Source organism: Cheilinus undulatus, linkage group 2, assembly GCF_018320785.1.
Source record: "Cheilinus undulatus linkage group 2, ASM1832078v1, whole genome shotgun sequence".
Lineage (NCBI taxonomy): Eukaryota > Metazoa > Chordata > Actinopteri > Labriformes > Labridae > Cheilinus > Cheilinus undulatus.
The window spans coordinates 14,990,053-15,228,883 of record NC_054866.1 but is presented as its reverse complement, the minus strand read 5'-3'; the positions used below and the strand labels follow the sequence as shown (position 1 = coordinate 15,228,883).

At 37.9% G+C, this 238,831-nt stretch overlaps 4 protein-coding genes across 5 annotated transcripts; 3 read left to right on the top strand and 1 right to left on the bottom strand.

The window, feature by feature from the left end:
• Window positions 1-6,640: 6,640 nt before the first annotated feature.
• igsf11 (immunoglobulin superfamily member 11) lies at window positions 6,641-148,788 on the top strand. Its single transcript, XM_041810805.1, has 9 exons — window positions 6,641-6,658; window positions 6,791-6,952; window positions 60,544-60,573; window positions 125,887-126,050; window positions 141,867-142,074; window positions 142,557-142,712; window positions 145,385-145,507; window positions 146,304-146,451; window positions 147,804-148,788. The coding sequence occupies exons 2-9, from the start codon at window positions 6,892-6,894 to the stop codon at window positions 148,345-148,347; spliced, it is 1,434 nt and encodes a 477-aa protein (XP_041666739.1). The 5' UTR covers window positions 6,641-6,658; window positions 6,791-6,891; the 3' UTR covers window positions 148,348-148,788.
• Window positions 148,789-163,697: 14,909 nt separating this feature from the next.
• On the bottom strand, window positions 163,698-169,325 carry foxg1c (forkhead box G1c). The gene is made up of 2 exons (XM_041796780.1): window positions 169,278-169,325; window positions 163,698-165,138 (listed from the first exon to the last, which is right to left on the bottom strand). Exons 1-2 carry the CDS (start codon window positions 169,288-169,290, stop codon window positions 163,814-163,816), a joined length of 1,338 nt encoding a protein of 445 aa, XP_041652714.1. The 5' UTR covers window positions 169,291-169,325; the 3' UTR covers window positions 163,698-163,813.
• Window positions 168,848-174,492, top strand: snrpd2 (small nuclear ribonucleoprotein D2 polypeptide). The gene is made up of 3 exons (XM_041796781.1): window positions 168,848-168,989; window positions 170,988-171,167; window positions 174,195-174,492. Coding segments are annotated over exons 1-3 (357 nt in total). The 5' UTR covers window positions 168,848-168,987; the 3' UTR covers window positions 174,370-174,492.
• Window positions 174,493-184,942: 10,450 nt separating this feature from the next.
• Window positions 184,943-238,490, top strand: acsl3a (acyl-CoA synthetase long chain family member 3a). Of its 2 annotated transcripts, none has more exons than XM_041796989.1 (15): window positions 184,943-185,073; window positions 195,072-195,579; window positions 198,799-198,976; window positions 208,423-208,532; window positions 210,661-210,799; window positions 214,768-214,918; window positions 218,706-218,829; window positions 219,718-219,789; window positions 227,418-227,557; window positions 227,679-227,851; window positions 228,342-228,416; window positions 231,687-231,878; window positions 232,263-232,377; window positions 236,097-236,254; window positions 236,609-238,490. In XM_041796989.1, the coding sequence occupies exons 2-15, from the start codon at window positions 195,205-195,207 to the stop codon at window positions 236,764-236,766; spliced, it is 2,160 nt and encodes a 719-aa protein (XP_041652923.1). In that variant the 5' UTR covers window positions 184,943-185,073; window positions 195,072-195,204; the 3' UTR covers window positions 236,767-238,490. The 2 variants fall into 2 exon arrangements, with proteins under 2 accessions (XP_041652923.1, XP_041652931.1); XM_041796997.1 differs by lacking the exon at window positions 184,943-185,073 and adding an exon at window positions 185,074-185,173.
• Window positions 238,491-238,831: the final 341 nt, after the last annotated feature.

Here is a 238,831-nt window from a genome sequence, read left to right as displayed (position 1 = left end):
AATATAAACATCAACATGAAAAATAGCATATATAAAGATAAATACCTGCTTGTGAAATAAAGAGCAATGATATGAAATATAAATGTACTTTAATTATACATAGAGAGAATATTATCTATTTGAAATATTTAGACCAGTGTTACTCAACCCTGCTCGACCAAAGAGCCAAATTATTGAAAAATACCCTTGCAAGGGCCACAAGCTGTGGTGAAAAGTGTCAAAAACAGCTTGAAGTAGCAATAAATATAAATCAAAGGTGGCAAAAATAGTCCAAAAGTGGCTTAAACATGGCAAAAAATGAGAGAAAAGTGACTAAAATGGACAAAAAGCAGTCAAGAATGGCAAAAAAGGGCAAAAAAAAAAAGAAATGGAAACAAGTGGTCATTAATGGCTAAACGTAGCTTACATGGGCAAAAAATGGTGAAAAAAGGCAAAAATTGGATAAAAGTGCCTGGAAGAAGTTGCAAAAATGGGCAAAAAAGAGGAAACAAGTGTTATTTAATATCAAAAGGCAGCTTAAATGGGCAAGAAGTGGTGAAAAAACAGTGAAATGGGGCAAAAATAGGATAAAAGTGGCAAAAAGAAGTGGCAAAAATGGAAAGAAACAGGAAGAAAGGGACACTTAATGGCAAAAGGCAGCTTAAATGGGTGAAAAGTGACAAAAATGGTGAAAAGGGGCAAAAATGAGATAAATGTGGCAAAAATAGGACAATGAAGTTTTAATTTTAAGCCTTCGGTATTAATCTGGGAAACTAATTAATGATCACAAAATAGTCACATGTGGCTCAAGAGCCACACGTTGAGTATCACTGGTTTAGACTAAACATTTCAAATAGAATAATTGATTGTCAATAGGCATATTATGGATAGGAGTCACTGCTTGTTTAGTTTTTAACATTAAAATACAATAACTGAGATGATTATACATTTTGCGAAAGACATCTGCAAATACTCCAATATGTCCTTAGGTCTTAGAAATGTAATACTGGAAAAGTTTAAATCAAAAGAAATGGTAAATACTCCTGTACACTGAACTTGAGAACTTCATCATCTAAAAATGATCCCTGCAAAGACAGCACAACCACTTGTGACTTGGTTCAGTCTCCCCTGGTCTCTACCTTGAGACACTGATTTATTGTATTTTAAATTGATATATATTAAACAGTTTGCAGGACACTATAGCTGTGTTTTCACCAAGCAATCCAGCTCAGTTTGTTTCAGTACATACCACAATGAGTTGTGGTTACACCGTCAAAAGTCAGGAAAGGTACCAAAATAACAAATCTACACCGACCTACTTTACAGCAACTGTCTGCTGGGGTGCTAAGCATACCTAAAGGTTGGAGCTGGACACACTGCAGTTTACTGATTGGTTAAAAGAATTACCATACAAAGCTTTATGTTGTCATCATACTGAAGTGCAATACAACAATGATAAACTACAAATATCAAGAATCATTAAAGGCTTAAAAGGAGTTAAGTTAAAAACTGTGTAAAGACAGATCAGTAACAGGTCAATCAATATGCAAACAAGCATGAGGCAGCAGTTTGACAAACAGATCTGTAATGGCTCAAATGTAATAGACTTGAGAATGAACAGAAGACAGCAGCAGTGCAATATGAAAATGGTTATTTAATGTCTGTCTGACTGTGGTAATAATAAATACAAAACACACAAATTCTGTTTTTTTCAATTGTGAATGATGTAAGCATGTAGCACTGCCTTGTGGATGGTACAGACTTTCTCCGGGATCACTGGCTTGGAGGCCAATGATCCTACATCATTAGGAACCCCTTCCTACCAAGTAATGGTTCTATAGGCTGTGGAAACACAAGCAGGAACAGGGTTTACCATACCAAATTCAGTGAGCCAAACCAGACTGCTTGGTGAAAATGCAGCATACAGTACATTGTGCATTAAAGCTCTGCATAAAGAGGAAAGCTTTCTAGAGTCCAGCTGGTATTGGGGTGAAATGAGGCCAGTATGCTAACCAATATTAATTTCATAGAAAACGAAACATTACTTTTGACATAAAAATAAGCATTAGATTTATTGTTGCTTCAGTAGCATTTTTAAGAATGCCATTTTTTCCTGAAAATGTAATAATTTATCTTGTTGATTCACAATATAAAATGAGGAGGTGACCCTGTGCTCAGCACATCTCTCCTTGCTTACAGCTTTATTAGGTTAAATAAAATCTCTTGTTGCTGGGCTCCTTCTCATTTGAAACACATGAAAATATCCTACTATTTGACTTTTATGTATATGTAATTGATTTGATCATTTTCTTAACTTGGCTTCAGTAGAAGAACAAAGACAATGACACTGTAGGAGTGTGTTTATGTCAAAATTTATGTCAATTGGATGCTAACATTACAGAATAGCATATTAATAGAATATAATAATGAATACAAAGAAGGTATTTTAATGATAATTTTTTTTTAAATTTCTAATGTGTTTTTTTTTGTTGTTTATTCTTTATATATTCCACAAAGTCTGTAGATTACTGATATCAGAGTATCTCTTCAAAAAGTGTCATTAAAAGCCAGGAGAACAGTTAGAAATCCAACTCATAGAAGCAATAGATCAAATCTATTTCAAAATGCAGTTATTCTCCGAAAATGTTCACGAGACAGCTTACCAGACACCTCAGGAACACCTTTTAACCATGTTGACTTAATGAAACTGAGGTCACAATTTCTCCACAACACACTGAAATTGTTCTAGTGCAGCTTTTCCCAACTGGAAGTAGCCCAGTTGTGCTTGCTTTGGGGGAGTCGGGGGGTGGGGGGACTCGTTGACTGATGGATCAACAGCAACACACGAACTCAAATATCAGACTAGTCATTACATGGAATTAATCCTTGCCCTGACATGACTCCATAATGTGATGACTAACATTTTTTCAGTGAACTCAGAAACCTGCTTTGAGCCAGCCTAAAGAGATGAATGAAAGATGGTGTTTAACTGTTACACTATTTAGAAACAGAAGAAGGCTTTGGCTGGTGAAGGTAACACCACTACACCTATAAGTGGAAGGATAAAGCAGTACGTATGAATAATGTGCAAGATTTTTCATAAACTCAACACAAACTTTAAAATCATAAAACTTTCATTGCTAATAATTTAGTGCAATGTAACCAGAATCAAAGCACAGGCTAGTAGACCTGAACATAAGAAAACGGGGACTGGCTGCAATTGATTTGGTGTTGATATTTGGCTGCGTCAATTCAGCACTGACAACTGAATACATTTGTCATGTATTTTAGTGGTGCATGATTTGTAAATAATGTTGATTAATGTTAATGATTGTGATTATACTGGATAATGTTGCAATTGCAATTACATGATACATAAGTGGTATCATGAGTCTACTTGCTTGATTAAGGAAAATGCTGATAATAATGATAGTTTCGAGGTGTGTATTTCTCACCATATAACATGCAACTATTAAGTAGCATTAAAATACAAAACCTGAAATTTTCACAGTACTCCTTTCAAGATAACAAAAATAAATATTTTCCTCTTTTGAAAATAAAGGGGCCTCTACAAAGTGTAATAGTGGCACTATTTTAAACTTAAAGGCTTTTCTGCAGGCATTTTTCTAAACCATATGAGAACTACTAAATACAAAAATAATTGCAGCCTTTCATGCAATTATGTAAATGTCCATCCTGACATTGCAATTGCAATTAGATTCAGAGTACGGCTCTAATGTATTTTTTTAAAGCAGAGCAGAAAAAGATGCACCCACCACCAATGGTTGACCAAAGCTGTTTGAGGGACAGGGTGAAAATAATAAAAAAGGGCAGCTGCTTCATGCAGCGGGGCAGCAGCGCACAAATGTTCCATTGCATTTATAAAAAAATGAAATGAATTTTGTTGATTTTTTTCAACTTGTAGGGTGCAAAGGAGAGCATTTTGCAAATTTTGTTCTCTAAGAGGGAACAAAGGAGGGCATTTTGTCAAATATTGCTAACTTAATGTCTTGAACACATAAAATCTTTGAATCTTCTTATTGGTAGATTGAAGGCATTGGAGGAAGATACATCAGAGGTATGTACATCAGAGATACATGCTTACCACCACCTCCTTAATTGGAAGTCACAATCCAAATTTCCCTAAATTTTCAACCCTTAGCAATATTAACTGATAAAGATTGATTTTATATTTGGGATAGAACCAACCATCTAAGTATTATATTTGATAGTTAAATCTCAGAGGCATTTTGCTATCATTCTTTTGCTGACTGAAAATGTGCACCCTAAGGAAAACTACTGTAGGGCTCATCAAGTCTTAACTGTTGGTGAGATCACCTAATCAACAGTAACGTACTCCATGGCATTGTCTTCAAAAGAATAGTCAATCAGCAGCACTTTTGCCACACAGCTTTGTTTCCAGGCAGATATCCATGACCCACTGAAGACTGCCTAGTGGGTCATGTTTTCAGATTTCCCCATTCACTGGGCCTTCAAAGGTTTGGAGCCATCTTTGTGTGTGGGTCTTGCACATTGCAAATTCACAATGTGTAAATTCTGCCTAAAGGGCTCTCTTATTTAAAACAATGACTAACGATAATGACCCCCCAACCCCCCCAAACTTGCCAATGAAGAAAAGAAGATTCATGCACAGAACATGAATGAGATACAGCAAAAGAGCAGCAGCTTCCAATAGTAGTTAAATCTTTCTAATATAGCAGTCTTTGATAAGTGATACACAGAATATGGAACCCAATGTTTATGTTAGGGTGGAAAAAACACACCCCATTAAGACAGTTTGGCTGCAGACCGTTCATCTTTGACAGCCACTCTCACAGACCGTTCATCTAAGACACTGTGTATCTCAGAAGAGAAGTGCTATAATTTGCCGGTACAACATATTTTCAGTTTAATCATCTTCTAATTCAACTTTCATCATAAACAAAGTCTAGCAGTTACATTCATGTTATAACCACATTTCAAACATTACAGACAAATCTGGGTCTAATCCGAGATTAAATGTGTAGCCTATAGACCCGTTTTAAAAGTAGTAATAGGAATGGTGGTGCGCTTTAGCTTTGTTAGCTTTTGCTTAAGCTAATAACGCTGGTAGCTACATAATTAGCATACTACATGAGTCAGTGTAGCTTTAGCAACCTTAGCTTCATCAACATTAGCTTTGGCAAACATAGCTAAAACTTAGCTACGTAGATACGTAGCTGCTTAATGAGCTTAGCTTTAGTCGCATAAGCTATGGCTACCTTAGCTACGTAGTTCTGTTACCTATGTGTCTTACACAGCTAACGGAGCTATAAGCTATGCTTGCTGCATTGGAATGTTTTAATGGTGGCCAAGTATTTTTCTTGTAAGCAGACTGTTTACTTGGCTTTATTAAAGTTTTGTAATCAGGTTTTGCAGGTTAGGTTTTTAACTTGTAACTTTTCCTAACCCTAAACAGAAGTTTAATCATTTTTGTATCAAAAGTTTTAGCATGTATTTTTGAGATACACAGCATCTCAGATAAACGGTATGCAACCAGACCCCTCTCCTCCCCATTACACCTATAAAAACTGAGGATTTCTCTGGCTTTGAAACAGTTTGAAGTATTTGAAGTAGTATGGGCTACTCAAATGGAAAAAAAAGGAATACATTTTGACAATTATTATTTTTTATTTATTTTTGAGTAAATTCAGACATGTCAGTGCAACTTTAAGCATCCAAAAATATTGAGTTTAAATATCACCTGAAGAAGATTCCTGGCAAACACTGGGATTTAATAAACTTTAAGCAAGTGGCTTATGTGGGCAAACCTCTCACAATATGCCATTGTCTTTGAATTACCCAGCACTAACCTTATTCGTGGCGTGTATTTTACCACCTTCCTTATTCCTATTCACTGCACATGGTATGAGAAGCAAAGCTACTCTACTGTGTTTTATTGTATTATCTCACAATCAGTCACTGTGTCTTTGCACCGCAGGAGGCCACGTCTCTCTCTCTCTCTCTCCCCCTCTCTCTCTCTCCTCTCTCGCTCACTCTCAGTTGGCGTCAGCGGTCTCCAAGCAACAGCCAGGCTCGAGCTCACCTCAATCATTCGCTCCTGAGCGCCGTCAATACGCAAAACGCACCGAGACTAAAGGAACAGGCAGATATCACCTAAAAAATAAGAGCACGTTTAACCTGAACGACTCCCCTGCTGTTTAAATTACCTGAGATCTGAAGCTTACACGAACTAATCCTGTCCATTCAGTATTAGACCTGTAATTGTTCACGTGAAGGGACGTGTGGAAAGCACACACAATGTTAACTTAATCAATTGAAAGCCTCTTACTATGGCTTGTGTTTTATTTTGAAAAATATCAATCGGAAGTGGTACACCTCCAACGTTGCTTTATTTGCCCTCAGGTCAGCTCATCTGCAGCAGAACGGAGAAGAAACCATGGAGCGCAACAAGACGCGTTAGTCAATCCCACCACGCGGACGGGAAAGATGCCAGTTTTTATTCAGCTTCGAGGGCACTTTTAGATACCCTGGCTGTTTTTTTTTTCTGAATATTAAGTTAATGCCTGCTCGTTTATTGACTGGAGCGGTCGAGGAAAAAAAAAGAAGTGACAAGCAGCTACCGAAGGACGGAGCGTAAAGAGGAGTGTAAAAGCGCCCGGAGAAGAAAGGAACGCAGGTTTGATACAAATGGTACCGCTGTATGATTTCTCCACCTCATGTTTAAAAATTTAAGGCTGTATTGGAGAAATGTCGTTGGCGTACGCTGCGTAACACCCGGACTGCTTTCATGTGTGTCACATGCCTTTAGAGGGAACAGTTACTTTTCTTCAAGGGAACTGTGAGCTGAGCGGAGGTTGCACTTAGAGAGGAGGCACTCGGTAAAACGCAGTGCATGAACATTTACGAACGATGGTGAAGTTTCACAACTCAGACCTCTGGATAGCCTGGGTGGTCATTTTCTTCATGAAGGGTGAGTAGTACTTGGAAACTTGTGTAATGTACCTGTCCCTTAGGCTGCCACAAGCACAGTGTACCTCGTATAGATTACTACCACCAATATTACTCCTAATGCAACTACTACTATCACTGCTCGGCTGCTACTTCTACTGCTAATAACAATACTTAAAATAACACTAAAATTAGTTACAAGCTAGTTCTTTGTTTGCAAGGAAAATAGTTCTTAGTCTTTACTGGGCAATGACCAAAGCTACTCCTATTATTCTATGCGTGTTTTTGTAATGGTAAGTTTTCCCCAAACCAGAGAGTTAGATGTTAAGAGCGATGTCATTGTGTTTCCTACACATAAATGGAGATTTTACTGAGAGTAAAGGGCAAAATGTGTAAGGGAAACAGACAAGAAGTGCCCCCCCCCCATCAGACATGGCATAACAAGAATTCCATCCATTTTTGCAACTGCAGTAACCCTTCTGATTTCCACTACAGTATCCACATTATAAATAAGTAAAGCATCACCATTTCCCCAGCAAACCAAGGTCTCTTTTAAGAGGTAGAAACCTCAATCAGAATGACACTTATGTGGAAACCAATCTGCTGAATATGAACTTGGCCAGAAAGCAGAAAACAGAAGACTACGGAAAGATGGAGACAGGGGAATACATAAAAACAAATACAAAAACAGATCATACTGAATAATGGCAACAATTCCTGTACAAATTTCAATCATGAAGCTGTTATTAAATACAAACAATGTAATCTAGAACATTTACTGAGTTAAAGTTGTCAAGTTTTACAGTGATCAACAGTATCAAAAGTACTTTAGCTTCAGATTCCCTCTCATATTTGTAGCCAAAAGCTGCTGTGAGTGAAAGACAGAAACACTGTCATAGGTTAACTAATACATCTAGCATAGAAATGCATGACTGTGCAGGAGTTTTCTTCTAATTTTGCTAAGTGAATACAAGAAATGACACCATATTGGAGGCTGTGGACTACAGCTGAATGATATGGTAAAGTAATTGAAATGCAGTTTTTTCCTCCAGTATTGAAGTCGCAATTTAGTATGCAATAATAATAATAATAATAATTATTATTATTATTATATTTTAAAGATATATTTTTGGACATTTTATGCCTTTATTCATAGAGTAGGATGGTGGATAGAGCTGGAAACAGGGATCACATAGTGGGGGAGAGACATGCAGGAAAGGAGCCACGTGCTGGACTTAAACCTGGGTTGCCCACGTACATGAAGCGTACCTTAACCACAAGACCGTCTACGCCCCTTAATTAAATTTTAGGTTCTTGTTCATATGTTTTATTTTATACAAACACAAGCAATAAATAACTATAGGTATTCACAAACACCATATTCAGTAAACTGATTATTTTGTTTCGTATTGCAAATTGAATATGACTTGTTGTATTGAAGGAAATTATAACTTTATGTCCTTCTCGCTTTTAATGAAAACATACAAAAAGTGACTCTTCAATGTTTGCATGGTGTGCAGAACATATCATCTCCGCTACAAAAAACAGTGTTTAACACATTTTGACAAACATTTCAGGTCAAAGAAATATTGCAGCCTCTGCAATTTGATCATTGCAGTAGGCAATATTGCAATTTCATCTAAATTTCCCAGGCTGACTGAGGATGTCTGTTTTGTATCAAACAGCATGGATTTTTTATAGTATGGCATAAAATTAATTACAGTTTAATAAAAAATGAATGAACACAGAAGTAGGTTGTATGGATAATTTAGTGACAGTATCACTTTTGATAGTGAGGACTGTTTGGAGTTCAAAGGTTAAAGCTGCTATGACTAAACTCTGTTCGGAACTTTTGAATGCTAAATGCATAACAGTGAAAGTTTCTGTATTGAAAAGTTGTGCTTTTCATAAAATGCTGTTATAAGATGGAGTGATAAGGGAAATTGTGGCAATAAAAAAGCAAAGTAAGTGGAAAGAGTAAGACAGCTTTCAACACATCATGTAGAAAATAGCACAAGATAAGCTCAGAGGACAAATTCAGTGTTTCGCAAAATAAACAGAAAATGTAGTGAAGTTATGAAGACCATGCCTGTCTTTGATTAATAAAAAGATAATCAAAGAATAATTTTACAAAGTGAAATGCTCTATGTAAAAACAAATTATGATGAATATTTTTGACAAAATGAGTCGAATAAGACAAGTAAGTTTATAAAGGCAAAGACTGTTATGAGTTGGCAGATTTTTATAGACAAAATATTGGTTGTAAATATTATAAAATGAAATAAATTTTTTGGAGCATTTCTTCTCAGGAAACAAACAGGACACTACAGGACCTACCCAATCTGATGGCCAACCTGCACATTAGCTCTTAGAAGAGCACCATAACTCAAACTCACCACATCCTGATATTTTATCATGTTTCTAGGTCAGGTGTCACTGAAAATGAAAAAAATAAGATACATAAAATAAAATAAAAATATATGCTCATTATTAGGGCAGTATTCATCCTTCCACCACTAATGACAAATTTTCATATATTGCATACCATTTTCTTACACAGTAGTCCTTTAATTCACTTTTTCACTTTGTCTCAAAGGATCTACCTGAATTTGGTTTTCTTGGTATGTAGACTAAGGGTGGTTTGTACCTCACTAGTGGGGGCAGGAGCCCTCCCTTGGGACTGTTTTTGACAACCTTACTCTATTTTATTCACGCTTTGCCACCTATTTAGATTCAAACTACACACCTCAATCATTAAAAGCATTGTTAGAGGTTTACCTCATATATGATGCATTATCTCGAGGCCCCCTGGGGCAAGAGGCCCGGGCAATTGCCTACCTTTGCCTAATGGTGAACCGCCTATGGTGAACATGATTCACATTATATGCACAAAAAGGTTCATGTCACATTGTTTGAAGTCAAGTTGAGTCAGCTTTAGTGCTTTACAGAGTAAAAGGTAAAACATGAAAAAGGCCTTGATCAGCTGAAGATGATGTTAAAAGTAACAGTGAAATCAATTAAAATAGAACATCTTGAAGTTACTAATAGAATCTGTAATATATGACCATATGAAAAATTCAGGCAGTCGGTTTGCAAGTCAGTGAATAAATTCAAAAGTCCTTCAAAAATTTGAAAACTGTATATGGAAATTAAGACACAGTGAAACACAGAAAGGGAATTTCTTTTCCCAAGTTTTGACGTCAATAACAAAAAAAAAACAAACAAAAAAAAAAACAATCAATATTTTAGGCTTAAACAGCACCCGCCCACAAATCATTTACAATCCATCTGCATCAATTCCACAAAAACAGATGTATCTGGAATTAAATTGTGCTATGGGTTCAGTCTCTCCTCCCCCCAAGTAGGCCTACTTCATGTTTGGAGCCGACAAGCTGGTAAATCCCAGATTTGACCAGAAAAACTAAAGCTCTGATTTAGGATGACTTTTCCACACAAGTTGCCATGTCAGCCCACCCTAACAGCATGTTCGATTGTTTCTGTCTTTACGCTGTTGCTCTGCCATGCCCTGTTGTGATTCGTATACAGTTTTACAATTTTTACCATATTTTCAATAAACTGCTCTGAATAAAAAAGGAATCTCCGTTTACATGTATGAAGTTAGTGCTCTGAAACGGATACAGATAAGGAAGGATTATCTTTTCACCAGCCTGGTAAAAATCACAGATACCAGGCACTAAAGGAGATCATGCAATATGCAAGAAAAATCATGATATATTCCTTTAGATATCACGGGGAGAAATGTGTGTGTGGCAATTCATAAAAAGTACTGTCGTAGTATTTAGATCACTTTTGATACCAGTAATCTGCAGGGTTTCTGCCGAGCATTAGAAAGTCTTGAATGAGATTTTTATAATCTGAGGTCATAAAATGTCTTAAAAAGTCCTTTTTGCATGTGAAAGGTCTTCAATTTTAAAAGGCATGCCTGAATGCTTCCCTACTTTTCATTATGCTAGTATTACATGTTCATTCTTATTCTTTTTTGTTGACTAGCTTGTTTACATGACAATTAACAAAAATATTAATATCAACTTCTTATGTATGAATTCGCTACTGAAGAGGGAAAGAGAAGAAGGGAAATAAAAAAGGTTGAAGAAATTTACTTCTACAATAAAAAGACCAGGAATGGTTGGCAGAGCACACACAATGATTTTGAGGTGACTTATATGACATAGAATATTAACTTAAAAACTTTTAACAGTGGCAGTTGTAGCTGTGATGCAAAAATAGTCCTTTATAAGGCCAAAATAGTATTAAACTTGATTTTTAAAAGGGTGCAGCTACCCTGAATCTAACAGAAATGTTTGTGGGTATGCATAAAGGTTTAGTGCATTTTTTGACATTTGTTTTGAATATTGGAAATAAAAATCTTGCCTATGATTTTACTGAGCTACTATCTTGTGATTTTCCACAAGATGTCTCCCATTATTCACAGTAAAATACAAACATAGGATTCAGGATTGACAAAAAACATGTAAATAAAGGTTAATAGCACCTATCAATAACTGAACATCATATGAAATGTGTTACTGATACTAGTGACTCAACAAAGATGGAGAAAACCACGATTCAATAATGAACAGGCTCACAATGTGTCAAAATCTTTATCAGAGAGAAAACACAAAGCAGAGCAGATGAAATGTTTGGAAATTCCAAGCATCAGAGTCCCATTGGGGCGCTGTGCCAGAACACTAAAAGCATTTCTCTTTTTATTTGTGTCTACACGCACATGTGAGCAGAAACACATAAACAAGTCTAATTCTTTATTTCTCCCTCTCAAAGTCCACCCAACACATAAAAACATCAGCCTCTGGAATGAGTGAAGGTTCAAGGCTGCTATCTAAACATGAAGACCAGCCAGTCAAAACTCAGCTGTTTTATTAGATGGCCAACTTGTTCAGAGAAACCCACATTTACTGGAGTTACTTTTTTTCCTGCTTCTCTTTGCATCTTGGTGGTAGAGCTTAGAGATATGACCTAAAATTTTTATCACAGTTTTTTTTTTTTATCTTTGCAGTAACAGTATTGCATGGCTGTGGTATTACAAAATGAAAAGGGATTGGACGTTTCAATTTATGCCCATGACCCCCTTCTCCTCCTGTGTTGGCACACTCAGATGAGACATGAAATCACTGAGAGAAGTCTTAAAAAGTCTCAGTGTGTTCAGTTATCAGTACTTGTTGTCTGTGGTTTGGGGTTTGTTTCTCTCCTGCTGAGGTGCATAAGCTGCTCCTGAACACATCACATTATATATGCCCCTTTCATAATAAAAGCATTCAATTAACAATATAAATGGGGGCTTGTATTGGGTAGAACTTCTCAGAAACATGTTTATCATTGAGTTGACTTTGTAGATTGTAGGGAAACTACATTTGCAGTGAAACCTCAGTCATGTAAAAATAAAACATACAGTTATTTACTAATCATTGACAACAAAAATCAACCACTTCATGCCTGAAGCTCACATTGTTGGAAAATCTGATTTGTTATTTTTGACATAGTTATTTTGAAAATGAGGGATTTAATTTAAAAGACATGAAAAGAATGTGTCAACACTTTAAATGCTTAAAATCAGGAGTTTTGGATTTCAAAATTTATGTCACAATACTTGCATAATAGAAAAACATAATCATTGATTTCTTTACAAGAAAGTTGGTACACTGTTGCAATGAATCTAAGGTCCGGCCAGGTGTGGGAGCATATACTGATTCGACACTCTGCTGCGTCCACTTTGGCCCTGCACTGCTCCAGCCTCTTGATGGCCTTTGACCACGCCTATCCAAGTATCTCCATCCCTCCAAGTATCTCTTCATGAGAGAGTCCTCCTGAAGAGAAGACTTGTTCCAGGTGACTCTTGGATTGGGATGAATCAGTTGAGAAGTGATCGTTGACACCTCAGCACCACCAGCAATGTTCAATTTATATATGCTGTGCAGAGGTTAATGAGTACTACCCTATGCAAGTCTTGCGAGTCAATCATAGGTGTCTACCTGCAATGCAATGTAAGTAGAGGTAGAAAAAGTATGACTATTGTACTCAAGTAAAGTATAGTTACTCTGGTTAAAATGTACTTAAGTCCAAGTAAAAGTACTGGTCTGTAAATCTACTCAAGTAAAAGTAAAAAGCATTTAATAAAAAGTTTACTTTAAGTACTGAGTACTTAGTAGCTACTGAGGAGTTGTACAATTAATACGATCTTTCCTTATTGGCAAGAACAACAAGAGAATAGATGTCCACCATGTTGTTCACATTAATTCAAACCTCTATAATAACGTAAAATATCTTGAAAATTGACAGTTTTAATTAAACTCATATAGAGCTAAATTTAACATTTTAAGTGTTGATATTAGTCCACACTAAATATAATTAAACTACACTTTTGAAAATGTTTGGTATGTTACATCTTGACAGAGCTACTGTAACTGTTGAAAATCTGTGGTAAGATGGGTCTCCTCTGGTAGGAGCAACACAGAGAGTCAACCTCAGAGCAAGGCAATGCATACTGATGAAGAACACGCATTATGTGTCCTTTAGGAGCATCCAGAGTCACAAGCAGGAATTCTGTCTCTGTGGATAACTTCACTCATGGTGTAAATGTGTCTCACATCAAAAATAACAACAATTGAAACTTGAGAAAAAAACACATCCAAACACAACTAAACAATCTGCCCAAGGGCATAATTGGGAAACTCAACCCACATATCCCCCACATTGGAAGTAGCAAAAGTCCAGGAATAGTTCTCAAGTAAAAGTACAGTTACTCTTGTTAAAACTGGCTTAAGTAGAAGTAAAGGTACCTATTTAAAAATCTACTTCAACAAGTAAAAGTACATGAAAGTTACTACTCAATTACAGTAATTTGAGTAAATGTAATTAATTGTTTTCCATCCCTGAGTGTAAGGGTGTGGAGGTGTAAACAAAAAGAATCGGGAAAAAGGGATTCATAACACAACAGACTATTTGTTAAATCAACATAAGCAGAAAAAAAGTAACCGGCAGTAATTATGTGAGTAGTTGGCTGTTTTGCTGACAGTTGATGCTCTTGGAAAGCCCTGCTTGAGCTGTCAGTGGCTTTAGTTTTGCCTTGTGTGTGCACCATAACCAAGTGTGTTTAACATGAGATCCATCATTGGGTGAAATTTACCTGAGGCTGTTTTTCAATATGTCTGATTTGCACTAATAAAATTTCAAAGTCTGTCCTTTTCCTGAAACTTTGTTCTGAAGCACCTGTTAATGCCGGGGTGGCAAACTCAAGGCCTGGAAGCAAAATCTGGCCCATTTTGCAGTTCACAATTCTGGCTTAAATTTAGTTTTTTTTTTTTTTTTCATATTTTGACTATTTAAATTCCCACTTTTAAATTCTGAGTCATATTTGACCTTTAAAGCTCATGATTTTAATTTTTCCCTTAATTCATTACTTGTTAAAATGTGGCTGACAGTTTATAATTAAATGGTGACCCTCAAATTTGACCTAAATTCAGACTCTGGTCTTTGCTGTGATTTTTGACATCCCTGTGCTGATGTTAAGTGTTGTTTGCATACATCCAGATTTTGAAATTGGCCATTAATACTTAGAACTACAATTTAGGTCAAGTTCCCCCCACAAGTAAGCATTGATTTAACGTCTGTTTTATTTAATGCCAGTAGATAAACAATAGATGTTACAATGGAAACATCTTCTGTCTGTATCTGCTTTGCCTAATCACCACTGACAGGTAAATTCTACCTGCTGGCTGTTTTAGGAATGTTGAGGCCCTGGACAGTTCTAGTGTGAGACCATGATGATGGTGTTGGTGTTGGATATACCGATACCACATTTTCCAGACAACGTATGAGTACAAGTACTTGAGTGTTCACCAATACTGAGTACAAATATGAGTACTTAATAACACCATAGCTGTTCTTAAAATTATTTTGAAAGTTTTTTTAGTTTCATCAGATGTTCTTTATCCCTCAACAATTTATTGGTGCATAGTTTTCATTCTCCTCTACTTTTTCATCCTCATTTATCTTGAAATATTACCAAACTGCAGACATGGCTCCAACTTTAACTATGTAATCACATAATGAGAGGTTAACATGCTTTGATATGATACTCAGAACAGTATCTGCAATATTTTATGAGTACGAGTCCTTAGGCTTGGTATCAGCACTGATAACCAACACTGGTATCAGTATTTATGCATCCCTACTCTTGATACTGCTTTATTGCCCCCCACTACTAGGTAGGGAGCTGCCAGTGTTTCTACAGATACATTTAAATAATATAAAGTCAGTATCTTCTGTATTGTGGCTGCCCATTGCGTCCTTGTGAACTGACCTCCACTTGTTCATGTCAGATTGGTCACTGGATCAATTGTTACTGTTGTAATAGACACTGAATTGCTTTGTTATTATGTAATGAGATCTTAGTACTTGAATTTTATCTTGTGTGTGCTTTTTCTTTACAAAAGTATGTGTTTTGAGGCTGTGGACTTACATTAACCAGAAGTAAAAGGAAGCGAATTTTGCATGTCTGAAAAACAGTAAGCAATAAGCAACTATGAAAGGAGGAAGTAAAATCCATGAGGGGCTGGCTCAGGCATCAGTCGCCTACCCATAAATGTTGTATCTGCTCCACTCAAATAAGAAAAACCCTCTCACAGAAGCTGTGAAGAGAAACAGGGATGTTGAAATCTGCAGAGCCCAAAAGCTGAAGAGAAAGTTTGTTAAAGTTAGAGGAACAGTAGAGGTTTTATTCTCAAAAAGTAATTAGTTCAGCTCTCGTCACAACACAACCCCCCTGGCAATACCAACACAGAGATGCTCTGTCCACGATCCTCCAACGTAACGATTCACCCAGAACAACCCGCAGGGATGTTGCAGGGACCGATCAATGCAACAAATTACATTCAAGTGGTGGTGACTCTGAAACTTTCCACTGCTTTTGGCTGTTTAGCTTTTCAACACAATGGATATTATGAGGATGCATGATTCTAACATATTAAAATGTTACAGTTAACCTCCAGACTTCCGTTATTTAGCCAGGAAGACTCCAGAAGATCTTAAATTAAGGGTACATGAGCTGTAATTGCTACAACTTTTTTTTTTGTTTATTTACTGCCTGAGCACACGTTTATCTACACTATCTGGTACAATAGACACCATCTCTTCAAGCGCACGGTTAGCATGTCTGTGCTGACACTGATTAAATTGAACAGACTTTTTGGTCAAGTGTGATCAAAAAGAGATCCAGATTCTGAAAGCAAAACCCCCCTAAAGGTCCAGCTTAGACAAGGAACAATTGAGCATCAATAAAAACACAAACATAAAAGTAAAAAAAGAACATTTCTGGAGCTCATAATATTCACAGCATCATGTTTGCATGCAAGCTGCAAGTAGACCAGTTCTTCTTCCTCTGTGGTCTTGCTGCTCTGCTCAAACTAATGTAATTACACAGCAAGCCAGGTCTGTTTGTTGTTTACATTGTATCCTTGCTCAGTTTGATGATTGTATTTGAGTCCAAATTAATTCAAATATGACTCATGCCATTCAGTGAAGTTACCATTCTTATTTCTCATTCATGTTTAAATGAGAAGTAAGAACAGCTTTGGAAATGTACAGAAAGAAAAAAAACATCTAAGGCTGCATTTGCAAACAAATCTATGAATCATAAAACCTTGATTTATAATATCATTAAAGCTTTTTTCTTCCTTTTTCTAAACCTTACAGCTAGAAGGGCTAATGATGTAAAACCAAAAAAATCATATTTTGATTTGCTTTCTTTTTTTAAAGGTTTATTTGTAATTTTTATACCTTTATTCACAGAGGAAGTCACTGGATAAAGTCTTAAACAGCGATGAAAGAGAGGAGAATGATCCGTGGAGAAAGAGTCACAGGCTGGATTTGAACGTAGGCTGCCTGCATATATGGGGCGCAACCTAACAGCTTGGCCATCTAAGCCCCATATCTTCACATTTTTAGCCAACTTCTGATACACAAAATAAATCTGAACTTTGTGTCTGTAAATAAGAGAAATAAGAGATGTCTGTCACAATACCAGAAGTATAAACTTTGATGTGGTTCTATTAAAATGAAATGGTATCAAAAACATTCCATACCACAGAGACAACTAAAGAAGTTCTGGACACCCATTATTGGACTGTTTAAATAATAAAAACTCTCAAACAAATTCCTACTTGCTGTCTTAAGTGAACATAAAGACTGGTTACATTGTTCCTTAAACATAATGTGTTTCAAAATAATAAAATCTTCATTATTTTAATGATCAGTGGTATCAAAAAATACAGAAACTTCAGTCATATTTTTGACCAAAAGAGAAAAAAAAAAAAACTAGAGAATTATTTATTGCTTGTGTTTGGTGAAAAATAGATGAGGCACTTAAGAAATAATCCAATATTGAATTGCTATTTGATTTTTTCCCCAAATAGTTCAGCCCTCCTTCGTTTGCCATTGTTTCAACATTTTTCTGCAGCTTCTTGCTGTCAATAAAATCCTGTACAAATCTGGTTACACCTTTATCCTTTAAGACTGCATTTATTTATGCTTCTATTTCTTATTTTATCAACTTGTTTTGTGATGTTTTTAATGTTATTAGATTTTTTGTAAAGCACTTTAGTCACCTGTGGGGTGTTGTAGAGGGCTATATAAAAAAAAAAATGTACATTTACATTCACAATACTGTCAAAAGACAAAACATTACCACAAAAAATTAAGCAAGGCAGGATTTTAATCGTCACCACTCAAGTAAGGTGTTGCATTGTGGGAAAAGCTGCCTTAATATTTCATTTAAATGTAAAAAAAATCAGACAGCTCTTTGGACAGGTCAAAAGTCATCTGTACCTTGTTTTATCAAACATTTTCCTTTTTACAATTCCCATTTTTTATCTTTTCAATCCATAACAAGTTCTTTTTACCATTGCCAAAATTATGTCATTATCTTCAATCTGCCCAAACTCCCTTATTTTCTTTCAAAAGTAAAGTAAATTAAAATAAGGGAGTTATTTATTTATTATTTATTTACATCCAATGTGACAGAAAAATGTATGAATAAGTTTGTTCAGTTTTTGGCCCTACCTTTGTACCCCCCTCATTCCTTAAAATTTAAAGTGCGGAAAGTCTGTACATTAGCTAGTTTGAATTTTTACACTTGAAAAGAAATAGATTTTTGTGCTTTTTCAGGTAATTTGTCGGTATTATCAGGCAGAAACAACGTACAAACCTGCTGTTTTATTGGGATAAATTATGCTAACAAAAGGCCAATGATTGTACTGGAGAGACTTGATGTTCTTTACAGTGAAATTATTATATATATATATATATATATATATATATATATATATATATATATATATATATATATACACACACACACACTGGAGATCAAAATTAGAGAACAATCCACAATTTCCTACATTTCAAGTTCTCTGAATTGCCCTGTTTTAAAATGATCCAGACACGAGTAAAAGAGCAGAATTTTAAGCATATTGCATGTGTTACATATAATGTGAAGCACAGTATAAAAAACTTAAATGAAATATTTAAAAAGAATACTGATTAAAATTAGAGAACATTTTCAGATACCTCCCAGTAATCAGTGATAGCCTGGCACCTGGTGCTAATTTCCTTTCTTATCTGACAAACCCTATTTAACTTGCAGTCTAACTTCCAGTTTTCACTGACTTCACAAGATAGTGAGCCATTCTAAAGTGACCAAAACCCTCCGGCAGCAGGTTGTCCAGATGAAGGCCAAAGGGATGACCCTGTCAACCATAGCAAGAGAAGTTGGCTGTTCTAAATCTGTGATTTCAAGAATATTACATCTTTAGAAAGTCACAAACTCATTCAAGTCCACCAAGAAGGATGGTCATCCACAAAAGACAACTAAAAGAGAGGACAGAATAATATGGAGAACCTCAGTGGACAATTGGTTTAACACTGCAGCTGGAATTGCTCGCCAGTTCATCACTGAACAGGGACTCTGTCTCATCATACAGTGTCTTGACGTTTAAGAACATTTGGACTGAAAGCCCACTCAGCAGTGACCAAACCTCTCATTAGCAGAAAGAATCAAACAGCTAGACTAACCTTTGCTGAGGGACATGTTGTGTGGACAGAGTAAAACTGGTCCAAAGTTTACATCAGTGATGAAAGCAAGTTTAATTTATTTGGATCCAATCAAAAACATTATGTAAATCGTCAAATTGGGGAAAGACTGAACCCAAAGTGAATAAAGAAGTCAGTGAAAAGTTGAGGAGGAAGTGTCATGGTTTGGGGAATGTTTTCTGCAGCAGGAGTTGGGCCTCTTGTACAGCTACACGGCTGAGTGAATGCAAATGTTTATCAGAACCTTCTTTGACAACATATGATTCCTTCCCTGTGTTCATAACCTAATCAGACAGTAATTTTCATGCAGGACAATGCCCAATGTCAACCGGCAAAATGTGTAAAACAGTTCTTTGAAACTGAAAACATTGAAATATTGAAATGGCCAGCCCAGAGTCCTAATCTAAACGCAAGAGAAAACCTCTGGAAAATCCTTGGCGACAAAGTTATGGCCAATAAACCCACTACAGTCACTGAACTGTGGAAGAGACTGGAAGAAGAGAGGACCAAAATCACACCAAAAAAGTGTGAGAGACTGGTGACGTCCTGTGGCTGTAGATGTGCTCAAGTCATTCAAAGCAAAGGCCTGTACACTTCCTACTAGTTTTTAACTGCTGTAACCTTCAGAAAATTTTGCTATAATCTTTCTTTGTGCTACAGGCATTGCTGTTCTTTAAATTTGATCACTGTGTTTTCCATTCTCTGTTTTAAAACAATGTTCCAGTAGCGTGGTATTGCCACAACAAAAAATCCTTCAAATGTTGAGCAATGAAGATTACATTATTTCGGAATAAATCAAGTGTTCATAAATTGTTCTCTAATTTATATATATATAGATATATATATATATATATATATATATATGTATCAGAAGATCAGATATTAGCAAAAATCCTTTATTATGCATCACTAAATTACAAATAATTGCTCAGGTAGACTACACATTTCAATAAGATGATTTTGTGGTCAATAAATACTACTGTTCTGGTTTATGCATGTTTTTTTTTTTATCAAGCATGATGCTGGACATCTTTTTAGTTTTTTAAATAAACATCAACATGAACCATATTGTATGAATACATTTAACCCTTTATCTCATTTGAAAGTATCAGTATATCTTAAAAACCTGATATATTGCCCAGCTTTATTGGAGGATAATATATCAGGAGAGCAGGGTGACGAAAGCTTTGAAAGCATGACTGAATCTAGCCTGTATTAAATAGGAAAAAATCCCCTGTCTTAGGTTGAACATGTCCCTCAGGTTTAAAACCCTATTGATGCAGAATGCTAATGATAAAAAGTCCTGTCTGTGTCAGTTGTATCTGATAGGTTGTGCCCCACCCCCCTTTTCCGCCTGCTGCTAAAAAGGAGCAGCTGGAACAAGAGTGTTGGACAGATGGAACTTTCCACCTCGATTATTTTTCTCTCTAAAAATAGCCTCTCAAAAATTAAAAGACCTCTGGGACCATTTGGAAAGTGCATGTGTGAGCATGAGTATGCTTATGTATGGATGATAGACAGAGGCGGCAGAGAGGCACAACTTCAGATGATGGGGTCCTCAGATGATGGCAGTAGCGACCATCCTGGGAGTGTAAATGAATAAATGATAGGCAGATATTTGGAGAAGAGCGAGCACAGCATTCCCCCAGTCCCACGGTCTCTTAAGCACACACTGAACCAGACCCTAAAGAGTCCGCGGTCTGCTCTACTGAACAGCAGTTGGCTAAGCATCTGGGCAAACATCTGATGTGGTCAGTTTCACAGACATTTGGGGGTTTGGGGCCCTGGTTGTACCTTATATCAAATTGTGAATGAGGGAATCATTAGTAAATCATGAACCTCTTTGAAGCAGGATGATATTGAAGCCAAAATTTAATCAAATATGTTTTCAAAGCTCCTGTGAGGAAATTTTATTTGTGTTGATTTTGGCATCCCCTGCGGACAAAGACATACCTTTCATGTCTACTGATCTCTTCCTGTATATGAGTAAGTGGTGTTGTTTGATGTAAAATCCCATCCTGATCTCTTTTAACTGTCGAAAATGTAAAATGTTAGACATCATCGTCTTTGCTGTGCAGTCTTCTAGTTTGATACTCATGTACATTACAAATTATCATTCAAATGATGAAAACAGTTGATTAGAGTCTTGTTTACTGTATTAGTCTTATGATGACATCACTATAGCTGAAAACTCTTTATACAAAATTGAAGCTCATTTTAATTTCATGACAAAGAGGCACTTTGGGAAAGAGGGTGTTGTGTCCTAAAGGAGATAATAAGGCAGGCAATACACCTGTTACCAACAGGTCTAGATACTTAGAGTGCTTTCATACAAGGCAATCCTTGTCATACCCAAGCATATTTGACCATTCAAATCCAGTTTATATGACTATCGTGGGTGCCTTGTGCACTTTCTTGTTCACTGCACAGATGGAAGGGTGGGCTTTGGCATGGTGTGGATGCTCACGCATGAACATAATGGACAGATATGCAGTGTGGACATATCATATTATTGATGTGAATTTTTGCACAGTCTTGCAGAATCTAGAAATTTAGCGTTAGAGGGGCATTTCCAATCAAAACTTCTCAACGTAAACAATGAAGTCATTAAAGTTGCAGTGGCCTACTATGTATTGTTCTCCAGTGTTCTGACTCTTGAACAAGACTTTGTTAAACAAAGCCACATCCCTCATTGCTTTAAAACATGATGATGTGAATGAGAGGTTATCATGCCCAGGCCTGGTTCGGCCTGTTGTTCTGTGTGTGCAGGCAAGCAGGAAACTGAGAATGAGGGACAGCTGCACTTCAGTGAGGGCAACTGAGATGAGTGTGAATGCACCCTAAGACCTAATGTTAACCATTACAAACAGTCTAAAATGCGGCCACAACAACAGTCTATCTCAAAGCAATGTCTTCTCAGTTGATTTGCTTTTGGTTGCTTTTGTGACACCATGTACTAACTACACACAACACACTTGAGCTTCAGTGACAAAATCAGCTTGATCACATTGACTCTTGTTGTATTATCATGACAGCAGGTGAGCAATGCAGCACAAAGCAATGCTATGCAGCAGCATGACATTCTAGCCCTGTCACCTCGCTCCTATTTTCCTCTCTGTTGCTTGCATTGAGATGTTTAAGGAACAAGAAAATAGGTAGATGACAAGGCATCAGGAATGTTTGATAGGAAGGTTTCCTTGAGGGTGACTGACGTAGAGTCGGTTGTCTTGTAATTGGTAGGTTGTGGGTTTGATCCCCAGTCACGTGTATGTGTCCTGGGCAAGACACTTAACCCCAAATTGCTCCCACTGCTTCCCACTGTTTCGTCAGTGGTGTGTAAATGGGTGTAGATGGATTTGAATGGGTTACCTTATACTGATAGCACCCTTGACCACCATTGTGTGAATGGGTATGTGTTGCCTGTGGTATTAAAGTGCTTTGAGCAATCAGACGACTAGAAAAAGCGCCATAAAAGCTCAAGTCCATTTCCCATTTGATTTTCTTTATTTTTTCTTGGTTTAAATGTCCTCTGACTTGTATCAACACAAAGACAAAACTGTTTAGCCTATAGCTGTTGAAGGCTCATCAATGGATAGGGCTAGACTCTGCCCACATTCAAAATAAAAGGACTGGATGTCATAATTTTACAAGGAAAATACTGACATTTACAGAATTACATGTCTAAGAGATCCAGTGTGATTTAACCCAAAGAGTGATGTGTCTATCATTAAACAGAAATCCAGACCTGGTTCAACAGTTAACATCCTTTTCAATGTCTATTTAAAATCTTTGTTCTAAGTCTACTAATTTGTTTTGTCATTTTGACCATTTGTCAACTTAAGTGATGAACATAATGTTGATTTTGATATTTTGTCAGTCATATTTACAGCAGTGGGTGAAATCCTGTCTACTTGGAAACATTTTCTGCATATTTTATTTTTTAAACAGAACCACAAATTCAGCGCTTTATCAGCTGTGTGAAGTTAAAGTAATAAGGTCGACAGGCACCAAATTGAGCAGGTTTACACATATTTAACAGGAGATGAGAAACAAGACATGACACCCTGACTATATAGGTCTGACTGGTGCTGACACAGTAGATAGGATCCTGACAGACCTGGATTATTTTCAGAAGTTGGTGGCTGGGCAGTAGTCCCATGAGTTTCAATGAGGCCAGCTCTGCTCATACTGCTCTTTTTTACTGTGCTGCTCAGCTCAGTAATGTTTTAATTCTAGCCTTAACAAATATAAGACAAGATTTTAAATTTGCATGAATATGTGGTGACCATTTTGATTGAAGCAGATCTCCTGGTTAAGTCTGGTCTAAACAAAGATGCAGTGTCTACAATCAGATGCCAGAAACTAACTCTTGAACCAGTTTTGATGTGTTCAGTGTTGGCCATGCACGCCTTTTTCTAACAGAAAACAGCTCTCTGCACTTAAGCACTTTAAATTTCAGCACTTTCCAGCTATACATTTTAAGTAAAAGGCTTTTAATTCTGCATAATTATGTGCACTTTAGTCTTTTTAAGTGAGACAGCCATAAAATATTAACAAATCCAGGTCTACAATGGTGATTCATGGTTGGTGAAGATGGAAAGGTATAATTTAGGTATCCTAAAATGACATAGTGACATGACAAAACGCATTAATCTGTATTCATTATGTGTACAGCAGTATCTTGTGAGTAACATACTGTGACAGATTGTACCATTCGGATGAAACCATCATTCCTTTTGAATGTGTGTGCAAAAAGCCCCGGGCTTATGCATATTTGAAGCGGATGTCTTCCTCATGTCAGGGCACCCTTAAGATCATCTCCTTGAAATGAGTGTTTTTTTCCCCCCCTGCTCTTGAATTTTTACTAGACCTTTGCGAACAGTCCTGCCTCAGTTATCCCAGGGATATTTGTCCCACAGGTGATCTGACAGGTGTGTGTCTGTGTATGTTTGTGTACCACAGGCACTAGTATTCCCTTGGCAGATGTGGGCACACAACTCTGTTAATCTTTACTTATTGTTATGCTTTTAGTACACTTTTAATGTGGATCTGAAGAATGGCTATCGAAACCTTTTACTTCCATTAAATTCAGTTTCTGTTAACATCATTTTCTAAGTAAGAGCATACAGCCTCTTTAGAGAGCTTATTAAATAATCAGCCAAAATGCTCTGGGTGATTTTATTTTGAAATGCGACATGAAGTTGCGTGCATCCAGAGCTCTGCTAAAGTAAAACTGGTAAAAATGTCCAAAAATATCTGTACATTGAAGCAATCTGTGGAGCTTAACTGATGTAGTGTTTGAAGTAAATATTTCACCAGAAATGGATTGTGAGGACCATTTTTGTTGAAACCTGTTATCAGGAGTAGGTTTCAGTAGAGCTTCAAAATGATCTGTTTTATTGTCAAATCCATGTTTGTCGGTTGGATGCGTAGATTGTGGCGTCTGTGTTGGTGCAATCTTGAAATGTTTTTTCATGGTTGGAATCACAGGAATCTTAACTGGAATGTATGGCATGAGTGATATTTACAGTCTTTTTGTATATAATGGTGATAATTAGGGCAAAACACACAGATGACTCAGGGGGAAGACTGCCAGACTTTCAACAGATTTTAATGGTAATGATATCTTATTCTATTTTAGCAGATTTAACAGATAAACTGTTTCTGATGTTAACGTCTTTATATATTAATTAACATGTAAAATAACAATTTTGATGTTCCCATCTCTGTTCCATGGCAAACAAGCAACCCCGAGCTAAAAAATTTGATCAACCCATCACAAATTCCAGACAAGTGGATTGTCCTTCTGGTTAGTTTGCTGTACTGTATACCAGCCAGCTCAGTCTCACCACGTCCTAAACGCATTCATGTGCCAGTCATCCTGTCACATCAAACAGTGTTGCATGCTTGCTGTCCACACTGCATCCACGAAAGGCCAGTTCAGAACAAAGATTAGTGATGAGACGAGTCAAAACGCACAACTGCTTGCAACAAGCCACTCTGTGACGTTCTAAACACTGCTGTAACTAAAGGAGATGATGCATCGTTTCAGAAATGACCCTCACAATAACTCTGTTTAAAGTGACTGCACGATAAAGCTGTCACTAAAAGAAGGACAGCAGGGCATGTGAAAATGTTTTTTTCATGTGTTTTTGTTGTAACATATATGGAGGTGCATGAGAGTGATTGATCACTAAATCCTCCTTGGCATCACCATTGTAGGATGGCAGTGCAATTTCACAGCACGTATAAACTCAACATGCTTTGCTAGCTCACTAGTATTATAACCAAGGTGTCCGCTTAAGTAGACAAATTTAGCTCCTAAGGCCTGGAATTTCTCATGTATTCTCTTGTATAGTGCCACACACAAATTGAAGTTTTGAGCTTTGTATTGACAAGCTTTTTACTGCTTTGTTGTGTTGGCACAAGTCAAAGCATTATAGATTTCAAACATGGAGATGAATGTTGCCAATGCTCAGTTATCTCAACTTTGTAAAGCAAGCTAACGTGCTCCGTTGAGTGAGTAAAGTGAAACAAAATAAAGTAAATAATCATGTCAGACAATCCTGATGTCTTGTCATCTTCCTCTTTCCTTGTTCCTCTCTTGTTCGTTTAACTTGATGAGAGCAGCTGAAAGGAAAATAGGAACAAGGCAGCAGGAAAAATATCATGCATTGTATGCATGGCATATTGCTTACTTCTCAGAATACTACAATGGGAATCAAGCTGATTTTGTACCTGATACTCTCTTATGTCATGTGCAGTTAGGGCACGGTGCCAGGCAGACGATATAATCGCTCTTAACAATACGTCGACGTGTGCATGATGGCCTCCCTGGATACATTTGGGATGCAAGCAGAAGTGAAGAGGCAGAGGGAATGTGACAAGGTCAACACAGAACCAGCGATAACAATGACAGAAGTTTTGAAGACAAGCAAAGAGGCCAAGTTGGGAATTATCCACACCTGTCAACATAGTCCATGCACAGGGATAAACATGCCTGTTGAAATATGCAAATAAAAAAGTCAGAAGTCAGTTTGAAAATCTGAACACCACATGGAAAGCAGATTTTAAAGTTGATGTGTTTTGTCTCACTGCAGAAAACAGACAAGACAAACACTGTTCAATATTCATACACTACTGAACTACACAGATATCACAATGTGATGCATTAATAATAACCAACTTAAAAAAATGTGAATGAAAACTTAAGAGGTTACACAAAGTCATTTACTGAGCAAATTTTCTCTTTAGATAATTCCATGTAAAAGGTTAGCAAGGAATTCAGACTGCACCCTTTTGTATATTTAAAGACATTTTATCTAATTTGTGCCATCAATTTAAATTTTGGATTATCCCATTACACCCTTTGTTTATTTTAAAGGAGCAGTATGATTAAGGATTATTTGATTAAATTCACTTTTTAAGGAGAAAAAATATGTCTTTTCCTGGTAAGAATCTGTCTTTTTTTTCTTGGAAGTGAAATTAAAGAATCAAATGTATTCATAGTCTGACCTCAGTTAATAGAAAAGTATTGTAATACATATATTACTAAGATTTGAGTGTCTCATTACATTGATTTATTTATTTATAGTTAAATGTGATGGTGGCTGCTGCATTGACACCAGGCATACAGGAGAAAGATGCCAATCAAGCTCAGTTTTTTTTAGGTCAGAATTTCCTGACACAAGTGTTGGAGAGAGGACTATATATGGGTATTTTCAACGGCTCTCCCTGGAGTCCTGTGGCTTTGCATCACTAATTTGAAATTGATTGCGAATTGATCCGCACAAGAACTAAATGACCTTACAGCTCTTAATGAACCCAGCGGCTGAACTAACTGGTGCTACGCTGTGGGATGTTACACATTCTTTGACCTGCTTTGAGTGCATGTTGGTCCTATCGCTTGTCTTTACCACATAACTGTGCTCTCAGGGCATTTTAACACTTATGCATTTGTTCATTTGCTCTGGTCCTAATTATGGACTGATTTGTTACATTATTGCATAATTACTTTCAGTTTTCTCTGTGTTCAAATGTGGGCATATACAAGTGGACCAAAATTTTAACAACATTAAGAAAATGCTTTCCTATGGGTCAGATTTTCTTGTGGCAAATTTCATAAGTAAACAAATACTCATTGTCTCCTGCCAAGCTGCTTAAAAGTCACTCTGACTGGACTGATGCTGGCTCTGATCATTCATTTCTATACGTTTTGCATTAATCAGTGTAGTAAAAGGAAACTGCTTGTGAATGAGGTCTTGGACACACTAAACTGTGTTCTTCAAAATCAGTGCACTACCAGGTAATTTTTAAAAAGTGCACTAAAAAGCACACATGCATGCAACTTTGTTTCTATGATCTGAGATAAACAAAAAAGAAACAAATGATTTTGAGTTATAAATAAATAATCTGTCATCGTATAATCAGTCTTCTGCTGAGCCTTTTGTCTTTCTAACTTTGACTAGAAATAAACAATCAAAAAATTCAGAGAAACAAATATGAATTTATTTTTGCACATATATGCTGAATATTTGAAATTCAAAAAAATGTATCACTATAGCATTTTCTACCAAAATCTTTATCAAACCATGAATTCTCTTTATTTTTGTGTTATTCTTAAAAGAGCTGATCCTTTTTCATCCATAATTTGATTTCACAGCAGCTGAGTCGCGTGAGGATGAACCTTTATTTTTATAACATCTTGAATTAAAATAATCTAAGCCAATGAGATTGCATTATCAAAGGACATCTTGTACAAACAGGCTGTACTTACTAAAAAACAGCAGAAGATGACGTGTAACAGGAGAGACCCAAAGACAACCAGTTTGTTTACTAGAGGGAGTGTGTCATAGTAAACATGAGCAGAAGGGGCAGAGCGAGCTGAGAGTGTACATTTATTAATTGATAGTGGATTGCATCATTTCTCCAAAAATAAATAAATAAATTGACAATTAATATATGCCCTGGTAGAGTGTATGTGTGGATGTTCATTAACTCTGTACTATCTATCATGGCCTCTCAGAGATGATGGGGCCCTATACACTGTAGAGTTTCGTTACACCAGTAATTTGAAGTGGATCTGATGTCAGTTAAAATCAAACAACGCTGATACCTGTTTCAGTGTTACAGCAACAAAAAAGATCTCCTAAACACCCAAACATGGTGGATTTAGTTATCTTTTAATTCCAACCTGCATATAAGAAAGGTGTGCGAAACAATGACCCTATACAAAAATGTGACTTACTCTTTATAAAAAATGGCAAAATAGGTCAGATTTGAATAAAAAATGTATAGGGCCTACCTGAAGTAAATTATTTCCTCTGAATTATTATTTCTTAATCTGATGGAGTGCATGCAGTGATTCTGCTCTCTGTCTGTAATTTCTGTTTTCCTCTTATTTAGGTCATTTTATGGATGTCAGTGTTTGTGCAGGGCTGTGAAGCTGTCATCATTCTGCAGGGAACTTTCAGGGACCAGGAGACATCCCTGTGGCTCTCCTCTGCTCTCTATCTGTCTGTAACAGACACTGACATTACAACACATCAAGATACGGAGGTCAAGATATGTATCCATATTCATGGTGATTTTGGATAATAAAGTTTCCTACACAGAATTCCCTACAGTTAGCTGCACATTATTGTAGAGAATATTCTGTTTGTAATCACTAAGCTATTAATAAATACAGAAACAGTACAAGAAAAAGGAGGGTGAGTGTCACATGGAGTCCAAAATGTCCAAAACTTTGTAACCAGGATCAGAAGCTGCATCACATGCAAAAGGTCTCTTTTTTGCTCTTTTTGTTAAGTTATAAGCTGTTACAATTGTCTTTTTGAGAGTATCATAATTTGTAACAATATGACCTTACGGCAGTGAGACTCCAGTTCATGTGGCCTTTTTGGTAACAAAAACTGACCATCCCAGTAAATTGGTCTGAGGAAAAAATGGGGAAAATGTCATCAAATATGATAAAATGTATTTTTAAAAAGACCATTTTCAATTATAAAATCTGCTGTAATAAATATAAGGCCTTAATGGCACTGAAGTTGCAGGCAAGTCTTTAAAACTTAAGTAGAAATGGGACGCTTTGCTCCCAGATATTCTTCTTCACTTAATAAAAGTGATTCAGAGTGATAGACATTCAAGTCTTGAAACATGGGACATCTTTACTTTTTCTGGCTCAGTGGACAGGTTTGCTCCATCATCTGTGATGAGAGCAGAGAAACAAAAAGTAAATCATGATAAAAAGACAGTTCTCTGCTGAAAATCTGTTACACTGGCCTGAAGTTCCTCCTGGAGTGTGTCATCCTCTATCAGATGTAAAAGGTCAGTAGTCATCCAGATAACCCAGGTTAAGTCTTCTTATCCTACATGTCATTCCCCACTCTCCCTTCCCCTATTTCTGACTTTATTTATTATCTTTTATAAACAAATGGAAAAATGAGCATAAGACAAGGAAATAAGTCTTTAAAAACCTCTCTGTTTAGGGTAGTCATTAAAAAGACTTTTAAAAATCGTATCTAAAGCTACTTGATGCTGTGTATGTGGACTTCTTTCCTTTGTGTTAGTGGAAACCCCTTAATCAAACTTCATCCCTATGACAGAAGCACACTCAAAGTGGATGTGACTGTGACAGCGCTGAAGTGACAATGTTTAAAGTGTAATGTGTAATGACAGCCGCACATTACCCAACACGTTTCAACATTTTAGACTCAAAACCTTTATCCCTCAAAAATATGGCCGGGGTTAACCGTCAAATCTTGAAACAGTCTGCTTGAAATCCTGACACCCACTCTAGCTAATGGAGTTTAAATGCAGAATACTGCAAAAAGAGGAGAAAAGAGGGGAACAAAGTGAAAATGGGGACAGATTCTCCTGCATAAAACATGCCCAGGGCTTTTCACAGCCATAGGTAATTCATAAACTGGCTGTTCGGATAAAACACTGTAATACTGTGCTTATGCCTCTTTAATCTTGTTCGATTTCTTTGCTCTCAAAAACTATTAACCAGAATCACATTGCAAAAGGAAGCAGGGTGGCACAGAAAGCTTAAGGTAAGGTTTGGCTTCAGAACCATAGATCTCATTAGTGACGTTATGTATGCAAAAAGTGCCTGAAATGTGGAGAGTGCTACTTCCTGTGCTGAAATTTGTCATCTATATTTACAAAACTAAAGGAAATCAGTGTATTAATAAGCTTACTGAGTCATGTGTGCTCATTCAGGAGGCATGGGGCAACACAGTAATAGAGAGTGGGATGGTTTGTGTCCCAAACAGATCTAGTTCACTAATTAACTGGCAGCGTCCCACCAATGTTTCAAGAACGCTTGGAGGGATTTTCTTCAAACTTTACATATGTAGCAAGACTCGATTCAGAATCAAGTTTTGATTTAAGTGATTGCTGATTCGATACACAATCCCTGTTTTTTGTAAAACAGGAGCTTGTTTCAGCATATTCTTCAGTCTGCTGTGCATTAAGGAGCTTTAAATGATTATTTTGCATTAAGAAGCATAGTAAAATGTGTTCAAGAAGACGCATAATTAGTATTTATTTGTCGTGTCTGCATCAGCTGATTACAATTACGTAAACACACAGAGGAAACCCTGAAACAAGAAGTATATTAACCTCGGCTTAAACTGCAAAATACTTAATCTGAATAAAATGTGTGAGCTATTTAGTTATTTTCTTTTTTCTTCAATATATATTTATATTTTATTTTTCCTTTTTTGCTGTTTATTCAAAGTGTTAAAGAGTGTCTCAGTTTATTAGATATAACATATGATGCAGATGTTGTAAAATTATTGAGTAACTGTGTTTCATATTTATGATGTGAATACCAATAGAAATTGCAATGATTATGATTTTTACCATAATTGAGCGGCCCTAGAAACTTGTCAGTTGAAAAAATAGTAGAGCAGGTGTCAGCAGGGCCGCTCCTGGCTGAAGTGAGGCCCTAAGCAGACTCTGGTGTGAGGCCCCCCTACACTGTTTGGGCAAAACTTTATAAACATTACCTTGATCATATTCATCATAAAAACATCAACCTGATATGCAGAGAGAGAAGAAGAAAAAATACTCAGAGCAGTGGTGCATGATGTGAACTTTCACTTTTGAGTTGTTTAGAAGGCTCCATTGCTGTCGTTAAGCACACTTGGCATACACATCAGGCTTTCTTTTACTGTAAAGGTTGTGGAATCCACAGTGAGTATTTCCTTTTGGAAAAATGGAATGAGTTACTAAGTGCTCTGACAATGTTGGCAATCCTTGTTAACATTAGAAACACTGAGAGCTAGAGCTGCTAATGCTAACAGTACGAACAATGAGCCTCACATCCAGTGTTAATTTTGACAGCTATTTTTAATTTTAGTCTTAGTCTTTAGACGAAATGTCTTTTAGTTTTAGTCACATTTTAGTCACGTCTATCTTTTTAAGTTTTAGTCTAAGTTTTTGTGACAACGCAAAAACATTTTAGTCTAGTTTTAGTCATCTTGACAAAAACTAAGTTTACTTGTTGTCAGTTTTAGTCACCACTGATCTACTTTTGTTAGTCTTAGTCTAGTTTTTGTCATGGAAAAAAAGCTGTTAACGAACATTTTAAGTCATAGTTTTAGTTGATGTAATTAACACTGCTCGAACCTTGTGCTGCATTTGTGCACCAGAGATGGCACGTGAAGGAAAATAATAATAATTAAATATAGAGTGCACCGTAGACACCACTTCTCTGCCTTCTAGGGATGGGTTTATTTATTCTGCAACAAAAAGGTCCAATATTATTGGAAAGGTTATCACCTATCATAACTGCCTTCCCTTTACTCTGCACATTGTAGCACTATGCTGCGACACTTCTGCGTGCAACAAAGAACGGTGGATTCACAGGCATGAATGCCACTGCAATTTGGTGTCACTCTGATTTTTCTTTTGTTTGTGACCCTCCTGCTGTGTCAAACAAACAATACAAGCCCTCCAACCTCTGCTTGATTCGCCAACACTTTCCACTGTGTGCTAGAATGTTAATTTTCTTTATCTTTCTCTTTACTGTTGGCGTGATTCACCATTAGCTACCTTTGATCTGCCGGGTCATTTGTATGCATTTTCACTCATGAAGTGCTCCACATTGAGCTTTTAAGGCTGAACGTGGGCGTGTAGAAGATGGAGTCTGAGGCTTATCTGCACATGCATATATTTCAAGGTAGATCTTGATGTGCAGAGGGGCTGGGTAATTTATTAAGTTCCAGTTTTATTTACCTATGTTGATATAATTTCAAATGAACTACAGATGTAGGAAATTATTAAAATGATCGCTTACACCAAAGGTGTCAAACTCAAGGCCCGGGGGCCAAATCCAGCCTGTGGAACAGTTCAATCCGGCCCCCAGGATGATCTCACATTTCTGTTATAACTGGCCAATCTGTATGAGGTCAGGAATGTGGGAAAATAAATTAATTTTTCTGTTTTAATCTCATATTTTCAATTTAGCATGTCACAATTAGGACTCAAACTTAGGATTTTGACTTTCAATTTCATACTTTGAGCATTACAACTTATAATTCTGAGTTCTCATAATATGTTGAGCTTTAAAATTCATAATTATAATTTTTTATAGATATTTTGACCTTTTTAACCAATTATTTGGTATTTTATCTCATATTTTAAACTCCAGAGTTTAACTTCATAATCCCATAGTTTGACCTTTTAGACTCAAATAAAAATTTGAATCATATTTTGACTTTTTAAATCATGATTACAAATTTTATTTCATATTATGATGTTTTAAACTCATGAATTTGACTTTCTACTATATTTGTCATTAAAACATTATTTTAAAATTTACATTTCACATTTTGACCTTTTTGAACCAATAAATTAACTTTTCTAAAATTCTGAGCCTTTAAACTTATCTTTTTAACTTTTTAAATGCCCAAATCATTTATCAGTATAATTTTTTTTTTCATATTTCATTACTGGGGAAATGAGGTTGACAGTTTATGGTTAAAAAGGAGACCCTGTTAGGCCCTCAGGTTAGACCTGAATCCAGAATCCGGCCCCTGCTGTGATTGAGTTTCACACCCCTGGTTTACACTGAGAGTCTCTTACAGTAATTTGTTTGTTGACCACATCAAAAACTAATTGAACTTTTTGGTCTAAAAAAAAAATGAACGATATCGATACCTGTATGATCCCAGGCCAAAAAAAAAAAAGAAAAAAAAAGAAAAAGAAATTATAGACACCCAGTATTGGGTGATATTTTTTGATAATCAAAAATTCCATGTAAAGTTATGCATATCATCTGAATTGCAAAAAAATTGCAATTAGATGTATTTGAAGATAAAAAGTTGCGTACTAATTTTCAACATCATACAGGTAATAAGTAGAGTAATATGGACAAAAACTTCTCCCTCAATACTTTTAAGCTGAATGGGAAACCCCTGCTAGTGGCACATTCTGCCAACTTTTCCAAATGTTGCCAACATATTGGTGTTATTTGGATCACGCTCTCTCTGTATCAGTTAAGAATATAAATGAAAGTCATGGCATTGTTTTTGATACCACCAGTCATTGAAATCACTCAACTGGTGGGTCAGGAGGACCCAAAACTGGGTAGCAAGGCTGTTTCCGGAGTATACAGGAAAAAAATATGTGGCAAAAAGTTTCTGATTTATAAAAGCCAAGATGATGGCATGTAAATTCTCAAGATTTCAGCTTATATTTCTCATTTTCCTGGATAATAAAGCTGGTATTCCCAAGACGATAAGGAAAAATGGAGAGGAATAAATTGTATGCAAAATTGTCCTTCTGTTATGATGTGCTTTTTGAAACATAACTCTTTTGTCCTTTTTGTTCTATTTATGGTCCAAACTGTAACATTTTCTCTAAATACGTTCAACTGGTTGAACATTTTAAAGAATCTGGGTTGCGATTTCTTGTAAGGAGGTGGAGGTGGGTCCTCATGGTCTTCATGTGAGAACCCCTGATTTAAGTAACAGACATTTGATCATATTGATCACATGGTGTTTTGAAAATTATGACAACCTTAACATACAGGTGTGTTAGCAATGTTTTTGTACAAAAAAATGAAAAGTTGCACTATTTTAAGTGTGAGGGACTTCTTGTTGTATTCAACATGTTTCAATACCATTTTCAAAGTTCATAATTCTACTATTATGAAAACCATTTTTTGATATTTTCAGAAAAAAAAAAAAAAAATAAATATATATATATATATATATATATATATATATATATATATATATATATATATATAATGCCTATCCGTTTTACAAAAAAAAAAAAAAATAGACATGATTTTTGGCTGGTATCACCCAGCCCTCGAGTGCAGTATTAGAGTTACTTGTGTTGTAATAAACTGTCTTCTACTCAGTAGTCAGCCGTCCGTGGAGCATTGGTTTGGATCAGCTGGTAGAGTATACAGACACTGCAGTGTTTGTTGCACTGATTGAAGGTTCAACTCGTGATCCTGACGCTGTTTGATGCATGTCATACCCCTACTTTCTTTCCCCACACTTCCTGTCACTTGATATGCTCTATCAAAATAAAAGCACAAGCTTCAGTAGATATGTAATTGACTCAGTGGGAAACATTGTGCCGTGATTTATTTGGTTTTGTTGAAAGCAGAGGTGAAAAAAGTTCATAAAAATGTCAGCAAAGATATTTATTTCAATATCAGATCTAAGAAGCATAAACAGCTCTAAAACTCAGAATGTCCATAAGGTAAGGAGAGTGCTTCGAGCAAAAAGTACTAAAGTATAAGATAAAAAACATATATATATATAAATACTGGTACAAGTCTGTAACATGTAAAGGGCCTATGAAATATCAACAGAATTACTATCTTAAATAAAAAACAAATGTATATGAACAGAATATGAAGAGTGAATTACAATAAATTACAAGCAATGTGACATTTATAAAAAAATATTAAAACCTACAGCGAGGGAATTATGAATAAGTTTGAACAATAAAGATGAATCTAAATAAATACAAAGAATCTTAAAAGGTGCGTGGTGCATTTGGTTGTAATCATTATTGAGATGGGATTTCAGAGTATTAATGTCCTTGTTTGCTGCTGGTGCCGTTGTGTTTACCTCCTTGACCATTTCATGATCCAAGCAATGCAGCTGCAGACGACTCATCTGTCAAAACCACAGGCATGCAGCGATTTATAAAATATGCTAAACAGCATAAAGGCTCCTGCTGCATCATCCAAATCCACTTAAAGATTAAATCCTAACTAGGGCTGCCAAAAGAGTCATTGCAATTGATCACACTCTTTTTTACCACATTTTAAAATTCCACAATTTTTCATTGAAAACAGTTTTTGTGTCAGTTTGTATTTTTCTACTGTCTAAAACTAAGAGTAACTTACTTCCTGTTTGGATGTAGACCTGCTTTTAGAGGTAGATCAAAGATGACATCATTAATTTAGCTGTGGAAAAATTAAATTGTGATGGATCTTAAAGGAAAGGAACAGGGAAAAGATAAATGTTTAATAACACAAAGTTCAGATGGCTTCTGACTTGTCTACTGAGCTGTCTGTGAGTTTTTAAAGTGAAATGAGACGTTAAGGAGCAGTGGTGGACTTATTTTCCATCATCGTGGTTGCAGGGAGATGCTGCAGCGGCTTAACCAAAGTGTGTTGAAAGGGACAATAAAGCATGTGATTAATCATGATTTCAAAATGACTACACTAATTGTGGATCTAGATGAATCTTAATTAATGCAATTAATCTTGACAGCCCTTATCCAACACATTACATAAAATTTGGATTGCTCATATCTCATAAGAAACATTTTTTTGGCACAAAGTTGTTGCTTTGGCCGAGCAGAGCTCTGGAAATATGTAACTTTACATGGGTACAGTTCAATGTTTCATTGGCTCACTAAAATGCAGGAGGTGTTACGCTCTTGCTTTAAAAATGCGGATGAGCAGGGCCAAATTTATAGAGAGTCAAATGTTTTTGTAATCAAATTATTGTCCACATCCATTACGTTCAAAAATAACAAGAACTTTGGGCTATTAATGAATGATTGAGATTTGGTTGTCAGAGCTATTAATTGGTTTTAGAAGTTGTTTTTTTTTTAGAACAGGACCCAAGAAAAACTGTCTTTGATAACTGGTGCCTTTCCTCTTCCCATCTCTCTCCCATGGTTTATTCTTCACAGAAAGGCTCTCTTCATTCTCCTTATAGCTCAGTATTTGTTTCTTGGATTTGTTTCATTTCACTATTTCCATAGCATCCCTGACTTTGCAGTTTCCCTTTCCTGACTCTTTTTTCTCTTGCTGTCTCTTTTTTACACACTGTTTATTTTTCTCCCTCTGTGCTTCTTTTTCTGTTCCATCCCACACACTCAGCACACAAATTACTTTCCAGGGATGAAACTTAAAAGCGGTCGCCACTTGCTCTATCCTTGCATACAACAAATGAGCATGTCAAATCTGATGCATTTGAACAGCCAGGAGGAATTGCGTGTTAAGGCACAAAGAGAGAGGGAAAGATAGATGGAAAGAGGGATTAAAGAGACAAGAAAGAGGGGGAGAGAGAGTGACAAGCAGCAGAGATCCCATCTGTGCATTTTTACAGCAGACTTCACCTTCACATTGTGGCTGTTGTATCCTACAACTTGAGGGGGCACAGGTGGGACTTTAAAAACTTGGGAAAAAACATTATTTATGCACATAGCCATATTCAGATGCTCTTGAAAACTTTATTTTACATACATTTGTTATACATTAGGGCTGCTCAGTGAATGTCATTTTATAGCCAAACAGCTCGTCACAAAAGATGAAAAGGATTACTTATTTTGCTGTATTTGCTGTGCACATTCAACCAGCAAACATCTGTCTGACGGCATACAATGAGCCGTCAGGATCACAGTTAAAGTGTGTCCAGGCCAAGACTGGATATGCTTTTGTTGCATGGTCTGACATGGTGCTGTTGCAAAAGACTAAAACAATCATGTAGTCAGAGCCGGCCATACGCCCTTGTCCTGACCACACAACATGAGCAAACACCAAAATCAGCCCAGTTACACTGATACCTGCTGTCATCTGCTAACAGATTGCAAGTGATACAGCACAATACTGTGCAACAATTTCCCTCTTTCGCCCTGTTGCTATTTTCGTCTGTGTTGCTTCTGTTGAGATAGAGATTTAGGAAGGAGGTAGATGACAAGGCATCAGGACTGTCTGACAAGGATATTTCCTTGATTTTCTCACTCACAGAGCTTGTTAGCTTGTTTTACAAAATAGAGATGCTTGTGCAGAAATAATATCCCTATCCATGATTAAAATGTGAAGCGTCTGTGTCAACTTGGAGGGTAAGTTGTCATGCTCAAAGGCGCCAAAGGCTTATCAAGTGAAGTGTCATACATCCATTTGTTGCATCCAGAATAAAAGCAGTAGCTGTCATACTTTATACATGGAGAGACTGAATTTGAGAGGACAGAGAACTGCATATTTAACAGATACAGTGAGGACAGCATGCATGCAATGCTGTTAGGACAGCTTATGGCCTTTTCACATCAGGTACAATTGTTTCATACAGTTCACGGGCTCTATTGCTCCCCCCTCTCATCTCTCATGCTTTCTGGCTTTACATTAGTAACATCGTGCCATGCCCAAGCACACACAGTCCAACAGAGGGGGTCATAGAATGTGTGTAGTTTGTTGAAAATGTCCCAAAAAGAACAAAAATAAAGGAAGAATATTGGTTACCATTTGTTTATGCTCGGTGTGGACAATGGAGTCCATCCTGCAGACTACTCTGGATGTTTTCATTATTTTTAAAGATGCAAACATCACGTCTAATGTGCAGCTCAGAGGATGAAATGGGTCCATGCTGTGTTGATGTGACAGAAGATGTTTAGAATTGCCTTTACAGCTCACCTCTCTGATGAGTAGTACTCAGGAACAGTTGCATTCACTTCTCCCATACACCATGCCCAAGTCTGCAATTATTGTTCCTTTGACCACCTCTTCAACTGGACCTGGGCACTGTGCCTGAGTACTGTACGCTTGTGTTCACATCAATCAAATGAGCCTTTTGGGTCAAGTGTACTCAGATCAAGGCCGAGTCCCAAATTAAAACCACACTTGGTTCATGTCCTTTTAGTGGCAACTGGGAGCTTTACTAACATAGTTGAGGAAGAAGAGAAGGGAGAGGGAGTCGTGGTTAATGAAGACCTTCAGCCCTATTGTGTAGTGCAAAGCCGTCTGGCATGCAGCACTTGTGTCACCTCTGTCTCCCACCTGACACAGTTGTCATTTTCCTGTCCATCACCCTTTTTGTGTAGAAATCAATCCAACAGCTCTGGCATGTTGGTCTTAAACAAGGTTTTGTGCTCTAATGACATCTACTGTGTAAAACATGTTGCACAGCAGATGGAGGAACCTTAATTCTTTGTCAAAGCACAGGGGTAAATATACTTACTGCACAAATATATTCATCGCACAGCACAGGTTCTCCCTGTATGGTGGATGGAAAGGTAGTAAACCCCTGCTAAATATGGCATATGCAACACAAATATACCGCGTGTATTAATATCATAAGGATATTAACAGACTCGGCTGATGTTGCCAGATAGTAGTATCGTCACAAACCCACTGCTGCACTCTGTGTGTGTGTGAGAGAGAGTGTGTTGTTGTTGTTCCATTTGTGTATAATCCCACCAAAAGCCTTTTAAGTACATCCCAGCTACTGATGCAGTGGAAATATTTTCACCAAACTAATATGTAAACTAAATGTTGCGTTGTGAATGTTTGTCCGCCGTGACATTAGCTGCTGCAGAGCATTAGGAATCTTTTTAGGTGACCAACTTTGAGAAAAGCAATGACTGTGTTTATCTTGGAAAAAAAGTTTAACATTTGACGACTGAGGGCACACACGTCAGAATAAACCTGCTTTTTCAGGATTGAGAACTTCTCAGCAAAGATGCTCAATGTAACGACTTTGAATCATTGAATACAGCTTTTGTTTACAGTCACTCAGGACTAGAGCCAGGCAGCATATTTGCTTTTAAGATACACTGATATACTGTATTTTCAAATGAGGTGTATGGCAAGAAGATATCATTTATGCTGATTCAGTTTGTTTTGATATTGACTTTGAAATCAATGCTAGGTTTAATGCTTTTTTAAAAATTGTTGACGTAAAAACTGCAAGCAGTAAAGTGTTCATAAGTTACCATAAAATAGATAATCTATTTGAAATCTTTAGTCTCAATGGGGAATATAATAATAGTAATAACTTTATTTATACAGCAGCTTTGAAAACAAATATTTACAAAGTGCTTTAACAGACAGCAAAGACATAACTCAATGAAAAATAGACAACAATCAGACCAAATAGAGGAGGTATGTGAGTTTGAATAAGAGGGAAAGAACAGAATGTGAACAAATTAACAAGAAATATCACAGATGAAAGATCTAAAAATGACATAAGCAGCTTTCGAATGGCAGTTAAAGTAGTGGATGTCACAAAATTACTAAGTACAAGGGAAGCAGTGAAAGATGATTTTATATTTTTAAGGGAGCTAAATGTATCATCTGTCCAGGGACTGCAGATGGAAACAAGCTTTCTGGCTAACTTTAGCATATTGTTTTTAATTTTAGTCTTAGTCTTAATCTTTTGATCACTTGTAGTTTTAGTCACATCTTAGTCATTTCTACCCTTTTCAGTTTTGGTCTAGCTTTAAACTCAAAAACATTTTAGTCTATGAAAAGTCGTCACATTTTAGTGTTTACTTTTAGTCCAAACATTTATTTTCTTGCCTTAATCTGGTACCAAATCATGGTAGTGTGTTCTCTGCAGCCTGCCAAACCTGGGGTCCCTGCTTTCTACCGCTGAGAAGTAGAAGAGATACAAATGTATGGTTTTTTGACAGATTTACCCACAGTGCTGAAATATCATGGATTTTGAATGTCCGACAAAAACTAAATTACATTTTAATCTAGTTTTTGTAATCTTGTTGAAAACTAAATTTACTTTTTGTTAGTTTTAGTCATCACAGATCTATTTTTGTCAGTCTTAGTCTCGTTTTGTCATGGAAAAAAAGGCTGTTGACAAATAGTTTAAGTCATAGTTTTTGTCGGCAAAATTAACACTGGTGTGTAGAAACTCTTGAGTAAATCAAACCAATCAAAACTTGACTAAAGCTAAACCAATGTCAGTGAAGATGGAGTCTTTAGTAACTTTATCGTAAGCTTACTCTCATTTACTAAAGCTTGGTCCACATTAACATCATGGTGAAAACTGCAAACCAAGATATTCTCACAGTCTTATGCTTCTCAGTGGATGGTTATAGGTTGTCCTCTGCCATCTAGCTGAAGTGGCTGGAACTAGTGATGTAAGTATCACTATAACCATATTTACAAGGTAATCTTATCAATCACCCCAACAAAGTATAGATAACAAATGAGTCCTTTAAAATACATCTTCCCATCACTTTGTGGATTATTCGGCACAGGTGTGTGGACAATAACGTGCAAAGAGGATTTTGCACTGTTACCTTGTGAAGTTTGGCAACAGAATGAGTTTATCTGATTTTAGACTAGTCAGCAAAATGCAATAATCATTTGGAGTAATTGCATGTGAAACTTCATCCCTACTGGAGACCAAACATTTGGTAATGTATCTTTTTTAACCCTTTTGTGTTCATTATCTGGGCTATGTGTCTGTTGTCTTTCTGAGTCAAATGAGAGTATCATTGTTTTTGAAGCATGATAGCATAAAGAAGCACCAGTTTCTGTAATGAATTCTTTTCGCCAGCTTCTCTCCTTCATACAAGTTTTGCACTTTAAATATTACATTTATGCTCAACATGCCTTATCAACATGAGAGCAATCCTTGTTTTTTGAATTAAACATTTTTTTTAATCATTTTGACTATAGTTATGATAAGAGTAGCATTTTATGGTAAATGATCTCAACCAAACATATCATTTTTCAACGGCAGCTGTCATACAGGTTGTCCTTGCTTCTCCTCTCCTCTTGTCACCAGTGCTGATCCATGCAGCTTGTCTCCTCTTAGAGGTGATTTGTGAATATGGAACAATGTGTAAAATATTGAGCCAAAGCCCAAATCATCTGCTAAGACAGGCTTTGGTACAGATTATGTCTGTCATTTGGTCTGTGACCCTGGTTTATAGATTTTAGATAGCTTTGGCTTTATTTGATCAGTTCACTGTCACACCAGGAAGGCCTCACGTGGAAACACACACACTAAGGTTTCACACAGACAAAGACAGAGACAAACACATGTTTATCATTATCACAGCACAAGCTTTGTAATGATTGTATCCCTGCAGCTAATACAGATTTTTGTATTAATTTATCACACTAAATATCATTATCACAATACTTCAAGATTACTGTGCATCAGAATTTTACTCATATATCCCAGGTGTAAAACAGAATTAGGCTTTAAGACTAAAAGAATGAAATCATGATTTTACATTCAAATTTGTATTGCCCATATTAAGCATAATAGAATGTGCTGCATGTGTTTGGAAGGAAGTCCTGTATTTTTTCATATCCCAATGTTATCAGCAGAAATCAAAGACCAGGTAAAGTAGCTGTTAAGTTGTATTAATAATGAAACCCCTACAATACTCTTTATTGAGCTAGGTGCCTATTAAAACTACGTTTTGAATGGTTGGACAAAACGGCATTACATTTGTAACAGGAGTGATGAGTGGAGCTTGATAAAGAAAGGTCATGATTTCGTGTGTTATATCTAATGTGAACTGATGAAAAACACATTCAGTCCTCATCCACTCATCTGTCTTTTTTTACAAGCCCCCATGACCACATCTTAAGATAAAATCTGTACTCTCACTCAGCTGCTCATTAACCCTGATTCTGCTGACTTCAGCATAGACTTCAACATTTGATTGAGTGTTTTTGGTTGTAGTCTTGGAGCACTTTTCACAGCTGATCTGAGCAGAAGAGGAGGACAACTGTTCCACAGGCTGTCCTGTTTTCATCAAGGAATAGTGTTTAGACTAACTGTGGATTCTACTGTCCTGGAAGAGGAAGCCTGACCAAACCTGCATGCCAAGTGTGCTTAACTATGGCACTGTTTCCTTATTAGGGACGATAATATCTGGAACAGTATACCACCTGCAATTCAGGAATGCCCTACAAACACCACCCTCAAAAACACCATCTCAAAAACTGGCTAAAACAAATCAAACCTGCACTCACTGCTACTGATCTGCTGCAATATGTACATACACAGACGCATGTATGTACATTCATGATGCACCAATCTGCCAGGAATTGCACTTTATGTTTATATATTTCTGCTTTTGTCAAATGCATGCCACATATAAATATGCCTGTCCCTTTGAAATATATAAATAAATAAGTAGTCCATGAACAAGAACTACAACCTATCTGAAAGTCATGGTCTCTTGTTAAACCACAACACCTGACCTGCTCCTCGACAGCATCGTTAACAGTGAAGGCATCATTTTTATGATTATTTTCTCAGTAACATATTTCTGATAAGAACTTTTTCTGCCATTTCATGTTTATTGGATTATTTTGCAGTTTAAATTTAAATCAAGGTTTGCTCTGATTAAGGGTTTCCTATGTGTAATCATATTATCATAATCAGCTGATTAAAATGCATCAAATCTTGGACACATTTTATTAAGATTTTTAATGTCAAACAGTGATTTATAGATCCTCAGTGCACAGCAGATAGGAGTAGATGCTTAAACAAGCACCTCTTCATAAATAGTAGAACATGTGTTGTTATTTGGGAATCAGTTTGAATCAAAAATCAATGACCATTGGAATCAAATCAGGTTGTATGATACTGAAAGATTCACATCATCTGAGAGGAGATGGGGGAAACGCATAGCAATAGAGTATGATTTCTTTACCAGACCCTTCCAGCCCTGTTAGTCTTGCAGTAATAGAGAGAGCTTGTGTTACAATTTGTAGACAGGTAATATACTTTGGTCTGAAAATGTTGATTCAGAAGATTGTTTTTTTGCCTTAAAACTTGGGAGCTGAGTAAGCAAATCAATCATACTGATTTCTCACCTCGTTTATAAGTCTGGGAAGAGGTTAGAGGGTCCAGGACAGTGCAGGGCCACTAGACACCATCACACTTCCCTGTTCAATGCTTGTTTTCTTCATGCATTTTCATCATCTTCTCATTTCACCACCCAGATGCTTGGCTTTTTCCTTGTTGCATTTCCTTTCCTTCTTCCCAGTCAGGGAGTTGTGAAAGAGGAGAAAAATAAATGCCTATTTTTTACGGTTCATTTACACTGCATATTTTGTCCTTAGCATGGTGGAGACTCAGGTGGGCATGGGTATTAATAGCTTCTCTCATTTGTTACGTCAACTGAAATCACACATGTTCCTCTTAATACTCAGAGGTGTTTGAAGTTGGTTAATAACATCACTCTTCTCATTATTAATTTTTCAGAGCTGTGAAGCGTCCCAAACAAAAGAAACAATCCAGTTTCAATCAGGAGGGACTTGTAAATGAATCAAAGACAAACATTTATTTTACATGAGTATTATATTAAATTATTGTCGGAGAATTTTCGTGGTTTGAGCTCCACGGGGAGACGAGATGATCAAAGGGTGTCTACCCTGAGCAACAGCATGCTCTGTCTCCCTGTGGAGTCCAGACACTGGAGGTGGAGGTGTTGGCTGGTGGTGTCATCTGAGGAGGATGAGGTGAAAAAGCTGATCTAGCTGTGAAGACAGGGGGTTGACCAGATGATGGCTGAAGATGATATCCATGGCTGATGGGATGGAAAAGCAAATGAAACTGTGAAGACTTGGCAGTCATGGAGAGATGGTGGTTGGCACGCAATGATGGCATGAATAAACTGGTGGAGGAGAAAGCAATTTTTAATTCATATAATGGAACCTACTACAAATCTACTGTGTACTGTTGAATTTTAAACATAAAGCTGCTGAGAGAAAATAGAGAGGGAGATGGAATAGTGGTGGTCTGTTGGCGTAGAAAAAAGAGAGAAAATGAGCATCACTAATGATAAATTAGATAATTAAGATGTTTCCTATTGTTTCACTGCAGTGATTCTCTAAAGGCATGAAGAATCACTCAGGTATTATTTATCTAATCACATGCATACCTTTCAATTAATGCAACATTGTTTTTTTCTTTCTTATGCAAACTTATGAACTTTTACTAAAAATTAAGTGTCACACGTACTGGGAATATCAGATATGGACATGAACCTAGTACATGCTTTAAAATCTGGGTCAGGTGATCATCTGGTCTTTTCTTTTTCCTGTTGATCTGTGAAGTGATGGCACAGTGAGGAAGCATAGAGAAGATGAGGTGTAGTGTAATATGATCAAATGCTGGTGTATGTACGGCAGTGAGCTGATCACAGTGTTAATTTTGGCAGCTTTGAATTTAGTCTTTGTTTTAGTCATTTTTACTCTCTAAAATTGTAGTTGATGAAAATGAATCATTTAATCTGGTTTTAGTCAGTTAAAGTTCTTACTCTTTAGTTAGTACAGTTGTGTTCTTTGAACTTATTTTATTGGCCACATTGTAAAATAAATACAAACGTAAAACACCCATATACATGCACTATTAATACTTAATATATATTGAGAAATACTGGCATTCCTTAAATACTTTCTCAACTTATCTCTGCTTGTGTTTTGTTGATTATACACACAATAGAGAAATTTCACAGATTTTAAGTAAACAAAAGTCCTGCACTAATATCTAATCTCTTTTAAGTCTCTTTGACAAAAAGTAAACTTAGTTTTTGGCAGAGTTTTTACTATTAAAGATATATTTCTAGCTAGTCTTAATGGTGTCTTCCTCATGGAGAAAAGGTAGTTGACTAACATGTTTAGTCATAGTTCTAGTCGATGAAATCAACACTGCTAACTTGGGAAAGCGTGCCAGGTGGCTGTAGAAGCATAGCTGCCGCTCCCATATCCAACAGCTGACCCTCCCCATCCCATTAGACACACAGTCTTGCCAATGATACCCAAAAATGCACCAAAGGGAGGTCGCCACAAAGGAGTCTGGCCAGTGTTTTTGGAGATGCTGGTTTCTTGCAACCTTTTAAATATAAAAATGCCAAACATGGGAAACACTAGAACTTTATATGCATTTTTAATTTCTTTGGTTCAGTGATGATGCCGTTAGGAAGTTAAGGGCAAGAAATGATTTTCCAACAAAGTTTATGAGAGCTAATTAGCTAAGGGTAGCTAGGCAGTGATGGGGCTCACAAGAAAAATTAAAAACTGATTTATGCCATTTCAGTTTAATAAACTGTCATACTGTTGTAAAATGACTAAAATCACACATATATATTATGATTTATACTACTCAATGTTCTTTATAATTCCAGCAGAAAATGTGAAAAAAATCAAAATATTACATGTCTAGATTAAGCAAAACTAAGGCTCACAGTAAAAATAAAAACTGAAACAAACTGCATAGGCATGATAAAATTGTTGTAAGGTTTAAAACTGAGCAAAAGTCTCACCATTTTACTATTTATACCTTGAAAATTCTGTAAATGAATCAAATTTACCTCTGGATCACTCACCTTTTTTTCAAACTTGGGGCAACATCCAACAGCACTATAGCGCACTATTATACTACATTATAATGAGTTACCTGTCAAGAAAATACCCTTAGTTTGGCTAGATGAAATAGCCATATTTCTTTGTATAGACACAATTTTCTACCCTTAAACGGCCCATGTCCATATACGGTTCCTCCATTATTCATGCTGAAATTCCAGAAATCGCTAGAAATCCTGCACAAACTATACCTATCGTGACATGAATCTCTACTATTCACCATTATCATGTGTAGGTTTCATCAACTTATCACAGTTAGTGATGATTTAGGGCCATTTGTGTGGGACCAAAAGAGACCAAAAAATGTATTTTCGAGTTCTGGAGGAAACAGGAAGTTTGAGAAGCTCTGGGCCACTGCTGATTGGTCGGATGGTGTGACATCACATTCCTTGATGTTAACTGATCTCCATTGATTGGCTGAGAAAGTAATTCTGGTTCCACTGCACAGAGTTTGGTGGGAGCTACGAAGGAGAATTCCTTGCCCCTGCACTTATGTGAGTAAGCAGTCATTTTGATCAAGCTGATCCCATGTTAATGCCAGTATTAGGAGAAGCCTGTTCTCTGCTTCTCTCTATTGTAACCTACAGGGACAGTGGATCATCTAACAGCATTTATCCACTTCTTGCCCACTCTGGGTTTTCTTTCTCAGATGGAGAAAAAAATCTCAGATCTCCGCATCAGTTGAAAAACAACTGACTTTTATTTAAAAATGAAAATGAGCTGGTTCACACATGTAGGTGGCTACTGAGACCATCAGCTTGTACAACAGTTGGACATCTGTCTTGCCCTCTAAGGGTCGGTTCTGTGAGTGCATGACGTCATGTGAAACCTATGAATATAAAATGTGATTCTGAATTTATTTATCACCTCTCAGCCGTCCTTTGTGATGAGTTCATCGCACATTTTCATATCGTGATGACTGTGAAAATGCAGTTAATAATTCAGCCCTAGGTTTTTACCATTTACATCCTATGCTACCTCTTCTCTTCTCTGATCTTTCCCTGTAAGGGTCTTTCTTCCTCCTCCTCATCACTGTTTTCACTCTGAGCTTCAAACAGTTTTCCAAACTGCTTCTTTCATCCATTTCTCTTTCACTTTTATGAGTCCATGTGACCACTCTTCTTTTCTCAGCCCCCCTCTTACCATTAAAAAAGGCCTGTATGCTCAGGCTGAAAGCTTTGTTGGTTCCTAAATGCTAAATGCCAGTCTATCTCTGCCAGGCGCCTGCTTGGTGCCGGTCTCCTTGGTGATGAGACCAACAATCAGGCCGTTCTGTACCAGACACTGAAGGGTCTGTGATTGAGCCTGCATGTTGCTGTGACCATGTGTGTGTTTGTGTGAGGTTATACTAGATTTGTGATTTTTGTTCCCCTGCCCCCATGTGAAAACGATGCGCACAGATGTGTAACGACGTGTAAAGGAGAGAAAGTGAGGCAGTGCTAGGGACAAGTATTTCCTCGCTCATTATCATGTGAATGTATTGTGTTTCCTCTCAGCGTGCTACAGCCAAACAAGGGGGCTCTGTTCTCTCTGCCAGGGCTCCACAAGGTCCTAACGTGCTGCAGCTCTGCACTGGCACAAATCACCAAGAGTTTAGCTCTATTGACACGGCTGCTAGCCTCATTCTGATTATGCTTTCCCGGCATCTCAGCAGCCAGTTCACAGAAGTGTGACTGCAAGACTTCTTTCAGGGTAATTTGATATGAATTGAATTAACAATTGCATGTATCCTAAAAAAAGACCAATCTATAAAAAGTACAGTGGCCCTTACAGTGACATAAACAGGTTACAGGCCTGCATTTATTCCTATTGGGGCAGCATGATATTATCAACATAACATCAGTATTGGTAGAAGCGCATCAGTATTCAGAGTAGTTTCCAGAGTTAATCCTAAAAGAGTGCTTGAAATACCATCCACAAAAAATCTTTAGTGTAAAATGTTATAGACAATTTCAAAAAAATGTAAATATTTTTTGGCTCGGCTCAGTGGGGCTGTTTGTTTGGCCTCCCAACAGCTCTTCATTTGTTGACAGTTTTACTTCTAAAAGTGGATGTGTAAAAACAACAACGAAAAATGCAGGAAAGGAAACTGGCACTCAAATGGGAGCTAGCTGCTGTGGCTCACATTAAAGAGCCATTTTGTGGAACAGGCTCATTTATGAATTGCACATATTTACTTGATCACTTACACCAAAAGGTTTATTAGGTTTATAGTACATCACTGTTTCAATTAAAAGCATGTTTATGACAAAATTAGGATTTTTTTTATACGTTAAAGGGGTTTAGCTAGCATCTTAGTGTTTTACAGGAGTCCTCCAGACTCTTGTCTCCCAGCATTGGTAAGACAGCACTATGGGGTCTACAGGACTGAGGAATTTGTGATACTGATTGCATTCATGACAGTTTTTTTTGTAGAGTTAAAGCTGAGCATACACTGTGGGAAGTTCACCTGATTAAACCACACATTTTGAGTCACACAACTAATTTCTGACATGTTGATATTTTGTCCGTACACCTCCAGACACTCCCACAGTGAGAGCAGAACCATAAGCAGAATCCTCAACTTGGGGTATTTTTTCCTCTGTAAACTGTAAGACAACATCTTAAACCATCATAACAACAGCAGGAAGGACTTTCTAATGCCCCCCACACCCCACTTTGATAAAGGAAATAAACAAGCAGGAAATATTTCACCTGCAAACCTCCAGCTGGCACGTATGATAGAGAGCGAGAGAGAGGATTTGACTGGATACGACTTCAACCTCAGTGTGTGAGACTTTTTAAAAGGAAACTGCTGAGTTTTGTCATAGACCGTCCAGCCTTCACTCTTACAGTGTGAGCGCTCAGGTCGTGTATGACCATCTGATCATATAGTGTGAGCAAATAAATTGTGCCCAATGGTCATGCGCTGTAAGCGATTCAGTTGCACAGTATGAGCTGACATTCCACCACAACTGTGGGCGAGTGTATGCCCGGCTTTAGGGGTTGCGCTGTCTGTAGAAATTTCCTGATGATGATTGCAGCATAGAGAGAGGGCCACTTAGAGCTTTAAAGTGCAAACTTTCCTCCATTCTCCTTCATTCCTAATGGCTGTCTCCCACTTCCTGCCCCCCAATGGACATTAAGGAAACTAATTTTTGGTTCTGTTAAAATTTCCACAAAAATGTTCTCGTTCTACCCATATGTACAGGCAATATATTGCCTGTTAATAATGGCAGAGATTTTTCACAGCTATTGATAATGAAACTTTTTAAGCTAATATCTCCTGACACTGATATGCATCCCTAGAAACTAGTGGGCTGGCACCCTTAAGTGGGTTGCTGAGTGAAAATACCCTGACCTCCAGCTGACGTAATATTTGTTATTGTGTAGCTGCTTTTTGTATTTGCTGGTGATGCTGTTTGTGTGTGTATGAGAGAGAAATGGCGACAGTGGTTTCCTCTGCATTTGAAGCATGAGAAGAGACGAAAGATGTTACTTCAACCTCCACGTGTGAGACTTTTCAAAGGAAACTTCATTGACAGTTGTTATAGTCCGTTTTGACTTAATTCGTGCAGTGTGAGCACTAAAATTGTGCAGGATGGTTGTGTGTGTCATAAAGGATTCAGTCCCAAAGAGTGAGCTGACTGGCAAAGAGAAATTCACACAGTGTACACCTGGCTTTAAAAGCAGGCATGTCCTCCTAGGACTTTTGTAATGATGATCTTTCTATACATGTTTGTTCTGATGTGTCAAAATCTATCTATGCATGACCAAATATTGGAATCATTTACTACATGAAAATCACAGACAAGAAACTGCAAAGATGCATTCAACACAGCATTTAAAACAACAAACCAAGATTGATCCAGGATTGAACTCCATATTAAATGTTAGTGTTTACTGTTGTAAAAAAGTAGTTCAGTGTGATGTGATTAAACGCAGCGTCTCATTTCGGATGGTAATCGTTTTTACTCACTGTAAGAGTCAGTAAATATACTGTTAGCTAGGCCACTCATTAAGAAACCAAATTCCCTTTTTCCTTAACAAATCCCCAGATTATGTAACATATTGGAGGAAATTGTTGCTAAAATCAAACTCTCACTTAGAGGACAAGAGGAAAGCAGATGGCCTCTGTGATCATCCTTTCAGGTCTTATATACTCATCAATGGTCCCTTTACTGTGACGCTGGGGTTTCTAGCTGCTGGAGGTATTGATCAGACTGACAAAGACTAATTCTTTGATGCAGGCAGTGTGGTGTTAGAGGTTAGCCTGGTGGTCTGACCTATCATTTCTCACAGGGACCAATTTAATAGCCATACTAGCTGTGGAGCTGCGTGTGATTATAATGTGTGCTCTGGGAGGGATGTCCTGTATACAGATGTGTTCATGCATGTGTACTCGACTCCAGAGCCCTTGTGGAAGCAACATTTAATGATCTGTCATTAAAATACATACATCTCTGGTCTGCTCGGACACAGGGGCAGTGAGGCTGAAACCCTTTTGGGATGGCTTTATGAAGTGGGGGGAATAAGCGCAAAGAACAAACCGGGAATATAAGAGTAACTGAGGCTGAAGTGCTGCTTTTGTGGATTTAATTATCAGCCAATATGTCTCAGACTTACCAAGAGCTACCTGTGTGTGGTTTATGCTATTGCAGTGCAGCACTAAAATGTAAGAATGTAATACCTTTTCTGTCTTTGCTTAATATTGGGACATGAAAAATTACAGGAAGTTTCAGTAGGCTCAAGTACGGGAAATTAACATTGGAATCTTACAATACTCATTTAAATATTATATATTTTATTTCATTGCACATGATACGGACTAATATTTTAGATCATAAGTCTATTTTGAATCATATTAAGTTTTATGTATATAAGAAAAGTGTCTCAAAACTTTTTTCATTATTATGATACTTACATGAAGAAGGGGTCGACTGATTATGGGCTGGCTCGATTATCAGGGCCGATATTTAGTGTTTGGCTGATTATTTGTAACACCATTTCATTTTACATTTCACAGATCTGCTTTACTGCAAGGTGTGTCTCACTCTCTGACTGGCTAGTACAGTTGCAATTAAAAATTATTCACCTCCCATAGCAAATCAGGTTTATCATGAAACTGTACAGACTTTCTGCTGTTTGCAATGACCAAATAAAACAAAAGCAATTGAAATAGCTCAGCACAACTAATGCCTTAAGAGGTTTCCCCAAATTCAACTTTAACTGACTTCTTCAGTCTCAGAATTATTCAACCCCCTAATGACAAGCATCTTTAGTACTTATTAGAGCACCTGAGGAATCTTAGCCCATTGTTCATGTGCAATGGCTTCCAGTTCACTAATATTCTTGGTCTGCATGCTGCAACCGCCATCCTCAAATCACACCAGAGATTTTCTACGGGGTTCAAGTCAGGCAACTGTGAATGCCATTGTAGAATCTTCCAGGATTTCCTCTGCAATCAAGCCTTGGTGAAATTTGAGGTATGCTTTGGATCATTGTCCTGTTGACGGGTCTAGTGATGCCCAAGCTTCAGTTTCCTCACAGATGGCATGACGTTTCCTCCTAGGATTTCCTGATACTTCAGTGAATCCTTTTTGCCTTCCACACGCTGCAGGTTTCCAGTGCCAGAGGATGCAAAAAAAAAAAAAAAAGCCCGGAGCATCACCGAGTCACTACCATGCTTAACTGTCGGCACAGTGCCAAAACGTTCGAGATCCCAAACCTCTGCTTCTTTTTTTTTTGTGATTTTGAGCATATTGGAGCTCACTTTCCTTGTGCTTTGGGTCAGTAGTGGTGTACGTCTCAGAGTTCTGGCATGGAAACCATCTACGTTAAATATGCACCTTACTGTACTCACTGAAACCTCAGTCCCTGTTGTCACCAAGGTCTTTAGCAGTCACTCGAGAGTTTTTCCCCAACCTTCCTTCTCAGATATCTGGTTGCAGCCATTGATGGCTTCCTCTTCTGCCTTGTCCAGGTAGTGGAACCACTGTTCCTGTATCTTTGAACTTATGAACTCTGCTTCCAATGGTGTCTCTCGGAACATTCAGTACATATCTTTTTATATCCTGTTCCTTGTTTGTGAGGGGCAGTGATCTCTTCTCTAAACTTTTTGGACCATTCTTTTGACTTTGCCATATTTCTAACATCAGCCAAACATGACACTCAACAAACCCCCTCACAGTTCAGGTATTTCATGTTCCAGCTCAGACAAACCTGTGGATCAGGTGTGCTTGAATAAACACTGGCTTTACATATTTGAGCTCTTGTGAGGGCTTCTGGTCAGAGGTTGAATAACTTTGAGACTGGAGAAGTCATAATAAGTTGCATTTTTAGTTGGATTTTGGGAAACCACTTGAAGTATTCTTTGTGTTGAGACATTTCAATTCCTTTTGTTTGATTTGCTTTTTGCAAACAGCGGAAAGTCTGTAAATTTTCATGGTAAACCTGATTTGCAATGGGGGTTGAATAATTTTGATTGCGGCTTTACTTGTGTGAAAATTAATAGGCCTGGGAGCCACTGACACGGTGAGCAAAAAGCAGTGCCTCCAGTTTTCCTGCTGCTACTGTGTTGCTTTGAGCTGTTTCTTATGTCCATAGAGGCAGTGCTGAATTTTTTTTTCATGCAGTTTTAAATTTGTGACAACTGGTACAATTTGCCTGTCATAATTTATGCATATCAACTCCAAATATTGTTTAGCAATCTCATATTTTTACTAATAATCAGTATCAGTATTGGTCCTGAAATAACAGTATCAGTCAACCCCAACTATTCAGTGTGATATATACATTTATATTCAAGAATATATTTTCACTTTAGCTGTCATTGTTTGCAACATATTTATCCTGAATCCAATTTAAATAACACTTTTCTTACCCTTAGTTTGCAATGATTACTCTTGGGGTAGCTGATAGGCTGATTCTTTTCTTTTTACTGCATTGCAGTAATGTGACTGTGAGACAAACATGCTCTTCATTGTTTATTTGGATCCCCATTAACCTAGGCACATGTTAGCAGCTACTCTTCTTGAGATCCGCAACATAACTGAACAGATTAAATACAAATATTCTATACATGATAAAAAAAAAAAAATGAACTGCTGAGTGAGAAAGCAGTGCTTCTTTACATTGAATATTTTTTTCTTGTGTGGTGCAATATGATCACTGCAAAAGCCAGTACTCAAAAAACAATAAAATCAGAATTGACTCTGCAACCCTAACAAGATCTTATGTTTTCAACCTTGTTTTAAGGAAAACATGATCTATTTAAGATGTTTTTGAAATAACTACACTTCCCATTATGGCTGAGCGTGTGCAAAAATAATCTAATTGCGATTATTTTTCCCAATATTGTGATTGTGATGTAAAGTGCGATTATTTGTAGGTTCCCCAATCTAATATGTTGTTAAAGAAACACAAGCAATAAGTCATTCTTCATTATAACGAGCACCATATTAGATAAATTAAACTAGGAATATATAATTAAAAAAAAAAAAGAATTTCTAATCACGATTTTGATTTATATGTCAAATTTGATATCACTTGCTATATTGAAGGGGATGATCATTTCTTTGCTATTCTTGTTTTGAATAATAAAAACACATACGTGAACAAGAAACTTAGTATCTAGAAAAGAAACTTGAATGTTTGCATATGGTGTAGAGCAGTGATTCTCAAATGGTTGAGTCACAGGACCCACCATCGAAGAAGAGTTGCAACCCGAATTTAGGAGATTTTTTATGTCAGTCAGATGTATGTAATAAAAAAAAAGATAGAGCTTGGGGCCTAAGACAATAAAAAGGGTGTAACAAAACAATTAAACAGGACAAAATATGCATGTTTTAAAGAGTCCCATAGACAATTTGGCACAATTTTTCTCCAGGCACACATTTGCAACCCACTGAAAAGGGCTGAGCGCCTTTGCCTTTCTCTCAATTTTTGAATGCAATTTTTGCACTAAATCAAATTATTTCTATTAACAAAAAAATCAAGTAATTGGTGCTTCTAGTTGCTGGATTGAAGTCATTGTAAAAAGGGTTTTGTGAAACCTCAGTGGAGGATTTGAATGGTCAAATTAAATTCTGCAGCCAGTGACATTGAAAAAGTGGGCAAGCACTGCTGATCACTCCTTTAGCTGTTACTATGGACTTTAACAGTCATCTTTTTTAATACAGATGTTTTGAATGGGCAAATCTACTTCCTGGAAAAAGGGCAGTCACTTTGGATAATTCCATAACAAAATGTAGAATATAATATTTTGTCCTTAGATGTTGAGATTTGGACAGGGCTTCTAAATACCCATGTCTATAGGTTTTCAGCCACAAAATGAAAACTCTGGGCATTAAATTACTCATTTTTTTAAAAAATATGTCAGTCTTAACAGGACAATAAAGGTAAATGTTAAACTGTCTGCATTTAACTCTGTCTCGTCTTCCACCCATTGCAGGCACCTTTAAATGTATGTCATTATTCACCTTTTCAAACACATGCATGCATTAATCAAGGGCCATTCAGAAACACTGTGCATCTAATTATTCACTCTATGAGGGCCAAGCCTCAGGGAACAACTGAGGGTCAGTACCCAGCCCGTGGATACTCTGAAATGTAAAGAATTGGAGCCAGAAATTGGTGTGACCTGCTCTACCTCTCAGTCAGAGTGGACACTAATTACAGTGCAGTCAGAATTATTCATGGTTTGTGAGTCAGGGCTAATCAGGAGAAGCTGGCAAAAAAACACACAGAATGATGATAACTCTTACAGCTTGTACACAGATAGACTTTCTGTCAAATACTATTTTTTCCTGATAGTAATACTACGGGAAGAGGCCTAACCACCCTCAAAGTCTTTTCTCTTGCAGAAGTATGAAATGTTGTATCAAGCATGGCCAAGATTAGACAAAAAGACCAGAATCTGTTTTGATTACTGGGAACCTACAGGAGGGAAAAGACTCTGAGGAGGATGGTCAAAAGGCTGATTTTACTTTAATGACGCTAGGACTAGACAGTACAATATAAAATAAAACATTTTTCCCTCACTCCACCGTCGCATGTATTCAGGGGCAACAATATTAAGGTAGGAAATAAAAATATGTGAATAAACTTTTTTTGTGTTAGTATTTTAAACGTGTCTTCAACAATATAACTCTTTTGGGCCCTTAAAAAATAAGACTAAGACGATATTAATGTTGCCTCTCTGCTGCTTTACTTAAACCTTACAAAGCTGGCTAGATTCTCTGTCTGTCATCAAGCAGATCCACCTTGCAAACCTTCAATCTCAAATGTTTGTGTCTAGTCTGAGAATGAATGGACCAATTAGAGTCATTTGAAGAAAATGAGGCTGTAGCCAGGGGGGTTTAGGTTTTAGTGCAAGCTAGTAAACAATGGTGACAGATGAAGTGATAAGCTCAGATGTAGCTTTTATCAGAATTGGACAATGTCATGTTTTAAAGAAGAGCAAAGAAAAGCTCTGAAGCTTTTCTAGGAAAAGAGTTTTTTCTGCAGCCTGCTTCTGCATGAGGTTGATTTACCAACTAATAGTGAACAATGAGAACAGCTGCCTGTCAGATCACATCATTTAATTTACTCCCTGGGACAGGGTATCCCCATGACATCATATAATTGGTTTCTTCACTGAAATAAATCAACTTTTTGATGATATTGTAATTCATGGAGATGCACCTGTATTTGATACTTAAATGTTAGAAGTATCAAAAGTTGTACTTCCCTTTTTATGATGTATTGTATGCACCATTTTTTATGAAATATCCATAATCTTGTAAAAGAAAATGTAGAAAAAAAAATACTAGCAAGCCTCTTGCAAGGTATTGTGGGGTTGCTTAGAGCAAAAATCTAGAACAGCCACTTTAAACAGCTTTTTCCCCTAAACATGTAAATCAGGGCTGTGTACATTAAGTCAGCTAAATGGTTCAGTGCCCAGTCCCTTGGTAGTCTGCACCAGAATTAAGGCCTTTGCACACGGAGTCTTTTTTTTTTTTTTTTTTTTGGAACAGGTTCAATGTTATGCAGGTTTTCGCATCTGTCCAAGTAATTTAAATGCGTGATTGATGATTCAGATTAGTGCCTGCTGCTTCATACTCTCTTCCTCACTCACCCTCGCCCAACCCCTCTCTCTCTCTCTCTCTCACTGAAACCTCAATTTAGACACTGTAGTTTGCCCGTGTACTATGTGGATATAAACCATGGAAATTTAACAGGTAAAGGCATACGTTAGTAGCCCACTCACAGGTCATAACAGAGACAGAATAAAAAAGTTGTTCTCATCATGAAATTATCATGGAACATTACTAGACGAAGATGTTTTCAAGCTAAATGCAAAGCCGGAACTACACTCCAGACAAGGCTGCTGCACTGTGTCACTCTGCCCAGTGGTTTACTCAAGAAATAGTTCTATTTGCTGCATGTTTCATAATGTTACATAAGTATAAGTTATTATTTGATAGCATGGTGAATGTACAGGTCACAACTTGTCCACGAGAGCATTTTGGAGTTATTGGATTGTGTATTTGATGAGTTTGATGAGGGAAAGCCGGAATACCGTCTGCTTACATTGAGTTGGCACAACAGGTCCGAACTCGGCAGCGGCTGATCAAAAAATAGCTTGCACCGACAACTGAAGGTCACGAACCTATTACTAAGACTATAGGGATTATGACAATGGGCGAATTTGCCAAAATGTTGAAGTATCCCTTTAAAAGATTCCCGGATCCATCCCCATGTGCCCTCCACCACGGCATTCGCCGATTACTCCGTCCCTGGTGGGGTGGAAACAGGATGAGGCAAAGCATTGGCTTCACTACGTGTGGACTGTCATGGCGGAAGCATTGCCTGCCGGTGCCAACAGATGCACTGACAGTCTCACCCATGGTCTCACTGAACGACTGGAAGTCATGGCAGAGGATGAATATTCCTCTATTCCTCCCAGCATTGTGAGTATTCTCGCTACAATTCGCTGTCTTTCTCTCTGTTATGCTCCGACTTGTCTCCTTGACCATGCGTGTATCTGTCAAACTCTATAAACTCCAGAACTTTGAATAGAAACACACCCAAAAATGATGCTGGGATTGAAGTTACTTATATCTGCCACATCCTGGTGTAAAGTGGTAACAGCGCAGACCTCCACCATTAGCCCTATCTCCCAATAGTAAAGAGTCCTTAAAAAAATTCCCGTATCCAGACGGTGATCCGGATCAGTCCCAAAATCTAATCAGTTCTTCCTTATGCCATTTCTGACATTTCCTGAAAATATCATCAAAATCCGTCCCTAACTTTGAGTTATGTTGCTAACGAACAAACAAACAAACAAACAAACAAAGAAACAAACAAACCCACCCGATCACATAACCTCCTTGGCGGAGGTAATGACCACATTGTCGGGATTTCAGTCAGAATGGATAGTGTGTGTTTAAAAACAGAAGCCCTCATCTGTTTTATTAACCAACATATTTTTTCCATGACTAATTTTTTAAAGGTCTCATCATCAATGATTAATAATCTTTGTGCTGTAATGTAGGTTAAGGCACTGGAGGCCAAAGAGCTGGAACATAAAACAAACAAATTACTCTCTATAAAGGGCAACATCTATATACACAGGTATCACTGATTTCCAAAATGAGAGCTGATTCAAAAAAGTCATCAGTAGGAAGAAGTCAAGCAGGGTTTTTGTTGCTTTGTTTAGCAGTTCTCACAGGGACAGTGTGCTTATTTTTATACATCCACGTGAGACAGCGCACAACCTCACTCAGAGGCATTTACACCTACTATCAAAGCACTAAACTAATGAAGCCGTACAGAAACAAACAACTTAATGATGTCTCAGAAGGATAGAGAATCAGGTGTGATCACCGAGGGTCATGAAATCATCTGTGAACGTATGCCAATGCTGTGTTTTTAATTTTGCTGTTTGTGAGGTTTACAGCGATGCGCCGTATCCTGAGGGGGTTTGTTTGGGCATGTTATCTCATACATTGTTCCTCACTTATGATCATCTTTTAAGTGAAAGCACGAGCCAAGGATGGCCAAGTTTAGGTTTGCCTTTTGAAAAAAAAGTTTTTGTCTGAAGTTACACGTAACCTGAGGAGATCTCTTTCTGGTCTTAACAAGAAGCTACGAGTCTTTAAACTCAAATCATTCACAAACGTTTAGTTTCACATTATCTTTGAGTACGTTCATGTTTTTGTAAAGACAGTAAGTATATGAAGCCTTAAGTTGATGGACTTTAGACACTTGAAAAGAAAAAAAAAATTCTATGCCAGAGTTTAGACCTTGTCACACTGCAGAAACTCAAATCTGAGCAAGTGTGTATTTTCTAATTGCTTGTCAGAAATGTTTTATTGGACTTATTATAAGCCATATTCTCCTGGCACATCCAGATTAACATCTCAATCAAAGATAATAAAGGGCCAAAATAAGGCCTGAATTTCTAAGTATCCCAATGGGATGCTGCAGTGGTTTGCATTGTCACCTCACAGCAAGGTTCCTGGTTCAAATCCTGGTCAGACGGCGTGTTTCTGTGTGTAGTTACATGGTCTCCACATACATGTGTGGGTTCTCTCTGAGTACCCCAGCTTCCTCCCACAGTCCAGACATGCTTGTTTAATACACTGGTGACTCTAAATTGTCTGTAGGTGTGAGTGTGAGAGTGGCTGCTCATTTGTCTCTATATGTCAGCCCTGTGATTGACTGGCGACCAGTCCAGAGGGTACCCCACCTCTCACCCAATGAGAGCTTGGATTGGCTCCAGCCCCCAACAACCCATAACAGGATAAGCAGTATTGCAGCATACGAACAAACAACTGGACAGTCTTCCACTGAGAAGACATGAGCCAGATTGTTTGTATCTCCTTTTCTCTCCCTCTTTATGTCATTAAATGGGCGTGGAATGGTTTGGGAAATTACAGGGAAAGTCTTTTGGGATAAAGGAACTGATTCTTATGGTTATCAATTTCCATCAATTATTTAACAAAATAACGATGCAAACGTGGTCAATTAAAGAAAATTGGTGACATGCATTTTGAACATGGATGGTATGTTTCTATTGACAGCAATGACTTCGTTCTCAGGGCCAGGGCTCGATTTAATTAACTGTCACTTGTCAGAGTAGATAACTAGTCAATAATACAAATGCATGCACTCAGATTCCCCCTCTCTTTCTCTATGTCCCCCTCCCTTTCCCTCTCCATATCCTTTTCTTTTTCTCTCTCCTCTCTCCTGTCACTCTCTCTTTCATATGCACATTAATTTAGTATAAGTACTATCCTTACACCGTGCTCCGACTAAAATATGCTAATAATATCAGCCTGTTACAGTAGAATGGAGTGAATGGCAGAGTGAAGTAGCCTTTGTCAGGCCCTGCCTGCCTTGATTGCTGTTGCTAGGTTCAACAAAATCTCTGAGAGAAGGAATAAAGACAAAGATACAGTATGGGGTTAATTTTGCTACTGATTAGCTAATTTTACAGAATAGCAGTCTTACTATGCACTTTAAATTATTTAACATGTCCGTAAATACAAAATCACTTTTCAATTAGGGGTGTTACGGTTCACAGTTTGATTCGTACCTCTGTTTTAGGGTCATCAAATATTTTTAAACTAACATTAGTGCAGCTTTTCGCTTGTGCCATCTAGAGTTTTTTAGAACAATCAGTAATCGTTGGTACAGCCTGTGGTGAGACAAAAAGCAGGAAAACAACAAAAAAAAAAAAAATGCAGAGGAGAAGTCAACAGTCTTATACCTCCTGAACTGAAAGAATAAAAATAAATACAACGTAAAATTCAAATTAAAATACGCACATTTTATAGCACTGCATCATATTCATGTTTTATGAAAAGTGCTGTGACACTGTTGTTGGTTAAAAAGCCAGAGCAGTGTATACTTGTGCAAAAGTCTCATGTTTGTCAGTGTTGGCCCCTAGACTAGCTCAGGCATAGGATATGACGCTGCAGTATTTTCAACCCTCTCTGCTTTTGACTTGAGCCTTTTAAAAGCTGTGTGGAGATGTAGATAAAGAAAAGAAGCCACCAGGTATCTTTTCTCTGCTTCTCTTGCAGCGGGAGCTAACTTTTCTTCTTCGTTTGTCTTGTTTCTGGCATCTTCCTCTCCTTCGTTGGCTGTTTAAAAGTGGTTAACAAACACGAACCCTACTGCCTTCTGGATTGGCAGGACAAATACTTGTCACATTTTTCAGATGTATGCATCATGTGACTACACAACCGTTCACATACAGATGCTGTTACACCCTTACTTGCATTATAACAATAATAAGGTTGCTATAAAAGTCATACCTATTGAAGAGTACCAGGACAATGCATGCTGTCAGTTTTACAGATGTTTTCTCTTATCTTCCAGTATATACAAGTATTTTTTGTGATTGTTGATCCTTTGCATCATCAGTGTGGGTGTCCAAAGAGTCAAATTCAATGAAAGAACTTTTCATGATTAACTTTTGGTGTACGAAACAGAATAAAAAATAATCCAGGGTAACGATGTAGATGTCTTAAATCTCTCCCTTCAAGTAGACCCTCTAACCATGCTGAAGTAACAAAATAAAGGTCATAATTTCACTGTGTTTCCCTGAAAAGATTTGGCTCAGGCAAAAGTTTGGCTAACTAAAAGTAGCCCGTCAGTGATATTAGAGATTGCTCTGTAATTGGTGGGCCAGAGAAGTGTCAACTGTAAGAGGTTATTAAGAAGCAGCAGAAGATGGAAAAGACCATGGTCTGGGTTCTGTCTGCTTGCAGACAAAATCTATTGTGTTTTTTTTTATTTAATTGCTTCATCACTTTGTAAGGTCTCTGTATAATCTGCTCAGCCTTGCTTGTGTTCACTGTGGACAAGCAGTAATCATGTTTTTGTTTTCTTTTCAGGTTTACTGTTGGATCTACAGGCTGGAAAAGGTAAAGAAAAAATCTTTCATCTACCTACAGATCTCTCTTTTTTTCTATTCTCTTTCCCCGGGCACAGACGGAGATCTTTTTTTCTGGATAACAACCAAACCTTCAAATATATGTTAAAATGTGTGTGGATGGCTGTAGAGGCATAGTTGGTGAGATATATGAATTGTTTTTTTCACTAGTCAAGGATGAAGATGAGGCCCAGTGACTTTGAATTTTTAAGCTGACATACCAGATAGTCTATGTCATTTACCCACTGCACAGAATATATTTCACATTCAACCAGGACACCTCCCATAGCAAGTACTTGGAAATGGCAGGACTTTACAAAAGATTCTCAGAAGGTGATAGGATGCACATGCAGATCTGGCAGTAACCTCAGCCTGGTAGATAGGTGCTGCCACAGGCAACGAAAAGATGCCAAGCTTGTAGTTGGATAAAAACCATGCCAAGGCCGATCAGTAGAAATGCAAGAACATCTGCTCTTGTTTAATAAAAAAAAATGTGGCCCAGTTCTGATAAAGCTGCTGCTTTACTGAAGCTAGCCATTGTATGAACCAGCTGGATGTGCAGGGTTGAGTACAACTAAACCCTGCACATAACCCTTGCAAACTCATGCCAAAGTGGGTTGGGATGAGAGCAAAACACATTCCATCATGACAATTTCAATACTGTTTTTTGCTCTTTATTTATTGAATAAATGTGGTGCAGATTTGATTAAATTGCTGCCAGACTATAGCTACATCCAGGCTAATGGCTTCACCAGTGGCAGCCATTGACAGCTTTCAGTCCAACTAAACCACGGTCATAGCAACTGCCCTTTTCTCTGCAAGGACACTGATTGGTCTGGTCCATATCAGACTTGGCACTCATATTTCAGACTGTAGCTTCGCTAAATGGAATTGCCAGACATGACAGACATGGAATCTGGCAAGGTTATTTAACTTTCACCTATGACCTCAGAAATGTTAACCAATGAGCAAAGGGATGAAAATAACTCCCAGTGATGTTGTCCTTTGGTGTACACATCCAAATTCTTATCACTTATCATTAAGTCAAAGTGGACATTACTGCAAGGTTGGAAGGAAATCCCTGAAATCAGTCTGGATAAATCATGTTCACAGGCATGTTCTGAACATAAAGCCCAGTGACCCTTACATTCAGGCCATAACACCTGAAATCTATTTGAATTTTCTTGGATCAGATTCATTTGTGCAATGGCTGTAAGAAATCCTTCAAAGCATTCTCAATAAATATCACCTGGCGACCTTGATGTTTTGACTATGACCTCCAAACTCTACCAAGTTCCTACCTTTGTCAGAGTGGACATTATTGTAAATTTTGGAAAAAAAATTTACAGCAATCTTGAGATATGCTTACAAGGAAGTGATCAATGCCCAATGACTTTAACCTTTCACCTATTATTTAAAAAAAATCAATTTATCTTATAGAGTCAGAGTGGATATTTATGATAGAGTTGAAGAAAGTCCCTCAAAGAATTCTTGAGATACCCAGTTCATGAGCAAGGGATGAACATGGGGCCCAATAGCCTTGACCTTTGAGACATGACTTTGAAAATTATATCAGTTCATCGTTGAGCCAGAATGGACATTTGTGCTAAGTTTGATGAAATTCCTCCAAGCACTCTTGGGATATTGTGTTTATAAAAATGATACACTTGGGTTGATGTACAGACACAATGCCTCTGCTCCTGTCTTTTGCAGATGGAAGCATAAAAATATGTTTAGGATGTTTTATGATATGAATCCTAAGACAAAATATTAGTACATAGAAATTGCATGCAATTGCTGCTAAAAATATAGCAGTTAATGCATATATTATCTTGGCTAAAATGCCATGTCTGCGTGAAAGCTTATCTATGTATTTTACTGCCAAAGTGTGGGTAGCACTGCTTCCACTGTGTTTTGTTACTGGAACGGATGTTATCTCAGCTGATTTAATAAAAACATTAGACAAATCATCATGCTGTCACTCTTGAGACAGTGTATCCATTATGTTGTTGAGATGATAGTTATAGCTGTTTTGGGTTTACCAGGATTTTACCATTATTGCTATTGTGGGCTCTTTTGGTGCTATTTCAGGCAGATGGAGTCTGTAAAGGTTTATGTCTGTGGCCTTCCCTCTGTAGATCCCAGAGTATTTTAGTACAGAATAATCCCCGCCATCTGCTGTCTCCTCTACTACGTTTTAGTCCCCAGTATCTATCTCTCTTTCTATCTGTCATTCTTGTGTGTTCCTTCATGGATATCCTTTTCTGGCTTTCTCTGATTTTATAGGAACCAGTTTTATATTGAAAACCAAAGAAGAAACCAAAGCAGACAATTTTACAACAAGGATTAAAGTTCTGAATATTAATTTTCTTCTTTTATAGACTTTTTCATCCTAGCATTTATTTTGTAAGATCTTAATCTGTTTGTGAGTATGATGATGTGAAAACCATAAAAGATTAACAGAAGAGCAATAGTTTAAAGGTAAGACTTGGGGCAATATCACTGAAATAACAGACTTAAGGAAAAAAACGACGTGTTCGGGAAATCTTTTTCAAACTATTTCAATCTCTTATCTTCCTTTAAAATTACCACTAAGCTGTCCTGGCAGGGCTTTTCCTTTTGAGCTGTTCTGAGGGAATTGTTCTCTAGCAAATGTTACATGGATAATACAGAAATCCTCACGTTCACAAGATTGTATTTCCCCTGCTCTGCCCTCATCTCTTAGAATGAATCCTCCTGCTGAGGCTGAGCTCTCGAAATAAAAGCTACTGAGGCTTTGACACTGTCACTTAACTCAGCACAAAGACAGTTTAAAGGGAAGAGTAAGGCTGGGAATTACAGACTTAAAGTCTTATTTCAACATTTTTAGCTGACATGACACAACAGAACAAATAAATGTTTGTCATAATACCACAATTATAAACTTTAACATGCTTCTTGTAAAAATCTACCAAAATTTAAATCTGTTTGATTTCATGGCAAAAACAAAAGACACCCAATATTGGACAATTGTGTTTTTTATTTAACCCTTTTACTCCCAGCGCGTCGTCGACGATGTGCTGTTGAAGCACACTTTACATGACCATAATTGCATGACCGTTTGTGCTATCGGAAAAATTCAAACAGTTTCTGAAAGCTAAGAAACTGTGCTTTACAGCCAGCATGCAGTTATTTCTGTAATTTCCCCTTTTCCCACTAAGATTCTAGCATAAAGTTCCCCCGTTTTTTGTGTTTCTTCATTTTAAACTGTTAAAACACTTAACATGCAGTAATATGTAAATAACTGCCATATAAAAGTTCTAAGTATTGTGGAAAAATGGGCAAAAGCACGTACTCACAGGACATTTTCTGGGCCTTTTATGATTAAAATAAGAAAAGAGCCCAGAAACTCAGTTTTAAAAACAGTTTTTAAAAAAAAAACACTTTTTAAACATGCAGTACATTGTAAACAACTTCCAGATATTAAAGTACTCTAGAATAATGGGCAAAAGCACTTACAAGACATCTTCTGTACCATTTATAGTTAAAATAAGATTGTGTCCAGAGGCTCAGGAGTTAAAGGGTTAACAAAAGTTGCAGACCATTGCCTGCACACTGTCTGCACTATACAAAAACATTGCCAACATTTCTGTATCTTAAGGCTACCAGTTTTCTTCACTTTTAAATGCCATGTGTATCAATGTGATCAAATCTCCATTATTTAATGACTTCTGCCATAAAAAGTAGAGGCAGAGACAGATTTATGTTTTTTCCTACATCAGACATTGGACTGATGGTACTGATCCGCGTCACCATTCCAGATGCAGACATTTTGGCTGGGCCATGCATGAACTACACAGCATGCATGTTGTTGTAAACAATGTCGCCATAGCATAGCAGTGTGACAAACAGCTCAGTCTGAGTCCAGTCATCATTTATTTCACTGCGACTCTAAAGAACAGTCAGATAACCCAAATGTCACCCATTTGTGTTCGTGTGATTAATGTGAAGCACATTAATGAGGTAGAGTGTCCTCTCCTATTTGAGTCTCTGTTTCTTTAATATGAACTGCAGCGACTTGTATTACAACGCCTTAAACTACTGTTTAAAGGTAGCCTATGTTTTAACTCTTGTTCTAGGATGATTCAAAGAAGCAACCTGTGGCATTTAGTGAGGTCAGAGAAGCTGCTATAGAGAGTGACAGTGAGGCTGACTGTAAACAGTGTCCCCTGCTAAAGCTGAGTTAAATTAATGATAAACATAGTATTTCCGATAAAACTTTCACAATTAAAGTCTGTAGTTGTTGTTTTACTCAAGTGCTTTTCTCGTGAACAGCTTGCTCTTTTAATGTCAATTTTAGTTTGAAAACTTCACGTTTGTTGCTTCCTGCTGCAATATTCCCAAGACATATACTGTTTTATTGAATTATTTATTACTATATATTTACTGTTTATACAGTGTTAGACTTTTATTTTAAATATTCACTTTGCTGCAGTAGTTCTGTGCTGCTGTTCGTTGTCTACAATTGTTGCTGGTGTTTTTACATTGCAATGCAGGTTCTAATATTTGATTTGCAAACTTTACACTTGTTGCTGCTGCTTCCTTTTATGTGAAATCAGCACAAAGCCAGATCACTGAAAAGAGACGGAATTCCCATCACCAGAGGTGTCAAGTAACTAAGTACAAATACTTCGTTACCTTACTTAAGTAGAAATTTTGGGTATCTCTACTTTACTGGAGTAATCATTTTTCAGCCTACTTTTTGCTTCTACTCCTTACATTTTCATGCAATTATCTGTACTTTCTACTCCTTACATTTTAAAAATACCCTCGTTACTCCTATTTCATTTCAGCTTGTTTTCATTCCGGCTTGTCATCGTTCAAAAAAACACCAAAAAAACACCAAAAACCTATCCAGATAAATCACGCCATCCGGATAGAGTGAATTTGATTGTGGTTGGATGAGAAGTATAAACATAATACCATTCTGACACCCTATTGGTTTCCATCGCACCTGCACACGACACAAATCACGTCACACTCCAGCAAGGAAATAGCAGACGTATGTAGCCTAGTACGAAGATGTCCATGGCAGAGACTCAAGAGAACTTGAGTGAATTTTCCTGACCAAGCATCAGCGAGGAGGTTGGTAGCCAGGAAGACAATTACTTATAGGCAACTAGTCATCATATCTTCCATGAAACACATGTTAATGCTCAGTAGTACACATATATGGTTCTTGAATGTATTTGCATTGTACCAACATGCGTTCATTTTCAATGGGCATAAATGCGGCTGAAACAGGTGCATCCCAAATTTTTCAACATTAACATTTTAATATAACATTACAGTCATTATGGCCTTTAGAAAAATGTTTTTTGGGGAGGTGAGGTAGTGCACTATAGGCCTAAGCTTTTGTCCTTAATGGCATTTTTCCCCCTTACATTACTTTTACTTTCATACTTTAAGTAGTTCTGAAACCAGTACTTTTATACTTTTACATGAGTAAAAAGCTTGAGTTGATACTTCAACTTCTACAGAAGTCTTTTTAAACCCTAGTATCTATACTTCTACCTGAGTGATGAATGTCAATACTTTTGACACCTCTGCCCATCACTAGTGTCAACACCGGCAGACAACTTTTCTTCTTCATGTGTTTTAAACATGCCGGCTACTTCCTCTTCTTCGTTGGTGGTTTAATAGCAGTTAGTAAACACTTATCAGCATTACTGCCACTAAGAATAGCGGGTAGATAATGTTGCTTTTCTTCTCTTTTCTTGTTTTTAATAGTTCAGGCATATTCATTGTAGGAGTAAATACACCGAACCATCATTGTTCGGGACAAAAATAAAAACGGTTACACCCCAAGTATCAACATAATTGTTTTTTTTACTACTAATATAAATGCTTCTAAATTAAATGAAATAAATTAAATTCTAATTCCTCCTTTAGACTAAACATCATAAACAGATTACATTGTGATCAATTAACATACAGCTGTTAGGCATTACTACTGCAGTTTTTTTTTTTTTTTTTACTGAACATTAGGTGCAGTGTCTTTTTTTTTTCAAATAAGCATAAATTATATCAATATAGAAGATAATGTCTGAACCTTAATCTAATTTGAAAATGTATAGATATCTCCTCTGAGCTTGGTATGTTGTCCAGCCCTAGGCTGAGTACAAGTTTTATTGTTTTGATCTAATGGGATTTTCTGTGTGCGTCCCTAGGTGACTCTAAATATCAGCAATGACATAAGCAATCAAAATACAGACCCATATGACGCCAGTATCTCAGTGGCATGTATGTCGGCCATCAGCACATGTACAGGCAAACAGCTGGATTAACAATGACTGAATGGATTAGTTTGTGTGTGTGCGTGTGTGTGTGTGTGTGTGTGAAAGTGAAAGAAAGATAAAGACAAAATGATACAAAAACATCATTGACTTCTATGTCAAGTGGGTTAAATCTGGGTATCAGAGAGCGGTTATATTCCGGAGGGACTGATTCTGTTTCAGCTGCTTATAACATGACAACGTATGCCACATGTAAGTGACAGCCCTCTCGCACATACACCCACCCACAGCACTGAGCAGATAATATCCTCATCATCTGACCCAAATCCATTAGCAGTACAAGTCACAACCTCATCCATCCGCTACGCTCCCTCAATTTCCTCTTGTTCTGCTTCCTCCTCTCTGTCTCCCTCTGACACCATGTCCTTGTGTGGGACGTTTCCTCTGTGAGCGCGTCTGAAGACAAACAGACACGAACAAACAAAGGTTTATACACATCATTTATACACAACAACGCCATGCTGACTCAGACCTTATTTCAAATTCAATAATTACAGGCAATAAAGGTTTGATGAATTTATGTCTGTCTCTCTTTGTGTGTTACTGACAGGAAATTAATCAAGTCACAGTTTCAATTATGATTCTGGCCTCCAACAATCATGAAAGCAAGGTGATCGTAATTAGATGATTGCTGTGACTCATGCCCTGTGGCTTTTTTGTAATTATGTTTTGGAAATATTTATTTCCAAGTTTTGGAATAAGAAATGCAACAGTGTGTTATAAAACATAAACAGTTTCTAAAAGCATGACATATTATCAAATGTCACATATTAAATAGAGTATAACTTGATTAAACAATTTCAGAAAAGAAATAAAGTAAATTCACACAAAAAATTTGATGTTACAAAATTATTGAAAAACAAATTTTAATTGATACAACAAAATATTGATTTAAATGCAAAAACATTTGATGAAATATATAAAATAATAATGCTAAAAATATAACAAAAATATATATTGCTAACAATAATAACAAAAATAATAAAATATTTTATTATTATTATTATTATTATTATTATTATTATTATTATAAAGAGAATGAGCCGGGTGTAATTACCCATGAATTATTGTTTAGTTTAAATGTTTAACATATATTATCAAATTGATTGTTACTATGATTTTTGTAATAATTGACCTAGTGTGATAGTTTGGCTTTTACTTGCTTTGCTATCCAAAATACCTCTAATTATTGATAAGAGACAGTTCTGGTTATATGTAGGACTGGGCAATATGGGCAAAAAAAATCCTAGTGTGATTTTTTTAAGCTATAAATCAATATAGTGTCTAATTTTTTCTAATGAAATAAGAAATGGTTGTTAGATTGTGAAATTTAAACCTTGATATAAGTCTTGTACAACTGATATTGATTGCCCAAAATTTGTGTGTTTGTCTTAATTGTTCAGGTCACATTTTTCCCAAAAGAGAGCAGCGTTTAAATTGCAAAAATGTGTTGACAACATTTGTAAAAGTGGGTGGAACTGGCAAGAACTGGATTTTTTTAAAGAGATTCAGAAATTCTGCTTTTTTATCCTTTTCTTCGTCTGTAAATATTTTTCATTTGTCACTCCAGGATATCATAGCTGTCAGAAAATGTTCAACATTAAAATAAAAAATAAAGCTGAAGCTTGGTTTCCTAAGTAGCAACTTTAGTAGCAGTAGACTTTGGAGATGTCCATTGATGCTTCACTCTGGAATTTGGGGGTTGATGCCAGTTTTAGCTTGAACTTGAGGCTGGAAGTAGCTGATCTTTTACTGATTACTTCAAGGTATCCCTGGAGTAGTGTGCTGATTTGATTAATTGGTGTCCCCTCTAATAAGCAGGGCATCCAAAACTACACCGTTGTAACTTAGCAGTAGTTTGCAACTTCCTAATTGTCATGGCTTCCCCTTTTGGGTTCTACACAGTGGATTTTACTATGCATTTAAAAACCAGCTCCTGGCTGTTGAATTAGACATCACAATCATCCATCCTGATTAGATCTGCAGCAGCTCAGTTCACACAGCTGCATCTGTAGCCATCACTGTTCTAAAACGGTCTTGTTGTGATGTGAATCTTTGGTCTGAACTGTCTAGGCTTAACAGTGCTAAGTGTCAGGTGGCTTTTTAAAAAAGTGTCGTGTCAGAGTAATTGGAGCTAAGAGGACACTCCTTGTATGTGTCACACCCATGCACAAACACACTCACACACATATACACACTGCCTCTCTGCATGACAATCTACTGACATTATCCACGCTTGACCCATTTCCTTTAGTGAAACAAATCTTTATTAAAAGTAAATGACAAAAAAAAAAGATATAGATTTGTAGATGAGTGTAGAGAAAGACAGTTGTATAAAGACAGACAACAGATGGAGAGAAAATATGGCAAGTTTGGAGACACAGGGCTAGAAGAAGGGAGTCCAATGGTTGTCTGTGAGAAAGGACGGCAGGGGGAGAAGAGGGGGCAGGGATGGAAGAGGAAGGACAGCTGTCCTTAGATGTCTGCCTTTGGGGGTCAACCCAGAGACAGACGTCTTAAAAGTTCCTCAAACTTTTTTTTAGTAGGCCACCAAGAGATGTAGACCACCAAAAGTTAAAATACAGTATCTGTTTGTCTATCCATCTTACTCACCGATCACTTCATCAGGTATACCTGCTCACTTTGTCAATAATTCAAGAATCCAATAAGCCAATCATATGGTAGCAACTGGAGCATTAAGGCTTGTAGACATGGTCAAGACAGTCCACTGAAGTTTAAACTGAGCATCAGATTAGGGAAGATAAGCAATTTGCAGGACTTTGACTGTGCTGTTGTTGGTGGTTTTGGTTGACTTTCATGTTCTTTACACAGATATTGAACCTACCGTTCCCATGTTGCAGTTGAAATCGAGTGAGTAGAGCCCTGTGTCATTTCAGAGCTGTTTTCCAGTTTGCTGTTTTGCATGGCGGTCCTGTACATGATGGTTTCACATTAATGATTTATACCAGGGGAGTAAAGTGGCCCAGACAGTGAGCAGGTTTCATTCAGTACACAAGACATTTTGGAAGACATAAAATTCAGGAAAGGTCAGAACATTGCTAAATTTAGCTGATTTAACACTGGAACTACCAGTGATCTCTATATCTGAAACAGGCAGCAGGTAAAATTTACCCATCATGAAAGGGTAATGATTGTCATGAAGAGCACTGATCAGAGCAATGTTATAACTACAAACAGTGAACAGCTGATTAAGCACAGAAGGAAAACTGGATCACCGTTATATACTGATCCACCCAAAGCCAACCCAGGACTTATCGCTCAGATTCTTCTTCACTCAAGGCTTACTTCTTCACTTGACCATGTCTAAATTCCTAAATGCAATGGCTGCTTCCATGGCATTGGCTGATATTTATGAGACAGTTGTAGCTAAACAGGTAAGGTGATCAGAGAGTGTTAACATGCATTTTTGATATTCATATAGTTTCTTGTCTTAAGTCCTGAAAAGTACTGCATTATTTCAACATGCCCTGTACATTTGAAAGCCATCATTATTCGTTGTTCTTCTGTGTTTGCTTAGGAAGTTTACAGAGTCCCATGATACCCATTAAAGCTATAAATCATTTCCAAGATAAGCAGTTTTTTCATGTGACATTTAGGAACAAAAAAAGTCTCCTGCCTACGAGAAGCAGTGCCTTGTGCTGCAGAAGAGCACATGATCCAGAAAAATGCCACACAGGTGATTACTACAATTAAATGAACACTGTGGAGGCCAGAGACCTGCTACCTAGCCATCTTCTTCTGACTGCATATTATCTTTTGAATGCATGTTTTTTAGGTGTCAAACCTAAGAAAAACATATTCAAGGAAATGATTAATGAAATGATCAATAGATTGGTTGTTGGGGTTTATTTTTAATAGCTCATCTTTTTTGTAAGGGTTTGTAAATGACAATATCTTAATCCTCTGAGCAATGATATCCATAAACTGTAAACATTATCAACAAGTGAACATATTAAGTATAAAATAATTTCTGCTGCTTGTCTCGAAGCCTCTTGTATTCAACGATGTTGATGGTCTGCAGGCTTTGGGGACCTCCTTAGGGAGAGCATTAGCAAGCTGTGTTATTGTCATTTTGTTGACAAATCCAGGTCTACTGCACTCTGCCAGTGTAGCCTGATGACCACAGCTTCATCCCTTTTAGGTTGGCACTTTTGCTAACACACAATTTTGGTTTTATCTTCACTTCCACCTTTTAAAATCAAAATTTGCTGTTAAGCAGACCTGGGTCTGTCTCCTCACTTATCACTTTCAGCTCTTCACCCACAGGCTCATAAACATCAGCGTTTGAGGACTACTGGAGGAAGATGTGGTCAAAATTGGTCATAATATGATTACTTTGCTGTGTGTGTGTTTTTTTTTTTTTTTTAACACGCTAAGATTTCCAGATTAATCATAATGTTAACAGCCTTAATTTAAACACAACAAAACTTCAGGTCATTGTTTTGTCTTAATTCAAGTATGTACTGTGTAATTTGTGAGCATATACCAGACAGCATGCAGTTTTTGTTATGAAATAGCTCTCTTCTCTCAATCATTATGCAACGAACAGTAAGAGAACACATGCATTTTAATGAGATGATAAAGAGACTTAATACATAACACTGACCATTATATTAGACAGGCAACAGGGGTAGATGCTGTGACATTCACAGCAACACTTCAGTAAGTCCTGCAACTAGCGATGCATGCATAATTGCATAATCAGAATCGTGTCTGTAATCATAGCAGGTGAGCTGTGTGTGTAAAGCCTTTTTGTTGATGAGGTTGCCTATTGTAACCATGCAGGAGTGCAGGATCATATTGGTAGCAAGAAGCTTATGGAAAAAGACTAAAATGACTGCAACACAAAGCTTTATTTTTAACATGAGATGTAAATTAGTGCATTTACAGGAGGAACACACTAGTTGATGTCCCTCTTGTATGAAGGGCATAAAAAAATTAAAATGGTCAGATGATATACTTGGGTGGCTGCAAATATACTTGGGCAACTGCCTGTTTTATCTGTGTATGAAACACTGAATGCTGTGAATTTTCTTTGATAATTCAAGGATGGTAATGCACCCTCAAAAAGGTTAAGATGTTTCTGTTCTCTTATGAAATAATAACTGGGGGAGCAGGTGGCCTAGTGGTCCAAGGCGCTCCCCATGTTCGCGGGCGGCCTGGGTTTAAATCCAGCCTGAGGCCCTTTACTGCATGTCTCTCCCCCACTCCTGACCCTGTTTCTGACACTATCCACTGTTTCAAAAATAAATCTAAAAAAAATAGTAATAATAATAATTACTGGACATCAATTCAAACTCTACTGTTCAAATTGTCTTGGTGATATTATATTTTTGTATCATTAAAAGTTGTTGGCATTTTTGTTTTTCTGGTACTTTCACTTACATGTCATATCTGAACCAAAGTGTTAGTAAAAGTCATTACTCAGCATGGCAGTTATCTTGTTTCTAATTTTTTTCAGGTGAAGGCCACTGGATATCTTTTATTTACAGCTCTGTAAATTATTCAGGGAAAGTGTTTCTGCATGGAGTATGCTAGCTGTCTACCACCTACGTGTGGTTGAGTTATTCTAATGCTCCTGCTCTCTCCTTTATGTATTAGTGCATGCCTCCAGGCTTTAACATAGCTCCTCATCAGAGATTTTCTGGACTGAGAACAGGGGAATTTTTTTTCCAGCAAAAGTTATTGCTTTTGATGTACTGAAGGGGGAAGACTGCACCTCACAAACCTCTTGTCAGTGCTCCATCTCCATGGATGTATGACATGATCTTTGCATAAGCAACAACTACTTTGCATGTACAACTTGTGTTTGTGGGTTCACTGTGTAAATCATGGACTTCATACTAATGTGTTTCCAGCTTTTACACTTTTCTTTTCTTTTTTGCAGATCAACCCCCTTTTGTGTGCGTGCGTTTGTACGTGGGGGAAGGCTGGGGAACAAGGCATCCTTTTGTTAAACGGATCTCTTTGACGAGGAAAACCATCCGTCAGATTTGACAGGATGTTCAAACAGCACCCAGTTTAGAAACACCTGACTGAGGCAGCAGTGTTTTGATTCAGCGGAAATCTTTCTAAACTAAAAAGTGTTAGATGGATACTTTCCCTTTATACTTTTTTGACACTTTAATAGTTGATGTTTTCAGCTGCAGTGGACAGCTTGGTCTCCTGATACAGCAGCCCTCAACTGGTGGGTCAGGACCCAAAAATGGGGCGTGGAGTTTTGTCTGCGTCGTGTATGTGTGACTAAAACTGAGTATGTAACTAATGATTGGATAGTCTACTAACAGTTAAACACTTGATGAACCCTACAGTAGTGCCACTTAGACTGAGCAAATTTGGCTTATTTCAGCCCACCAAAGCTGGTACAATGCCTGCAAAAAGTATTCACTCTAGCAAGAACATCAGCAACTTCACAGCACTTTAAATTTTGTACCCACTGTCCACACTGCATATGGTATGAATATGATGCATGCATCCCTTTATCTTTTGGTGATATCTAAAAGCAGATGTCAACACAATGCTCTGCTGTGGTTAGCATTTCTGCTGCTCTACTTCCAGGTCAAAGACTGGTGTGGACACATCTCTTTTAGGGGGTCTTAAGTAAGGATAAGAAAGTAGGGAATGACTTGATTTAAACCCACGGCCACTGACATACATGGGGCTTGACCTAACCACTAGGCACTTTGCGCCCTGGGTGTGTAGTGTACACTCTTGAGCCTGGACCAATTTGGATCAGACTGATACATGTGAGAGCAGATCGGTGTCCAACCACATTATAGAGGATGATTTCAGTCCGACTTACATGTTTACACACATCTTAGAAGTCCAGTTACACAATAAATAAACTTATTCTAATTGCCTGTGAATGTACCGAGTATCAATGACCCACCAGTGGCTGACTTAAATTACCATCATGCCCTTCTTCTCACATCCACTCAGAAATTTAACATGTGGTGAGGTTTCCTGTCAGCTCTGCCATAAATAAGAAAACTACAAACAGTGACTACAGACACAGACTGGGCCAACAAGACAGCTACCACCTTAACTGGCAAATTCACTGCAGGAAATACTGCACACACGCCAACAGATATACACACCATGCATGCACACACACACTCTTTGCCTACATGTTCTCCTTTTGAAAAAGCCCAGAGATTCCCTCCCTACTTTCTCTGATCTTCTAAACATCAATCCCTCATTCCTTAAAGCAAAAAACAAGACGAAGAGAGATGACACAAATGAGATGACAGATTACCTGCTATATATAGTACCAGTCAGCTTCCCTTATTCATCTCCTCCCCGCCCCCAGGACATTTGATACACCTTTTGCTTTGAGACTGGAGATGCAAATAGACCATTCCCCTCATCACAGGGCTTTCAGATTGCAATAGCTCTAGCTGCTTGATTTTCTTAGGGGCATAGAGTAGAGCTTGGCATCATATTGAGTTATCAAGATAAATTGATAAATATTCAAATGAGATATATGGTAAGACAATAGTGTTCATATTGGCGTGGTTTATAATGATGTGGATGCAGGGAAAAAAGATTGAAATAAATGCTATGCTCTTTAACCACAAGAAACTGTTGAGGGTAACCCTCATTCCTTGCCAGTTCCACGCATATTTTTGAATTGTGTCAACACATTTGTGGAATTTAGATAGCACTCTTTCTCTTTTGGTTGTATAAGGCAGAAGTCAATTAAATGTATGTAGCTTTTGATACCAAAAATTATTGAAATAATGAATCTGATCATTTCAAAATGCATGATATAAGTGTAAAGCAAAATGATAACCTCAGTATACAGAAATGCTGACAATGTTGTTTTGTGCAATATAGATCATGTTTAGGAGTTTGCATTTGTGGAAAATTCAACACTAAAAACTGCTAAATATTGGATGTCAAACCTCTGTTTTTTGCCATGGTGTCGAACTGGTTTCAGTTTTGGTCTGGGTGATAGTGGCTTAGTGGAGGAAGGATAATGGTATGGGGCTGTTTTTCAGGTGTGGGCTAGGCCCCTTATCTCCAGTGAAGGCCAATCTTAATGCTTCACCGTACCAAGACATTTTGGACAATGCTACACTTCCAACTTTGTGGCAACAGTTTGGGGAGGGGCCCTTTCTATTACAACATGACTGCACCCCATGCAGTGCAAAAAGCAAGGACTATAAAGACATGGTTTAATGAGTGGTGTGGAAGAACTTGACTGGCCTGTCAACCCCGTCAAGCACCAATGGGATGAACTGGAATGGAGATTGCAAGCTGGGTCTTCTCATCCAACATCAGCATCTAACCTGATAAATTCTCTACAGAATGAATGGGCACAAATTCCCACAAAAGCACTCCAAAATCTTGTGGAAAGCCTTCCAAGAAGAATTTAGGCTGTTATAGCTGCAAAAGAAGGACCAACTCCATATTACATGTACTGTACATGTAATACGGAGTTATATAAATATATAAATATTTAAATACGGTGCCATTACAGTCCCCGTTGGTGCAATGGTCGGGTAGCTGAATGATTTTGTCCATATAGTGTATATGTCCTGTATCACCATTCATCTAAGGATACTGAGATATTACTTTTAGTCCTTATTGCTGAGTGCTAGTCAAAAGCATCATAAACACCAAAAGTTTGTTCATGAAAACACTCACAGATTGGCTTCCAGCTTTGTCTTTCAATAGAAATCGTTGTTCTGCTGTTCCTTGTGAACAAAGAACTACTATTCCTCAAACTGGTAATTGAGCTTTTAGCATGTCTGTCCCGCTGATTGCCTACAGGCTACTGTTAACATACTTATCCATCTTTAGAGGTTCAGATTATGATGGTCAACACAGTAATGTAACATCTATTCCCTTGTGCTCATCCATCTGCCAAGTTTACTTTAGACTTTTTCATATGAATAATTTCTTCTATCCTGGCTGTCTGTGATTATGCTGCACAAAAAGGGATTTGCAGAGAGAAAGACAAATATTTTTCTGGGTTCCTGACTTATTTTCTGCTATTCTCTTCCACTTTTGTTCTCTTCCTGCAACCAGAAGATTTAAAAAAATATTTTTTTTTACCATAAGATTTTTTTTCTATCAGATAATCCCCATATATGAAGACCCACCAAGATTCACCATGCAAATAAATAAAGGTAAAAATGCAGGACTTAATGTCCCTTTCCAGTTGAATCTTTGACAGGCTTGTAGCTTATTTATTTTCACTTTTTTAGGTTGAGCAGTTGTGTCTGCAAGAACAAGAATAAAAAATGCAGTGGTAGCATCATTCCTCTTCATGGTGAGAGATGTTTGGATAGTTTAGCTTAACTGACATCCCACTTAACTTGATAAATTACTGCATGATGACTCTGTTGTTGTTGCATGCAAGGAAATGGGCCAGTTGAAATATCTTGATAGAGGAAAGCAAAGACAGCATACTATAAAAAGTGACTGAAACCCAACTGGTTTGACTTTTTTCTGACCCCAATCTCTGATCTGTCAGCATATTTTTTTAACCAATTATGTAAAAACTCAGTCAACAGTGAGAGCTAGTGCTTTGACTTAAATTATAAATGTAGTGAGTGCGATGATTGAATCCCAGGGCCTGAAAATTAAAGTGCCTGATATAGTTGGACCACAATGTTTACGTTATTCAAATGTTATTGAATATTCACCTTTTTTCATGGGTAGGAAGGACATTGAGGGGGTTTTCCCTGTGCATTTCTGTGATAGCAGAGCACTGAAGCTCCATTGAAACATCTTTAACAATCATATGGATACATCAGTGTTGTGATATTATGTGTCCTTGTCTGTTGATTCACATCGCCTTACATCAGTACAGGAACATGAGAGAGCATGGCACAGTGGGAGCTCCTTACCCAGCTGGTCCTGTTTTCACCTCTATCATGCCTATGTTAACGCCCCCAAAGATGGCACAGAGGGGGGTATGCCTTCTCGTCCCATTACGCCTCTGCATCGTTCACAGTGATGGTTAAAAATGTCACAGTGATGTAAATGTCACAGCTTTAAACGACACTGTCACTCTCAAACAGTAGATCATGGACAAATGGATGCGTAGATGGATCCATGGAGATGTAATGAGAAATATATAAGTAGCACAAAAAGTAAGGAAATTTGTGTTTGGTAGATTATTTCTTTGTGGTAGCCTTTTAGTTTCCCTTTTAAATGGAGCCACATTAGCAAGGAACATGCATTTGTGAGATGAGCAGCAGAGCTGAGTTTGCGGGTTGCCCATGAAAAATTTGCAAGATCTCGCTAAACAGCCTAATATACCACTGACTCTTGTTTAGTGTTGTTTGGTGGATTGGATGATTGAAGAAACAAGACGTATTGGTGATTTAACAATTAATTCACTTCACAAATAGGAGCCTCACTTGCGTGTCACAGCCACAACAGCCTGCCAGCTACTCTTCATGCTGGTCACCAGCCTGGTCACACACTGCTGTGGGATGGCATCCTATTCTTCAACCAGCATTTGTCACAAGTCAGCCAATGTGGTTGCGTTGGTGACTCTCACACATCTGTGGAGATGACGGATTGCCACTGGTTGCAGAATCTCATCTCAATATATCTCAGCATTGAGATTGCCTCCAATGATGACAAACCTCGTTTTTCATGTGAGGGGGATGCCACCCCACTGCCCTGACATGTCGTCCTGCAAACCTTGACTGCAAATCTGTAGAAGACGGCCTATGATTCTTAAGTGCAGACAATTTGTCCTTCAGTTTGGAGGTGGTACAAGGGCTTACTCCAAACAAAGATGCAACCTTCTGTTGCGTTTTGCTGAACAACAGCTTGCAGCACCTAGGGGTACCAGAAGCTCAAAACAAGAGTAAATAGCCACAGCAAAATAAGCTGTTTGGCACTGTCAGAGAAGATTTTGCAATTTTTTTATGGGCACCACCCACATACTCAGCTCTGCTGCTCATCCCACAAATGCATGTTCTTTCCAAATATGGAATCATTTGAAATGGTATAAATTGCTGGGGGGGGGGGGGGGGGGGGTCAACAATGCTGGAAACTTTCTAAGGAACTTAAATGATATTTTAAGACTTCTTAGCTGGAACTTAGCTCCAATGCTACTGAACCAACACAGGGGTAGCTGACATTAATAAATCACACCTGAGAAGGGCCGGTTTACTTGGTTGTTCAAGGGCCAAGTCATACCCATGGGCATCCTTGAATACTAGTTCAAGTTAGGGTACCTCATTCAGGCTCTGCTTTCCCTGTCTTCTCTCTTAGCTCTCTCTTCAGACATTTTTCAGTCTTTTTATTTTCTTTCTTGTGTTATCTTTTCAGTTCTTTTTTCATATGTGATATTGGCACAGGACTAGTAGTCTTGTTTCTTGTGGTAATTATGGGCCATTAGCTATGGTAGGTCGTATCAGCATTGTCACTGCCTGGAGCTTGCATGTTCGGAGCCTGGCTCTGCTAAAGGTGGCAGTGCTGTTTGAGCTGTGATGGCAGTGTGGGAGAGAAGGTAAGATAAAGAACGTCTGTGTGTGAGCATGGTGGGCGGTGAGCGCTAGTATGGAGGGGGGATGACTCTGGGATGCAGGATCTCACTGTTCAGCCCTCTGGAGGTGAATGAAACACTGGCGACGGGGTGTTCCCACATGACAACCCTTTTGAAGTGCTGGCTTTTTACTGCCCATCGGTCTGCATGGTTGACTCGTGGGGGCCTATATTAAGGGCATAAGTGGGTTTAGGGATTTATCTTCTTATCCTTCCAGTAGGGCACAGGTATTTTATTTTAAATGAGTATTTTATTGAGTATTAATTATGAAAACATGCTTAAAATTCAAACTGTGCTAATGATATTTGGTACATCGGTGCTACGGTGCTGTTTGAGGTTAATGTTTGTCACATGACAGGCTTCTCATAGAGAGACTGAACTCTCATACAACTCGTAAAGAGAGCAGTGTGTGGTCCGCTGTGGTGTCAGTGGGCCAACACACATACACAGTAGTCTATCTTGCTCCAGGGCTTTTCTTCTGCTTGACTTGCAGTACTTGTCCTCTTGTTGGCTAAATGACTCTGGGTAGCCTCTCAAATTCACAGCAACAGTTAAATATCCCTCTAGCTGGGCTGGCACTGTCTATTGTTCTGCTGTGAGCATGCTGATGTTTAGCAGGGCTCCTTTTTTAATCATTCAGAGGCAATGAGTGGCGTCAAAGCCCATATCTCATGCTCTTTGCATTGCAGATAAATCACACTCAACCCCCACTTGATCACACCCACTGTACTGCTGTTATCAAATTGCTATAGGGGCCTTATTATAAAGCTTAAAATTTCCCTCAGTAGCAAGAGCTATAGGGTTATTTAGATATTATACTATATGATATTTCACATTGATACATGCTGAGCATAGGGATGTCTCTGACTGAGGATTTACAAAGTCAAGTCTGATTGGTTAGATTTTGCCAGTGGTACATTGTCTTCTTTTTTATTTTTTTTTTTAGCTCATTGATCCATATTCTCATTAGCAACATCAGACTCTTGAAAAAGACAATTTATTCTTTGATAGCATCCTTTTTCTCACTCGTTAAGTCTGCTTTATAGTGACCTTATAAGCAGTGGCAGTGGTGCCTGCAAAAGTGGGCATACTCATAATTTATGCACCACATTTTTGAGCAGCCCATCCAACAAAGGATAAATGGCCTATGTTATATTGTACAAATTTAGTTTGCCAAAGAGTAGATACACATTAACATTGAACTTCTTGACTTCAAGTGAAGGATCCATATAGATTATAATAAGGGAAGCAAGCTTATAGAAAGTAGCACCACCAGCTTTATTCATGGTGCTAGATTTCCCAGAAAACTGCAGAGCATGACCCACCCTATACGGCCTCTGGTAAGCTTAGCCTGATATTCCCACTCAACCAACCACTGAAGGCAATGACAAGTGCTAGTCAATTAAAAGCAGAGTAAGGTAGGACTAAGTATTTTCCACAGCCTTTTGATATGATAGTTATCATGATACAGAGGCCACAATTCAACATCCGAATAAACATCTACACAGAATTTACTGCAGATAACTTTGTTGAACTTTTTTTTTTTTTTTTTTCTTTTTTACTTGAAATGGCCCTCTTTGTGGTCTTATTTACTGCTGTTTTTGATACAGCAATAGTATTCTGGTTTCACATGTAAGAATGCCGATTTGTTTTGCATCTGCACAAAACGTAGGCATTTCAGTTTCTGTAATAAACCTACATATGATGATTAAACAGCGTGACTCATTTTCTTCAAACAGCTGCCTGAAGGCTTCATTGTTAGTTTCGCTGTATGGCTCAGGGCTTTACAAATAAATCATATAGTACTGCTTATGATCTTCTGATCCTGTTTAGAAGTTTAGGGAAATTTTTAATTTATAGTGTCATTCAGCACTTCGTGTGAAAGCTCATACTGGCCTGGTGTAGCTAGCCCACTGTTGTTGCTGACTGCTATTAGCCTGTGTGTTGTCCAAAGAATTGGATATACTATATGGAGACTTAAAAAATAAATGATTTGAAGGCCGGCTGAGATGCAGCTTTCTCCACTGGCTCTGCAAAGTGGGGTAGTCCAACCTACATTTGTTCATGCAAACACTAAGGAGCTATTGAAAGTACAAATTATTTTTAGAATTGTAATGAATTGATATTTCTACCAAGAAGGGCTTTGACATAATTTATTTCAAGAAAAAGGCAAATCTATGTAAAATTAATTATTTAACGCCCCCATATAGCTGGAATAGGATCCTTGTTTCATAAGCAGGTGTTCAACTGTGAGATTGGCAGACAGAAGAAGCTCTTTTGAAAGAATTGTTGAATATTTGACTGTTTGTGTTCACACCTACCCAACAGTATTACCAGTTGCATAATAACCAGAGAAGGAGAACAACACTGCAGTATTGAAAGTTTTCAGTTTTTTATTTATGCTTCAAGTTTTGTGAAGATATTGTGGTCTGAAGGCCCTTTCCCAAAACAGCAGAGATGATGCATGAATTCTCCTCTCTAAGTTATCAGAATTTGTGATGGGAAAAAACATCAACATACTCAAAAGCAAAGGTGTGTGGAGATTGATATGAAGGACCAAATGGTAAAAGTAGGGTGGATGTGTAGAGAAATAGCACTCTGCTCCTCCACAGATGTTACTGTTGTTGTTTGGGTTGGTGGTTTGACTGCCTGGAGTAAGGGAGGGGATCCAATACAAACACACCATTTAATGTGCTTCATGTTCTAAATAGAGCTACTGTGATGCAAGACAAAGCTCAGACAATAAAGCTCTAGCAGTCAATTAATCAATAAAGTGCTGGTGGAAGCACAAGACAACTCTCAGCCGCTTGTCTTGAGTAGTGGGTTAAATAATTAGGTAGGACTGTCATCTAATTTTAAATGTGGAACATGTTTTCAGAAGATGTGGTATCAGTTTTTTATTAACACACTCATGCCTTTAATCCACTTTTGTGTTTAAGGCATTAAATGAATGTAAATTAACGTAAAAATGTAACATAAGTTTATTTAGGTGGATGATGCCCATGGTGAGGCAAGCTGTCATCAGCATTAATCCACTGTTTGGTTATCCCTCACCCTGCTGGACACTTTATTATGTTGTGTCAGTATAATATACAAAATACAATATACAGGCAGTCTTAGTTTATGTAAGCAAATCTACGAGTAGAATTTGATCCCAACCTCTCCTTTGCAATGTACAAAAAAAAAATCTTAGAGTCATTATTGCTAAAATATAAACAATTCACCCCAACCTGATATTAAAAAAGTGTTTCACACCCACATTTTTTTCAGTTTGACTATTATGACTCTCTTCTATCTGGTATTAGTCAGTTTTAAGATTTTATTCATGACTTGTAATACACATATGGGTCTGGTCAGGACTTAACTAAGCAAGACCTTTTCCATAGGGACCCTTCAAATTAGGAATAACCTAAGTGAGGCGTTCAGGCAGGCAGAATCAGTCACTTCTTGAAAATCACTGTGATAAATTTGCTTTTATGTGATGTCTTCCCATTTCCTTTTTTGTCTCACTGCCTTTTTATATCCTCTTTAATTTTTTAGTATCTTAAATCCTTTTACTCTTCTAATTGCTTTAAATCCTTATTGACTTTGATTTTTCACTTCCCTTTAGACTGTCCTTATTTGTTACAACTGTCTTCTTTTTAAAGCTTATTACATTTATGATATTTATTTCTCTGCTTATGTCTTTAATTTACTGCCTATTCTAGTGCTTTTACCTTTCTTCTTTGACATTCCCATTGTTCAGCTTTTTTTGTTTGTGTAGCTTGGTTACTAATTTGACTGGGCTCTAAGGTTCCTATGCTGTTATTTGATATTAGGTTCTTATTATGTCTTATGATGTATGGATATTTACACTATATGGACAAAAGTATCGGGCAACCTGTCCACTACACCAACAGGGACTGTGATGACATTAGATTAGAGCTATACAAATGATAGATAGATTGCAGCTATAACAGCCTCCACATTTTGGGGGAATTTGTGTCCATTCATTCTGTAGCGCATTTATGAGGTCAGGTGCTGATGCTGGATGAGAAAGCCTGGCTCCATATCTTCATTCCGTTTCATCCCAAAAATGCTTGATGAGGTTGAGGTCAGGGATTAGTGTGGGTTAGTCAAGTTCATCCACAGCAAACTCATCAAACCCTGTCCGTATAGTCCTTCTTTTGTTCCCTGGTTCACAGTCAGGCTGGGATAGAAAAGGGCCTTCACCAAACTGTTGCCACAAAGTTAGCATAGCATTGCCCAAATTGTCTTGGCATGCTAAAGCAATAAGATGGGCACTTCACTGGAGGTAAGGGATAAGGGATAAGATAGCCCAAAACCCCGAAGAACAGCCCCATACCATTATCCCTCCTCCACCAAACTTCACAGTTGACTCAGTACAGTCAGGCAGGTAACTTTCTCCAAGCATGTGCCAAACACACTCAGCCTTCTGACTGCCAAACAGAGAAGCAATTTGTCTCTCCACAGCAAACGTTTCCATGCTCCACAGTCCAGTGTCAGTGTGCTTTGCACCACTCCATCCAATGCTTGGCATTGGACTTGGTGATGTGAGTTGTGCATGCAGCTGCTCAGCCATGGAAACCACTTCCATGAAGCTCCTGCCACATTGTTTTTGTGTTTACATTAATGCAAGTGGAAGTTCAGAAATCTTCAGCTACGGAATTACCATGCTCTGCTGTTTTTGTGTTCTTGCACTTTGTGGCTGAGTTGTTGATGTTCCTAAATGCTTCTACTTTCTGATAATATTCTTTTTGCAACATCTTTCTTACGTAATTATTATTATTATTATTATTATTATTATTATTGCTATTATTATTATTGCTATTATTATTATTATTATTATTATTATTATTATCATCATTATTATTTTTGTTGTTGTTGTTAGTTTTATTATTATTATTATATGAAAATCAAGTCAGACTTTATTTATTGGGCATTTCATACTCAGGCCAACAAAATGTGCTTCCATTTGGTCCGTCAACAGGTTTTATTCTTGATAAATGTTATTTCAAGACATAAGAGCAGGTCATTATCAGAAAAATATAGGTATCAACAGATTAAAGCCTGATAAAGTTCAATGTCATTATCAGCAGAATAAAAAATTCTTTGGATACCTGTCGCTGATTTATCAGCAGTACACATTAATAGATTGGATAAATGAACCTCATTCTCTTCTTACACAAGAAGCATTACATTTGTTGAGTTTTAAACAGGTATCAGGAAATATGAGTTTGGAAATATCTTCATATCCGATATAGGCAAATATCCACTACTGCATCTGTACAAAACAAACAAATCAATCCCCTATCTGCCCAGTGACAGCTGTCTGGTCTCCCTCTGGTCTTTATGTGATTTGAATGCCCCCATGGTGTGGCTGGGATTCCTGCTCCAGTATTTTGTCTTTTCCTGTTGGATGCTGGCGCTATGTTTACAGCTTGTGACCTAGCCCAGCTGTTCACCACCTCTACCAGCTCTGCTGTGCTATTTGTGTGTGCGTCTGTGTGTGCGTCTAGCACAGGCTCAGCAACCTCCTGCCCCAGTTTGTGCCAGACACAGAAGCATATTGAGTGTGTGGAGGGTCATCCAGCCAATCAATCAGCTCACATCACACCTGTCAGACCTGCCGTAGTCTTCTGTCTCTTCCCTTTACATTCTGTGTCTAACAGTAGACCAGCTGGCAATGCAATAAATACATTTCACTTTTTCAGTTTGCTTTCTCATGGATGGACAGAGCTGGGGATTTTTTATGTTTGTTTAGTAATGTTGCTTGCATCCTTTATTCACGTGCAAACAGTATGCCAGTATAATATGATGGGACATGTGATGTCATGACAACAAGTGCAACCAACATCACACATTGCACAAGATCTGTTGAAAATTTTCTTCCATTCATTTTCTATTGCTAGCAGCTGCTTAACTGCTCAAACATGCTGGGATATAAAGTGACACAAACCAAGCAGTCCAGGATTAGTGCCCCTTATTACCACCTTCCTCCCTCATCAGGTCATGATGTTGTTTTTGAAGAAAATAATAAAATATATACTGCTAACTAAATAAACCTTGTTGATTGCTGGTTTGATTCAAAGAGCCCTTAATTTAAAAAAGTGACCAGCAGAGATTGAGAGTGTGACTGGAGGATTTAAGTCTAACCCTCACAACTGTCAGGCTGACAGCTCAACTATTGTATCATCCTCCCGAGACTTCAGCTTTTTGTTTAGAAAGCAGTTTTCGTTTCTCCCACTAATTGGTGATAAGGAGCCCTGCTAAGTTTAAAACCTCAGCATTGTCTTTGAACAGGAATTAGTCTTGACCAAAAATAAAAAGTTCAGCAAATCTCCTAAAGGTCTTGTTTCTGCAGAAAATACAGCAGTGGATTGGATTTTGAGCACATGTTTTGGCTGTGTGTTGACTAGTTGGTCAGTTGTTGGGGGTCTTTAGTTGGTAAGAAATCGTGTCAGTCATTGAGAAAGGGATGGAGGAGTAATTTTGTTATTCTGATGATCATTGATAGACCATAAGATCCACCACTTGCAATGGAGCACCACTGCAACTAAATAATTTTGAAAGATTTATACTGGCTGATACGGCGCTAAATGACATCTAGTGCCATCCATAATCACCACAGAGCTCAACAGTAAGCACCCATTTTTCCACAACCATTAACTTCACTCATATCAGCCAACAGTCAAAATTCACAGCTCAACCAGTCACGGTGTTTCTCTAGGATTTTGGGCAATGTAGTGCTGTTGCCTGAGATCCTCCTCCATCTCCTGTTCAAAACAGTGCTATAAAATCTCATCTCATAAGATTCTTCTGAGCCCAGATCAAAACACACCTTGTGTTAAGAGCCCCGCCACGCCCTGAGTTAAAAGTGACAAAAATGGATTAAAAGTGGCAACAAGCAGTTGAAGTGGCAAAAGTGGGAAACATGGAAAAAAGGGGCAAAAATGGGTGAAATGTGGCATTAAAAGGGGGGGGCGGGGAATTGGCAAAATTTATTAAAAGTGATAATAAGGGTAAAAAGCACAAAAAGATAGGTTATAGTGACAAAAAGAAATTGAAAAAATGGGTTAAACATGACAGAAAAAGTGGCAATATGGGCACAGATTGGCAAAAATGGGTTTAGAGTTACAAAATAAGTGGTTGAAAGTAGTCAAAAAGTGGCAATAATGGGCAAAAAGTTGCTCAAAAAAGGAGTAACATAAGGCTGAAAGAAACAAAAAAGGGACAAAAATGGGCTGCAAAAGTGATTAAAAAAATAAGCTTAAATAAGCCAAAAAAGTGGCAGATATTTGCTATAAGTGGCAAATATTGGCTCAAACTAGGAAAATGTGGCAAAAATAGGCTAAAGTAGTCAAAATAAAGTTGCAAAAATTGGCTGAAAGTATCCAAGAAAAATTGCAAAAATGGGCTGACAGTAGCCAAAAGAAGTGGCAATAATGGGATAAAAGTTGCTCAAAAAAGGGGTAAAATTATTTTGAAAGATGCCAAAAAAGTGGCAAAAAGGGGCTACAAAAGTGGTAAAAATAGGCTAAAATATTTGCCAAAAAAGTGGTAAAAACGGGCTACAGAAGTGGTAAAAATAGGCTTAAATATTTGCCAAAAAGGTGGTAAAAATGGCTAAAGGTGGCTTTTAGAAAGTGGAAAATGCGCTAGAAATAGCCAAAATAAGTGGTAAAGACAGGCTAAAAGTAGCCAAAAGGCATGCAACAAAATGACTGAAAATTGTGGTGAAAATGTGCTCACAGTAGCCAAAAATGTGGAAAGAATGGGTTAAAGTTGGCTGAAAAAAAGTGGTAAAATTAGGCTGAAAGAACCCAAAAAGTGGAAGAGATTGACTAAAAAAGTGGTGAAAATAGGCTAAAATTGGGGGGGGGGGTCACAGGCTGTGAACTCAGGCCCTTAACAGTTTGTTCGATAATTGTTGTTGTTGTTGTTTTAAAGAGAAGGGTGTAATGTTAATGTGGATGCTATGTTTTGTTCAATAGAAAAACTTCTATTAAAGGAGAACTGAATGGGCTAACTCAAGTAAACACTGTGTTTTGGGTGGAAACATGACACTTGTGGTTTTCAGCCAAATGAGATGTTAAAAACAGAGTTCTCATAAATGCCTTTTTGTGTAGTTTTCCATTAACACATGTCTGATAAATATGTTTTGGCATCTTGATTACAAACTAAACAAAGAAGTATTGATGTGGACCTTTGCTTAAAGCAGCACTGTTCTCTGTGTAATGATATAAATCATGTGGAGTGAAATTTGGTTGGCTTTGGGCTTTAATTCATCCAAGGAGAAATATTAGGTACAGGTCTTCTTTTAGTCCAGATCTTAGTAGGTTCTGCTTGTTCTCTGCAACCATGAGCCTTGAGGTGGCTAATTTGACAGAGTGTCTGAATTTGTGTTAAGCTTTCTAATTTTGTTGCGTTGCTTAAATGCATAGAAGTCATGGATGTCTTATAACCACTCCACTTTCAACACAGATTTAAATTGTCAGGTAAATTGTCCTCAAGTTTTTTGAGAGTGTCTTGTAGCAGGCTGGGTCATTTAATCCAATTCATCTGTGTATGAGAGGGTGAGAGACGAGTCAAAGAAAAGGAGAAGGTGAGAAAGACTTTCTTGACCCCAGTGAAAGTGAGAAGGGAATCCAGTTGCTGGTGCCACTGAGTGAGCTGACTATTCTAAGAAGCAGTGTACAGTTTCATCTTTGTTGAGTTGAAATACCAAGCTCGGGGCTGGTCTCGAGGGTGTCTGTCTTTGAGAGGCGTTCTATTAATACTGATCTGGCTCCCATACAGACAAATTCACAAGTTAATAACTTTGAGTGTCTCTGGCTGAGCAGATGTGTAGAGGAACAGTGAGCGTGGGAGGATCTTTTAGATGGAATAATGGCACACATAGACCTGAGCAGGAGATCAAGCTTGTGTATCATCCAAGCATCAAGGGTGTGTGTGTGTGTGTTATGATTACTGAAGATACGCGTTATATTTAGCTGCCCTGGAGGTCCAGTGATAACAAGCTTCCAATTGCTTAAGCCATGTCCCTATATCTGAGGACTTACAGCACCACCATGAGTCTGTTATCAATTTCTCCCCTGAATGTCATTGATAATGCCAAAGTATGTCTCTGACATATCCTACACAATGATTATATCCTAAATACGGTGTCTTCAGACGAAAAGGTCTCAGAAAGGAAGGAAGGTGGTCTGTAGATGACTTGTCCTTTCTTTAACAGAAGTGGAAGAAGCTGAGTAGAGCTTGAGTTCAAGAGATTTTTAAAAGTTAGGATTCTTTCTGTTTTATATATCGCTAAAATATCACATTCCTCTTCTTCAGAATTGTAATTATTTAAGTGTCTTGTCAGAAACAGTGCTGTTGTTTTGTTGATGAATAGTTGAACATATGATTTTTATATACGTTCTCTTAATGGCCATTTTACTGAGCTGGCCGTTGACAAATTTAAGCATTGGATCAATACTCTAAACCAACAAGACCTGCTACGAAGTCTGAGCACATTCAGCTGTAGGATCTAAGTTGATGAGGAAGACATTCGTCCTGTAGCGGTATAAAGCCAGTGTTATTGCAGCTGCAGTCTTTCTGTTTTTAAGCCGTCAGGCTACAGGTACAGCATTTTTTATTAATTTGATAAATGATGCTGATGTGCTTTGAGTTGATGTTCCCCCTCTTTCATGGGCTTATGTTTTAGCATTATAATATAGTGTTGTGTCACAGAAGCTGTGAGACTTGGCAGTAGGGCTCAACAATTTGGGAAAATAATCTAATTGCGATTTTTTTCCCCAATATTGCAATTGCAATTTGATTTGTGATTATTCCTTAAGTTACTCATCATATGTATTCTGCAACAAACACAAGCAAAAAATCATTCTGTATTATAACCAACACAATATTAGATAAAAATAGGGCTTAACAATTTTGAAAAAATATCTAATTGTGATGATATTGACTCATATTGCAAGTTGGATATGAATTATTGTATTAAATGGAACGATCATTTTTATGTCATTCTCATATTTAATCAGAAAAATGAATACATAAATGAAGAAGAAAGTAGGATTTTTGGAGACTACTCTAAAAAAAGGGTCTTGAATGATTGCATGATATGTAATGCATGACATTTTTGCAGCAAAAAAAGTTTTAAACTGATATTCTGACTCAAATTTCAGGTTAAAGAAATATTGCAACTTCTGCAATTTGAAAATTACAGGCCATATTGCGATTTAATCTAATATTTATTAATTGACCAGCCCTACTTGGTAGCAGTGTAAATAAGCCAACACCTAACCCTAAGCCTAACATTACAGATTTTTAGATAATGAAAAATACAAAACCAGGTCCTCAGAGGACCATGTTTCATTCTCCATCCCTACTTTTTGCCACTATTATTTTCCCAATCACAAATTTCTGACCCACTGAAAACCAGTGTTGAATCAGGACCTACTTTTGGATCCTGATTCCATGTGTTTGGAGTGTTTTTTTTTTTTTTTCATTGAAAATATCTTTTCATCTTATAAAGTGTTACAGGCAGTACTAAGAGAATAATATCCTTGATTATGTGGAGCAAACATATTTACTAGTGCTACATGTTCAAAGTGATTAATAACAAAATGTAAACAGCTAATTAGTGCATTCTTTCTTCTGGCTTCAAACACATTTTTTTCCTGCATTTCTTGTTTCAAGGCTTGGAAAGGTGTGAGTTGCTTGATCTGCATGGCTTTCAGAAGCCTCACTGCTCCAACTTAGGACTGGAAAATACATCAGGTTTTATACTGGTGACACCTTATTTCAAAAAGCACTTATTACCTAGAGTTTTACAGTCATAAGTGGTAATCATTTAGTAATTTCTCAGTAATAAGGTGGTAATTACCTTTGGAGCAGCTGGCATTTTACCAAGTAATAACTGTAAAATATGGTAATATTAAACAAGTATTTACCTAGTAATAATGTATTAACCATGAAGTCATTGTAATGTAATACTGTGGCAATTCTCTGGTAATTAGGCGGCGCACTTATCAGAGTGCTGCACTTTTACTGTAACCTAACCTTAGCCCAACCCTTACCCCCTAACCCAGGCCTATTCAATTAGCTGCCCAGGGGCCACATGCGGCCCAGAACCCAAGTGGCCCAGCCTGTGGTCATGCCAGAGATGCAGAGGGCAACCTGTTTCACAAGTTTTCATGAATTCCCACATTATTTTAGACTGTGAATGCAACACTCCACGTGCCACAATGCACTGCGTTGTTTTGAAGCGTGGCTAGCTATGCTGACAGAAAAAGCCCCAAGATACCAAGTATGAAACGTGTTCTTTTCAACTGTAGCTACAGCTGTGCTAATTTAGTTTGTGTGCACTTTAAGATATACCTGGGTAAGATGTGACCAAAATCATTATTTACAGAATTTCATTTTATTTTTTTCATTCCATTTATTTATTTTTTTTATTTAAAAGTGCTTTCAGTATGTTAAATAAATTGAAATTAATGGCTAGAAATGGCACATACAGTAAGACAATATGTTTTAAATGATATAGTTTATATGGATTTTGATACCAGAATCAAAAAGTTGCATGGCCTAATGCACAGCCAAAAGAAAGAGCAATTAATGGTGTTATGCTAACTGAGCAGGGATGTTCTGTTTTCTTTTTTAGTTTAATTGAAGCGTCATCATTTCATTCATGGTTTTGTTTTTTCTATGAAGGCAAATATTAAGATAATGTACAGTGCCCGCCTTCTGGCAGTACTTCTTCTTTTTTTATAAGAAGGAAAATAAAATACATGAATATATTTTTAAGTATTTATCGCCCAGCCCTACTCCATACACCACTTTATTTGTCTGAGTATTTACTCTTGAAAGGGTGTTAATAAGAGAAGAAAAGCACAAAACATCTTGTTATTCTCCATGTGTTAGGCTGAAGCTCTTAACAGGCTTTTTAGTGCTTTTATGCCTTTTTGTGATGAATAATATTTGTTATTTAGGGTGTCAGTGATAGCTTATGTTGTGTTTTCTTATGACCATGTGATATCAGTCATGTTTTTATGTGTTATTTTTTTAATAGCCCGTATTTTATCATTTTTTACCAGAATAATCTTACCCTTGTCATTTTTTCTCACTATCTGCCATCACCTCTGCACCGTGGTCACACAATCACAAATAAAAAAGCAGATCTAGTGCAGTTTTTTTTACACATCCGTGTACATGGAAATCTGGTATAATCAGTATGCATGTGTGTAGAGAGTTTGCTGATGTTATGCATGTCACGTCAAGGCCAATTAAGCCCCCTGCTTGCTGGAGCTCCTTTAAGTGCGATTTTTCACAGGAGCTAGTGAGAAATCTTGAGGACTGGATGAAAATTACACCAAACTCTTTATTCAGAGACTGGATCCCTCTTCTTATTCCTTTCATCTGAACCAGTCTCTGTTAATCTTAATAGATGTAGAGCTGGGCAATATATTAGGTTCTTTAAATGTATTATATGTTTTCAAACAAGATATAGGGTAAGACAATGTTATTTGTGTAGATCTCATCTTTTTTGGTGTTGATTTAAAAAAAAAAAATGCCAGGCTCAACGCTCAGTAAAAAGGCTGTTTACAGTAAGAACTACCATCAGTAATTTGCTTATTGACCACAAGATAACATTTATTACGATTGGTCAAAATGGGGAATCCACATTTTATGTATTATGTTTTATTTTGGAACATTCATCTATCCAACCGTCCATTATATTTACTGCTTATCCCTTTTGGGGTCACAGGGGGCTGGAGCCAATCCCAGCTGTCATTGGATGAGAGGCAGGGTACATCCTGGACTGGTTGCCAGTTAGCTTAAGGATCATGTCCTTGGGCTGTGGGAGGATGCCGAAAGACCCGGAGAAAATCCACATGTGCACTAGGAGAACATAGAAACCCCAAACAGAAAGGCCCTTTCTGAAAAGGTTTCCAACCAGGAACTTCTAACCACTGCTCCACCATGCAGCTCAGGAGCATTTCTTTGGTTAAAGTCTAATGACATTGATACCTGTGTGATACCACAGCCGCTAAAATTAGAAGTCTGAGACACCTTATGTTAGATAATTTATTCATTTTAATTGTAGAAAATTACTAGTAACCCACAGCACACTGACTAAAATACAGAAATAAGATGACAACATTTTCAAAGAGGGTTGAAGTGGTGAGAAGTGAGGGAAACAGGCCAGGTCAGAGGGGAGTCAAAGACGTCAGATCATCCTGTCTGGACAGCTCTATCTTCCCCTCAAAGGAAAACTAACAGATGCTTGAACGCTTTGATTTCTTCAGCTATCAGGCTGCTGAAGGCTTTCATTGATTGCGCACACACACATAAAGTCTAGCATGTTTGATTTTTGTCCTGCTTTCTGTGATTAGGTCCACGATGTCTGACGTCACCCAATGAGAGTGCTGTGCATGCAGCAGTCACAAATGTAAACAAACTAAATGGAAAAGTGAGTGAAGAGTGATGAGAGTGGTGCTGAGATGGAACTATGAGATGGAGAAAAAGGCTGAGTCCCTTTCTGATGTGCCTTAGAGAGATTGACAGAACAAAACAAAAGAAACAAAAGATACAGTAGATGTTGGTGATAAATAAAAGACACACACCAGCAACCCAGGGAGTAGCTGCTGTCAGCTCGGAGTGGAGATCAAAACCCGATTCTGTTTTTTTCAGATACCCTGAAAATCAATAACATTTTGGCTTATCAATTCTGCTAAATTTAATTTAATTTTCTATCACTGGTGTGAAACACACATAAGTACATCAGCATTGTACATCAAATTAAACCAAAATGTGCTACCTTCAACTGTCAGCTTGAAGAAGCATGCACTCATATCCACCTGTGTTGGGATTAACATGCATTTATAAGACTTGCCTCAGCTGCTTAGGGACATTTTTCTTCCTCATCTGCTCAGATAAATGCTGAAAAATGTTCCTAAACTTTCTAGTCAGTCCCATTAGTTAAAAATAATAATCCTGTGTAAAAATCTGTGGTGGAACTGAAAGTAATTAGCGAACTTAACAAGCTGAAAGATGGTTATATATGATGTGTTCAAGTATCCTCAGTAAATAAGACGACTGCATCCTGTATGTCATGATTTAATAGATGGTGTTTCAAAAAACGGATAGTGAAGTTTTTGACATAAAACCTTAATAAATAAAGTTGTGAATATGAGGAATGTGTTTCTATCTGAGGGATTAAAATACATGTAACAGACTGAATCATAACTTAACTCAAGCACTTTTCAGTTTAGACCACTTCTATTGTAAATACTTCTCATTAGTTTTTTCTTTCCACCAAACAATAAAAATGTATCCATGGTGGTACTGGTAAGGACTCAGATCGATGAGGAGTATCGAAAATGGTGTAAGTAACTATTAACAATCTCCATCCCTTTGTCATTCATCCTAATGTTTGAATAGACAAATACAATATAGTAATGTAGACAATTTTTAAAGATTATCTTTTGGGGCTTTATGCCTTTTATTTGATAGAACAGCTGGTGAGGGACAGGAAATGTAAGGAGAGTGGGGGGAGGCATGCACCAAATAGCAGGAATCGATCACACGACCAGCAGGTTGAGGACTGTAGCCTCTGCATATGAGCACCTGCTCTGTAACTGAGCCAAACTGGTGCACTACAGTATGTTTGTTTACAGTCTTCTTTAAGTAAGTCAAGCCCGGGTCCTCTTTCTTCCAACATCACATCAGTTTCACTGACCTCTCTGTCGTCTGTCAAGTCTGTCTGTTCAGTCACGGCACAAATTTATGGCTCTGATCACCTGATCTGACATAGTGACGATCGTAACAGACAAAAACAATCCCAGGCTGACCTCAGTTTACAGTGTGCTGCTCGGATAAACTTGTCACTTCTTAAATAAAAGAAAACTGCTCTCCAACAAGAGATACCAAATGCATCTTGCTCTATTAAACAAAACAGGATAATCAATAAACCTACTCTTTTTTTTCATTGATTGAGATTATTGAAAATATTTTAACCATCATGAAGATCAAAAAAGACCTGAAGGAAGGACTCAAGAACTTTCTATTATTTCTTTCACTTTTAGATGAAATATAACAGAATTACAACCCTGGAGATTTAAACTGAAACCTGTTGTTTTTATATTATTTTACATTTATTTAGACTAATGCTGTTGCTAATGAATTTGTACAGTAAGAGACTCATTCCTCCCCTCTTCTCTGTGCTGACTGCTCACTGAGTTAGTTTTCTCACTCTAGATCTCATCTTCAGACACTTCTCTGAGCTGCAACAGACCGTGATGAGTACTGACAGTCTGATAAACCAGCTGTGCTTCTGCTTGAAACTGACAGCTACATACCGCAATCCTTTAACATTTAACACAAGGAGGAGTAGAAATATTTGCCCGCTCACATTGAGCACTCTCCCTTCCTCCCTCTTGGCAACATCCAAAGCTTACACCATCTTTCTAGGACTATCTCCAAGACAGAATGTGGTACAAGTGCTAGCCTAGGTCACTCATTCATATTCCAGCTTGTGGTACAGATGTGGGCCATATTGTATTCATTGCGGTTTCTTCTGAGATGTCTCAGAGGAATACTAACCTAAATTTAGACTCTCCTCATCCCACCAACATCCCATGCTTAGAGGAATCCACAATTATCTTTTATTGATTTTGTGGCTCTATATGGAAACCCATTAAATTGATTGTGGCGGCTGCAACAGCTGGAACACAGCGCTCTTTAAGGCGTCCTCTTTGTCTTCTGGTACCTCTCACAAGACTGTATTTTACAAGTGAAGCGTGTCTTTAAGTACCATTATGATGTGTGTTCTCATGTGTTAATTGTCTCGCACACAAACAGCCACATTATCACTTTGTCAATAGTTGCTGTCTCCACATGGGACCAGTGTGAATAAAGTGAATGAACAGGGGTTTAGACATGCACCGTCTGTGACATACTGAAGGCATACAGATGTAACAACACACTTAACTCAATACAATGCCTTTTTTACACTGAAAATAGAGACATATCAGCAATTTTTTGTCGGTTTTCTTTTTTAGATTCAATTTTAAAGTTGGATGGCTACTGGAAAAAGATGAGGCATAATTATGTCTGCTGTTCACTGATTAATCACATCATACTATAACAACAATTAGAATTTATAAAGAAACCCCCCATTGTCATTGTCCTTTAGTCGTTAATACACTTAAAACTGACACTTTCAATGCACAGTATGTAATCTTTAAAATAAACCTGATGGTAAGATGAACGCACTGATAAATGACTGACCCATGCATATGAACATCTGAGAGGGAGGGGAGACTTTGCAACACAGACAGTGAGGTGGTGAATTGAATCCAGATTGCTTGCTGATGTCTCATTTAATTTCATTATATCAAACTTTATTGACAGATCTATGCCAACATCACATGAGTTAGAAGTAGTCCTCCAACACTGAAGTCTGTGTTGAAATCATCAGGATTTAAACTAATTAACAAATTCAACATAACATGACATACACTAACATTATGATGTGTTCATGACCGGCTACCATGGCCATTAGACAAAGCTGATTTAAACATCATGTGTTCAAAAGTTACCTGCAGAAATAGAAAATTACAAGAAAATCTGGCAGCAGACTGTTCATCTCTGACACCATCTATATCTGAGCAGAAGTGTGGTAATTTGCAGGTACAATGTTTTTCCAGTTTTATATTTTTCCTCTTTATATATTAACAAAGTCTGGCAGCTAGATTCATGAAATAACCACATTACAAACATTTACAGACTAAACAAGTGTCATGAATAAAACAGAAAAAGACTAGAGGTCTTATCTGGGATTAAATTATGGATAGACCTTATTTAGGAGTACATACATGAATGGTGGCTCACTTTAGCTTCATTAGCTTTAGCTGAAGCTAACATAGCTACACTATTGATGTAATAAATGTTACTACAAAAGCTAGTGTAGCTAAGGTAGTTTTAGCAATTTGAGCCAGCTAAAGCTAATGTAACAATGTAGATAAAGTAGCTATATAGTTTACATAGCTGCTTGTGAGCCTAGCTTTAGCTACGTAGCTCTGTTAGCTACGTAGCTTTGTTAGCTATGTCTCTACCCTTTGGTATCCCAACCGTCACCTTAACCCTTACTTTAAACTTCAGTGGAAGTTTAATCCAATTTATTTTGAAAGTTTAAGCACGTATTTCAGTTTTTTTAAATGTATGGCGTCTTAGATAAATGGTCTGTGAGAGTGGTCGTCAGAGATCTACGGTCTGCAGCTAAACCCCTCATGAAAATTCCGTTTGGGTAAGAAACCTCCATAAATAGTTGTTTGGAGATTAAATATGTTTATTTTATCATAAACAGGTATCAATACCTATAAAATTAATGATCCCATCCCTGCTGTTAAAGTTTGGCACTATACATAAAAGTCTTTCAATCAAAGTATGTTTTTGTCATGTTGTTATTTTACTTTCATTTGAGTATTGACACCACATTAGTTCAAGTGTTTTACATTGAAAAATTAAAATGTATCTTATGTAGTTTATTTGATTAAATAAAACATTGTTGACGTTAAGTGATGACTCAAATATGAAGACTTTTTATTGACTAAACTAAGCTGAAAGGTTTTTTAGTGATTACTGACAAAATTTAGACTTCAACTATAAAGGTTTATAATGACTAAAATGTGACTAAAACTGTTGAACATTTTAATCTAACAATCAAGACCAAATCTGAAAAATGCTGCCAAAGTTAAATCTGGTGTGTTGATTTTTTTTTTCCTATATTTTTATGTGTTTGATAATGTGTGTCTGTTGGTGTGTGTGTGTGTGGGTGAGAGAGAGACAGAGAAGAGAGAGAGAGAGAACTGTTAAAAGAAAAAAAAAACACTTGTTGAAACATCCTCTACAGCAGATGACAAAGACAAACGATAAAGAGAGAAAAAATGGTGTCATCTGACTGAAACAGAATTTGAAAATTTGCTGGTGGTTTTAGAACAAAGGGAAGCTCTTACTCGAGAAGGGCTGTGAAATCTTTCTTTTTATAAATATACTGCCTCTATTAGGATGCCTTAAAAGATGTTCACACTCAGCATCCCAACACCCATATTCTTTGACATGACAAAGTCGTAACTTTTAGTCATGAGTCCAGGTTTTAGGGCCGTCATGACAGCGTGATGCTGTCGAAGTCCATAACTAGTGCATTATTTTTTCTCCTGGCACCCAAAGTGATTTTAAATAACCCACCTGTTCCTTAAAGTCTCATTTCAGTAACAAAAAAGAAAAAAAAGAAGACAGCTCACTAGACAATTTAAAAAAAAATGTTGAATGTGATTATTGTGACTGACACTTTAGGTCAGTAGGTTTTTGTGGTATTATGAGAGAAGATATTTTTCACCATTATTCTGTTTTTAATTGAAAATATGTTAAATGATTAACAAATATGATTGCAATTTCTGCACAAAACAAACTTTATCTTTAAGTCTATGTATGATATGATATGATGCAAAATATTTAAACTGAATCTGTACTTGAATGTTACTTTACAAACATTTTACCTTAAAGAGACATTGCACCTCCTGCAATTTGAAAATTACAAAAGGTCGTATTGCAATTCCAATAAAATTTTGATTAATTGTTTAGCCCTATGGACAAGTCAATAGTCAGCTTGTGATATCAAGCATCCACCTTTTTATTGTTGGTATTGTTTGATCTGTAACAAGTTACTTTTCAGTGGTATGCCCTTAATAGCCGACTGTGTCATATTCGATACACAATTCTGTGAGACCTCTGTCCAATCAGCATGATTTGATTTAAAGATTTGCATAATGCAGCAAATATGATACAAAAACATGAATTTTTATGTCAGTGATTCATTATTGAGGGGGTTTCAGTAGAAGGTTAAAGAAAACATCTCAATTCATTTGCAGGAGAATTTACATTTTTTTTAATGAGAATTTAAATTTAAAGAATAAATCAATAAAATAAAAGTCGGTCTGTATACAGACAAGAAGTCAGTTACCCTTAGTTTAAGACTGTACAAAAATCCTGAATATGGGGCAGAGATGGCCCAGTGCTTTAAGGCACACAAACATTGGCACCCCAGGTTCAAGACCGGCCTGTGGTGCTTTCCCGCAAGTCCCTCCCTAACTCTCTCATCCCTATTTCCTCTTCCCTCCTGTATCGATAAAGGCACAAAAGCCAAAAAATAAATCTTTTTTAAAAATCCAAAATTAAACATTTTGTAATTTGTCATTTTAAAAATGGCGGATTTATCCGTGACTTACTTCTGAAATTCTGAGATTAATCATGATTAAAACTTGTAATCTTTTTACAGCCCTAATAAAAATAGTTGTGATTATGAATTTGGCCAAAATTGTGCTGCCCTAGTTGTGGTATCAAATAGGTATCAATATCATTTGACTTTTACTAAAGCTATCAATATTTCCTTAAAAAATTAAATGATAATTCCCCACTCTACTCTCAACAGTTGAAATAGATGTCCTGTGGTCAGTGAGTAAATAACTGTCAGTGGTTCTAACTGTAAACGGTCTTTTTTGGAACATTTGGTCTTGTGTCTTTTCCTTTAAAACAGTTAACCCCTCTTTGAAATGTATTTATTCAGTTATTTTAATGCGCCATAAACTAAGTCAGTATAAACAATATTGTCTTAGACATTATCCTATTAGAAAATATACTGGTATATCTTAGAAACTCATAGGCCTGTATAATCCAGCCCTAGTGTGTGTGTGGTTGTGTATGTGTGTCTGTGTGTGGCTTTCCCACATGTTCCAGGTTGCACGAGGGGGTATCTCTTCCGGCTGCTACCTCAAACACACATACACAAAAAAAATTTGGTCTGGTGGATGACTGCACGTTTCTACGGATGATTAGATTACATAAGAAAACACTGCACAGCCCTAATAGTTGGTAAACCCAGATTACACAGGATTAACGTCCCTTTTGCTCCGCCTCTGCTCTCCCCCACTGCATGTTTGTGTGTGTCAGTGTGCAGGGAGAGTGGATGACTGGGGATAAAACAGGAGGAGGAGGATAGGGTAAAGGGGCGGTATGTGTGGGGTGGGGCAGTGAATGATGCCACAAACACCAGAGCCAGATGGGACAGAACCTCTAAGCAGCTTAGAGCCACAGTAATCACGTACACTAAGTTGCCATCAATCGTGTATGTGCATGTTTGTGTGTGTTGCATGCATGTAGATGTGCATTTATAGTATCTCACACATTAAACTTGAGGAGTGCAGATGCGTGCTCCATACAAAAGCTGACGTCAGAAAATGTGAGAAAGAGAGGGAAAAGATGGATCAAACATTCACACGCAATCAAGATATTTGAGTGGACGAGCAAAAGGAAGTGAGACGGGCAGTGATAAAGATGGTTTCATTTTTTTCTTGTTCTGTTCAGATGTCACAGAAAAAAATTAAAGTTGGAAACGGCCCTGTTCAACCAACAGCAATGTTCACAGCTGGTCTAGCCTCAGGACCCACCACCCCCTCCTTAATGAGAAAGCATGACACGAATTTCTGGAAATTTCCAACCAAATCAAATTGATTTAATAAGAATTGTTGCAGTTGTAGTGTTAGATGGAACAAAATGTGACTGAACAAAGAGACAGGACAAAACAAACTGGATGAATAAGTGCATTACTGCAACAACCCTGGCAGGACATGAATGAAGGCATCTTATTTACTCCCTTTTTTATGATTACATGTTAATTTTGATTGCTTTCTTGAGATCTGAAGAAATTAACCTATTATGGGAAAAGCAGCTTTGCGATCCCAAGATATCAAGTTTAGATAAGTTGAGTTCTTCAACAACAACAACAACAAAAAAACACTTATTCCAGCAGTACTGAGTAAAATAAATGGATATTTGTCAGTTTAGGGCTTCTGTACATAAACAACTTTTTGCTACAATTGTTTTTATCCCTTGCAAACTTTCATGACCCACTGAAAACAACTCCATGACCCTTTTGGGTCCCAGCCCACCAGTTGAAAACCATTTCTGTACCAGCACACAGAGTTCACACTACTCAAGCCATAGGTAGATAATGAGGGTGGAAAATGTCTTATCTTTAGTTTCTGTAAAGGAGATAAGATCCGGAAAAAAGGTAAATGTGGTGGATAGATAAAACAGAGTCACCTGGCCTGGTGTAGCATATGTCCAAATATTTCTATGCTGGATGTGCAATATTGGATTTTTGAAGATTTCCAGTATGCCAGTATTTATATGCTGATACTTACAAATTAATTTTAGCCAATACCGATATTTAAATGTAGTTAAGACCTAATACTTTGGACCTAGAAACACAAATTTAAAGTTGAAGAATGAACATATGAACACATTTCGGTCCTTCACACTTCAAAGGGTAAGGAATGATTATCAACAAAGAAAAAGACCTAAGCTGATATAGGTCTGTCGTCCCAGCCTGAAACTCAACAAACTTATTTTTTGCGTGGCAAATATTTACAGTTAATACAGACAGGTTTTATACCCAAAATCAGTTTCAAATATCATCAGATATTTTCATATCTGCCAGTACTGATGATTCACTTTTTGAGCTAATATCTGCAAATACTGATGTTGTGTTGATAATATCATACCTCTCTACTAGTATCAATGGCAGTATATAAATTAGGGCTGAATGATTTGCAAAAAGAATCTAATTGCGATATTTTTCCCCCAACATTGCGATTGAATATGCGATTATTCTTGGGTTAATCATATGTATTTTTTTAGACAAATTTAAGCAATAAATAATTCCATAAATAAGACCATGTGTATTGAAAACAATGAAATTATTTCAGAAGCAATGAATCCATAGTAGCATGAATCTGAATATGGGGGTGCAACAAGCTTTAAGCTATAAAGGAGGCAGCTGGGGTGGGGCTGGCTACCAGCTGGGGTATGACTTTTTCCAAGTAATGCTAGGCTTCATCAGTTTTAGATGAAATCAGCTTACTATTTTTGCTCGTACTGCAAATGTGACGTCATTTGCTTTATTTAAGGGCATTATCATTTTTATGTCACTCATTTTGATTGAGAAAAACATACATAAAACACTAAAAGGAGGATTTTTTGTAAACCATTATGAAAAGGTGACACTTTAATGTTTGCATAATGTGCATAAAATCTCTGCAAAAAAACTGATTTATTAAACTGGTATTTTGACACATTTCAAGTTAAAGAACTATTGCAACTTCTGCGATTTGTAAATTGCAGCAGGCCATATTGCGATTTAATCTCATTTGTTATTAATTGCCCCACCCTAATATAAATGCATTTTAGACTTTAATCTTGAGTCCTTATAACACACTTTAAAGTTGTTAATCTAATAGCAATCGTGATGTCAGGCTGCACCATTACATAAATGCATAAAAGGTTGCAATTGTTTTTATATTAGGTAGTCGATTACGGTTTACAAAAATGCCTGCTGAGGCCATTAAGTTCACAGTAGTTCACTTCACTGCATTTTGTAGACACACCTTTATTTTTTAGAAAGGGAAAGCAAAGTTAGATAAATAAATAAAGTTATTTTGAAAGCAGTACTGTCATTTTTATGCTACCTAATATTTATGATGTTTGAGTTGAGAAATGCACACTTCAAAACAATAGTTATTTCTTGGGTTTTCCTTGATAACTAAGCAAATAGACATATAATACTATTAATGTATCATAATCACAATGGCAATATTGTCCAAAATAATCACCACTGCTCATTATTACAAAATCCTGCTTCACTAAATTCAGTAAATGATTTTGATTGATTTTCTTTACTTCTTTAAGATGAAAAAATTAAATAATCTGAAAAAAATATTTGTCTGCCATTTACTCAATGAAATTTGATAAAAGTGAAACTAATTTCCCCTTTTTGTGGCAAAAGTGTGAGCTGTAAACGTGTCTTTACAAAGTGCTCTGTGTAGTTTCAAGATGAGAGAGTTATTCACATTAACACTCGGGGTCTGTAAGTTTAGATCTGTTAAATGAATGCAAATGTCTCACAACAGCATTTGCTGTGGGATACAGTACTTTAAATACACATCCACATTGCTGCTGTGGCTTGAATTGTTTTTTCTACATTGCTCAGCAACGCCTACACAACAGGTATTGCAACATTTGGTGCAACCTCTTGTTTGTGCTGAAGAACAGTCAGTAATTTGCCCTGGACTTATTACTTAACAAATAACAGACAAGGTCGATTCACACAGCAATAAAAATACAAACATCCCCTGTGATTATTACAAATTACCTGTGGTCCCCAGGTAATACTAACCATATACTAACAGGGCTATAGATGTTTAAAGATAGAGTTGCTGAAACTCTGTTTTAATGAGGGTGGGGGGTCGGGGTGGGATGGTGGACTGCCACTCCAAAATAATGGTAGGGTAATCACTGCCCTACATGGATATCAGCCTCTGGGGATCAGTAATCAATAGACCTCTGTCAGTAGTAATTTATCTTGAATGTTGGTATGATCCAATCAATGAGCATCACCAACACAGAATAATATCCACATATTTGTCGGAAATGTGACAACTTATGTGATAATAATGTATAGATCTCTGTGCTATGAACACTGTAGTTGCGACTTTGCCTTTAAAATCAAAGCTGTTATCCTCATCACACACAGCGAGGAAGTAGATGGCTTTTAAACTTCAACACAGCAAACTGTAAAACCCAGGAGAGCAGCTTGCATAAATGTATTTACCTACATGAATATTCAATAATGGGGCTGCAGCACTTCACAAAGAGAAGGCATCGCTGATTTATTTATCAGTGTTTTTGACATACTATGCAATTATGCTACTGCAGGCAAGCTGTCGGACTCTGCCCTGCCTTAAAGCTTAATGTATGTGTGCATGTATGGTCCATGTGGCTGTTGTGACTTTCAGTTTGAGGTTGAAGCTGCAGTATTGATTTCAAACGATCAATAGTGATGATTGTTTCAGTGTTGGCATAATAGAGGAAAAAAGTCATTTTTGCATAAATGATATTCCCCTTTCCATTGTGTGCAAACTGCACATTGTTTCATTTGTATAGCCTCCCATTTTTATGGTTTTATCCGTCATTAATTCATTAATGATTTCAATCAAGTTATTCAAAGGCTAATGTCACGTGTTGCTGTCACTTTCTTACACTCACATCCTCCTTTGATTGTATTCCATTCATCTCTGGCCTCCTCTCTTTTTCACTCACATTCCCTTTGAAAAAGGGGGGTAGCGCTTTCCTGATGCTGTGCCCACTGAACATTCAACTTTGCTTTTGATGGAATTAATTTAAATGTAAATTATGGTATGATAGGAAAGCATTCACTGGCCCCAGCTCTAAATTTCACACGCAATACCGCCAGTGTTACTCCCTGATGTGTGAGTCAGTCCACTGAGGGGAAATAAAAAAATAGTGAAGCACAACAAAGTAATAGAGTTGTGTCTTCAGCCATTAGGAGCTGTGGCATGTGGAAATACACTGTCACTCATGTGGTGTTATCAATGAGTAAATCAGCTAATGTCTTAATAATTCTTTCTTGATCATAGATTGACATCAATGACCTATTAGAGGCCTTTTATGACGTTGGAGTTTGCATAACGCAGCGCCTCTGAAATGTCAGTTTACAACTCTAAATGTAAATGCAAAGTTTGGTATAATGATAGAAGTGCTGATGTTTTTGAAACATACTTTCTGCCATCCTTTGTTTTTCTCTTGTGCTCCCCCTCCACCTCTCCACACATGGTGCATTGAGTTGATATAAGAGGAACAACAGGCAACAACTGCACTTTAGAGATCAGCCAGCCAATTCTGAACAGTCACTTAATGTAATAAGAAGTGTCACTGTCAACCCAATTCCAAAAAAGTTGGGGCTTAAATGTAAATAATAACCAAATGAAATGATTGTCCAATCTCATAAACCCATATTTTATTTACAATAGAACATAAACATTATATCAGATGTTGAAACTAAGATATTTCTCCATTTCATGAAAAATATAAGCTCATTTTGAATTTGATGGCAGCAACACATCTCAAAAAAGTATGAACAGGTCCATGCTTACCATTGTGTAGCATCCCCTCTTCTTGTAACAACAGTCTAGGAAGTGAGGAGACCAGTTCCAGGAGTTTTGGGAGAGGGATGTTGTCCAATTCTTGTCTGATGCAGCATTCTGGCTTCTCAACAATCCAGTCTTCTTTGCAGGATTTCTAATTTAATGATGCAACAAATGTTTTCCACTGGTGAAAAGTCTGAACTACAGGCACAGCCAGTTCAGCACCTGGTCTCTTCTTCTGTGAAGCCATGCTGTTGTGATGGCTGCATTATGTGATTTAACATTGTCTTGCTGAAATATGCAAGGCATATTGCTCTTAAACCTCTCTCTACTTTTAGCTGGATGGTCCCTCTCCTCTTTAGCCCACAGGACACAGTGTGAGTGGTTTCCAGAAAAGAAATCTAGATTTTGACTAATCTGGCCACAGAACAGTTTTCCATTTTGCCTCAGTCCATTTTAAATGAGCTTAGGCCTAGAGAAGACAGCAGAGTTTCTGGATGATGTTCACAAATGGCAGGGGTCATCAAGTACATTTACACAAGGGCCAGATTTAGTCTTGGCAGAAACTCTGAGGGCCAGATTTTCAAATAAACAAAAATTAAATTTTTTATTTTTGCCACTTCGAAACCAATTGTTGCCATTTTTCTTTCATTTGCCACTCTTTCACCCCTTTTTGCAGCTGTCTTGCTAATTATTGCCCCTGTGTGCTACTCATCAACACCTTCACACTACTGTGCTAGGCTATTTTTGCTATATATTTGACCCTTTTTGCCCCTTTTTCATAACTTCAACCAGATTTTTTTCCACTCTTTAACCCCTTTTCTTCCCCTTTGTGCCACTATTTCATCCACTTTCTTGTGTTTTTGCCACTTTTTAACCCATTTTCATTACTTTTTTGCACTTTTTGCTAATCTTAACCCACCTTTGATTCTTCTTTCCCCTTTTTTCCTCTTTTACCAATTTTTGCACATTTTAACCTCTTTTCACCACTTTTCCTTCCATTTTTTTGTTCCTTTCTGCCACACTGCAACTCATTTTGCCACTTATCACCCATTTTTACCACTCTCTAACCCATTTTCACCCCTTTATCTGTCAATTTTTGCACCATTTCTGCCAACTTTAACCCTTTTAAAAGGGTGCTGTGAAATATGTACAAATAATGGCTGTAAGTAAATTTCTATAAAGAACTATCAAATGTTAAGTCATTCTAAAACTATTTGAATATTAATCGTTTTGGGGTCGATTTAACAACTGCAGACATTTAAAGCCAACAAAATCTTCTTTTATGCCTTTTCTGAATTTAATGATCTTCTAGGGGCCGGACAGGAAGCTTTGGCCACCAGTTGATGATCAGTGACATATGGCTATGATGTAGCTTTACCTTTCATTTGTGGATGGCACTGTGGACTTCAATGACAGAGAAGGATTTCTGGAAGTATTCCTGAGCCTATGCTGTGATTTCCAGTTCAGATTCATGCCTGTTTTCAATGCAGTGCCATCTAAAGGGCCCATAGTTCACAAGCATCCAATGCTGACCTTGGGCCATGCCCCTTGTGCACAGAGATTTCCAAAGATTCTCTGAATCTTTTGGTGAAATTATCCACTATAGAAGGTGGGATATTGAAAGTCTTCACACTGTGAAACACTTCCCGAAATTGTTCCACAATTTTCAGATGCTGTTTTTTGCAGATTGGTGAGAGACTACCTCTCTAAAATGCTCCTTTTAGATCCAGTCGTATAACTGACCTGCTGCCAATTAACCTTATTGGCTGAAAATTGCTCCTCCAGCTGTTTTTTTTATTTGTACCATTTACTTTTCCAGCCATTGGCTGCCCCATCCCTACTTTTCTGAGATGTGTTACTGCCATAAAATTTAAAATGAGCTAATATTTCTAGTGAAATGATGAAATGTTTCTGTTTTAACGTCTGACATATATTGTTTATGTTATTTTGTGAGTGAAATATGGTTTTGTGAGATTAAACAATAACTGCATTCTATTTTCCTCAACATTTTACACTATGTCCCAACTTTTTTGGAATTATGGGTTGTAGAAGATGACTGAGGGGTCCCCTCACAGGCAAATCCAAAGAAGAAACTGAAGCATATAAGTCTCTTTTTGCAATTCAATAAGGTGCACTGTGGGTGCACTGATGCATCATTTTAACAGGGCTGACCAATAAACGACACGATTGTGCAACAAGACAAGGAATAGGAGTAAAGACAGGCTTTTATCTGACTCTAAATGAAGCAGTGGTGGTGTCTTTATTACAGTGTACATGTGTATGTGCTGTATACTTACTGGCACAACCAAACAATTTTACATTTTAGGGCCTGAGTACTGACCTCTGGAGGCAAGGACCCTATTGAAATGAAAGGATTTTTTTCAAACTCTTTGCAGCATGTTTTAGAGGCTTCAACATATGTAAAAAGTCACAATACTTTCCCCAAAATTGTCCCCCTGTAGAAATAGCCATCTCGTGGTGGAATTTTCCAAAAAACAAACAAACAAACGAACAAAAAAGACATGCAAATACAATGATACAAATAAATGTAATGCCCTCAGGCGCTTTGCAGTAAGAGATTTATCCAGGGCTAACCTTGGAAGATAGTATTCCCCATGAAAACATGTCAGACTCTAACAAGGGTTGGGGTTGGTATGAAATTAGGAGGTGGTTGCCACCCACCACTAAAATTTGAATTTAGGAAAATCCCTGCAAGAGTGACCAACGGGAAGCGTTATCACAAGACTTAGGTTCCTGCTAAATAATGACTTACTAGATAAAGACATCCATTCTCAGTGTGGATGTGTTCCTAATGCCTTTTAACAAAAACAGCCAAAGCAAAAAAGAAAAAAAAACACACTACTTGAGCTCCCATTCATTTGTTATCTGGCTTCTTCACATCTCTTTCGACTAAACAGCCTCAGAAAAGACGTTTGAATCAGTAAAGATGCCACTTTGATGTTTGTAAATTCAGTCCGTCTCTGACTTTCCTTATCCCAGCTTTCCTTCCACAGAGGTTCGGATATTTTGGAAGTCATACTTGTTCAATGTTCTCTCCAGGGTTCTTGAGACAGAAATAGACTGATGAAATGTGTGACTGCCTTCACACCAATTATGTGATGAATGGATTCATTCTGTGTGTAGCCCAGAGCAGTGAATACCTCATCTGTTTATCAGGGGTCGCTTTTTAGTGCGTATGCATGTGCACTTGTGACATGACATGAGAATATATCACCTAAACCAAAAAAGTCTAACCAAGAAGAAAAGATGAGGCTGATTTTTTAGATCTTATTTTGAAAATAAATAAACTACTACAATTTGCTGGAAATGCTCATCTGTCATCCTCTCACTCAGCCCTTTTTCTGTGTGCTAGAACAATGAGAAACAACAAAATATACCACTGACTGTAAGTTTGTAATGTAGATTTTTCTATATAATATATAAAAAGAGTCCGTCAGTGAGGACCACTTTGTCAAGAAACACACATGATTTGTGATTATCTTGCTCTTTATTAACAGATGTTTCTTATTTCTGTTATTAATGTTTAGAGGTGTGACGTTCCTGCTATTCCTGTGTCTTAAAGGAGAGCCTGAGGCAGATAGAGAAGCAGCTATAAGAGCAAAGTAGCCATCAGTGACGCTAGAATGACTGATTACATCAGATATGCATAAAGGAGGAGCTGGGGTGGAGGTTGGTTGCAAAAAGCAGCCTGCAGAGGAAGCAGCAAAGCATAGCCAGGCTAAAGAAGTTTAAATATGGCAGTATGAGTGCAATTCGCCACTAACATGCTATAGAGCAAATCAGCTAGCTGGGACTCACTATCAACCTTTGGGTTAGGTGACCGAGTTATGATGTGCTGCATGAACAAGTCAGTTCTACTAAATGGCTCTTAAATGTAAGCCATGCTTTCTAGCTCCCATTTGAGTGCCAGCTTTCTTTTCTCAATGTTTTGTAATTGTTTAACCCACAATAAAGAAGTCAAACTGGTACCAAATGAAGAGCTGTTTGGGAGCTAAACAGCAAGCTCCACCAGGTTGAGCCAAACAATCTGGATCTCTTAATAGAGATGCATTTCCCATGACAGCACTTGAGACTTGCAGGTGCTGAAGAAATATGTATAAGATCAGAATTTAATGTGCTAAACCAGTGGTTCTCAGCTGGTGGGTTGGGACCCAAAAGTGGTCCATGGAGCAGTTTTCATTGGGTAGCAACTAGGTGTCAGGGGGAAAAAACAATGGCAAAAGTCCTGGAGTCCTTATTGGACATGCATCAATACCTTCTATTTTACCCTGTTTTACTGTGAAATTGAGAAAATTTAAATGTTTGATCAATATTTCAACTAATTTATCTCCTCTTCTTTCAATATAGCTACTTTTCCCATGACAATGAAGTAATTTCACAAGTTCTCTGGGAAACTGGCAAAAATTGACACATAATGATGGGGAAAGAGGGTATAAAAATTTGTCAGTTTTGTCCCTTTTCTTTTTTATATCAGGTGTTTTGGTACAATCACGCTCAAAACGGTAACATATTCAACTAGAATGGCCGTCTGAGGCAGCAGACCCACGCCTAAGCAGCGCCACCGAGGAACTCACGCTCCCATTGATTACTATGGTGTTCCAAATTCAAAGTGCAAGAAAAAACGAACGGGTGTGCAGATCATAACCAAAATCTAATCAATTCTTTCCTGTCACTATCCCAGTATTCCCTGAAAATTTAGAGAAGATCCGACTTTCTGTTCTCGAGTTATCGTGTACACATACAAACAAAGAAAGATACAGAACCCTTTACATAACCCCCTGCCGATTTCATCGGCGTGGGTGATTAACTGAACATGTTGAACATTTTTTGGAAACTTGGGTCGCAATCTGTTGTAAGACAGACTGGTGGATCCTGAGGCCGGACCAGTTGAGAACCATTGTGCTAAAACCATGGCAAAACTGTACTGGACCAAACCAGACCACTTTGTGAAAACAGACCATACATGCATGGACTGTAGCACGGCTCATCCAGGCTTTATACAGAGGCCTTTGATTTAAGTCCAGGCTGCTGCCATTTCACTTTGAGTTTTTGAAAACTTTGTATTTTTGCCTAAATATTTCACTTCTTTAGGGATAAAAGGTGGCTGAAGAATAAAGAATATTTTTATTCTTTACTCTGAGCGCCTGGTATAGTTGTAAACAGCTCAGTACATGGTGTTTTTAGTAGTATTTTTCTATGCAGAGAAAAGGGCATTCTCCATGGCTGCATAACGTCATCTGCTACAAACCCAGGTCATTTGTGCATCAGCACAGTATGGGGCAATGGGCCCAGTGGACTTAGTGTGAATGCACTCTCAACAGACGTCAAATGTACAAAGGCTATAATCTTCATTGCACTGGTCGCTTGTTTGATTTCTGATCAGCAGCCATTAAGTTCATGTCATCTTCACTTCCTATTTCACACATTCCCTTTCACTTTACAGCTGTTCAGCTAGTAATAAAGGCAACGGGAAAAATTAATCTTTAAAAGGTTGGAGTAAAAAATACTGCATTTCTCATTGAAGACCTAGCTACTGAAAAAGACTCTTATTTTAATTTATAATTTGCTTTTTTTCTCCTAGAGGCTTCAGTGGACCTCAATAGGTGTATCAGATAAAGTAACATACCAAAACATATCAAAAGCCTCACTCCTCCCTACACATTTGCACATGCAAAAACACATCCCAGCCCCAAATCCCCTGCACCAGGTCTCTGACCTGCCCCCCTACAGCCAGCATGGTGAAGGTATTGATTTATTCATATTAATGCAGACTTTGTGAAAAGCCCCAGGCAGCAGAGAAGAAGAGAGAGGGGGGTAGTGAATGAAGAAAGAAGGATGGAAGGAACAGGGTAAGTTAAAGGAAGCTAAGAGGAGATGGGGATGAGGTTGAGGAGGGCAAGGAAGAAGTATAAAGCTTTGATTAGTGCCTTTGATGCTGTACTTTTTGCTCAGAAAGATTTGCATGTCTGATATAAGCAAGGCCTAATCTTCCATACATTCGAAGGCCTTTGAAATGTAAAAATGAATGGCTTGAAGTGCATTGGTTGACGTTTTTGCGATGCGGTTTGATACTTATGATTTACATGCTCGTCTAAAGAGATGGAAGATGTTCATTTCCAGGGATACTTAAGAAGAAATTCTAAACACAAGTTTAATGAGCAGTTTTTTGCGCAGGACACAATTTTTAAGGGGCATAGATACGATCTTTTGCCATTTCACCCCTAGCTGCACTCATTTGGGTTCAGTAAAGTTGAGCTAGGCTTATTGCTTGATTAGGAGTTCAAGAGGAGAATCAGTTTACTGACAGGAGCATGTCCACCTATTGTAGATGGTGATATGGACCCTTTCAGCTTGCTATTATTGACTTTCTTCTTGTTGACGAAGCAAGCAGCTAACCAGCTATATGTTAAACTGCAAAAAACTTACAACTTTACAGTACTCTGCATTTCACACTATGCATTGCTTCTGGTACAGATTAAATAAAAGCCATATGTATGGACATTAGGCAGGTAACATGACTAATGCTTTGTTGAGCATCTTACTACTGGGCCAAAGCCTGGTGCAGGGACTGTTGAGCAGGCACAGCTAGTCCAGACCAGTCTTGCCCGATTTAGGACCTGCATTTTCAACCTGCAAGAGTAAATCAAATCCAGCTCCATTATGTAGGTGTTTTAGACTGACTTTGATTTAGTATGATTTCAGTTAGACTATCATGCTAATAGCTTTATTTTGAGATGCATTTTTTAAAGATTTATACCTTATAGTCCATAGGCTGGACTTGAACCCAGGCTGTCCGAGTACACGGGGCACATCCTGATCACTAGGCCATCAGCGCCCCATGTTGACATGCATTTTAACATTCCTTGGTCTGGTCAGAATAATACATATTTTTCCCAGTTTTTTGCCTTTATTTTGCTAGTTGAAGAAACAGAGGAAATAAGGGAAGAGAGAGTGACAGAAAATGTGCACCAGATAGCACCACGCTCAAGATCCAGTCCTGTGAGTTTGTCGAGGACTCTTTCCTCTGAATTTTGGCACCTGTTCTACCACCTTGGCTAAACTGACACCTCTAACTGCATGTACTGACTGTCTATAAGGTCTTATCCAGGTTCAGAGCAGATCACACTTAGTTTAAGTAATGATTTGCCATTTTTCTTCATACAAATGAAGACTTGAGATAGATCCAGACCTGGTCACGTGGATTACTGAATGATGTCATGTTGTGGTGTTACCCCGCATCCCCACATTTCCTGTCTCTCCTCAGCTGTCCTCTTAATGAAGCTAATAGGCTAAAAATAGTCATAAAAACATGGCTTGTTAAGAGGTGGATCATCCTGCAGAGTCTAATCAGCAGCTTCTCCCAGTAAACTAATACTCTTTCCGCCTTTGCTTCACTTTCGCTGTTTTTCACACCCATTTTTTCCCTCATGCATGTCTTTTGCAGTGAATTTCTATTTTCATTTCAAACTTTCTCTTTGTCGAGGATAAGTAGGAAGCATGTTTGCCAGCCATATGGCAGTGCCAGGGGCGTCCGGAGCAGATGTGATCGGCATTGGGGCTGTGCTCTGTCAAGCACATAAAAACATACACACAAGCACACTTACATACCCACACGCTCACTCACAAAGCAAGGCTTAGCCATGCCTGTTACAAAGGAAGAGGTCACTGACTGACAACCGCATTATCTGACTTTCAAAGTGCTGACCTGCAGGACCAATGTAACCAGCAGTGACAAACCTCACTGCTACTTTAAGTTTGAGTCAATGAATGTGATTCTTTAATATCATCCTAAAAACATTATCTAGTGTGGTATACCTGACTTAAAGCATTGATTCCTGACATAAATGCATGCTAATCTAGCAGCAGTTGGTCAGTGCTAAAGCACTGCCCTGCCACTCCCCACAAGAAGAATGACAGACTTCTACTGAATGAGAGTTTTTTAAAGCTTTTTGAAAATGAATATATGAACATCTTCAATATCAAAAGAGCTATAGGTAAATATGATGTAGTTATTGAGTAAAATTTAGAATCTGCAATAAAAAAATCAGATTAAACCCCTCTACATGTCTTAATCCCAGTTCAGACCAAAAATTTGCGACAAGTTGGGTTGAAACTCTCAGCAACAGGACAAAGGGCCACTCTGCAACATTTAAAAGCTTGTGCAACTGGAGCAACAACTCTCTGAGTCACTCGATTTAATGTAAAATCTGTCTACACAATAAGGGCAGTACTGCACATTAACTGTTATTTTCCTGTCTTTATCACACTGATAATGCCTGATATGTGATTATATGGTTCCTGCTTATCACCTTTTCCTTTGTCATAAATATTGTAGTGTGAAAGTGAAAATTTCACAGCACATATTAACACAAAAATCCCTTTCTAGCTCATTCTTGATATAACTAAGATATCTGCATAGGGTCATTTTTTCCCCAGACAAATTTAGCTACAGCAGTTTTGAATTTCTCAGTGCCTAGCACCCTGCTTACTTGCATGTCTAAAGGAGGGCACAGGATGGTTTATTGGGCTGAAAAGTTCATTTTAAAATAGCTGTAATAATTTCCAAAACTCCCAGCAGGATTCTATCTAACAAAATATCTAATTTTTGATAAACATTTGTTGGCATTTACAGCCTATCAAAACAAGCGACTTTTCTGGAGGGGGGGTGGTTGCCTAGAACAGCTGAAGAGAGACGGGAAACATGGGGAGAGAGAGTGAAGGAGGAGGCATGCACCAAACATGCGCCGAGTCCAAGAAACAATCCTGCAAGCAGTGCATTGAGGACTAGCTATAGCCTCAGTTTACGAGCTCCTGCTCGACCAGCTCAGCCATAGGGTGTCTTGTTTGTAATTGTGTGAACCAAATTGCAGCCAACATAATCAGACAGCCTGGTACAAGCTGGCTCAGGTCAGACAGCTGCAACTATGAAATGGTCTTGTTGCATCGCTAATCTTTGGTCCAAGCAGAGCTTTAAGTTACATTATTCTGGTCTGTGCAGTGGGTCTTCCATTGACTCCCACAATTTGCATACCTATTTGCTCCTTTTCAATGCAAGCGATATGTTAGCTGCTTGAGGTAGAGTTTTCATGTTTTTCATAATTTTGAATTTTAAATGTGACATTAATTAAAGTCTTACAGAAAGGATTCCTGTTTCAATATCACAGCAACAGAAAATTAGCCTCTGGACAACTGAAATGGTTTAATTTTGCTATTTTTGATATCCAACCTGCACATTAGTGTCACTGAACACATACTAAAATTAGACACACTGTTCTTTTAAATCTGTGCGTTTGACTGGCCTAATGATTTGATTAAATTAAGATTATCAGGCCACAATGCATCCATTGCACCATCCATTTTCTGTATAAAACTCCACAGATGTGTTTTGTCCTGTTGTATTGTTGGAAATTACTGCATTTAACATTCACAAAGATACCGAAACTTATGAGACATACTGGTTTGAAACTGAACGTAACAAACATGAAAGTGTCTGTCTTTCCTTGATAAAAACGTTAATCTTCCCTGTCTTTTTTATTCTCCCTGCCTTGCTCTACATCTCTGTGTTTCTGCCGACAGACTGCACTCTGCAGACTTGTGAGTATTTCCAGGTTGATGCGCCAGCGTAGACTGGACAGGAGTTGATTGGTTGACTAGCATCATATGTTACTAGTGCTACCGCAAAGACAAGAACAGCTGTGCCGCTGAAAACAGATTACTGTTGAACTGCTTTCAAAGCAGCCAGGTTTGGAAGGGAAAACGGTTATTATTTTAGTAGTTACTGTTGGTCCAACTGCAGCATCTGTATGAATCCATTATGAATCCTTTTTTTGTGATGATGCCCTCTATCTGTCTGCAGCAGACTCTAATGTTAATGCGTACAAAGAGATTCAATAAAACTTATTTGCTGACCAGACAATGTAAGAGGTAGTTTTGTTGATTCTGTGATGAAGTGCAAAGCAGCGACATGCAGAGGGCAGAAAGCATAGTCACCAGCAGCTATTAAACAAAACACTGCGCCTTTCTGCTCATCTGTGTGTAGGTGTTGAATTGTTTCTAGTTTTTCTCTCTCTGCTTGTGACAGCTTTGGGTTAAAAATTAGCTTCTGTTAGTTTTTCATGACTTTTATACTTTGCTGCGCTATCCAATAGTACTATCAAACTCAAAAATAACAGATAGCATCATCTTAAGCACATGGCATCAAAAAAGTATCAAAGTATCACAGATTTTGAAAACATTTGCTCAAGTTGCTTAAAAACTGCAGAATGCTGTAAAAAGTGGGTCTAACAAAAGAGAAAATGTACGTCTCATAAGTTGAGACATAAAGAGCAGGTCATGCAGCATCACAGGATCAGAGCAGTGACTTCATTTAAAGATGAACCAGCAGTAGACCCGAAAAGCAGGAGTCAGCAGTTTACAAAGTTCATTTCCACCGAGTGTAAGAAACATCTGTCTGTAAGTATGAGTACGTATGCTGTTGTTTGTTAAGAACAATAAGTAAAAATAGACTGTTTCCTCAGTTAGAATTGCTGTTCTAATTCAGTCAGCCTGTTATTATTTTAATTATTATTATTATTATGTGTCAGCATTAAACTGAACTGAACTGAGATGGTGCACCAAGTGATCTGATCTGCTCAATCATGCATGTTTCTAAAAGTCTCAGATGGCTCTGAAATATGGATCATTGCATGTGATGCTATTACAGCATGGTGTTAAAAATTGCATGGCAATGAATATTGCTGTCTGATTCTTGTAGGCCAGGATGAGATTACAGTTTGCACTACAAGCAAATTATCACTGCTACTAGATGTCAAATGTGTCATTTGAAACAATGATTTTTTATATGCTAATTAACTGTAATTAACTGGTTAATGCAACAGAGTTATATTTGATTCATCAGAGTGCCAGATGACTGATCTTCATTGATCAGACTTTGGTGTTTTTGGCCCCGTGGTTGCTTTGCAGTCTGGGAAAGAGCCCTCATTGCCTTGAGAGTGCCGATTCAGCATGTTTGAGCGGCTTTTTTCAACAGTTTTTTCGCTGAATAGAAGCAGAATGCGGGGGTGGGTGTTTTCTTTGTGTATGTGTGTGTCTACATTACACTTTGATACTAAAGTTTCCTCTGATTGAAATGGGATTTCAGTTTGACTGGTATGCAGCATCAGAATGTAAGGTACTGCAGAGCCAGCGTTTGACTCGCATCAAACATCCAAAAGCAGAAAAAAGTTGAAGAATGCTCTAACTTTAATTCCACATTTTAAATCAAACTTGCTCTCCATTGGCATGTGCCAGAAATGTTCCCTTCTGTATCTATTTATGAAACTTACATGAGTAAGAAAGTTTGTGGGTGGAAGAGCAGAGGCAGGTCTAAACTGATGAATGAATGCAGATTTTTCAGACGTTTTTGGATGTTTGACCCATCGAGCTGCTGAATTGGACATGTCAGACTTTGTCCTTTTCAATACAGCACACATCAGCTTGTGAATGTTATGATGAAGAAATGTATGCAGTGGTTCCTCTCAGCTCGGCTACCACACAGACGGTATATTTTCTGCTTCAAAGTTAATGTGTTAGTGTTTCATGTTAATTGATAACAGATGGAGTTTTAGTCATTTTCATCACCTTTCTTCTTCTTTTTTTCGTCATCCTCCGTGTTTGGCTGGGGTGACCATGTGCCATTCTCTCACAGTGGTTTTTCTTACCTGGCAGTTTCAGCACGCCCCACTGCTTCACACCAAACAACTCTGGCTCTGTCAACAAAGCTACACCTGAGCAGGCCAGTGGCTCTTACCACGCACAAATCTCAGCTGTGCTCTTTTTTCACGGGGCAGTTTGTCTCATAAATAGATTCTTGTACAGTGGCTTGTGTTTTTCTATTTGTCTGCCTTGACTCACATCATAGGGTGCACTTAACATTCAATCTGTACTACAGTGCTCCAGCCCCAAAGTCCAGTTAGTACAGGGGGTGAATATTCATGCACACACTTATTTTACTTTACATATTTTTGTTATATTGACATCACTTTGTAGAAATCTATTTGCACTTGCATTAAAGATGATTTTTTTTTGTAAATAAATAAATGAATAAAATTATATGAACCATGATTGATTTATAAACTCAATAACATGTAAAATTCTAAGGGGGTAAATACTTTTCATAGACACTGTACCTACATGAAACAATCAAAAGATCCAGCAGCTTATTTGTTAGTCTTTCTTGGAGGCTGCAGTCATTTGATGGCATGTCAATTATTAAATTGTTCTTTGTACATTGCACTTGTCCTCTCAATTTCATTCAATCACTGCAGCTCCTCTGAAGATATGAATGTTCAACCTCTGTATTGTATTGTGTATTTCTTTATTTATATGAGCAGTTTTTATCTTGCATTGCTTTCTTTTTAAATTGCCACAAAATTGAGCCATTTCATTACAGGAAAAGTCAGCTAAATGGGAGGTTTGAAGTAGATTTAAATCACTCTGTGAATGTAATCAATAGCTATTGTTATACCTCAAAATGAACAACATGCATCACTTTAGTGAATGTCATGACAGAATCGGCTGAGAGCTGCTGTCTACAGAGATCAATGACCTCTTCAACACAGGGGCGAGTGATTTCACAGCACAAGACTGAGGCTGTGGGTGGTGTGGGTGTGGATGAGAGAGACACAGAAAAGCTCTTTCTGCATCTGTGCTGTAATGAAGTTCTGCTGTCATTACACTTTTCTACTTAAGTATCCGCTTCATATTGGACTCCCAGTATGTGTTTTTACATCGCATTCCAGTTTTGTGGCAGCGTGAGAAGCAGGACGAGTAGAAACAGTGGGAGCTACACATACACACACACTCCAGCACTGTTCCACCCTGCCAGCTCCAGTGTTACACACTGTCACCCTCTCCCCCTCACTGCACCTCTGTTAGTACCTCTGAGTGGAGATTGGGGTAGAATGGCTTTACCTGCCATCCTATTTCTACAGATGAGGCATAACAGGGTAGTAAAGATCCCACCTTTAAAGGTGCAATATGTCAAGTTTTTGCAATGAAATGTCTATATTTGTTACAAAATGACTGACCCTTAACCTGACACACTAGACTGGCTGTTTCATATATCCACTGCATGAGATGAAATCTCCCATACAAAGTGTTGGGGAAGGGCAGGACTTAAAAATATTCTCATTCTCAGAGGTTGGACAAATATTTTGTCTGTCACATTCACTGCAGGCCAATCAGAGGGACAAGACAAAATGAGGTGGTAGGCATGCGTAACCCCCGGGAGGCATGAGTTCTGCAGATAGGCTACTTGAACTGTGGAGCTAATAGGTGGATAGGCAACTCATGCTGAGGCAGGTCGGGACATGGCAGAAGTGCTACACCAGCAGCCACTGTATATACTGGCTTACAGTACAACTAAACCCCGCCTGTAACTAATATAAACTCATGCTGAAGTAGAATGGGAAGAGAACAAAAACATCCTTTCTTCCTTGAAAAGCTTTCACTGACGTTCTTTGCTCTTTTCACAAAGAAATGTTTACCAGTTTTGATAAAACTGCAGCTTCACTGTAGCTATATCTGAGCTTAACAGCCAGCTACAAAGGCAGCAGCAACTTCTACCAGCTTTCAGTACAACTAAACTCCGTCCATAGCTACCACCATGTTCTCCTCAAATGACACTGATTGGTCTGTTTCAATCTCAGACCAGGCACAATCGTTTCAGATTGGAGCTTGCCTGATGGTGTATTGTTGTAACATGACATGTCTTACCACAGCTGCTGCCATAATGGAGCCACTTTGACAAGACTAGACATCTGAATTGTTGCCATAGAATTCTGGATGTTATGTAGAAGACTGCTAAGAAAGCTGCCGTTCTGTTGCTGTATCTCATGCAAGTTCTATGTTGCTAACTTTTGATGGACCAGGATAAGGCTTTACCATCTGCTAGCTCCATCTGTAATGGGCAACTCCATCCCCCACCCCACTTCCGCTGCCTTTCTTGTTGTTATTAAATGAGGAGCCTTTTCAACAAAACTGCACTCCAAAAGAGTGGCACAAAGAAATGGCTGGGCCCTTGAAAAGCCCTGTGAATGGGCCTTCCTCAAATGTTTTTATTATCAGTAACTTACTCATCTTGGATCAGTAGCATCAGCACTATCCAACGGCCCAGCCTCACAATTCAGAGGGCCTGCCCAAATTTTTGTAAAACAAAAGAAAGCAAAGAAAAAATGTCTCATACCATTTTAAGAAGGGGGTTCCATTTTGAAATAGGCAACAATGAAAAGTGTAGTTGTTTTAATTAGATAAGTAATTGTGAGAGAAAAAGACATCTTATTTCAAAATAAAATTATACTATTTTTACCAAAATGTAGGATGCACTACTGTATATACTTTAAACCCTTCATGGGTTTCTGGGTCCCAGTTATGACATTTTATTGTTTATTTGATGTGTACTCAATTCAAAACAACAAATAAGCAACAGGGGTGCGCAGAGCTGAGCACCCCTTCTCTTTAAGGCTTGAAAATGTCTAGTGGGGCCACATTATACTGGAGGGTTGGGTTTGGAGTCTTGGGGAATCACAGCGATTCCCTAAATGTCATCTTTATTGTTGTTTTGATCGAAAGACACAGAAGATGTGGATAATGCACAAAATGTGTATTTAATGACAGGGAATGTGTGAGGGTAGATTTAACTGTGTTGGACAGTGGATGTAGTTGTATGAAAGTTTAGCTTTCACTTAAAAGAAGTCAGAGAAAAAGGACAATAAACATTTGAGAAAATGTAGGGAAAAAAATGTAAACAGGCCTGTTTTTAGATAAGGGGAATATTAACAAGAAAAATGATGCAGGAGAATTTTCTTCACTCTTTTATCCTGATGAAGCTTATTGCTCTCTAAGATCATCTGACAGGTTTTATTGGCAGTCTATCTTTGCAAATCAATCATAGCCAATCATATCCCAGATTATGATAACCATAGACCTGGAGACTCCAACCTTTGGGCTAGCTTTACTTCTATACTACAAACAAGACATGGCATTATTTGGACATCTTTTGGTAAAACCAGGCTATCACAGCTCACTTCAAAGAGGGATTGAGGATAACAGCTGCCAAATAGCAAAACAAAGCCCCTTGCCAATCATTTCATCCTACTTGCAGATGAGTGTGTGCCAGGATGTTAGGGTTAACAAGCAAAAACCGTGACAGGTTTGCCAGCAATCCGTGTCTGACAGTGATGGCTGCAAAGTAGATGGTGGGAAAAATATTCATCTTTGAGGAAATTCAGATCTGGATTTTCAGTCGTAGTTTGAAACCATGTTAAATTTGTGAAGATTTGTTGTTTGACGTAAAAGGCAGTGCTAACTGGAATAATGCAGTGTGCTTGTATTAATGTTGTGATTAAAGTTGAATTTGATGTTTTTTTCTTTTTACATTGTGTGTGTGTAGCTGTGACTTGTGCTGTGTGTGCAGAGCCATCTGTTTACTGCTTTAGCAGTGGTCTTCCAGTGCTCAGGCTTATCTGTGCACGAAGGCAGTGGCCTACTTTAACCTTCTGCTTGCTCAGTGCACACACTCAGGCTCACAAGTATAGTTGACTGTGCATTCTGCTTATTGATATATACTTTATATTCTTCTTTTAAAGATTTTAAATCATATGCATGGTGTCCACACTGCAGTACAGGTAATTTAACTCCTCTGTGGGCTGATTTATTATGGGTATTTTTTACCAAACCACTTGAGGGCAGTGACAGTAGATTGACAGCAGTATTGTTACTGTCATTATCATCATCCACCTTATTCTTGAAGGTTTTACTGTAGACTATGGGTGGAGCCTCCGTCTGGTGATTTAGCAGACATTAAAAGAAATCTGTTTTTCCCAGTGGCTAATTATAGCCGCCAACAACAGTAATTTTGAGAGGAATACAGCATCAATAAACAAATATTGCTTCATTTTTTAATGAAACACCCTGCTAAAAGTTATTATAAGTTTGACTATTGAGTTGTATTTTTTTTAAATGTCTGAGTTGTGGTACCTGTCTCTGTTTGTGGTTGTATAACTAGATGAAGGTAAATTTGTGTATTTTACAGGGCTTAACCTTTTATAGAGCACTCAATGAAATATTTGGAAATTCAAAATTGAAGCCCTAGAATATTATTGGTGGACAACACAAGACGTATTTACTTTTGTCACTTATATATATATATATACATTATCATGGTGAAAATCAAGATCAATAAAGTGACCATATATGGTTCTTTGCCTGTTAATGGTTGAAAAAAATCCATTAAGTGTATGCATATTAAGGTGTTACTGGCAAATAAACACATTTAGTGCCAAATCAATATAAACTTAAACATAAAAATGTATTAATTTACAATACATTAATTTTAGAAGACATGGTGAGGTTACCTTTAGATTTGGACCTCTTTTAGAGGCAAGACATGACTATATTTAGAAAACTGTATAAGTAATGGTGATAATACCAGTTTGAGAATTCAGACAGGAGACCTATTGAATAACTAAGTTAATTTTAGCAGTTATGATGCTCACAAGGAAAATAAAATCTGATGTATGCCATTTAAGTTTAAGAAATTTGTTAAACTGTTGTTAAACTGATTAATATTATGTATATTTCACTATTTATACCATTTATTTTCTTCAGAATTTCTCTAGGATATATAAGAAACATCCCTGTTGTGGTTCTACTGTATCTCAGAGAGTTTGGGGGTGGGTTGGCCAAAGTGACCGTATATCATTCCTTGCCCCATAAAAAGTTAACAAGCTATGATGTGATTCTTGATAAATTAATGTTAATTCATATTTACCACTCTTAAGAGGTGACCAAGTAAATTATGGATAGTAACAAAAACATATCAAAAGAGGGGCTAGTTTTTAAAACAACAAGAATTTCAGAATATCTACAGAATTAAGAGAAATGTTAAGGGCAGTATGTCTCTTTTAAAGTATTACTTGCAAGGATAAATTTACTAAATATGTCATACCAAAATAATGTATTACGTGTTAAACTTCATATTTAACGTCTGTATTTTATGACTTTTTAAATTCCCCTGAAGGAGTTATTTCAAAAACTAAGTTCGTCTTGAAAGATATTTAAAGGTTCGGTTTGGAGTAAACTAAAAGGAGATGAGAGTGAGAATCTTAAAGCTGTCCTTTGCCAAAACAGCCTGAGGTTGTTCCTTCCTGATACTCCAGCTTCTTCCCACGGTCCAGAGACGTGATGCTCTTTAGGTTAATTGGTGACTCTAATTCTTGCCCTGTGGTTGACTGCTGACCTGTCAGGAGTGCCCCACCCCCCCACCTCCCTCACTGAAAGACAGCTGGGATCAGCTCCATCATAAGAAGATGAAGAAGACATTCACTCCTCTCTCAGCTGTGTGGAACTCTGTCAGACATGGACTACATCAGGGCAGACCTCCTGGCTTTATTTGAAGGCCATATTTGAATGGTTCTTTACATGTAGTCACCATCTCAGATTCTATATGGATAAAAGCTGATGTACCCTTATATCTACATATTGCTTTAGTAGTGGGAGCAGCTGAACAGACAGAGACGTCTTCTGTACATTAACCTTTGATTTTGTGGTTTGATGTCTGAGGTTCAACATGTCATGTAAATATCATACAAATTTAAGCTTTTCAAATCAGAACCCAGGCCAAGCAGGACTGGACTTGACTGGACTTGAACCCAGGCCGCCCACACGGGGCACGGACTAGTTTCCACTTTTAACAGCTTTTCTCCCTCATTATGTGAAGTAGCAGAAGCGAGAGGAGCAGAGCAGTCATCTCTCCTGTTAGCCTTCGCTGTGTTGTTAAAGCAGTTTAGAGTTACAACAAACTCTTTCAGGATGAGAAGTGAAAGTGCTTGTGATTTTTATTTTTACATCAACCGCGTGATGCTTGATGCATTGCCATTGAGCAGCTGGGTACACAACTATACCACCTGGGTTACACACTTCTTTCTTTGCTTGCTTGCTTGTTGATTTGTCCTGGTGCCTAACGGGCACAGCATCACAGACTCTACGTACCAAAACACAGTTCTCCATGCAGCACCTGGGTCTACTGCAGGGGACGAGGCTATAGCTCGTCTATGGGCACAGGTGTTAGTACACATCAATCTATGCATTAATGTTTTCACGCTTTTGTCATTTGCTATTTTTGTCCTAGCAGTGGCTTCAATTATAGTATTGGTGTTTGAGTCCAGAGAGAGAGGGTGAAAAAGAGGGAGCGAGTGTTTAAACGAGGAAGTGGAAATGCTGCATTTGCTCTCCATACCGTCATGGCTGCACCCCCCTTGATTGAGGGAGAATGCAGGCTCACACTCACAGGCACACACAAACAGATTACCATGCTCTCTGAGGTGTATGGTTTTCTCATGCATTAATCAACAGCAGTTTTGAATCTTGGCACCCAAATGAGGAGAGAGAACTGTATCAACAAAGCACATGTTTGGTTCACTTCTTTGCACCACATGCACTGCTAGCAGTGCCTGAGTTAAATCTTTCAGCTAGGCCTCTCTGGAAACAGCAAAATCCTTACACCACCTTTTTATTCTCCTTGGTCAATGTGAATTCAGGTCTTTGGATTTGTGGCTCTGAAAAAGATGTTTATAAAAAGAAAAATTAGTTTTTATTTTAGGAAAAATCTTAATTGAAATACAAGGCAGTTTTCAATTTCATGGTTTAAAATGAATATGCAAAGGCTCAAAAATGTCTTCATTTCCATTTTATTTATAATATAAACAAATGAAAAAAGAAAAGCAACTACAAGACAGAAACAAAAAAGGCCTTTTTTTTCATTTTCTGAGGTCTGATCTTTTAATGACAGGGGCACTTTGTTTTACTTTTCAAAATAAAAGCTCTATTCTTGATTCAAGGGCAAAGGGCCTTTATCTTTAAATGTAATTATTTACCAGAGAAGGGGCCATGCGTTTAAGACTTTAGTTGCACACAGGTCTGGCTAGAGACTTGACATGGACTGGCCCTTCGAGGAATTTAGAATTGACCTTCTTGTGTATTAGCAGTTCACTTAATATTATTAACACATATCATGTGTAACCCTCTGCATCTGGAGCATGAGGGGTCACACTTCAAAGATGACATAGATCATCTTAAACTGTCTCACTCAGGGCTGGCTAAATGTAGATATGATACTGGTTGGTTGTGTGCCTAATCCCGGAGTGTTTTAAAGAAGCAGCGCATATGAAATTTTATTCATGATATACAGATAGCTGCTTACATTGAGAGAGAGAGTGAGAGGGATTTTGTAAAGATGGTCACAGTTAAGAGTTGAACATTGCAGCACCACACTGCATGAACTGTTTCTGTAAATGTGTAGTATGAGAGCCTGATTTGGAGAAGAAATAACCATCACTACTACCAATATGACTATTGCTAGCCCTACTACTCATACTGCTTCCACAACTACTACTGGCAGGCTACTACTATTTACAACAACTTAAGTTATTGTTATGACTAGTAGTAGGATATTAAAAGTATTATAATGGCTGTGTGCCTTGGATGCTTTCATCAAATCTGTCTGTGAATGGTGAGAATGTGGAAGTTGCAGAGCAGTTCACCTACCTTGGCAGTGTAATCCATCGATTCAGTGACTGTGAGGCTGAGATCAGCTGCAGACTTGGACTCACACATGTAGGGATGGACTTGATGAGCCAAATAGTGTGGCATTCCAGAAGTACTATACCAGAAGTGAGGCCTGGATGCCTGGATGCTGACTGATGGCCAGAAGCATTGACTGGACTCCACTGTGACGACTTTTCTTCAGCGCATCTTTGGGTTTCATTGGTAAGAGTTACTTGATGGGAATAAAGGACCCAGTGGGCTGGTCCAGACACCAGGGGTGACCACATGTGTTGTGGAGGGTGCAGTTGGGAGCATACCTGGAGATACGGGCATGGGCATGGCACAGGCCTGGAGGATGGCCATCAGGAGGCCAGATCAATACAGGACCGAGGTTGACGTTGACCTTTATCCAAACCCTCTGGTTTGATTGGCTCTGTTTTGTGTTTGTTACACATGTGTTTTTCTAACAGTTAATAATAAAGACTTCTTTAGGGAAAAAAGCCAAAAAGGACAAACAATCTATTTGGAAATTTTACAACATGATAACAACATCCTGTCTCAGAAAATGAAAACATAGCCTGGCATTTATTAGTTTCTTTCTTCCAGTTTTTTTCTTTCTTTTCTCATAGAAAATGTAAATTGAACTTTTTACTTTGCTACTTCTTTTTCACCTTGATAAAAAATGTATTTAAATTTTCATTTCTCTATTACTGATCAAAATCCAAACAACTGATTTTCGTTATTGAATATCCATTTCAGAATACCACTAGCTACACAAACCCACCTCTCTATTACCCATGCTTTCTCCTCTATTTCTTGTTCTCATCTCACTCGCTCTCTCTCTTTCTGATTTCTTTCCCTTTCTTTTGATGTTTTAAATTTAGTCATCACCTGCATTTAACATCCTGCTTGACTCATGTGCCAACGATAATCTTTCTAACAAATTGAATTTGACATTATCATCGTACGTTTTTTTTTCTGAGAGGATGATTTACAAGACAGGATCAATTATCCAAACCAGTGCCATCATCCTCCTGACCATGTAAAGATGAAATTGCTTCCAGTTGGGGTGTTTGGACATGGATACATTCTTGTGGGGGAGATCTAACTTGATTTAGGCAGTAATTTATTTAGCTGGTCCTGAAATAGAATTGTGCGTGTTCATATTTGCCTCAGTTGGACTATTGTGGCAGACATCTTTGCCCATGTGTGGGAAGAAACCCCTCACTCTGGCCCTTTGTTCAGAACATCCTCTTACTTTTAAAAAATCAAACAAGGTATCATGGTTTAAGTCTGAATAAGGAACTCTGTAAGCACAAAAGCTCAGTCAGTGTGGAGTCAATAAGTTGTTGGTCTTACTTCTTGAATTAGTTGAGAAATCTTGTTGTAAAATCTCTGTAATCTTGGATCATTTTGATTTATGGTCTCCAATAGTAAGTGTGTTTTTTGTGAAAATGTCAGTCATTTAAAATTATCGTGAACATGGAGTTCATCATTCTCATGTGCTAGTCTGTTCTAGTCTTTAATATTATGAGACTTTAAAGCAGACCAACCAGAGATTAATTACTGAATGTTTCAGCACCTTAACATGATAATACTTTAACCCAGGTTATTTAAAACAGCCGTAGTATTCCTGTAGGTACTGCATTATCTGCTGGTTTATGTTTAAGTATAAATGCCTTAAGAGTGTGTGTCTCTTTCAAGCAGCAGCACTACTACTGTATCTAAAGATGCTCTTAAAGTGATGACAGAACTCCTGTCATTGATGTCAGCCTAATTTGTCAAATAACACACCACAAAAGTGTGTGCTCTCTAGACACGCTTACTCATGTGTGTCACATGATGGCTCTGCATTGTGGTTATCTTTAAAGTTCAACTGTAAAATGTAAAGCTCAGAGTAATGCAATCCATGGTAATGTATCATTTTAAAAAGCTTTAATTCTTCTTTCTGCTGTCCTGGGATATTAACACAAATGTACTGGACATAATCTAGTGTCCATTAAGCTCATGTTAACAGAACATAGCCATTGTGAGGAAGTAGCAAACACTAGTACACACTTACAGCCTGTGGTTATCTGATTTAAAGCACACTAATTCACCTCAGATCCTGTCCACTAACTGTTTTTTTGATCATTTTTAAGCAATCTCTGAGTGAGAGAGAGGAAAAGAGAGGACATATGTGCCACTGCACTCAGAAACAAAGCGTCATTTGACCATCCGTGCTAATGTAACTCAGTTTACTAGTGAAGTTTAAAAACAGTTCTGCAATAATCACCTCCAGCATCCCTGTAATAAACCTAAAAATGTCCTCATTAGGTTCATTCAGACTCAATGAAAGAAGCATTTTCTACAAGGGTTGGCTAAAACACGTATAGAGACTCACCAGCGAGTGATTGTTGTGACCTGCTTCCTAATGTGATTTTTAACCATGACACCATTCAATCCAAGTTTAAGCGTGTACTTTATTTATGCCATAGGGAAAGGACTGTCTGTCATCAGGCAGAGGTAGTATTCAGCATGGTGGAGGTTTAGTGTCTCTTTTTCCACCTCTATCTCTCAGTAAAAGCAAACTTTCCAGCATCATTAATGGTGCTGATCTTGCAATGAGATCATAAACTCCTAGATTGAAGATAAGTCTTTTGGGTGTTTTTATTGCTATCTAAAGATGCCACATCTGCTCTCTCTGTTCTCCTGTTTTACTGATATGGTATGTCGTCATTGTTTCCATGTAAAGACATTCATGTTTGTCCTCTCTCTCCCTGCAGTGTGTGTTCAGGCGCTGGATGTGACTGTGTCCCAGAGCAGTATCCAGGTGGCCCGTGGCCAAGCAGCCGTCCTCCCTTGCACCTTCACCACCAGTGCTGCCCTCAACAATCTGAATATCATCTGGATGGTGATACCACTGTCCAATGCCAACCAGCCTGAACAGGTACAGTAAGCTACACTAGCTGGTCACACTACATAACTCTAAGCCTGATTTTAGGTAAGGTTTGCCCCCACTGACAACTGGTGGTTGAGTCCCAACCAAGGTCAGTCAAAAACAACCATTTGTCCAAATAAACCTTGTGTTGTCCACACTGTTAGAGTCATAGAAAATTAGGTAAATTTAACCTTATGTTGCCTCATTCAGTTAATAGTGTATTTATTTCCTCATTATTTTGGCCTTTCAGACAGTCCATATGTACTCTTTTGTTATATTTATTTATGGCTGATCAGGATAATCTGTTGTCCAGTTGTTTATCATGCTAATGCAAACTGAGCATTTTACCATAAAGTGCAGCTAAGTGGTAGATTGATGTGAAGATACCTGCATTGCACATGCTCCTAAGAAAGGGGATTTTAAAGGGATTTTTCTGTGTTTTTGGTGTATGGTTGTATACTGTACAGTGCTTGGTAATAGTATTCCAATTTACAGCAGCAAAATGTGTCTTAGACAAAGCAGGCGATAGAAACACAGTTACTGGATTATTAGATCACTGTGTTATTTCTGCTTCAAGAGAGCAATAAAGAACATTTACATTTCTGATGAAGCTTCATGAGATTTTACATTTAAAAATGAATACAAAATAAATGTGAATTCAAGATTATATGTCTGACTTTATCGAGGTGTTAAAGTTCATAATTGCATCCTTAGTCTGATGTGTGCACTCAGAGCTTCAAAAGATGAAAAATCATTTGAAACTGTCCTGGTGTTGTGTGTGACCAACCTGAGGTTTCCAGTCACTGGTTTTCCGTATTCCATGCACCCAAAGTTCATGAGTACTTTGTTTTGCTCAGATTGATATCAAAGACTGTTTCAGAGGTTGTAAAAAAGGATGTAAAGTCAACAGTCAAGCAAAGGTCAATCAACACAGGATAGAATAGATTAGAATAGATTACATCTAAACACACAAACACTCCTTGTGTGCAGAGCTGCGCCCTGAACCTCATTTTATTCAGACAACAAGGATGCATGCTCTCTGCTTTAGTTGTTGGCATTAATTTTGTTTCGCATTGAGTCTCAGCAGCATCCTTTCCTGCTCTCATTATTTTTTTAACCTTATTTACCTCCCTCACACTCCCCTCTCCTTGTAGTACTTGTGTGATTCCATTTGAATTGTTTAACATGCAGCTGCAGGCCATACAAGCTCACCTGCCTCCTTTTACTTTGAACCCCCGTGCTGGTCGGCCGTCCAAATAATACAATCATCTTCTGCACTAATTACTTCACGCCTACAATGGGCTCTATATCACAGCTGTTCTTACCACTGTTTGTGTGGTTGTGTGTTGTAGAGAATATTCAGAGCCAGCACATGCGCAATGATGCACACACATTTGATTATTTATTAAAAGAACAGCATGCTTTTTTTGTCACTGCAGGCGCTTGCTTCTACATAAAGGCCTTCTTCAACCATGACACCAAATGTTTGGTGGGGCGCTGGCTTAAGCCTGGTTTATACGTCTGCATCATATCCAAGGCATGTTTTTATCATTGTGAGCTCTTCATATGTGGGTGCCTGCATCGCTTTGCACCATTCCACACAATCGCTACTTTACAGTGTCATTTTTATGCCAGTTCCCAGTCCTGCCTCCACATTTCTTGTTTGTTGGTGTACAGGAAGCAATCACAACTGAAACAGAGCAAATTATGTTATAGCTGATACGACTGATGTGCAGTGTCCCATGTTAAAAATGATGCTTCATATGCTGTCATTTCAACTTTTTTTCCACAGCTGCGCCCAATGTCATCCTGTACTCCTGCACTCGAGGATAATGGTTGACATACTCTAAAGCTGCACTAAAGCAACAATAAGCCTTCACACACGCACCTGCTATAATTATACAATATTGAGAGAAAAGGCAACATACTGCTGATGAATACTGTCAAAAGAACAGAAACACAAAAAATTGAACATACAGTAAAAGCTGGGGTGAGGCGGCAAGCTCTTCTGCCAAAGTGCAGTGTCATTGTGTGGAGAACGCTGTTGTACATGCTCAGAATGCCCTCACAAGTGGTGAATTATGTTTTCTTGTGTACATTCGTGACATAGTGGCACATCAGATTTATGTTTATTCACAAAAGCAGAAAAAATAGCAGATAAACTCCATTTCTGCGGTGTAGTTGTGTGCTCAACTTTGATGATTTGTCTTAAAAGTTAGAAGAAACAATGTGCCGTGTAGGGCGACAGAACAAGTACAAGGTCATTTAGCAGAAGAGAATGTCATAAATGATTACTGCTGATACTGAAAGCCATTAAGTATTACTGAACAGAACACTGAAACTTGCTTACCCGGGCATACTACATTACCACTTCAACAAGAGCTCTCAGACCACTCAGATCCCTCTCTGCTCAAGTTTGAATACGTGTTTGAATGAAGAAAGATTGTGCAACTCATGTGGGACTGCTAAGGACATTAGCTTGACGAGCTAACGTAGCTCTGCAAACTTTCCATATTTGTTGTATGGACATGAATCCTGTTATGTTTGGTGACAATATGGATTATTTTGTGACTAACATCTGTGTTGCCAAACTGAAGCCTACGATGATTGAGTCCATACTTTAGTTTGTTTCAGTTAGACAAATGAAGCCAACATGGTTCAGGCATGTTATGATTATTGTTTAACTTTAACTCCGGGTTAAAGGAATAAAAACGTACTATACAAAAGAAAACAAAAATCTTATTATTTTATTCCATGTTTAAATGTTCATATCGCTTAATTATCAACACTTGTATTTCTGTTTCAGGTTTTATCAGAGCTGTAAGCATTAACATTTCATTGCAGATGAGATTAAGGTCAACACAAAGAATATTTAAAATCCCATTAATTACATACTATTTTGTCCCTTCAGGCACGCCTGGGGCAACTTTCTGCAGTGTCTTCCTGCTCTCACTGTGATGATAAAAAAGGACACCACAGCTCCTCTGAATTTCTCATTTCAATTTATAAAAGCTCAGTGAACAAGTCAAATACAATTTGCATCTTATGACACAAACATTTTACTTTAATTGCTCCCTTTGGCTGTGGTATTTACTTTTTTATCCCAACTAAGTTCTCTTTTTTGTGGCTAAATTAATCAAGTAACTTTTTTCTTTCAAAATAAAAGTAGGCTTTTATCTGAACAGGGAAAAACGTGTTCTTAGTTTAAGACAGTGAAAACTAAAAATTAAAAGCATAACAAAGTACACCTTACCTGGGTTACTTGCACAGAGAGAAAAACTTAGTGTGAAATCCAGAAAGTTTAAATGCAATCACGCTAACTCGTTTTGTACATGCGCTCCTGCGTATTTCTTAATGTATGATAGTGTTATAAAATAATGTTTGACAAAAAAGGCTCTTTAAAGCTGCCTCCTTCTTCTAAGTCAGTGGACCCAAGGTGGGGTATGGGACCCCCAGGGAGGTCGTGAGACACTGACGAGGGGTCATGGGATGCTTTCCAAAAACAAAGAGAAATTTAAAATGATTTATATTAGCATATTTTTATCCATAAGGTAAAAAATATTCCTAAAATGAGTTGACTTTTAAATCGAAAAGCAAAGTTATTTGAAAGATTTGTGCTTGAATGTAAGGAATGTTTACAACAACATCCGTAAAGTACATTTGTCCATGATGTTTTGTGCAGCATCAGACACTTTAACCACCTCCAGGGAAGGTGGGGGTCACTGACGCTCATATTGGGGGTCACTGGCTGAAAAGTTTGGGAACCCCTGCTCTAAGTCATAGTTTCAACATCATAAAGTACATCTCTATGAATTAATTTCATTCCAAAATCAAGGCATGGGTAAGATTTGCTTCATGTTTGCAGCTGGATTCTAAAATATTCTCTGGCATGCAACACTTAGATTTTAAACATGCAATGAATTATGCTATGAATCATACTTAACTAATCATGCTTATTGATCTTCAATAATTAGCGTGTTTTTTATTTTGCGTGCTGAACTTATTTAGTGCTCAGATTTAATATTTATAAACACTCTGATCAATATGATCCAAGAAATTCTTATTCAACCTGCTTATTACAGAACATGATATTCTTTATCATCCAAATGTTTTTAACACTCTCAAACAAACCAGCCTTGCGATGAATATTAAAGAAATAGGGGCATTAAAAAAAACTAGTAAGCAAATAAAATGTGGGAATGAATACAACAGACTAAAAGTTGTTACCAACTTGCTTTTCTTAGAGTACAATTTATGTTTTTAGAAACACTGACTCAGACGACGGACAGACTACTTTACAGAGAAAACTGCTTGGAGAGTTTCACCTTTATAATGCATCCACATCCTCTGACCGTTGAAAACACTTCATCCAACCTGCCATGCTCTTCCTTTAACAGAGAATCTCAGCCACATAAAGCAGAGGCTAACTTTACAACCAACTACTAATTTTCCAATCAGATAATTTTCTTAATCTCTTTACACATGCCTCAACTTTAGGAGAAATTTCTGGTTTAAGCACATTTTCCAAGTGTTTAAAAAAAAAGCTGTGATATGCTGACTTCCTAAATCATCCCACTCTGTATTTTTTACACCAGAAATGGGAATTGTATTAAAGGATAAAAACATAAGAAGTCAAAATCAGTGATTTTTAATGACATCTTGGATTAATTTGATCTTTGAGTTTAATTGAATAATACAAGTGAAGGTAATTTTTGACATGTTTTCATCGAGGCACTTTGGATGAATGGCGGTATTAAGATGGCACACTGTGTTAAATCTGCTGTTATTTTTTTTTTTATCATTTTATTATAAATCAATCAAATTAAGATGATTTTATTTGATTTACTGACATAGGTGAAGGGTAGGCCTCTGAAAAATGTTTTCTTTATTTTAACCTGTTGCCCAGTCTCTCCTGGCTGGTAAGTCTGAAGAATTAAGAACAAATGTAGGCCAAAGGTTAGCAGGTCACAGAGTTCACGCACCAAATTGGGTCAATTGACACTTAGAGCCAAGTAGTAAAGTCAGCGCTACTGAAATAGCCTACACAGTCCGTCTATACATCAAACTGATATCTACCTGATAGGCCCACTACAATAGCTGTAATCATGCACTATTCAGTTATCTAAATATTTATTTAGACTATTATTTTTTGAATATTGGTAAATACTTTAACTTAAAAAACATTTAAACTGCCCAGTTATTCTGTCTATATACACTCTATTTTCTCCTACTGGTAACATTAATAGCAATGCAATGTTGGTGCATTTTTTTAGGTTAAAACTTCTTCTTATACCTCGTACAGCTCAATTAGTATACATGTCAGTTATTAAAATCTGACTGGAGTTAGCTTTGACGTGGCTGAGTCATAAAACTGAAACAGGTTAAGGCTTTTGTAAAAGCTGAAGCCACTTAGTATATCGTTTATGGATTTTTTTAGGAGAGATAAAACTCGTGTAGAAAGACAGGCTGACAGGAGGGACATGTTGCCAACCTACAGACTGTATGAATGAAATGACAACGTGAGCCGGAGACAGAGCAGGAGACAGAGCCGTCACATGCTGCAGCTGTCACGCTGGGGACAAGTCTGTACCGAGCTTCAGCCTTGATGCTGAGAAGGCATTTGAGTCTGTAATATGAGAAGTTTTGTATCCGAGGTTGAAATGTCATGGTTAAATAATAATGTTACAGGATGTTTTAAATCTTCAAATTGAAATGAATGATAATATTTCAGCGATTGCTGCCCTAGACTGGGGATACCACCAAAGATGTCACTGAAGCCCGCACCCATTCTTTAATCAGTCAATCAAGTAGAGGAGAGTTCACAAGAAAGATGTTCTGGATAACGGAATAGATCACACAGCATGTCTGCACAGGGAGGACATTTGGTGACTCTCTAAAATTTTAGATCATGCCCTTCCAGGACTTGTGCAAAGTTCAGTCTCATGTGTTGTGTTTTATATCTAAGAAACACACATAAAATCCAAACCGGATCATCTTTAACAACATAAACCTCTAAATCTAAATACTTTATTTTAAGATGAAAACTGATAACACTGAATGCCTTTGTGTCGGAGTACTTCTTTCAATTTGTGCCGAATAAAGATATAAAGCTTTGGGGTTTCATCTTCAGAGAAAAAACAGTGACATCTGGCATCACTGCAAATTTAAAGCAGCTGTTTAATAAAGGGACCAAAGTACTGCACCACAATGTGTCAATGTCAGATTTCTGCAACAAACATCATGTAATGCTACATGTTCTTCAATTTAATGTATTTTACACAGTTACACGTGATGTTATGTTGTTGGGTTCTTTCACACTGTGATAAGATAAAATGCTCTTTTAAATACAGAACTTGTTCAGAGCAGGATTCGATTCACTCCTGAAAAAAATGTGGGTGGGCATGCTAATTACCTGGTGAGGTGGCATGCATCATGCATCATACCTAAAAGTAAATTATTTAAAGTTTTTGTCAACAGACTATCACAGGCGGTTTTACCACTACAGAGAGGTAAGCAATAGCCTGGGGCTTCCTGCAACAAGTGGCCTCTAAACAGAGGCAATGGTGTGCATGAATTACAAGTATATATATGAAAAAGGTTTGAATAATTCAAATGAGCATTTAGAATTTAATAATGTGCCCAGGATGCATAAAATATCACAGCAAGGACATTTCAACAGAAGACAAAGAACAAAAGATTACTTTGTTACAACGGCCAAAAATAAAGGAAGAGGATTTTTTTTATTTTTTTCAAATCCCACAACACAGGGGACACACAAGGAACAAGTACACAATATGGATAAACTACAAAATAAAACAGGAAATGAAAGTTGGAAAAAATCCTTTGGAGTAATTATAAAGAAGCATAGAAAGAAGGAAGTGAAAAAAGGCATGTAACACCTAGAACAAGAACTAAAAAAACAAGAAACAGGTCGAATAAAAATGAAATATGAAATGTCAACAGAACTGATGACTTAAGATAGCAACATAATAGAGTTCGATGGTCCAAAAACATCCCTGGGAAAAACTCTGGGCCTCTTAAAGAGCTGTTGCATGTCTTTACATCAAACATATTATAGCAGGGTACATCTATGCAAAAATGTCCAATCCTTACAGCGATTAGTTATTTTTTTTCGGGGTAATGGTATAAAATATATTCTAAAAAGCCAGGAATTGTAGCAGAAGGACTGATGTGTGTACAGTGCCTTTAAAAAATATTCATCTCCTTGGATGTTTTACTCTTTTATTGATTTGATTAAACAATCATGGTCGGTATATTTTTTTAACAAAAAGGCAAAAAAGCTTGAATATCAAAGTGAAAACACATTTCTTAAGAAATAATGTCAATTAAACAAAAATTTGTAATATTAAATAAGTGACTACACAAATATTCATCCCTTTTTAAGTGACTGACTTAACTCACCAGAAGTGCAGCCAACTGGTGCTCGTAGTGAAATAGGGATCACCTGAGTTCAGTGAATGTGTCTCGAGTTATTGTAGTATAAAGACATATGTATCAGGAAGGCCCAGTCACTGGTTAATCAGTATTGCTGGCTACCATTACACCATGAAGACCAAAGAACACTTAAGCAACTCAGAGAAAAGTTTACTGAAAAGTTTAAGTCAGGGGATGGACACAAAAAAATTCCAAATCACTGAATATCCCCAGAGTTCAGTTAAATCCATCATCAAGAAATGGAATGTGTGAATCTGCCTAGATCAGACCATCCTCACAAACTGAATGACCATGCAAGAAGGAGACTAGTGAGAGAGGCCACCAAGGCTATGACTACTCTGGAGGAGTTACAAGCTTCAGCAGCTGAGATGAGAGAGACTCTGCAGACAACAACCATTGCCTTGGTTCTTCACCAGTCAAAGCTTTGTGGGATAGTGGCAAAGAGAAAGCCACTGTTGAAGAACACCCATATTAAATTTAGACTGCATTTCACTAAAAGGCATGTGGGAGACTCCACGGTCTTTGGTCTTAAGTTGTCACTCTGATGAGACCAAAATGGGGCTTTTTGACCATCAGACAGGACGCTAAGTTTGGCTGACACAAACACTGCACATCACCACAAACACACCCTCCCCACCATGAAACACAGCAGTGGCAGCATCGTGCTGTGGGGATGTTTCTCAGTAGCTTGAAGGTTTGTAAAGATAGAGGGTAAAATGAATGCTGCAAAATCCTGGATGACAATCGTATTCAGTCTCCAAAAGAACTATGGCTTGGAAGAAGATTTATTTTCCAGCAAGATAATGACCAGAAGCATACAGCAACAATGACACAGAAATGATTTAAAGACTACAAAGTGAATGTTCTGGAGTGGCCGAGTCAAAGCTCAAACCTCAGTAAGTTGAGAATTTGTGGCTAGACTTGAAAAGGCCTGTTCACACCCTGATCCCAGCAGTCACTTATTTTCTCTGTGTTTATTAAATTTACATTTCTTTGCAGAAATCTGTTTTCAATTTGTCATTGAAGGTTTTTTTTTTGTTATTTGTTTTTGTCAGAAATGCCAAATTATATTGACTGTGATTGATTTATAAAATCAATAAAAAAGGTAAAAACCTTTTAAATGCACTGTATATTGTTTGTCCTGTAAGGGACACCTTATCTCGGGACACGTTAAACTATTGTAATGTAGTGACTTTGAGTTAAATTGTTATATAAAAGCCGATTAGCAGTACTACTTGCTCACATTTGGATATGTTTAGTACTTGTGTAGCTATGTGGCTTTGTTACTGCAAATGCATGCTTCAAAAACTTTTCCTTTATAGCTCTGATTGTTTTAAGCAGAATGGAGAATGTGCTTGTGTTGCTCTTTGCCTGGGGACGTCCTGAAAACGCCACTGCAGGCTGTAACATTTTTGTTTTTCACTTGTTTTTTCCTTTCCTTTAAGAAATTTTCTCCACTGTCTCAAGCTTTCTCAGCTCATTTCTTTCCCCAACTTTAAAAAAGTCTTTCACTAACCTTATCTTAACTGATATGATCAGACCAAAGTGTTCCAGGACTGTATGCCACTGCTTTCAGCATATTTCAGAGGCATTCTCCTCTCAATATCCAGCACTATTAAGTTTCATCAAGGCATTGCATACAGGCGGCAAAATTTTGAAGTTGTCAAAGCCATGGAACTCTTTGTGAAGCCGCTGTGACTGTGAACGTCATCAGTCCAGCCAGAGTTCTTAGAGCTGCCTCCCCTGAGTGCCAGCTTTGACCTCTTTTTTCCAAACAACAACAAAGCCAACCAGGTCACAGAAGAGGATGGGGTTATTTATATGTATATACACAGAAACATAAAAAGAAATGTATGGACAAACACAATGGACAGAGACACAAAGACTACATAATTGGTAAAATTTAAGAGTTTGAAAAAAATTGCTTGTATCTCTGTGATGACATCTTTTAGATACAGTATTGATGTTTGCTGTTTTCTGTGGGAGTGTCAGAAAACAAAAACTAGCTAGACTTCATAAAAATATGACTAAAGTAGAATCATCAAAGTTCAGAGCACGTTCTAATCCTGAGCTTGCTCATAAAAATGCATGAAGTAGAGAACGTTAGGCCAACCCTTTGTCAAGCCCTGTCCAAAAACATTTTTTTGACTGGAACAATTAAGATTACCCTGAGTTTTATATATAATTGATTAGATTCTTTTGTAAATTTGACCTCAGCAAAGAAATAAAGACAAAGATACAGCAGGTTGTATCAGGTTAACTTGAAAACTGTAACAACTGTTTAAAAATTGCTTTAAATATCAATATCTGATGTCAAGCAAGCTATGTCAACAAGGCTTTACTACAGTCCCTGCCACATTAGGAAATGTTCCCCTGTTGGACCACAAGTGCTTGTTTTATTGAAAAGATAAAGGAGAGGTATTCTAGATTCTGATCAGCCTTAGGCTGGAGTTATACTTGCTGTCTCACCTTCTGTTCATGTATGCATCCAGCTGCATCATGTGTTACTGGAGGTCACCACTAGAGTGTACAGGTCATTTACAGCTACCTGATTTGCAGGATAAACTACAAACATGTCCAAATTGGTGACAGTTCTGAGCTCAAAACGCATATAATTAACACCAATCATCAACTTTACTAACCCAGGCAGTGTTAATTTTAGCAGCTATCTTTAATTTTAGTTTTAGTTGTAGTCTTTAAATGAAATGCATTTAGTTTTAGTCCCATTTTACTCATTTCTATCCTTTTTAGTTTTAGTCTAGTTTTAGTCCATAAAAAGTCCTCACATTTTAGTTTTTACTTTTAGTCCAAGCATTTCTTTTCTTGCCTGAATCTGGTACCTAATCATAGTAGTGTTGTCTCTGCACCCTGCAAAACCATTTTTTTTTACCGCTAAGAGGCAGAAGAGCAGCAGATGCATTGCATTTTGACAGATTTACCCACAGTGGAGAAATATACAGATTTTGAATGTCCGACGAAAACTACATTACATTTTTGTCTAGTTTTAGTCATCTTGACAAAGCTAAACTTAGTATTTGTCAGTTTTAGTCATCACAGATCTATTTTTGTTAGTTTTAGTCTAGTTTTTTCATGGAAAAAAAAGGCTGTAGAAGAATAGTTTTAGTCGACAAAATTTACACTGAACCCAGGGAGCATCTTTTGAGCAGAGCCTTCTCTGCCAAGTAAAACTGCATATCTATTTTGCAGTAAAATGGAGTAATGTATGACAGGTGTGCTCCTGACTGAATTAAAGGTACCCAATCACTTTAAAAAAAATTAATTATCACTCTCTGAAAAAAAGTATATTTTAAAGACATCTGAAGTTACCATTACACCAATCCACAGAAGGCATTTTTCATGAATAATCATCAGTAAGAAAACAGAATAAAAAACTCTTATTCTGAGGTGGATATCTTGAGTTAATTTGTAGACACCACAAGCCTACCTTTTAATCACGTTGACATAACAGCATTAAGGTCACAATCTCACTGTGATGCGCTGAAAAGACTTGGCCTGGGAGAAAGTTTGTCTAACTGTAAGCAGCCCAGCAATGCACACCATGAGAGGGAGCTCTCTGATTGGTGGATCAGCAGACAGATCAAGGAGCCAACAAAGGGTCAAGTCATTGGATCAGTTTCATCAAGCATACAGATTATATCGTTAAGTCTTGCTTAGTTACATGTCAATTCATCTGGACTGTAAAAGCCAGGGCAGACTGGTGCTGTCTGCTGGAAGAGACAAGGACAGAAATGGGAGAAAATACTTGACAGGGAAACAGTGAATGTATAAAATGTAAGTGACACCATATAGCTATGCCTGGGAAGTCGTCTGAGGCCGAACAATCACACGCACTAACACACACCACGTGAAATGACACACTTCCACTGAGTGTATCAATACACACCAAGACACTGAGACACTCAAACACACTGAAGATGCAGTTGCATGCTCTCATCACAGCTGAGGAGCTGCCTATTCATCTGCACATAAGAGGAAAAAGCAAGGGCAACGCACTCAGGAAATTGCAGCCGTGCAATTTACAAATGTTAAGCAGTGATGGAGGACACAGCCCCATACACACTCCTGTACCTTCATCAGAACCATCTTTTTTTTTAATACACACAGACACAACACAAAGCACGCACACACGGAGATGCACACACATGATACCGTTTTTCTCCCTGCCTGGAATGAGGGCTCTTTTCACCAAAGTGAATACACCCGCTGATTCCCCTCAATGCTTTGTGTGACTGCATGTACATTTTGGTGTGTGAGCTGGTTTTTGATGCGTGAGTGCCAGAATTGTCTGCTATGTGTCCTCTTCATCTTTTGTGCAGGCCCAGCTGAGGAGTGAGAGCTATTTTTCATTTTAGTGCCTGACATGGATGCATGTACCAAGTGTTTGCATGTGTCATCTCCATCGTTAGTGTGGGTACTAGTGGGTGAGAGCTGATTTCCACTCGGCATTGTCTCACGGATCAGCTGTTCAACCCGAGTTTGTGGCTCGGTGGAAGTGATGATCATTTTTGATTGTGACCTGAGACAATCTGGGCACCTGGATGAGTTTAAGTTATATTGAAAGTGTCTTCTCAGTGTATATATTCAGTCAGTCAGTCGAGTTTATTTATGATGCGCGTTACAGCCCCACTATGCATTGCTTTCCTGTCCTAGCTGTCTAGTAAAGGCATCAAAAGCCCAAACATAATATGACTAATGCCCACCAGCATGAATTCAGTAACGCAACAATAATGTGGGGCGAGGGCCATCAATGGGGTACATTTATTATCATAACAAAAGCCTCAATTGGGGGTTTTGGGCCAAGTAAATAGGTCATTTGACTTCATGCCACATTCAAACAGATATAAACTAGGGCTGTTAAATGATTTAAAGTTCATTTAGCTCAGAATTCATAGTTAACTTCCTCAATCTCTCTTTTTGTCACACATTTCAAGAACTTTGTGTTTAAAGCTGTTTTTTTTGTGTGTGTTGAACTTTTCCATTGTCTTTAATGAAGGGTAATTGACTTCCTGCTTGGATATTAGCTTTATTTTGAAAGACAAAAAGAAACTTTGGATTGATCAGAGAATATGACATGAACTTAACCATGAAAAAGGAGCTTGTTATGGATTGATAAGAAAAAAATTGAACTGCAAAAAGTTAGGTTTTTGATGACACTAGATGAAGATGACTTTTAACTTATTCACAGAGCTGTTTTTAATTTATTATTATTATTTTGTATTTAATTAGTGTTTACCACAGGGTGACTCTATACTTTGATGGAGGAGATGAACATCCCCATTCTTTTTAATTCTTTTAGTTTTTTGTCCTTTGACCGTATTCATCAACAACACACTGTATAAATACACTCAAATAGCATTTCTAATATTTTGAAATTATTTTTGATATTCTGTAACAATAGCAGTTGAGCTGCATGTGTGAAGGGCTATTGTTGCTGAGTCAGCATATTGCAGCCGCCACACCTGAGTGCTAACCTTGCAAAGCAGATGGATACGCCCTTTTCCATGTTTCTCACTGGCGAATCTACTTGCAAAGTTCCTGTCTAAAACGTTGGGCCCAGTTAGAAAGTGGCAGGACCAATCAGCGACGAGGGGCAGTGACGTAAGGAAGCAGCGCCAAGAGGCCGGTGCAGATACGGCAGAAGACATTAGCATGGATGCTGCTAGAGTATCAGTTTAATCAGAAATTGATGACATGTCTTTGTTAAAAGAAGAACAGCAGTGAGTTGTTTTATTTTCAAAAACGACAAAAGTCATGTACTGACATGGTTCGCATTATGCAGTTCTGTATGGAGTTAACTCCTTGGTTGCGTCTATGTCATGTGTTTTGTTGCTCTGATTGGCCCGTAAAGATGTGACAGACAGAACGCTGCAATTATTCAAAGCCTCTGCCTTTCCCAAACGCTGTCTATGAGAGGTTCTTCAGATGGATGTGTGAAACACATCCATCTGGAGTGCCAGGTTACCTGATTACAGGAGTACAAGGTGAAGCATGAAGCTGCAGAAATGTGTTGAATGTCTCATGTTTAAAAGCTTAACTTTCAACATGAGACATTAACCAGCATGTTCATTGGTAAGATGTGCTAGTGGATTCTGTCATGCATGCAGATGGTGATTATATTTGAAGTCTTGGAAAAAGAAAAAAACAAACAAATACTCTTCTATAGTTTTACATATATCTGCGGGCCCACCCAAGTTTTGTCAGTGTGTGGGAAACACTGAGGATGGCACAGTAGTGAACTTATTCTTCATCACAGAGAGATGTTGCGATGGCGTTAACTAAAGTGTAGTAAAAGAAATAATAAAGCATGCAATTAAGTGGAATTTGAAAATTTAATCAACCAATTATGGACCTAAATGGCCTCACTATAAATTAATGCTAACAGCACTAATTTAGACAATTTGAAATTGCAGCACCATGGTCAGTCACTGACTGACTCATTGGTAAGTGTTGCTATTTTATCATATTTATGATGTTATTTTATGAAACAGTTCTTTAAAGAAACATTTCACAAGTTCTTGTCAAAATATGTTGAATAGGCTTCTCATAACTTTTAGTATCAGGCAGACATTGAATGTCTGCAGTAAAGGCAATACAGTACATTGCTCAGAAAGTGGTACAAACAGAGATAATCACTTACATACATACAGTACATGTGTTTTATAGCATTACAACCTATAGATCATCATTTCTCAACCCTTTTAATGGTCAAGGCACCCTTTACAATGTTAGAATATCTTAAGTCACTCCAGTCAGAGTATTAGAACTAACTAGATAAACCTCCAAAGCTCTTTCTTTAAACAACGAAACAGCATTCATTTTCACTGAAAGGTTGTTTGGCCCTTTTTAAAAACAAACTTTGACCCACACTTTGACGTGCTTCAGCATCAAGTCTTCATCTGGAATGTATGGACTATAAAAAAAAATACTTGAAATGTTTCTCACTCCACGACCTGCTGAACTGGAGAAAAAAGACTGGCATGATCCTTGTACAGTGAATCCTGATGTAAGCCAGTTCATATGCTCACCCGGCGTTGACCTGATTCCAGGCAAAGAGCATTTGAGACAATTTTGATCATTTGCACTAGGAAAAAGAATGTTCTGCATATTCATGGTAATTTTTGGTTGAATTTAATGCATTTTAGGGCACGTCTGACAATGCCAGAGGGCATCCCACACAAAAGTGTGAAATATTGATTTCCATATAATTTGCTCCTGAATGTGTTTTATTGATTAATTCAGCAGTGTTCATAAATTTGATGGACGGACCTTCATTATTTGTCAGAAATGAAAAGCGAGGCTTTGCATTGCCGCTGGTAAAAATGTTTGCAAAATGCTCATACAGGGCCACCAAAAGGATGGTGGTATGAAAGCAGAGGAACATTTGGTGAAAGAAGTTTTTTTTTAATTCGAAGATTGGATGTATTTTCATCACTTTAAACCCTGTTCACTATATATTTTTTTTACCATTTTAAAAATCAAACAGTGTATACAAAACATGAAAAAGGACTCTTTATTTTGATTATAAAATGTCATAAAAGTTGGCACTTGAACAGCTAAAAGAGGATTCAAATGTTGAAATCCCTACATTTAACAGGTAACATATGCAAGGAGGTGAAGACTCTAAATTGGAAAATTAATGTCACATTTTGAAAACAATTTTTACATACATTAGAAAACAGCGTCTTTTATTTTTCAAAATATTTATACATACCTATCCATTGCATTTGAAGCATTTTTTTTTTAATTTGGGATTAAAAAAAATAGATGATCATAATAACAAATGAATAAAAAGACTACTAAAACCCATAAATTAAACATTATTATCATGTTAAGTTCAATCATGTAATGCTTGTGCATAACACTTCCTGTATAGCATTTGTGGAGTACATCGTATCTTTTCTGTTTCAAACGTTTTCAATTATGCATACATAGTGTATGCTTTTATCTGAGTACCAGTGCACGAAACCATTAAAGCATGCTTTAAGTGTACTTTGAGATACTCCTAACCCAGCATTCTGCCCACTGAGCAAGAAAGACCGATTTATATGTTAAAAGGTATTTGTTTGTTTGTCTGTTTCTTTGGTCTTGAAAGTCTGACTGCTCATGCCAACTGCAAGGCCGAGTGCTATCTGTTTAGTAGAAGTAGGGCTCCCTCTAGTGGCAGTTGCATTAAACAAATCAGAGATGTCCAAGATACAAGAAGAAACTTAGGTTTCCACAGTCAACACTGGACAAGAGTAGATTTTTAATAACAACACTACTTCTTTTTATTGTTTTTTCTTCAGTAATGTTTCTTATGTTTACTTCTTTGTCATCAATGCTTTTCCTCTGTCTTAAATCTCTCTCCAGGTCATAATTTACCAGGGCGGCCAGGTGTTCAGCCTCGCCAACCATCTTAATGGTCGTGTGGGCTTTGTGGCCACCATGCCAAGTACAAGTGCCTCCATCTTCATCAACAACACCCAGCTGTCTGACACTGGGACATATCAGTGCCTGGTCAACAACCTCCCAGACAGAGGGGGGCGCAACATCGGGGTCATTGGGCTCACTGTGCTAGGTAACCACATTATATCTATTTTTTATTGGCTCTTAGAATTCTACAAGAACAGCTTCTCTTCTCATAAGAATCAGCTGGCCCACCAGCATTCTGGGTGAAAACATTCCAACAGAATGAATGGTATCAAATGGGAAAGATTGGGTCTTAAGCAATTTAAAGCCAAAAGATCAACAACTGTACAATTCAACAGTTAATAAGAGCCCAAATTGAATGGGCAGCAAGTAATGCATATGACTTGTGACTTTTCTGAACAAGCACTGGCATCAAAACATAATTCTATTTCTGTGTTTCAGTCAATGTGCAACACTTGGGTTAACCTTAATGTTTTTAAAATGTGCTGTATAAATAAGATGGATTGAACTGGATTTGATAAAACTGGACAAATAGCCCCATCTTGTGACGGGAGATATCATAAACCGACCTCACACCATAAAACAAGTTGAAAACATTTTCTAAACACTCTCTCACTCTCTCTCCCTCAGTGCCCCCCTCTTTGCCATCATGTCGAATCCAGGGCACGCTGGATGTAGGCAGTGACATCATGCTGATCTGCAGCTCAGAAGAGGGTATTCCCACACCATCGTACTCCTGGGAAAAGCTGGATGCTCTGCCCAAACTGCCGCACAACGCCATGCAAGGTATTACAAACAAGCTGGCCATCGGAGTTCCCTTTTGCCCCACCTTTGCTGGTAAATCTGACACACATAGCCTGGCTTAGACTAAACAGCAATCCCTTCATCACCGCCACCTGTCATGATCCAGACCTCAACTACCGCCCGACCAACAGCCCCTCCCCCGTGATCCTGCTGCGGGCTGATGATGGATGGATGGATGGGATGACCCAAACCATGTGAATTTTTGTGTGCCTGTGTGTATGTCTGGATATTTTGCTGTCATCTTCCCAAATTTATAAGATTTCATAGTGTTTTAGTGCCCTCCCTCATCATTTTACGGTATGGTACCAACCTATTACAACTTTTTTTGTTCTGAAAGAGCCAATATTTCTACCTAAATTAGATTATTTACTCTATCTTAATTTTATTTAACTTTGATTTGCAAGGAATATTCCTACTGAGGTACAAGAATCCCTTTTACTAGGAGGATCTGGCCTAGACAGCAGCACAGAAAGCTCCACAAATATTTTGAAAACACCAACCAACAATAACAAAGACTTCTTTGATTCAAGAATCTGCTGCATCAGCAGTAAAACACGTGCAAACACTGGTCAAATGATCCTCAACTCTGCTTTAAAATCTTCCAATCTTGTACAGCTCTCTAGTTAAAGGAGACTCTGAAGGTCAGAACATGATGAAGGAGTAAAAACATTAAAAATTCATACATTATTCTCTCATAAGAGCAAAGGTTGCTGCTACTAACAGTTTACAGAGTCATATGGGAACATACACTCACAGGCCACTTCATTAGGTATACCTGGTCAACTGCTCATTAATGCAAATATCTAATCAGCCAATCACATGGCAACAATCGATGCATTTAAACATGCAGACCTGGTCAAGATTGTTTGCTAAGTTCAAACTGCATCAGAACAGGGAAGAAAGATTATTTAAATCACTGTCAACTGGTATGACCTCATGACGCATCACCACTTCCTTAATGAGGAATTCAGTCAGGACCACTTTGTCAAGAAATACACTGATTTGCAGTGATATTTTTTTCTCTTTATTAACAGTTATTAATCTGCTCTTATTACTGTAATTTATGTTTGGCAGTGTGGCTGTTCTGGGATCCCCCTGGCCCTCTACAAGCCCATTTGGAAAGCATCAAGCAGTAATAGCAAAGCAGCAAAGCATAGCCAGGCTAGAGCACTTTAAATATGGCAGCATGAGTGCAATAAGCCAATAGCATGCTTAGAACAAATCAGCTGGCTCTCAGTTGTTGAGGTCATGTATGAGATCAGTTGATCTTGATTGTATGACAGTGTTCAACTTTGTCACCTGCCTGAATTAATGCTATATGATAATATGTGAACCGAATATATGATAATTTGAACCACTCAGACTTATTTTATGTAAATATTGTAGTCCGGACCTATGATGGACAGTACATGCTGCACGATATTGGATTTTTGCCGATATCCAATATGCAGATATTCACATATTCATTTTAGCCGATGCCGATATTTAAATATGTTTTACATAACTAAAAATTCGGTCCTTTGAACACAATTTAAGATTTGAGGATGAAAAGAAACAAACTTTGTTTCTTAAAACACACTTTAAAGTTTAAAGAATGAGGATGAATAAAGAAAAAAGATCTCACCTTGGTCCAGCCTAAACCACCATTAATTTATTAGTATGTATGGCCAAATTTTACAGTCAATACATGCTAATATTCAAGGTTAAAATATGTGAATGTCAGCAAAAATTTTGATATCTGCCGATAATGATATTTGCCTTTTTTAGCTAATATCTGCCGATACCAATATCAGGCCAATAATATTGTCCCTAGTACATGTAGCTGAACAAGGGGACAAGAGGAAACAAACATGTTTAAAAACATGAGAGCAAGGGTGTAATGATAATATTTTTAAACATGTTTGTTTTGTAGCCTTTTTGTCCAGTTACATTTTGTCAAATCTAAAGCCCAAACTGCAGCATTTTTCATCAAATAAATCTGAAACTTGGGTCACGATTTCTCATTAAGGAGTTGGTGTTGGATCCTCAGGCTTGCGCAGTTGGAAACCACTGTGCTAGTTAAAATCTGAATTTGATGATCACAGACATGATAGATAAGGCTTGTCAAGAATATTAACATCCATTTTGAGCATATTCATTCAAGCCTCCTGGAAGACTCAGTAGATGTATTTGCACTTCAACACTACATTAGTTGTAAAGCTCTATCTTCAAGCTCTGCTGGTGTTCCCCCAGTGTTTTTCTGCTTTTTGTGTTGAATTTGTACTAAAAAATTTTTTTGATGTGTGTTTAGCTATTTTCAGAGGCAAAAGTAAAAAAAAAAAAAAAAAAAAACGGCCCACCTTGTTTTACTCGTATATGAAGGAAATCCTGTGGCCTTTCCATGCCTTCACTACGCTCCCAACTCAATTTTCTGTTACTTGCACTTTTAATTTGACAATATAATAATTATATAGACAATAGAATAGTTGTAGTTGTAGTTGTAATTGCATGATAAAAAGGCTGTATAAGAGGGTGAACTCAAAATTCATGTTAAACTTGAACTCTAAAGAAAGTCTTTACTCCATATGTATTTGTTCTTAATATTCATTAAATGCTGTGTGCTATCATTTTGTACACTTTACTAACTAGGGGCACATTCTGTATGTGTTCAACAGACCAGATGCAAGGTACCGTCACGCTGAGGAACATCAGCACCAGCACATCAGGACTCTACCAGTGCACCTCCAGCAACGCAATAGGCAAGAGCACCTGCCTGCTCAACCTGCAGGTTGTAGCACGTAAGTTTATGCTGCTGTGTTTACTGTTTGACACTGACAACGGATGGCCATTAATGTGTCCGGATGTACAGTAATAGACGGAAATGTGATGCCCTCGACTGTCTGAAACTCTGAAATTTGGAAAAGGTAAGAAATATCTGGGAGTGACACTCAGGAGTCCTCAGTACATCTACATGGACTGTGAAGTTGAAGTATAGTTATAATTCCATTTAAATGGACCAGAGATCCAGATCATCTGGCTCAGCATAGTAATTAAAGCCTGTCTTTCAGCTCCCAGAGGGCTCTCCAATTGGCTGTTTTGTCTATTTAACTACACTTAAATTGGAAAAAAGAAAACTGGCCCTCAGATGAGGGCAGTCCCCCATCATTAACATAATTGAAGTGGCTCTTAGAGCAGGCATGTTCACAAATGGCACCTCACTTCTCACAAGTAACATGTAGTCTTGAATTGAGTTTTTTCAACCAAACTACTGACCCAAAATGTGTTTTTATAAAGTATAGCACTGTTTCTTTTTTAAATCTTATGACAAATGAGGAAGAAAAGCTGTCAATGAGGGGTCCCTTTAACAGCTTTTCTCCCTCATTTTTTCATAAACCTGTTGGGAACAGTGACAAGCGCGTCACTGAATACACTGTATATCATCATTATAAAGAGCACATGTGAGTTAGAAAACTAGTGGCGAAGCTAAATATATTGCTGTTTCCTTGTTATTTGGTTCCAACAGGCTATCAAGCTCCTTCTGCAATACGGAAGAAAATGTTTGTAAAACTTTTAACCCTTCTGTCTTCCCTGCAGCTCAGCCTCAGAGTGTGGGACTGATCGCAGGAACCATCGCTACAGGGGTCTTAGCTGTCATCATCTGCTCCCTGTTAGTGGCCGTCACGCTCTTCTACTGGAAAAACAAGAACAGATATGATGAAGAGGAGATCCCAAATGAGATCAGGTTTGAGTTTTATTTGTCACTGAGCCCAGGAGAATGAATATATCCTCATCGGTTAAAGGCTCAAATTTCTGGACAATAGTGTATCTCCAAAATTATTCATTTAAGGAAATGGTTGTTATTATGGGTGATTTGATGCTGTAATTTGTGTCCCTACATTGTTCGTTACTCTTCTTGTGGCTTTTCATTTAATAGGATCTTTTAAGAACTAAGTACAACAAAAATATTTGCTTTCTTACTTTTATTATTCCTGACACAGCATCTTTATAATTTCTTCTAGGGCTAGGCAAAGATATTGATACATATCAATATATTTCAAATGAAAATATAGGGTTATACAATATAGTAAATATTAAAGAGTGTTTACACCATGAACCAGCAGCACTGGTGGTCAATATGATGACAATGAGATGATCTTTTTAAAATGGTTTGACTAAATAGGGGAATTATCATTTTTTGTCTGCATTTCATTTAGGAGCATATACAGTTTATATATTTTTTTTTATTTTTTATACCACAATAACAAAAATAGAAGTTACAAATAGGTAGTCTTGGATAATGTATTGTTTTTTGGGCATCAAAAATTGCATGCAATCACCTGCACACTGTCTAAATTACATAAACATATGGGCAATATTTAGAAAAGTGTGTGGCATCTCACCTGTTGCGATTAAAGCATTGCTCTCTATCTTTTAGTTAAAAATGGGACTGAAGATCATAAAGTTTTAGTACTCCTTGAACAGCACAGTTCAGTAAAAAAAAAGGCAGATTTAATCATTTTGAAACATACCGTATGAGAATAAAATGCACAACCAAGGAAATGTTGCCATTGTTTTTTTTCTTTACAATTCAGACCATGTGTAGGAGTGAAAACTGAAATTAAAAAACAAACAAACAAACAAAAAATAGCTCAATATTGGGTGTCTAAGGACATCAGCATAGCTCAGAGGGCTTAGTCCTCATCACATTTGTCACAGGATCCATACCCAGTCCTTTCACTATTTGGTGCATGTCTTTCCCCTCTGTCTCTCCGAGAAATTAATGTCTCTCCTCAGCTATCCTATCAAATGAAGGCAACTGATCCCCAAAAAATTATATTTAAAAGATAAACATAATTGTTCAGCTTGGGTATGTAGGATTTCTATTTTTGTTGCAGTGGTACCAAACAGGTTTCAGTTTTGTTTGATTTGATGGAGAATCATGTCAAATTTTATAACTCTGGAATTGTGACAACCATTTATTTTTGTACAGAAAAATATACGGATATGGTGTATTACCATTCAGCTAAAAAATGTTGAGCTATGATCTCTGGTCCACGTCACCCAGTCCTTACACATTTTTTTCCTTTTTTACAGAGAAGATGATCTTCCTCCTAAGAGGTCGTCGTCAGTGAAGGCTTTTCATGCGGATGCTTCATCCTCAGAAAATGACACTCTAACGTCCACCAACACTTACAACAGCCGCTACTGGCACAGCCCTAAACCCAACTATGACACCAACTCATACACACGCTACAACGGAGACACTCGACACACCTTTACGTCCTCTCATGGACAAGGCCAGGGACAGAGCACAGGACACAGCCACAGTACGGTGGTCACGGCTCCAGGTTCAGCACCACCGACCCGCCACATGCAGCCCACAACAACAACGACATCATCGTTTGCCAATGGCAGCCACACGTTACCGCCACCAAAGACATTGGTCGTTACTACAAACTCTGCCCCCTCCCCTCCTACAATGGTGCGCAGCAATGGCTCTGTGAGCCTTAAACCTGTGGTACCTTCCCCACATGGGCAACATACACACTCCTACGCTGTGAGCCAAGCCACGCTGGAGCGCATGGGGGCGGTGCCTGTCATGGTGCCAGCCCAGAGCAGAGCGGGCTCACTGGTCTGAAGTCTGAACTGTTATCTTTGAAGAAAAAAAGAAGACAATATTTGAAACACGCTAATGAAAAACAGAAAAAGGAATGATGCCTAGAGCTGCCCTTTACTGTATATTTCAACATCTCAACCTTTTTATCTTCAAACAAACTGGAGTTTTAAAGTGCACAGTTCATTAATGCCATTTCCTTGTTGGACTGGACCCTGAATGGACAAAGCTCTACAAGGGATTTCATCATCCACTAATCGGATACGTTTCCCTGGCATATGTGGCTGGAAGTATTTTTTAACCCCTTGGGTGGTTTAACAACCTAAACATTTTTTATTGGTTAACTCATTGGGGTTCTTTTTATTTTTATTTTTTAATTTGTTCTATTTAATTTTTGGATTACAAGCAGCATAACATGTTTTGGTTTTTTTCCATCTCAGTGTGTCCATACTGCATGGTAAGGCATCTGCAAGCAAGGCTTTTCACATAAATGCATGTGTCCCTTTGGAATAACAAATCATGCCTCATTTATTTCTAGCATCATCTGTTGTTTTTTATTGACAGTTCTAAGAAAGAAATGTTTAAAGTCTGACAGGAGAATACCAAAGGGAAGAACATGAAGTAATAATGTTGGTTGACAATGCAAGTAAGGGGTTTTATTGGTTGCAATACATCAGATATTCTGACATGCTTTAATTTATAGATGCTTATCAACTCACAGAATAAAATGCACATTTGCAAGTATTCAGTTTTTAATAGAAGACTAGTAACTGAAAGCTACCATCTCTTTGATTTAGACCAGGGCCTGTATTCACAAACAATTTTATAATCTTTGCAGAGAGCTCCTAACTTGTAGCTAAACAGCGTGTCTTAGCTGCATTCAAAGCAAGTGAGCATCAGCAAAAAAATCAGCCTGATTACCCTTGATTCCTAATGTGGTATCCTGACAGCCATCAAGTGCGATGCAGTGACACATTTCCCCATCACCCTGTTCCATTTTTCTCTTTCTCACACATGGTAAGATGGGCAACAAACAAGGAAAAGGGAGATGACATTGCAACAGGACTGTGTGACAGAAATATTTCCTTGTTTTCTTTCACTTTTGTTACTGAACACGGTTTGTCAGCTTTCCATAACCCATACTTAAAATGTTTTACTCAAACTTGTGTCAGCACAGAGAAAAAACCATTTGAATCACAGTCTTTGAATGTTTGTCAATCAGAATACCACACTGCTGTTCCTCTGCATTCAAAATAAAGTACTTTTTACAAGGGGAAAATGGAAATTACCAGTACAGAGAATTAAGTATTTAACCGATGATGTGTTGACAACAAGTGCGCTGTGCGTGCAGTTAGGACACGATGTAAGATTGATTTAGGAACAGGCTCAGAGAAACTCTGAGCAAGTGAAGGACAGCAAATTTGATCTCTGTGAGGAGGCTTTAATGACCTTGTTACTAGGCATGGCACGTAATTTCAGAGGCTGTGATTGATTGAGCCAAAAAAGGAAGGAAAAAAACCCCCCACAATCTCTTAGAGATTAAGGGCATACAAGGACTGTGAAATCCATCGGTTTAATCATACGATTTAACCAGACATTGTGTAATCATGAATACTAATTTAAAAGTGAACATCTTGCTGTACTTTAAAATGTTTAAATGTTTGCAGTCTTGGACAGTGGCTTCTTCAAATACTGATATAACTGTCATTTTGGAGAAAATCTAATCCATGATTAAATACACCAGTGGAGAGAACCACATTTAAGGAATTCACGATGCATGTCTCACTTTGTGCTGGAGAAAGTTCAAAATGTGTACATAAATAGTTTTTGTCTGTTCAGCCTACCATTACTCAATAAGGATATTCCTCACTCAGTGTCTGGAGACTATTTTTACATGTTATCATCTACTTAAGAAAGTCTTTGGACTCTTAAAAGTTCACTTTTTCTCTGTAGGAGTTCTACCAAGCCTGATGTATACTTCTGCATCACCCTGTAGCATCAGCTGCAGGTCTGTGTAGTCCTGATCCCTACACAGAGGCCTTTGCACACAGCTGACATGCACCCCCTAAAAAATGTAATTACATGTTGAAACACTGCAGACTGTAAGCACTGTGAGTGGTTAGGTAGCACTGGTGACTCCCAGTCTATGAGTACTGGTTACAGGCATATTGTGCATAATGTATCATCTTCAAATGGCTGTAGAAGATGGTACAACTTGTCAAATCTACCTGCCAGCATCCATAAATATCAGTTGTTGTTTCCTCATTTACTATAAAATCCGAAATATAATACGCCCACGTATATACACTGCAGTGTTATTTCATTCTCTCCAAGGGGGGAAACTATTTAAGCCTTCTGTGTAAGGATTTGGGATTTGTCTAGTGAAGTCCATAATATGCAGTTTCTGTGCAGCTGTATTGCTCTTTTAGTACCATTTGTCTTTGAGAGATAGAGTACGGTAGTCGAGCTCTCGGCCTCTGGGAGAAACTCACAGCCTGGGAATCACTGCACTCCTGCATCTGTCACATGTTGGTCTGTCAAACCAGCACTCAGTGTTAATATTAACACTCACGATATACTTCCCCTTTTCTTTAAATGCACAGTTATTAAATGCACAGACCTCACAAGGAGGAAAAAGTAGCTTAAAAGTGGCAGCAAACCCCCCTGTCTGGTCTGTGTATTCATGCACGTTGTCAGCAGGGAAACAGCCATTTGCTACATAATGAATGGGGTGTATTTTCAAGCACATGTGACAGAGGCAGCTACATGCAATTGTGGGAATGAAGTCATGTGTCTTAGCACTTTATAGTGAAACATAGGCAGAAGCCAACTTTTTAGATGAAAAAATAGGTATTCAACTAACTGGATTTTACAGTATGTCTCTCCCACTGGCCAAGAAAAAAAAATCCTCATTCTCCTCCTTAGCTGCTTCAGTGGCCGTACTTTCCATCTTTTTGAATATCTCGTCTCTCTTCTTCTTTGCAATAATTGCAGTAGAATCAACTTCTGCCCAGTATTTATCAGCCCCAGTTCCAATGTAATCTGCCCAGTTTCAGTTGTCATGTATATCTGTACATAAACAAGAGGGAAATTGGGTGGCAACATCAGGAACTGGCATAAAAGTTGCACTGTAGAGTAGCATTTGGACATCATGAAAACCCCACGTTTTAGTATTTTTGCAAATATTTTGGGATGTTTGGACTAAGAACCCACAAAAACTTAAATTAACCAACCCAGTCCCTTACCTGTGTCAGTAGAATACCATGAAAGAGAGTGGCAGGGTAAGAAGGAGCTAATTTGCATTTAAAGTGACACACAACCAAAGTAGGCATTCTGAGAAAGGCTGTTGAAAGCAGGTGCATACAGGATCAAAACGTCCTCTAATGAATTCATGTTATATTTTGACCAAACACAGACGTTTCATTTAGACTACAGCGGATTGTTAAAAAGGTGGAAAAGGGGGCTGATATGTCCCGTTCAAGGGCTAAGATGCTTTGTGAATAACTTTTATCTTAACAAGGATCTCGTCTTAACTTTGAAACTCATTGTGCTTACAATGCTTTGTGAATACGGGCCCTGAAGCTGCAGCTGATTGCTGAAGTCTTTACTTTGTTTATCCTTGCTGTTTTTGAAGACTGATGTTAGATCATCACTGCTTTAAGGAGAAGTGGATTAAAGACTGTCTTTTTTTGGGTTAACATGATTGTATGCTGTAAGAACAAGAGCTGGTTATATTTTAAATGACAGAAAACTGATCAGATGTATGACTGGACCATGTTTTTCAACCGTGTCTTAAGTTTAATTTGATAATTCTGTTTTGTTACTATGTATAACAAAGTATTATTTTGTATTTGACCAAAAGTATTTATGATTTAACCTCAATAGCGCTCAAACTGTTTTGGAAATGCTTAGATGTTTTAAAGCAGTGGCTCTTGACTAGTCAATCATTAGGACCCACCAACACCTTCTTAATTTGAAATCTTGACCCAATTTCTGAAAAATATTCAACCACTTATATTTATTGGAAGAAAAAAATGATCTAGTTTTGACCTTATGTGGATCAAAACATAATTAAAAAAAGGAGACAGGACAAAAATACATGTCATAAAAAGCCCTGAGAAAACATACATGCATGCATTTTAACAGACCTATGAGAATGTGTTCAATTTTGTTGTTTTCTAGTGATCCAGAGAAATGTATTCACTTTCCTAGAATGACCAGATAAATACCTGTACCTGCCAAACAGTGTCCATGTGCTGTTGCCAAGATGGATGTGAAACATATCCCATGCCATGGATATATGAACCAGTCTATCTTGCATGTAAGTTTAGAGCCACTGCTTTAAACTGATCAGTCATCATTTTTCACTGTGCATTATCTAAATAATAATAATAATAACCAATAATTTCTTGCTGCCATTATGCAATATTTGATAGAGCAATTTTTGTGTTACATTCAGATTTGAACCATGTAAAAAATGACCTACAGTGGACTGTGTCCAGATTATTTCTCTGACTCGAGGAAAAACACTTATTCAGGAACAAATACATATAATGTACGGTCATGTGTATAAGTTTTAGGCAAGTAGGGTGTTAAAGATTCATCATAAGCCCAATGTGCCACAACCCAGGGCTCAAGAGGAGAAGGGCAGCCGGAGCAAAGCTTGACAAATGATGACAAACGTGGGTTGCTTGCCAGCCAAGGTTAAGCTTGATAGCATTTCCTTTGTCCAGGTCTTTTCACACCTGCTACTACGCCCTCAGACCTCCAATGGTTTTAGGGCCCTTGAGATTTCCACAGCACAACCCGGGGCTTGTGGCAACCCTAACTACCTGCCCAGGTGTTACCTTAGGCTGTGCTTACACACTACATCCACCCCTTACTCTGCCCTAAAGGAGTAGACTTCAGTATTTTCCCACCAGATTATTTTCCCATGCGCCTGGTAATGCACCCAGTGTTGCCCACAGGCAGCTTACACACCACCCCTGGGTCTTACTGCAACCTCAGTTTTTGGCCCAAACCTGCCTAAATCTTGTGCACAGTACTGTGTGTTTTCATGTAGATTAACCAACAGGGTAAGACACACTCAAATACACAAAAAAGCAAGCCCTTGCAGCTAATTTGATGAGTTGATGGCTTGTTGTCTTAAACTTCAATCATAAATGACCTTCATTCACCTGAATCAAAACAAATAAATGATAGGATGAGCAATGATACCCGCCAAGCTGCTGCACTTTTGTGTAGCTGTCATTCTAAAAGTGTATCCAATCACAGTTTCATTTCACAATAAAGCTGTTTAGTGATAAGATTTTTATTTCAGTTTACAAACTTAACCAAAAACTAATCTTATTTTTTAAACCAAGTATGCTCACCTGGGTTGTTCTAGTTTTTATCAGCTTTTTTTTTATTAACTGTAATTGTTTAAACTACAATTTGGCATTTATTTGTTAAAAAAATTGAAGATATTTTCTTTATATTTGGTAAATTGGTGAAGTCCACCTGCAGCGCACAATTGTGCATACCATGGGGGCAAAAAGAGGTTCAATTATCAAACATCATTCTACCTTTATTCTTTTCTTCTAATATATTTGCTTCAGAGAACATTTCAGGCTATCAAAGCCTAAAATAAATGATGTTTCTTTATAACTTTTACCCTCCTCTGTGTCTAAAAGAAGAGCTAGAGCTAGGGAAAAGAGAAAAACTACTGAGGTTTAACCCAGATGAAATGAACTTCTTATTTTTTATCCAGCCATAGGTGGGTTAGAGGTCCACCAGGTGGTTTGTGGGCTATATGATGACTTGTAATATATTGCCGATTGTAAAATTCTGTGTAAATATGTTAACAGATAGATTTTCCTGTTATAGTTGGGTGAAAATAAATCTGGAGAGATAACACTGGAACTTGTAGTGAATAAATATTATTAATACAGTCCAGCTGGCATCTTTATTTGTTTGTTTGTTTTTTCTGATTCTGCAGTTTGTATGATACTCATATCCTGACTTCTTTGTGTTTTGAAGTGCAAGTATTCCCTCATTATATTTGAGCATCTTAAAAGAACTGAAGACTGAGGGAAATTAGAGAGAATGTAAGTTAAATGACAAACTTGTTTAATTGTTGTCTTTAAATACATGGTGAGTGGATTGCTCAGGCAGTGGGCTCTCAATCAAAACAATAACAAAAGATGATGAGAAGCACTGCTTGATTCCACCCACCTTCACTGCTTACTTCTTGTTTTGAACTCTTTTCAAAGAGAAGTTGCACTCCATCAGGTGTATTTAATAAATACTTAACAACAGTTGGGGTTTTATGGATGAATTTCACACGAGGAAGAAAAGCTGTTAAAAGTGGTCTTCCTGCTCCATATATTAAGCAATCCCAGAATGCTTTGTGAGTGTCTACACCTAATGAATGCACTTTTTAAAATTTTTGCAGCTTTTCATCCTGTCCTCAGGTGAAAGGTTACCATATAATAACAATAGGCTGCTAGATCATTTTATTTACTACACAGTTCCTTTCATTGTTAGACTATTTTGTTTTTCTTGAAAGAGGTTAAAAAAAAAAAACTTTGTGCATGCCCTTCAAAATAAAGTAAAATTCTGTTTAAAACTAAAAGGCATGAATAAGAGGCCCTTTGGTTTTAAGGTTTAAAAGGGCAGATGCTTGAGTATCCTTAGCTCTCCCCTCTAGACAAACAACACTGGGAAAAAATTCAACTAGATCAACGTTGAGTGAACAATTGTGATTTAAAGTCACATATCATGCAAAATACACTCTTTCAGGCTTCTCTAGCAAAAATATGTGCCCTCGGCCTTTCCACGACCCCCCCCAAGAATCAGACACACCCACCCCCTTTCAGAAAATGTGTGCTAAAACTAGTCGGTCTCAGATTTTCCCCTCATAATGTCATGTTTGGAGTTAGCACCGCCCCCAGGTTTATGTTGGCCCTCCCTGCTTGGAAGGAATTTCTAAGAGGGGCGGAGTCAAACAGCTCATTAACATTTAAAGCCATGGACACAGAAACAGCTCGTTCTGAGCAGGGCTGTATCAGAGGGGTTTTTGAAACAAGCAAAAATTCAAAACTGGAGCGTTTTTTAAGCAAAAAAACTTCCCAGGTATGTTTTGAGAACCACTGAGACTAATACAAACTTGTCTTAAAGGGGCAAAATATGTTACCTTTCTTGGGTGCACTTTTGATAACTGACCTAGATGACAACACATTATACTGTTTCTTAAACTATGTTACATGTATACCAAGTGAACATACAGATTCAAGTTAAGTCAACATTTTCTGGCAACTATTTGAGTTGAGCCTACAGCAATGTACACTATATTGCCAAAAGTATTCACTCACCCATCCAAATAATTGAAATCAGGTGTCCCAATCACCTCCATGGTCACAGGTGTATAAAATCAAGCACCTAGGCATGCAGACGGTTTCTACAAACATTTGTGAAAGAATGGGTCACTCTCAGGAGCTCAGTGAATTCCAGCGTGGTACTGCGATAGGATGCCACCTGTGCAACAAGTCCAGTGGTGAAATTTCCTTGCTACTAAATATTCCACAGTCAACTGTCAGTGGTATTATAACAAAGTGGAAGCGACTGGGAATGACAGCAACTAAGCCATGAAGTGGTAGGCCATGAAAAATGATGGAGCAGGGTCAGCGGATGCTGCGGCGCATAGTGCACAGAGGTTCCTAACTTTCTGCAGAGTCAATCACTACAGACCTTAAACTTCATGTGGCCTTCAGATTAGCTCAAGAACAGTGTGTAGAGAGCTTCATGGAATGGGTTTCCATGGCCAAGCAGCTGCATCCAAGCCATACATCACCAAGTGCAATGTGTCAGATGCAGTGGTGTCAAGCATGCTGCCGCTGGACTTCAGAGCAGTGGAGACACGTTCTCTGGAATGAGGAATCTCCATTTGGCAATCTGATGGACGAGTCTGGGTTTGGCGGTTGCCAGGAGAACAGTACTTGTCTGACTGCATTGTACCATGTGTAAAATTTGGTGGAGGGGGGATTATGGTGTGGGGTTGTTTTTTAGGAGCTGGGCTTGGCCCCTTAGTTCCAGTGAAAGGAACTCTGAATGCTTCAGCATACCAAGAGATTTTGGACAATTCCATGCTCCCAACTTTGTGGGAACAGTTTGGGGATGGCCCCTTCCTGTTCCAACATGACCGTGCACCAGAGCACAGAGCAAGGTCCATAAAGACATGGATGAGAGAGTTTGGTGTGGATGAACTTGACTGGCCTGCACAGAGTCCTGACCTCAACCTGACAGAACACCTTTGGGATGAATTAGAGCGGAGAATGAGAGCCAGGCCTTCTCATCCAACATCAGTGTGTGACCTCACAAATGCGCTTCTGGAAGAATGGTCAAAAATGTCCATAAACACACTCCTAAACCTTGTGGAAAGCCTTCCCAGAAGAGTTGAAGCTGTTATAGCTGCAAAGGGTGGACCGACGTCATATTAAACCCTATGGATTAAGAATGGGATGTTACTTAAGTTCATATGAGAGTCAAGGTGGGTGAGCGAATACTTTTGGCAATATGGTGTATATTCATACAACTCTTCAGATCACTGTGTAAAGAATTGCAGATTGGCTTCAACAGAAAAACTGAAAATCTGACATCAAATTAAATACTTTTTAAAATCTTTTTCTGCACTCTTTTCATACCTTTTAAGACTCCATTACATCTTCATTTTCTAACCTGTTACATTAACAACAGTTACGTATTGGTTCTGTGCCAACAGTAAGACCTTGTTCATACCCTTAAATACTAGTAGTAAGACAAAAATATAAATACAAATGATAGACAATGCTAGGAGTACCATGAAACCCTGAAACCATGAGGAAACTGAATGTAAGGTCTTATTTTTCAAAGTGGCATAAATGTACTTATGGCGCTTTTCCACTACACAGTTCCAGCCTTACTTGACTCGACTCGGCTCTATTCTACTTGGTTCTACACGGTTTGGGTACCTTTTCCACCAGCCCTAGTACCTACTCACAGTGGACTGGGTCATCATAACACAGCTGCGTGAAACTGCGTTCACATCATTTTGTACGCGACACAAACACCAGTGACCAATCAGTGGCCGGCAGTTGGTCAACGTCACCTTTAAGTATTGGCTCAGCTTGCTTGGAACCAGAGCAGAGCAGGTACTAAAAAATAGTATCTGGTACGAGGTACCGTGCCCGTGGAAACACAACACAAACCGAGTAGAGTCAAGTCGAGTAGAGTAGAGTAGGGCTAAGACGGGCCGGTGGAAAAGGGCCATTATTCTCAAGTTCTGTACTGCAGTACTCCTCAGGATGTTAATTATAGTCCTTATTGTTCATTTTCTGGTTTTAAAGTATTAATGTTTCAGTGATTTCCTTACTATTTCAGCTAATTGGCCATAGCTCAGTTTAATAGAGTTGATTTAATTTTAATGCTGACTTGCATTATTAAAACACATAAGAATAAAAAATAGAGCCTGGCTTACTGCACTAATTAACCAAAAAGATAATACAACCAACTATACAACACTCCTAACTAATGCAATTAAAAATAATCAAACTAAAGAATGTGTGTAAATGTGTTTTAAACAACACAACTGGTCCAAGAAGACTAGTGCGTCAGCAGTATGCTTTACAACGGTTCTTCAAAACCACAAGAGACACAGAGCATGGCTGTCTACATCTTCCTGGGGAGCACAGGTGTGCCAGCTTCTTACATAGCTCCTTGTCAGCACCCTCCTTCCTGATTGGTCAGGCATGCTGGTGGAACTCAACCCCGATCATCAGCAGTGGCAGGTGGACAGAATCAACCTGATCAGTCTCCTCGTCAGCAGCAGCCTGAGAACATCACACAGACAGACAGCACTCCAAAGAGAGAGGAAACACAGGATGTGGCTGTGGCCATAACAGTCTTTCAATATAATCAAGGAGTTAAGATTGAAATTAAAATGGTAAACAATGCTAAAGTTGTTGCAAGGGTCACAAAGGTCACTTTGGAGACATGGTGAGTGTAGTTCCAAATGAAGCCACAGGGAGTCACCAAATCCCATATTCCTGGTCAGAGGAGATCCTAAAGACAAAACAAACCTGAACCGTCTGATTCCAGTGCTATGGAGCTAAAAGGCGTAATTATCAAATGGTAGTGACATCTTTTATTTTGGGCTGTGTCATGAACCCATGAAGAGCTCAGTGGTGCCTGTCTGATTTAACAGCTGTGACTTTGAATTACTCTGTCCAAACACATCAAGATCAACCTAAAAATGAAAGAACACCAAGGCACTCTTCTGAAAAACAGTAAAAAGCTTTGCTATTTCAACATGGAATTTAAAAAAACAAGTCAAACAAGCCCAAAGTTATAAAAGGGGCACATTACACTTAAAGCTGATCAAAAGCTGCATATTTTTGATGTGTTATATTCAGTCATATGAAATGTATTAATCAATAAAACATTTTAAAAGAAAACCCTCTGATATTTGCTGGTTTGAACTTCCTAAATTAAAGGACTTGCTGCTTTCTTTGTCAGTTATTGTGCAATATGAAATGGGTAAAAGGAGTTTCAGGTATGCTGCTCCTCCAGCCTGGAATCGTCTTCAGGAGAACTTATGTGTCGAGGTGCTGGTATCTTTAACTCTTTTTAAAGGTAGATTTAAGGCATTGGAGGATGATGTATCAGGTTGTAGATGTTTTGACTGATGACTGTCTGCTCTGTGACTCTGGATTTGGTTTTTACTGGGATTGTAATTACTTGTTTTTATGTCTATGTCTTTGACTTTTCTGCTGCCTGTCTTGGCCAGGACACTCTTGTAAATGAGATTCTTGACCTTAATAAGGTTTCTTATCCTGGTTAAATAAATTTAAATATGAAGAGTTGGGGGGTTTGATGTGTTTTTAGTCAATAAAATCAAAGCAATCTAAAAATATTCATTCTGATTTTGAAATTTCTGTAATCAGTAGGGATGCACGATATTCTTGGCATGATAGATATTAGCTTACAAAATGAATTATCTGTATCAGCAGATATGAACATTTCTGCTGATACATATAGCCGATATTTCGGCTATAAAAATGTATCAGCTGTAAACTTTGGCCGTATGAACAAATCAGTTATTGTATTTTCAGGCCAACAGACCTACAACAGCTGAAGTCCTTTTCTTTATTCATCATGATTCCTTACACTTTAAAGTAAGTTTTAAGGACTGAAATGTGTTACTTTGTTCATCCTCAAACTTGAAAAGTTGTGCTTTTAGGACTAAACTACATTTAAATATCAGTATACTGTTATTTGCTAAGGTTAATCTGTAAATATCAGCATATCAGACATCAGCAAATTCAAGTATCATGCGTCCCTAGGACTCTACATTACGAATTCTATTAACTTGGTCACATGACAGTGACCAAAACCATAAATCTACAAAAGAATGACTTCACTACAAGAAGATAAAAGTTTTGGACTAGTCAACCTGCATCCTGCTGAAAACCTTCGGGGTGAGCAGAACAGTTTTTTTTGTATTAAATTAAATCAGTTCCTCCTCAAAGATGTTGGTTGTTTTTCGACTGAATTGTAAATGTTACAGATTCCTTTAAAGGTGGAAAAAGTTCTAAAATAACATATCCATGCCTAATTTTTTACACCTTAATAATGTGGCATCTAAACATGAGTGTTTTTTTATATCCACTGTTGATAATTTTCGGCCGCCTGTGCAGTAAAAAAAAATACAATGTTTCCCTGGTGTGAAGAGGTAGCAAGGCATGAGACTGTCATAGTGGCACAAACAGTCCTCTTCAGGCACTTACAGGGTAAAAGGTTATATATTTATCCATACATACATTTATTACATTATTCTAAGGATGGTTAATGTTTCAAAAATCTGAGTTAAATAGTATGAAATCCCTTCCTTCAACATTTTCCAGTTTTCACTTGTGAGATTGATTCCATGTGATCGATTACCAAAGTCAGACTGACATCTGACACAGCAGCCTGACGAGTTATCGTTAAAGCAGCAGCTTTTTATTTTAGTAAAGGCCATCACTGTGTAGTCATCATTATTAGGCCTCCATGTTTACCTGCCTCCTTCAGATCAGCACCTTTACCCCCTTGATGACATCACCATCACATCCACCTCTGATTGGTTAAATAACAAAAGAAAGAAAACTTTAAAAAAAGACCTACTGCAGGAGAGGAATGCACTTACACAGTAATCAAGAGCCGTTTAAAGCACTTATGTGCAGAGGCAACAACTTTTCAGATTCACATTTATCATACAAACAATAATGCAGGTCCTGCTCACAGCAGGAGGGCTCTGATGTGAACCTTCACTTCTTTGCTGAGTTGAACACTGTGGTCTTGTTGGGACCTAAGGTCATACATCCTATCCAGTATTAACTCTGTACTCCTCCCCAAAGTGAGGCTGCTGGCACTGAGAAGAGGCTGGAGGCCAGACTTCAGGTCCCAGCACACCCTTTCCCCACAGACATTTTGTCCATGCAGAAACAAGCATGCACAGATAAAATGAACATTGTGAACAGACATGCCTTACCTACCAAAACATCCACTGTTACACCACGCAGCTATCAGACACATTTGAGGAGGGATGAAAGAGAGATTTGAAGGGCCTGGTGGCTCTCTCCCACCTGGACTTGAGGCAGGCCTTAACCATGTTAGTCTTCCTTGGATTCATCAGGCATCAGAGTGTCAACGACGTACTTGTAGACGGCTTGTTTTTCTAGCAGCATGCCACCCCACAGCACCTGTTCCTTGTTAAGGTCTTTAACCACCCTCTTGGTTATCTCCTGAATATGATCTGCTGTATTTACAGTGTGAGAACAGAGTCCCATTCTGAGCACAGCTGAGACTGTTTTGATGCGATTGTTTGATTTTGACCACAGATTTAGAGGTTTTGTGCAAACAAATTGAAAACTAAGATTTGTGTTCTACGTTAGGGAAATGGGGAGAAGAGTTTGAGAAAAGTGTCTTAGCAGTTGTGAATAACCAAAATGTGTAAATATGGTATATTATATGTTAAACTAAAGCTTCAAATAGAGATGCTAGCCTGTCCTCCTTCAGGTTGTTTTGACCTCTGGCTTGCTATGTCAGTCACGACTTTTTATTCCATAACATCCTATTTTATGTCAACCCTTAGTTGAGACCTTGGTTTAAAAAATGGCGAGGTTTTTATTCAGTTTCTTTGCAATTATATATTACATTCTGATGTTTAATAGTGAAAAAGTAAAAAAAGTAGCCTATTCAAACATGAAATCCTCTGGTTTTGAAACAGACTTCAACCCTGAATAAAATTAAAGAGAATATTGTCAACCAAAATGGAAAAAAGTGAATATAAACATACATTTTAAATATGGGTGGTTTTTAAATTATTAATGGAAGACTGTAAGGTCCAATAACTAACCTCTTTACTGCCCTTAGTAAATGGTAGAAAAATCCAGAGGTTTTCGGCTATTCAGTTTAATAGAAATGTTGTCTCAGTGGTGAGAAAAAGACTCACAGTTGGTTGTAGAAAAAGGTGAAAGGCCTGCATCCAAAACTGTGATTTAGTGAGTGAGTATAGTTGGCATTACAATATGACTCCACAATAAGAAATTTAGTTTAATTCTGAATGACTTCAAAAATGTAAAAGTTAAAGAAAATAACAGCAATGAACCATTTAAAATATCTGCATATTATATTGTCATTTCCTCTCAACGTTTTTACATGCCAATATTTCTAGCTGAGCACCTATAACCTCTGAAGAGGTAAACATATGAGGACATTATATTTCACTTTCCTAGTAATCATTTCTGCAAGGGGACTTTTTGACATAATTGTCAGGAAACCCATTGAAGTTTATGTAATTTGTTTGAAATGTTAGAAGATTTTGTATTGGAAATTTCAATTATTTTCTTGGAAATGTGGGGATTTGTTAGTATATTTTTGGAGAATTTAATAGGAAGTTTTGCATAAAATTTGCCTTCAAAGTTTATGATTTTTTATAGAAATTTGGAAAAAATGTTTGTAATTTTTGGTAATTTGATTTGAATTTTCTTTTCATTTTTTTACTGGTAGAATTTTTTGTTTTGATTCTCCAGAATGTCACTGAAGTATATCATTTGCCTAAAATGTTGGGAGGATTTGATTTGATTTTTTTTACATGGAAAATTGAGGGATTAGTTTGGATATTAGAAATTTAAAAATATTTTAATAGAAAATTTGAGTACATGTTTGTAAAGTTGTAGAGTTTCAGTGAAAATTTTGAGGGAAATTTACTTAGAAATATTTTTGCCTTTCTAACATGAATTTGAGAAAGTTGTTTGAAATTCTTTCTCTTTTTTTTTTTGCATTTTTGTGGAAATTAAGGAAATACATTTGTTTTGAATGCATTTTCATAACATTTTCATGGAAATTTCGGGAGTTTGGGGGAAATTTTCCCCTCCTTTTTATGGAAATTTGGGAAATTTACTTGCAAGCTTTGGAATGTGATTCAAATTTTTATGGGGAATTTGCTTTGAAATGTTCACGTATTTTCAAACTTTGGGAAATATATAATTTTTATTGTAATTTTCAGTGGATTTGGGGAATGTATTTGTAATTATTTTTGAAATTTAATATATAATTAAATGTGCCATATTTCTATAAAAATTTTCAGGAATTTTAATTGAATTTTTGGGGATTTTTTTTAGTGGACTGTTTAGGCTTTATGATTAATTTCACTGAGTGGAATATTTGACCATTTTTGATGATATTGTTGCTTATGATATTTATTGATTACAGAGTCACCTGTCTGTGTGAGGTAAAAGGTCATTTCTTTGAAATGTTATGGAATTTATTTGGATTTCTAAACATTTCCCAGAAATTCTGGATTTTCAGTGAAAGTGTTGCACACCGCTGGCCTTAACAGGTCCTTGTGGTCTATTATTAGAATAAGAAGAAAAAAGAGTCCACCACTGAGTGACTGACAACATTTCTGACAGTCTGAAGACCCCCAACAACTGACCAAGGGGCCGATACACAACCAACACATCTGCTCTAAAACCTTTCAGTCCTGTACAAACAGGATCTTCAGGAGATTTGTGGTCCTTTTTAGTCTGAACTAAGGCTGAGCTTTTAAACTCACCAGGTCCTACTGATCCTGATTTAACAGTAGAAACTAAAAACGCATTAAAAATAAAAGCTCAAGAGGACAGAAGTCTCCTCCTAAAGTCGCCCCTGATAGTGTCCCAGAGATGAGAAGGGTTGAATGTTTTAATGTGCAGATACAATAATAGAGTTTCTATCTGACAGTTTGGACAGTGACGTATTTAACACAAGTTTAGACTCAGAAATTTCCCTTTCACATTTAAAAGTCAGCCCAGAATAAAAAAGAGGGGTTTTCTGGGTCAGTGGGCCTTGGATTCTCGGTCTTTATTATGCAGTATTTTACATCAATATTGAAATGAATTCATTTCCATGTTGTGATTTATCGGTAGCCTCTAAATATGAGTGCTCTATAGTTCTAAATTCCCAGTCTCGTGCCTGGCCTAACCTGAGGACAGTGACTGGACATTTCATGACAGCAGCCCGCTGACTCCAGGAGACTGTTCTTGGGTAGAAATGGCCCCGGGGCCGTCTTGGATGTGGCGCACTCATCTTGGGACGCAGTAAAGGTTGCGGGTATTTGATGAGAGTAAAAGTAACCGGCTTGTCCTGAAATCACGCCAAAGGGTCCCGGCTCGGTCAGAGGCAGGCTGTGTGCAGGGATGGATGCTGGGAAAGCGCCGCTCTGATGCGGACAGCTCACTCCGATGTAAGACATCTCCTGGTGCATCTGCACCACCCTGTCCGCGGCTGCAGCACTTGTTGCGCTCCATCGAGATCGCTGTGAAACCACGGATGTGGCGTGGTGATGAAGGCGCGTGGGGGCACTGAGATAAGAGCTCGTGCCCAGGTTTGTGTGCACCGGTGTTTGGAGAGGCAGAAACGGCGGCACCGGCCAGTAAAAGGAGCTCGCTGCGGCCAAGGTGACGCCTGTGACGGCGCTGGGGGACATCAGACGACCCCCTCCTCTTCTTAGTCCAAGTTTGGCCCCGGAGCCAGCTGTGGCCCTGCGCCGCAGCTTGCCTGATGTGCCCCCTATGAAGACGTCCTCACTGCAGGGGTCCAGCATCCAGTAGTTCCCCTTACCCGGGTCGTCATAGTGGCGCGGGACTTTAACGAAGCACTTGTTCAGACTGAGGTTATGTCTGATTGAATTCTGCCAGCCCTGTCTGTTCTGACGGTAGTAGGGGAAGTTGTACATGATGAACTCATAGATCCCGTTCAGGGTGAGTCTGCGCTCCGGGCTCTGGCGGATCGCCATCATGATGAGCGCGTTATAACTGAACGGAGGTTTCTCTGCTTCAACTCCTTCTGCGCTCTTAGACTCTCCTTTTTTCACATTTAATTTATCTTGATTTATCTTCACTCCAGTGTGCTGTTTCTGGTTTTCACAGTCCCTCTCAGTTCCCTCTTTACAGCCTTTCTTTGGATGTGCTTGTCCTGGCTCCTGAGAGGGTGGAGGGGACTCCTGCAGCCCCTCTCGTCTCCACAGGCTGCCGACGCTGAATGAAGACTTGTGAAAAAATCGGTCGGGAATCTTAAAGTCTTCCATTGTAAGGGCCAAAATCGGAGTTAAAATCTTCAGAGCAGTCCGTTTAGTAGATCCGATCAGACCAGAGCGCGCACTGAGCCCCCCAAAGGCAAAGACGCACAGACTCAAAGTGGTGGGGAGCAAAAAGAGGCGCTGACAGCCACGCGCATGATCACAGCAGATCTGGACGTGTTGATAAGCCAAACAGTCATCTGGGGGAGTTAAGTATACTTCAATAAGACTGGATCACTTTCAGAGAAAATGTGACAAACTTCACACAATCATGCCTAATAAACACACCGATCTAAAGACGATGGCTTGATTTAACCCACTTTCTCCACAGACTTTAACGTTTGTTTCTCTTTAAGACTTTATTTTCAAACAACCCCAGCACTGATCGATCACCACTGATACTTTAGGGACCAATAAAACTCCATTCTCTCACGTATTATCCTGTGGAGCGGCATCGTCTGTCTTGTTTACGCTGCGTCTTTGCGCAATTTTTGTTCAGCTCACCAGGCGCGTTAGAAGTGAAAACGTTTGAGGATTTATTCTGTAAGAGGCCCAAACAACCTGAGAAAACTGTTCTAACTGGCTTGTTATGAAAAATGGAGGATCGTCTGCATTTTTAACTAGTCCTAACATTTTGAGGGAAATAGATCATGGCAGATTTTATGTCAAATCAGAGCTGACGATAAGGTCATAGTATTATATCTCATTGTCAATGATACAAAGGTTGATGTGACACAAGGATTATACCGAGGTTCCTGCATCACACTGTCTTGTCTGTGCTGCAGATATGGGAGCGTTTGTTCTAAAGGTCATGGTTTTCTGTTTCTGTAGTTAAGGGTTCAGATGTTTAGAAGAGTCACACTCTGTGTCATCGCTCTGCCTTTTCCACTCATCCTTCAAACAAAAATAGGTTTTGATTTCAATTAAATACAGCTGCGTGATTCTCTGAATTTGTTCCTCAGACTATTCAGAGATTTTTTAGTTTGGATTTAGAAAACTAAGCTCTGAATGCTTTAATGTGCACTGTCCAAGATGAGTGACACAAACTTAAACCGTTTCAACAGTTTTCAAGAAGTTTATGTCTTTCCGGATTTTTTTTGTATCATTTTGATTTGACATGTTTGTCTCTGACCTTCAAAGCACCAGAAATAGCTGTTTGGTTGCCAATCATCAGTTTGTGATTTCTACTATTAATGGAAGAAGAAGAGAAGGAGCGCATGTTTAGAAAGTTCAACGCGTAAACACGGAGGCTGTGGTGTAGGTTTATATCAGATAGGAATTTTAAAAATAGGTATTTCTGTTTGCTTTTATCCTAAATCTTAATTTTGTTCGTGCGACCTTCAGGGAGTTTAACCGGGGTTTCGGTTGTTTTTTTTTTCTGCACTGTGGTCTTTTAAAAAAGAACAAAACATAAAAACAGTTTGAAGGCCTCTCTCTGGACCTCTCGGAGCTGTCCAGCGTGCTGAAAAGACTCAAAGGCATCATTTTAATTCAGTTATCCTCACGTGTGTTTAGTTCAGCACTTCTCTTTTCGTGTCTGTTATGCTTCTTCTTTCAGGAAGGTGGTTTAAACTGAAAACAAATCACGTAACAACAAGCTTCATTTTATTATTATTATTATTTTAATTATTTTTGGGGTACTTACCTTAACACTTCTTTTACTGTTAAAGATTTGATAATGTAGGCTAATCGTAAATATGCTGCAATAATAATATAAACACAAACAATAATAATAATAATAATAATAATAATAATAATAATAATAATAATCTTAGTGGGCGTTTGTCCAAAGACGCAGGTTAAAAAAGTCCATTGTCTTTGCAAGGTGTGTGCGTCTTTTAAATTCATTTTTCCACCAAGACAGTAAACAAAATAGGAAAGAAAGTTATGGCTTTTCGGCCTTTCCTGTGCTACTAAAAACACAGAAGAAGAAGAAGAACAAGCGAAAACATGGCCACCAGGTGCGCCCACTGTTAAAAAATCCAGCCTGATTAATGTTAAGTGAACAAACTATGATTTTATTGGCTGGCCTTTTGATAACTGAACTGATCAACACAACCCATTATACTGAGTTTCCTAAACTATGTAGATATAATATACAGCATGTGGCCTACATTTAAGCTGAGACAACATTTCCTGGATGCTCAACTGAAAGCCATATTTCTGTTGGAAAAAAATCTCTGCCAACTCATCATTTTCAGCTCTCACATTCAGATCCAGAATACTCTACTGTCTGTTTTGACAGAAGATTGCCTCAGGTGTGGCTCAACATAAAGTGCAACATGCAAACCATAGACAATGACTTAAAATGATACACCCCTAAAACTGAATAAACATGGCTGATACAATAAATCAGACAGGATAAAAAATATAATTTAAGATACTTTGTGCAAATATGCCTTGTATGAGCAGTGGTAACAGTAGCTGTACGGTAATGTTTATTGTTTTTTTAATATGTTTATGGCAGTAGGGATAAAGGAAATTCAGTCACTGTTTTCTTGGCTATGGGGACTTTATAATGTGGACCTGATGGTAATGCTGAAAAGACTCATACAGTGGATGTGTGGATTTGCTGTAATTTGGTTGGCTTTTCTTTTAACTGCTCAGAGTTCTGATTGTTGAGTTTCTCCATTTGACTTGCTTGGTTGATGATCCAGGAAAGCTTTGATTTTTTATGAGCATATTATGTCAACTAAATGACAATTTAAAGTATAAAGTTGGGCCCCTCAACTCAAAGATGCTGTGAAACTTGTTACTGAACTGTTTTACACTGGGCTCTCATATTTGTTTTTACAGTAGCTACATCCATGCGTATCTCTTCCCTGGCCGTTTTGCTTGCAGCATAGCTTCCACTAAACCATGCATGTGGCTACTGCATTGTTCTCCTCAACTGACTGGTTCCAGTGATTCTCTGACCAGCAACAAATAAATCAGATTGGAACTTTCAAAGAAAGATCTGCGTGATGACAGATGTGGAGTCTGGTCAAATCTACTTTGCGAGGTTTCAAAAACAGATGAGCAAAAGTTTGAAAAGGATTTGATTTTCATTTTCCATTGAAAAGAATAGAGAAAAGAAGAAGTTGAAAAAGGGTAAACTTTTATTACTGTATGGGAGAAATATAATTAGCTATTTTTATTGTACACAGACTTAAGTTTTCTACTTTAAGAGTAGAAATTAACTAAATGTTTTGCTTGGAGTGATAGAAAAAAAATGTTTTTCTGGACAGAAAATTTAGATTTAGCAAAAACAAAAAGTCTGCACAATGTAAGATGTTACATGTTCATGTCCTCATGATTAAGTCCTTTGTAGTATTAAACATATTGCAGGGCTTTAAATTTGTAATACAACATGGCAGAATCCAGTTGTTGCTGCTGTCACAGGGACAACAGCTGATTCCAGAAAATGACAAAAAGCAATGAAACAAAACGACCATTTATACCATACTTCTTGTTATTTTCATTTTTTCTGTTGAGAATGAATAAATAAATAAGCTATAAATTTTGCTCATATGTTTTGACCATTAAAGATATATTACCTTGAATTTGAATTTATATTTTAAAACAGAAATTAAATGACCAACAATTTGTCATTCTTGGAAATCAGTTTTAAAACCACAAATCTAAAAAATAAAATATAAACTGACCCCACTGCCTTTATAGAAACTGTAGAAAAAGTTACTGTTTCTTTATAGGAATTTGCCATCTCAAATCAAAGACACATTACAGAAAGTGGGTCACGTGCAGTGTAATTTAAAAAAGCTTTTTGCCAATGACAAACAGAGTGGTAAGCAGAAGACGAGGATTTGCTTCTAAAAGTAGACAAACCGGTTGTTTATTCGACTGTAGTTAGGGTTATGGGATTTGTGAAACCTGAAGGTGGTAGTAATGCACCGAAAATGGATGCCGACTGCCGAAAAACTCCGACGAGGAAGGAAAGGGGCTGACCCGGAAGTGGTTCATTCTACCGCACATTGCTGAAACGTTGTTGGTACGGAGGGAACGGTTGGAGAACAGTGGAATACACACTGAGCTAGACATATATATTCACCATGTAAGTTTGAAGTTTTGATAAATCTGCTTTGATAATGAAATACCATCAGCGTTCAGTCCGCTTGATTTAAACTACAGCTACCTGTAGTTTATGCTAACACCGATAGCATTCAGCTAGCGACACAATGCAGTTTAGCCGGAATCGTAAATCTCTGTACGCCTGATACTCCCTCCTGATATTTTCTGGCATGATAGTGTCTGAACAGCATTTATTCTTCGGCATTGACAAAAATGTAGTTTTCATTCCGTTTAAAATGCTTTTGGGGCGAAATGGTGAAGTTATACTCACCGATGTCTACCATGTCTGTTGGTTCGCGCTCGTGCCACTGCTGCTCCCTGAAATGATACGTCTACGCAGCAGCCATGTTTGAGGGGGCTGGCTGTGGTAGGTCTCAACGGAAGGGTCACAAACGATTAAAATACTTTTAATTCACCCAACATGGATTTGTTTTTCCAGCATTCTGTCTTGCATCTGTCATCTAGGATACTTAGTTAAATGAAGAATGCAGGTCTTGGAACCTTAAAGCTTTATTTCATTCAGGAAAAAAGTGGCTATTAAATGTCATTATTTTGGAACAGTAAATACTTAATTGAAGTTAAAGCAGCATATTACATTGACTCGAAAAACTAGGAATCCACACTGTGCTTCGGGGTGTTAGAAATAGTTGCTTGTAACAATAAAAATATCAGTCTGTAATTTCAAACAGAAAAAACATAGGGGGTTTCAACTCTTGCTCTGTGCGAAGTGATATTGAGACTACCTTGATAAAAAATCTCTTTCCTTTTACTATTCCTACCCTGTAGCGCCTAAAGTCAAAGAGACACACTTTAAAATTTCATCTGCAGTTTACCCCGTAAACTACTTTTTGAAAAAGAGATTTAACTTTGAGGTAGACTTTTGTACATTTTGTTCACTAGAGATGGAAACTATTGAGCATTTATTCTTCCTATGCCCTCAAACTAAACTGTTTTTGGTCTGATGTCCACAGCTGGCTATCCTTGAAAATTGATGACATACCTTCTTTCACCTGTAACAACATAATTTACTACATGGAAAATTTAAATGTAAATATCTCAGATGTGGTTAATCTTGTTATAATACTGGGTAAATATCATATCCTTGCATGTAAATGGAAAAGCTGCAACCCCTCTTTCTCTGCCTTTATGTTTGATTTCACCCACTACTTTAAATCCGTAAAATATGTTGAAAAAATGAACAGAAAGGCTGTAAAACTGTTCAACTCTGTATCTGAATACTTGCTATTCTAACATGTCATGCCTTGGCTTATGTGTGCTCTTATCTGAAAACCTGGAAACCTCTTTTTTGTTCTTTTTATTTGAGAAGTTCTTATTTCTTTCATCTCAATCTGCATTCCACTATTGTAGTCCTTACAATCAAAGTGGCTGTTGTTATGATACTTTCCCTTTCTTGTCATGTAAATTTCTAATTCATCCAATAAAGGAAAAAAAAAAAGAAATAGTTGCTTGTGGTAATGACCAACAAAAAAATTATTCTACAATGGATCACAGTACACTTTAAAAGTGAACTGCCATCCTTAGAATCATAGTAATCTCATGTAAGATGATGCATCTCAATAAAATCTTAATTTTATTGACCAAGAGTGTCTCATTAAAACATTATATAGGCTACTATATTATATATTATAAATGTGACTGTTGTTACCGAGAATCACTGTTATCTTACATTTTATAAAGCATTTTGGTCTAGAATCTGTACTTTTTATTCAACAAGTATCTTGAGTCATTAATGCATGTCTGATGTTTGTGACTAAACAAATGGCTTGAAAATCAAATCACTTATAGTATCAGTGAGTTATTAATGTTTACATCACATCTCCATAACAGAAGTCAACAATAGGGAAAAAATAGTAGCCCACTATAACTGAGTGCTTAGCTAGCTTTTTGACGTATCTGTGCCTACTGTACCAATGCCATCAAGTCCTTGGGAAATTCTTATCTGTTTTTCTTTGTTTTTTAGGAGTCTGTTAACAAAACCCAAGTCAGAGATGACCCCAGAGGAGCTCCAGAAAAGAGAGGAAGAGGAGTTCAACACTGGCCCGCTGTCTGTACTTACCCAGTCAGTAAAGAACAACACCCAGGTCCTCATCAACTGTCGAAACAACAAAAAACTGCTTGGAAGAGTCAAAGCTTTTGACAGGTATTAGTCTCAGTTAATTACTTTATGATAAAGATGGTTAGGTATGAGAGAGTAAGGCCTGAGCTGTCTTATGTGCCCTGTAGAAAATAACTAAAATTAAGTTTCATTGCCATGTAGATTATCAAAATACAAGGAATCGGACTCTGTCTTTTTGTGCAAAGCAAATAACATGGAAAAAGAGTAAAGATAGTAAGAGGCTATAAAACAGCAGTACTCCTGCTGACAGGGAAATTTAATATATTGATAATAAAATATAGTAGTGATATGAAATAGAATATAAATAACACAAAAATTATGTACAAAGGTGCAATGAAGGTGCTTATACAGATGTGTCGGTGTGTATCAGAGTTTGTGCTAGACTTTTTGGCTGCCCATCATTTAGACGGACAGTGTGGTAAAATTCCATCATACTTCTTTTACAATCTGGCATTTGAGTTGTTTCTCATTCATATTTTTAATATAATATAATGAAATATGACTTGGTTTGTGGCATGCATCCAATTCTTAAAGCTTCATTTTCCCAATTAATATATTATACAAATAACAATCCTCAAAAGTTATTCATTTAATGGCATGGAGGGAAAATACTATCACAGCAGCACAGTGTTCACTTCTCAGGTTGTTTTTTTACGCAGTGACAGCAGAGAACAATCCTCATCTTTAAGCAGGCAAATATGAACGTACCATTCAAGATTTCATTTAGGCTACTTTTTTATAGATGTAGTCGTTTGAAGACCATAGCCTCTGTACAAATCGTTAAAAGGCTGCACAGTGGAGCCCTGCACATTTTACCTGCCCTGCATGCAGGATTTCTGATCAGTACTGTTGTGTGTTTTAGCTACGTTTGTCAGACGTCCCCGCCCTATCAACTTTAGTCCATTCTAGTTTAATGTCCAGACTTGTAAACACTGCATTCAATTTTTTGAACTATTACATTGAAAAAGAAATCAAGAAATGCGCAATAGGTCTCTCTGCAATGTGTGTGAGCAGACAGCCTCCAACTTTTTTAACTCCTATGATAATCACAGTGATGAAAAAGTACAATAATGGACTTTCTTTAGGTTTACTCAGCAACGACTTACGGAATATAAAATTCCGATAACCGATATACCATAAAATACCAAATAATCACCGGGTCCCAATTAACTGCCGGGTGTGGCAGTACATTTTGACAAATAAATGCCTGTTCCAAATAAACTTGGGGTGTAATTTATTTAAAGTTCCGATATGCGACTGAGATGAGATCCATATAGAATCAACTCTCAACTCCTTCTCCATTCCTGTTCTTCTCTGTTTGACTCATGGTTTGACTGTTTGAGCTCCGTAGCTCCGCCCCTCTCTTTACGTACCTCCTTGCGAATGAAAATGTCCGCTGAATTGAATACTGACGGTGGCAAAGCGCTCATGGAGTGATTTTGCTCTGCTTTTCCACTGAAATCAGTGGCCGAATTACAGGCAAGAAAACACTACATCTCATCATGAACAAATTCTACACAGGACTGAACACCGCCGTAATTCCGCCATTGAATCAACTCCCCACTGAGCTGAGATACGGAAGCTACAGCGGCCAATAGGAACACCCCCTCTGACCTGAGTCTGATTGGCTGAGAGTACTAGCCTCCTCGTTGGCTGGGGCACCCCCATCCCTTGCTGGTTTTCTGAAGTGAGATAGCAGCACCATGCCCCGGTGCAGCAAAAAAAAACACAAAAAGTACGACATTAACTTTAAACTGTCTGTTGTCAACTTTGTGTTTGTTTAGTTCCTTACCAGTATTTAACGTGTTGAGAGAGTGTTGAGTTGACAGAAGAAGACAAAAGTATAACTATGGTACTGTAATCTTGTCTTAAAAATGTAAAGGTGATATTCATACTGGTGTAAATAAATAGTTTGATTTTGGATTAATGAACACATAAAACAAATAGCTGCTTCTGATCCTTTGAATATAGTTCAAACACGTGTTACAATGATGGACATCGAAGGAAGATACAGTTTTATATGTTTTATTCATGTTATGTATAATACAGACTTCTTCACTAGATATGTCCTTGGTGAAGTAGTCCCACACCTTACTATGCCCACCTTCTTTTGGCATCTGTACATTTAAAAAAATAAATGGAACACATAAATATGCATCGGTAAAAAATATATATAATATTACAAATATTTCAGACATCAAGTATTTTTCTTATGTTAACATGAATGTATCTTGTACACTCCCTGGCCACTTTATTATATTTAATATTTTTAAAATGTTGTTGGCTGTCAGAAAGCTGATTATTCTTCTGTACGCTTCTTATTGACGTGTTGGTGTAAGGAGCATCATACTGAGCAGTCTGTGATATTTTGCCAACCCCACTCACATGCAATGCAGTTTTTGGTTAACGCAAGCGCTGGCATTTGTTAACTGTAGTCCAGTTATTTTAAATGAAATGAAATTATCTTAATTATCTTACTAGACACAGTGTGCAGTTGAAGCATAAAAGATCAAGTCTAGTGTGCGTTGATGACAACCATGAAATTCTGTCTGAACATGCATTCTTTTTGTCCGCTGACTCTGGGGCTTGATGAGTCTGTCATGTGGAGGAAGGGAGGGGGCAAGACCGGAGTATTGTTTTTGAAAAAGTGAAACGTTTCTCGAATTTGCGTATCATCTGGTGTATTTTACTGGGGGAATCCTGCAATAAAAAGCATCGCTTTAGGCAAAAATATTAATATAATATTCATGGCACTGTTATGGTGTAAGTAGCTACAAGTTTAAACAAAGTATATCTCTGTCCTAAAGCTTCATGCGTGGGTTTTGGCAGATTGCGAGCTTCAGCTGTTCAACAACATTCTTGTCTGACCATCTGTTCATCCCCCATCTGACACGACTGTGTTATTCGTGATTTTTTTTGAACAATAAAGAAAATGTAAATCGCTAGAAAAAGTTAATGTCCTACATTTTCTGTATTCACGTAGTTGCTTCGCTGCATGGTGAAGCTTCAAAAATTTTGTTTCAGTTGTTTTCTTCCTCTCTGTCATGGCAGACACTGTAACATGGTTTTGGAGAACGTGAAGGAGATGTGGACCGAAGTGCCCAAGAGTGGGAAGGGGAAGAAGAAGTCAAAGCCAGTGAACAAAGACCGCTACATCTCTAAAATGTTCCTGAGGGGAGACTCCGTCATCATCGTGCTGAGAAATCCTCTGATCACAGGGAAATAAACTGAGCCCTTTTGCACCAAGCTACATTTTTTGACTTTTTGTTTTCATACCTTTCTTTTCCTGAATTGTTGCCAGAAGTCTCCTGTTTTCATTTAGATAATAAAATTGATCACTAGATTCAAATGTTTTGATTCTTTGTATTTATTTCATTTAAAGTGGTTTACCTTAAAGAGAGCTCAACTTTCCCTGGCTTCTCTGACTAAGTGGGCTTGACAAAATCCAGTTACAGAGATCAGGTACCATGAAGGTGGTTAAGAACTATCTGTTAACTGATGCTTTCTATTTCAGAATGTGTGGGGGCTTACAAAAAAGGGGTCTTCGGTGTGTCACATCTCTTTTGACACAAAGGAATAATACCATCTGCTAAATGTAAAATTCAGTTTTCATTAAATTTCTCAAATTTTTAGGCCTTTATTCAAATACTTTTGATTAGTTGGGTACATAATTGATGGAATATTTAAAATTAGCACTTTTTTTTAATATTGCCATTTTTCGACATACGAACAGTTAATAGGAGTGTTCTAATGTTATTAAGCCAGTCTGACTCAATGATAACCAACAACACTGATTTGGTGCATTATCTACTTTTTGATGCAATGTCAAGGTATCAAAAATCTCAAGTTTCCCCGTATGACCAAATATGACCATGCTACTTTGTCCTTGCTCATTAAAAAAAAGATTCTTCCGTTAGAGTATATGATTTCATTCTTTTTATTCAATGGTTTTAGCTAATAATTTCACCTTTTGGTTTAGATTTTAGAACTTGTCCTCTATCAGTCACTGTCTGCCTCTAAAGCATGACACACAGCCAGGTTGTTTGTTTTGCACAGGAGAATCTGCCAGTCTTAGAGTACCACAGCTTTATGCATGTATATGCATGCACTTCATTGAAGCCTGTGCATGCATGCTTGTGCACATGCAAGGTTGTGCACGAATCAGAGCAAAGAAAAATGACACTAATCACAGTATCCTCATCTCACAGACTTGGGTGCAAGCGTGTCCATGTGCTTGCATGCACCAGTAAAAGAAGACTGGAAATAGAATAGAGGATCCTATCCTTAATACTCTAATTTGAAGGGACATAAAAAAAAAGACAAGGTTTCAACTGATGTCAATATGGCAACTTTTGGTCAACATAAAGCCAGCAATGATTTTTTTCTAACAGTACAGAATAGTATTGTAACAAGACAAATCCAAACTTAAAGGGTTTAGCTGTAGATTGGTTCCATCTGAATTTCATACGAAGCCATAACTGTTAATGTTCTGCATAGTTTTTTTAATTTTACTGATTACTTATTAACTGCCTTTGAATTTATTTAAATCAGATATGTTGGGAAAAAAAGCTCAGTCAAAGTGTCCACTTCTTATTTTTCTGGCCCTATCTGTTGTTTTACCACCGACTCCTCCTCCAGCTGTCACCCTCTTCAAACTCCCCAGACAGGATCTTAGGTGTCAGGCTTGAATTTAGTCGGCAACGCTCAATATGTGACAAACTGACGTTTAGAAGCCCACTTCATTATTGATGAGACCAGATGTGATGACTGTCACTTCACACCCTCATCTCTTCTTTTCAGGCTGCTCCCCTCTGCCTCCAACCCCCTCCAGACCACTTTGTTAAATGTCTTAATAGCTTGACAGCAAGTCTCAACTTTCCCTCTGATAGCTGCCAGCTAGCTCCTGCTTTTAATGCTCCACGCTGAAATTATGAAGTGTACAGAAGTTTGGAGTAAATACCCTATGCTACATTTTACTGTTTTGAGAGAAAACTCAAATGCCATGTGGGTGTTTAATGTTTGTTTTGGCTTTTGTCATATTATGAGTCTAAAAAACTGTGTATTGCCCTGTAAACAAAATGGCCAAATCTCCCTATGTGCCTCATTACTCTACAGGCCTAATATCTTGGGTTATTTGACTCATCATTCCTTACATTTCATAACATGACACCATAACATGTGAAACAATCTATTTGTTATGTCAGGTAATGAAACGGTTAATCTCAAGGAAAAATGTTTCAGTCAAGAACACTCTTGTCTTACCACCCCCCATATAGACAGATACAATTAGGACAATGCATATTGAAGACAGTGACATTAGCTTATAATAAATTAATCCATAGTACCATGAATCTGAAATTAGGGTGCAACAAGCTTGTGTTATAAAGGAGGAGGCTGGGGTGGAGGAGGTGAAGCTTTTCCAGTAGCATGCAGTATCCTGCATGAGCTAGAGCTAAGCTTCATTAAACCAAATAAAAACAAGTCTCATAGTTTTTGTTTTGTCTTGTTTTTTTTACATAAATGTCAGAGAGATTAAAGTCACCCTTCTTGGTTTGACCAGGAAAACATCTGAGATCACACACAGGATAGTTTAAAGGGACACATTTATTTTTAATACTTTGACAGGGAATTTCCCATGAAGTGGCCACACTGGGATGGGATTTCTGCATGTGTTCACCAGCCATGTGTGTTTTTTTATATTCTAGTTATAAATAACTGGTATAGGGTTTTAACTTACAAGAACTTCAGAATTAATAAATGTAAGAACAAGGATGCAACCAGTTAGCAGTTAACATATGCTTAAGCTAAATGTGGCTTTTCTTGGAAGCTGTCTACAATAACAAGTTTAGGAAAAATCTCTAAAAGATGTGGCTGAATTTTTTTCTCAATCTTATTTCTGCATGGATTCAGGGAAGTGAAACCAGCTTTACAAAAGTGAGATTGACTTTGACATAAGGTGCATTGGGTTATTATTGGAATGTTCAGTGGATTGTGACCAATCAATATTATTGAATTTATGTGCCTATTAACTGTTTTAGTTTTTATCTACCATAAAGTCACTAACAATAATATAGTTACAGCATGTTGTCAAATAGCAGTGGGCCTATGGAGAATTTAAAACAAACAATAACTTTGACGACCTCATATTTTGGGTTTATTTATTCACATTCTCATGTAACATTGTTTATGTAAAGGACACCTCAAGAAGTCCATACCCCTCCAGATTTGGGGATTAAACGATCCATGACCAGGAAGGCAGATGTTTTATTCAGTAGGTAAACGATAAAAGGGAGGAAGTGCAGTTTTGATAGGGATCAGTCATGCATCAATACTCAACCTCCCGAGCAACACAACACCATGCAGCAGATCGATGGAGCCTGGTAACCAGATATGGCCCCGCAGTTAGTTTTTTAGCTGAGGCTCACTCAGGGTGTCAAACCGCCGGGCCAGGTGGTGAGAGAAGAGGGGAAGGAGAGTGACACATTCGTAAACAAAGAAACCCTGCACACATTCATCCCCCTGAAGAGTAAATGAACTGCAAGGACAAAGTCAATGGCAGTCAAAACAAAAGGTAATAGGTTTATCATACCGTGTACACTGCAGCCTGTTTACACAACAAGCAATGCTGGAGTGACAAAGACAGTGGAAGAAATGTCAAACTGTTGTTTTTACAGAGTCCGGATCAAGAAATTTGAACTAAAAAAAAGACATTTTTTTGGCCATATCATCCAACCAAAGCTGTGGCCCCTTAAAAATTAAAATGATTACAAATTATCATTATTTTTGTATTTTATACCGTATATTAATAAAATACTCTGAGGAGATAGAGCTCTCACCAAATAAGCATTTTTAAAAAGAATATTTATTCCAAAATTATTTAACATAATCAAAGTGAAAGACGTCTGATCATCCTGTCAGACAGAGCAGCATAAGATATGAGAAATGAAACTCCTTTCCTTATCTTTAGATGATTTGAACAACTGAAATACTTCTGGGTCTTTTCACCCACTTAACCTTCCAAACCAAAAACGCCTTCACTACGCTGAAATTATTGTCACCTAAAGAACAAAAAAACTTTAGTCATTGTTTGATGAAAAAGTGTCTTTATCTGATATTTGTTGTACAAAACATATCTAGAAGACAGCACTGTTGTAGAAAAAAATAATAAAAATAAAAAATACAAAAAAAAAAATTAAGTTATTTGTCTGTTTTTGTACTATAATTCACATTTTCATATACTGGTATGTGTCCACCAAGGTTAGAAGAGTTTTTAAGTTTAGTTAGTTTCTATCTCTATTTTGTTTTCACTTTTTTTTTTTCCCAATTTCAGTTTAGTTTTTATCAGTTTCTACTTCTGTTTGTTAGTTTAATTTACTTTTTATTTTGCAAAAGTGCTTCCTCTTACTTTTTTAAAAATTATTTTCAGTATTAATTTTAGTTTATCCATTGATATGAGATGTCATCATGTCAGGGCGAGACCCAAAAAGAGCAGAGAAAATGAGAAAAAAATTATTTTAAAAATATTTTCAAATATGCAAGTCTTTAATTTCAATTTCATAAATTCCAATTTATTTTTTTTATACAACTCAAGACTTGAACTGCCGTCCTGTGGAGTCTTGACCAATCGAATCAGACCATTTTTGCTCCCCAGGTTTGGGTGGCAGGGGAAAGGGTTGGGTGGCCCCACATATTCACTAATGTTACAAATTAAAATAGATATGATGGTTGAGCTAAGTTGTAGAACATGTAAATACATGCTATTCATTTAGCATGTACTTCAGAGAAAAACCATATGGAAAGTGATGGGCAGTATGTTTCTGTCAAAGACTAAAACTAAGGATAATTAGTCTCTAATTCTATAATATTTTAGTTAATTTTGTAAGTTTAGAATGCAGTCTTTTTTTTTTTTTTTTTCAAAGCCTAGTTTTCATTTTAGTTTCAGTTCACTAAAATGATTTTTACCTTTTCCTCTTAGTTGTTTCTTTTGTTTTAGTTAACTTACAATAATCTTTGGTGTTCACAAAAGTTGCCAATAACATCTTCTAGAAAATTTAGGGGAGAAAAATGAGAAAATAACTGAAGAACGCGTTCATGTTAATGTAACAATCACAAGAGGCACTGGTCAAATTATGAATTGGCTCCATCTAGTGTTCTTAAAGTGTAGTTACAACGAGGGCTGCAAACAGCACTGAATGGGCCCGTACACCTTCGTGCATGTCAGGGCTTGGTGAAGGCCAGGGTTTTTGCACGATGGAAGAGGCCAAACAGCCATTTTCTCATGTCTTTTAGAGGTAGCATTAAAGGTGCAGTGTGTAAAATTGGGACTATCAACATCTAACAGTCAATTCTGGAGTGTGATGCTCATTTCTCTGGTGATAACTGTGGGAAGCAGTGAAGTTTAAAAATCAATACATACTTAACTGTTATTTGGTTCCTTCTATGGTGCCATTGAAACAGGCAAAATGCAAAAATCCAAGATGGCAGCATCCTTAGAGGGGACCCTCCCTATGTATGAATAAAAGGCTTATTCTGAGTTAATTTAAAACATAAATTTAAAAAATGTGTTATCAGATGTCAACACTAATTTAGATCAATCTACTTATAAATGTTATGTTTCATTTTAACCAAGCTTGTTTTGCTAAATGCTACTAGGCTAAATATTACACACTGCACCTTTAAATGAGACCTCGTAATGAAAATGTGATGTCGAGTGACTGAGGCAAATCATGCTTGGAGTACTGTGTATTCCCAATGGTTGGGATAACAAGTATGCATTGTTGGTATGAAGATGTGGTCAAAGAGGCTCTGGTTTAGTTTGCATTCATAATTAATGTTATCTGTATGCTAATGCCTCTTAGAAGTGTATGTAACACTACTGTACAAGTTTGGTTCTATGTGTTTCCCCATGTTTTTCAGGTATATTTTAACCATTAAAAGTCTCGTTTCTGCCAAAAAAAGAGTACCTTGCTGCATTGGTCTGTTCCACAGGTTACAACAGCTAACATGTGGATTTCACGGCCTTTTCCCCCTTGGAGAAACTGACATATGATCTCAACCATAAATCTGATAAATTCTGGAGATTATGGAAGCCCTTGGATTCATTACTTCAGAAACTTTGAAAGAAATTTCCAGTTACAATTGTCCAACTTTGCCTGCTGACTCTGTGCTGGTTGAACTGGTGCACAGCAATCTTGTATTCAGCTGTCCTGAGTGTGTGATCTCACACTGTTGTGTATGCACATCCTTTATTCTGATATCTGGTAGCTCTGGAGGAGCTGCAAAGATCTACTGTGCAGGTGGGAGAACCTGTCCAAAGGACAACTATTAGTCGTGCACTCCACAATTCTGGCCTTTATGGAAGAGTAGCAAGAAGAAAGCCATTGTTGAAAAGAAACCATAAGGAGTCTCGTTTGCGGTTTGCCAAAAGCCATGTGAGGGACACATGTGGAAGAAGGTGCTTTGGTGGGATGAGACCAAAATGGAATCTTTTGGCCTAAACACAAGGCACTATGTGTGGCGGAAAACTAACACTGCACATCACCCTGAACACACCAGCCCCACAGGGAAACATGGGGGTGGCAGCATCATGCTGTGGGGATGCTTTTCTTCAGCCAGGACAGGGAAGCTGGTCAGAGTTGATGGCAGGATGGATGGAGCCCAATACAGGGTAATCTTGGAGGAAAACCTGTTAGAATTGACAAAAGACTTGAGACTGGGACAGAAGTTCACCTTCTAGCAGGACAACGACCCTAAACATACAGCCAGAGCTACAATGGAATGGTTTAGATTGAAGCATATTAATGTGTTAGAATGACCCAGTCAAAGTCCAGACCTAAATCCCATTGAGAATCTGTGGCGAGACTTGAAATTTGCTGTTCACAGATGCCCTCTATTAACTCTGGCTGAGCTTGAGCTATTTTACAAAGAGGAATGGGCAAAAATTTCAGTCTCTATAGGTTTAAAAGACTTTTTTCAAACACAAAAATGAATTATTTTCTATTTGATAAATGTTCAAGCATTATCAGTCTGGAATATGTCAGTGATTAGGCAAACACTGATTGTGACAGACAATTACTTTTCGTGCAATTCCAAGAAACACACAAAAAACCACACTCTCCCTCTGAAAGCCTTTTTAGGACACTAGCTATATGTAAAATATAAAACATGAAAGAAAAAAATTTGAGGGGGTCCTTAACTTCAGTCCTCATTATGTATAGCAAATGTGAATTTATTTTCATAATTTAACCCTATAAATGCCAGTTTATTTATGTAATGCCACTTTTGAGCAGGTGCACCTGCATAAACAAGTGGACACACATGGCTGTATTGTTTATGATTGGCTGCTTCTTGGTTCCAAAACTTTTATTTATGGTGCAGACATGGTTGCAAAGGTCATGTTGATGAAAGTGAATTTTTAATCACCTTTTATCTTTGAACTTCATCATACATGCGTCAACGAAAATGCTGTGAGAACCACTGATTACAGACCACATCTCTCTTGCGTACAAACACACACACATGCACACTCACTTGCACACACCTTGAACACTCAATAACGTAGGAATGCAAAGAGGCCATTTTCACATGAATAATCTTGGTTTTGACTCTCTAATTGCAATAACACTGAAAGTTGGATTTTGCACCATGTAATGTAACCTTCTTTAAATACCACATAATGTCTCTGCACATTAATCATATCAGAAATGAGTGAATCAGATGAAAAGCACTAAAAACTAAAACTTTGAAAGCACAAGTCTAGGATGCATTCATTTTTTGTGTGCAATTATTTTTTTTAAACTCTGAATGAGTGAATTACAGGGGAATTAACAGGATTTCTTATTTCTGTATTGCAGTGTCAGTAGAATGAAACAAGTGGTTTTAAAGGTGGTCAATGTGGCCTAAAAGGGCTCCAGGAGGGAGAGTGTGATTTTTTTTTTTTTGTCTGTACAGTAGAAAATTCTGTGGACATAGTTTGGATTCTGAAATTCCAAAATTTTTCAAAAAATGAACATCTTTGTCAAATATCATCATCTCAGCATGATAACTGCCAAAGAGAGCAAAAATACAATTCAAAAGCCCTGAAATGGCTCTAGGAGGGCCTCAGGGTTAAATGGAATTTTAAAAAATTTAAAAATTAATAGGCATTATCAAAAATGCTTTATAGTTTTTAAAATGTGTGTGCACTTTTTGTCTCAAATGAAATTACAGAATAATATCATCATTTGTATTGTCTCAAATTTAAAGCTTTTGTCATTTTTATTAAAGAAACATGTATACAGTATACATGGAAATGTTTAACTCAAATGAAAAAAAGCAGGGCCTAATTTAATCAGCTAAACACTAAACTTAAGCCAAACTTAAACTTTTTTGAATGCATTCAACATAATACTGGTATTTCAGTATATTTCACATGACTGTCTGCTGTTTTTTGCATTAAATGATGCACCTAAAAAAATCCATACAGTTACAGCCAATTGTACTGCTAATTTCTCACAAAGAACCTAACATACATGGATAATCAAAGATAAATCCAGAAAAATTCCTGTTTATCTTGTTTTCACTGCAGGCTTTGTTATGTTTTCTTCATGTTTACAATCTCTTGTTATTCGAAATGGACTTTGGAGCCACATTAATTGAGGAGGCGGCCGCATGTAGCCCCCAGGCCACCAGCTGCCAGTCGTTGTTTGTTGCTATGGTTATACAGAAGATGGTGCTCTCATGCCAGGTGGTTAACGTCATACCACATGAAAGATTTTCATTCACACACAAAATTCTCCAGATCTCTTCCTAAATTTTCAAATTTCTCTCTCCATTGTAGTTCCCATCTTAAATCACTGAATTCAGTCAATTCAAAAATATGCACCAAGGTTATGAAATAGCCTCTTATGAAGCCTGTTTCCCCTTAAACCTCAGTCAAAATATTGATTTCCCTGCATATGTACTTATTTTTGCTGATGTATTCATTCCCTTTTCTGAATTTTTTTATACATTGTTAAATATAATATCTTACATTGCATGGAGTCTACTCTATGCATATTGCTGCTTTTTGAACACAAGGATCATAAAAGATACAGACATAAACATGGGAAGTGGCAGAGATGCTGCATCTCAAACTTGCAGGTGTTCCTGCATTGGTTCTTGCAGTTTCTGACAGGCTCAAACTGCTGCAGACAAGGGAATCTGTAATCATTCTCTTTCTTTGTTGCTGTTTCTTCTCTTTGGCTCTGAAAGGCTTGTTGCTGCCTCACGTTTGCCATGAGGGGAAATGAGAGGTTAAGTCATGACTGGGAAAGGGTGAATGAGTGTTCTAGGTCTGTTGGAAAAAGTGATGGCTCTTACTTTCCCTCAGAAAAAGAAGGTGACAATAAGTTAAAAACAGTAAGGTCTGTAGCAGAAGAGTTGATTTCAAATTGAGCCTTGGGTTGCTGCATGGTTAAGAGGTGTGAACACACTGAAAGTGTCTGGCTCTGGCGTGTGTTAGTGAGGGTCTAGATGCACAGATTCTTCTGAATGGGGGGCTTCCTGTGATTAATGCAAATGCAGGGAGCATTGTGAAAATAGGAGTAGATGCAATCTTGTATGGTGTTTGAGCTTTTATAACAGAAAGAGAAAATCTGGAAAACTCTAAGGGGAGGTGAAGCAATTTAAAGCCAGAGAACAGAGAGGCTGTTGTCCTTAAACGCTTTCAGTTTCTAATCATATCACTTCCAGTTGAGTGTGGAATATCCTGCAGGGATGAAATTACTCAAACTGTTTAATTGCAAAGGTGAAATCCATCACAGCACCAAACCTGAAGTCAGCTCTTCAGGACAACCAAATTTGTATCACAAATGTTTTCAAAAAGAGACTGCATGGTGAGGTAGTTGATTTTATACACCTGTGGCAACGGGTGTGATTAAAACACCTGAAAGCAATACTTAACAGGTGTGGCCAAATACTTTTGTCCATAGAGAACTACAATACTTTACATAAGCTACAGATAAATATTATTATCATATTCTTTTATGGGGGCCATTTGGGCTGAGCCAAATGATCTGGTGGCAACCCTACCTGCCTAGATGGAACCCAGGGTCATGCTTATTTCTCACATACACCCCCTTACTCTACCATAAAGGTGGAAACTTTGTTATGTTTTCAACAAATTATTCCCCCATGCCCCTGTTAATGTGCAATAATGTGCAAGGACGTCCAGAGCACAACCTTGGGCTAGTGGTAGCCTGTACATGCCTTAATTCAGCCACAAGTTTTGACCCAACTATTCCTAAAAGTTCAGCACAGTACTGTATATAATAAAAATCAGTAAAAATGATCGCAAGTTGTCTTAAACTCTTACTGTCCCATGCAGCTTTGAAAAATAGATAAGGGACCACTTCTGATATTCTCATCCCTCTGCTTATTGTGATTGAAAGGAAGATGAAGGTGGATGGCCGAAAATCCGCCTAACAAAGCTGCTTTAATTTTGAATGTCACTTTATTTATGCCAGGAGGAGTATATTTTGCAGGCTGGTTTAATAGTCCATTCTCACACAGTATAGTGAACAGTGAGTTCTTCATTATGTAAGTTATCCACACTTTTTTTCCTCGTGTCGCTTCTTTGCGTCTCTTATTTTAATTCCTCGCCGGGAGGAAGTAAGACTCGACGAAACAACACGAGAGAGGGACTCAGGGGACATCAATACACCGAGAGTGACCCACGCAGCCTCCTCAAGCCCTCCTTCCATCATAGCCCGGCCCATAGCACGCGCCACCTCCACGAGTCCAATCATAACACAGAGAAGTCCCCAATTCATACATCACGACAAGCGTGTCACTTCCGGGACCAGTGTAATATCAACGTTTCGATTAGCACCGCTGGATTGATACATTTTCAGGGCGACGTTAAAGTCTGCTGTCCTCTCCTGTAGCTGTGACAAGGTGACAGCGTGTCCCGGTAAGTTTCTCTGTCGTTAGTGTTGTGATGCTCAGCTCTCAAACAGCCCGACCAGATGTGTGGGATGCTGCAGTTACCCGAGACAGGAGGAGAAAATCCGGTATTACCATCTGTGTTTTATTAGAACTAAACATTAAAATTGTGTTATTGACCCGAGTGCTGTCGCTTCACTATAAAGTATATTTTAAACTACACGTGGTGTTTTATTAATGTATTGTTTTTACACAATAATATATAGAAAATTGATTCACATGAAACACGTGTTTGAGTGTGGTAGAAACTTGTTAATAGCTTATTTGTAAACCCATACTAAGTCGGTAATACCAAAAATCCTCCTGCATAACATATTTACTGAAAGTGCAAAAAGTATTTTAAAAGACGGAAAAGTCAGGTGAATTCAGGAAAACTGGCACAAGTGTAGTATATCTGTTAGCTTTATTGTTGGAGTTTAAGAAAAGTCCAACACATGATAGATTTCTGCAACGAGGGGAATGTTAAAGACCAATTTTAGGAGAATGAGGGTTTTTATTATGTTCCCAGGAGGAAAGACCAACGGTTAAATGGAAAGTCCAATCACTGATTAAAGCTACTGTGAACTCTTTGGTCATATGTCCTCTTTAAGAATTCAAATAGTGCTTGAAACTGAAACTCCATTGAACATGTTTAAGGTGAAATAAGGCTACTGTATTAGTTTCAAATAGACGGAAAGGGTTTTAGCAGGTGTGTTTTGCTAGAACATCTTGCTAAAACAAATTCTTGGTAGGGATGCATGAGTTTGGATTTTTTTGTTGATATTTAGGCTATAGTTGTTTTTCAGACCTAAAACTTTAGCGCTTTTAACAAACTTTAATGTAGGGATGGACGGGGTAACAAGCCTTAGTACTTAAAACACATTAAGTTCAAAGAATGAGGAAAAATTGAGAAAAAAGACCACAACTGACATAAGTCTGTTGGTTTGCCTCAGTCTCCACTACCTTATTAGTAGGGTTGTTCCGATTCTGATACCAGTATCAGAAATATGTCTGATACTGCTTAAAATGCAGAATACCTATTGGTATCGGCGAGTACATGAGTTTATGTAGCGATCTGATACCGTTTGGTTTAGGTATATATTTTGTATATTTTGCTTCATTTAGCCATGCTAACTGTTAGCACTATAAACTGGAAATCAATTCGTCTTCCCTGTTGGAAATAATGTCATGCGGGCTACCGTTTTAGAGCAGCGAAGAAAAACCAAAGGACCCACTGCAGCAGCAAAGAGTGGTGTCTACGTGACAGTTTTTTCTCGGATTGTGATCGTTAAAATGTCTTCCAGATCAGCGTTGTCGTACATGACAAGACAGTTTATCAAAAGTTAACTTTAAAACCATTAATCCTTGCCTCTTACTTTTCCTCTTGAAGCTAGTCGTTGTGCTTTCCCATTGACGCTACTGATCCCTTTGAATCCCTTGCAGCAGCATTTTCAGCAAGCCTGGGACTTGTGTGACTTTTGGAGATTTTAATTATTAGATCCACACCAGTAATGAGAAATTGAACATCTTCTTTTATTAATTGTAACCGAATTACAATCGTTTATTACTGCTAGCTTGAATGCTAACCGCCATACTCTTATTGAGGGTCTGTCAGACAGTTACAGGCTGTTCCGTAATCACGTCATGCTGCCCAGATAGAGCATAATATAGAGGGAGTCTGTGATGCAGCCTCCTGTATTACTATTATTTTAATATTAATGAGATAAACTCAATAATCAGCAGAAAACTAACTTTAGGGTCACAGCGATGCTGTACATCAGGATTCTATTTGTTGAGTCAAATATAGGTCTAAAATAATTTGCAACTCTGCACAGTAAGTCCAGAAAGTTCACACTGGTATCAGATCAGTACTCGGTATCGGCCGATACCAACACCTTGGTATGGGAACATCCCTACTTATTAATGTATAATTGGCTAAATTTACAGTCAATCTATGCTGATATTTACAGCTAAATTACCAGATGTAACTATCAGCAGATATTTTGATATCTGCCGATATTGATATTTGCCTTTTAAGCTAATAGCTGCTGATACCAATATCAGGCCAATAGTATCTTGCATCCCTAATTCTTGGCAAAATGCACTATGTATGAATTTTGTCTGCCCTTGTTCAGGGGTCTGCATACAATAAGAGGTAAGAAACCACTGGTTTGAAGCGTGTGGTGCAGGGTTCCCCAATTAGACAAGGGCCAAAACATTTTAAGGAAAGAAAGCCAAGGGCCAGAGGTCTGATTTTTTTCCCACTCATAATGCAATTAATTTTTCTTGACATGCAGATATAGTTTCTAATAAATTCAAAAGTGAATATAACTTACTACTGGTGTTTAGTAGCAAACCAGACCAAGTCTCTGACACATAAATGCATAATGGGTCAAGTGTCAAGAGAAGGTATCGAGTCTACGGTTTGGCATGAGCTCAAGATAGGAGTGTGTTTTCATGTTGTGGCCTTTATTTCATGCTTTTTCCTCTTTGTTTTGATGTGACTCAGTGTGGGCTAGGTTGTTTGGTCTGGCAGCTGGATTTATATGGGGATGGCTGGTGTAGTGCCTACACAAAGGACAAAGGTGTGGTCTAGTTCTGATAAAAACTCACGCTACACTTCAGCTTGTCACAGTTTGCTTCTCTTTGCTTTGGTGGTCTTCTTTATTTTTAATAATTTTTGGGGGGGTGCCACACAGGTCTCTCCTGGCATTTAAGATAGTTCAACAGAAGATGGAAAAAACATGTTCAAAATGGGGAAAAAATTCCTCAGTTCAGTTAAATAAAAAATATAATGTTTTGAAAAATAATTACATTAAATGTACCATACAGCCAAAAAATGTTTCACTTGTTTCTCATTTATTTTGTATTTTATTACTCGCAGCCTGTCAGTCCAACGCCTGTCAGTCAGACTCCAGTCCAGTCAGTCAGGGATCCATGTTGGGGTTTGGCTGCTGGATTGTGGAGTACAGAGAGGGACCAGCTTCTGTGTTCTAGAGTGACAGCTGCGAAGGAGTGGATGGAGGATGAATCTAGAAACTTTGCTGAGGTTTTTTGAGGAGTTTGAATGATTGGAAAATGGTTGTCACAAGCTACATCCAGGCTAATTGCTACAAAGGCAGCAGCCATTGTTTACCAGCTTGCAGTACAACCCAACCCTGCCCATAGCTACGGCCTCGTTCTCAGATTGAAGATTTACAAATGGACCTGCCTGATGACAGACATGGATTCTGGTCAATCCACTGGCTTTGCAAGTTTACACTTCTTCCTAGAAATAAATCTCTTTTAGCAATCAGCCATTATGGGCCAGGTATCTTTCTTTTTTTAACAGTTTTTCCAAAAACTTGTAAAAATTTCCTTTAAATAGGAGATTTATTTAGTTATATATTGTTAAAATAATTTGATGCCAGATCCGCATCACCTCTTAGCAGAGCACCATTACTCAAACTTGTCACATCTAGATATTTACCATGTCTCCAGGCCAGATGAAGCTAAAAAATTACATTCGCCAATCACATCATAAGGTATCCTGTTCAGGAAATACAACGCAAATCTAATCAGCTATTTACATGGCAGCAGTCTGCAAACATAAATACTGCCCACAAACTTAATAGAGCATAAATGTAATACAAATCTGCAGCTTTTGATGTAATAATCCAACAAATATAAAATTTACTCACAAATGTAATAGCTTACATTGTGTGGATTTATTACCTTTATGGGAAAGTAAGAATCTCAGGCTCTCAGAGTTGTAAAAACTTTCACCAAATGTAACATGTAGAATAAAGAAGAATGTTGTGGTCATTGTTGTTTATTTAGCCCTTATACACTTGCCAGTGGGTTCAACTCAGTTCATTGGAAAATATTTCACTTTTGGGCAGAGAGGAACACAACTTTCACTTTTCAACCAATGCATTTAGGCGTGTAGACATGGTCAAGACTATGTGCTGAAGTTCAGACCAATCATCAGAATGGCAATTGAGGGAACTTTAATTGTGCTATTTTGTGCCATTTTCAAAGCCAGAGAAATTTTTGATTTTTGTAGTTTATGATGTGTCTTGTTATGGAAGCCACTATAATACAGCCACGTGATAAACTGTTTATATTTTGTCATTACATTAAAACACTGGATGTCATGTTGCTACATAAGAAAGTGCATTGGAAATTCTTGTTGTGTTGCTATATTTAATTCATGTTTTGTCCTACTTACTCATGATGGGCCAAAATTATTTCCTTCAGAGTTCTCAACAAAAACTGTACTCCATAATAAGGGATGTATCATTTTACTGACGTGATGATGATGTGTGCATGCCCAATGGTCACATTTCAGGACTAATGCTAGACAGGTGAACTGAAGCACATCAGGCTGACACTTCTTTTGTTGGCTTTAAATGAAATCACACATTTTCTTGTTTTTTCCGCTAATTTGTTTTAACCCTTTAAAGCCAATTGATACATACTTTTGTGAGACCTCTATCTAATCAACGTGATCAATAGTAGTAGTAGTAGTAGTAGTATTCAAGTTTCACAGTAACAAGTTTATGTGTAAAGTTTATGATGGCACAAGTTACATATAAGAAAATTTAAATTAAAAAATGTAAATTTAATAAATACTTATCTGGTTTAATTTCCCTTTTTTATAAAAAAAAAAAGAATAATTGTTATATATACCCCAGAAAGAAAAACAATTATTCAGCTCTACTTCATAAAGTGTATTTATGAAAGAGAGAACCAACATTCTCATTTCATGGATGAATTTCATATGAAGAGGGAGAAAAACTGTTAAAAGTTGTCTTCCTGTTTTACCACCAGGCAATCCCAGAACATTTTGCAAGTAGCTTGCTGGGCTTAGCAGGGGGGCCAATCATAAACACTTTTTTCCCTCAGTATGTGAAGTGGAAATAGTGGCTTGTGGTTTGTTTGAAACCCCGATGGTGCAATTTACATACTGTGTGTTTCAGGAACAATATTCCTATACTGGATGAGTCTGCTGATAGATACGTGAAATTATGTGTGCACCATTATGTAACTGAGTCTTTAAAGCCAACTTTTTTTGACCCAAATAATTCATATTGATTAAAGTCTTAATTAAAGCATAATAACTAAACTATTTCAAATGGGAGAGTTTACAGCAGAGGAGAACAGTGACGGCCATGTTTGCCAGTACTTTATGTCACCATGTGCACACAAAAGCTGTGGTCTGATCTACATAATCAAACCAATTGTGTTTTGTACTTTTACTCTGAATAATACTTAAAACTCTTTATAGGCTTTTGATTATGTCACTAATCAAAACTGGTAAATTCAATTCATGGGTTGCAAATCCCCCATGCATGCACAAGCACGCCTCATATATGCCCTTTTTACTGTGACACGCAAACACAGATGGGTAGTGTGACCCTTGTGTCGTGTGTTGGTGTGTTGTTGCACCACAATGGCCATGTTGAGTTTTCTGCAAGACTTCAGCTTGCCTGCTTAGCTGAGTGGGTGAAAGCATCATGACGTCGCACACACAAAAGACCCATTCACACAATCTCTTGAGGAAGCTCACACAACCACGCACACAAGCCTGGTCACCCCACCGCTGCGCAGACCATGTCACAATATTACTCAATTAATCCAGAGAGCAGAGGCTGGCTGGCTGGCTGGCTGGCTGGCACTTGTTTTACACAGCTACTGTTTGTGAAACTACTTACTACCTGTTTGTGGCTATTAAAGGTAAGAGATTAGAGTCGAGCCTGCTTATGTGTTGCTGTGATGAAAACCAAGGTCTTGAACTTTTATAAAGACAGAGAACAGCTGAGTTAGGCTATGTGTTTGGGTGTTTTAGAAAGTTCCCACGCCAGGCTTTCCTAGATGAGTCAGACATGTTTTATCTCTGTAAATAGAAAAGGATTTATTAAAAGGAATAAAATGAAGGTGAATTTGATTAGCTTTTCTTAACACATATGCATGTTTGTGTCAGAAAGTTTGCTAATAGAAAGGATGGACAATCACTCAAATCTCAGTATTATTGCAATTTTAAATTTTCATTGGATTGTAGTACAATGTCCTAAGAAGCTAAATAACATGCAGTGTTTCATATTGTTTTTTAACTTCTTTAACTGCAATTATGTAACCAAAGGACAACATTGTCAGCATCAGTTTTACAAAATAGGTTTTCTGTTTCTTTCCCCATCTTCCCCTGGGGGTCCCAACTCCTACTTTTAGAACCACTGCTATAGATGGTGGGGTATTCAAGGTCTTCTTAATTTTATGTTGAGGATCATTTTTCTTGAGGTGAAATACATTTTTCTTGGTGAACTTCTGCCCAACTTTACTCCTGAGAGACTCTGCCTCTCTAAAATGCTTCTTTCATACCCAGTTGTTACTGAACTTTCCATTAACTAGATTTCCTCTCCGGTGCTTGAAGAACAAACATCCTAAAGACTGCACTCAGCCGTACCCCAGGGGAGTTCCTGAGATTTTATTTTGCTGTTGATTTTTTCCCTGTAGTGTGACAGTGTGGTTACTTCAATTGACCACACTACTTCTCTGTGGATTCCATCTCACAACATTTCTTTGATATAATGTAAAGTTCCAGGAGACAGAGAAAGTAGAAGCATGCAGTTGGAGATAGGGTGAAGTATGATCTCCAGTAAGGTGCAGTTTTGTTCAGCTGAAGTGTCCTGTGATGAAAAAAAAATGCACACAGGCGAGGTAACAAGACACCGAGCAGGTCAACAGGACTCTAAAGTATCCCACAGGGAACAGCTGGTAGTCAGAGAGAGCACTGCTGGTAAAACCTTTGATTTATTCATGAGTCTCAGAGGGACACTTGAACGATGAGTGTATTTAGGAGACAAGTGCCATGTTTATGTCTCTTTTAGGGTGGAAAGGATGTGGCGCTTCGTATGAATAATGAATAATAGCTGCGCACTCACACCAATTTTATTTAAGTTTTCTTAACTTCACAATTTCAATGAAAAGTGACAGACCAAAATTAAATATAAGTTCACATACAGATGATTGCAATACTTTAATTTGTATCAGTAGTTTCCAAAGTCTTTGTTGGGCCCCCCTTTGGTAAATGAAAATATTCTTATTTTAATTCAATTCAAATGTATTTTATTTTTAAATGAACCATGAATCATAATGGAACATAAATGTTCAAAATGTTATAAGGTAGTTTACAAGTAATTTCGATATGCAGTTCCTTGGCTGCGTTTTACTAATTTCATTGTCAGTAGATTTACCAATTAAATTGTTTCCTACAGCTACATCTAAGCTAGAATCTACCTTGGCAGCAGCAATTTCATACACTTGCAGACCCCACCCATGCCGATTGCAAACCCATGGCAAAGCAGAGCCAGAACCTCTTGTCCATCATGAAAAGCTTTCAGTGTGGCAATTTTTTATTGTTTTATTAAGAAATGTTGTCCAGTTCTTACAAAACCTCCAGCACGGCTATGTCAGAGCTGATCATTCCACTAGCAGCCACTGTATACAAACACTCACAGTACAACTAACCCTTTCCCCCGTAAGGATCACAAACTCATGCTGAGGCATCTTGTCCATTATGAAAAGCTTTTAGTGTTTTACTCTTTATTTCATACAGAAATGATGTCCAGTGCTGATAAACACTGGAGGCAGCCATTACAGTTGGCTAGTACAACTAAATCCTCTCCATAGCTACCGCCTCATTTTCTCCTTAAAATGATGGAGCATGAGCCAGCATTAGATTTTGTTACTCCTCCGCTGACGCAACTCAGGCTCTGAAATTATAGTCCAGGGATGTCAAACTCAATCACAGCAGGGGCCGGATTCTGGATTCAGGTCTCATCTCAGGGCCTAACAGGGTCACTGTTTTAACCACAAACTGTCAACCTTGCTTCACTGGTAATAAAACATGGGGGAAAAAAAAGCTTAGCACTGATGACAAACAATTTTACTTTACTTTTTAATTTTTTGATTTTTTGACTTTACAAGGATATCCTAAATCATCAAGGATAAGTTTACATGTTTATACTTGAGGAAATCTGCAGACCTCATACTGATGGACTAGTTATAACAGAAATATGAGATCATCTTGTGGGCCAGATTTAACTGTTCCTGGGCCTTCAGTTTGACACCTGTGCTATAGTCAGTCAGTCGGTCAGTCAGTCACTTACAGACCCATGTATAGGGCTGGCCCCGGTATTGGCCAATAAAGAACTTGCTACAGATGGAGAAGTAAATGAAAATAGCTAAAGAGCATTGTTTTTAAGTTCCACTAAGCTTAATTATGGTGCACCTTAAACCAGTGGTTCTCAACCTTTTCAGCCTGTGACCCCCAGAATAAAGGTGCCAGAGACCAGAGACCCCCACTGTACTTGAAAGTGGTTGAACAGCCAGGAACATTCAAGAATAGTCGTGTGCAGACAAGGCCGTCCATAAGGACTTATAAAGGGGGGAGGTTTCTGGGACCCAGCCAAACTGGGGATCCATGGAGGTCAGCAAAACCATGGTCCATTGTAAAGTTAAGCTGTGAAAACCATATTTTATATTTGACCTGAATAATAACCACTCTTATCAACAAACAAACATCTTTATTTATTCATTTAGCCTTCTTTAGATGAAAAAAACTTTTGTTACAAACCTAATTTAAATGGGTTAAAAATTGCTAAGAATTTGTTCATAATGGCTAAAAATGGTAAAAAGTTAGTGAAACTGGATTTTTAGGGATCATAAATGGCCAAAATTTGTGAGAAAGGTTTAGAAGTGGAAAAAAAAAGGCCAAAAAAGGGGGTTAAAGTGGCAAAAACGGGCACGGAAAGTGGTAAAAGGCTATTATAAAGTGTCTGAAATGGCTATAATGTGCAAAAATGGTGGAAATTAGGTGGAATGGGATGAAAAATTGATATAAGTGGGCAAAAATTGGTTAACTGTGGTGAAAATGGGCAAAAGGATGGAAAAATCATTTGATAGAGGCAATAATGGGCATAAAGTGGCAAGAATTGGTTTAGAAGTGACAAAACAGAAAAAGGTGATGTAAAGGGTTTCAAATTGACAAAAAATGGGTTTTAAGTGGAAAAAATGTGCTAAAATTGGCAAAATTGGTGTTAAAAAGAGATGAAAAAGGGTTAACATTTGGTAAAATTAGTGTAAATAGGCAACAGTATAATCAAAAACAAATATTCTTAGGGTTTTTTAGGGCATCTGGCGACCCCCTCTCAGTGTTTTGTGACCCCCAAGGGGGTCCCCACCCCAAGGTTGAGAAACACTGCCTTAAACAACAAAAACAACACAAGTCATTGGAAAAAAGAACATTTAATGTGTTAATTTCAGACCTTTATTGCATCTTGATCATTGTTGACTGCACTTAAGAAATTCAGCCTATTTGTAGTTTTTGAAATAGAATTAAAATCTCACTGCAATCAGTTGAGAACTCAGGACAGCCCCAAACTCTTCCTAGCTCTTCATACAGCCTAGGCCAGTTCATTGAGTGTGCGGTTGTGTTATTGTACAAATGGAAACCTATTACATGCTCTTGAAATCTTATGTCACAGACTTTCAAGGGCACATTTTGCTTGCTGGATCTGCAATACACTCATCTTTTCCTTCTTGTGTTTGTTGTTCCTCTCTCTGCTGACTCCTTCTGTCTGTTATACCGTCTCCTTTCTGTTTCATTCTTACACTTTTTCCTCTGTTTTCTAATCCTTGTAAAATCCTTTTCTTTGCTGCTTCTATTTCTTTTTCTGTCTTTTTCCATTTTCTTGTTGTGACACCAATCGTGCAGTCGCTTGCGTTATTCAGGCTGTTGCAATAACTTTTGAACCCAACTGTGGCAAGGCAGATTCTAAATATCTCTTCTGCTTTTTTAAGTACATGTGACTTTCTCTGTAGTTTCACTTTCTGAGTGAATTGGATTTCTGTTCTTTTATGCCTCCAAAATCTTGGGGTCATAATCTCATTTGGCCTCTTTGAAATAAGCTATCTAATACCAGGTTTATTTTATTCACTTTCTAGGAGTCTACTGTGGACCTGGAGTTGTTTTATATCCGGGAAATACAAGTAAAGATCTCCAGAAGACAGAGTTTCATCACATCTTCCCTCACGCTCTCCCCTCGCTGTTCTGCACCATCTTCATAGCTTCACCAAGATGAAGCTGAAGGAGGACCTGAACCCTATGCTGCTGCTCCTGTTCCACCTCATGGTCTGGATCTACACATTCATTACTTTCCTGCCCTCCTACATCCTCAGCTGGATTGCCACCCCGTCGGGAGACTCCTATGGCTCAGAGGCAGAGCGAGCCAAGAGGGCGAAGGCCCGCTCAGTGCTGGGATGTCCTGAGGGGCCCTACAGAGCTGTGAGCGCTATGAAGAGGTTGGTGACGTCTCTGCATCCAGGGATGGACACCCTGGATAAGATGTTTGAGTACGCAGCCAAAAGGTTCCCACACAGAGACTGCCTGGGGACCAGGGAGCTGATCAGTGAGGAGGATGAGCGACAGAGCAACGGAAAGGTGTTCAAAAAGGTAAAAAGTGATGCAAGATGTATAGCAACACAGTAATGGCATACAGCAAGCAAAAGCTATATATATTTATATATATGTGTGTGTGTGAGTGTGTGTGTGTGAGACATTGTCAAGGTGTTTTGAGAAGAAAAAATCCTTCCAAAATTTGACCAAATAGGCTTTAATCAACACAGGAAACAGTGGCGGTCCCCCATCTCTGCCGTTTGTATTTTGGGAATCATGGGCTGAAAAGTTTAGGAACCTCTGGACCAGATGAAACCTGGAAAAAGATATAAACACACACAATTTATTTACGATACTCCATTTTAATGTATATCCAAACACTATGATGGGCAATACAAGGTATGGTATTTGGATAGTGAGACTGCTCTTATGAAGATAAAACCACGTGGTTCACAGCCTCACTGAGTGTTCTATTTTAACAGTTGGTTATTCATATACAACTGCTGTAAGTTTCCAATAAGTGACATCGTTAGTTCACTTCTAGCTACTGATTCAAATGCGTGTTTTTGCTAAGGCATTGGAAAATGATTACCTTAAAAGTTTAGAAATTCATTAACTTGGAATTTTTGGTGAAATTGAACAAAACAGCTGCCAAATCTTTTGGTACATTAGCTTAGGTGTATGGGGAACACTGTATATCACATGCATGTGTGTTTAAATGGCAAAAAAGATTTTGTGAAGGCAGAGAGGATGTATAAGACGATGAGCATTCTAAGCACCCACACTTATCAAAAACTTCTGAAAACATTCAACCAATTGAGCAAATAATTTGAAATGATCAACAACACAGTATAAGAATGACAGCAGGAGTGGTCTGCGTTTATAAAAAGACAGTTCCGAAAATTTTGCATGAAAATTTGAACAAAGTATGTGCCAAAGTTGTCCCAAAACTTCTGTCTCCTGATCAGGAGCAACGCATGCAAATTTGTGGAGACATTTTTGAACAAACTGAACCCCATTTTTTAGAAGGAGTGATTACATGTGATGAAACTTTGATCTTCCAATACTATCCTGAGAAAAAACAGCAGTTGACACCATCATCACCAAGGATGAAGAAAGCACAGCAAAGCAAGTCCAAATTCAAAGCCATGTTGATTGATTTCTTTGACATTAACGGTATCATTTTAGAGGAGTCAACACTATTACAAACAGCTTCTAGAAAAACTGAGAGAAAAAGCCAAAAGAAAGAGACCACAATTGTGGAAAACTGGTTTTATTCTTCATCAAGACAACGTGCCAGCTCACGCTGCTTTCTCAGTTTCTGGCCCAAATCACAGACTTGATCACCCTTCCTATTTACCTGGTCTAGGACCGTGTGACTTTTTCCTTCTTCCTAAGATCAAATCTTTGCTCAAAGGAACATATTCTGAGTCTGTGTCCGAAGTTAAGAAAAGAACGACAGAGGTTCTGAGACAACTGTCTGAAGAAGACCTAATGTTCTGCTTTGATCAGTGGAAGACCCAAATGCAGTGGTGTGTTGATGCAGAAGGGACGGAGATTGAAGGAGAAAGACACTAAAAAATGTTTATGTCCGATAAATTGTATTACAGTAGTAGTCTTGTTTTTTAATAGTCGTACCTCATATGCTAGCTTGATGCTAATGCTAACAGCAGTTATTTACCAGTACCCTGAAACCTTTGCTCTTTTTACTGTCCCTTGTGATCATCCCTCAGTGACACATCATAAAAGCAGGGATGTTGTTGCCAGCGCTCGACAGACTTTCCTCTGTCTCATCGTTCTTTCTCACAGCACCAGCTTTCTCTTTCACTTTTACATTTGGTTTGTTTGCACTAGTGACCTTTGCAAATGCAGAGCGCTGTGTGCTCTCACTGGTTAACTTCACTAATATGATGGCTTAAATCGCTGAAGACAGAAAGAAAATGAAATATGCTTGACTTTTTTCCTGGGAGTCCTGAGGGATCCCAGATGTGGCCTTGACTGCAGTTCACGATGACACACTACACAGAAAAAACGATCAACTTTCAGAGCTGTTACATCCTGAAACCCTTGAAAATACTGAAAAATCTTGCTTTAAACAAGAACGCTGTCAGACCTCTCTACCTTCCAACTTAGACTTTTGCACAACTCACCATCTACACAAAACTCTGTAAAGACGCACATAGAAAAACATTGTTTTTGAGTTTTATAAAATGCTTCCAACAGTTGTAACTCTCTTCAGCTGACAGCTTGCTCTTTCTTGAGATGACCTAAATTCCATTGCACTTACACATGCAATGAGGGTGAAGGGAGGTATTAATATGGACTGGAAAGAAAACTGAGTGATCTGCATTTGTCAAAGAGAGCACAAAGAATTTTCTTCACAAAGAAGTGAGAGTAAAGCTGTGGAATTTAAGCCTGCTAGCATGCTTTTCTTGCCTGTGTCATTTATCCTGTTTAAGAAAAAAGAATGAGAAAACATGATTACCTAAAAAGTTACATCACTGTTCTGTGCAAATGTTGCTCAAGATGAGACTTTACCAACAGTTTAATTGGTACATTTTTGAGCATGCATTGTTTGTGCACAGTCAGGAGTTCCTCCAGCTATGCTGTGCTGTAACATTACCTCTAAATTAACCCACTAATCCTAACAGCCTGATCCTTCTAATCTAGTTAAATACCCACCAGTGAAGCACTTATTGCTGCAAGAGAACATGACTTAGCATTTTAAATCCTTGCTACATGTGGTCACAGTCCTGTATTTTCATCACTTGATGTATTTGTGTGTAATATCATTTCTTCACCACTAGGAGCCAGTATAACCTAATTAAATACATGTAGGAAGCTGTTTGTGTCCTTTTCCTTTGTGCAAAAAAGCAGTTAGTATTGTGGAGTATATCCAGAGGCCTGTGTTTGTCTTCGTCTTGTGCTGATGCTGACCATGAGGTGCTGCGGCTTGAGAATGACAGAAGGAGAGGAAGTTGTTCTGTTTGGAAACTGTTGCTCCTCTTCCTGTGACTTTAATATGAAACAGGCTGACATGCGACTGGGGGACTGAGCTTAGCTACTGGTTCAATAAACAAACATTGCGTCAATAAAGCATGTGAAATCAATAGGTGACTGTATATTTGTTATATCCAACATTTATAAATCCCATTCTTCTTTCCTTTTACACACTTGCTCAGTCCATATTTCTTCCTTTATCTACTGAATACTTTCTCCTGTACTTCATCACTGTTATTAAGTTTTCTCCCTCTTAACCTCTACCCTCCTTCACAGGTGGTTCTGGGTGAGTACTGCTGGATCTCCTATAAAGAAGTCCTTACTGCAGCCACCCAGCTGGGCAGTGGTTTGGCCGCACTGGGTCAGCGGCCAAAAAGTAACATTGCCATCTTCTGTGAGACACGAGCTGAGTGGATCATCGCTGCCCAGGCCTGCTTCATGTACAACTTCCCATGTAAGTGAATGACAAGTATCTCTGATGGCTCTGCACAGAATTTGAAGTGGGTCGGATTCAATCAGCAGGAGTTAATCTGATTTTATCAGTTTTTTAACAAAAAACATCTCAAATGGCAGACTTCCTGTTGAGTTTATGAAATGGGTCTAGAGGGTATTTTTTTTCTATAGGTCCTGACATGTTTTCAAGCTCCTAAGTTGAATGTGCTGCAGGGACTGAATTTTTCAAATATTGCAGGGGTTGCCACTGAGTCGTTCAACCACTCACTTTGACAAAACACTGAGATATTTTCTGATTTTTCCACTTAGAACATGTCAACCAAGCTTGGTGAATTTACAGGTATTTTAGGCCCCTATACCTCCTGTTCCATGGCCATCAACATGTCCCCATGGCAGCAGCATTATACATAAACCAGTGAGCTTTGTAAAGATGATTATCTCAATCTCTGGAAAACAATTTTAAAAATTACACAAATTACATGAAAATTGAGTGGGATAGTTTTAACATTGCAGGTTTTATAACATTTATACAAAAACTAACTTTGTGCTACAGAAACAAAATAAGTGCCAGAGATTTGGTACCCTTGCATAAGAACACTACAAAATAACACAAAAACATAAAAGTATGCAGTTGCTTTGTAAAGTGATTTATTGTATGAATGCTAAAAGCAGAATTAAAGCATTCTCCAGGTACAGACTGAAGCACTGAGTAGACATACTAAGTCTTTATTTTTCTCAAGTGATGTCTGTGTGCATCTCTTGGCATCTCTCAAAAAATCAGCAGACCCCAGCTGTATTTTGTTTTATTTTAAATTTAGAACATATACAGTTTAAAATATTCATCTCAATATTTAAAATAGCATCTCATAACACCCCCTCACCCACGTCTTACAACTGAGCCATTTGTTCAGGTACACAGTTAATTAGTTAATTAGCACACAGAATCTATTGCAGTCACATTGACGGATTGATTTTTAAGGGTGCGACATCACTGTCAAAAATAAATCTTTGAAATGCCACCACAGCCTGCTCTTTACTGAAAATCCCACAGCTCAACTGTGTAGACCACAGACTTATAGCATACTGATATGTTCAGGCATGGACTCAAATACACTTTGAGAGATTCAAGCCTTTCTGAAACTTTTATTTTTCTGTTATTAAATTCCTGTAGCTGGTGAGAAATCAAAAAAGCCACCACAGCTGCATCCCTTTAACTCTGTGATTCAATCGGAATGACTTGTTCTTGCAGTGGTCTCTTTTTGCATAAAAATTCAAGTCAATCTGATGAACTCTGATGAGTGAGTTCATCCTAGAAAGACCCCTTGAAATGACTTCTTTTTACCCAGTATTTTACAAAAAAGTAAAAATGGTGGACTTCCTGTTGACTTGGTGATATGGCTCTAAGAGTTTTTTTTTTTTTTTGGTCCTGGCCTGATACATATATCTGCCAAATTTCAAAAACCTAGCTTGAATGTGCTTTGAGGGTTGAATTTTTAAGAGATGCCAGTGAGGTATCTTGCCATGTTCACCAACAAAATTAATTTCAATCATCCTCAACAACTTCCTGTGTAATTCAGTGATATGAAGCATGTTTCTTCCATAAAAATGATTGATCTATGTAGAATAAAGTTGACAGCAGAATAAATGATTTTACTCTCCTGTGTTGTTCACATCCAGTTTAGGTTGTACTGTACTTTTACTCAGTACTTACTGTTTCTTTTTCCAGTGTGATCTTTCTCACTGAGCTTCTTTGAAGCCTTTTTTTGTGTTTGTGTGATCAAGCTCTGATGTTACTGGTTGGAGTGGACAAGCTGTGACTTGTAACCAGCTGAGACAGGAGAAGGTCAATTTGTCCCTTCTGCCTTGCTGTTATATAAGTGTCCTACTCCCCTCCTTCACTTCATTTTTTTTCTCTCAGTCGGTTTCAATTTTTTTTTTGTCTTGGAAACACTTGAATGGATGACAGTTCATTTTTATTTTACACAAGAGCAGCTTATCCACTTTTAGCCAATGCTCTTAACAAAAAGCCTTCTTTTGCATTGAAAATGTCTTTCTGCTTATATCACAGCAGCCATCATTTCCCCAGTGTTAAGAACTAATCAGAGTTATACTTTTTGCACAAGTAAGCCCAGAATAGGTTTTGGTATTTTAAAGCTATATAAGACAAGTACAAGGCTGGTTGTTATGCCCTTTCACTGGCCCCCACAGCTCAACTGTGCAGACCACTATGCTGAAAACCCAGCGAATCACCAGAGCTGTCAAGTTGAAACCTCCTGTCACCAATGTTTTATCCAGTTAGTCCCTTGAGGCCTTCGGGAGGCTCCAGTGTCCCAGAACCACCCCGACTCCCAGCTAGCTCTCACCATACACAATAACAACACCCAAACACTCATTTTCCTATCTACTCTACTGTATGGTCATCACAGGCCAAACAGAAATGCTACCTTCAACAGACCCAGGCTCTGTACATGAAAGCTCCAAGTTGTGACAGTGCCGATACTAGCTAACCCACCACATGGCCTCTAATGGCCCCTATACCAAATACAACTACTCATGGTGCTAACACCGAAAAACAAAAGAGTAGAGAAAACAGATACATCTGGACAGAAAAAGCAGAGCCAGGGTGAGAAGCCTGTTTGGGCTAAAGCTGGCCTCCAATGAATTACACTACCTCTCCCTAGTCCCCCTTTTTCTTGATGGAGGAGAAGAGAAAGGAAAGGCTGGCTGATTTAAAGACCACTGTTTACACCTAAAGCAGAAGGCTTTACTGTTGAATACAGAACAGTTACTCTTTAAAGACCATTGACATACATCACATTCAGCAAATGAAGACTGTGCAATATTAAATGTCCCCAATTCCAATGAAGTTTGGGCATTGTGTAAAAGGTAAATAATAAGAGAATGTAGTGATTTGTAAATCTCATAAACCTTTATTTTATTCACAATGGAACATAAACAAGATGAACATTTGACCATTTCATGAAAAATATTAGCTCATTTCAAATTTGATGGCAGCAACACATCTCAAAAAAGTAGGGACAGAGGGGATGCGACCATTGTGTAGCATCCTCTCTTCCTCTAACAAATGTAGGATTCTGCTTAACGGCTCTTTGTCTTTTTTTCAGATTTTTTGTTTATGATGTGTCAGTTGTTTTCTATTGGTGAAATGCCTGGACTGCAGGCAGGCGAGTTCAACACTTGGACTCTTCTACTGTGAAGCCATGCTGTTGTGATGGATGTGTTATGTGGTTTGGCATTGTGTTGCTGAAATATGCAAGGCCTTCTCTGAAAGTGACGCTGTCTGGATGGTAGCATATGTTGCTGTAAAACCTCTATGTACTTTTCAGCATTGATAGTGCCTTTCCAGATGTGTAAGCTGCCAATTCAATAGGCACTAATGCAACCCCATGTCAACAGAGATGCAGGCTTTTGAATTGTGCATTGATAACAAACTGGATGGTCCCTCTCCTCATTAGTCCACAGGATATGGCCCGTGTGGTTTCCAAAGGAATTTAAAATTTTTATTCATCTGACCACAGAACAGTTTTCCATTTAGCATCAGTCCATTTTAAATGATCTTTGGCCCAGAGACGGGCAGTGTTTCTGTTCATATATGGCCTCTTCTTTGCTTTATACATCTTTAACTTGCATATGTGGATGGCAGAGCAAAATGCATTCATAGCCAGTGATTTCTGGAAATGTTCATGGGTCCATGCAGTGAATTCCAGTAGAGTATCATGCCTTTTTTTAAAGCAGTGCCCCCTGAGGGCCTGAAGATCACAGGCGTCCAATGGCCTTCAGTCTCGTTCACAGAAACTGCTAACAGTAGGATAATCAAAGTATCTGTAATGTTACATTGAGGAACATTTTTTCAGAAAATTATTCCACAATTTTAAGATGCCGTTTTCCTCAGATTGGTAAACCTATACTTCTGTACTTGTACTTCTGGGAAGCACTTCTTCTCTAAAATGCTCCTTTTATACCCAGTCATGTTGCTGACCTGTTGTCACATAACCTAATTAGCTGCAAAATTCTCCACCAGCTGGTTTTCATTAGTACCACTTATTCCAGCTCTGTCTCTTCTTTTTTGAAATGTGTTGCTGCCATCATATTCAAAATGAGCTAAAATTTCTTCAGGAAATAGTAAAATGTCTCAGTTTTCAACATTTGATATGTTGTTTATGTTTTATTGTGAAACAGATATGGGTTTATGAGATTTTCAAATCATTGCATTCTGTTTTCACTAACATTTTACACAGTGACCCAACTTTTTTGGAATTGGGGTCGTATATCGGTGTTTCCCTTATGAGCAAGTTTATAAGGAAAAAGCTGCTGAAAAGGCGCTGTTAGCCTCACTGCACTTAGCATGCAGGGATACCAACATCAGGTAAATGTCTTATAGGCAGATACTTCAATAAGAGATGGGCAAGTCAAGGTTCTGGTTGAAGGTTGTTACTGCAGTTGTATTTTTATTGTCTGGTGTGGGTGCATGTACCAAATGCAGTCAATTTGTTATCAAGATGCCCAAAATGGATGTTACTGCAAGATACAAACCATCCCAAATATGTTATAAATTTCCACTTGTTGCATCTTTGACCTTCAGAAAGCAGTTTAGCTTTTCATCCAAAGAGATGCTGTCTTGATTTGTTCCTTCATGTATTCTTTTTTCTTTTTTTTTTTTTTTTTTTTAGGGTTTTTGTCCCTCTTTCTTTTCACATCCACATCAGAGCTCTAAGTTCCTTAATCTTTCTGATTATCCTTGAAAGACCTTTCATTTTCCTTGTGTGCTGGTGGTTTATGCTGCATTAAACTGTCACGCTCTGAAGATATGCTGAATGCAGGAGCCAATAAAGCAGCCTTATTAAGCATCATTCTTGCAAACACAAACACTGGGACAGTGGAAACCCTGAGGCAGGGGACAACACAGTGCAGAGGAGAGGATAGAGAGGAGTTAAAGGCTGGGGAGAGGGCTGTGGGGGGGAGAGAGCAAGAGAAGTGAGGAGTGATGGCGTCAGAAGCAGGGGGAGAGCGTCTACGTGAGCATCTGATGTTGACAGAGGCAACGAAGAGTCAGCCAAAGGCCCCCAGTGAACTCAAACACTTGGCGTGCCTTTGTGCGCTTCTGTAAATTATGTATTTACTGTTTATCACTTCACGGTCAAAATGTAAATGCTCATAGCTCTGCACAGCTGCCATAAATTCCAGTGAAAAAGATGTAACACTGCAGTTACAAAGCAGAAATTCTTCAGTTTAGGCTTTAGTATTTTTATACAGTGTAATGACAGTTTAGGGATTATATGTTCCTCTGCAGAGCTGTGGAAAATTCCCTCTGATACCCCTTTAGAACATTTGTTAAACTGAAGAACTCAGAGTTACTAAAGCTATAGCCTACTTTTGGACTTTTATTAAGCTTCCCGAATTAATGTATCCCCTGTGTGAGTAAGTATGCGTGGAGCTGGGGCCTGATCGAGTGTTTAGATCTCACGGCTGGAGGTGTCATGGCCCTCATTTACACACGCTGCAGCAGAGCAGGAAGTAAAGGAGCTCCATGACGCAAAAATGTGATGTCACTAAGCCATGTCCAATAAACCCATGCAACTGTGTCAGTGTAGGGACAGGGGGTTATAGGATGTGTCTCTGTATGTTTTTCTACCTCTCTTTCTCTTTCTCTCTGTATTTATGATTGTTAACTCTGATCAGTTTTCTTGACTTCTCTTTTCTCTTCCTTTGTGCAGTTTTATGCCTCTGTGTCAGAGATAACCAGGGACTGGATGCATTATATTTTCAGGTTGTCTATCCCCCCAGCCTTCTTGTAAAAATAAGAACTAAAGAAAACTTTAAGGGATTCTAAGATGCTGTGATTAGGTTTTGGAGGTGAAAGTAAGCATTGTAATTGATATAAGCATCATGCTTATATCCATTACCAATGCTTTGAGGGATTTTTTGTCATACTTTCAACAACTGCCACTCTGACTCAAGGCTGATTAGATCCTTCGATCCTTAAAAAGGAATTTGCAGGTTCCCTCTGAAAGTCCCAGGATGTGCATGTGCTCTAGATTCGCTTCCAGCACACATGTGCATTCTACGACTGCTTTTAAAATGATTCAGAAGAGCTTTTGTCATTTCTCCCTCATCAGAAATTATCAATGAAAACTTTTTTTCTGTTTAATTAGTACGCCTTATGAGTTGCCCTTTTAATTGAACAGTCCTCAATTTAAAACAAGAAGTAAACAGTGAAAAGGAGCAGAGCTGAGTGGTGCTGGTCTTTACTTGTCATACTGTGCTATTGTTTTTGTTGAGAGAGCCCCCCTGCTGGCAGAATTTGAAATACTTTAAGCAAAACCAATGTAGTTAGCATTCAGTGTCTGAAAATGTAACCTTGCAAAGCAGATGGATTGGCCAGATGCCATGACTGTCATAAGGCAAGCTGTGCAGAACCAAAAACAGTTTTGACCAATCTGTGTCATTTCAGAACGAGGCAGTCGCTACAAGCAGGGTTTTGTTGTATTGTGAGCTAGGATGTAGCTATAGTATAGTGGCAGTTATATCAAAATTGGATCACATTTCTTTATTGCTTTATTGTATCAAGGATTATTATAACAACACATTTGTTGTCATTGCATGGACTTTTGAGGCCTTGAACATATTCTGATTTGTAAGAAACTTTGCAGGTGCATCCAGTCTTGTGAAAACTTTGATCATTTTTGTGTCTGTAATGCAGCCATTCAGAATTGCCTGAATAGCGCTCACTAACAGTTTCCGAAGTTAACGCCCCCTCCTTTGGCTTGTTGTAGATTTATGAAGTTTTGTGAGCACATGCAGCTTGAGGAGATTTTAAAGAAAGGCCTCTTGAGCTGACACTCTATCTCCAACAGGAAATCCACAATTTGTAATAAATTACCTGAAAATTGACTATTTTTGGCCATTTCCAGGGGTCATTTCTGGATTAAATCATCCTCGAGATTTCATCCAGTCGACTTGTTCTTTGGCATACAGCTAGATGAGACATGAATGATGAAAAATTCTTTAGAAATTTAACCTTTGTAAAAGAGTGTGTCCATGGCAAGCCCTCAAATTTTCATATTTTTTTAAACAGGAAATAGTTTATAACTCAGCTGTGTATTGTCCAATCTGAGTCTTACTTGATAGACACTTCATGCCTGCACGGAGTCATATGGCCATATTTTATACAGAGTTATACTTTTCATCAGAGGCTGGCTTTGGCAGGGCAAAAAAGTCAAAAGGTGCCTATCTCCCCATAAATGCTTGAACAGTCATAATTGTGGTATACATCATATCTGAGACAAATTTCATATGCTTGACAGCAGTCCCACCCAGAACACATTCATATTTAAAATTTTCGTCAATTATTTAGTGATACCCTCTGGCAACAGGAAGTCATTATGCCTGAATTTCACAATGACCTGACTTTCACTACACCTGAATTTCACTGCATGGTTGGCCAAAAGTTCCCTAGAAGTTAATCTTACACATAATTTATGGTCAAAGATCTATGTCAAAAGGGGCTGCCACGGTGTTTTTTTGTGCGTCGTGCAACAGGAAGTAGAAATTTCAAATTCATATAACACTTGTAGACCAATGACACTTGGCAGGAAAATTCTCAGTGGCATGCTGAGATCATTAATATTCATTTTGTTGGGGGACGTTGCTCGTTGGTTCAGTTGGGCCCCCCTACAACATTTTAAAAATCAGCCCCTGCTGGGAGTTAAACCTAGTATTTTGAACTTTTATTTACGTGTATCATGTCTTGGACCCATATCATATATAAAACAGGAAGTCTGCCATTTTGTTTGTTTGGTTTTTTTTTTTGGGGTCTATATTTCCTGTATTTTTAGGAGTCATACTTGAATAAACTTGTCTGAGGGCATTCTTCCCAACAACTTAATCTTCAATTTATAGTTAGAGGAGATACTCTGGATCATGAATTATTCTGGACTTTTTCATTTGTCAAAGGGTGTGGCCATGGCAGCTCCTTAGATTTCGATGTTGTTGTTGTGGCCAGCACAAAAAATGGAAGCTGTGGACACAGGCCTTTCAACCTTTGACTGCCTGTCTGACATACATGGCATGCCTGTGTCTTCATGCTTCAACTTTGCATACTAATAGTTTACTGTAAATGTATGGTCAGGGCCAGATCTGGCAGAAAGCCTTAAAACTGTTAATTCTCTGAAATGGCATCACAGTAGTTGTTCGGGGTAACTAACTACTCCTGCCCCCATGTGGACATACTGTTTGTCTGTAAGCACACATACTAGTATCCATCTGATATACGCACTTCATCATGACACAGACGCATACCACTACTGTTCATCTCCCCAAAGAGCATATTCAGCAGTGAGATCTTCTGTCCCTTTGGCTCTGAGACTGTGCTAAGGCCTCCTGAGGAAGCAGATGATGTCATCAGCATAGGAGGAGCCATATCAGAAGCCTAAGGGTTGTCGGCAGATTGCACGTACAACATCAAAAGACTGTGTATAAGACATTTATGGTTAAAGATCAATCAAATACTGATAATTACTTGGTAATAACAACATTTTCCATTCCCTTATCTCCTGCCAGGAAAAAAAAAACACTTCATCTTCAGGCCTTGAAATCATAAGGATAAGTTTAGTGACATTTTTCCCTTGAATTTGGTTTAAACAGCTGGACGACTTTTTTGGGAAGAGGCTTTCAGACCTGGAGTGGATCATGGAAAAAACAATACTTTGCCTGCCTGTTCCAAGAATTATGAGTTCTCCTAAAAGGCCAGTAGTCAGTGAGTCAGTGTTATTCTTCCAGAGTGTTGATGATAATCTGTGCATTTATAGAATAAATCTTGAGATTACAGCCCAGCAGAATTGCAATTACAGCAGTGTAATTTGGAACAAAATGACAGATAACAACAGTATTGTATAAAACTCCAGCTTCAGGATCTCCTATAAACAGTGTCTTGGATCAGAGGAATGGTTTTCAAGTGGTGGGTCAGGATCAAAGTGGATTTTGTTGCTGCTGTCAGTGGGTTGTGGTTATATGCCTTTAGGTCTAAACATCAACATTAGATTTAAGTGTTTGAAAATTTTGGGATCTTTTAAAGATATATTTTGGGGCTTTTATGCCTTTTTTAGAGAGAAAGGCTGTGGATAAAGCCAGAAACATTGATGAGAGATTGGGGGAGAGACATGCAGGAAAGGAGCTATAGTCCAGACTTCAACCTGGACTTGAGCCACCCGCATACACAGAGCGCAAGCTAATATTTGGGCCATCTGCTCCCCAAATTTTTGGTTGGAAATTTTGGTTGTGGTTTCTCATTAAGGAGGTTGTACTGAGTTTTAAGGCTAAACCAATATAGAACTGCTGTCTTAGAGAAACTGCCACAAAGAGCTGCTTAACTTTAAACAGCCCTAGTTTGTATTTGGATTACAGTGTATTTTTGGTTTTGTGTTGCAGTAATCACTCTTTACTCCACACTGGGAGGTCCAGCCATTGCTCACGGATTAAATGAGACTCAGGTCACCCACATCATCACCAGCAGAGAGCTTCTGGAGACAAGACTAAAGGTGAGGATATGCACAGACACACCGTCATGTCATTCTTTTTTATACATATTCAGCTTTATAAGAGATGTCATTACCACTCATTACATGGCCATGGTCATGCATTTAACGTGTTTTTTCACTGTGTTTAAGTATCAGTGACTTCTTATGTTTGAGAGTCAGCAAATTTAAGTATGGAGAACAATTCACTAAGGTTAGTGGTTTTGAGAGGAGATAGCACCTACGCTAGGATTACGATTTAACCTTTCCGAATCTTCCAATCCTCCCAAATCTCAAATCTTACAATGTTTATTTATCTAACTTCTTGTCAAAGTTATGTCATTATTCTTATACTAACTAGTCTAAATATCTAGAATTATTTTTAAAGTGAAAGAAAGAAAGAAAGAAAGAAAGAAAGAAAGAACAAAGAACAAAGAATAAGGCCTAAATTGATTTTGATTTTTTGTGTTTTTAAGTAAATGCATGTTGAAGTTGGATGTTTTTCTGGATTTGTCAAATGAATTTTGCTTATGAAGAGATACTTTATAATCGACTTGCCAAGAGATTCGTTTTTGCAGGTTTTTGATGCACAAGATGCAAGATGTATCAATTTGCAAAGAGCATTGACATTTTGTGGCCTATCAGCATCTGTTTTGTTTATGAATTATAACATGACTTAAATTCCGAACTTAAGATTTTAACATCACGTCAAGCCTAATCAAAATGCAGTAACAATACACTATTCAAAAGACTAGGCTGATTGTCATGAATAAATACATGAAGGGTTGGTTGCTAAAAAAAAACCAAACGTGTCCTAGAATGTCCAATTTCTTTTAATCTGAAGTAAAGCTTTAAAAAAGAGCTTGATTTCATTTAAAAGACATAAGAGACTGCAACATTCTGTGACCTAAATGTGGAGTTTTATTTTGACTGCCTTTTACTGAAAACCCTCGGAACTGGAGCAGAGGGGCCAGGAATTGACATCGCCAAGTTTTAAAGTTCTGGGAATCTGTCATGGTTTTTGTCCCAGAAGAGAAGCGCATTGCCAGTGTCAGAGTCTTGGATGGCATCAAGTATTATTTTTTTTTGTGCTATGATGCTTGACTCTTGGCCTCAGCTATGCTTTTTGGGGGCTTTGTGACGAAAAAGAAGGCCTGGGCATTTGACAGCATGCCTACACAGTTATATGTGGGCAACAGTGTGGGTCCCATGTGGGTTTTCCATGGGTTCCATGATGGCTCCATGTGTGATTGCCCATGTGAACTGCAAGTGTAGATCAGCCCATATGAGTCCCATATAGGCTCTTTTGCAAAGACATGAATATGGTGTGCCTTGAGACTTCAGCTTGATTTTTGATGTGTTTTGGGCAAAAAATGTTTGAAAACCCCTAGTGTAGGCTGCTATCTAATGTGAAGACATGTTAACTAGTCCCATTCATGCACATACATACACCACCGACACAGCTGTGGGATTAATTTGGGACTACTTGTCTTGCCTAAGGACATATTGACATGTGACTGCATGAGCTGGGGATCGAACCCTTGACCTTCCTGTTGTGAGACTGGCTCTACCACTGAACAACAGCCACACTGGATGCCACCATTGCCATAAACGACTTAAAATCCTCGCCATATTGAATTAAATGTATGTAGAAAACATTGATGAATGTATTAGGTTGGTGGTTAGAGACTTGAAACCAATAGACTTATTCTTGTCTAATACTGTCAACAATAGGAGAGCAATTATATGAACTTTAGAACATGTCCATTATAATACCAATCAAGGATATAAGGAAAAGGTTTTAACTTTGCAAACTTTTTTCCTGCAATAAAGAGCTTCATAAACTAAGTAAAGACAAAGTGTGTCATAGTCATAAAAATAAGGAATGTGCACGTGCTGGATGTCAGATTCATCTGTGGCAAAGAATTCTCTGGAAGTTCATCTTCACTTTTATCATGTCTGCATAAACACAGCTCCTCTGCTTTATCTCACACATCCCCTCTCATCCCAAATACTGATGAAGATGGTGTGCTTTGATTTTATTAGTTCAGGAGACATCTGGCATTTGTCATGTGCAGGTGTGAGCACTGCATGTGAATGTTTGACATACTTGGGTTGTGCTCATGCTTACATTTTCTTGTCTGTGTTTAAGGCCATCCTGCTTGAAGTGCCCAAGCTGCAGCATATTATAGTGGTGGACAGCACGCCGACCTCATGGCCCAGTTATGCACGTGGAATCAGCGTCCACAACATGGCAGCTGTTCAAAAGCTGGGGGCAAAACCTGAGAATGGTAAGCTTGAGTATGTCTATGTATGGATGGGGGTTTGTGTGTTTAGAGATTCAAGGACATATTTCCCGTTCCTGGTATCTCACTCTCTTTACTCCAAAGCAAGTCAATCTTTTTAGTTAGGGCTACCCTGACTGATTGGAAACTGATCATTATTGGCCAGTTAAAATAAATATTGATGATTAGGTAGATCCAAATTGAAGAGTCACTAAACTCTAGCGTTTTTTTCAGAGATGCATTTATGTAGCTTCAATATCATTCTGTCTTTTATTCCTTTTATAAAATGCATTTATATCTGTTTCTGGCATTTGGATACAAGGTAATAATCCTTAATTCTTTGTGTTGGTACACCTCAATAAGTACTGAAGCCAGTTTGATATCCAAAAGCTCAGAGTGATACAAAGTATTCCAGGGATGTCTTCATCCAGATTGGATTGGCTATGTGGATACTCCCACCCACTTAACTGACAAAATGCATGGCAGTGATATATGAAGTCTTTATTATTCATACAAGCTCAGTAGTAAGAGCCCATCTTTCAGCTCCCCAACGGCTCTTAATTTAGTACCATTTTAGCTTTGTTTACATCTTTTAAACAACAACAAAAAGTAAACCACTTCTCAAAAAAGAGCTTACTCCTGTCATTTTGATAACAGCTCATCTACAGTCGATACAACACGACTAAGTTGTCATCTTGAATTCACAAGTAATTTCAATTTAACTAGCACTGAAAAAGATTTATTGGTATTCAATTGCTTCCTTGAAAAGCATGTTTAGATAGAAAGATACAAAGACAAGCTTGCCCATCCCAAAAGTGGTGGTTATGGAAAAAATTAGGGAGTAAGGGGCACCACTTGCCTTTAACTCCTAGCTTATTTGGCCCTGTTTATTCTTATTCCCAGTGAAATAGAACCACAGTAAGAGAGCCATTAAAATGATGTATAAGAGGTGGATTAGTAATATAGGGTCATCACTGAAGACACGCTGTTAAGTTCTGATAGGGATGCACTAACTTAAGTGCAGTCACTTAGTATCCAAGTCCCCAAAACACAAAGTTAATGCAAAATATAAACAAGACCTATGCTGCATTTTTTATTATTAGCTGTTATGTCATAAGATTTTCACCTTGCCTGAGTATGAAACAATGATGTTACCCAAGAAGACACAGGTTTGTGTATCAACCTTGTTGAAAAATAAATTCATTAATTAAAAAACATGGATTATAGGTGATCTAGAGCAGTGTTTGTCAACCTTTTTTCTGTCAAGGCATGTTTTAAGAATTTGAGAAATCTCAAATCACTCATGGCAAAATGTGTTGATAAAAACAGCCTGCATCTCTATGGCTGTTATAGAATTAACAAAGTAAATCTCCAAAGCACTATATTTTCTTTACAAAATGGTTGTGCAAAAAACATACAGAATGGATTTTTGTTACAACCTCATCACCAGTTTTTACTCATTTGTTGTGTTGTAGTGCTCACATGAGGCATAACCGCTACAGCCATTAGTGTAGTAGAATTATATTTGGCAAACAACAGCTCAGTTTTGTCCAGTCATCAGCATGTTTTGCTCCGACACTAAAGAGTAGTTTTATTACAAGCCCAGTGTCACTCATTTGCATCAGTGTAATTAACGTGAAGTGCAGTAATCAGGTAAAATGTGTGTCCTTTCCTCTCCTAGATTAATGTGTATAATAACAGCAATGTACAGCAAGAGACCCCGCTTTGCAGAGCATCTGCAGAGCAGCCAGTCTGAGGGCTCTAACACAAGCTATGAGCTTCAGTGGATTGAGTCGGTTTGACTTAACCTAGTGCTGCAGCTATTTGTATAATGACGGCCTAAACAATTAATGTCTAATCAATGATAAACCTGCTTTTTCACACAAGTCCTTCACAATAAAAGTATGTAGTTATTTTTCTCGAGTGCTTTTATTGTAAACATTCCCATCAGGAAATGTGGTTCTGTCAGTAGCAGCTTGGCACACCTCAGCAGGAGAGAAATGAAACTACAGGTACAGTTTAAAAGAAGTGAACACAGAGAGAATTATGGAATCAATGTTCTGTGATCCTAAGCTCAAACATGAGTTGAGTCTGTCATCGTAGGTTTTTTAGGGAGAGATGGGGGTTTTAGCACCTTAATATGGTTGTAAATATGTTATATCTTTAATTTGGAATACTGTGTTATAATACCATTACCACAAAGGAAGAAACATGTAATATAAGTTGAAGGCCTAATCACCCAGCTCTAGCCTCAGGTGGTTCTCAATTGAAGCAACAAAAGATGGCATTGAATGATTCCCTGTTCCTTCCTCCTGCTATGAAAACAATCTCCAATTGCTCCATACTCTTGATGATCTAGGCAACAAAATGGGCAGTTGATGGCAGAGGATAATCGTTTTCCATCACAAGTAAGCAGCACAAAATATGAAGGAGATACAGCAACAGAACGGCATCTTGCAGTTCCAGTCACACTTAAAAAGTATTTACAAGCTAAAATACTTCACTTTAAGCAAGAACAGATAGTCCAGCTTTATCTTGAGTAGTCATGGTGGGTTTTTCCTTGTAGGAGGGCTGGTTTCAGTCCCTTTAGGTCATGTGAATAAGGAAGTGCTCACATCTGTGTCAGATTAAGGTTGATATGCCGCTTATTCAGTCAGGGGATTAGATGGATGCGGAAAGATTTTTAACTCCTCTTGGCCTTTTTTTTTGGCCCTTTAGACTGACTAACCCCAAACAAGAGAAATTTGTGGTGTCACATGCAGATAAAGGAAGAAAAGTAGACTGAGGAGGGGAGGATGAAGGAGAGGCTTATGTTTACATACAACATAGATAACTTCACATGGCATCAAATCTGAGTTGTGAAAGAGGAAACGGGAGGAAGGGAGGACGTCCCATTGTGACTATAAAGTCCTTAAGTCTCCCTTCCTCTACTTTCTTCCGCCCTTTATCCTCTGTTGATTATTCAAGGGGCCTGCTGCACTTGCACACCATAGTTCTGTGTTTTTATTGTACACATTGAATTACAGAAAATAAGACCAGTCCCTTCTGATTGAAATATGTCCTTAAAGCACCATGGCAGTTTTGAAGAAGATTCTAACATTCACTGAAGTTTTCTTATTTGAGATTTTTTTCTAACCTAAGAAGAAACTTAAGAAAACTTTAAGTGCTGATTTGTTAGTTCCAAATTGTGTTACTGTATTTTGTTTGGTCTGGCTAAGCAAACCAAAAATGATATGACTTTCTTACTTATGAAGGAATATTACAGCCACTCTAAAAAAGTAAAATGAAAGGGATTTGTTAATTTTTCAAGGAAGAAACTCTAATATTTAGAATTTATGAAAATCATAATTTTACAAGAAACTGAACTTAGATCTTGATAAGCTTTAAAATATGTGAAATTTACAAGAAAAATTGTAAACTTCTGACTTTAAAAAAATGCAAATTCAGTTTATAAGCTAAAAAAAATTTCAAGTTTATATAGTCATAAATTTAAACGTAGAAATATAATATATTTATGACAGTACAAACTTGAATTGCTAACTTTTTTCTTCTTTTTTTTATTAACAAATCCCTTTAATTCTACTTTTTTTTACAGTGCCTGTTATATGCCTTTATTAGTAAGAAAGTCAGATCATTTTTGGTTGGCTCAGTCAGACAAGAAAAAAATCAAAAAGCAGCTGGATTGCTTAACTCCACAGTTATCCATAAATTAACTTATGTTGGATAACAACACTGTTACTTGCACACATTCCAGTGGAGCAGACCAAGGCATTAACTCTATTTCAGTAATGTTTAATGGAGTGTTTAAACATGGTTCATATTTTTGCTCTGCTGTAAAAGTTTAGACTGTGTATTTTCAGTATAATCAAACCACTTGTTTAATGTAACAGACTGGCACTATAATAAAGTTTTGATGTATTAAGCTCACTAGAGTGTTTGTTCATTTTATTGCCTTTTCTCTGTTTACACCACAGCTGCACGTGAGCGTAAGCAGCCTATTCCTTCAGACATTGCAGTCATCATGTACACCAGCGGATCCACCGGCATACCAAAGGGTGTCGTCATCTCCCATAGCAACATCATCGCTGGCATCACAGGAATGGCAGAGCGGATACCCAACCTGTGGTAGGCTTTACTACATGAACATCTTTTACGGACTTTTTAAATGTGAACGGGAAAAAACTTGGAAGGATAACTATACATTTTTATTATTATTTGATTAGTTAGTTATTGATTTTGATCATTTCATTTCATGAGTCAGTTAACACCAAAGTTTTCATCATGATTTTTAATTCCAAAACACATGCACCAATGGAGAATTGATGTACTGACAGAGGCATGTACACCTCAGATGCCTCCTTTAAGCTAGTCATGGACCGTCTTCCTGTTGACCCTGCTGATGAGTTAGCGAGTAATAAACCATTTGTATGTTGAAATGGACAAACTCTACAGCTCTGTATAGTGCGATAGTACTCTATTGTTCTTCTGAATGCATTACACAAAAACCTAGTAAAGAAAACATTGCCCCCCCACTATGTACAGTGCCTAGAAAGTTTTTAACCCTGGGGATGTCCTAGCTTGTATTGATTTAATAAATCAATCATGGTCAATATAATTTGGCTTTTTGACAAAAAAAAAGAAAAACGTCTTTAATGTCATAAATATTCGCCCCCTTTAAAGTGACTGACCTTATTCAACAGAGCTCCAGCCAATTGGTGCTAGTAGTCTCACAGTGAAATGAGGATCACCTGAGTGCACTGAATGTTTCTCAAGCAATTGTAGAATAAACTGAAACTGGAAGGTCCAGTCACTGGTTAATCAGTTCTCCTAGGCTACTATTACACCATGAACACAAAAGAACACTCCGGAGAAAAAGGTTATTTAAAAGTACAAGTCAGGGGATGAAAACAAAAGAAATACCAAGGCACTGAACATCCCTCTGAGTTTAGTTAAATCCATCATCAAGAAATGGAAAAAATGTGGCACATGTGGGAGACTCTGTGGTCAAATGGAAGAACATTCTTTGGTCTGATGAGAACAAAACATTGCTTTTTGGCCATCAGAAGCACAATGATGGTAGCATCATGCCTTGGGGATGCTTCTCAGCAGCTGGCCCTGGAAGGATTGTAAAGGTTAAGGGTAAAATGAATGGAATGGAAAATCCTGGAGGACAATCCTTTTCTGTCTGCAAGAGAACCACAGCTTGGGAGAATATTTATTTTTCAGCATGACAATGACAATGCATAAATTGAAAGCTACACAGAAATTGATTAAAATTCAGCAAGGAGAATGTTCTGGAGTTGCTGAGTCAGAACCCAGACCTTAATCCAATAAAGAATTTGTGGTTGGACTTGAAAAGGGCTGTGTGCCTGATCCCTGTGCAACCTGACAGAGCTTGATCAGTTTTGCAAAGAAGAATGGAGTAAAATTACAGTGTCCAGATGTGCAACCCTGATTGAGACCTATCCACACAGACTCCGTGCAGCCAAAGGTTCATCTACTAAATACTGAGTTGAAGGGGGTGAATATTTATGCAGTCACTTATTTTACATTATGTATTTTTATTTAATTGACATTACCTTGTAGAAATCTTTTTTAGATTTTACATTAAAGAGTTTTTTTGTTATTTTTTTGTTAAAAATAAAAATATTATATTGATTTGTAAACTCAGTAAAAGGGTAAAACATCCAAGGGGTTAGTGCCTTTTATAGAAAACATGTTTACATGCTTTAAAAAAAAATCTAGTTTTCTAGGCCAGCTCAGACTACACGATTTTTTTGGTCGTTCACGATGGCATCATGTCAGACTATGCAACAAAAATCTTTTCCTGTCTTGGCCGACAGCCTGGCCACAAGAGTGATCCCGACCATTTACCGTATGCTGGCGTCACCACCGTCTCCATGACTGAGTGTGAGTTCACAGGTTGTCAGGGGGCGAGTGTCAGTCTCTCTGCAACAGAAGCGCTCCGTGTGATTGTAGTGGTCTTTTGCTCGTAAAAAAATAAAATAAGAAAAAATTATGTATTGGTTATGGATAACAGTTATGGATGTATCAAAATGAGGAATATATGGACTGACTGTACACATTAGTTTTAGGGAATAAAAGGGGATAAAAGTGGTAAATCTTGTAAATGATGATGCAAAGATAATGACCAAATGTTCTCCTGTTTTTATATGTCAGGCTAAGGTGTCAAACTAGATGACGATGTACGAAAAATTCTGACATGCTAGTCTTGTTGAATTGTGGTCGCGGGGCATCTTGGACGCTTCATTAATTATGTCACACTACAACACCGTTGGTCATTCCCGACGTCCCATTTTGAGCTGTGACGTTGCAGCTGGGCTTCAATCTGGCTGATTTCGTGTAGTCTGAGCCAGCTTTTAGTCAGACTACTACATTAATCAAATTTTGTAACTACAGGTAAACTTACTGTCTGTCCTTTAGAGAGATGAATAGTTGGTCTCTTATGTCTAGCCTACTACTATTGTCATTTGTCTGAAGTGATCATGGTGCTTCTTGAAGTCCCGTCTCAGTGTATCTGAAGTGGAGACAATCATTTTAAATCGTATCACAGCAGCAGAAGGAAAGTAAAACTTGCTGTTTAAAACTTCTCTCACCTGATTGTCCTGTTGTAAATGGCATGATCCTGTCTTTTTAAACTTTGTGTTTGAATAACATGTTAAAGCATGAAAGCCAAATGCCCTGCCAGGCTTAAATCTTAGTCTTTTTTATCTGAGCATGTGTTCAAGTCAACCAGTTCTACCACCATACGCCATGTATGTTTACATTAAATCAAAATGCAGCCCTGCTCCCAGGGGGATGAGATGAGTGAGAGGAAATGCAGAAGAGAGGGAGTTCAGTACGAGTGGAGGGAAAAAAAATATAAACGGGAGGAAGGGAGTAAGGGTTACGAAGATGGAGGTTGGAGGGGTTATGGATGCAGTGATCTCAATCAGGCTTCATATAAAAATGATGACTTTCATTGTGTTAAGTAATATGACTGAGTCAACATTCCCCTCCTGCAAACAGTGAAACATGTTTCCAGAGAACTCGTAGGGCTCAGAGCATTGATCATTTCAAGTCCAAATAGAGGAAAATATGACCACTGTTACGTAGGTACACATACTCCTTCTTATACAAAGCAAACCATGTGCTCAGACAACGATATTTGAAAACAACCTCCATGCACATGATGACTTAAAGTAGGTAAAATTTCACCACCAGGGGCCGCTTAACCAAAACAATAACACTACATGATGAGTACAGACCAGTACTGCCCATCTCTGCTGTTTACCTCTTGTATTGAATTGAGGACTCTGTTCACTAAATCTGGCACCTCATAAGGCGTATTTATTTTTGACATTCTGTTTTCATCTGTCAAACTGAAAAAAGTACTTTCTGGTCTCCATCCCAGAATGCGCATTTGCACTGGAAGCGATTCCAGCGTGACTAGGAAAGCTGGTCATGGAAAGCATCCCATAACCCCCCATTGGTGTCTCATGACCCCCTAAGCGGTCCCGACCACTTTGGGAACCAGTGGCGTAACTGGACTGTCAAAGTGAAACAAAAGGAGAAATTGTTGCAATGTAAAAATGACCAGAATTGATCAAAACAGATCAATATCATCACAGATATATTTGTTATTGACTTTGGAGATTCTCATGAATACATCACATGGATTAATAGTACTGCATCCAAGAAGATAAATTCTTTTTTTTTAGGTAAACAGAAGTTGGTACTCGTTGAACAAAGTGCCAGTTCCAGTGGAAACTAATAAGAGGATTTGATATGATACGCAGTTTTGCAGATTCTACTTGTATACTAATTCACCTTAATGAACGTAACCAGAGCTTGAATTAGATGGCCCTGATTATTTTCAGAGCTGTTTTTAACAGTTTCCTTCTGTTTATAGTGAGGAGGACACCTACATTGGCTACCTGCCTCTTGCACACGTCCTGGAGCTCAGTGCAGAGCTTGTATGTGTCGCTCATGGCTGCAGGATTGGCTATTCTTCACCTCAAACGCTTGCTGACCAGGTACAGTAAGATTCTAACTCAGGCTGTACAACACAGGTTTGATGGATATCTTTATTTTATGTAAAATGACAACATATACACAGTTAAAGAAAAAGAAAATAGAACAGTAGGAGCAAAAAAAAAAATTTAAAAGTTTGAACTATGTGGCTCAGGAGCAGCTTTGCTGTTTTTGTTGTTTTAGTGAGAAAATAAAGGATTAGATAAAAGCAAAGGTATGAAGTTATGTAACCCTGGTCCTTTTTGGAAACTGCAATATTGTGTCTTTCTATGATTTATACTGTGATTTGAAGAAAATCAAATCAAACCTGAAAAAAATTATAAAAAAGGTATGATTAGTGATGACATTTTTTGATATATGTATAGAAAGGGAAGTGCAGTATAGACACAAATATTATAGAGTGCATATTAACTCCAGCCTGCAGTTTCTGTGTCGGTCTGCTGTAAAATATACAGGTTCCATTGAAATTTGCAAATAAAGTCGCGTGTCCTCTCTAAAACCGGTGTTATATTTCTGTTGAAGCCTTGAATTAGATGTTGACCATTTTAAAGCATTGAGTTTGGACACCATTGACACCCTGCTACACTAAAGGGCACTTAAACACATGACTGAGATGATAAACTGATGAGGATTATGTTTGCTGAGTTAATAAAAAAAAATCCCCTGATGACCATCACAAAATGAAAGTTCAATGCAGTGCTGCATAAGTTTCACTTTGTATACACTCGCTTATATCTGAATGATCTGTGATAATGTTATAATTTTATATAATATGAGGTTAAGAAAATCTGTCAGGATTTCAAATGGATGGATCTTTTGTTTCTGGGAAAACCACTTTGAAATGTAACCTCTCTTACCACATTACTGTGATGTGTCTTTTTCCCATCAAGTCAACAAAAATCAAGAAAGGAAGCAAGGGAGACACCAGCGTCCTGCAGCCCACCCTGATGGCAGCTGTTCCGGTATGTCACAACAATGCACTCAGAACAGCTCTATGCACTACACTGTAATATGTCTGAGAGGTTTTAAGGCATTGCAGTTAATCTCATTGACTCACCCTCCCTGGAGTCTGTGCATCAAACAAGGCTGTTTGACCTCATCTGGCAGCTAGTCAGATCTCACTCTGCTTTTGTGCACAGTCCAGCTGTGGAGTCCAGCAGGCCTGAATCTGCTGGATCTGTCTCATGACTGACTGTGACGTAAATACTCTGCCTCCTACTGCTGACCAGAGCTGCTCTACATCACTAAACAAAGTCAGACACGCAGAGGCTAAAGTGGCAAATACGGGTTTAGCTAGACTTGTTATGCTTTTAAGTTCATCTGATTTTAAGCACGCAAAGACGACGCAAGAAAAACTTTTACTCAAAACCTAGTGTGGCTCCATTAGTTTGATCATTTAAAGAAAAAAGTTTTTTTCAAAACTCATTAAGTTTCCACATTTGCTCTAGGAGGATGTTAAAGTTCTGGGACACATGCAAAATTTTCAAATGAAAGATGATTTTCCATCCTTTTTAGGAGTGCTGGAGCATCTACAAATTTAATCTCAGCACCACTGAAATAAAAACAGAGCATTGTTCCACTTTCTTTTCAATCTAACTGGTATTTTGTAAATATATTTTATTATATTGTTGCTATTTTGGATAGAATGAAGTTATAACTAGTACTAGTATGTCAAATGTATATATATATGATGCCTGTAAAAGGCAACACCACCATTGCAATTGCTTTAGTCCACAAACCACAATCAGACTGCAGGTAAAAGGTAAAAAGATAAAACCCAGACCTGCGAAACCTGACTACAAAACATTTAATAATGTGAAGTAAACAGTCTGCTTACAAAGAGGAAAAAGGCTTGTCCTCCATGACACATTCTCACGCAGCTTCTGTAGGTCTGTTAGCTGCGTAAGCTACATAGATAACATAGCTACATCGCTCTCTTTTGGAACTCCAAATGAGTAATGGTGAAAGTATGATATGAGGAAACTTTAATTGTTTCAATGTAGATATTTGTAATTACTGGACCCCCTGACAATAGTGGATAATAAATGTGTTGCTCATGTTGGTTAGTTTGAGACTGTATGCCCTCGCCGCTGTGTTCTCTCATACCATTTGCCCCCCCACCCCCACTCATCTCCCAGTGGTCGTAGTGTAAAGGGCAGAGGGCCCCCAGTGTCTGGAACCATTCACAGCTGTAAACAGAACGTGAGAAAGCCCCATGTGGTTATCCCCACAACACACAATCACAGACACTCACACACGTATTCACGCACACATACAAATTGTTTGCTGTGATATGACATCGGGTTGCTGCTTGAATCCTGCATCCACTTCCTCTCTCACTGCTCAGCTCTACACACACACAGACTGGGGCCAGTTGTTTTTTTTTGTCGGTGCACTTTTACCCATTTTTCTTTGAGTTGAGCTTTCAAAGACGCATTGATGACATGAAGTGTGTTGCTCTCTGTGCTGCAGTTGCTTTGTAAAAAGGAAAAAAGAGTTAAGCTATTCTGAGGTCAGACTGAATGTTTTACGCACAATCACAGCCTAAACTGGCAGCCGTAGTGTTGCAGGATTTGTCTGCCCTAAAAACGGATTGTTTTGTCCCACATAGAGTGTCAAGTGAACAACTATCAAGGCCACATCTGCAATGCCATAACCTCCTAACTGGAAGTCTGGCAGGGTTGATGCTTTCTGCTTCCTTCTACAGTGCAGTCTGACACATTATCATTGACCCTGTGATTGTCTTTTTGAATTTTTGGCGCATCCACTTTGGAACTCTCATCTACTGCTGTTACGCTCATCTGCTGTTGCATTTGCAAAGTAGCTGAAAGCGTCAGACTAATTTAAGCATGATTAAAGCCGCACCAGACAGTGATGTAGGGAATCGGGATCTCTATTAAAAAACTGTCCTTTCATCTTGTATGGTGTGACATAGTGAACAGTAGATATGAGCACGACTAGCAGGCTTGATGGCCAAATTCAGATTAGCCTCACAACTAGAAGGTTCCTGGTTTGCTTCCTGGTCAGGACCTTCCTGTGATGAGTTTGCATGTTCTCCCTGTGCATGCTTGGGTTCTCTCCGGGTGCTCCAGCTTCCTCACACCACCAAAAAAAATGCTTGTTAGGTTAATTGGTGACTCGAAATTGGCCGTAGGTGTAAGTGTGAGTGCGCCTGGTCATTTGTGTCTATATGTCGGTTCTGTGAACGACTGGCGACCTGTCCAAGGTGTACTCCACCTCTCACCCATTGACAGCTGGAATAGGCTCCAGCCACCTGGGACTCCTAAAGAGATGAGCAGTGTAGAAAATTAATGGATGGCAGATTTGCATATTGGTTATACTTACCATATACCATTTTTGCAAACAGGGGCCTGAAATCCCAGTCAAATGCTGTTTAAAAACTGTGTTGGTCAATAGCCACTGCCTTACCTTTTCCCTGGTACCTAACTGGGCATAAACATGAGAGGCTGAGCAGGTAGAACAATGTGGTATGGCAGTGTTTTGAACTAGAAGATGGAAATAAAGTTTATATAGGCTTTTGAGGCTTATTTTCATATATAATAACTCAACTGAGATGATGAGTAACCACATTAAGCACGATATTAATCTATAAAAAAAAAAATTCTCTCTGCCTCTGGGATTACTGAGACAGACTGAAAAAGGGAGAAATGTTGGTGAGAAATAGCAACCAGTAAGTCACTGTGGTTAGCATTAGCATCAAGCTAATGCAAGGCATACCATTTGTCATAATGTTTTGATTGATGAACAAAAGCAATATAGGAAAGAAAATACAGTATGTTTGTTTACGGTTTTGTTTCCAGCAATGTTGCTAGCAGCAGCAGGCAAAGCTGCATTTTTTCAAATAGGTATTGCATTGTTGTTAAATTTGATGCAAATATGACCCCTGGTGTGAACAAAAGACCTTCAGATTTAACCTTCCTAACAGCTTGTGCTCTCTCTGTCACACTGCTTCACACAGGAACCTACACGCAGACAGACACATGCTCTCCTGCTCTCACACCTCATGTCTGCTTGTATTTTGACAGATCACACACACACAATGGAGAAATATTAGAAATCATCCAATAGTTCGTTGCTAACAGTTTAGTCTCTTTAATCTCCTAAATGAAAACTAAATCACTTTTTGTCAGAGTTTTTATAGTCAAAGATCTACTTTTTAACTTATCATCCCGTCTTTCTCTAGATCAGAAGGTTGAAAATAAATATTTTACTCATATTTTAGTTGATGAAATCAACACTGACATTTTGGCAAGTAATAGAAGATGGGCCTCTGTAGTAAAATCTTGTTTATGAATCATGATCTCAGGATAATCATGATGTGATTTTTGCCATAACTAAGTAGTTGTACTGAAAGGCTGCCAGATCTTGAGACAACAAGGAAGTGGTCAAAATTTCCTGGTGGTGAAACACGCAAGGATGCTGACGTAAAATTTCCAGCATGGATGTTGTTTTGATTCAGTGTTAGGGAGATACCCTATTGATTTATGCAGCTTTTTATATCTTTTTTACATTATACAATCACACATCTGTTATATTTTTGTGAAACGGCCTCTCACGGGTTTAGATGCTAAAGTTTACTGCAGTTCATTTCTGTATTTCATTAATCTACTCAGAGATGCCGGGTTGTGGTTTTCTTTGGCTTTTCTCTGCCTTTGTGGGTCACTTGTTGATATGAATCCACTAGGGAGCCTCGCTGTTATGCAACCAAGTTTAATAACATATTTGTTCTGTCTTGTGGTATTTAGAGAAAGTTTTTCTTGCATTTCTTTTTACAAGTGTTGTCCCCCTTAAATTTAATATTCACAGGAAAAAAATTTGTGCTCTGACTGGGTCCCTTTTTAGGACAGGCTGTAGTTGCAGTAATCTACTGCAACAAATATCTCCCTGACCTTTTCAACACTGGGCAGATAAGAAGGCAAAAACGACGTATAGAGCAACTTTGATGTTATCCTCGGTTGATACAGGGCTGCTTCTTCCTATGGGTTTGCAGGACATAACTCTGATGTATCTCTGTTATCTCTGATCCACTTTCGACTGCTTCTTGTCCTGACCTTTTTGGTCTACTCCGATGTTTTGTGTTCTTCCTTGGATGGTGGGGTGTCCTGTTTTATTAGAGGGTTGACAGCCACTCGTAATTTTGCTGTTCTCATTACACTGTCTTGTAAAGGTGCATTAGGTTTTCCAGAATCTTTAGGTAACTATAGGTGTGGCAGCTGGGGCCCGGAAAAACCGGGCATATTTGGAAACTCTAATACATTTTTTAAAATCTGTTGTGATGTCATACATAACGAGGGCTGCAAGCAACACTGAATGGACCTTCACACCTTTGCACACGACAGAGCTCGGTGCACGTAGGACCTCTGGAACAGCTGCACTCCAAAGAACTCCAGAAGTGTTGTCTATCACTAATAAAAAAGTTAAACAGCTCTAATTTTTCAGGTCTTTGACACATGAGGTGAGAATATACGGTGTAAATGTCAGAACAGCCAATGTAATCATGTCATTCAGGGCCTAAGGCTCTTACCAATAAATGGCGCTATGATTGGTACTAAAGTTGGCATACAAATGTTTCTGTATACACACAAGGAAAGTTTGATGCAGTTTTCACCCTATATGTACGTATAACAGTAACTTCCTGTTACATGGTGAGACATCAAACTTTGACAAGCCAGCAGAGCCATGCCCCTTCAGTTTTGTATAAGCTGAAGTACTGTTTTGGACAAGGTCTTTTCTATCTCTACATAAAATTGTATATAGCTTTATTATGTATTTCGTTGGATGTGTTACTCCCAGAATGAGGCCTGTAAATGACCAGTCTTGTTGAACAAAAATTCAAAATGGTAGACTTCCTGTTGATTTGACATTATAAGTTCAAAATGGCATACTCCATGTTAATTTAATGAGGGTTCAGCAGGGCTCGAGGCTTTGTTTTATGTTTTAAAATCCTACATTGAATGTGCTGCAGGGGCCGATTTTCTTTTTTAAATGTAGGGGTTAGGTATTTTGAAGTTATTTTTTAGCTAAGCTATTTTGCCACACCCATTGAAAAACATGTGACTGGTAATTTCTCAACTAGGCTCGTGTCTTCCAGTTTTCATAGCAAAACAATTTTTTTAAGCCTTTTTAAGTCACAGCCTTTTGAAGCCTTTCAAAAAACTACTTCCTGTTTCATGGCAATTAATGTCACTATAGCAGAAGCATTGGCATCATGCAGTGGTGGGTAGAGTACACAGTTACAGTACTCAAGTAAAAGTACTGTTACTTAACAATAATAATTACTCAAGTAGAAGTAAAAGTAATCATAAAAATTAGTACTTGAGTAAGAGTAAAACAGTACCTTATTACAAGACTACTCGAGTAGTGAGTAACTTCGTGAGTAACTTCATTTTGTGCAAATTATAAAAATGTATAGCAATACAACATATTATTCAGGGGTAGTAATGTAAACTGCACATTGTCGTAAATTAAGTAGCATGACTTGCCAAAAGTAAAACAAATAAAAATCTTAATACACAAAGCAGCAGTCAAGTTATGTTTGTTAATCACAATTATGGGATGAAAATTCAATATAATGAGAAAAAACAGACTCTTACTCTCATAATAGTTATCTTATTTCTACATGATGACTTTAATCTCACATACATGAATTTGTACCTTGCAGTTCTTACTTTTTAATCACATTATATTCATTTTATCATGTATTGATGAATTTTGGCTCATATTTATGAAATTCATCTTATGAACTGGCCTCATTTCTGACTTTTTGCCCTTTTTTTTAAATTTAATTTTCACTTTTTAGCTCCAATTTATTAATTTTTATCCTGATTATCACTCTACAAATTTGGCAAGCCAAACTGAAATGTATTAAAACCAAAAACAACTTTGGCCCACTAGCCCCATGTTATAACCGTGTTAGGTATAATCACTGATATCAGAGGTATGCCACACACACATGATTATAGTATCACCTACGATGTAACGTTAAATAGTGTGTAAAATCACATTTATGGCAGAGTTGCATAGGTGGTTGGACACATGGCGTCATTTATCACTGACACAACTGTGTCTGCAAGTTAAACAGAGATTTGAGCTTATACGTTTAGCTAACCAGCAGTGCAGTTGTTAGCTTGTTTATCTTACTTACCATATTGTGCTTTCTTAGATTTGACTTGCTATTTTTGAAGCTTGAGATTTCCACCGTTTTAGGTAGACACAGTAGTAGCGATGGGAGAAAAAATCGATACAGCTTAGTATCGCAATAATTTGTCTGCTGATATATTGTATTGACTCACCTAGTATTGCTTTTTTTTTAATTAATTGCTAATATGACTTGAAGTCTATAATAATGGAAAATAAAATTAATTGTTGGGACAAATGTTGGTCCAGTGAGGTTGGCAGAACTGACGGTCATAGAGCAGGAGAAAGTTAGTACAGCAAACATGGCAGCACCAGGGGAAGGACATTAGGAATGCAAGCAGGGCACGAATGAGATGGACATGACACATGAGGTTTGCAAGACGTGCTACTAGGAAATAAAATACTGCAGAAATATGACTAACATGAGGACAAGACTAATGCTAAATCAGCTAAACAGTTGGAAAAAAAAGTATAGATCGCAATATATCGGAATATATGGTATTGCAATCCTCACTCTATTGCAAAATGTTTAAAATCACACTAATATCGAATCGTGACCCAAGTATTGCGATGTTATCATATCGTGGCGCCACTGGTGATTCCCACCCCTACACAGAAGGCAGCGCATTATGTGGCTGTTGTTCCTCGTCATTTGAAAGGCAAAGAGTCTTGATGTTGGGCCAGGGATGAACATGCTCCTCTGAAGGAGATGCAGGTATTATATTCAGCCATTATCTCAAAGGAGGAGGTGTCACTCATTACTCTGTGGTGCTGAGGATTTTACCTCACGCTGCTGTGAGAGCTCAGCTGAGTGTAAAAAAATACTTAATGAAAATAAATTATAGACAAGTAAAAGTAGAAACCATTGCATGCCCAATGTAACGGAGTAGAGGTAGCCTAGTAGCTGCCATGCCATTTGAGTTTCGGACACAAGCAAAATAACTGTTTCTCGTGATGTTCTTCTCTATCCATGAACAAAAATTTAGGAGGACCCAAAGAACCTAAAAACAGGATGCTGGCAATGCCTACCAATTTCATCAGAATAGGTGAATATGTTATGGGTGCCTCTTGAGCCATTTTTTTCTCACCTCTATTGGAGACCTGTAAAAAAATGGATATTTAATCAGACCTGATGTGATTTTTAAGCACACATAGGCACTGAAGACTGATAAAAAATGCACAGAGAAAAAAATGAAATAACCCTTTCGGTTTTAAGAGGGTCCTCTGCACTGCATGAGGTGGTCTGGCACTAATAAAGTATCTGCAGATAGTTTTTCATAATTTATAAGTGACGGCTCAACAACCCAGTGCAGCTCCTAGCCAATCCAAATAAAGGAACTAAATACTTCATGGACATTGTCATACAGTGTGTATCTTTTTGGTTTTCACTCATATCCCTGTCTTCTTTATTCTATCTTTACTCTGCCTGCAGGAGATCATGGATCGAATCTATAAGAATGTGATGACCAAGGTTGAGGAGATGAACTGTGTGCAGAGAACACTCTTCATCCTGGCATATAACTACAAACTGGAGCAGCTCACCAAAGGATATAGCACTCCTCTGTGTGACAAGTATGTACATGACTACTTACATTAGAGTTACAAAGAATTCCCTCAAACAGATATGAGTGTTTTACTCTCATTTTACATACCTGCATATTATTCTGTGTCCTGTATCTGTTCCTACATCCAGGCTGGTGTTCAGGAAAATTCGCTCTCTGCTGGGAGGTCAAACCAGAGTCTTGCTTTCAGGTGGAGCACCGCTCTCAGCCGCCACACAACGCTTCATGAATGTGTGTTTCTGCTGCCCGGTGGGTCAGGGATACGGCCTGACAGAGACATGCGGCGCTGGAACTATTAGTGAATGTAAGCACCAATGGGATTACTCAGTAGGACACAGAATAAAGGGGAGAAATGCTACAAAATGATTATGGAACCACCAGGCAGTAATTCTGCAGACACCAAAGCTTCCTGATTGGTCAACACTACTCAAAAATGTTCAGGTTGAATGAGTAAGTAGAGATTAATCCCTTAGTGTAATAAAAAGTATCAGTCATATCTGGGATGGTGATTGCAGATCCATTAATCAGTTTGAACTTGAGTTAATCTCTTGGCTTAAATCTTCAAACCATTTTTAAAAAGACTGAACCAATCGCAGTCTTTCCCAGGCAGACAAAACAACATGCTGCCTATCGATCCCCTCTCTGGTCTTTTGAGCCAGGAAACACTGTTTTTGTGGACGTTCCTTTGGGATGTAGTTGCCATGGCAAGAGAACAAGTGATGTCATGTTGCTATGGTAATAAATGTCTTGTCTTAATGCTAGTGTGCTGACCCTGTATGTGTTGTCTGTTTCAGTGTGGGATTACAGCACTGGGAGAGTGGGAGGACCGCTGGTCTGCTGTGAGATCAAGCTCAAAGACTGGGTGGAGGGTGAGTGAGACTCTGGATGTCTGTGTGTATCTCCTCATGTAAACAGAATCTCTAATGAAGTTATCCAGCATGTCACATGGACTCACAGGGGCACATGTTGGTTCTGCTTTTCTCTCTTGTGCAGCAGCAACCAGACATTGTGATTGGGGAAGCTACATAGGGTTGCATTGTTTATATCGGGGCTAATAATGAACAATAACTACTAGTATTACAGACAAAGAAAAAGCAGTTATTCTAGACATACAATAGACAAACTAAATCATTAAAACATAAGAAATATTTATAAATTTAAAACCCAGTTCAGCTGTAACCATGAGCTTACACTGGTAAGCTGGTAAGATGACTTTGTTTTGGTGGCAGACAAAGTGTAAAATTTGGTTGATAATGCTTCATTAAAGTTGAGTTGATTATTTACCAATGCTTTCCTAACACTTAAAGGCCAAAGAGCTAAAAATAACTACTGTGCAAAAATGTTTAATAACCGTTCACCATATCAAAACACTTTAAAACTGGGTGAAAGCTGAGATTTGCAGCTTTCTAGTGGTACAATGAACATTTAAATGCACACAGGCTCTGCAGCAAGCATCGACATGAGATCATATTCTAAAAGATCCATGGTGTTTGAAACATCATGGAAAAGTGCATGACTATTATACTCAAGTAAAAGTACAGTTATGTGGTTTATATTTACTTAAGCAAAAGTACTGGTCTATAAGTCTACTCAAGTAGAAGTAAAAAGTATTTAAAGTTTACTTTTAGTACTGAGTACCAAGTAACTATGGAGGAGTTGTACAGTAAAGTATGGTCTTCTCTTAATAGCAAGAACAAGAGAACAGATCTCCAACCAGCTTTCTCCCACCTCTATAATGCAATTAAATACAATGAAAAATTAACAGTATTTATGAACTCTTTTAAAGTAAAAATCTAATACTTTAAATGTGTATACATTGGTCCACACTAGTTAAACTACAATTTTGAAAGTGTTAAATATTTAACAACATTAGAGAGCTGAAGTAACTCTTAAAATCATTGGTAAAGGGGGTCTCCTCTGACAAGAACAATGCAGAGAGTCAACCCCATAGCAAGGCAATGCATACTGATAAAGAACATGTATTATGCATCCTTTAGGAACACCCAAATCACAGGCAAAAACCCCTTAATCGGTGGATAACTTCACTCATGGTTCAAATGTGTCTCACAGCAGCGATCACTGTACAACAGGAAACATCCACACAACTAAACCAGATAAAACACATCTTAAAACTCTGTCCAAGTCTATAATGGGCAACTTCACCTCATACTTGAAATTGAAGTGGGTGGAGCTTAGATCATTTGTCTTTAAGTTGAACTAACACTGATGGATCAACACTGTCAAATAACTCCAATACTGAAGATAATTTCACCTTATTTCATTTCACGCAAAAATTGGGTTAAAATGACACTTTAGGAGTTAAAACTATCTCTGAAATGTTGTTAACCCCGAGTTATTAACACTTCAATTTGTTGCTGTTTTGGGATGTGATGTGTAATCATCCTCTCTCTATGTGCTACTGTGTGTTCAACAGAGGTGGAAAAAGTACAAGAGTATTGTATTTAAAAGTGCAGTTACTCTGGTTAAAGCTTAAGTAGAAGTAAATGTACTGATTTTAAAAAGTACAAGTCCCCCAAAACACTACTCAAATACAAAAATTATAGTACATGTAATTAGTTACTTTCCAAGACTGGGTGTTTCCTCCTCAAAGCCAACAGGCAGTGTTTCTAGATGCTTTTACCCACCCCTGTGTCACAATGTTTTTAAAGCCCTGACTTGTTATTTGTCAGTTTTCTCCATAAATAAAACAGATTTACATGGAAATTTGAAAGACACTGTGGAACAACAGAGAAATGAGGATGTAATTGAAGATAGGTACAAACCTTTAAGCTGCATAATAGAACATAACAGTTTCTCTGAATAAGAGTCAAATTTGATTCAGTGTCCTTTGTAATGATATGATAACCTTCCATCCATTCATTTTCTATACCGCTTATCACGGGGGGCTGGAGCCTATCCCAGCTGTCACTGGGCGAGAGGCAGGGCGCACCCTGGACTGGTCGCCAGTCAATCACAGGGCTGACATATAGAGACAAACAACCAGGCACACTCACACCAATTAACCTAATAAGCCTGTTTTATGTGAGAACCCATGCTTGCAAAGGGAGAACATGCAAACTCCACACAGAAAGGCCCTGACCGGGAAGTGAACCAGGGACCTTCCTGCTGCGAGGCAAAAGTGCTAACCCCTGCACCGCCGTGCAGCCCATGATAACCTTTTACCTATATATAACATGTTTAGACTCATCTACACAGTCAGCAAATGACATGCAGGAAAACATCTGGTATTCTAGGAGAAAGCACCTAGGATAATGGTATAATGAATGGATGTAAATTGCTGTGGAAAAATCAGACATTTATATGGAAGTCCAAAACATCTAATTAAAGATTTTAGAATTTAAAAAAAAACACTTAATGGCTGAGTTCCTAGTTCAAAGTAAAAGTAACACAAAAATTCAATTGGCATTTTTTTAAATTTTTGATAAACTAATCCTTTCTGAGACCAAGAGCATGTAAAACTGGAACTTTAAATCAGTTAGACTGAAACGCAAAGTTTTCTGATCAAAATGATGTATGGCAGTTGATATTTACTGCTAGAAGGGTTTTTTTTTAAAAACACCCCAAAAATGGTCTTAATCTTAAAGGGTAAGTGCATCAATAAAGCAATAAAAGCTGAGGTCATAAATTACATTTGAACTAGTTAGTAATGAGTGATTATACTTTAACTGCCTACTTATGCTCTAATAATGCTTTATTAATAATCAGTAGAGTGTAGTTTTCATAGTGTTATAAAGTCAAGATGAGAATATTGATGTATGAGGCCCCATATCTCCCTCCATGCCAGTCTGTCTTACATACCAGTATGAAATATTTGCCCTATCACAAAGACTTTTGGCATTACAGAAGAGATTATTTTACTGGTCTGTAACCTTGTAAGGAAAACTTCTGTCTCCCATATCTTCTTTATGTCAGGGATCATAGCTCATTTTGATTGAAATCTGTTCAATCTTGATACTTATCAGACTCAGTTTATTGCTCCCTTTGCTTTCAAAGCGGAGAGAATGGAAAAAGTAAACATGCTGTCAGTTTTTTATCTCCGTAAACTTATTATGAAGCAATATCAGGAGAATTAAATGAGCGTTTACTTGTGATCCACTCAATTTAAACTCTGCTTCCAGGTGGTTATCGTAGCACTGACAAGCCACATCCGAGAGGTGAGATTCTGGTTGGTGGACCGAATGTAACACAGGGATACTACAAGAGCGAGGCAAAAAACCAGGAAGATTTCTATGTTGACGAGAACGGCCAGCGCTGGTTCTGCACAGGAGACATTGGAGAGTTTCAGGAAGACGGCTGCCTCAAAATAATCGGTATGGGAAAAGTGAAGTTGGTGTCATTGTAGAGCATGTAAAAAGTCTGGCTCTGGTGCTGCTACATCAGAAGCACAAATTATCAACATGTTGCCCCAAATTCCTGGACTGTGTCCAGACAACCTCTCTACTCCACTTTCATATCTCAGTCTGACAGGAAACTTTGAATAAATCAGGCTTCACATCACTTCCAAGAAACTCCCCACAGTGGTGTTTACTTCAGTTAAAAAGAAGCCCTGAATATTTACTGTCATCTAAATGACACTGGTCAGATACACACAGTTCAGTGGAAAGTGGGGTCTGTCCTCCTTCTTTTTTAAGATTACAAATGCACACTTTTGGATGTGCACATGAAAATGTTTTTGTTCTCTGCTGTGTTTTCAGATCGTAAAAAAGACTTGGTGAAGCTGCAGGCAGGAGAATACGTGTCCCTGGGGAAGGTGGAGGCTGTGTTGAAAAACTGCCCTTTGGTTGACAACATATGTGCCTATGCAAACAGGTGTGTGTTTGTGCTAGGGAAATACTATCACATGAATCTATGATTCAGATTAATTATGCATGACGTAAATTAAAACAGTTGGAATGGAGGTAATATGTACAAGATATTTTATGTAAACTTGCCCATTGCAAGATCAGATAGTATTATTTATAAAGCAGCACACATAGAGCAGTTCTTTACAAAGGTTTAAAACATTCACAACATAAAGAGCACTGAAAAATGCTCAGGTATGTTACACTGTCCTGGTTCTCACGAAAATGGAAGAAGAGAACTTTGGCACCGTACGACTGATAGTGCACATGCTCAAGCATGGCTGCCCAGCATGGATGTCCATCCATTTTTCTATATGGCTTATCCCATTTGAGGTGAGGGGGACTGGAGCCTATCCCAGCAGTCATTTGGAGAGAGGCAGGGTACACCCTCAACTGGTCGCCAGTCAATCGCAGGGCTGACATATAGAGACAGACAACCAGGCACGCTCACACTCACACCTACGGTCAATTTAGAGTCACCAATTAACCTGAAAAGCCTGTCTTTGGTGGTGGGAGGAAGCCAGAGTACCCAGAGAGAACCCTCAGGGAAAACATGCAAATTCCGCACAGAAAGGCTCTGACCGGGAGGCGAACCAGCAACCCTCTCACTGTGAGGCAACAGCACTGACCCCATGGGCTGCCGTGCAGCCCTCAGCATGGATGTGATGAGAAAAATCATAATAATTCCTCTTGGCAATGATTCAAAAAAAGAGGCTCAAAACAAGCTAAAGAGTGAGTAAACCTGTGTGTACATGACAACAGTTTGCTTTGATAGTTCGGGACAGTAATCTGGCACGCCAGATGGATTTGTTTCACACATCCATCTGAAAACCACTCTTAGACAGCGTTTGGAAAAGGGCAGAGCCTTTGAAAAATAAACTCGGAGGGTGATTAGATGAACGTTCTGTCTGTCACTATTTTACAGGCCAGTCAGAGCAACAAACCACATGATGTAGCCGCTACCTAGCTGCGCCGCTACTGAAGGAGTAAACTCTATAGAGAACTGCATAACGCCGCGAACCATGGGAACTGTAGACATGTCAGTACACGACTCTTGTCATTTTTGAAAAGAAAAAAACTCACTGCTGTTCTTTGTTCTTCTTTTAACGAAGAAATATCATCAAGTTCTGATAAAACTGGCGCTTTAGCAGCATCCACACTAATGTCTTCCGCCAGTACTGCATCGGCCTCTTGTTGCTGCTTGCTTACCTCACAACTCCACCGCGCCCAAAAGTACTGCCCCTTGACACTCATTGGTCATGTCACTTTCTAACCGGACCCAAACGGTTCAGACAGGAGCTTTGCAAGATGGATGTGCCAGTGAGAAACACGGAAACGGGCATATCCATCTGCTATGCAAGGTTAGTGGGGTAGGCAATGAGATGATAAAGAAAGCACACCACACACTAACAGATTTACTCACAAACAGAGTTTCCACTCTCAAAACTTGCGGAGTAAAATGCAACTTCAGAGTAAATAGTAGACTACTGTTTCTGTTTCTGGGATGAATTTCACACAATGAAGGAGAAAAGCTGTTGAAAGTGACAACTGATGAATGCTGTAAGATACTCACAAAGCATTGAAGTATTGCTTGCAGTGCTGCCCGAAAACCCAGTTCCCCTTTTAAAGACTAAATCATGTCAAATTGGTTTCTTAATTGTGAATAATTTGAGGTGTTAAAGGAACTACAGCCTCATGTCCTCCTTGCAGTTTTTTCTCTTGATATCAACAACAAACTGTGGACCAGGCTTGTTATATTTCAGTTGGTCCATCTGACCATCTGTAGGTCTGTTGTCCATCTAGGTTAGGGCTGAACAATTTGCAAAAATAATCTAATTGAGATTTTTTTCCCCCCCATTTTCGGGATTGCGATTTAATATGCGATTATGCTTAGGTCATTCTTAAGTATTTTTCGACAAATTCAAGCAATAAATAATTCCATAAATAAGACCATGTGTATTGAAAACAATTAAATTATTTTATAAGCAATTAATCCATAGTAGCATGAATCTAACTATGGGAGAGCAACAAGCTTTAAGCTATAAAGGAGGCGGCTGGGGTGGAGGGGCTGGAGCTGGCTACCAGCTAATCGCAGCTGGGGTATGACTTTCGTGAAGTAACGCTAGGCTTTTAGATTTTAGGTAGAATGAGCTAATTATTTTTGCTTGTATTGCAAATGTGATGTCGTTTGCTTTGTTTAAGGACATTAGCATTTTTATGTCACTCATTTTCATTAAGAAAAACACACATAAAACACGAAAAAGGAGGATTTTTGTAAACTATTATTTAAAAAAAAAGCCATTTGAATGTTTGCATAATGTGCATAAGATCTCTGCTGTAAAAAAAATGATTTATCAAACTGATATTTTAAGTTGAAGAAATATTGCAACTATTGCAATTTGAAAATTGCAGCAGGCCATATTGCAATTTGACCTAATTCACGATTAATTGCCCAGCCCTAATCTAGGTCATTCCATTATTGCAATATCACTCAAGAAAAATTTGAACTTTTCTTCAAATACTGAAGAAATGTCCACTCTGACACAAGGATAAAGTGATTACATTAAATTTGGAGGTCATAGTTTGAGGTCAGTTTGACCTCAAATTTTTGAGCAAAATACTTGAAGAGGGTCATTGGTGTGTTTTTTTTTTTTTGTCACATTTTGCACACACCTGCACTTGGACTTGAGGGTTAACTCATCAGATTTTAGAGTTCAAAGGTCACCACAATCTTATAGCTTTTAAAGATCAATTGTACTCTAGAAGTGGGACTCTTTAGGCAGCTCATGATTCGATTCGATTATGATTCATAGGGCTACGATTTGATTCATAATTGATTATTGATGCGTTTTGCTGCACTTTTTTTTTTTTTTTACATTTCTGTTGTTCTCACTGTGACAAACATAATAAAAACATTACATTTGTATTTAGAAAAAAACAGATAACTTAAATGTCCACAATCCTCTAATGGAAGATGTGTGTAAACTGGAAATTTACAACTGCACTGAACCACAGGTAGCAGCATCCTTTCCGTGTAACATTTCTGAAATTACAGACATAAAAACGTCCTTTTTCATAGATGAACAACTGTTAATCTAAATCATGCTGTTACGCACTGCGTGTCAGAGTTCCACCTTTTTGTTCCTGCTATTCCACAGTATTAAATATTTACATTACTAACGATTATCGATTATTAGACATTTCTAAATCGATTCAGAATCTTTCACCTTCACATCATGATGCATCTAAGAATCCATTATTTCTCCCACCTCTACTGTACACCTTCTTTAAAACATTGCTTGGTTTTGTAAAGCATGGGAACACAATATAGCAGCTTTATTTTTCACTGCTTTCCATACACCTATTTATTTAATGTTTTTGCATTAGTTTGATGTCTATTTACTGAACTAGTGCTGTAATCTAAACTTTTTCACAAAACATGCACCAATGCATAAAAAAATAAGAATTCTATCAATTGCATTACCACACACCCCCCCCTCCCCCAAGCTGTTTTTGACCCACCACTGAACTTTCACTGCCCTGCAGCTGTATACCCCAGAGGGGCATGTAACTGTCATTTCTATGTTTTCCCTATCCCAAGCCAGAATTACAGTGGCTTTGATAGCTGTATATCATTTTCATTGGATGGGAAATCATTTTTTTCCTCTCTCCTTTCATGCCCTGTAGTGATGAGACGTACGTGATTGGCTTTGTGGTGCCCAATCAGAAGCAGCTGTTCGCTCTGGCTGACCAGTATGGTGTCCGTGGTTCATGGGAGGAGCTGTGCAATAGTAAAGCCATGGAGGAGCTGGTCCTAAAGACCCTCACAGAGGCTGCTCTTACAGGTAAGAAAAATTTTTCTTATGGCAGGCTCCAGAATTTTTTTATCACAATACTGGTTCACAATGATTTCTGTTTCAGACATACATTTTTTTTTTTTTTTTTTTTGGGGGGGGGGGGGGTTGTTTTTTTTTTTTTTTTTTTTTAATGCAGAGAAAAGATTTGGTGCTGCCCTTTTTATGCCTCTAATTGATTATGACGATACTCTATGTCTGCATGTATCTTCTTAATGCCTTAAATTTTTGGATATATCAATCTAAATTGATCATATCCATTTTCAATAACATAGCAATATACCATTACATCCCTAGTTGATGCAGTTAAAGTTACTTATTTTTTTTTAACTTGTTTTGTTTAAGCACAATTGGAACGCTTCGAAATCCCTCGCAAGATCCGCCTGAGCCCCGACCCATGGACTCCAGAGACAGGACTAGTGACTGATGCGTTCAAGCTCAAACGCAAGGAGCTGAAGAAACGTTACCAGGATGACATTGAAAGAATGTATGGTGGGAAGTAAAACCCAACCCAGCATTTTTATTCTGAAAACACAGACCAACACTTGACCCAAACACTACCAGCACACTGAAATCCTTTCCCACCATGACCTATGAGGTTTATCTGAATACACAAGGGCCCTCATTTATTAAAAATACCACAGAAAACTGAGTGTGTGATCATTTCCAAGCATTGCTCATTAGTGTATCCTGAGCAACCTGTAACCTTAAATGGACTGAATTGTGCATGTGAGCATGATTTCCTCTGAGACATGATGCTTCAGACTCCCTTTACTCCCACTTTTCAGACTGCCAAACACAATTTCATTCCTGACAAGAGAAGTTTCCCTTCTTTGCTGTATTAAGAACCTCTATGTTGTTAAGTGGGGTGAAGGCCCTCTGATTAATTTATATGAAGCGGTGTGATATTTAAATGTTTTTTTTTCAGACATGCATTTATTACTGCCTGGGATTAACCAAATATCTATGCACAATTTATGACTCATGCCTGTCATAAGATGATTTCTGTGCTAGTTTCCACACCAGATTGATAAATGAGGGCCAAAATCTCTTAGAATTAAGGTTAAAGATTATGTTTTGCAAGTTTTACTTTGAGAAAAGCTGAAAAATGCTTGAAGAGAACAGAAAACCTCCCCACCCACTGATGCCTTCTCCCAGTTTTTATACCCAGGTGATTACTGACCTCTTGGGGAACTCGGTTTTTCCAGATGTGAGTTATGAAACAGATAGTGTGTTAGTCTGTTGAATTCTTTCTGAGGTGCCACAGTGGAAGCTCAGGGTTTATGAATAGGTTTGTTGCTTCAATCTGTCACATATGAAGAAAAAATGGCTATGTATGTCCCCAAATTAACTTTTTGATTTAACTTAATGATTTTAAACTCCCTATCCTGCAGGTCAGGAGAGGGTCTGCTTTTTGTTTCTTTATCTTTGTTCATGTTTTCAGTTCTGTCAGTGGTTTATTTTGTTTAGCGCCTGCTGTCTGACTTCGGTTCCTGTGGTTTTTAGACGTCTTTCCCTCGTCAGCACATCTTGCAGTGAAAAGCACTGTTATTTGAGGGCAAATGAGAGCAGATTTGTATACATTTTTTAAAGAAAATGACAAAAAATTGCAACAAATAGTGTTATTCTAAAAAGAAATGAAGATACACTGTTGTTTAGTCTATTATATTTTCCTACGATGTTAGAGTATCATTTTTATGTGCTGTACAAACACTGAAGAGCACATTGTATTACAGATAAAATGACTCTGTAAACGTGTCCAGTTTGATAAATCTTAGTGCAATATTTACCAGCTCTGTCCAAATAGTGCAGTTGATTACAGCTGGGACAAAAATAAAAGTGTCTCAACATGCTTGAGTGCACTGGTTGAAAAATACTTCAGCAGGGCTGTCATTACCAGCTTAAAGCCTTGATGTCACAAATCTTTACATGATTATAAGTGTTAAAATCAAGTCTTGAAATTGCACAAATATGGCCTCCTCAACATGAGGACTCACCTGTTGCCTTCTCTTGTGATTCAGTCACACTTTCTTATCACTGAGTGTGTAAAGAGACATGTAAGGAGCTGTGATCAGCAGAGGAAGAGCATGATGTTTTAACTTGCAGTTGTCATGCATTTGGAGCTACACTTTATTGTACCTATAGCCTGCCTTGTAACATAAAATCATCAGCTATTTATTTGTAATTTGTCTTTGTAAAATGGTTAAAAGCAGTTAATAAAAACTGTGCTTGGTCTGAAGGGAGTAGAGGTTCTTTTTTTGGGGGGGGGGGGCGTCTGCTAGAAAACTATGGATTATCCACCCTCCAGGTGGGGAGTGAGTCCTCATCCCAAGTGAGGGAGTTCAAGTATCTCAGGGTCTTGACTAACATGAGGGTAGAAGGGTAGAATGGACCGTGAGGTTGCCAGTGTCAACAGAAGACGCTGCTCCAGACCATTGTGGTGAAGAAGGAGCTGACCCAGAAGGCACAGCTCTCAATATATTGGTCAATCTATTTTTCCAACCCTCACCTATAGTCATGAGATCTAGGTAATGGCAGAAAGAATAAGATTGCGAGTTCAAGCGGTCA

What these genes read in the sequence shown, in the direction of transcription:
- igsf11 (XM_041810805.1), top strand. Translation starts at nt 6,892, where the DNA reads ATGGTGAAGTTTCACAACTCAGACCTCTGGATAGCCTGGGTGGTCATT. An exon ending in GCCGCACAACGCCATGCAAG is followed by an intron (nt 142,713 to 145,384) that starts GTATTACAAACA and finishes TGTGTTCAACAG; the next exon opens with ACCAGATGCAAGGTACCGTC. An exon ending in GAGATCCCAAATGAGATCAG is followed by an intron (nt 146,452 to 147,803) that starts GTTTGAGTTTTA and finishes CCTTTTTTACAG; the next exon opens with AGAAGATGATCTTCCTCCTA.
- acsl3a (XM_041796989.1), top strand. Translation starts at nt 195,205, where the DNA reads ATGAAGCTGAAGGAGGACCTGAACCCTATGCTGCTGCTCCTGTTCCAC. An exon ending in GGGGGCAAAACCTGAGAATG is followed by an intron (nt 210,800 to 214,767) that starts GTAAGCTTGAGT and finishes TTTACACCACAG; the next exon opens with CTGCACGTGAGCGTAAGCAG. An exon ending in AGCACTCCTCTGTGTGACAA is followed by an intron (nt 227,558 to 227,678) that starts GTATGTACATGA and finishes TCCTACATCCAG; the next exon opens with GCTGGTGTTCAGGAAAATTC.
- snrpd2 (XM_041796781.1), top strand. An exon ending in AGAGTCAAAGCTTTTGACAG is followed by an intron (nt 171,168 to 174,194) that starts GTATTAGTCTCA and finishes CTGTCATGGCAG; the next exon opens with ACACTGTAACATGGTTTTGG.